The following is a 288358-nucleotide window of genomic DNA, read 5'->3' on the forward strand; positions in this document are numbered from 1 at the left end:
GGCATTTTCTGGATGTCCCTGATTTTGGCTGGGTCAGGTTTGATACCTTTGTCTGTGTACAGGTTGCCAAAGAATGAGATGCTTGTCTGTTTGATTGTGCACTTGTCACTGTTGAACACAATACCTGTCTTGGCTGCTCTCTCCATCAGGTTGTGCAGGTTCCTGTAGGCAGACGTAATAACCATACATGGTAGTGGTGTAACCATAATAACAGTCCGGGTAGTACATAACACCTAGTGTAGTTCCAGTGGATATACATGGCGTTATATCACTACAGTAGGAGGCTAATGATGCATTCAAGTGATGTGGAAAAAATGGTCGACCTGAAAATGTATTTAATTCCCAGTGACGTAATACGATATTACTGTGGCGAATTCTACTAGAGTGTTTCTGCTCCGGGTTCATTCGCATATTACCCACAATGCAACTGATGTGTCGATGTTTTGGTCATGTTGTGGGATATGGGACATGTTAAAAACGGACATATCTGTTACAGATAGCGGTGATGTGGTGGAAGGTAATGGGGACGTTACGAGAGAAGTTGTATTAGCGTCGGTCTAAAGCAGCGGCCAGTGTCTCGTAATCCTGCTGTTCTGACGGCATAAGGGCGAGCAACACCTGCAGCGCATTCCCTTCAGGCGCCAGGGCAACATGAGCAGCAGTGTCTTGGGTGCTCCACTGGTTGTGACTTGCTACCAGTTTCATTTGAGCTAGGTATGGCTCCAGGGCCGTGATGCCCTGGAGCCATACCATGAAGACCTATTCAAACTATGTAGTGACGTAGTAAAACTATAATGGTTTTAGTGTGTCACTAAATACTGACACTACTAAACATTACATCACACCATGATGACCTATTCAAACTATGTAGTGACGTAGTAAAACTATAATGGTTTTAGTGTGTCACTAAATACTGACACTACTAAATATTACATCACACCATGATGACCTATTCATACAATGTAGTGACGTAGTAAAGCTATAATGGTTTTAGTGTGTCACTAAATACTGACCCTACTAAACATTACATCACACCATGATAATGCCAGTGTTTAGTGGCATACTATTACTATTATACTTCAATAGTTTGAATATGTTTTCATAGTTTGATGTAATATTTAGTAATTTCAATATTTAGTGACATACTAAAACCATTATACTTGAATAGTTTGAATAAAATTTCATGGTTTGATGTAATGTCAGTATTTAGTGGCATACTAAAGCTATTATACATTAGGCTATACATTTTTATATACTTGCTTTAATTTTATACACTATTCAGTTGTATTTGGCTTTGCAATACTTTTTTTGCACACAGAAATTGTTAAGTAGGAAAATAATGACAGTGTCATACAAGAAGCACCTTAGGCAGATGCATCAATAGGCCAAGGAGAAATGGTGGGACCCTCTTGAAGGGGGTAAGTAAGCAATTGTAAGCAGGCTGCAGTAGTAAAAGTTTTTGTTGATGTTGAAATAAAACTGAACTTTACATGACTACTGTCTTTTAATGGATTTAAATGTGCTATCTGGGGTAGATCATCAGAATGTCGTATTACTTTACATGTGACTTGCTTGACCTGAGCAATGACTTGACTTGTCTTGCTTGACTTATAGCAGGGACTCGACTTGACTTGTTTGATTCTCACTGCAGTAACTTGGGACTTGCTTCAGATTTGAAAGTTGAGACATGAGACTTGCTTGTGACTTGCACATGTGTGACTTACTCCCAACTCTGCCGAGTGGTAGTGGGGAACCACAGTTCTGAGACCTTTGGTGTGCAAACTGGAGTCAGACAAGGCTGTGTGCTAGCCCCAGTCCTGTTCAATATTTTCATAGCCTCTGTTACAACACTGTTACGAAGGAGGATGGAGAAGCAGGCTGGAGTCACCATTGACTTCAGGCTCGATGGTAACTTATTCAACATTAGAAGGTTTCAGCCAACCACCAAGTTGACCTCTGAGAACAACACTGAGCTACAGTATGCTGATGATTATGGCCTGGTAGCCCACACACCAGAAGCCCTACAGAACACTCTGTCAGCAGTTGTACTGCAATCAATTCAATTCAATGTATTGTCATAAAAACAATGTGCAGGCACATGTTAAAAATGAAATGAGGGCTGTGGCTTTACCAATCAGTGCAAGACAGACACAGACAAACACAGCAAACACAATATAAGATATACACACATGAAGACCAAAAGCTAAAAATAAGTTAAAAAAGAGCAAGAGTACAAAATATTTAAAAATTTCTACAGACATTCAGTGGGTAGCCAGGTTCAGGTGGGCAACAGCTTGTGGAAAGAAGCTGTTTTTGAGCCTGGTAGTGTGGACTCTGAGGCTCCTGTAGCGCCTCCCAGAGCGCAGGGGGGAGAAGAGTCCATGGTTGGGGTGGGTGGGATCTCTGCTGATGCTCAGACCCCTTCAAAGGCAGCGTTTTTGATATATGTCTTTTATGGCTGGGAGCTGGGTACCGGTGATATCCTGGGCTGCCTTGATGATCCGCTGCAGAGCTTTCTGGTCTACTGAGGTGCAGTTGCCGTACCACACTGAGATGCAGATGGTTAGGATGCTCTCTATGGTGCAGTGGTAGAAGTTGGTGAGAATTTTGGGGGGTAGACGGGCGCTCCTCAGCCTCCTCAGGAAATGCAGGCGTTGTTGGGCCTTTTTCACAAGGGCCTGGGTGTTCAATGTCCACGAAAGGTCCTCGCTGATGTGGACTCCAAGGAATTTAAAGCTGGAAACATGCTCCACTTCCACCCCATGGATTTGTATGGGGGACTGGCTGCAGCTTCCAGACCTCGTGAAGTCCACAATCAGCTCCTTTGTCTTCTGCACATTGAGGACAAGATTGTTGGTAGTACACCATGATGTGAGGTGCTCAATCTCGTCTCTGTAGGCCATCTCGTCATTGTTGGTGATACGGCCAATGACTGTGGTGTCATCTACAAACTTAACTATAACATTTGAAGGGTGAGTTGGCAGGCAGTCGTGGGTAAAGAGGGAGAAAAGGGGGGGGCTTAGAACACAGCCTTGAGGGGCACCTGTGCTGAGGGTCAGGGTGGAGGAGGAGTGGTCACCTAACCTAACAGACTGAGGTCTGTTGGTCAGGAAGTCCAGGATCCAGTTACAGAGGGAGGGGTTGAGGCCAAGGGAGAGAAGTTTGGTGGTTAGTTTGGCGGGGATGATAGTGTTGAAGGCAGAGCTGTAATCTATAAACAGCATCTGGATGTATGTGTTGTTAAGTTCAAGGTGGGTCAGAGCAGAGTGCAGGGCAGTGGCAATGGCATCCTCAGTAGACCTTTTGGGACGGTAGGCGAACTGATGTGGGTCAAATGTGGGGGGATAATGTTTTTGATGTGAGCCCAAACCAGTCTTTCAAAGCACTACATGGCAATGGGGGTGAGTGCTATGGGTCGGTAGTCATTCAGACATGTGGATGTTGGTTTCTTGGGGACAGGAATAATAGAGGTGGTCTTAAAGCATGCCAGAACTATGGATTGGGACAGTGAGAGGTTAAATATAGTTGTGAAGACCTCAGCCAGCTGGTCGGCACATTCCCGGAGGACCCGACCTGGTATGCCGTCCGGTCCAGCACTCTTCCATGTGTTCACTCTGCGCAGTGATTCTCTGACCTCTGCGATCGATAGAGTGAGCACCTGGTTTTCTGGGTGGCTGGGGACTTCTGTGGCTGGGTCAGTATTGTACTTGTCGAAACAGGCATAGAAATGATTTAGCTTGTCTGGCAGGGAGGCATCATGGACAGTGGGACCACGATTAGAGCTTTTGTAGTCTGTGATAGACTGAATGCCTTGCCACATTCGCTGGGGATCGGAGTTATGGTGAAAGTGGTCCTCTATTCGTAGGGAATATTTATGTTTGGCTGTTCAGATGCCCTTTTGAGATTGGATCTGGCTGCGCTGTAGGCCTCACAGTTACCTGACTTGAACGCTGCATCCCGGACTTTCAGCAGCTGCCGGACCTCACTGGTCATTCAGGGTTTCTGGTTTGGAAAGGTGCGGACTGATTTTTTTGTTGTGACACTCTTAGTGCAAAAGTTAATGTAGGCTAGTATGGCAGATGTCTGTTCATTAATGTCTGTATGGGAGCCATGGGTAGCTGAATGTGTAAAAATACTCCAGTCTGTGTTTTCAAAACAGTCCTGGAGTTCAGAGACTGCTCCTTCTGGCCGGACAGTGATTGTCTTTACTGCTGGCTTGATCCGTTTTATTAGTGTTTGTAGGCTGGGACCAGGAACAGGCAGAGGTGGTCAGACTGCCCCAGATGAGGGCAGGGAGTAGCTTTGTATGAGTCCTTGATGTTTGTATAGAGATTGTCCAGGGTGTTTTGTCCCCTAGTGGGGCAGGAGACATGCTGATGGAATTTGGGCAATACAGCCCTGAGGTTAGCTTGATTAAAGTCACCACCTATGATAAAAGGCATTGTCCGGGTGTTGGGTCTGTTGTCTGCTGATAGCACATTGTAGCTGCTTAAGTGCTACCTTAGCATTAGCATGTGGGGGGATGTATACAGCGGCGATGGTAATGGCCGTTAGCTCCCTGGGCAAGTAAAAAGGCCTGCACAGAATCATAAGGAGCTCCAGATTAGCAGAGCAATGCCTTTCAACGATCTTTATATTGTTGCACCAAGAGTTACTGACATAAATACTCAAACCTCCTCCGCAGATCTTGCCAGAGTCTGCTGTCCTGTTGGCATGGAAGGCTGTGCGGCCCGCTAGCTTTCCGCAGAATGGGACTAATCACCAACACATAAAAGACAGAGGTAATCTGTCAGATGACTGTTGGCCTTTCAAGTCACCCAGCAACCTTTACAGCAGAAGAGCAACAGCTGGCCACTGTTCCTGCCTTCAGATATCTGGGAAGCATGATATCTGACACCTGCACAATGGATGATGAGATCCAACACCGCCTCAAACAAGCCTCAACATCTTTTGGTCGTCTAAGGAGAAAGGTTTTCCAGAACAGCAACCTCAGTCTCCACACCAAAGTGCTTGTTTACGGAGCAGTGTGCGTCTCCACACTATTGTCTGGATGTGAGGCATGGACCATCTACAGCCACTATCTCAGAAGCCTAGAGACCTTCCATGTTGAGATGTCTCCAGAGGATCCTCGGCATTATTTGGGAGGAGGACAGAGTGCCACACAAAGAGGTTGTTGGAGCGGGCAGGCAGTTGCAGCGTGGCGTCTACCGTAAACCACCATCAACTCACGTGGCTTGGGCATGTCATTCGCATGCCCAGCCAACGACTCCAATGTAAAGTCCTCTATGGCCAACTACACCTTGATCAACGCACTGCTGGTGGGCAGAAGAAGTGGTTCAAAGACCAAATGAAGACCACACTGAAAAGATGCCAGATCAACCCCTTTGGAGAAACTTGCCTCCTGCCGCACCATCTGGCGCTCTCATGTCTCACAGGGAGTGAAGTATATGGAAAACCAGCGCACACAAAACCGTGTAGCAAAGCATGCGAAGATGCATGCTCGCAAAGCTACCGCCCCAAGCAACACTTTTACTTGCCCGGTCTGCAACCGCAACTGTGCATCCAGGATTGGACTATTCAGCCACCAAAGGACTCACAAATAGGAGAAGATGGCCATCATCAGATACGATGGACTACCAGCATGTATGGGTCTGTCCAGAGGGTGGGAGTGTGGTGGGGGGTGTTGTTATGGGTCTTTGCGGAGGGTGGGCATAGTTGTGGGTGTGATTTGAAAACTGAAAATAAACCTTGTTTAAAAAATTTTAAATTTACTGTGTAAACACTTTCCCTCTATTCACACATTAAGGACACTCTTCAGTGTTCATTTAAGATGCCAAATAATTGCCTTTATTTATTTTATCTTGTTATACACAGAGAAAGAAAAGAAACCTATTGACACAATAATCTTTGTCGTTAACTGGCAACGTGAGACGACACCAGTCTTTGGCACATTCTACTCTACACACACATGCTGCTCATAGACATAATAGTGCATTTGTTTGACTGAAATATTGAAAATATTAGTTGGAAAGTATGACACTGACTATGAAAATCACACCAACGAGTAAGTCACAATGTTCTATAAAGGTGGAGCACCTGTATGTTGGACGCATTTTACAAGTGTAGAAAAGAGGAATGAGCCCAAAAAAAGAAAAAAGAAAAAAGAGAGTGTGGGAAAGAGAAGAGGCTGGATGGATTGGCAGAAGAGGATGGATGGATGGATAGATAGATGGATGGATGGATGGATGGAGGGATGGATGGATCGGCAGTCTTCTGAGATGCTCATGAGGCTTGTTGAGCCTTGATGTCCAGGTTATGTAGCAGTGACTGGTTGTACTTTTCATCCACGTAAGAAGAATCTCATGTCATGTGCTCAGATGGATAAAGGTCATGCAGTGAGAAGACAACTTTCAGAAGGTCAGCACTGGTAGATTTTATAGTTGGCATACAAACAACATGTGATTTCAGACAAAGGTTGGTCATGTTCAGTTTGAAACCATGGGTTTCAAATTTCAGGGTGACATTTCTAACCAATCAACAGTCAGAAGGTTACAGTGCATGTACCACCACAGATACGGTAACAAGTGATAACGATCTGCAAACACCAGTGTTTCATGCTGTGTTTCTCCTTTTTCTTTTCCTGGGTGTTACTGATGCTTGGTTTCTACCAAGCATCAGTCTGTGACATGACAGCCAAGAAGCAGGGATGCTCTAAACCATCTGCCCCACTTCTCTGTCCTACTGACTCTAGGACTCCTGTAAATGGGTGACCAGCCAAAACGTGATAAACTTAAAAAAATACGATAAAAAAGATTAAAAAAAACCAAAAAATCAAATAAAACAACAATATAAGATAATAATATAAAATAAAAGATAAAAAGATAAAAAAGATGATTAAAAGATGATATAAAGACGATCCCCTTCGGTGAGGTAAGAAATCTAAGCCGTGACAAACATATTTTCTATGATTAAACTGACCAGGCAATACAAACAAGTTACAGTTTCCTAATTAGATTTGTCAGTCTAATTCCAATATATGAATTGGCTTTGGTAAAATGCAATCAATTTCCTATAATTTAGAGCCATTTTTTTCCTATAATTTTTCTAAACAGGATGCCTACTGGGTATCGGGCTTCTTTTTTTTTTTTACATGGTTCTATGAACAGATTGTTTTGGTACTTCAAGTAAAAAATTAGTCTCAATCACACAACCTAGAAATTTATGGACTAAATTTCCAATCATATAAAACACATGCAAAGTTATGAAATTGATTAAATGTCAAGGAAAGTTGGGTTATAAAATTGTATTTTTATCTGCAGAGTTTGCATATTTGGTGTTCGTTGAGCTGAGATCAGATCTTTGTAGCTGGTGTTGTTGCACATGGGTGCTTTAAGTGTCAGGGGTGTATTTAAGTCTCGAGGGTGTGTTTAAGTCTCAGGGGGTGTTTCAGTCTCAGGGGTGTGTCTACGTCTCAGGGGTGTGTTTAAGTCTAAGGGCTATATTTAAGTCTCAGGGGTGTGTTCAAGTCTCAGGGGGTGTTTAAATCTCAGGGGTGTGTCTAAGTCTCAGGAGGTTGTTTAAGTCTCAGAGGTGTGTTTAAGTCTCAGGGGGTTGTTTAAATCTCAGGGGTGTGTCTAAGTCTCAGGAGGGTGTTTAAGTCTGAGGGCGGGTTTAAGTCTCGAGGGTGTGTTTAAGTCTCAGGGGGTTGTTTAAATCTCAGGAGGGTGTTTAAGTCTCAGGGATGTGTTTAAGTCTCGAGGGTGTGTTTAAGTCTCAGAGGTGAGTTTAAGTCTTGGGAGGTGTCTAAATCTTAGGGGCGTGTTTAAGTTCCAGGGGGGTGTCTAAGTCTCAAGGGTGTGTTTAAGTCTCAGGGGGGTGTTTAAATCTCAGGGTTGTGTCTAAGTCTCAGGAGGTTGTTTAAGTCTCATGGGTGTGTTTAAGTCTCAGGGGGTGTGTTTAAATCTCAGGGGTGTGTCTAAGTCTCAGGAGGTTGTTTAAGTCTCAGGGGTGTGTTTAAGTCTCAGGGGGTTGTTTAAATCTCAGGGGTGTGTCTAAGTCTCAGGAGGGTGTTTAAGTCTGAGGGCGGGTTTAAGTCTTGAGGGTGTGTTTAAGTCCCAGGGGGTTGTTTAAATCTCAGGAGTGTGTCTAAGTCTCAGGAGGGTGTTTAAGTCTCGGGGGGGGGGTTAAGTCTCGAGGGTGTGTTTAAGTCTCAGGGGTGTGTTTAAGTCTTGGAAGGGTGTCTAAGTCTCAGGAAGGTGTTTAAGTCTCAGGGGTGTGTTAAGTCTCAGGGCTGTGTAGTCTCGGGGGGTGTTTAAGTTCCAGGGATGTGTTTAAGTCTCGAGGGTGTGTTTAAGTCTCAGGGGTATGTTTAAGTCTTGGAAGGGTGTTTAAGTCTCAGGAGGGTGTTTAAGTCTCGAGGGGGGTTTAAGTCTTGAGGGTGTGTTTAAGTCTCAGGGTTTTTTGTTTTTTTTTAAAATTTATTTCTGATTTTTCCCTTTTTTCTCCCAATTTTTTTTAGTGGCCAATTGATCCCTATTTTAATTCAAACACCCACCCTCGTATTGCATGCGTTCGCCAACTGCATCTCTCCGGCCGGCAGTCTCGAAGGAAAGCGCCTCCCCACTTTCGTGACAAGGCGAATCCAGGCCGAACCACTGTTTTTCCGACACACACAGAGACGCATTCACATGACGAACACAAGCCGACTCCGCCCCCCTCTCGAAGACAGCGTTGCCAATGATTGCTGCTTCATCGAGTCCGGCCATAATCGGATCTGACGAGACCGGGGCGCGAACCCCAGTCCCCAGTGGGCAACTGCATCGACACCAAGCCGATGCTTAGACCGCTACGCCACCGCGGACTGAAGTCTCAGGGGTTTTTTAATCTCAGGGGTGTGTCTAAGTCTCAAGAGAGTGTTTAAGTCTCAGGGGGGTGTCTAATGTTGTGTTCCCACCGAACGCGAATTTTCGCCAAGCTTTACATGCGTGAGTTTGATTGCGGGATCATTTGTTTTTATTTGCGTTACTCACACGAGTTTGGCCGCAGGATCGAGTATGTGAACCTGCGACGATCAGTTTATCCTCCATTTTCTGACTCAACAGGACGTCAGGAGAATCTCAACGCTGATAGGCTTTTGCGACACAGTGTCACGCGAATTTCTCGCTCGAGTTCAACTCGAGCGAATACGCTAATGACGCGAAATTCGTGTATTCGCGTCGCCCGGCGCGTGTCTGTTCGCATCTTTGCATTGGCTTTATATGTATTCTCATCGCACAAAAAAAGGCTTCGCATTTGGTTTGAACACAACATAAGTCTCAGGACTGTGTTAAGTCTCAGGGGTGTGTCTAAGGGGTGTGTTTAAGTCTCAGGGGTGTGTCTAAGTCTCAGGGGTGTGTCTAACTCTCAGGCATGTGTCTATGTCTCAGGGTGTGTCTATGTCTCAGGGGTGTGTCTAAGGGGTGTGTTGCATGTGTCTATGTCTCAGGGGTGTGTCTAAGGGGTGTGTTTAAGTCTCAGGGTGTGTCTATGTCTAAGGGGTGTGTCTAAGTCTCAGGGGTGTGTCTAAGGGGTGTGTTTAAGTCTCACGGTGTGTCTAAGTCTCAGGGGTGTGTCTAAGGGGTGTGTCTATGTCTCAGGGGTGTGTATAGATCTCAGGGTGTGTCTAAGTCTCAGGGTGTGTCTAAGTCTCAGGGGTGTGTCTAAGGGGTTTGTTTAAGTCTCGGGGTGTGTCTATGTCTCAGGGTTGTGTCTAAATCTCAGGGTGTGTCTAAGGGATGTGTTTAAGTCTCGGGGTGCGTCTATGTCTCAGGGCTGTGTCTAAATCTCAGGGTGTGTCTCAGTCTCAGGGGTGTGTCTAAGTCTCAGGGGTGTGTCTAGATCTCAGGGTGTGTCTAAGTCTCAGGGTGTGTCTAAGTCTCAGGGGTGTGTCTAAGGGGTGTATTTAAGTCTCGGGGTGTGTCTATGTCTCAGGGTTGTGTCTAAATCTCAGGGTGTGTCTATGTCTCAGGGGTGTGTCTAAGTCTCAGGGATGTGTCTAAGTCTCAGGGGTGTGTCTAGATCTCAGGGTGTGTCTAAGTCTCAGGGGTGTGTCTAAGGGGTGTGTTAAGTCTCGGGGTGTGTCTATGTCTCAGGTTGTGTCTAAGTCTCAGGGGTGTGTCTAAGTCTCAGGGGTGTGTCTAAATCTCAGGGTGTGTCTATGTCTCAGGGTGTGTCCAAGTGTCAGGGGTGTGTCTAAGGGGTGTGTTTAAGTCTCGGGGTGTGTTTATGTCTCAGGGTTGTGTCTAAGTCTCAGGGGTGTGTCTAGATCTCAGGGTGTGTCTATGTCTCAGGGTGTTTAAGTGTCAGGGGTGTGTCTAAGGGGTGTGTTTAAGTCTCGGGGTGTGTCTATGTCTCAGGGTTGTGTCTAAATCTCAGGGTGTGTCTATGTCTCAGGGTGTGTCTAAGTGTCAGGGGTGTGTCTAAGGGGTGTGTTTAAGTCTCGGGGTGTGTCTATGTCTCAGGGTTGTGTCTAAGTCTCAGGGGTGTGTCTAAGTCTCAGGGGTGTGTCTAGATCTCAGGGTGTGTCTAAGTCTCAGGGGTGTGTCTAAGGGGTGTGTTAAGTCTCGGGGTGTGTCTATGTCTCAGGTTGTGTCTAAGTCTCAGGGGTGTGTCTAAGTCTCAGGGGTGTGTCTAAGTCTCAGGGGTGTGTCTAAATCTCAGGGTGTGTCTATGTCTCAGGGTGTGTCCAAGTGTCAGGGGTGTGTCTAAGGGGTGTGTTTAAGTCTCGGGGTGTGTTTATGTCTCAGGGGTGTGTCTAAGTCTCAGGGGTGTGTCTAGATCTCAGGGTGTGTCTATGTCTCAGGGTGTTTAAGTGTCAGGGGTGTGTCTAAGGGGTGTGTTTAAGTCTCGGGGTGTGTCTATGTCTCAGGGTTGTGTCTAAATCTCAGGGTGTGTCTATGTCTCAGGGTGTGTCTAAGTGTCAGGGGTGTGTCTAAGGGGTGTGTTTAAGTCTCGGGGTGTGTCTATGTCTCAGGGTTGTGTCTAAGTCTCAGGGGTGTGTCTAAGTCTCAGGGGTGTGTCTAGATCTCCGGGTGTGTCTAAGTCTCAGGGTGTGTCTAAGTCTCAGGGGTGTGTCTAAGGGGTGTGTTTAAGTCTCGGGGTGTGTTTAAGTCTCGGGGTGTGTCTATGTCTCAGGAGTGTGTCTAGATCTCAGGGTGTGTCTAAGTCTCAGGGTGTGTCTAAGTCTCAGGGGTGTGTCTAAGGGGTGTGTTTAAGTCTCGGGGTGTGTCTATGACTCAGGGTGTGTCTAAGTCTCAGGGGTGTGTCTAAGGGGTGTGTTTAAGTCTCGGGGTGTGTTTAAGTCTCGGGGTGTGTTTAAGTCTCGGGGTGTGTCTATGTCTCAGGAGTGTGTCTAGATCTCAGGGTGTGTCTAAGTCTCAGGGTGTGTCTAAGTCTCAGGGGTGTGTCTAAGGGGTGTGTTTAAGTCTCGGGGTGTGTCTATGTCTCAGGGTGTGTCTAAGTCTCAGGGGTGTGTCTAAGGGGTGTGTTTAAGTCTCGGGGTGTGTCTATGACTCAGGGTGTGTCTAAATCTCAGGGTGTGTCTATGTCTCAGGGGTGTTTAGTGACGGGCGAAGTCACACAATCCATTTAGAGGCCGTTGTTTGAAACAAGTTGTTGAACCATTGTTGTTAAATGTCCCAATGTTGCATCTGCGTGAAGATACCCCAGGTTCAGCATCTTGTTCCCAGCTCTGCGAGAGAGATGTTACTGACGATATATCAGCGGAACTCAGTGCGAGACCAGCAGACCTTCAGAACAGTTTGGTGGTTTTGCTGTTGGCCACAACACCATACAAGACAAAGAAAAGTATATGTGTATACATGTTGCATATCTAACAGCCACATTGTGATGAACACTTCCAGCTGAATTTTCCAAGATTGGCTGCTGAGTAAAAAGTAGTTATCGCTGCTGTTTGGAACATTTTTTAAAGAGCAATCTGGGCATCATGGACAAAACTTAGAGAAACTCCACTGAATGAAGGTTAAGAGAAATAAATGGCTCCCACAGGGAAGTTGTTGAAGTTCGTGTTACTCCATTTGGCAAAAAAGAGGCTGTGAGTGTGAGGGTTTGCATGAACAATTACATACACTGAATTTTCTATCCCCGCCCCTCCACAAGACAACAAACAAGATAATAATATGAACGCTAATTATAACAACAACAAAGAAAATAATAATAATAATAATCTCATAACTCCATAGAGTTAAATGCAGCGCTACTAAATCTTCATCCTTTTAACAGTTTTCAATAAAAAAACAAACCAACTTTACATTTATTACAACAGAGCTATTATGATATGTACTGTATAGAGTTCATCTGCCAATTCACATGGAAAACCGAATTTGGTAGTTTCCTCCGGGACACTGGAATGTATGAACATTAGAAAAACGGTACAGAGCAGATTGGCCGCATTTCCATCATCTATCTGCCCTATGAATTAATAGTAAATTTATATTCATATTTCAGCACAAATATTATAGACTCATCACGTACTAAACAAATACACTGCTGCTTTTTTCAGAAACTGTACACATACTCTAACATGTCAATAAATATCACAATGAGTAGAAACACTAAAATAGCCATTTCTAATATAATTTTGTCGTTGAATCTTCAAAAAACCTCATTTTGAAATCAAGTTGTTGGCTTCTTATCTCAAACATGCATAATTCAAACGTGTTAGCTAAGCGCAGGCTACCAGCTAGCTAGCTAGCTGCATGGAAACTCCTGCAGAAGCCCAAAGAATGCTGCTCTTTACTTGCAAAACTGAACGACCGACTTCCAACTAGAGAAGCACGAGTTAGATGGCACACATGTTGGACATTAACTCCACACAGGCCAAGTAGTGGAAGTGCAGTGACATGCCAAAGACTGACTCATGTAGTAAAGGCGGTGATGATGATGATGATGATGATGATGATGATGCAGTAGAGGAACCTCATGCCCCTGCTCTGTTTGCTGAGGAGGACATGCTGGCTCGGGATGTTTGTTCATAGTCCACTGGGGTGAGATTATAACAAGGTTTGCCAGGCAATAATTCAATATTATCAATATTATGGCCCTGTTCAGACTGCCAGCCCACATCCGTGTTTTTGCACATCCAGACCAGATTTTAGAAAGTCTGGACAGCCAAAAAAAAAACAAACACATGAAATGCGACTTTTGAAAATCGGATCCAAACCACATTTGGAGGTGGTTTGAAATACGATTCCAATCACATTTCTACAGACGCTGAACTCAGTCCGCTGACCGCCCAAATCACACTTCAAACTCTTGCATCACTCCAACGTGACAAACGACTACTACGTCATATCCGGAAGTCCGCCATGAATGCATGACGTAACCACGTGACTCCTGCGTCGCTGAGCTCGCCTGCTGCGACGGAGGAGTTCTGCACCTCGACTGGACTGCACGACTGTTCAGAGGGCGAGATGATGGCAGTCCACGTGCTAGCATGCTTCTGCACCACCCGTGTGGTGACGTGTGGACCCACAAACCTGATGCGATCATCTGCAAACAACAACGGTGCGACAGTCTCTCTGACAGATGTGAAGGTTTAATTTCAAGATTAAAGACCTGATTTGGAGATTGAAGATCGGGTTCAGAGATTAAAGATCTGGTTTAGAGATTGCAGATCTGGTTTAGAGATTAAAGATCTGGTTTTAAGGATTAACGACCCGATTTGGAGATTGAAGATCTGGTTTAGAGATTAAAGATCTGGTTTAGAGATTAAAGATCTGGTTTACAGATTAAAGATCTGGTTTAAAAATTAAAAATCTGGTTTAAAGATTAAAGATCTGGTTTAGAGATTAAAGATCTGGTTTAAAGATTAAAGATCTGGTTTAGAGATTAAAGATCTGGTTTAGAGACTGCAGATCTGGTTTAGAGATTAAATATCTGGTTTAGAGATTAAAGATCTGGTTTACAGATTAAAGATCTGGTTTAGAGGTTACAGATCTGGTTTAGAGATTAAATATCTGGTTTAGAGATTGCAGATCTGGTTTAGAGATTGCAGATCTGGTTTAGAGATTAACGATCTGGTTTAAAAATGTAAAAATTCAATTTAAAGATTAAAGATCTGATGTGAGAAACAAATCTGGTTTGCTGGCAGTCTGAGTAAGCCCTATTGTTTAGCAAACTGTCAAAGATTCTGTGAAAGGTATCGTGATGAAATTCATGTTGCTGTATCTTAACACACAATTTCGCTTTCTAAATGAATTATATCAAGCGTTTATTACCGAAAAGCTGACCTGTTTGAGGGAGTACCATTTGACAGCTAGTTTGGGTTTGACCTTATAATCAGTATTACCCAACAGCTAAATGTGATGAACATCAGGTGGATCGTAACCATGGTATCTGAGCATAGAAGCGGGTATCATGACATATTTCAATAGTGTAAAAGTCCCTGTGAATATTGGGACATTTTGAGCTTTGCCCAGTTAAGTTGACCACTTAACAAGTTCAGTTTATGAAAACACATCCTCATAGTTTATGCTTCATTGTCAAATCATCTGTGAAATGTCATCAGATCTTATGGTAACCACTTTATTCATACTATGGGATATATTTATGTTTCAATGTAGGGTGCCATAATGTTTTGACAGTGAAACATCTTCAGCTGTCTAATACTTGATAGTCTGGTGCAGTCTGGGTTTTTTTTTTTTATCAAATCACAACCATTAGAACGACACAATTCTTGCAGAAAAAAGAAACAATTTCAGTGCAACTTAAAAAGACGGTTTTCCCCCCCACTGTTTGACAGCATCTCCTGTTTAATTTTCTGCCCACAATGGGTTTTAACAGGCCGGCGGGCCCGAACGGCGTCGAGCGTTTTAGCAGCCTGGGGGGAATGTCTCTTCTCGACGAGAGTGAAGCTTTCTGCTCGCTGCCATGCGCTGCTGAGTAAGTCGCCCTGGAGAAGCTACAGGGGCAGCATATTCTGATGAGAAGTGACAACAGTCAACAGTAACAGTGAAAAAGCACTGCCTATCTGACACTAACCTGCAGGTGTACAGGGGTTATGTAGTAAGCAGCAGTAAAATCCAAACTCAGGCTACGCTGCAAATGATATCTTCTGAACGTACCGACACTGTCGTAGTGGCTAACTCGAAGTCTCTAGTTTTTTTTTAAATGGCAGGAAGTTTGTTTAGCGGGCATGGTCTGTCTCTGCACAACAGTTCCACTTTCAGCCTACAGACAGCACACACACTATGGTCTGTTTGACAAAACAAAAACACACACAGTTGACCTGTCCAGTATACCTTCAGTCCTCCACCCACAGCAGCTCAGTCAGAAGAAGCCAAGCTGCCTTGCTCACATGTTCATCACTGGTTGTCGGGGATGGGGAAGAGCATAACTTTTGTCATTGTCGTGACTTTCCTTGCTGGTCCATCGATGTGCACTGATGAAAACAATACGTAGGTGTGCATGCTGTGATCAGAAGCTGTAGTCCCTTCTAGTCTCCTAGTGGAGACTAGAAGGTGTGCAGGGAGCATGTGTGTTGGTTCTGCATCAGAGGAACTCAGCGCTGCTCTTGTTTGCATGGAGCTCACTACCATGTATTTGTATGTAAATCTGTTTGATTCCCAGCATAACTTCATACACCACAACACCTCTATGTGGTCGTCCCGACCTCACATCAGGAACACAGCTGGGACCGGCCATCAAAGAAGTACTGAGCGTCTGGATTGTTAAAATCTGGATTGTGTTACAACCCCGGCTCAAGGGAAGTAACAAAAGCAGGGAGACAAGTCGTAGTTTGAGAAGGTACTTCTCTACTGACTGTGTAACACTGCTTGAAACTTAGTTGGATAGTATGCTGAAGAGACGGGCAGCTGACACGTTCAGAATGGAGGATTCACATTATATGAACACCGGACTTACCTATGTGAACTGTTTAATGTTGCACAGGTTCTGTTGCTAGAGAGAACAGATGCAGCACATGAAATGTTGTGAATCACTGACATGATTCGCAGTAAAAAAATGCAGGTGTCTGACATGTCAATGTGATGTTTGTATGTACATGTGCGCTGCTTTGCACTGTGGGGAGAAATCTAGTAGTTCACAAGTGAATCATCCCAAAATAGACTCTGCACATCCAGTATGGTTGCCAGCTCCAAAATGTGCTTTTGTAGAAGGCTGCTCTCTACCGTCTCCTGTTTGGGAAGTTCAGGGTATGACTCTGGGAAGCTCCTGGATTCCTACAAGCAAAATGTAAACGGAGATTAATGACCACAATGACCACTGTTACCATGCACACAAAGGCCATTAGCTCACAAAAAGGTGATCTAATGTCCAGATGAAGTGATCTACTCACTTCATCTGGACACCACGTTTAGTGGGAGATACGTCTCAGCATCATCTAAGTGACCTTTTCAGTCTCCACTGACTGCAGGTGCCCCACCATTATAAACAACACAGTGACTACAGGTGTCCCCAACCTTATAAACAATACAGTGACTACAGGTGTCCCCACCCTTATAAACAATACAGTGACTACAGGTGTCCCCACCATTATAAACAACACAGTGACTACAGGTGTCCCCACCCTTATAAACAATACAGTGACTGCAGGTGTCCCCACCCTTATAAACAACACAGTGACTGCAGGTGTCCCCACCCTTATAAACAATACAGAGACTGTAGGTGTCTCACCCTTATAAACAATACAGTGACTGCAGGTGTCCCCACCCTTATAAACAATACAGTGTCTGCAGGTGTCCAACCATTATAAACAACACAGTGACTGCAGGTGTCCCCACGCTCATAAACAATACAGAGACTGTAGGTGTCCCACCCTTATAAACAATACAGTGACTGCAGGTGTCCCCACCCTTATAAACAACACAGTGACTGCAGGTGTCCCCACCCTTATAAACAATACAGAGACTGTAGGTGTCCCACCCTTATAAACAATACAGTGACTGCAGGTGTCCCCACCCTTATAAACAATACAGTGTCTGCAGGTGTCCAACCATTATAAACAACACAGTGACTGCAGGTGTCCCCACGCTTATAAACAATACAGAGACTGTAGGTGTCCCACCCTTATAAACAATACAGTGACTGCAGGTGTCCCCACCATTATAAACAATACAGTGTCTGCAGGTGTCCAACCATTATAAACAACACAGCGACTGCAGGTGTCCCCACCCTTATAAACAATACAGTGACTACAGGTGTCCCCACCATTATAAACAATACAGTGACTACAGGTGTCCCCACCATTATAAACAACACAGTGACTACAGGTGTCCCCAACCTTATAAACAATACAGTGACTACAGGTGTCCCCACCATTATAAACAACACAGTGACTACAGGTGTCCCCACCCTTATAAACAATACAGTGACTACAGGTGTCCCCACCCTTATAAACAATACAGTGACTACAGGTGTCCCCACCATTATATACAACACAGTGACTACAGGTGTCCCCACCCTTATAAACAATACAGTGACTGCAGGTGTCCCCACCCTTATAAACAACACAGTGACTGCAGGTGTCCCCACCCTTATAAACAATACAGAGACTGTAGGTGTCCCACCCTTATAAACAATACAGTGACTGCAGGTGTCCCCACCCTTATAAACAATACAGTGTCTGCAGTTGTCCCCACCCTTATAAACAACACATTGACTGCAGGTGTCCCCACGCTTATAAACAATAGAGACTGTAGGTGTCCCACCCTTATAAACAATACAGTGACTGCAGGTGTCCCCACCATTATAAACAATACAGTGTCTGCAGGTGTCCAACCATTATAAACAACACAGTGACTGCAGGTGTCCCCACGCTTATAAACAATACAGAGACTGCAGGTGTCCCACGCTTATAAACAATACAGAGACTGCAGTGTCCCACCCTTATAAACAATACAGTGACTGCAGGTGTCCAGACCCTTATAAATAATACAGTGACTGCAGGTGTCCCACCATTATCATAGGGGGTGACTTTAATCAGGCTAACCTCAGGGCTGTATTGCCCAAATTCCATCAGCATGTCTCCTGCCCCACTAGGGGACAAAACACCCTGGACCATCTCTATACAAACATCAAGGACTCATACAAAGCTACTCCCTGCCCCCACCTGGGGCATTCTGACCACCTCTGCCTGTTCCTGGTCCCAGCCTACAAACCCCTAATAAAACGGGTCAAGCCAGCAGTAAAGACAACCACTGTCCGGCCAGATGGAGCAGTCTCTGAACTCCAGGACTGTTTTGAAAACACAGGCTGGAGTATTTTTGCACATTCAGCTACCCATGGCTCCCAGACAGACATTAATGAACAGACATTTGCCATACTAGCCTACATTAACTTTTGCACTGAGAGTGTCACAACACAAAAATCGGTCCGCACCTTTCCAAACCAGAAACCCTGGATGACCAGTGAGGTCCGGCAGCTGCTGAAAGTCCGGGATGCAGCGTTCAAGTCAGGTAACTGTGAGGCCTACAGCACAGCCAGATCCAACCTCAAAAAGGGCATCAGAACAGCCAAACATAAATATTCCCTATGAATAGAGGACCACTTTCACAATAACTCTGATCCCCGGCAAATGTGGCAAGGCATTCAGTCTATCACAGACTACAAAAGCTCTAATCGCGGTCCCACTGTCCACGATGCCTCCCTGCCAGACAAGCTAAATCATTTCTATGCCCGCTTCGACAAGGACAATACTGACCCAGCCACAAAAATCCCCAGCCACCCAGAAAACCAGGTGCTCACTCTATCAGTCGCAGAGGTCAGAGAATCATTGTGTAGAGTGAACACATGGAAGGCTGCCGGACCAGATGGCATACCGGGTTGGGTCTACCGGGAATGTGCCGACCAGCTGGCTGAGGTCTTCACACCTGTATTTAACCTCTCACTGTCCCAATCTAAAGTCCCGGCATGCTTTAAGACCACCTCTATCATTCCTGTCTCCAAGAAACCAGCATCCACATGTCTGAATGACTACCAACACATAGTACTCACCCCCATTGCCATGAAGTGCTTTGAAAGACTGGTTTGGGCTCACATCAAAAACATTATCCCCCCACATTTGACCCACATCAGTTCGCCTACCGTCCCAAAAGGTCTACTGAGGATGCCATTGCCACTGTCCTGCACTCTGCTCTGACCCACCTTGAACTTAACAACACATACATCCAGATGCTGTTTATAGATTACAGCTCTGCCTTCAACACTATCATCCCCGCCAAACTAACCACCAAAACCCTCTCCCTTGGCCTCAACCCCTCCCTCTGTAACTGGATCCTGGACTTCCTGACCAACAGACCTCAGTCTGTTAGGTTAGGGTACCACTCCTCCTCCACCCTGACCCTCAGCACAGGTGCCCCTCAAGGCTGTGTTCTGAGCCCCCTCCTTTTCTCCCTCTTTACCCACGACTGCCTGCCAACTCACCCCTCAAATGTTACAGTTAAGTTTGCAGATGACAGCACAGTCATTGGCCGTATCACCAACAATGACGAGATGGCCTACAGAGACGAGATTGAGCACCTCACATCACGGTGTACTACCAACAATCTTGTCCTCAATGTGCAGAAGACAAAGGAGCTGATTGTGGACTTCACGAGGTCTGGAAGCTGCAGCCACTCCCCCATACACATCAATGGGGTGGAAGTGGAGTGTGTTTCCAGCTTTAAATTCCTTGGAGTCCACATCAGCGAGGACCTTTCGTGGACATTGAACACCCAGGCCCTTGTGAAAAAGGCCCAACAACGCCTGCATATCCTGAGGAGGCTGAGGAGCGCCCGTCTACCCCCCAAAATTCTCACCAACTTCTACCACTGCACCATAGAGAGCATCCTGACCATCTGCATCTCAGTGTGGTACGGCAACTGCACCTCAGTAGACCAGAAAGCTCTGCAGCGGATCGTCAAGGCAGCCCAGCATATCACCAGTACCCAGCTCCCAGCCATAAAAGACATCACAAACACTGCCTTCGAAGTGGTCTGAGCATCAGCAGAGATCCCATCCACCCCAACCATGGACTCTTCTACCCCCTGCACTCTGGCAGGCGCTACAGGAGCCTCAGAGCCTGCACTACCATGCTCAAAAACAGCTTCTTTCCACAAGCTGTTGCCCACCTGAACCTGGCTACCCACTGAATGTCTGTAGATATTTTTAAATATTTTGTACTCCAGCTCTCTTTTAACTTATTTTTAGCTTTGGTCTTCATGTGTGTATATCTTATGCTGTGTTTGCTGTGTTTGTATGTGTCTGTCTTGCACTGATTGGTGAAGCCACAGCCCTCATTTAATTTTTAACATGTGCCTGTACATTGTTTTTAATGACAATAACATTGAATTGAATTGAGTTATAAACAATACAGTGACTGCAGGTGTCCCACCCTTATAAACAATACAGTAATTGCAGGTGTCTCCACCCTTATAAACAGCACAGTGACAGCAGGTGTCCCCAACCTTATAAACAAAACAGTGATTGCAGGTGTCCCCACCCTTATAAACAAAACAGTTAAATGTGGCCCTCTCTAGTCCCCTCGATTCAGTTGCACCTCTCACTACCAGAGCTAGGCGACTAAAGATGCCTACACCCTGTTTTAATGATGAGACACGTGCTCTTAAGTGGACCTGCAGGAGACTGGAACGTAAATGGCGAAAATCAAAATTGGAAACTTTTTACCTATCGTGGCACGAGTGTTTATTGAAATACAAGCGTGCTTTATCTACTGCAAAAACATCGTATCTCTCTCACTTAATAAATATTAATAAACATAACCCCAGATTTCTCTATGACACTGTATCTAAACTTACTAAAAAGCAGCCGTCTATGAGTTGCTCACCATTCACAGCCCATGAATTTCTAGATTTTTTCTGCAATAAGGTTGATGAGATCTTAAACAAAATTAGTTCTTCAACTCCATCTACTCCTGCAGATCCTGTCATACTAAATTCTACACAATGAGTCACTGACAGTTCCAGTTATTACAGCTTTTGAGACTATCTCTCTTGATACTTTGACTAAGTTCGTGTCAGCTTCTAAACCAACTGCTTGCCTACTTGATCCCTTACCAGCAAAACTTTTTAAAGACCTCTGGCCTTTTCTTGGACCTACAATGCTAGACATCGTTAATTTATCTCTTACTACTGGCATTGTTCCCAGCAGTTTTAAGACAGCTGTGGTTAAACCTCTACTTAAAAAACCGCACCTTGATCCAGGGTCTCTTAATAACTATCAACCAGTCTCTAATCTTCTATTCTTCTCTAAAGTACTAGAGAGAGTTGTGTATCAACAACTTTTGACCCATATAAAAGGAAACGAGCTACATGAACCTTTTCAGTCGGCTTTCAGGCCCTGTCACTCCACTGAAACTGCTCTGACCAGAGTGGTAAATGATCTTCTACTGGCGATCGACTGATTCCACTTCTGTGCTTCTACTACTGGACCTCAGTGCAGCCTTTGACACCATTGATCACTGTATACTTTTAGATAGACTAAATTGTAATTTTGGTGTCTCTGGCTTAGCTCTCTCTTGGCTTAAGTCCTACTTATCTGGAAGAACACATTGTGTCTCAAGGAATTTACCAACCACTGTTCTGCCACTGAGATTATCGAGTATAGATTACAGAGTATAGATTATGACGAATTGATGAGTTAATTGATTATGGCTAATGACTATTGCAAACTGTTCTCTTCTCTAACATGTCTTTTCTCTCTCTCTGAATGATGTATTCTCCTTTATCTTTTTTTGTGTTTGAATGGTGTCATGTGAGTCTCTCTTGCATGCATGTGCAGTCGGTTCTCCTCCCCGATCTCCGTGGTGATGGTGGTCGCCTTTTGGATGCTGCCTGCCCTTCCTCTCCTCTCAGAAGCTTTTTCATTTTATTACATGATGATGCTGGTCGCGTGGCTTGGGTCCTGGACTGCTCCGTTGGCATGTGGATACTGCTTGGCATCCTGTGCATCATGTTCTTGATAAATTTTATGTCCATTATAATTCTGTTATCCTCTTTCAATGTTATATTATGTAAATTGCGTGGACACAACATCCATTGCACGCTGTTCGTCTTGGGAGAGAGATCCTTCCTCTGTTGCTCTCCCTGAGGTTAATGGTTTTTTTTAGGGAGTTGTTCCTTATCCGATGAGAGGGTCTAAGGACAGGATGTTGTCTTGCTGTTAAGCAACACAACATCCTGTCCTTAGTTAAGTTGCAATCACAGCATTGTAAGATGGTGACAGATGAACTCTTACACCCCCCCCCTTCGGTTCAAGGATGGTCATTCCCTATTCACATAGATAGACTGACTCTTTGACTCCCCATTCAAACCAGTGTTCCTCCCTATCAAGGATGTGCACATCCTCATCCTTGAAATAGTGGCCACTGGCCTGTGGATGGTGTAGACTGTGGAGTCCTGGTCTGACGTGTTAGCTCTCCTGTGTTGTGCCATCATCTTGTCCAGCGTCCGTTTGGTTTCCTCGATGTACAAGTCACAACAATCCTCCTGGCACTTAACAGTGTACACTATATTTCTCTGTTTGTGCCAGCGGACCCGATCCTTGGGGTGGACCAACTTCTGGATCAGCGTGTTTTGGGGTTTGAAGGCAACTGAGACGCGGTGTTTGGAAAATACACATCTCAACTGTTATGATACTCTCTAGCATTGGTTCAGATTTGTGGTCGACACCTGGGTTAAAATTAAATCTCAGGAGGTACCACATTTCAGTGACCACATTAACTCTGTGGACACCACATCAAGTTCACCAGGGAAGATGTGAAGAATGACAGGTTTGACTTCTTACACTGTGAAGCTGCAACTGGTGATGGGGGACATTTAATTGTTGATGTTTATTGTAAACCAAACATACTGATCAGTACTTAAGGTTTGACTCTCATCATCCACTGGAGCACAAACTAGGAGTCATCAGGACGCTGTACCACTGATCTGACAATGTCCCCACTGACAAAGTGGCTGGGAAAGGGGAGAAATCCCACATTAAACAGGTCTTGGTTAAGTGTGGTTATCCTAGTCAAGTCAATTTTATTTGTAGAGCCCAATACCACAAATTTTCCTCAGGGGGCTTTACAACAACACAACATCCTGTCCTTAGACCCTCACATCAGATAAGGAAAAACTCCCTACAAAACCTTAGGGAAAACAATAGGAAGAAACCTCAGGGAGAGCAACAGAGGAGGGATCTCTCTCCCAAGATGCACAACGTGCAGTGGATGTTGCGTTTACACAATTTACACAATACAACATTGAAAGAGGATAACACAATTATAGTGGAATTATAAAATAAAATATTTTTTAACTACTTTTATTGATCCCCATGGGGCAATTCTTTCTCTGCATTTAACCCATCCTAGCTGTGTAGCTAGGAGCAGTGGGCAGCTGCCGTGCAGCACCCAGGGACCAACTCCAGTTCGTCTTGCCATGCCTCAGTCAGGGGCACAGACAGCAGTATTAACCCTAACATGCATGTATTTTTGATGGTGGGGGAAACCGGAGCACCCGGAAACAACCCACCACAGACGCGGGGAGAACATGCAAACTGCACACAGAGGACGACCTGGGATGACCCCCAAGGTTGGAGTCCATAGCTAGTAGAGAGATCGTTCATCACTCTGGTCAGAGCAGTTTCAGTTGAGTGACGGGCCCTGAAAGCCAATTGAAAAGGTTCATATACGTAAATATTTTTTTTTCAATTTTCCCCCTTTTTCTTTTTTTTCTTCAAATTTTCCCCCTTTTTCGCCCCAATTGTACTTGGAAAATTACCCCACTCTTCCGAGCCATGCCGGTCGCTGCTCCACCCCTTCTGCCGATCCGGGGAGGGCTGCAGACTACCACATGCCTCCTCCGATACATGTGGAGTCACCAGCCGCTTCTTTTCACCTGACAGTGAGGAGTTTCACCGTCACATGTGGGAGGATCACACTATTCCCCCCAGTTCCCCCTCCTCCCAAACAGGCGCCCCGACCGACCAGAGGAGGCGCTAGTGCAACGACCAGGACACATACCCACATCCGGCTTCCCACCCAGAGACACGGCCAATTGTGTCTGTAGGGAGGTCCCACCAAGCTGGAGGTAACACGGGGAATTCGCACATGTGATTGCTGTATTGGTAGGTAATGGAATAGACTGCTACGCTGCCCGGATGTCCCCAATGGTTTTTTTTAAAAATATTTTTATTTTAATATACTTTATTATTAATCCATCCATCCATTATCCAAACCGCTTATCCTGCTCTCAGGGTTGCAAGGATGTTGGAGCCTATCCCAGCAGTCACTGGGCGGCCGGATGGGGAGACACCCTGGACAGGCTGCCAGGCCATCACAGGGCCCGCACTCACAATTAGATTCACACCTAGGGTGTTGCCTTAAAATATAAATCTATGTTCAATCTGACTTCTAGACTTGAATTTAAATTCCAGTCTTTTGAGGCTCTTGTTCTTGGTCCATCTTCCTCAGCTATGAACAAAGTCGGCTCAGTCCAAATGTCATTCTCTATCACAATTGAGGCTGTTCCTCACTATTTCTTGAAGAATTTGGAGAATTTTTCTCAGGTGTTTATTATTAATCCGCATGGAGAAATTCTGCTCTGCATTTAACCCATCCTAGCTGTGTAGCTAGGAGCAGGGGGACCAACTCCAGTCTGTCTTGCCATGCCTTAGTCAGGGACACAGACAGGAGAATTAACCCTAACATGCGTGTCTTTTTGATGGTGGGGGAAACCGGTGGAAATCTTACTGCTGACACGGGGAGAACATGCAAACTCTACACAGAGGATGACCTGGGAGGACCCCCAATGATGGACAACCCCGGGGTTCAATCCCAGGACCCTCTTGCTGTGAGGTGACAGCACTAACCACTGGGCCACTGTGCTGCCCATATAGTTTTCTTCTATATGACTCGAAAGTTGTTGACACACAAATCTCTCCAGTACTTTAGAAAAGAGAGAAAGATTACAGACTGCTTGATATTTATTAAGAGACCCTGGATCGAGGTGCGGTTTCTTAAGTAGAGGTTTAACCACAGCTGTCTTAAAACTGCTGGGAACAATGCCAGTAGTAAGTGATAAATTAACAATGTCTAGTGTTGTAGGTCCCAGGAAAGGCCAGAGGTCTTTAAAAAGTTTTGCTGGCAAACGGTCAAGTAGGCAAGCAGTTGGTTTAGAAGCTGACACAAACTTAGTCAAAGTATCAAGAGAGATAGTCTCAAAAGCTGTAATAACTGGAACTGGCAGTGACTCATTGTGTAGATATGAATTTGGTAAGACAGGATCTGCAGTAGTAGTAGATGGAGTTGAAGAACTAATTTTGTTTAAGATCTCATCAACCTTATTGCAGAAAAAGTCTAGAAACTCAAGGGCCATGAACGAAGTTTTGATAGTGTCAAGAGAGACATGTGCGGTTATGTTTATTAATATTGATTAAGTGAGAGAGCTACACTTTTTGCAGCAGATAAAGCACACTTGTATTTCAATAAACACTCATGCCAATATAGGTAAAAAACTTCCAATTTTGATTTTCGCAATTTACGTTCCAGTCTCCTGCAGGCCCGCTTAAGAGCACATGTGTCATCAGTAAACCAGGGTGTAGGTCTCTTTAGTCACTAAACTCTGGTAGTGAGAGGTGCAACTGAATCGAGGAGACTAGAGAGGGCCACATTTAAGTCGTTAGTGAAATTTTCAACAGAGTTTGTCACTACGATGAAAGGAGCCAAGACTTCAGGTAGTTGCTGGTCCTCCTATTTTCCCAAAGTCTGCTGTTGGGGCGACCGGGTTCCTGGCGGTATAACCAGGTGGGTCAATTGGACTCGTTAGCCTTGGTTGGCAGCCAGTTTAGGAGAAGGACAACTCTGATTTCAAACCCAGGTAGATGAAGCTCGCTAGCCTGTCAGCCAGTTCATGTAGGAGAAGGCAAAGTCTGATTTAAAACATCCGCTGTCTTGCGGTATACTCGTCTACGGGAAAGGCTTCTGGAAGAAACCCTGAGGAAAAATCTGCATCCGTCTTCATTGCCAGGGGTCGTGTCGTTAGTCTTGCCACTGCTGGTAGGTGGTCTCGGACGAGAGAGAGGGGTTGATGATGTGCAACTCTTCCTCACTTTAATCATTGCGCAAGTCATCAGTCATCCATCACAGGATGACTAGATGGTCCTTGTCGCTGCGACGGAGGAACAACAACACTTTCTGAACATACGATATGTGTGTCTGACATTCCTCTGTAAGAAGTTGGGTTGTTGTGAAGTGTCTAGTGTGTTGGTGTAGTGTTCTGTGCCTGTCACGTCTCTCTCAACCTTCACCTCTGGCTAGCAGACATGCGAACAGGAGAGCCGAGCAAGCCTCTCCCTGCCAGTACATAGCCTCTCCAACAGCAAGCCCTATGTAGTGCCTCCATGTGGCGACACACGGTAACTGGCTACACGGGTACACCTTGGACCCTGGCCGAACTACAAGGGACTCGGAGGAGGTCTGGCTCCTAGATGTGCGGTACGCAGGCCCACCGGTGTGTGGATATTCTCTGATGCCCACGAACCAGCCCTCTGCTATGGGTTAAATAGTGCCACCTAGTGGATGCCTCGGGAGAGGACTGGCTACGGGAGTAAATCCCTACACAACATCAACGTCCACAGTGCTGTTGTTTTTTGATTTTCTTGCCCTTTTGTGTGTGTTTAAGTGGGAGAGTCCTGCTGGTGTCATGTGTGTGGCTGCCACTTCTCCCTCTTGTAGCCCCCCTTCCCACCCACCCCTTTATGTTTGTGTTATGTTTATCTGTTGTCTTGTTTCACTGCCGTTTATTGTAAAGCAACTTTGAGTGTTAGAAAAGCACTATATAAGACTGACTCATTCTTATTCTTATTATTACTATATAGTTTTTGCTTCTATGTTTAATATTTGCACTTTAGGCAATGACGGGGATTTTTTAGTTCCACAGAAAAAGCAGTAGAGACAAATTTGATGTACTGTGTTAAAGTAAAAAAAGTTTCTGAATTAGCCATTAATCCCAAGTGTTGAAGAAATGCAAAGGAAACAACAAAGTTGAATTAGGTTTCATTATATGGCAGTGCAAGAAAATCTGTCACCCTTTAAAATTTGAGTACAATCTGGGGAGATTCAGGCAAAAAATAATTTTACCTGTTGTCTCTATTTTGAAAAAGGAGTTAAGACAAAGGTTCACATAACCACATTAGTTAGCATTAGTTAGCATGCCTCTTCATCCTGGATGAGTGAACTGGTTCAATATTTTTGTTTTAACGAAACACTTTACCCTCAGGGCAAAGTTAGGAGCAGTAGCAGCTTAACTAGCATGTGCTCCACACCTAACTAGCATGTGCTCCACACCTTCCTGTCACAGAAGACAACCACAACAACCATAACTTACCCGGAAGAGCTTATGCAGCCTCAGTGCAGCGGAGCAGAACACAAAACGGATCAGTAGCAATCGCAGGAACTCGTCTCCAAAAAATTGTAAAAATGCTTGATCTGTGAAGGCATGACATATAATTAATTCATCGAGCAGACACTCCAAAGCAACATGTCCAACACATCCACATCCAAAGCAACATTTCCAACACATCCACATCCAAAGCAACATGTCCAACACATCCAAAGCAATATACAACAGAGACAACAGTCTCTATCACTTGTTAAATTTGAGTGTGACAAACAGAAATCCTAGAGCGCCCCCTTTTAATCAAATCATGGTCAAGAGTGCAAGCCACAACAACACATTTAGTGATGAAGTGCCTCAGGATAGGAGCATCAAGTTACAAAGCAGCATATCAGCATAACAGACATACTGCCACAGGTGCATATGTATAGGTACAGTATAGGTAGAAGAAGGACAGAACAGTAAACACCCCTGACAATAGTAGATGCAATTAACAGCATTAAGACATTCATTTGATAATTAGAAATTTTGGTCATGTAGTTATTGTTTAGTTTATCAACCCATTCCAATCTAATGCAGGCCGTACTTCTGGAGAAAAAAAAATCAATCAGAATGGTGCTACCTATGGTTCTTGACCGTGTTATCATCTGGCTTATGTCGTGGTTCACTTTACGCAGAAACTCTTGAGCCCTCTCCCACAGGCCTCGTTGTACACTGTTTAAGCCACACACAGAGAAAAAAGCCAAGAGAGGACAGTAGAGGAACAGTGTGAAGAGACTTCCACGCTGTGACTGATCTGAAAAGGCCAAAGGTACAACACTGGTGAAGACAACTAAGTTCTCAGCTCATTTACATAAATATGGTGGCAGAAAAATAGCTTTTCCTGACAATAGCCTCAGTGACTTTAACAATAAAGAGAAGTGATCTAATGCTACATATAATGCTAGCAAGGCATAAAACACAGAAACATACATAGTTTATCTGTATTAGGTTCTGGACTTGATACACGTTCATAATAAAATCTTATCTCATAAAAACCTCAAAACTATGGGGTGCCAAATGTTACCCCATTATTTCCACAGTGAAATTAATTTTGTGAGGCAAAATGTATTTTCACCTTACAAAACCCCAAAACACTTAGTTTGATTTCTTCCACAGAATGCAGACACAATGCTCCATTTGGTTCATGCAACTGTTTGACTTTAGTTTTGACGCTATTTTCATTTCATGGCCAAAAGCCATTTCATTTCCAACGGAATTCATTCTGTCTTGACAAAATCCATTTCATTCTGCACAAAATCCATTTCACCTTATAAAATTAATTGCATCAGCAAGAAATCCATTTTGTGACCCTTATGGCACCCTTTTGTGTGGTGGTTTCTGTAAACTCACTTTGAAGACATTAATAGAGCGCAGCGATATATGGTGCAATATATATATATATATTTTTTTTTTCTATCCGGAAACCGTCAATGGTGTTGATAAAAGTGCTCAACAAACAAGGAGCGGAATATCAATATACTAGATGTACGCATACATCTATACTGATATATATATATATATAATAAGATAATTAGATAAAATCAGATAATCATAGAAATAAATAAATGAATCGATATATTGATTGATAGAAATGTTAATAAATATGTAGATTAATCAGTCCATTAATGAAGTCATATTATATAGTTAAGTAAAAAATATATAAAGCTTTGATAAAAACAAGTTTACAAGATGAAAAATGTTCCAAGAAGACAAAATATCATCAGCCCCATCTCTCCTCTTTTCTTCCTACTTCCCCTATCAGATACCCCATTAAAGAATGGGACCTGTTGTTGAATTTCTTCTGTAGCCTCTATTCTTCTTAAAAGTTCATTATATCAAAGGACAAAATCTCAGTGAGATATCATAATCTAATCTCAAGTATTGTGTTGAATTACTGAATACGGAAGAATGAATATGTGACTCTTACACTCACTATTCCACAATAGTCTGAGCTAAGCTTAATATATAAAATGTACAAACAGCCACTGCTTGTTAGGTACCTGATCACATGGTTAGATGTACAAAAGCTGTAATTTTCTCCCAATTCGATTTACAGTAACCTACTGGATTTCAGGAACTTGCTTTCTTTTAGTTGTCAACGTTCTTAGCAAGTCTGTTGCCATACAGAGTGTATTTGTAAACAGTGTCTTATTTGCAGGAATCTGTAAAAGTCACTTCTAGTGAGATTAAATTCTTGCTGGAGTCGGTCAAATGATCATAGGCGCTCCCTCTCAAATCAACAGACAGGCTTCTGTCATTCCATTTTTTAAAACCCACATCATTTTTATCTGGCAAAAAAATTATATTTTTAATTATTTTAAGGGCCCTAGTTGGGATGTTTAATTGTTTTCTTACGTTTGACCAGACTATCAAGGTAAATGTGACCCATTCATTTTGTATTTTAATTTTTTTTGCATTGTGCTTGGGTCAAAAAGGGCCGCATGCCCAACGGATTTAACTTCATGTGTAATGAATCTAGAATATATGAAAGTTTCACTTTTTGAATTAAATTATGGAAAATGATTAACTTTTCCATAATATTCTAATTTTTTGAGATGCACCTGTATGCTCACTCTTGATTTTGGTTGTAAATTTAAAACTTTTACCCAGTCTATCAAGGTGGGGTGAATATCCATACTGATCAATACCTGGTGATATAGATACCTGGTGGAGATAGCCCCAATCAATCATACTGAAAGCTTTTTGTGCAACCAAGCTAATCAGCATGCATGTTACCATCTTATTTTTTGCACATGATATCAGGTTTAGAACATGTCTAATGTTATTTGCCCCCTGTCTACCTAGTATGAACCCAGTTTGATCTGGTGTAATTAGCTTTCCTATATATTTTTGTATTCTCTTAGCCAATATAGCACTAAGGATTTTTTGGTCATTGCATAAGAGGCCTCTGGGTCTGTATCCTTTAAAATGGGTGGGATCCTTTCCGTCTTTGTGGATGACTGTAATTATGGCTTCTGCCCAGGACCTTGGTGGCTTTCCTTCCAACAGTGAATAGTACCTTGACTAGAAAGGGTGCCAACTCCTCCAGAAAACATTTATAAAATTCACCTGGCAAACTGTCAGTCCCTGGTGATTTGTTGTTTTTTAATTTTCTAATACGGTTGATAGTTCCTCTTCTTGAATAGCATTAACAATTTGTGTGGCCTCCTCCTGGGACAGTGTAGGAAGTTTTATTTTAGAAAAAAAAAGTTGTCTTTTTTTCTTTTTTACAAGAATCTTTAGATGACTCTTTTTACTCTTGGTAGAAGGATGCAAATGCATCTGCTATATCTTTTGGGTGAGAGACTACTTTTTTTATTTTGGATGTGTGATTTTTGAAACTTCTGGAATGCAAGGAGACGGCTGGCCCTGTTTCCCCTTTCATAATCATTTAGTTTGAGAACCTGAGGTTACCCTCAGCTTTTTATGTTAATAATTCACCCAGATCTTGTTTTGTCTGATTTAATTCCTTGAAAATATCCTTGTCTCCCCCACATGTGTTTCCAATTTATTTTGTTCTCCAGCTCAAACTGTGAATTAGTCCGTGCTTTTTTTAATCCTAGTTGATATTTCAATAAGCTTCCCTCTTATTACTGCTTTAATACCCTCCCAAACCATGTCTGGTGATACTTCTCCATTACTGTTCAGATCAGAGTATTCATTTATATTTTGCTTAATTTCTTGTACCACTACATTGTCTGTCAATAGTGACACAGTCAATCGCCGATATTTAGAATAGTTATCTTTTGTCAAATTAATGTCAATAACTACTGGAGCATGGTCGCTTCGTGTTATTGGTTCAGTGTTGCAGTTTGTTACTTTATGTGTATGCTGTCTGGTTATACAAAAACAGTCGATATGTGAGTAACTTCCATTAGAAACATTAGAAAAGAAACTGAAGTCCTTGCTTTTTGGATATTTATGCCTCCATATAGTATCTGTTAAACCTAATTCAGTTAACATTGCATTTAGCATTTTTGTTTTTCTTGATTGAGGTCCTAGCTCTGCTGGGTTCTTGTTAAAGTCCCCTCCTAAAGTGATCATTCCCTTTGCATTGCTAGCAATTAAGTTTGCAATGCTACTGTAAAAAGAAAGGCTATCTTCATTTGGTGCATATGTATTTGTGTTGGATACATGTAAGCCGTCTATTGTGCCAATGATCATGATACGTCTTCCCAATTTATCTTGAACTGTTTTTTTCTACCGAAAAGCAAACGTTCTCATGCAGTAGGATGGTGACTCCTCTTTTTTACCACGAGACGTACTGAACACCTTCCCCACCCACTCCCTTATTTGTTCTGTATGTTCCCTTTCCTCTAAATGTGTTTCTTGTAGTAACGCTACTGAACAGTTAAGTTTTTTCAGTTGGTCCTGTATTTTTTTCCTCTTTATTGGGTGGTTTAAGCCATGGACATTATAACTTATTAAGCTCATATTTTGCATTTAAATTACTGTTAACCTTTTTTATGATATAGTTTTGATACCCCTCTATATATGATTGTAATATTCTTATACTGTGTAAACACCCTCAAACCTGAAAAAACATAAATGAACAAATAAACACAAGAACCTTAATAAACTTCCAACCAAAAAGTTAAACCCCAGCTGGTTTCTGGAACCTTCAGCTCCCAGAAAGAAATGAGGGTGGAGAGCTATGACTATAGGATCTATATAGATTGGAGCCATCTCCACCAGGTATCTACATATATCACCAGGTATTGATCAATATGGGGTTTCACCCCACCTTGATAGACTGAGTGAATGTTTTAGGGAGTTGTTCCTTATCCGATGAGAGGGTCTAAGGATGGGATGTTGTGTTGCTGTTAAGCCCACTGAGGCAAATTTGTAATTTGTGATATTGGGTTATACAAATAAAATTGACTTGACTTGACTATCTCTCCAGGGGTAAGCACACTATAAGTGTAGATTGCAACCTGCATAGAACTGAACAGGTTGCGGGTGTTCCTTTAAAAGGCATACGTTTTCATTGTAGGCTACATCATTGCTGCCTGGAATAACCATATACTTCTTAAAATGATATTTCCTTCAGAACAAAACAAAACTAACCAGTGCAAAGTACCAACCAATATGATCAAGGGGTACTTATTTTTCATTTAAAGTAATAACTATTATATTTAGAGATCAAACAGGTTGTTAATTTTCTTTAAATTAAAGTGACCCTTCTATTGATTCACACCTGTTGATTGTCATTATGTGTTCATGAGTCATGTAGTAAGATGCGACGATCAGCTTCAGATATTTGTCCTCTTCCAGCTCCCCTCCCGGCCACAGACCACTGGTCCTGTAATGTTTCTCTCTCCAGCGTCTCCCTGCTAGCCACCTTAATAGTAATCCCCATCTTTTCCAGTGTGGGTGCTGCCTGAGCAAGTGTTTGGAAAGTCTTTGTCCCATTGTCCATAAAGATCTTGAGTCTGTCAGAGTATGGAGACCTGGTTTTGATGTTCATTTGTTGTTGTTTGATCACCCGTTGTACAGCTTTACGGTTCTTCTGGACTTCCGGAGAGTAGTCCTGGTCGAAAAACACTTTGTCCCCTTGGTAGATGATTTGTTTCTGTTTCCAGGCCTACTGCAGAATTAATTTCTTAGTGCAAGAGTCTATGAATCTCACGATCACCGATCTGGGAGGGGCTTGGGTTGGTATTGGTTTATCAGTCAGAGATCTGCGCGCTCTCTCCAAACGGATGTGTGTATCTTACAGTAGTTGCAGTGATTTACGCATCAGTTCTGTGGCGTAGCCCAGCATATCACTTTTCTCTTTCCCCTCCGTCACACCGTAAATTCGCGTGTGATTTCGTTATTTTGGTTTGGTTTCATGATATCCTTAATCATTTCTTCAAGTCTTATCAATCTTTGTTTAGTGTCTCCCGCTGATTCTTTATGTTCTTTCCAAAGTTTGTGAATCTCCGTGAGACGATATTATCTTCTCCCTCGGACTCCATGTCTCTGTTGGATTTTTCTCCCTGGGAACTTTCTCGAGTTGACTCAGTTTTGTGTTTATCTTTGTCATCGTTATGCTTCTTTCATCCCATTTTTACTTAGACTTTTAATTTGGGTGGTATTTCGATTATTTTCATGATATTATTGTTTTTGGGCTGGTTTTTAAGTGACTTTCCGAGTGTGCAATGCAACTACGCTATTGCTTCCATCAATGCGTCACCGAAGGTCCTTAGCAAATCATTTTGTTAACACTTTATTTCACGATAGTCTTATTCCAGTAGGTTAACCCAGCCACTGAGGATGCACTTTCATCCCATTTTTACTTAGACTTTTAATTTGGGTGGTATTTCGATTATTTTCATGATATTATTGTTTTTGGGCTGGTTTTTAAGTGACTTTCCGAGTGTGCAATGCAACTACGCTATTGCTTCCATCAATGCGTCACCGAAGGTCCTTAGCAAATCATTTTGTTAACACTTTATTTCACGATAGTCTTATTCCAGTAGGTTAACCCAGCCACTGAGGATGCACAAGCCAGTGCATCCTTAGTGCCAGTCCCAAGCCCGGACAAATGGGGAGGGTTGCGTCAGGAAGGGCATCCGGCGTAAAATATTTGTCAAATCAAATATGCGGATCATAAATAAGACTTACATACCGGATCGGTCGAGGCCCGGGTTACCAACGACCGCCACCGGTACTGTTAACCAGCAGGGTGTCGGTGGAAACTATGCTACTGTTGGGCGAAGGAGAAGGAGAGGGGGAAAGCATGTCCAGAGGCAGCTAGAGAGGAGGAAGGGTAGGCATGTGGAGGTGAGAGTTGGAACTTTGAATGTTGGCACTATGACTGGTAAAGGGAGAGAGCTGGCTGACAAGATGGAAAGAAGAAAGGTAGGCATACTGTGTGTGCAAGAGACCAGGTGGAAGGGGAGTAAGGCCAGGAGTATCGGAGGTGGGTTCAAACTCTTCTACCATGGTGTGAATGGGAGGAGTAATGGGGTAGGGGTAATTCTGAAGGAAGAGTATGTCAAGAGCGTGCTGGAGGTGAAGAGAGTGTCAGACAGAGTGATGAGTATGAAGCTGGAAATTGAAGGTTTATTGCTGAATGTTATCAGCGCATATGCCCCGCAAGTTGGGTGTGAGATGGATGAAAAAGAAGAATTCTGGAGTGAGTTGGACGACATGGTGGAGAGGGTACCCAAGGAGGAGAGAGTGGTGATTGGAGCCGACTTAAATGGACATGTTGGTGAAGGGAACAGAGGTGATGAGGAGGTGATGGGAAGGTATGGAGTCAAGAAGAGAAATGTGGAAGGACAGATGGTGGTGGATTTTGTGAAAAGGATGGAAATGGCTGTGGTGAATACATATTTCAAGAAGAGGGAGGAACACAGGGTGACGTACAAGAGTGGAGGAAAGTGCACACAGGTGGACTATATCTTATGTAGAAGGCGCCATATAAAAGGGATTGGAGACTGCAAGGTGATGACAGGGGAGAACGTAGCTAGGCAGCATCGGATGGTGGTCTGTAGGATGACTTTGGAGACCAAGAAGAGGAAGCGAGTGAAGACACAGCCGAAGATCAAATGGTGGAAGTTGAAGAAGGAAGACTGTTGTGTGGAGTTCAGGCAGGAGTTAACACAGGCACTGGGTGGTAGTGAAGAGTTGCCGGATGGCTGGGCAAGCACTGCAGAAATAGTGAGGGAGACAGCTAGGAAGGTACTTGGTGTGTCATCAGGACAGAGGAAGGAAGACAAGGAGACCCGGTGGTGGAATGAGGAAGTACAGCAAATTATACAGAGGAAAAGGTTGGCAAAGAAGAAGTGGGATAGTAAGAGAGATGAAGAAAGTAGACAGGAGTACAAGGAGTACAAGGAGATGCAGCATAAAGCAAAGAGAGAGGTGGCAAAGGCAAAGGAAAAGGCGTATGGTGAGTTGTATGACAGATTAGACACTGAGGAAGGAGAAAAGGACTTGTACCGATTGGCTAGACAGAGGGAACAAGCTGCAAAGGATGTGCAGCAAGTTAGGGCGATCAAGGATAGAGATGGAAATGTGCTGACAAGCGAGGAGAGTGTGCTAAGAAGGTGGAAGGAATACTTTGAGGGGCTGATGAATGAAGAAAATGAGAGAGAGAGAAGGTTGGATGATGTAGGGATAGTGAATCAGGAAGTTCAGCGGATTAGCAAGGAGGAAGTGAGGGCAGCTATGAAGAGGATGAAGAGTGGAAAGGCAGTTGGTCCTGATAACATACCTGTGGAGGCATGGAGATGTTTAGGAGAGATGGCAGTGGAGTTTTTAACTAGATTGTTTAACACAATCCTGGAAAGTGAGAGGATGCCTGAGGAGTGGAGAAGAAGCATACTGGTACCGATTTTCAAGAACAAGGGCGATGTGCAGAACTGTAACAACTACAGAGGTATAAAGTTGATCAGCCACAGCATGAAGATATGGGAAAGAGTAATAGAAGCTAGGTTAAGAGGAGGAGAGGTGATGATCAGCGAGCAGCAGTATGGTTTCATGCCACGAAAGAGCACCACAGATGCGATGTTTGCTTTGAGAATGTTGATTGAGAAGTATAGAGAAGGCCAGAAAAAGTTGCATTGTGTCTTTGTAGATTTAGAGAAAGCTTATGACAGAGTGACGAGAGAGGAGGTGTGGTACTGTATGAGGAAGTCAGGAGTTGCAGAGAAGTATGTAGGAGTGGTGCAGGATACGTATGAGGGAAGTGTGACAATGGTGAGGTGTGCGGTTGGAATGCCAGATGGGTTCAAGGTGGAGGTGGGATTACATCAAGGATCGGCTCTTAGCCCTTTCTTGTTTGCAATGGTGATGGACAGGTTGACGGACAAGATCAGGCAGGAGTCCCCATGGACGATGATGTTCGCAGATGACATTGTGATCTGTAGCGAGAGTAGGGTGCAGGTTGAGGAGAGCCTGGAGAGGTGGAGGTATGCACTGGAGAGAAGAGGAATGAAAGTCAGTAGGAGCAAGACGGAATACCTATGCGTGAATGAGAGAGAGGACAGTGGAATGGTCAGGATGCAAGGAGTGGAGGTGACAAAGGCATTTGAGTTTAAATACTTGGGGTCAACTGTCCAAAGTAACAGGGAGTGCAGTAGAGAGGTGAAAAAGAGAGTGCAGGCAGGTTGGAGTGGGTGGAGAAGTGTGTCAGGAGTGATTTGCGACAGAAGGGTATCAGCAAGAGTTAAAGGGAAAGTTTACAAGATGGTTGTGAGACCAGCTATGTTATATGGTTTGGAGACAGTGGCACTGACGAAAAGACAGGAGGCGGAGCTGGAGGTGGCAGAGTTGAAGATGCTAAGATTTTCACTGGGAGTAACGAAAAAGGACAGGATTAGGAACGATTATATTAGAGGGACCACTCAGGTTGGACAGTTTGGAGACAAAGCAAGAGAGGCAAGATTGAGATGGCTTGGACATGTGTGGAGGAGAGATGCTGGGTATATTGGGAGAAGGATGATGGATATGGAGCTGCCAGGGAAGAGGAGAAGAGGAAGGCCAAAGAGGAGGTTTATGGATGTGGTGAGGGAAGACATGCAGGTGGCTGGTGTGACAGAGGAAGACGCAGAAGACAGGAAGAAATGGAAACGGATGATCCGCTGTGGCGACCCCTAACGGGAGCAGCCAAAAGTAGTAGTAGTAGTAGTCTTATTCCAGTAGGTTAACCATGCACTCACATGATGCGCTTCACTGGAACGACCAAAATGTCCTGAACTAAAAATCTAGAAAAAAAAGTACTTTGTAACAACGACATTTATGTCCAGTTCTCAGGTGGATTTTTACTTTATGTTAATAGAAGTTATGTTTACCTCTGCTGTGAAAACCACATGTTCACATTTTTCTCTTCTTGGTGGGGCAAAGGTGTTTGACCACTGAGCTTATGTAAATAGCCATGTATGCAGCTTTCAGCATGATGACTAGTTAGCGAATCCAGATTCAAGACAGCTAAATGGGGCTGCTGGCCCATAATATCCATGCTTGTATCCATCCTATCACCCATGACACCTCGTACAAATTATGAGAGAAACTTCTGGGGTGAAATGCTGCATACTTGAATCTAATGTTTTTTTGTTTTGATAATTGCTTACTTATTCAAGCTATTTGATAATTGCTTACTTATTCAAATAACTAACTTGTTTTTAGTGAGACGGGGTGACATCACCATACTCGTTCCATCTTTTATTGAAAGATGGGAGGACAAGCTAAAAAAGTGGCATTGGCTAGCATTAAAGACGCATATTAAACCAATTGTTATCCAGTACTCAGCACCCCAAACTACTTGACATTGTGAACCGGACAATTTGTATAGGAAAAAAACTGGCTCTTCTATCTTTCTTTGTTTTAAGTCTATATTCGAAATGGTCTTGTTGCACAGTTCTATCTTGGCCTAGTTGCTGGTAGTCATGAGCAGCACCAGGTGTTCCTGAGCTCCATTTAAGTCTTGAAAGTGAAGGTGAAAAAAAAAAAACAAACAGGAAAAAACATGCTACAACTTTTATGAAATGAACATCAAGCGAAAAGAACTTTGTCGGACAAATTGTATTTCCTGCAGGGCAAAATGGCTTTCATAGGGGACAGAATGCATTTTTCTCCTCTCACTCAAGCAAAATGCCCATTGCATCGTTAAAAGAGATCTTGACGGTAGGTTTTTATCCCTGAACGAGGGTTTGCAATGGCACAATTTGTTAGTAGATCTGCCCCTTAAAGTAAAACAACTGCATGAACAAAATGGAGAGTTGTGTCTGTATTTTGTTGACAAAAATCCAACAAGAAGTTTTGAGATGTTTTGAAGTGACAATGCGGTTTGTCTCACAAATTTGAATTTTGTAGATGAAATTAAAGGGGTAACATTTGACGCCCCATACATATCTTATAATATTCATGGCCTTTCAGTGCCAGAGAATGGCCTTTTACTACTTCAGAATGGCATGCCTAGGTAACTAATGTCTGAATGAAATTTTGAAACTGGAAAACAATTTTTAGGTGCAAACTAGCAATTCATTTCTACCTCAACACGGACATCCATCATCTGGCAATGTGTTTAACAAGTACAACTCATAGTAGAAACCCAGTTAAAACTAAGGGTTAATGCCTCCTCAATGGAGCTTTCAAACAACAAAAGCACTCAGCCAATCCAGGTCCGGGGTTTTTGAAATCAGAAATCTTGGTGGTAGGTGGTCATCTTTCATTAATTTTTTTTTCAATCTCTATTACACATTGCACTTTAACAGCTACAGCACTGTTGCGCGGAGAAAAAAATTGAAATATTTTACCTTGTATACTCTTTGGATATATTGTTGGAGACAGCAGGCACACCAAGGGCTGGCCAAAAAGATTTGTGAAATTCTTTGAGGAAAGACCGGACAGTAAAAAGCATGTTAATTTTTAATATATGCATTAATATAATATGCACAATACAAAGATTTTAGTAAATGAAAGTCTTTCAATACCTTATAGGCTGTGCTATTTGATGAATCCACAATGACAAAAAGTGGTTTCCGAGTGAAAGGAAATAGGTCCCCAGGATGAAGGCTGCAGTACATGACAAACATAGAATGAGTTACTCTTAAGAACATATATTTTTTTACTACAGGGATATTAGTTTAGTTAAGTTTAGTTTATTGTTTATTTGACAGGGACAACGCACAATTTTACAATTGCACCAGAGTTAGCTGGCAGCTAATTTGCATCTGCAGTCCCTGGGCAGACAAACAAACAACAATTAATACAGAAGTAAAAACATAACAATACATAAAAAAAACTATTGGACAGGCAGACAAAGAACAATCAAGACAAAATAAAAACATTACAATACATCAGAAAACCAATCTCAGATGTTATAAATACAATCTGATCTATTTAAAACAGTGGATATAAATAGCAATCTGGCCTATATGACAACAACATAATAAATATGTATATTATGCTGTATTATTTTCATATGTAAATGAAAGGGAAGAAACATGAGAACATGTATGTCAATCTGCAAATGTGTGCTCAGATCCAAGTACACATTTAGTGTAAGAATTTGAAAACGTGCACTCATAGTATCTCAAATTGTGGTTCCAATGATACAAAACATAATACTTTTTCAATACCAATACAATTGCCTTTCTCAATAGGCTGTCTTTTTACGTTACTTTTGTCACTCTTCTGTCATGAACAAGATCTGCAAATCTGTGTGGCAATCTGCAAACATTAGCCACTTTTCAGAATGTAATATTGTTCAGTCCAGTTGACATCAACGGTGCAACCCAATCAGACATAGAGGAGAATGGGGCAAATTTTCACAAGAATAAGCCTTAATTCCCTGAGGTTTTGATACAGTCGTTGAGAAACGACATGTCTGTCCAAACCGCAGCTCAGAATCAGTATGCTTTGGGACCATCAAAAAGTACAATATGGGAAGTTTCTAGTTGAAATAACTTCTTTGTTTTTCAGCCTACAAGTCTACCACCCCTGCATTTTTATCTACTTAATTATTTATTGTTTTGTAAGAGATTATTTTTTATTATAAATTCTATGTTAAATGGATAATCCAACACTGTTTATATCCAGAGGCTGCCCACCGAATTTTAAAGTGCAACAAAATCGCATTACCTAGTCAGTCCAGTATCCACCTGAAACAGACTGGCATGCTCCAGCTTTCTGGTTTAACAAAAGACCAGAAATGAGCAGCGCTCAAGCAGCTTGTCATTCAGACGCAGAGTGGGGTAGGGACCCCTTTGAAGAAGTTGCACTGAACTAGCGTTAGTAGCTTACAAGCTGCTCAAAAAATATTGTAGTTTAGATTTAACTAACTAATTTAGTCATAAAGACATTTCCGTCTCCAACAGTGACCTTACCCGTTTGCTAAATAAAAGTCGTTTCCTTCAACGCGTTATTACCAGGGAATTTTGCGGCTTTTGGTTGCCTATTTGAGAAAATTTAATTGCTAGCATGAAGCTAACAAAAATAGTAGTACCCTAGTTTATGACACTTACAGTTATCCCCCTGGTCTCGCGGGTCTATTTCTCCAGCACCAGTTGATTTTAGGAATCAGAAAAACATGTCTTCAAAACATCCCCATATAAGTGGGCTTGAAAACCAGGGTTTGTAATTATGCACACTTGCCCTTCCTCATCCATTCCTTACTACATTGATGAAAGAAAGAACTGTCCCTGGTCCCATTAATTATAGCAAACAATTTCAATAGCCATGTTTCCATTAATTGTCAAGTGAACTATAAGCAAACTTTTTAAATGTTGCAAAAGAGAGAGAAAAAAAGAAAACATGAATTAGCATTAGCACATCATCTGCATATAGTGAGATTTCATGGACTCTGTTTCCAACTTGAAAGCCTGTAATGAGGTTATTAAATCTGATCTCTGTCAGGGGCTCCAACACCAGTTAGAATATGAACTGAGAGAGGATGCAACCTTTTCTAATCTACTACTACTACTACTATGACTTTTGGCTGCTCCCATTAGCGGTTGCCACAGCGGCTCATCCGTTTCCATTTCTTCCTGTCTTCTGCATCTTCCTCTGTCACACCATCCACCTGCATGTCCTCCCTCACCACATCCATAAACCTCCACTTTGGCCTTCCTCTTTCCCTCTTTCCTGGCAGCTCCATATTCAGCATCCTTCTCCCAATATACCCAGCATCTCTCCTCCACACGTCCAAGCCTTCTCAATCTTGCCTCTATTGCTTTGTCTCCAAACAGTCCAACTTGAGCGGTCCCTCTAAAAAATCGTTCCAAATCCTGTCCTTCTTTGTCACTCCCAGTGAAAATCTTAGCATCTTCAACTCTGCCACCTCCAGCTCTGCCTCCTGTCTTTTCATCATTGCCAACTGTCTCCAAACCATATAACATAGCTGGTCTCACAACCACCTTGTAAACCTTCCCTTTAACTCTTGCTGATACCCTTCTGTCGCAAATCACTCCTGACACTCTTCTCCACCCACTCCACCCTGCCTGCACCCACCCACCTTGCCTGCACTCTGCACGCATAGGTATTCCGTCTTGCTCCTACTGACTTTCATTCTTCTTCTCTCCAGTGCATACCTCCCCCTCTCCAGGATCTCCTCAAACTGCACCCTACTCTCGCTACAGATCACAATGTCATCCACGATCATCATCGTCCACGGAGACTCCTGCCTGATCTTGTCCATCAACCTGTCCATCACCATTGCAAACAAGAAAGGGCTCAGAGCCGATTCTTAATGTAATCCCACCTCCACCTTGAACCCATCTGTCATTCCAACCGCACACCTCACCATTATCACATTTCCCTCACACACATCCTGCACCACTCCTACATACTTCTCTGCAACTCCCGACTTCCACATACAATACCACACCTTCTCTCTCTGCACCCTGTCGTATGCTTTCTCCAAATCTACAAAGACACAATGTAACTCTATCTGGCCTTCTCTAAACTTCTCGATCAACATTCTCAAAGCAAACATCACATCTGTGGTGCTCTTTCGTGGCATGAAACCATACTGCTGCTTGCTAATCATCACCTCTCCTCTTAACCTAGCTTCTATTACTCTTTCCCATATCTTCATGCTGTGGCTGATCCACTTTATACCTTGTAGTTGCTGCAGTTCTGCACATTGCCCTTGTTCTTGAAAATCGGTACCAGTATGCTTCTTCTCCACTCCTCAGGCATCCTCTCACTTTCCAAGATTGTGTTAAACAATCTAGTTCAAAACCCCACTGCCATCTCTCCTAAACATCTCCATGCCTCCACAGGTATGTCATCAGGCGCAACTGCCTTTCCACTATTCATCCTCTTCATAGCTGCCCTCACTTCTTCCTTGCTAATCCACTGCACTTCCTGATTCACTATTCCTACATCATCCAACCTTCTCTCTCTCTCTAATTTTCTTCCACCTTCTCAGCACACTCTCCTCGCTTGTCAGCATATTTCCATCTCTATCCTTGATCGCTCTTAGTTGCAGCACATCCTTCGCAGTTCGGTCCCTCTGTCTAGCAACTGGTACAAGTTGGCCTAACTTGCTGCACATCCTTCGCAGCTCAGTCCTTCTGTTTAGCCAATCAGTACAAGGCCTTTTCTCCTTCCTTAGTGTCTAATCTGTCATACAACTCACCATACGCCTTTTCCTTTACCTTTGCCACCTCTCTCTTCGCTTTACGCTGCATCTCCTTGTACTCCTGTCTACTTTCTTCATCTCTCTGACTATCCCACTTCTTCTTTGCCAACCTCTTCCTCTGTATAATTTGCTGTACTTCCTCATTCCACCACCAAGTCTCCTTGTCTTCCTTCCTCTGTCCTGATGACACACCAAGTACCTTCCTAGCTGTCTCCCTCACTATTTCTGCAGTGCTTGCCCAGCCATCCGGCAACTCTTCACTACCACCCAGTGCCTGTGTTAACTCCTGCCTGAACTCCACACAACAGTCTTCCTTCTTCAACTTCCACCATTTGATCCTCGGCTGTGTCTTCACTCGCTTCCTCTTCTTGGTCTCCAAAGTCATCCTACAGACCACCATCCAATGCTGCCTAGCTATGTTCTCCCCTGTCACCACCTTGCAGTCTCCAATCCCTTTTATATGGCGCCTTCAACATAAGATATAGTCCACCTGTGTGCACTTTCCTTCACTCTTGTACGTCACTCTGTGTTCCTCCCTCTTCTTGAAATATGTATTCACCACAGCCATTTCCATCCTTTTCGCAAAATCCACCACCATCTTTCCTACCACATTTCTCTCCTTGACACCATACCTACCGATAACCTCCTCATCACCTCTGTTCCCTTCACCAACATGTCCATTGAAGTCCGCTCTAATCACCACTCTCTCCTCCTTGGGTACCCTCTCCACCACGTCATCCAACTCACTCCAGAATTCTTCATTCTCTTCCATCTCACACCCAACTTGAGGGGCATATGCACTGATAACATTCAGCAATACACATTCGATTTCCAGCTTCATACTCATCACTCTGTCTGACACACTCTTCACCTCCTGCGAACTCTTGACATACTCATCATTCAGAATTACCCCTGCCCCATCTCTGCTCCCATTTGCACCATGGTAGAAGAGTTTGAACCCACCTCCGATACTCGTGGCCTTATTTTCCTTCCATCTAGTCTCTTACACACTTCTAATACCTCGGTTAATAGGAAAGGGGTCTCAAATCACTCTGTTGAAGCGAAGCCTCGCATTTGGATTATCATAGAGCACTTTAACGTAATTCATTAAGCAACCAACCAACCAAATGACCAAACCCAAAGTGCACTAGGACCTTAAGGGGAAATGTCAGCACTCATAATGTGTACATTCAGGAAGTGCAGATGGTCTGTACTTTCTATTAAAACTTGAACCACTTTGGTGTAACTCATATTTATATGAGAGCCAGTCCCACAGTTACTACATATACCAGCAAGCACAGCAACCATGATGCTTTTAATACCCCTGCACATTCTCTCTCCTGGAGTAGCTTATTTTTTTACTTATCAAGTATGTGACATAATGTGATGAGTTATTCTTAGGTGGTTCTAACAGTAAACAATTTAGTCTATGCACATGGAGTAACTCTGGTTCAGGAAACCACTATCATCAATGTGACTATAAGGCACACTAGTTACTGAGCTTTGTGGTGTTATTGAGTGCAGTATTTTCCTTAAAAAATGCAGTCTTAATCTACATGACCAAAATCTTTTTCAGTGTCTAGTGAAATAGCGACTGATGGTAGAGGAATGGTTAGCCAGGGAAAGTATATGGAAACAGTACCTTAAATTATTGAATTCGCATGATCGGCTGTGATCAGACAAGGCAAACATGTATTTAGAGAGTGCATGCTAATCACTAGCAGTGGTTTTTCTGTATGTGTGAGGTTTGACTCACATTGTCTGTGAAGTGACTGTGAAAGCAGCGTGACCATGTGATTACACACTTTCTCTTTGCAGCTGAAGTGATGCTGTTGTGATCACTGTGTGTTTATTCCTTTACACAACAGTGCTAGTTTAGGAGTTACACCCATTGTGAGCTAGGGAAGAAGGTAAAATCTTGTTCTTTGCCATGTCACTGTATATCTAGTGACACTCCGGGTCAATGATTTTTGGGGCATGTACACCATGAAACCAGATGTGTCATCATCTTGCTAATTTTTTAGCTATAGATGCTAAATCCTTTGAGATAAGATGAGCTAAGTTCACCTTGCTAATGTGTTACCTATAAGAGTGGAGCAAAGTTAGTTTAAGCAAAGCTAGCGATATCTGGCTTCTGTTTTCGCAAAACAAGCGAAGCTAAGGATTTAAGATAAGTTAGTGCAAGATAAGCTTGTATTTGAGTTAACATGCTAAGCAAAGCTAATGAGTAGGGTGTTTCTAACACAATCCTGCCTTAGAAGCCCATTTATTTAGCATCTATACCCACTTCTTTTAGAAGAATATCATTGTTTCCTGCAGCACTTAAAACATCCATCCATCCATTATCCGAACTGCTTATCCTGCTCTCAGGGTCGCGGGGATACTGGAGCCTATCCCAGCAGTCATTGGGCGGCAGGCAGGGAGACACCCTGGACAGGCCATCACAGCACTTAAAACAGCAGTCATTAAACTACTTCAGAAGAAGAGCAACCTTGATGCCACAGTTACTACCAACTATGGGCCACTCTCCAATTTACAATTCTTCAAGAAAATACTTGAAAAAACAGTTTATTCTCAGCTTAATAACTATTTAACATCAAACAACCTTCTAACCATTTATCAATCAGGTTTTCAATCTCACCATAGCACAGAAACAGCACTTATCAAAGTTGTGAACGATCTGCATTGGCTCTTCTCACTTTACACCACCCACTTTACATCCACGGATAGCTCTGTGAAAATAATAAAATACGCAGATGATACAACCACTGTTGGCCTCATCTCCATCAATGATGAAACCCAGTACTGCACTGAAGTAGACCAAGCTGTCACTTGGTGCGCAAACAACAATCTTCTGCTTAATACAGCCAAAACCAAAGAACTCATTATTGACTTCTGATGCATACCGAATCCTAAAACACCCATAACAATTAATGGAGACCCCATCAACCCCACCGACTCTTTTAAATTCCTTGGAACATACATCAGCCATAACCTGAAATGGAAAATTAACACTGAACACATCATTGCAAAAGCTCAACAACGACTTTACTTTCTTAGGCAGCTTAAAAAATAACAGATAAAACATCAGCTGCTCGTCCTGTTTTACTCAGCCATTATTGAGTCCGTCATAACATCTTCTTGTACAGTATTATAGTATATAGTATTACAGTATGGTACAGTGGCACTGACAGTCAAACACGGAAAAAACTGTAGCAGATTGTCAACAAGGCATCAAAGATCATAGGCCACCCACTCCCTCTACGTACTAACCGGACTGTAAAGCGAGCAAAGAAGATCAACTCCGACCCCTCACATCCTGCTCATCACCTCTTCCAGCTCCTTCCCTCAGTGAGGCGCTACAGGTCACTGTCAACTAAGACTAAACGCTTCGCGAACAGTTTTTTCCCCCCTAGCCATAAGGACTCTGAATTCCTCCCTATATCCCCCTCCTCACACACCATAGGCATAAATACCACCATTCACCTGTTATGCTTGATATGTTTATTTCTGTTATTGTGTAGCGGTATTGTTCGTGATAATATGTGGAGTGTCTGTTGTTGTCCATGTATGTATTGTGCTGCAGAGTGTAAAGTGTACCAAAAACAAATTCCACTGGTCTTGGTCGTGTGGCTAATAAAATAATCTATCTATCTATCATATGTTCTTGTACTCCTGGATCTCAATGCTGCTTCCGACACTGTTGACCATGATATTTTACTAGAGAGATTAGAAAAATGGGTCATCCTATCTGGCCTGGTTCTGGACTGGTTTAGAACATACCTACAGGACAGGCGGTTCTTTGTGTCCATTGGAGACTTTGCCTTGAACTGTGTTGAGTACCCCAAGTTCGATTCTTGGACCATTACTATTAATTCTCTATACCTACTCTAAAGAGGACGCCAATAGGAATAGAGATAGGATCCGGTATAACAAAGCTAGAAATACACTCTACAAAGGAGATCAGAGTGGCAAAATGGTGCTACTCTGAAAAGCTGAAAAACAGGTTTTCTGCTAACGACCCATCATCAGTCTGGAGTGGTTTGAAAGACATTACCAACTACAGGAGACCATCCCTCCACACTGCAGGGAATCATTAACTGGCTGATGACCTAAATGGGTTTTAATTATTAAGTTAATTAAGTTTCCTTTATTAATCGCCTCAGGGAAATTACTTTACCGCAAATTAACCCATCTGAGCTGCGATCTGTGTAGCTAGGAGCAGTGGGCTGCCGCCTTCATGCTGTGCCCGGGGACCAACTCCAATTCTTTTCCCATTGCCTTGGTCGGGGGCACAGAGGAGTATATAAACCCTAACATGCATGTTTCTTTTTCTTTTTTGGGGTATTTTTCCCCCTTTTCTCCCCAACTGTATCTGCCCAACTGACTTACTCTTCCGAGCTGCCCCAGTCACTGCTCCACCCTCTCTGCCAATCCGGGGAGGGCTGCAGATTACCACCTGCTTCCTCCGATACATGTGGAGTCGCCAGCTGCTTCTTTTCACCTGACAGTGAGGAGTTTCGCCAGGGGGACATAGTGCGTGGGAGGATCATGCTATTCCCCCCTGTCCCCCTCCCCCCCGAACAAGCGCCCTGACTGACCAGAGGAGGCGCTAGTGCAGCGACAAGGACACATATCCACATCCGGCTTCCCACCTGCAGACATGGCCAACTGGGTCTGTAAGGACGCCTGACCAAGCCGGAGGCAACACAGGAATTCGATGTGTTGGCAGGCAACGGAACAGATCGGTACACTAACTGGACACCCAATGCATGCTATTTTTGATGGTGGGGGAAACCGGAGCACTTGGAGAAAACCCATCGCAGACATGGGGAGAACAGGCAAACTCCACACAGAGGACAACCTGGGATGAGCCCCAAGGTTGGACAACACTGGGGTTCGAACCCAGGACCTTCTTACTGTGAGGCAGCAGTGCTAAACACTGGGCCACCGTGCCACTCTACTGCAGGTTTGAAAAGCAAAGTTTAAATCCCTCACCCTCCCCAGCCACAATACACAACCAACTTCACTCCCTGCCAGCCTCTCTCTTCTCCCAACCAAACCCCCACCCGCACTCAGGATCTGTGTTGAGGACGTGCGGCAGCTCTTCCAGAGACAGAAGTACCGGGCCTGGATGGCATGTCACCCTCTTGTCTTAAGTCTTTGCTGACCAGTTGGCCCCTATTTTCATATTGATTTTCAACGGATCACTAGAACTGTGTGAAGTCACCTCCTGCTTCAAGAGCTACACTATCATCATGGTCCCCAAGAAACCCCAAATCACAGGATTAAAGGTCTACAGGGCCATTGCCCTAATGTCCGTGGTCATGAAATCCTTCAAGAGACTGGTGTTGGCCAACCTGAAGGAAATCACAGGCCCCCAGCTTAACTCCCTGCAATTTGCCTACTGACTAAACAGGTTAATGGATGATGCAGTCAGCATAGAAATGCACTACATCTTCCAACACCTCGACTCCCCAGGGACACATGCAAGAGTCCTGTTTGTGGACTTCAACTCAGCATTCAACACCATCATCCCAGACATCGTCCACTCCAAACTCACCCGGCTCATTATACCAGCTCCCATCTGCCAGTGGAATAAAAACTTCCTAACAGACAGTAGGCAGCTGGTGAGGCTGGGGAAAATCACATCCAGCACCTGGACAATCGGCACTGGTGCCCCCCGGGGATGTGCTCTCCCCTCTAGTCTTCCCCATCTGCACAAATGACTGCCTGTCAGATGACCTGTCTGTTAAACTCTGAACTTTGCGGACAACACAGCCATCTTATCCGGGATGGTGACGAGTCTGCACATGGATGGAAGGTTGATCAGCTGGCCCTTGGGTGCGGTCATAACAACCTGGATATGAACATGCTCAAAACAGCGGAGTCCGCGGTGGTGTAGCGGTCTAAGCGTCGGCTTTGTGTCGATGCAGTTGCACACTGGGGACCGGGGTTCGCGCCCCGGTCTCGTCAGATCCGACTATGGCCGGACTCGATGAAGCAGCAATCATTGGCAACGCTGTCTTCGGGAGGGGGGCGGAGTCGGCTCGTGTTCGTCACGTGAATGCGTCTCTGTGTGTCGGAAAAAGCAGTGGTTCAGCCTGGAGTCGCCTTGTCACGAAAGTGGGGAGGCGTCTCCTTCGAGACTGCCGGCCGGAGAGATGCAGTTGGCGAACGCATGCAGTACGAGGGTGGGTGTTTGAATTAAAATAGGGATCGATTGGCCACTAAATTGGGAGAAAAAAGGGAAAAATCAGAAATAAATTTAAAACAGCGGGGATGACAGTGGACTTCAGGAGGAGTCCCCCAACACCCCCCCCCCCCGCACGGTGTCTACGGTGAAAACCTACAGATTTCTGGGTTCCACAATCTCCCAGGACCTAAGGTGGGCATCCAACATAGACACAATCATCAAAAAGGCCCAGCAGAGGATGCATTTTCTCCACCAGCTCAAGAAGTTCAACCTGCCTCAGGAACTGCTGATTCAGTTCTACACTGCCATAATCCAGTCTGTCCTCTGCACACCCATCACTGTCTGGTTTGGTTCGGCCACCAAACAGGACAGGGACCGACTACAACGGACAGCTAGGTCTGCAGTGAAAATCATTGGTGCCAACCTGACCTCCATTCAGGACTTAATACACTTCCAGACTCAGGGAACAGGCAGGCAACGTCACTGCAGACCCATCGCACCCTGGTCACAACCTGCTCCAACTCCTTCCCTCTGGCAGAACCAGATATAAAAACAGTTTCTTTCCGCAGCTGTCATTCAAATGTACACTTTGTATATACTGTGCTGAACATTGTACGTATACTGGTACGCTCTGTCATGTCCATCTACCTCAGACATGTATGTAAGTAACCTGCTAACATCTATTTCAACATCTCTGATATATTCTCTGCACCGTTACACTTATTTGTGTGTCTGACATTCTTCTGTAAGAAGTCGGGTTGTTCTGAAGCGTCGGGTATGTTTGTGTAGTGTGTAGTGTTCTGTGCCTGTCACACCTCGTGCTCAACCTTCACCGCTGGCTAGCAGAATGCAAACAGGAGAGCTGAGCATGCAGGTCTCTCCCTGCCAGTACATAGCCTCTCCAATCTCCAACAGCAAGCCCTATGTAGTGCCTCATCGTGGCGACACATGGTAACTGGGTACACCTTGAACCCTGGCTGAACTACAAGGGACTCAGAGGAGGTCTGGCCCCTAGATGTGCGGTACGCAAGCCCACTGGTGTGTGGATATTCCCAGCTGCCCACGAACCAGCTCCCAGCTATGGGTTAAATAGTGCCACTATCTAGTGGATACCTCGGGAGAGGAATAGGCTACGGGAGTAAACCCCCACAGAAAATCAACGTCTACAGTGTTGTTGTTTTTTGTTTTTCTTGCCCTTTTGTATCTGCTTAAGTCATAGAGCACTGCTGGCATTGTGCGTTGCTGCCACTTCTCCCTCTCGTACCCCCCCTTCCCATCCACCCCTGTATGTCTGTGTCGTTTATCTGTTGTCTTGTTTCACCGCTATTTATTGTAAAGTGACTCTGAGTGTTAGAGAGGCGCTATATACGTTTGATTTATTATTATTATTATTTCGCCTGTATGAGTCAATTCTTGTGTATATATCTGAAGATTTTTGTGTTGTAGTGTTTTTATCCTATGTTAAGTACACCGAGAGAGCCATGAAACCTGAGTCAAATTCCATTTAGTGCAAAACTACATGGCCAATAAACATGATTCTGATTCTGATATATACTGCTATTGGCACAAAACCACAAAACAAATTGCCATAATTATGCAGATGATTCACAACTGTACACATCCCTATCTCCTGATGACCTAGATCCCATACATTCCCTAACTCAGTGTATTGATGATATTAATCTATGGATGTCAGAGAATCTTTTACAACTGAAAAAAGACAAAACAGAAATACTAATTTTTTGGTGCAAAGACTCGGAGACAGAAGTAGCTCATCTTAGCTCTCTGTCTCTGGAGTGCAAAATTGAAGACAAAAATCTGGGTGTAATCATAGATGGCGATCTAAATTTTAAGAGCCATATCACAAGATCAGCCTTCTATCGTCTTAAAAACATTTAAAATCTAAGGGGCTTGGGGCGTCTGGGTAGCGTAGCGGTCTATTCAATTGCCTACCAACATGGGGATCGCTGGTTTAAATTCCCATGTTACCTCAAGCTTGTTCGGCGCCCCTACAGACACAGTTGGCTGTGTCTGAGGATGGGAAGCTGGATGCGGGTACAGTAGTGCTTGAACGTTTGTGAACTCTTTAGAAGTTTCTATATTTCTGCATAAATATTAAAGGAGCTGGGCCTGAGAGTAGGACACTGTACGCCGGCCTGATCGAGACGGCCTTGGAGTAGAAGCACTATGTGCACCAACCTCATTAGGACAGCCTTGAAGCAGGAATGCTATGCACATAAATCTGATTAAGACACATGCTACACCTGCAAGACAACATGAGGGAAACGGGACCGACAGTGACGAAAGGAAACCAAGAAAAAGAAGATCACGCCTGTCTCTGAACAGCACCACGCCTTTTTGTTTTAGTATATATCAATATGTGTTTCTGTTATTTGGCAGACGACTCCCGGTTGCACCGACGGTACGTCTCCAGCGCTGCAGCATTACCTGTGAACTATTTGTTGTGTGCCAAATAAAACATCACAAACCAGCAAGAAGCCGTCTGACTTCTTATTTGCCTATGTCGACCTGAATCAAAGAACCGGGCGAGTCTTTTGCAAAAGATAAGACTCAACAATTGGTGCCGTGACCCGAATTCTGGCTCGACGGACAATTCGACACACTCCGGGACTACAGCCAACCGTCACCAACTCTCCATCCAAGCTGCTGGAGCTCTGTAACTAAGGTAAGCAGAATACCTTTTCTATAATAATTCTGCCGGACCCCGGTCCGTTTGCAAATTGGATGGAGAGGGGGAGATGGAGGAGAAAAGTCCCTACTAAGAAGTATGAGAAAATATAATTGTATTGTGGCATACCATGCAATGAATGTGTTTCACATGTAATGTTTAAAACACATAGAGAAACACCACAAGGGAAAGAAAATAAGTGTCCTAGTTTAGTACAGCAAAACCATTTGGACAAAGCAAGACGTAATTAAAAGTATGAGTCTGGGACCGTCTTTTTCTCTCCTGTAAAAACGGAGAGTTGTCGCAAATTTAGGAAGAAATAAGAAAGAGAAAGAATAAGGACACAGGGAAAGATTTGTTGTTTTTCACAAACTGTGGGGTGGTTTCCTGGTTTACGAGACTTTTTGCCTGTGTGGAAGTTTTAAACACACACCAGGCTCCCAAACCAGTGTGTTTGCTTGTCAAATGGGGAAGGCCTAGAAGAATATAAGGGATAAGAGATAAGGTCAGGGACCTAGAACACTGTATAGCGCCTCCAGAGTAAAAGGGGACACTCGGGGAGTGATACCTGAGCGAGATTTGAAGTGAAGGTACAGCCGCCCCGTGTGGGTAGAAGCCTGCTGTATCGTTCTCGCTCGAGGTGATCAAAATACCGGCGGTTGACATTGGGTGACCTGACGGGGCCCCAACCTCTTCCGTGGCTGAGTTCCCCGCCCTCCCTTGGACCTAGAGTCCACTTGGTTGGTGCAACAGTGTATGTGAACAAAGTGTGTCTTGAAAATGTCTGATAAAATTGAAGCAGTGCTAGATGGCTGGCAAAAAGTACCCCATTACACATTAGGCAGGGTGCTGCACAAAGCCCTAATGTTAAGAGCATACAGGACTCTGCCCGGAGAAAGAAAGACATTGGCAAAGAAAAAAAATTATTAGTGATTTGGGCACATGAAATGCAGGAAGAAGGCCTGCTAGGGGCGTGGACTGATCCACCACCCAGCGCACAACTACTAGAACAATATGAGGCACAAGCCCGCGTTAAAGCGGCTAAGGTTGGAGAAAAAGGTGGACAGACGGGATGTCTAACAAAGAAATCACAGATAGGAAAAGCAGAACGAGAGGCAGACAGACAGGCCACCATGGCCGTCTGGTTTTTCGAAATGTTACAGACTATGCCGAAAATGCCGAAACCAACTCAGCCAGAAACAAAGCAGAAAACCAGAAAAGAGCAGGATAAAGCAACCAAAGTTAGAGGAGGAAGAAGCTGAAAAAGGGGGGCCCAAACTAGGGGAACATCTTTACCCGACTATAGAAACCCAACCCACTGCCCCTCCACCATAGAGTCACAACCCGTTGGTAGAAACACCCTCGGCGTCAAAAACACGACCCCAGGGCACAGTACAAGATATACAGGCCCCTCTAACGGCTGTTAAAGTCGGGGTCATAGGTGTAAGCATCGCCCCAGACAACGCAGGAGATGCTCCCGTCACTCAAGCAGACCTGGAGCAGAAACTCGTGCTGATAAGCGAACACATGAACGAGATAGAGGGGGGGGGGGATAAGAGAGCTGTGGGGAATGACTGCCCAGGAACAAGAGAGACGAGGAATGGCGCATGCTAGTAGCTTAGAAAGACATACTGAAGAGTCGGAGGAAGGGAACGAGAACGTAATGCAAAGAGATGGATGAGGGAAAGAAGATAAAGCAAGAAACAGAAACTAAAGCTAAGACTGGGAAAAAGAAAGTTGTACAAAAAGTAGACAGTAACAGTGAGGATAATACAAGTGATTCAGAAGGAAACAGCACAGGAAGTAATTAAATGGCTGGTTAAAGAACTCGTGCCCAGATATGGGTTGCCAAGAACCATCAGATCAGATAATGGTACCCACTTCACAAGTGAGGACCTTCAGGAGGTTGAGGAAATGTTTGGGATCAAACACAAATCCGGCTCAGTCTATCACCCTGCCTCCCAGGGACTGGTGGAAAGAGCAAATAGGACAATCAAGGAACAATTGGGGAAATTATGTAGTGAACTAAGCCTGAAATGGCTAGGCGCCATACCACTGGTACTGTTCAACATGAGATCCCAACCAAATGCAGCACATGGGTTACCCCCTCATGAGGTGCTAATGGGTAGAAAAATGCCATGTCCATTCACCACTTGCCCTACCACAGACGGACACACTCTTATAGGGCAAAGAGAACAGATTGGTGATTATGTAACAATGCTTAACATAGCGGTGAAGTGTTTGTCCTCACAGGTACAGGAAGCACTTCTGCATGATTCAGACGACGTCGTCCCACCACCGGTGGAAATAGGGGAATGGGTGTTGAGGAAACAACACCGAAGAAATTGGAGTGAACCACGTTGGCTTGGACCATTCCAAGTGGCCCGAGCTACAGACTACTCCCTAAAAGTCTGGTTGCAAACAGACAGACTAAGCAACTGGTGGCACAAGACTCAGCGCTGCAAGACAGACGCTCCGACCGAGCGGACACTGACTGACATTAGAAAAAACCTGAAGGACCTCGACAGTGACTATGACAACCCCGACGAGACCTAGACATGACACAGGAAATCCATTTAGGCTACTCGGATGTGACAGACTCCAAGGACTGATCACCCTATGGTGTCTCTCACTGATGATAGCAGGACCACTGTTGTGGTGGAAAATGGCTCGGGCCTTACGAGAACGATCTAACCTAGAGTCAATTCATATTAAGAGACCTGGAACCCCACTAACTGATATCGCTAACGATACCAACCTGACCCAATTACACCACCACATAACTAAAAGAGCAGTCAACACAGCTCTAAGGGACAAATGTTTATCAATTTACGGGGGAATAGAACTAAATTATACTACAGGGAAAAGCTACACTTTCCAATTCGACCTATGCGATGTAATTAACTGTGGGGGGAATCCCCAGGCATGGAGAGGCTATGACATATACCTCTGTGGAATGCCGGGGCGGCTCCCGACATTCGGGAGGTGTGTGTGCAATGTTCGGCTCTCAGTGTTGTACTTTTATCCCAAATAACACGGCGCCTGATGGCACACTTACCAGGGCATTGACAGGTCTAAAGATGCTCTCAGACGAGCTCCAGGAACATTCGGGAGTAAATGACCCATTTGGAAACTGGATGTCAAAATAGTTCGGCAAATGGGGAACTGGCTGTCCTCTCTGGCCGGACCCATATTGGTCAAAATATCAGTGTTGATTATTAGAGTTTGTTTCTGTATACCTATGTCCAAGGCCTTATGCATTCGATGCATGGACAAACACATGAAATCTAGTATAACATCCCTCCCCCTGCCCTACCAGATGACAGAAGTAGAATTGCTCGGGCCTCTCAACCCAGATGAAGAGAGCCTGTTAAAAGGTGAGATAGGGACTTTTAGGGAGGATAACCACTCTCTCAACAGTTACCCTTCTGGGATGCTCGGTATGGACCATCACCCACGAGATGAAGGGGGGCTAGAGGGACCGGACCTCAGCGAGTTGGATTCAGATGACCCAGACAGCCCACTGGACAACCCTGTCTGAAAGAGGATCCGTAAAGCGTGTATTCTGCGTTTAAGTCTCTATGCTTGTAGAAACGGCCTAGCCTCCCTCAGTTAACTACACTTTGTATTACTTATATACATCTCTGCTGTGTGCAATGAAGAAACGCTTGCTGCTTGTATTTAGCACCTATGTACCCACACGCTACACATAGGCCTCGCAGGTCAATGAGGAACCCACAGCGGTGCCTTGCAAGGATGCCTGGGGGACATCCCACCCTGGGGCGGAACCAATGACTGAATACTGATATAGATACCCACGCACCACACTTAAAATATTATATGAGGTGATAAATCACCTCAACAGGGGGACTAAAAGAGCTAGGCCTGAGAGTAGGAACACTGTACGCCGGCCTGATCGAGACGGCCTTGGAGTAGAAGCACTATGTGCACCAACCTCATTAGGACGGCCTTGAAGCAGGAATGCTATGCACATAAATCTGATTAAGACACGTGCTACACCTGCAAGACAACATGAGGGAAACGGGACTGACAGTGATGAAAGGAAACCAAGAAAAAGAAGATCACGCCTGTCTCCGAAAAGCACCACACTTTGTTGTTTTAGTATTTAAGATTATGTTCTTCCGCTATTTGGCAGACGACTCCCAGTTGCACCGAGGGTACGTCTCCAGCACTGCAGCATTACCTGTGAACTATTTGTTGTGTGCCAAATAAAACATCACGAACCAGCAAGAAGTCGTCTGACTTCTTATTTACCTATGTCGACCTGAATCAAAGAACCGGGTGAGTCTTTTGCAAAAGATAAGACTCAACAATATGACCTAAATCATCATCAGCTTTTTACACAAGTCCTAAAAGTAGATAAAGAGAACCCAATTAAACAAATGAGACAAAAATACTTGGTCATTTATTTATTGAGGAAAATGATCCAATAGTACATATCTGTGAGTGGTAAAAGTATTTGAACCTCTAGGATTAGCAGTTAATTTGAAGGTGAAATTAGAGTCAGGTGTTTTCAATCAATGGGATGGTAATCAGGTGTGAGTGGGCGCCCTGTTTTATTTAAAAAACAGGGATCTATCAAAGTCTGATCTTCACAACAAATGTTTGTGGAAGTGTATCATGGCAAGAACAAAGGAGATTTCTGAGGACCTCAGAAAAAGCGCTGTTGATGCTCATCAGGCTAGAAAAGGTTACGAAATCATCTCTAAAGTGTTCGGACTCCACCAATCCACAGTCAGACAGATTGTGTACAAATGAAGGAAATTCAAGACTATTGTTACCCTCCCCAGGAGTGGTCGACCATTAAATATTACTCCAAGAGCAAGGCGTGTAATAGTCGGCCAGGTCACAAAGGAACCAAGGCTAACTTTTAAGTAACTAAAGGCCTCTCTCACACTGGCTAATGTTAATGTTAATGAGTCCACCATCAGGAGAACACTGAACAACAATGGTGTGCATGGCCGGGTTGCAAGGAGAAAGCCACTGCTCTCCAAAAAGAACATTGCTGCCCATCTGCAGTTTGCTAAAGATCACGTGGACAAGCCAGAAGGCTATTGGAAAAATGTTTTATGGACATATGAGACCAAAATAAAACTTTTTGTTTTAAATGAAAAGTGTCACTCAATGAAAAGAAGACGTGGCATGATGCCTTTAGCCAGCCTGAAAAAAACACGGCAGAACTACAAGTAAAAAAAAAAAAAGAAAAAAAGTGTGATTTGGGAAACCATATATGACCCATGAACGCATGTCATTCACAGTACTCAATTTCCAATTTAGCCAGTATCTTAGAAAACACAGTGACAAAAGCATAATAAATGATACTGGCTGCAAAGCATGCATGCATGCAAGCATCCACTGCAGCTACACAATTACAAAAGCACATGAATGTAACAACAGTGGCATGCCTTTGTGGACTCTACAATTGTATAGGTTTGTAAAAATGAGCAATAAATATCAATGCAAACTAGAGGTCTAACAATGAACTATAAATATCAATTTAAATGTACAGATTTGTAAAATCCATTACTAAACACTTCAGTGCAGCGACACAAACAGTTGCATACCTTTGTGAACTCTACATTTGTATAGATTTGTAAAAATGAACAATAAATATCAATGCAAACTTTCTAAAAATTAACAATGAAACTATCTACATAACAATTGCATAAAGAGCTATTAATAATCGTCTTCTTCTTTCCGCTTGTTCCCTGTTTTTTTTGGGGTGCAACAACGGATTGTACAGTTTTCATTGGTAGCCTGTGAGGGCACAGTATCAATGGCGGCCGTTGTTAACCAGAGCCTCAGCCAATCCCGTATGGAGCCTCAACTGATCCGGTATGGTCTTGTCAATCCACATTATGATTTGGCAAAATTTTACGCCAGATGCCATTCCTGACACAACCAGTGTGTGCAGCTGGCGTTTCAGCGATGGTTGTCTGATGCAGGACAGCATTCTATAAAAAAGTCAAAATTTAGAGAAGAAAATCAAATTAAAAATTATATTTATATGTTAACTTGTCCAACACAGCCACACTACATGAAAAACACGTTTACAGATTACTTTAATTTAACACCACCACGAGCATAAAAGCATGAAATCAATGGCTTACCTTCACTTGAAAATTAAGTCCATTCACATGTCTTTCTCCATTAATCTCTCCGTGACGTGACGTGAAGTGAAGTGACCTTGATCTCTCTGATTGGCTTGCACTCCCGCCATAAGCAGTGCCTTTCCTCATCTGTTGTTTCACCTTAAGCTACACAATGCGCATTCGCAAACTCTGAAATTCACAACGTTAAAGGCAATCCTGAAAAAAGCAGAGCCTACCCTTCCCATTGAAAAAGTAGGTGAGCTTGCGCGCTTATATGGCATTTTGCTCTTAGAAGTTTAAGGACTTTAACAGGACAAGGACATAAATGTGGTATAATACAACATACTAGATATATTTTGATATGTTGTTATGGATTTGTAGTATGGTTATTTTGATTAAATCATCACAATTAGCACAATTATCACTGCCTACCCACGTCATCGGTGCCGAAGTCAAATAAACGGGAAATATGGGGAAAAATTTTAATATGAAGCACTCAAGCAAAAAAAAAAAAAAAAACCCTACCTAATAAAAACGTTTTGCCTGTCGGTCTGTGGATGCGCAGCTTCTTAAGCGGACCCTCAGCCCTCGCATGATTGCGACCAAGTCTATTATGAACTTTCACTTTCCAAAAAAAAAAGGTTTACTATACTACCATTTTGGTCTAACCCAAACCCTGTCTTTATTTTCATAATATAATAAATAATATACGTACATTTATTATACATTTTATTTGTAGAGCAACTTTCATCGTCAGAGACAATCTCAAAGTGCTTGAAAGTGCATTAAAACTATAAAAACAGACAACAAAAATTCTGCTCAGTTAAATTAAAATGGCCTGGCGGCCTGTCCAGGGTGTCTCCCCGCCTGCTGCCCAATGACTGTTGTGATAGGCTCCAGCATCCCCGCGACCCTGAGAACAGGATAAGCAGTTGGGATAATGGAATGGAAATGGAATGGATGTAATAAAACTGTCTTAAGCCCTGTTTTCTAGGAGGCCAGAGTCTGAGGAGCCCTTAGATGGTTCAGAAGGGTGTTCCAGAGATGGGGGATGGCAGAGCAAAATTCCTGGTCTCCCGTTGAGCAGAGCGTCATCCTGGGTGTGATTGCGGGAGGGATCGTGGTGGATTAGCAATTCTTTGAGGTACGGTGATGCATTGCCATGGATGCATTTGAAGATTAATAGGTGTCACGGTTCTCAGAAATGGGACCCAAGAAAACAACTAGGGAGGCTGATGTAAAAGTAAAAAGTCTTTACTTAGAAAGCAAGGATACAAAATTCCGAGCAGGCAAACAAAGTACAAGGGGAAGAGGCTGAGGCAAAGTCAAAAACAAAGGCAAGGCCTTCCGGAGGGGATGCATAATGGGGTAGATGTGTAAACCACGAGGTCCCAAATGTTATACATAAATAAGTTATAATTAGTTTAAATGGTCTGATTCAGTGACTTTGTTATTGTTATATTTTGAGAGTCCACAAAGTATTTTAGTTTTCGGAAAGATTTTCGGACAAAAAATGCCTCCCAAACCCGCTAAAGCCATGCAAGCTAGCAACTCGGAGGCTACTAACAAGAACACTGTAGACACGTATTGGAGGAGACATGTGGTAATCTGCAGCCCGCCCCGGATCGGCAGAGGGGGTGGAACAGCGACCGGGATGGCTCGGAAGAGTGGGGTAATTGGCCGGATACATGGGGAGAAAAAAGAACACTGTAGGCGCCGATATGCTACAGGCATTCCAAGAGACAGTCAAAGTTATTCAAGAAGAAAACAACGGCCTACGAGAAGAGATCAAACAAGCCACCTCTCCAATTAAAATTGCCCTAGATGAATGCAGTTACTAACTGCGTGCTCACATAGAAGGGCTGCATAATTTGGATGCTCGCTTGGAGCGCCTAGAGATGCGATATGCATGGTTCAGCAGTGATTATAAAATATTACAAGTGAAAGCTGATGATCTGGAAAATAAGGGACGACGATATAATTTATGCATATCATAGGAATACCAGAGGGTCAGGAAAAGGGAAATCCTACACAATTCATCGCCGAACTTCTATACGACATACTTGGGGGTTCTGAAGACTTTGAGGGGCCCCAATTCTGGATAGGGCTCATTATGCTGTCGCGCAGGTGCTTTGGAAGGGGGACCAACCATGGTCATTCATGTTTCGAGTTCACTACCGCCAGGAGAAGTTGCGGATCCAGCATCTGGCTAGTCAGAAGGGACAGTTGGAGTTCCAAGGAAAGCCTACGATGGATTATAGTGGTGACTTAAGTAGACGCCTACGATGGATTATAGTGGTGACTTAAGTAGACGCAGAGCTGCATTCAATGAGGCGAAAGAACTCCTTCGGAAAGAAGAGGGGGTCCGGTATAGTTTTGTATAATAACGATAATAATAATACATTTTATCTGTGGGCGCCTTTCAGAGTACTCAAGGACAGCTTGTAGAACACCGTAAAAAAAAACAAAAAAAAAAAACAAGCAGCACTGTATCAGACAGCATAGAATCATAACAAAGCAGGGTAGACAATAAAAAGTTAACACAACATATAAGTAGAAAATAATCATCTGCACAAAACTCAATGAAGTGTGTATCAGACTGAATATGCCAGTTTGAAAAGGTACATTTTGAGATGGGATTTGAAGATTGAAAGAGAGTCAGTGTTGTGAATTTCTTGTGGGAAAGAGAGTTCCATAGGCGAGGGCAGAATGACTGAAGGCTCTAGTCCCCATGGTAGTCAAGCAGGCCGATGGTGTAGTGAGTTGGAGAGTAGAAGAAGATCTGAGAGTGCAGGAGGGCATGTGGATTTTAAGGAGTTCGAAAAGATACGAAGGAGATAGGTTATCAAGGGCCTTAAAGGTGAGGAACAGGATCTTGAAGTCAATACATTATTTAACAGGGAGCCAATGGAGTTGCCGAAGAACAGGTGTGATGTGATGTATGAAAGGAGTTCCGGTAATGATACGGGCAGCTGAATTCTGGACCAAATGAAGTTTATGAAGACCCTTGAGGGGAAGACCAAACAGGATGGAATTGCAGTAGTCAATACGGGATGTAACCAGGGTATGAGTGGGTGGAAGTATGCTGACAGAGTAACATTTGTTGATGTTGGCTTTAAAAGATAATATGCTGTCCAGAGTGACACTCAGACTCAACCTGAGGCGATGGGGGAACTATGGAATTGTCAATAGTCAGAGAAAAACTATCAGGTTTGGCCAAAGTAGATTTAGTGCCTACTAGGGGGACCTCAGTTTTATCACTATTAAGTTTGAGGAAGTGGTATGAAACAGAATTTAATTTCTAGTAGGCAGTAAGAAAGGGAAGTGGGAGGAAGAGTGGAGGGAGGCTTGGTGGATAAATAAAGCTCCGTGTCATCTGTGTATCAGTGAAATCGAATGCCAAATTTACTGAAAATGTGGCCAAGAGCTAGTAGGTAAATAATAAATAGGAGGGGTCCCAATACAGAGCCCTGGGGAACATCAGTAGTAACAGGAAAGGAATGTGATCTCAAATTTTTAAGTTGGACAAACTGAGTGCGGCCAGAGAGATATGATCTAAACCAGTCAAGGGGGGTGCCAGTTATTCCAATGGAAGTTAATCTTTCTAGGAGGATGTTATGTGAGATGGTATCAAAGGCTGCACTCATATCAAAGAGGACAAGTATGGTTAAGAGCCCAGAGTCAGCTGCCATCAACAGATCATTAGTGATTTTCACCAAGGCATTCTCCGTACTGTGCATTGAGCGAAAACCAGACTGGAATTGTTCAAAGAGATTGTTGTTAGTCAAGTGAGTGTGTACCTGAGATGCAACTGTTATTTCAAGTGTTTTAGAAAGAAATAGTAAATTTGAAATTGGGTGAAAATTATTCAAATTGTTGGGGTCTGCACCAGGTTTCTTGAGTACTGGAGTTATTACAGCTGTTTTGAGAGATACTGACATAGATGATTTGGATTTGCAAATAAGACCAGATATGTCAACAAGAGTTGGGAGTTTGAAACTAGATAGTGAAGAAGTATGCAGTATTGTTCGACGAGGTCAATTGCTGATGAATATTTTCAATTTTGGCATTAAAAAAGGCCATGGAGGCGTTACAATGAGCAACTGAATACAGATGCGTTGCAAGAGTGTTTGGTGGCTGTAAAATATTGTTTTACCACGGAAAACAGGGCGCTCATGTTCCCTTCGCTTGACCTAATTAAATTTGCATTATAAGACGATTTAGCTGTGGACAGAGCCTCCCTATAATGAAGTATGTAGTCGTTATACATATCTTTATGAACAACAAGGCCAGTTTTCACGTAAAGGCGTTCCAGGCCACAACCTTTAGCTTTAAGCTGGTGTAGTGCAGGTGTAAACCAAGGGGCAGAGTGGGTAAAGGAAACAGACAGAGTTTTAAAGGAGCAAGATCATTTAAAAGACTATAAAGGCCATAATTGTAATGACAGACCAGTTCGACTGGGGTGGATAAATTGTCTTTGCTGGGGAGGTTATCAATTCCACTGGTAAGAGCAGATACATCAATATTCTTAATGTTATGGAACGAGATGGAGCGTGACAAACTTGTTTTGGATACTGTTAAGTTAACATCACAAGACACTAACTTGTGGTTAGGAGTTACACCAGAGCAGCAAATCAGATCAAGTATGTGTCCTCTGGAGTGTGTAGGAAAATCAATATATTGCTGTAATCCAAAACTGTCCAGGCATGATGTAAAATCCCTTGTGAGAGTATTGTGGACATTGTCCATGTGTATATTAAAATCACCCAGCAATATTACATTAGGGGACAAAGAAAATAAGGAGGTTGGAAAAACAGAAAGTTCATTTAAGAAATCATTGTTGGGCTTGGGTGTTCGATAAACAGTGGTTAGCATGGTAAGATTTGGCCCATTGATTTGCAGGGCAGAATGAAACATGCACCGGCACAGTTATGGAAGACACTTTCCACTTTTCACTGTAAAGTAACACCACAACCCCCCCCCCCCCCGCTGGTCTCACGAGATTTGCAGGTGTACACAAACCCAGGAAGAATAGTTTAATTAAACTGTGAAAGGTCATTGGGTTGTTGCCACATCTCAGTCAAGCATAAGAAATCAAACTTACGATCAGTCAGTAGATCATGAAGTAGGAGTTCCTTGTTGGTTAGCGAGCAAATGTTAAATAACCCGATGGCTAGATTTTTTTTGGGGGGGGGGGTTTGATGCTAGCCGACCTGACTAGGTTGGCTAGTGCACTGTGGTCAACAGTCCGTCGGGACTTTCTTGAGGGACGAAGAAAGGAACGTATTGTTTTTTTTGTTGTCATTGAAATTGAAGCTCCGGCGGGATCCATGGTGAATGTATTTCCGATAAAAATGACGAACGATATCCCGGTGAAGTTGCAGTGCTGGTGGTGCCTCAGAGAGGTGGGGTCATAGTCGAAAAAGTTCCGCTGACGTGTATTTTAAGTAACGGTGTTACTGGATGGAGTACCAAAAATAAGGCAATCCAGGTGTACATAATCCATCTAAACAGCCCACTGACTCACATTATTGCCAGTGTTGTACCAAACATAGGCTCCGGAGTAGAACGACAGTAGCTGGGGGAAGCGAGAAATCCAATAGCCAAAAACACACAGGATTGTCAAATTAAAAACAAGCAAACGTTTCTGAAACTGTCAGCAGAATGAGCTACTTTTCATCTGGCTAAAGGAACAATAGAGACAACGACAGAGCAAAAATCAACAGAGATCCAGAGGACAGCAGCGGCTAGTTTCATCAGCGTTCACCCGACCAGAAGAGGAAGAGGAAGATGAAGATGAGAGACACCAGACCCAACAATGCAGATGAGCTGAAGGCCACTATCAAAGCAATCTGGGCTTCTATAACTCCTCAGCAGTGCCACATGCTGATTGCCTCCATGCCACTCCGCATTAATGCAGTAATTCATGCAAAAGGAGCCCCGAGCAAGTATTGAGTGCATAAATGAACATACTTTTTAGCAGGTCGACAGTTCTGTATTATAAATCCTTTTTTTGGATTGGTCTTATGTAATATGCTTATATTTTGAGATACTGGATTTTTGATTTTCATGAGTCGAAAGCAGTAATCATCAAGACTAAAACAAAAAAAGCTTGACATATTTCACTTTATGTGTAATGAATCTAGAATATATGAAAGTTTCACTTTTTGAATTAAATTACGGAAAATAGGTTTTTTCGGTTCCGCCACCAAGAGAATAACAGCATAATTTTCGAGCTCCCCGACGGTTTTGAGAAATAACCCCAAAAACTTTTATTTCTGTTAACCCTTGTGAAGTTTTTGTCGAACAATGAAGAAAAGGGGTAATACTAGACGTAGGACAACGATGAACGTGATGGAAAACGATCCCGAAGTGAGATGAGGCAGTCGAAGTAGCTCCCCAAACTCATCTCCGCCACATGGCGAAGAGAAGACGGCCCCGAAGTTAGCCTGCGATGTATTCTCAACGAACTCCGGGAGTTCAGAAGAGACAACAAGGCATAGCTCTCCGACATTAAACAAGAAGTAAAGAGAACAAACGACAGACTGGACGAGGCAGAGGGCAGAATTAATTCAATTCAATTCAATTGTATTGTCATTAAAAACAATGTGCAGGCACTGTTAAAAATGAAATGAGGGCTGTGGCTTCACCAAACAGTGCAAGACAGACACAGACAAACACAGCAAACACAGTATAAGATATACACACATGAAGACCATGGAGTCTGTGCTTCAAGCCACATCAACGCTAATCAAGCGGCTAATACAGCGCCAGGCTAACCTGGAAGCCAGGCTGATAGACCAGGAGGGCCGAGCGTGGAGAGATAATTTAAGGGTTTACGGAATACCCGAAGATAAAGAGGGCACCGGTATGGTTGGCTTTATAGACAACTTATTTAAAAGTGCGCTGGACCTTCCCCGTGACAGAGACCTCGGAACTGAGCAGGCACACCGGGCATTAGCACCAAAGCCCAATGGCCAGCAGGCAAAGCCCCGATCTATAGTGGTCAAGTTCGGGAGTTATCGGACGAAAGAGGAGGTGCTCCGGAGAGCCTGGCAGGAAAAAGAAGTGTTCTGCAACAATGCCCGCTTTTACATCGACAATGACTTTCCCCCGGAAGTGCTTATGAATCGTAGTGAATATGCCGAAGCCAAGAAAGTTTTGAAAGAAAAACAAATAAAGTTTCAGACACCGTACCCTGCAAAGATGCGGGTCTTCTACGACAACGGCACCCGGCTATACAAGGATGCTACGGAGGCAACGAGGGCTATGGCTTCACGAGGATTCCCAGTGTCTGTGGTGAAGTCCTCCACCTCTCCGGATCAAGAAGAGATCGCGCTCCTGTCTACCTGGCAGGTGGCGGGGAGACGGCGCGACCGAGGTGTAGATCAAGAACTCAACTCAGCGAGTTGAGCCCAAGAAAAACCTCCGCTCACAATATAAAGAAAATCTCCAGAAATTTAGAAGGCGATCCCCCACAACAGGAGACTGATGGTCTAACGTTTTGGCCCAAATGCAGATAAGTTTGATCTGATTTCTGAGTGCTGTGCCTCACCATGGTTATTTATATAGCTACATATAAATCCTACAGTTCTATTTTCTGACTAATTAAAGGAGTCGGGACTTGCTAATTGGTGAACTGTTCACAATTTGTTTTGTTTTGTTTTTGTTTTTTCTTCTCTCTCTATAATCTCACTATTATTTACAACTTTATTTGGACATTGGCTAGCATGCGGCCACACCTTAGGGCCCCACCTCTGTTGCAACGTGGGACATTCCCTTATGGGGGCTTTGACTTTACAAAGCCCCGTAAGGCTCTTTTGAAATGAGCCTCATCATCGGAAACAACTGTTCATAACTGTTTCGGTGGCGTTTTGTTAAAAATTGTTTTGACTTGGTTCTTGTTTTATGTTTGCTCCTTGGGAGAGATATTTTTGTTGTACAAATCTAATGCCAGTAGAGACATCGAGAGAGGTTTATTTGTGGTAATCGATGTAGGAGACTATGAGAACATTCACAGATATGAATAAGCATGTACTTAAAGTTTTTTCATTTAACGTGAATGGGATTTTAAACCCAGCTAAGAGAAGTCAAATATTGTCAAAAATGAAAAGGGAAAAGGCACAGATAGTGCTCCTGCAAGAGACGCATCTCATTTCATCAGAACATGAAAAACTAAAAAGAATGGGGTTTTCGAGGGTGTATTATTAAAAAAAATAAATAAATCAGGTCATAGAAGAGGCGTAGCAATTATAATACCACAAAAAGTACCATAGGAACAACTTTCAGAGGTCTCGGACAAGGAAGGGAGGTATATATTAGTCTCAGGGAAATAGATGACACTATCATAACACTGGGTAGCATTTATGTCCCACCTTGAAGTGATTTTGCTTTTTACAGAAAAAAATTTGATTTGATGAAAGGGGCCACAGGAATTGTCATATGCGGTGGAGACTGGAACATACGTCTCAACCCAAAACTAGATTCATCAAAAAACTCATCCGCTACATTATTACATAGGAAAATTAATGTTCTAATGGCAGAACTGGGCATATTAGATCTTTGGAGAGATTTTTATCCATCAGGCCATGATTATACTTTTTATTTATGCCCCCATGATGTATACGCAAGGATAGATTATTTTTTTGTGTTAAAGAGAGACCGCCATAGAATGCATAGTTGCGATATTGGAAGTATTGACTTATCTGATCATGCACCTCTCTCTTGCACTATACATATCAGAGATAACCCGGGGAGAACATTGTGGAGGCTAAATACAAGTGTCCTAAACAACCCACAATTTAAGACTCCAATGAGAGAGGAAATAAAAATGTTTCTAGAAGAGAATGATAAGAGAGAGGTCGATTCGGCTATAGTATGGGATAACTTAAAAGCAGTCGTCAGGGGGAAAATTATATCTTTCTGTGCACATGAATAGAAAGAAAAACAATTAAGACTAATAAACCTTAATTAAGAATTAAAAGATCTTGAGACACAACATAAAAGGGAACAAAAACAGAATCTGATGATAAAAATAAAGAAAATCAGAAATGAAATAAATATATTGTATTCACAGGAAACTGAAAAAAAGATATTTACAAAACAGAAATACTATGAGTCAGGCTCAAAATCAACTAAACTTTTAGCAAGGAAGCTACAAAAACAACAAGCGGATAACACAGTATACAAAATAAGGGACCTGATCTCTAAGACCGTACAATATAAACAAGATGAAATACAAAAAAACTTTTAAAAAGTACTACAAGTCTTTGTACACACAACCCCGCTTAGAGAACGAGCAACAAATTGGAAAGTTCCTTGATTCTTTCAATTTACCTGTTCTACCAGAGGAACAAAATCAAGCATTAACAGCTGCAGTAACTGAGACAGAGCTAAACAGCGCAATCTCCAGGCTCAAAGCGAATAAGTCACCCAGTCCGGATGGCTTCCCGTCAGAGTGGTATAAGGCTTTTCACCTCGAGTTAATACCACACCTTCTTCAGGCTTGCAATACATGTTTAATGGATGCTAAAATGCCTCCATCATGGAGCGAGGCAGTTATCTCAGTTATCCCAAAGGAGGGAAAGGACAGATTAGAATGTGGATCATACAGACCAATTTCAGTGCTGAAGGTTGATTACAAATCATGTACAGCCATCCTTGCCAAAAGACTGGTAAAGATCCTTCAAAAGTCCTTCCCCAGCTTATACATAATGACCAGACTGGGTTTATCACACAAAGACAAGCTCACAATAATATTGGACGATCGTTGCACATATTAAACCATATCCAACAGCATAAATTGGAAGCCCTCTTATTTAGTCTGGATGCTGAGAAGGCTTTTGATTCAGTGAGTTGACCGTTCTTATACAACGTTCTTGAAAAATGTGGCCTGCACAAACACTTTGTAAAGGGCATCCGTACGTTATATAATAAACCATTAGCCCGAATTAAATTAAATGGGTACCTTTCAGACACAATTATATTAGAGCGTGGTTCAAGATAAGGGTGCCCAATCTCACCATTACTCTTTGCGCTTTATATTGAGCCTCTTGCACAGAGGATGAGGCAGACTGAAAGCATCAAAGGCATCTGCATAAATGGAGACGACCACAAACTGGCATTGTACACTGATGATATTTTGATTTATTTAAGTAAACCCCCGAACTCATTTTCTGAGTTAATGAAACTCCTAGAAACATTTGGTAGACATGCAGGATACAAACTAAATGTAAAGAAAACGCAAATTTTGGCTTTTAATTATACACCCTCAAAACACCTTTGGGAAAAATTCCACCATAATTGGAATCAGAACTCATTGAAATATTTAGGAATATACTTACCAAAAAAAAATCTCAACACTGGCAGAGATAAATTATGGTCCCCTCTTAACAAAAATGAAAGATGACATACACAGATTGAATGCTGTCTCTGTCCTTGGTCTCAGTAATCGAATTGATTCTGTAAAGATGAACATCCTTCCACAATATCTCTATTTATTTCAATCACTCCCTGTAGAAATTTCTTCAAAACAATTCTCCGAATTGAATAAGATCATTTCCAGATTTATTTGGCAGGGAAAAACCCCAGGGTTAAACTCAAAACTCTACAACTATCAAGGCAGAAAGGAGGAATGTCATTACCCTGTTTCAAGGATTATTCTGATGCAGCTCAGACTAAACCCTTAATCAACATATGTAACCCAACATTTCATGCCAGGTGGAAAGATATTGAACTCTCCATTATGAATGATCCTCCAATTCATGCAGTATTGGCTCACAAAAAATTAGGAAGGTTTATACATAAGTTGCAAAATCCATGGGTTAACGCCCAACTACAAATCTGGAATATGGTGAGAAGAATATAAACTGAGCCATACATTACAAATAATTAAATGGTGTACTTATGATCCTGAGTTCAAGCCTAATAAAATGGACTATAGATTTAAGTCCTGGATATCAAAATGAATAAGACCATTATATTTCCTAACAGAAAAGGGACACTTAAAAGACTTTGAAAACTTGAGGAAAGAATATGATCTTGAAAAATCTGATTTTTATAGGTATCTCCAGATACATAATCATAATCATTAACGATAAAACAGACTTCAATGATCCTATACTGAGGATATTTATTGGTGCCTATCAAAAAGACTCAAACAGGGGTGTTGTCTCGATATTTTATAAAGGCCTTATGACAAAAAAATCCCACTCTATAGAATATATCAAAGAAAAATGCGAAAAAGAAGGTAACTTTACAATATCAAGTGAGGATCGGCTTGATGCATGTAAATTTCATTGGAAATGCACCAACTCCCACAAATGGAGGGAGTTTGGGTGGAAGTGTTTTTTATTCGATTTTTTATTACACCAACACAGAAAGCACATATTGACGGGGGGGGGGGACACCAAATGTTGGAGACAGTGTGGACTTCAGGAAGCCAACCACTGGCACATATTCTGAGAGTGCCCAATGATAAGACCTTTCTGGGCAGAGCGTCACAAAGCATTGAAAAGCATACTTAATAATGATCTGTCTTGCAATTTTCCACAATATTCTTAGGAAATGCCAATTTCCAGGCAGGACGGCCGGATGAATATTTATTTGGTATTTTGACATGTGCTGGTAAAAAAGCACTCACAACACATTGGTTACTTCCTGAACCCCCCACAATACAGGAGTGGATAGATATAGTAAATCACATTTATGTTATGGAAAAGATTACCTTTTCCCTCCGTCTTCAGAAAAAGAAGTTTGTTAAATTCTGGACCAAGTGGGTCAAATATGTGAGGCCCGTAAGGCCAGATTTTGTGGAGATATTGAATTAATTAGATCTTAATACACCCTCTCTCTCTACCCACGCATTGGGAACCTTCACACTCTCCCTACCACAAACTGGGAATCCTCATATCACCTCTCTCCTGTATAGTCTTATGTATACACTTTATCTCTCCCATATTGTATAAAGTTAATAAAGTTTGCCTTTATATATATATATATATTTATTTTTTGTTTTTTTGTTTTTTACTTTCTCTTGTACGTCTAAAAAACCACTGAACGGCAGAAGAAAATTAAACTGTTGTTTTGATACAATTTTTTTATATATACTGCTGTGAAAAATAAAGAATTGAAAAAATACGGAAAATAATAAACTTTTCCACAATATTCTAATTTTTTGAGATGCACCTGTTTATCCAGGAATATATCCAGCAAGTCCTTCAACAGGCATGTAAAGATGTTTTAAACTCCACAGGCAGCAAAGGACTTCATCATGACCAAGATCCGACCAACCCCAATTAAACGGGAAAGAGAGGGGGGGGAAAGGGTTTAAAATGTTCCTTATAATAACTTGAATAACATTATTCCCCCAGCATACTCTTGTTTGACTCTTAAGGCCTAACCAACTATTTGGTGAGTTCGTAAGCTTCATTTGATCTGTCATTGTCAACATAGGCTGGCTACGTTAGGTGGTTTGATCAATGAAAAAACGATCCATAGACATTGCCTCACAATCTGCGTACAGATTGTGAGGCAAAAAGGGGCAACGAATCTTGTGTTTGTAAACATTACTACATTCATTTCGAATAGATCATCGCAGAGAAATTGATTTAAAACGAAACAAAATGTCTCATAGTTGTTGCGCTGTCAGCTGTACAAATCGTAAAGACGGTAAAAACAAGCATCTGCATTTTTATTGCACGCTGAAAAGGAAAACTCCAATCGAAAAATGAAGAAGACAGGCGTGGATTTATGCGATCTGCCAATAGGACTGGAAGACGTGGTCAGTGTAAAGAGGTGAGTGAATAATGGAGACGGAGACAGTATCATAGGCAAACACTCGAGTAATGAGCCCTGGGGTTATTCCTAAATCACCTTGCAATATGTCACAAGTGCCCCCTACTGGGGCTTCCAAAGATAACAATGACTTCATGTGTTCCAAAACTGCTGATGAGGTGGTGGACTGCAGCTTGGCATTAAGTAGTAGTCGAACATGACGAGGTAGGTGGCGTCATCTAGATGACAGAGGTCAGCCCCGACCTTTTGCCAGGGACCGTCAGGGGTGTTTCCAGGGAGGAGTGGCTCAGGGGGCTGCAGTCTGTTCTGGGTGCATATGCGGCACTTTTCCACTGCCTCCTGTTGCCTTCTACTGAGTCCTGGCCACCAGACGGGGCACTTGGCCCTCTCTCTGCATTTGGTGATGCCTTGGTGGCCTGTGTGGATTTTGTTCAGTATGTTCATCTGCATTGAAGCAGGAATAACCAATCTGGTGCCCTTAAGCGGTAGGCCCTGGGCTATGGTGAGGTCACCTGAGACAGCCCAATAAGCCTTGAGTGCATTGTCATGCTTGACATCGTCTGGCCGACCTTCCTGACAGTAATGAGCCACCAGTCTGAGCAACTCATCAGCCTGTTGAGCCTGTTTGAGGTCCATGAGCCGCTTTTCTGTACTAGGCAGTGAGGAGATCACAGAATGCACAAACCCCTCAATGAGCTGTTCTTCTACGGGGGCCTCCAGGGCCTGAATGGCATGCGCCGGTGCTCTGGATAGCACATCTGCTGTGGCCAGGCTCTTTCCAGGCACATGTGAGATGGAGAAATGGAACCGCATGAGTCTCATTCGAAACCGCAGGATGCAGGGTGACAGTTCATTGAGGTGTTTGGTCCCTAGGAGGGCGAGGAGGGGTTTATGGTCTGTTTCAACCTGAACAGTCATGGCAAGCAGGAAGTCATTGAAATGCTCGCATGCCCACATTATAGTCAGCGCCTCCTTTTCAATCTGCGCATAGCACTGTTCTGTGGTCATGAGAACCTGTGAAAAGTACACCACGGGGCACCAGTCTGTGTCTCAGCGGTGTTGAAGAAGGACCACAGGAGGACGCATCTGCCGAGACGTTGGTCTCATTACTGGAGTCACACAAGGCTAGGCCAGGTGGGGTCGACAGCTCATTCTTTATATCCGTAAAGGCTTGGCACTGTTGTGGGCCCCAGCACCAGAAGGTATCTTTGTTCAGGAGGTCGCTGAGTGGCTTCGATTTTTCCGCGAGGTTTGGAAGGTATTTTCCCAGGTGTGTCACAAGGCCCATGAAACGTCAGACTTCTGTTACGTTTCTCGGCTTTGCCATGTGGGTGAGGGCCCTGATCTTGTCGGGGTCGGCTCTTACACCCTCTCCATCAATAAACTGGCCCAGGAACTTCACCTGCATCTTTGAGAACTGACATTTTGTGTTGAGAGTGAGTCCTGACTGATGGAGGCGCTTGAGCGCTGCCATGAGATGTGTATTATGTTGGGCCTGTTTAGCCCCAAATACAAGGACATCATCCATGTGGCATAGAGTCTCTTCCAGACCCTCTAGGAGTTGGGACTTACACCGTTGGAAGTGCTCTGGGGCCGAACTGATTCCAAAAGGCAATCTCCGGAAGCAGAAGTGGCCAAATGGAGTGATGAAAGTCGTCAGGAGCATAGATTCCACAGACAGTGGGATTTGCCAAAATCCTGATTGTCGAGCTTTGTGAAAATTTTTAGCATCCTTCAGCTGGCCCAGCGTGGATTCAACACAGGGGAGGATGTGGAGTTCTCGGCAGACGTTTTCATTTAACGTGGTGAGATCTACGCAGATCCTCTCCCAGCCGTCCGCCTTGGGCACAACCACCAACCCTGCGCACCAAGCTGAGGGCTCTTTCACTCGCGAGATGATGCCCAACTTTTCCATTCGGGTAGGTTCATCCTTCACTCTAGACATGAGAGGGAGAGAAACGCGTCTGGGCGTGGAGAGAGTGAAGGGTGTTGCATCTGGTTTGAGGGCTATGTGATAATTGCCCTCAAGCCTGCCAATACCCTCAAACAGGGTGGCGAAGCGCTGTTTCACTTCTTGTTCTAGGCTGCAGGAGGTAGTGTCGACTGAGTTTAGGTCTGCTCTTGTCACCAGGCTTAGAGCTGAAATGGCGGGGCGGCCAAATAAGGCCGTTCTGAGGCCACAAATGACGTACACATTCTGCTGTGTGGACATCTCACCTGTCATTAAGGTGGCTGAAAACCTCCCCCGTACGTCCAGTGAGGTATGACTTGGTCCCTGGAGCACTTTGTTAGTCTTTTCCAGTGGGGGAGTGGCATGCAGGTCCTGGTATAGGCATTCTGGAATCACAGTCACGTCAGCACCCATGTCGATTTTGAACTCTGCCCGGCGGCCACACAGGCTAATATGGGTTACCCATGGCTGCCCCTGACCATCATCTAATGATCCAAGGAATTTCCATGTCTTCCTCTTGTAACACTTCTGCCACTGCTGTATTAGCCCGACAGACAGTTGCAAAATGCCCTGTCTTTTGGCAGTTCCTGCAAGTGGCATCCTTAGCTGGACATGCCTGTCTACTGTGGGAACTCCTGCCACACCAGCCACAGTTCTTGCGTTGCATTTGCGGACTTGCTGGAGTAGGGGGGCGGGACATTTGGCTGGTGGAGGGTCTGGTTGTATTTTTCCTAATAGCAATTGCCTCCACTGACTGCTCTGAGTCTGTTTCAACTTGAAGGAGGCATTGCTGTTTCTTTATGTGTTCATGCCTGAGTAGTATGCGTTTTGCTGTGTCCAGTGTGAGATTTTCATCCATTTGCAGTTTTTCTGATAATTTCTGATCCCTTAGGCCAACTACCAGTCTATCTCTAACGAGCTCTTCTGGTAAGGTGCCATATTCACAATGTTGTATTACTTCATACAGTGCTTTTATGACGCTGTCAACAGATTCGCCACTCTTTTGCACTCTTTTGTGGAATCCGGCATGCTTGAATATCAGATTTCGTCTGGGGATAAAAAGGTTGGTGAGTTCGTTTTTGACTGTGTCAAAGTCTGAGTTGATCATCAGTTATATCTCTGCACCGGACAATAGACTCCACCTTACAGTAGAGTATTGACTTGCACCTCTTGTGACTGTTTGTCCAAGCCTGAGGCATGTCGGAAGCGCTCGAATCTACTGAACCATAGCGGCCATTCTTCAGGGCGGGAGAAGTCAAACTCAGAAGGAGGAGAGATCTGGAAAAATGCCTGCTGCCCGACTTGCTGCTGATCGTCTGCCATGACAGCTTTCGGGTGAGTCGTTCTCTTACATCTCTGCGGCATTTTGTAGGTAAGGTAAGTAATGTCTCGTGGCTAACTTTAGCTAGCTTTGTTGCGTTCATGAGGCTATCGTTAGCATGCTAACGCCAGATGTGTACATCTGTAATCTTGTAAATTACACAAACCTCCGAGTGGATTGTAGAGAAGCACCTCTTCTATTGGTGACTGGGTGATTATAGGCGCAGGGGGTAGTCATGACCTTTTCTATAGCATGTAAAGATGTGAGTGAATAATGGAGACGTAGACAGTATCGTAGGCAAATACTTGAATAACAAGCCCCGGATTTATTCCTAAAACAACGTGCAACATGTCACTAGTGCTCTCTACCGGGTCTTCCAAAGATAATGCTAGCCAGCTGTCACCACATTCAGAACAGCAAATATTAAATGCGAAGATTTGCAGAGAACATTTCATACCTGGTATGTATCCGTATTGTGATTGAACATATGTAAGTAACAGCTCTAAATGTGATACTGTCCTAGTAGAGTAACTGCCAAACCAAAGTCTGAGTTGTTAATGCCTAGCCTTCCTCAAAATTGACAATGATTCCATCAGCTTTCTTGTGTTGTGATGTTTGAGGTCATAATTTGACTCCAGCCTCGATCTCGTAACCGTACAAACAATTCAACTTTTGTTGAATACAAACAATTCAACCGTACAAACAATTAAACTACGAGGGCTTACCTTTGATTTGATGAAGCAAAACTTGTTTTCCTTCGATAACGGATGGTAAAAGCGGTCTTGGACATGTCCACGAACAAAGTAACTGTATGCTTCTAAAGACTTGTATGCCTTCATTGATTCTTTGGTAAATACACTTGGTGTGTCTATGAGGTATTCAGTCACATCCCTCCAGCTGATATTTGGCAACTTCATGCTATCACTTGTCCACTGAGCTTCAGCAAGCAGAAACAGATCGAGAAGTTTTTCTCCAGTTTTTAGCGTAAGTTTCAACTCATAATGCTTTCTGTCTTCCTTGCTTAGATCGTCAACGTATTCTGAGATTTCCATTTTCTCAATTTCTAACTTTTCTCCGTTTGATTTTAAGTTTTATATGCTTTCATCTGTGAATTGCGTGCGTATGCATGTTTTGCCACATGTTCTGCGCACACATCTTGTTTACAATGCAGCTTTTATGTCACACGATAAGGGGTCTATTCGACTTGATTTAAATGTGTGTGTGTGTGTGTGGGGGGGGGGTTAATGTTGATAACTGATATCTGCCTTTGATTTGGTTCATGTTCTAAAAGGCAGCTCTTTTGTGTTATTAATTACATTATATCCTCAACACGGCAAGCGGTGTATTTCCTTTGATAACAAACCAAGACCATGGGGTTAAAGGGCAGGTTCTGGTGGGGTGCGCTCATCTTCTATCTCCAGGCGGTCCAGGTGGGCTATGTTTAAGTTACTATTGCATAACTGTTTTGAATTATGATTGACTCCACCCGTGCGTGCTGTTGCTGTGAGCGAGACAGGCGCTCTCTTGCACATTATGACGACCATTATTAGGTAAATTTGCTGTTTTTTTCTCTCTCGTTGACTCTTTATCCGTGAATTGAATCATTGGTTTAATATGCGGATTATAGCTCAGAAAACCTACTTGTTAAAGGCACGATAGTTGAGATTAGGAATGCGTAGTATGATCTCAGGAAAAGCTAGGAAGCTTTGGGAATCTTGTTTTGTTTTCTTCTTTAGAGGATGACACTGAGGATAATGGGGAGGGTGGGGTTGAAGTTTTTTGCTTTTTGTCTGTTTTTGTTTTTATTTAGTTTGTCTTGTTTAGATGTATTAAGGTTGACTATATTTACAGTTAATTCTAATGTATCACAACATGTATAAATACGAATCTTCATATTTCCCCCTTCAATAAATCTAGATGGTGACACCTACACCAGAAATTAATGGTTGCCATATTAACTTCACCAGCTGGAATGTTAGGGGACTTAACCACTCTATCAAATGTGATAAAGTATTCTCCCATCTTTTACATATCAAAGTAAACATCGCCTTTCTTCAAGGAACACACCTAAAAATACAGACCACCCTAAAATTAGGAAAAAATGGGTCAGACAAAAGTTCCATTGTAAATTCAATAGTGAAGTGCAATCCTTATCCATAAATGTAATCCATTTATTGTTTCTGATGTAACAGCTGACCAAAATGGTCATTATGTAGCTGTGATTGGCTCATTACTTCACACTCCTTTCATTTAGTGAATGTGTATGCCCCCAATTGGGATAACAGTATTTTTTTCAGAAATTTTCCTCACTCTTTACCTGGTACTGACACTCACCAATTAATACTTGGAGGAAATAGAAAGGCTATTATGGATCCAGCTCCTCAATAAGACCCTCACCACTCTCAAAGTCCTCTTTGGTTGTACAGTCATATCTGAAGACATATGGGGCCATGGACATTTGGTCATTTCTTTTCCTGTTGACCAGACAATACTAATTTTTCTCTCCGATGCATTAAACATGCTCACATGTTGATTTCTCCCTCGTTGATAAAAAGCTACTATCCAATGTCAAAGCGTGCACGTATGATTTCATAATTTCTAATATAAATGATATAACATAATCGGGTATTGTGATAACCGATCATAGTCCTCTGGCTTTAGAGCTCAGCTTCCGAAATCAACACTGAGTTTAGTCATGGCGGGCGGCTTAACCCTCTCTTAGCAGCTGATGAAGGCTTTATCCAGGACATTTCGAAACAGACTGATATTTTACTTAAAACAAATATAACTACTGATCTAACTTATAGTACCATTTGGGAAAGTTTCAAGGCATTCCTATGGGGAAATACAAGCTGTTCACTAATAAACAAAAACAGAAACCGAATTAACAGAGGTCATAATGAAGGTGGATCAACAACACTCAGCCGCTCCTTCTCCAGATCTCTACAAGCAAAGGCGACATGTGCAAACAGAATTCAGTCGACTCTCCACGAAACAATCTGAGCAGATGCTGTTTCTGTTTAGACGACCACGTTATGAGCACGGAGAAAACGTTTCCAAGAGTTTAGCCCACCAGTTAGGTACATCACAATGTACCCATATAATTCCTGAAGTCAAAACCAAGGGTGGACATATATTATCATGGATCCTAACAAGATGAAGGAGAGTTTTCAATGTTTTATTCGAATCTTTATAAATCTGACTCGTGAAACGAACCTGAATTATTTGAAACATTGTTTGATAAATGACCAATTCCGACATTTTTTTAACCGTTTTTTTTCTCCCCAATTGCACGTGGTCAACCACCCCACTCTCCGAGCTGTCCCGGTCACTGCTCCCCCCCCTCTGCCGATCCGGGGGTGCAGCAGACTACCACATGCCTCCTCTGATAGATGTGGAGTCGCCAGCTGCTTCTTTTCACCTGACAGTGAGGAGTTTCGCCAGGGGGAAGCTCCTGGCGTGGCAGGTGCGTGGCAGGATCACGCTATTCTCTCCTGTTCCCCCTCCCCACTGAACAGCAGCCCCGACCGACCAGAGGAGGCACCAGTGCAGCGACTAGGACACACACCCACATCCGGTCTACCACCCGCAGACACGGACAATTCTGTCTGCAGGGACGCTCGACCAAGCCAGAGGCAACACGGGACTTGAACTGGTGATCCTTGTGTTGGCAGGCAACGGAACAGACCGCTAAGCTACCCGGATGCCCTTGACTCACATTTCAAAAGTGAACTAGAAGAGCAAATTACCTTAGAATAAATTAAAATGGCCATTAAATCATTGCAGAGTGGACAATCTCCTGGACCGGATGGCTTTCCAGTCCAATTTTTCAAAGTATTTAATGAAAATTTATCTCCACTTTTATGAGAAATGTACATTGAGTCTTTTAATTCAAAATGTCTTCCTCCTACACTTGAACAAGCACCATCTCACTTCTATTGAAACCAAATAAAGACTCATTAGTGTTTCTTGGACCGCCCAATATCCCCTTTAAATGTAGATTTCAAAATATTATCTAAAACTTTTGCCCTTTGACTAGAACAATGTTTGCCCTCCATGAACTCTTCAGATCAAACGGGTTTCGTGAAGGGTAGGCATTGAAGTAATACTTGGGGTAGTATTGGTCGAGGATCAATGAACACACCGGGTTATAGAACTCAGGTTTAATCGTGGCTCAGTAGGCAGACGTAATAACCATACATGGTAGTGGTGTAACCATAAAAACAGTCCGGGTAGTACATAACACCTAGTGTAGTTCCAGTGGATATACATAGCATTATATCACTACATCCCCCCTGTTTAGTTTTCAGTTTTTTCAGTATCAAAATACTCTAGAACATTCGGTTATATAAACCAACATATCACACAATTCCAATGTGGTACAATCATTGATCAGCATCGTACAGTCATTATACAGAGGTTGCCTTCTCTTTTTTTATTTTATTTTTTGTTTAGACAACACACTCAGAATTGTCCATCTCACAAAACAATAAACATATTCAGAGCCCTCCTTTTGTGTGTGATTGTCTCTACTCATAGTCCTTGTAGTGAGCTGGTTTGGAAACAGCTCTTCCATATCTTGTGCGCACTGTCTTGTGTGTTTTACAGGTTTGGCTGGAAGAAGTTCCAGCTGCATGAGTGTCCCGTTGAGGTTCTGTGAAGCGGGTTCTTGCGCTCCTCAGTGCATGGGGGTGGTGAATTTCCCGCAGGTGGCTCCTGCCACGTCTGAGTTTCTTCCCATTTGATGTTTGCACAATGTAGCTCCTTGGCTCATCGCACTTTTGTACGACGGTGGCTGGATACCAAGTCCCTTTTTCCTTGTTTAGGACAGATACGTGCTGTCCGGGACTGAGTGGAGGTAGTTCTCTGCCGCTGCTGCGGTCATGATGTTCCTTCATGTCTGCTGTTCTCTGCTCCAGGTGGAGTCGGTTTTCCTCCTTGCCTGGGTCCCCTCGACAGCAGGGTGGTGACTGGCCTTCCAAAGATCAGTTCTACTGGTGATGGTAGTTTACTGTCGATGGGTGTTGCTCTGACCTAACCCAGCCACTGAGGATGCACAAGCCAGTGCATCCTTCGTGCCAGTCCCAAGCCCCGGACAAATGGGGAGGGTTGCATCAGGGAGGGCAAATCTTTGCCAAATCAAATATGCAGATCATAAATAAGACTTACATACCGGATTGGTCGAGGCCCGGGTTACAAACGACCGCCACCGGTACTGTTAACCAGCAGGGTGTCGGTGGAAACCATGCTACTGTTGGGCGAAGGAGAAGGAGAGGGGGAAAGCATGTCCAGAGGCAGCTAGAGAGGAGGATGTGTAGGCATGTGGAGGTGAGAGTTGGAACTTTGAATGTTGGCACTATGACTGGCAAAGGGAGAGAGCTGGCTGATATGATGGAAAGAAGAAAGGTAGGCATACTGTGTGTGCAAGAGACCAGGCGGAAGGGGAGTAAGGCCAGGAGTATCGGAGGTGGGTTCAAACTCTTCTACCATGGTGTGAATGGGAGGAGTAATGGGGTAGGGGTAATTCTGAAGGAAGAGTATGTCAAGAGCGTGCTGGAGGTGAAGAGAGTGTCAGACAGAGTGATGAGTATGAAGCTGGAAATTGAAGGTTTATTGCTGAACGTTATCAGCGCATATGCCCCGCAAGTTGGGTGTGAGATGGATGAAAAAGAAGAATTCTGGAGTGAGTTGAACGACATGGTGGAGAGGGTACCCAAGGAGGAGAGAGTGGTGATTGGAGCAGACTTCAATAGACATGTTGGTGAAGGGAACAGAGGTGATGAGGAGGTGATGGGAAGGTATGGAGTCAAGAAGAGAAATGTGGAAGGACAGATGGTGGTCGATTTTGCGAAAAGGATGGAAATGGCTGTGGTGAATACATATTTCAAGAAGAGGGAGGAACACAGGGTGACGTACAAGAGTGGAGGAAAGTGCACACAGGTGGACTATATCTTATGTTATCTTATGTATGACAGGTTAGACACTAAGGAAGGAGAAAAGGACTTGTACCGATTGGCTAGACAGAGGGACCAAGCTACAAAGGATGTGCAGCAAGTTAGGGCGATCAAGGATAGAGATGGAAATGTGCTGACAAGCGAGGAGAGTGTGCTAAGAAGGTGGAAGGAATACTTTGAGGGGCTGATGAATGAAGAAAATGAGAGAGAGAGAAGGTTGGATGATGTAGGGATAGTGAATCAGGAAGTTCAGTGGATTAACAAGGAGGAAGTGAGGGTAGCTATGAAGAGGATGAAGAGTGGAAAGGCAGTTAGTCCTGATGACATACCTGTGGAGGCATGGAGATGTTTAGGAGAGATGGCAGTGGAGTTTTTAACTAGATTGTTTAACACAATCCTGGAAAGTGAGAGGATGCCTGAGGAGTGGAGAAGAAGCATACTGGTACCGATTTTCAAGAACAAGGGCGATGTGCAGAACTGTCACAACTACAGAGGTACAAAGTTGATCAGCCACAGCATGAAGATTTGGGAAAGAGTAATAGAAGCTAGGTTAAGAGGAGAGGTGATGATCAGCAAGCAGCAGTATGGTTTCATGCCACGAAAGAGCACCACAGATGCGATGATTGCTTTGAGAATGTTGATTGAGAAGTATAGAGAAGGCCAGAAAGAGTTGCATTGTGTCTTTGTAGATTTAGGGAAAGCTTATGACAGAGTGCTGAGAGAGGAGGTGTGGTATTGTATGAGGAAGTCAGGAGTTGCAGAAAAGTATGTAGGAGTGGTGCAGGATACGTATGAGGGAAGTGTGACAATGGTGAGGTGTGCGGTTGGAATGACAGATGGATTCAAGGTGGAGGTCGGGTTACATCAAGGATCGGCTCTGAGCCCTTTCTTGTTTGCAATGGTGATGGACAGGTTGACGGACAAGATCAGGCAGGAGTCTCCATGGACGATGATGTTCGCGGATGACATTGTGATCTGTAGCGAGAGTAGGGTGCAGGTTGAGGAGAGCCTGGAGAGGTGGAGGTATGCACTGGAGAGAAGAGGAATGAAAGTCAGTAGGAGCAAGACGGAATACCTGTGCGTGAATGAGAGGGAGGACAGTGGAATGGTCAGGATGCAAGGAGTGGAGGTGACAAAGGCATTTGAGTTTAAATACTTGGGGTCAACTGTCCAAAGTAATGGGGAGTGCAGTAGAGAGGTGAAAAAGAGAGTGCAGGCAGGGTGGAGTGGGTGGAGAAGAGTGTCAGGAGTGATTTGCGACATAAGGGTATCAGCAAGAGTTAAAGGGAAAGTTTACAAGATGGTTGTGAGACCAGCTATGTTATATGGTTTGGAGACAGTGGCACTGACGAAAAGACAGGAGGTGGAGCTGAAGGTGGCAGAGTTGAAGATGCTAAGATTTTCACTGGGAGTAACGAAGAAGGACAGGATTAGGAACGATTATATTAGAGGGACCGCTCAGGTTGGACGGTTTGGAGACAAAGCAAGAGAGGCAAGATTGAGATGGCTTGGACATGTGTGGAGGAGAGATGCCTAGTATATTGGGAGAAGGATGCTGAATGTGGAGCTGCCAGAGAAGAGGAGAAGAGGAAGGCCAAAGAGGAGGTTTATGGGTGTGGTGAGGGAAGACATGCAGGTGGTTGGTGTGACAGAGGAAGACGCAGAAGACAGGAAGAAATGGAAACGGATGATCCGCTGTGGCGACCCCTAACGGGAGCAGCCGAAAGTAGTAGTAGTAGTAGTAGTAGTAGTAGGGTGTTGCTCTGACCTGTAGTAAGGCCACTTGTATGTTATCTCCTTGTCTCATGGTTTTCTTCACAATGGATTTGATGTGTCACACATGCCTCTCAATGAATCCATTGCTTTTTGGATAGTGGGGTGAGCTTGTCACGTGCCTGACTCCCCAGTCAGCCGTGAATTTCTGGAACACGTGCCCTGTGCACTGGGGTCCATTATCTGTAAGTATCTCGTCAGGCCTTCCAAAAAGAGACATGTACATTTCCATTTTTTGTGCAACTGCCCGGCTGGAAACAGGCATGGGCATTTCATCCACTAGAGGGAACTTAGAATATCTGTCCACAATCAGTAAATACTGATGTCCATCGATCTCGAATAGATCAGAAGCTAGGGATTGCCATGGTTTTGACGGTGTGTTGTGTGGGTTGAGAGGTTGCTTTGGATTTGCATCCTGATGTTCCACGCATACGCTACATGACCTGCAGGCTCTTTCGATGTCATCGTTCGTTCTGATCCAGTAGACACTTTCTCTCGCCAGTCGCCATGTCTTTTCGATGCCCTGGTGTCCTACATGCAGCTGTTCGAGTATAGAATCAGTCATGGAGTCTGGGATGAGCACCTGTCTGCCTTTGAATATGACTCCTGCTTCAACTGCGAGCTCATCTCTGAATGACCAGTACTCACGTAGTTGTCTTGGTAGAGCTTTGATGTTGTCTGGCCATCCCTGGTGGATCAGCTCTTTCAGTGCATTGAGTCTGGGGTTGCTGGTGGTTTCCGTGCGGAGTGCGTCCTGTTTCTGGTAGGTACTTTCATTCTCACTGTCCGTTTCACTGCTACTCTCTACAGCATGTATGCGAGTCCTGCTCTGTTGCTTTTTGTCTTTATAGGTTTTGTGCTTGTGCTGTTTGTCTTGTGGTGTGTGGGACTTACTTCCCCCGCTCCTGCTCTGGCTGGAGTGTTCCTGGCGCTCTCGTTTGGCCTTCCTGCAGCACCGCTCCCAGTGACCTTTTGCACCACACGCATTGCATTCATCATCATATGCAGGTCATCGACGTGGTTTGTGGCTTCTCCCACAGTTACGACATATGCGGTCCCTGTCCACAGCGTGGATTCTCTCATTGTGTGACAGGCTAAGTTTGTCTAACAGTTCATTGCCTGCTGTCAGGGCTTCATATTTTCGTCCTTTGGCCAGAACCTCTGCTAAGGAATATCCTTTTGGTTTGCTGTATAGATCATTCCTCAGAGCATCATGGGGAGTGCTCGCAATAATAAGCTCAATCATACACTCGTTAAGCTCTTCGTTTGAAAACTGACATTTCTGTGCTAGTGTTCTGGCTCTGGTCACAAAATCATCAATATTCTCATCTGGTTTCTGTCTGTGTTGCATCAGTTGCAGTCTATGGATTCTGAAATTCACATTCAACTTTAGCTGTTTTTCAAAGAAGTCCCATAGTTTGGCAGGCTTCTTCTTTTCATCATCGGTGAGACCACCGGCGTTCTGTTTTTTTAATCCTTCATCTCCGATTCCACGACATATTTTCCTAGCTTGTTTAGCTGTGCCATTTATTTCTTCATCTTCTAAATACAGAGTCATTTTCTGTTTATACAGTGAAATGCCTCACCCAGGTCCAGGTCTGACCAATTCATCGTCGGTAGATGCGATGCCATGATGCCCCCTTTTGCTAGCTAGCTAGTTAGCTTTGCGGCTAGCTCAGCTCTGGCGCACTCTTGCTTGAATGATGACAGAAATTATCCACGGACAATTTTATCAGTCTATCTTCATTCTTCATAGAGAGTACTTTACCGCTGCCACCATGAAGTAATACTTGGGGTAGTATTGGTCGAGGATCAATGACCACATCGGGTTATAGAACTCAGGTTTAATCGTGGCTCAGTAGGCAGACGTAATAACCACACATGGTAGTGGTGTAACCATAATAACAGTCCGGGTAGAACATAACACCTAGTGTAGTTCCAGTGGATATACATAGCATTATATCACAACAGGCATGGCTTCTTCAATTTACACGGGCTTTTTAATATTATATATACTACATCATCTCCACTGCCTGAGATTGCTTTATAGCGTGATGCTGAAAAAGCTTTTGACCGGGTGGAGTGGGATTACTTGTTACACCCTCGACAAATTCGGTTTTGGTCAAAATTGTATTTTGTGGATAAATACAGTTCACCCTTGGTCGTGTTAGAACAAATAATTCGCACTTCCCCTATTTCCCACTCCATCGCAGCAACAGATATGGGTGTCCCCTCTCTCCTCCCCTGTTTGCGATACCTATTGAACCATTAGCAATAAAGCTACAAATTGATAATAAGTTCAGGGGAATTCAACGGGCATGCCAAGAACATAAAAGTGTCGATACATGCCGATGATCTTTTACTCTACAGTTCTGACCCTATAAGCTCTCTTCCCTATGCGTTACCATTTGTCAAAACTTTGGTAATATTTCAGGATATAAATTAAATATGCACAAGAGCGAACTACTTGCTATCAAGTCTAAAGCCAGAACGACTTCATTTAAAGCTTTTCAATTTAAGGTAAAGATGGATCACCTGACCTATTTGGGCATCAAGGTTACACATTTATATAAAAAGTTATTTAAGGAAAATTTTACCCCCCCCTTCTTTCACACCAAGACAGAGTTTCAGAGATTGGATAATCTCCCATTATCACTAATTGGACGCATTAATGTCATAAAAGTGAACAGTTTACATAAATTGTTATATTCATTTCAATGTATCCCAAGTTGTATACCAAAAATATTTTAACACACTGGACAAATATATTTCTGCACTTATTTGGAATAGTAAACAAGGATTCATAAAGATTTTATGTAAAGAACAAAACAATTGGGTGGGCTAGGCTTACCAAATTTTTAGTTCTATTATTGGCAGTGAATATACGAAATATGCTTTATTGCATGACTGCAATTTTCGGATTAGTACCAGATGACACGCTCCATCTTGCAATTAAAGGCAAAGATGCCTTTAATTGCAAGATGATTTTTTTTTGTTGCTTTTGCTTTCTTAATTGCAAGATGCCTTTTTTTATTGCAAGATGAAGAAGTGTAAGGTGTATTGATGAAGTGGAAGCAGGAGGCTTTTCCCCACACATGTCCAGTGGGCTGGAGAACTTATGATGTTTTTACACATGGAAAAACTAAAGTTTACATTGGGTGGCTCTACAGGTAATTTCTATAGGATACGGCAGCCATTTCTGACATATATATGAAAACACTGTGTACGCTTCCATAACATTCATATTCAATCAAAGTACAATGTAGATTAGCTATAGACAACTGTGACTAATATATACACCTATTTTTTGCTATATGTATTTATGTGTATTTATGTTTACATTTTGATCTATTTTACCATTTGTCTATGACAGTTTAAATTTTTCATTTTCATTTTTCATTTTAGTTCTGCCCTGAACTTGTTAAAATAGTAACAAATTATAAATAAACCAAAAGAAAAACGGTTTCCTTCCACATTTCAGGGCATGTAGGTCAGGTGAATCGGCCATACTAAATTGTCCCTAGGTGTGTGTATGTATGTGTGTGTGTGTGTGTGTGTGTGTGTGTGTGTGTGTCGGCCCTGTGATGGTCTGGCGGCCAGGCCAGGGTGTCTCCCCGCCTGCTGCCCAATGACTGCTGGGATAGGCTCCAGCATCCCCGTGACCCTGACAGCAGGATGAGCGGTTTGGATAATGGATGGATGGATGAATGAATTTAAGTTCTGTTCTACACAATCTGTCTTTGTTTTTCTGGGGGGGATAAAAATGGACAACATGCAAACTCTTGTATTTTGGTATCTCACATTGAAGGTATTACAAAGCTGGTATGTTGTTGAAGAAAAGGAAAATAAAATAAAACAAAAAACAAAACAGTCAAGGTCAAAAACAAGATCAGGATCAAAACAGGCGTGTTGGAAGGCACACTGCACAAAGACAATCGGGCAATAAAGCTGGGCAAACCATTTACACTCGCACAAACGCAACTCACATCCACGGTTGACTCAGATCATGCAACGACAAGAATATGCAACAGCTCTGGTTTTGACAGCACCCTTAGAGGAAGTTGTTCATTTATAACTTTAACATTGTTTTGGATTGTGAAAATTCTCTTAATAACATTGGATCATGTCGCTGCCCTATCCAAGTCAACCATAGATGTGAGTTGTGCATCCACACACATGTGCATGGTTGACTCAGATCGGGCAGCAACAGAGAGCAGCTTTGGTCGAGCGAGCTAGAGTGAATGAAGCGAGGGAGCGGCAGTAGCGAAAACAAATGTTTTTCAAAGGTTTTGAATCCCTACAACCACGAGAAGTTCTTCATCGCACACTCATTACTGCACAAAACGTTTTAGAATGATGGGTCCAGTTTGTGAGATTAGCCGTGGAGAGACAAAAACACACACACACACACACACACACACACACACACACACACACACACAGGTTTAAAGTTAATCAGCGTGCTTCAGTCCTTTCTCACTTTATGGTGCCTGAGAAGCATTTGTTACAGCCGTTATGCTGGGTGACATGCAGGGAAGTCCTAGTCTAATGAAATATAGTACCATTTCCTTCATTATGAGAGAATATTCTAAATTACATTAATATAGTGCCATTTCCTTCATTATGAGAGAATATTCTAAATTACATTAATATAGTGCCATTTCCTTCATTATGAGAGAATATTCTAAATTACATTAATAGAGTGTCATTTCCTTCATTATGAGAGAATATTCTAAATGACAGTAATATAGTGTCATTTCCTTCATTATGAGAGAATATTCTAAATTACATTAATATAGTGTCATTTCCTTCATTATGAGAGAATATTCTGAATTACATTAATATAGTGCCATTTCCTTCATGATTAGAGAATATTCTAAATTACATTAATATAGTGCCATTTCCTTCATTATGAGAGAATATTCTAAATTACATTAATATAGTGCCACTTCCTTCATTATGAGAGAATATTCTAAATTACATTAATATAGTGTCATTTCCTTCATTATGAGAGAATATTCTAAATTACATTAATAGAGTGTCATTTCCTTCATTATGAGAGAATATTCTAAATTACATTAATATAGTGTCATTTCCTTCATGATGAGAGAATATTCTAAATTACGTCCATATAGTGCCATTTCCTTCATTATGAGAGAATATTCTAAATTACATTAATATAGTGTCATTTCGTTTCATTATGAGAAAATATTCTAAACTACATTAATATAGTGCCATTTCCTTCATGATGAGAGAATATTCTAAATTACATTAATATAGTGCCATTTCCTTCATGATGAGAGAATATTCTAAATTACATTAATATAGTGCCATTTCCTTCATGATGAGAGAATATTCTAAATTACATTAATATAGTGCCATTTCCTTCATGATGAGAGAATATTCTAAATTACATTAATATAGTGTCATTTCCTTCATTATGAGAGAATATTCTAAATTACATTAATATAGTGTCATTTCCTTCATTATGAGAGAATATTCTAAATTACATTAATATAGTGCCATTTCCTTCACGATGAGAGAATATTCTAAATTACATTAATATAGTGCCATTTCCTTCACTATGAGAGAATATTCTAAATTACATTAATATAGTGCCATTTCCTTCACTATGAGAGAATATTCTAAATTACATTAATATAGTGCCATTTCCTTCACGATGAGAGAATATTCTAAATTACATTAATATAGTGCCATTTCCTTCATTATGAGAGAATATTCTAAATTACATTAATATAGTGTCATTTCCTTCATTATGAGAGAATATTCTAAATTACATTAATATAGTGTCATTTCCTTCATTATGAGAGAATATTCTAAATTACATTAATATAGTGTCATTTCCTTCATTATGAGAGAATATTCTAAATTACATTAATATAGTGTCATTTCCTTCATTATGAGAGAATATTCTAAATGACAGTAATATAGTGTCATTTCCTTCATTATGAGAGAATATTCTAAATTACATTAATATAGTGTCATTTCCTTCATTATGAGAGAATATTCTGAATTACATTAATATAGTGCCATTTCCTTCATGATTAGAGAATATTCTAAATTACATTAATATAGTGCCATTTCCTTCATTATGAGAGAATATTCTAAATTACATTAATATAGTGCCATTTCCTTCATTATGAGAGAATATTCTAAATTACATTAATATAGTGTCATTTCCTTCATTATGAGAGAATATTCTAAATTACATTAATATAGTGTCATTTCCTTCATTATGAGAGAATATTCTAAATTACATTAATATAGTGTCATTTCCTTCATGATGAGAGAATATTCTAAATTACGTCCATATAGTGCCATTTCCTTCATTATGAGAGAATATTCTAAATTACATTAATATAGTGTCATTTCGTTTCATTATGAGAAAATATTCTAAACTACATTAATATAGTGCCATTTCCTTCATGATGAGAGAATATTCTAAATTACATTAATATAGTGCCATTTCCTTCATGATGAGAGAATATTCTAAATTACATTAATATAGTGCCATTTCCTTCATGATGAGAGAATATTCTAAATTACATTAATATAGTGCCATTTCCTTCATGATGAGAGAATATTCTAAATTACATTAATATAGTGTCATTTCCTTCATTATGAGAGAATATTCTAAATTACATTAATATAGTGTCATTTCCTTCATTATGAGAGAATATTCTAAATTACATTAATATAGTGCCATTTCCTTCACGATGAGAGAATATTCTAAATTACATTAATATAGTGCCATTTCCTTCACTATGAGAGAATATTCTAAATTACATTAATATAGTGCCATTTCCTTCACTATGAGAGAATATTCTAAATTACATTAATATAGTGCCATTTCCTTCACGATGAGAGAATATTCTAAATTACATTAATATAGTGCCATTTCCTTCACTATGAGAGAATATTCTAAATTACATTAATATAGTGTCATTTCCTTCATTATGAGAGAATATTCTAAATTACATTAATATAGTGCCATTTCCTTCATTATGAGAGAATATTCTAAATTACATTAATATAGTGTCATTTCCTTCATTATGAGAGAATATTCTAAATTACATTAATGTAGTGTCATTTCCTTCATTATGAGAGAATATTCTAAATTACATTAATATAGTGCCATTTCCTTCATGATGAGAGAATATTCTAAATTACATTAATATAGTGCCATTTCCTTCATGATGAGAGAATATTCTAAATTACATTAATATAGTGTCATTTCCTTCATTATGAGAGAATATTCTAAATTACATTAATATAGTGTCATTTCCTTCATTATGAGAGAATATTCTAAATTACATTAATATAGTGCCATTTCCTTCACGATGAGAGAATATTCTAAATTACATTAATATAGTGCCATTTCCTTCACTATGAGAGAATATTCTAAATTACATTAATATAGTGTCATTTCCTTCATTATGAGAGAATATTCTAAATTACATTAATATAGTGCCATTTCCTTCATTATGAGAGAATATTCTAAATTACATTAATATAGTGTCATTTCCTTCATTATGAGAGAATATTCTAAATTACATTAATGTAGTGTCATTTCCTTCATTATGAGAGAATATTCTAAATTACATTAATATAGTGTCATTTCCTTCATTATGAGAGAATATTCTAAATTACATTAATATAGTGCCATTTCCTTCATTATGAGAGAATATTCTAAATTACATTAATATAGTGCCATTTCCTTCATTATGAGAGAATATTCTAAATTACATTAATATAGTACCATTTCCTTCATTATGAGAGAATATTCTAAATTACATTAATATAGTGCCATTTCCTTCATTATGAGAGAATATTCTAAATTACATTAATATAGTGCCATTTCCTTCATTATGAGAGAATATTCTAAATTACATTAATATAGTGCCATTCCCTTCATTATGAGAGAATATTCTAAATTACATTAATATAGTGCCATTTCCTTCATTATGAGAGAATATTCTAAATTACATTAATATAGTGCCATTTCCTTCATTATGAGAGAATATTCTAAATTACATTAATAGAGTGCAATTTCCTTCATTATGAGAGAATATTCTAAATTACATTAATATAGTGCCATTTCCTTCATTATGAGAGAATATTCTAAATTACATTAATATAGTGCCATTTCCTTCATTATGAGAGAATATTCTAAATTACATTAATATAGTGCCATTTCCTTCATTATGAGAGAATATTCTAAATTACATTAATATAGTGCCATTTCCTTCATTATGAGAGAATATTCTAAATTACATTAATATAGTGCCATTTCCTTCACTATGAGAGAATATTCTAAATTACATTAATATAGTGTCATTTCCTTCATTATGAGAGAATATTCTAAATTACATTAATATAGTGTCATTTCCTTCATTATGAGAGAATATTCTAAATTACATTAATATAGTGTCATTTCCTTCATTATGAGAGAATATTCTGAATTACATTAATATAGTGCCATTTCCTTCATTATGAGAGAATATTCTAAATTACATTAATATAGTGTCATTTCCTTCATTATGAGAGAATATTCTAAATTACATTAATATAGTATCATTTCCTTCATTATGAGACAATATTCTAAATTACATTAATATAGTGTCATTACCTTCATTATGAGACAATATTCTAAATTACATTAATATACTGTCATTTCCTCCATTATGAAAGAATACTTTAAATTACCTTAATTAAATTAACCCAGCCACTGAGGATGCACAAGCCAGTGCATTCTTAGTGCCGGTCCCAAGCCCGGACAAATGGGGAGGGTTGTGTCAGGAAGGGCATCCGGCGTCAAATCTTTGCCAAATCATCATAAATAAGATTTCCATACCAGATCGGTCGAGGCCCGGGTTACCAACGACCACCACCAGTACTGTTAACCAGCAGGGTGCCGGTAGAAACTGTGCTACTGTTGGGCGAAGGAGAAGAGGGGGAAGGCATGTCCAGAGGCAGTGAGAGAGGAGGAAGGGTAGGAGTGTGGAGGTGAGAGTCAGAACTTTGAATGTTGGCACTATGACTGGTAGAGGGAGAGAGCTGGCTGATATGATGGAAAGAAGAAAGGTAGGCATACTGTGTGTGCAAGAGACCAGGTGGAAGGGGAGTAAGGCCAGGAGTATCGGAGGTGGGTTCAAACTCTTCTACCATGGTGCAAATGGGAGGAGAAATGGGGTAGGTGTAATTCTGAAGGAAGAGTATGTCAAGAGTGTGCTGGAGGTGAAGAGAGTGTCAGACAGAGTGATGAGTATGAAGCTAGAAATCGAAGGTGTGTTGCTGAATGTTATCAGCGCATATGCCCCGAAAGTTGGGTGTGAGATTGAAGAGAAAGAACAATTCTGGAGTGAGTTGGACGACGTGGTGGAGAGGGTACCCAAGGAGGAGAGAGTGGTGATTGGAGCGTACTTCAATGGACATGTTGGTGAAGGGAACAGAGGTGATGAGGAGTTGATGGGAAGGTATGGTGTCCAGGAGAGAAATGTGGAAGGACAGATGGTGGTGGATTTTGTGAAAAGGATGGAAATGGCTGTGGTGAATACATATTTCAAGAAGAGGGAGGAACACAGGGTGACGTACAAGAGTGGAGGAAAGTGCACACAGGTGGACTATATCTTATGTAGAAGGCGCCATCTAAAAGGGCTTGGATACTGCAAGGTGGTGACAGGGGAGAACGTAGCTAGGCAGCATCGGATGGTGGTCTGTAGGATGACTTTGGAGACCGAGAAGAGGAAGTGAGTGAAGGCAGAGCCGAATATCAAATGGTGGAAGTTGAAGAAGGAAAACTGTTGTGTGGAGTTCAGGCAGGGGTTAAGACAGGCACTGGGTGGATAGTGGAGAGTTGCCGGTTGGCTGGGCAACCACTGCAGAAATTGTGAGGGAGACAGCTAGGAAGGTACTTGGTGTGTCAGCAGGACAGAGGAAGGAAGACAAGGAGAGTTGGTGGTGGAGTGAGGAAGTACAGCAAAGTATACAGAAGAAGAGGTTGGCAAAGAAGAAGTGGGATAGTCAGAGAGATGAAGAAAGTAGACAGGAGTACAAGGGGACACAGCGTAAAGCTAAGAGAGGTGGCAAAGGCAAAAGGCGTATGGTGAGTTGTGTGACAGGTTAGACACTAAGGAAGGAGAAAAGGACTTGTACCGATTGGCTAGACAGAGAGACCGAGCTGCAAAGGATGTGCAGCAGGTTAGGGTGATGAAGGATAGAGATGGAAATGTGTTGACGAGCGAGGAGGGTGTGCTGAGAAGGTGGAAGGAGTACATTGGGGGGCTGATGAATGAAGAAAATGAGAGAAAGATAGAGAGAGAGAGAGATAGAGAGTAGGTTGGATGATGTAGGAATAGTGAATCAGGAAGTTCAGTGGATTAAGAAGGAGGAAGTGAGGGCAGCTATGAAGAGGATGAAGAGTGGAAAGGCAGTTGGTCCTGATGACATACCTGTGGAGGCATGGAGATGTATAGGAGAGATGGCAGTGGGGTTTTGAACTAGAGTGTTTAACACAATCTTGGAAAGTGAGAGGATGCCTGAGGAGTGGAGAAGAAGCATACTGGTACCGATTTTCAAGAACCTGGGCGATGTGCAGAACTGTAGCAACTACAGAGGTATAAAGTTGATCAGCCACAGCATGAAGATTTGGGAAAGAGTAATAGAAGCTAGGTTAAGAGGAGAGGTGATGATCAGCGAGCAGCAGTATGGTTTCATGCCACGAAATAGCAGCACAGATGCGATGTTTGCTTTGAGAATGTTGACGGAAAAGTATAGAGAAGGTCAGAAGGAGTTACATTGTGTCTTTGTAGATTTAGCGAAAGCATACGACAGGGTGCCGAGAGAGATGTGGTATTGTATGAGTTAGTCGGGACTTGCAGAGAAGTACGTAGGAGTGGTGCAGGATATGTATGAGGGAAGTGTGACAGTGGTGAGGTGTGTGGTCTGAATGACAGATGGGTTCAAGGTGGAGGTGGGATTGCATCAAGGATCGGCTCTGAGCCCTTTCTTGTTTGCAATGGTGATGGACAGGTTGACAGATGAGATCAGGCAGGAGTCTCCGTGGATGATGATGTTTGCGGATGACATTGTGATCTGTAGCGAGAGTAGGGTGCAGGTTGAGGAGAGCCTGGAGAGGTGGAGGTATGCACTGGAGAGAAGAGGAATGAAAGTCAGTAGGAGCAAGACGGAATACCTGTGCGTGAATGAGAGGGAGGACAGTGGAATGGACAGGATGCAAGGAGTAGAGGTGACGAAGGCATATGAGTTTAAATACTTGGGGTCAACTGTCCCAAGTAACGGGGAGTGCAGGAGAGAGGTGAAGAAGAGAGTGCAGGCAGGGAGGAGTGGGTGGAGAAGAGTGTCAGGAGTGATTTGCGACAGAAGGGTACCAGCAAGAGTTAAAGGGAAGGTTTACAAGGTGGTTGTGAGACCAGCTATGTTATGTGGTTTGGAGACAGTGGCACTGACGAAAAGACAGGAGGTGCAGCTGGAGGTGGCAGAGTTGACGATGCTAAGATTTTCACTGCGAGTGACGAAGAAGGACAGGATTAGGAATGATTATATTAGAGGGACCGCTCAGGTTGGACGGTTTGGAGACAAAGCAAGAGAGGCAAGATTGAGATGGCTTGGACATGTGTGGAGGAGCGATGGTGGGTATGTTGGGAGAAGGATGCTGAATATGGAGCTGCCAGGGAAGAGGAAAGGAGGAAGGCCAAAGAGGAGGTTTATGGATGTGGTGAGGGAAGACATGCAGGTGGCTGGTGTGACAGAGGAAGATGCAGAAGACAGGAAGAAATGGAAACAGATGATCCGCTGTGGCGACCCCTAACGGGAGCAGCCGAAAGTAGTAGTAGTATTTTAAATTACATTAATATAGTGTCATTTCCTTCATTTTGACAGAATATTTTAAATTACAGTGAACCGAATAATTTTTGTGTCTGATATTTATAGAATTAGGATTATATCTAGTATTATAATGATTTTTATGGTGCGACATTTATCCTACTGTATATTTAAATCATTAACCCTGACACCTAGGAAATATATTTTGTAATTTCAAAACACAAAATACACTATTTTTTTGATAATGGTATTTTGGCAGGTTATTTTGTATTTGAGATATTGCATTTGAGATATTTTGTATATTGTATCAAAACACATTTTGCTGTATTTTTGCTGATTTTTGCTGATAGTGTATACATACAATAAACTCATATGGGAAAAGCAAATAGACTATGTGCAGCTATGTACAAAAACATACACAACAGCAATAGACACTCACCAGTGCATCTCTTTCTGGGCCTGATTTTTTTTCTGTACAGTCTCTCCATTCATAACATCTCGATTTGTATTTGTCAGAACTCCTCCGAAATCATATGGGCCTTTAGGAGAAAATTCAGAGAAAATAAGTTTTGGATTTAGCAAAAATACCATTGAAACAGTCAGAGTGAGTCTGCTTAAGGTTTTTGATGGTGATGCTGGGAATCCCAGTTCTCTGTGATTTAGTAGGTCTCCAGATCTGCAAATCTGAATAGTCAATCATCTCAAAACATTGTTTCATTGCTTTGTATTTGGTACAAGGCCATTGTGGACCAAACATTGGACCAAAAATACAGAGTAGTGTGTGGAGAGCTTTATTGACTGAGTATTCAACAGACTGTCGGCATGCTTTTAAGGTAAAACTTTATTACAACAAGAACCTACAGCACAGTTCGACCTCCCCACTCAGACCGTACATCTCCACGCAGATCTGCTGAAGTGTACAGCAGCTGTTAATACAACACTAAGCTCATGCTAGACCAAAAGACAGAATGAAAACTTGAAATGTCTTCATTTCATGTATGAGTTTAAAAAAGTCTAAAATAACTACATTTAAATGATTTCAACTTTTGAATGAAATCCTCTGACAATTCATCCTCACCATATGTTTGTGTAGCCATGACACTAACATCGTGGAAATTGAAATATTCATCGAACAAAATCAACAAAGAAATGCTACAATGTTTAAATAAGTCTTTCCCTATAAGGTAGATTTGAAAACACAAATTGGTCATGGATTCCTGTCATGTTATGTCATGTCATGTTAATGTTATGTCATGTTAATACAAACCAAAATAAAGGCTCATATATTAACTACCTCTGCACTGGCGGCCATGAAGGTATTGATCAGATGGTACAAAAATGTTATGGACAGTCATTTCATGGCTATACTAAACATCACTGTAGATGTTTAGCAAAAGCATGGACCCCAGCAAAACTTTAACCACTCAGACACTGCAATTCAACAACAGCTGGATCAACTTAATTCTTGAAAGAATTAAGCCTTAACCTTGAGAGATATCACCTATTGTCTTTTGTAACTAAGATGAGCTAAAGATGATATCATCTATTTTCTTATGTTGTACCTAAGATGAGCTAAATATGATATCATCTATAGTCTTATGTTGTAACTAAGATGAGCTAAAGATGATATCATCTATTGTCTTATGTTGTAACTAAGATGAGCTAAAGATGATATCATCTATTGTCTTATGTTGTACCTAAGATGAGCTAAAGATGATATCATCTATTGTGTTATGTTGTACCTAAGATGAGCTAAAGATGATATCATCTATAGTCTTATGTTGTACCTAAGATGAGCTAAAGATGATATCATCTATTGTCTTATGTTGTAACTAAGATGAGCTAAAGATGATATCATCTATAGTCTTATGTTGTAACTAAGATGAGCTAAAGATGATATCATCTATTGTCTTATGTTGTAACTAAGATGAGCTAAAGATGATATCATCTATTTTCTTATGTTGTACCCAAGATGAGCTAAAGATGATATCATCTATTGTCTTATGTTGTACCTAAGATGAGCTAAAGATGATATCATCTATTGTCTTATGTTGTAACTAAGATGAGCTAAAGATGATATCATCTATAGTCTTATGTTGTAACTAAGGTGAGTTAAAGATGATATCATCTATTGTCTTATGTTGTAACTAAGACGGGCTAAAGATGATATCATCTATTGTCTTAAGTTGTAACTAAGATGAGCTAAAGATGATATCATCTATTGTCTTATGTTGTAACTAAGATGAGCTAAAGATGATTTCATCTATAGTCTTATGTTGTAACTAAGATGAGCTAAATATGATATCATCTATTGTCTTATGTTGTAACTAAGACGGGCTAAAGATGATATCATCTATTGTCTTAAGTTGTAACTAAGATGAGCTAAAGATGATATCATCTATTGTCTTATGTTGTAACTAAGATGAGCTAAAGATGATATCATCTATTGTCTTATGTTGTAACTAAGATGAGCTAAAGATGATATCATCTATTGTCTTAAATTGTAACTAAGATGTGCTAACAAAGTTACATTCATTCAAATATGAAGAAGTTTGAGTGATTACATTCTTTCTTAAACGTTATTTACTGGTTTTTTTTCCTTGAAAATATGCACACAAAAATTAAAACACATCCCGTAACACCCCCCCCAAAAAGAACACCAAGCAAATTAGAGAAAACAACAACAACAACAAAACAAACAAAATCATCAATTAAACATGTATGAAAACAAAGGGGCTTTGTTTGTTACAATTGGAACCACTCAATAGTCAGACACCTAGTGCCAGACAAACGCACACACATACGTATAAAGTATATGCACATACGTATACACAATTAAAGAGATATACATACCCACACATCTCAATACACACTGAAGTGCAGGCGGACATAGGCTCGACAACAATAACACATGAATGAGGCACTTATTCCAGCTAAATTCTCCTGAATTATTAAAGCATCACCCATTCTCTGTCCTAATACTTAGAATAAAAAGGGTAGTTGCTGTAATTGGGAGGAAAGAGCTCTATTCTGGTATTTCTAAAAAAGACAGAGCAAGAGTGAATTCTATGAAGGGAGACTAGATAGCCATACATGTCTGATGGGACTTGCATCTGCTGTATCTGAGTTTTTTTTAATGGAATTAAAGATAGCACTTCTTTGATCCCACTTGTGAATGATGGGGGCTTATCAGACATCCAGTTGCGGAGTATAAGTCTCCAGGCTTGAAGTGAGGCAAATGCTATAGCTTGGGGAGTAGTGATGTCTACGCCCTCACTGGGAACTCCAAAAATGACAGTGATTGGGCTGGGTTTGATTGTTTTACAACAAATATATGAGAAAGCTTCGAAGATATGACCCCAAAATGTAGTCAAAGATGGGCATTCCCAAAACATGTTCCCAAACGTGCGGGCCTGGGGTATCTAAAAAAGTGTGTCTTTGGTATACTATGGTCCTGCTGGAGAATGTCAAATGAAGCAAAAATGCCATCTACAAATGGGTCGCTAAAAAAGATCAAATGCCACATCTGAAATGCTGCATCAGTCTGGGAAGGAGGGAAAATATGGTTATGTGTCAAGCGCATATGGCCGCATGTACTATTGAAATTAAAGTGTTTTCTGAATTGACACCACATTTTAAGAGAGCTTTTTAACACAGGATTATTGACATGGTTAATAGTTCCCCCGGGTAGTGGAAAACTCAATATGAGTTGGAGAGACTTTGGGATTAGAATGGGTCTCCATAAGGGCCCAGGTGGGCCCACTTTTATTTTCAAAATCTGCAATCCACTAAGTTAATTTAGCTATGTTGGCTGACCAGTGATAAAACATAAAATTAAAATTAAAATTTGGCCCCTAGACATGCGGTACCCACTGGTGTGTGGATATTCCCTGATGCCCACGAACCAGCCCCCAGCTACAGTGCCACTGTCTAGTGGATAACTCGGGAATGGAATAAGCTACAGAACATCAACGTCTACAGTGCTGTTGTTTTTTGTTTTTCTTGCCCTTTTGTATTTGTCTAAGTGGGAGAGTACTGCCGGAGTCGTGTGTGGCTGCCACTTCTCCCTCCCGTAGCCCCCCCTTCCCATCCACCCCTTTATGTTTGTGTTAAGTTTATTTGTTGTCTTGTTTCACCCCGTTTATTGTAAAGCGACTTTGAATGTTAGCAAAGCGCTATATAAGTTTGATTTATTATTATTACTATTTTTATTAAAATTAGGCAGTCCCAGTCCTACTGTTAACCTAGGAATCTCCAAAACGGTTCTTTTTGATCGTGGCCTGGATCTATTCCAAACAACTGAAGAGATGTGACTGTTAACGTCACGAAACATAGATTTAGGTAAAAAGAAAGGAATCATTTGGAATGGATACAGGGAATGAGGCAGCACTGTCATTTTAATTGTATTAACCCTGCCTGCCAAGGTAACCGGTAGTGATGCCCATTTCACAAGTCCTAGTTTTGTACAGCCTAGTAAGTTTTTAAAGTTATGGCCATATACATTGTTATAAGATCACATAACAATGATTCCCAGATAGGTAAATGAATGGTGTTCCAACTTAAACAAAAAGTTATCATAGTTAAGCTCGACGCTCATTGGTTAATAGGAAAAAGCAGACTTTTGGAGAAGTTTAATTTATAGTCTTCCAAAGCGGTGAAACATATCTAAAAGCCGAGGTGGGGATTCTACTGGATCAGATATGTAGAGAAGAAGGTCATCCACATAAAGTGAAACTTTATGGGTTGAGCCCCCTCTCATGATGCCAGCTACCTTTTCTTCTGCTCTAAGGGCTATAGCAAAGGGCTCAATAGCAATATTAACACTAGAAGGGCCAGGATTTCATTCCTACCTAAAATGACCATGGGCGGTTTTTAAACTCTATATTCTGTCAAGATAAAAACCCAATTGAGATATTAATGCACTGCATATATTAGTATGTCTGTTAGGAAACGACTGACACCAAAATTAACATTTTAACAACTATAATACTATTTTTAAACAATTTAAACTCCAGATAGACATGGTCAAACTTGAATAGCAAAATTTAATAAGTGAAAATATTACCTGAAAAACAAAATGGAAAACACACATTGCTAATGTAAAAAACGTAACAAGGCCTATAAAATATGAAATGTAAAAACAGAACTGAAAATAACCATTGAAACAGTCCGGAACTTAAAAACTACTAGAATGACTAGGGGTGGTCAACATAACGGCCCACGGTTTTTAAACTCTTTATTCTGTCAAGATAAATACCCAGTTGAGCTATTAATGCATTACATATGTTAGTATGTCTGTTAAGAAACAACTGACACCAAAATTAACATTTTAACAACTTTAATACTATTTTTAACCAATATAAAATCGCTGCTGTCCAACGCCTGTAAATACTGCAACGCCTCTGTGGTAGTCATTGTGCGTCTGTAACGGCGTCTGTAACCAGCCATGTTGGCAATAATCAAAAATCAAGTTTAGACTATTACTCTGCACTGGTGAATGCTAGTGTGTTTCTAGAACAGAAGCAATGAACTTCACCAAGGAAATGACGCAACCAACACACGTCATAAATACTGACATGACGTGCACGATGATGTACAAGTTATGCGCGGTCATTTTGACTGCTCATGGTTGTTTTATGTAGATCTTATCATAACTTTTTTTTGTGCAACTGATCTAAAATGTATTTTAATGCAAATATATGCAATTTTAGGGGCATCCAGGGAGAAGCAGGTCTGTATCTTTTTTTTCCCACAAAGTTATTAAACTTTGAAAATCCAAAACCCACAAATTGACAGCCTTGGTCGTTCTAGTGTTGAATAAATATGGAGATAGGCCGCAGCCTTGTCTAACACCGTGATGGAGGAGAAAATTGTCTGAACATATGGAATTGGTTCGCACTGATACCTTTGGGGTTGCATAAAGTTGTCTGATCCATGTAATGAATAATGGACGGAATCCAAATCTTTCCAGAACAGCCAGAAGGTATTTCCATTCGATCTGATTGAAAGCTTTCTCGGCATCTAGGGAAAGTACAACTTCTGCTTCTTGGGTAGAATGAGAAGAATAGAGGACATTGAACAGTCTACGCATGTTTTAGAAGCATTGCCTACCTGTTACAAAACCTGCTTGGTCAGGTGCAATGATGCTAGAAATCCTTGTTTCAATGCGCTAGGAGAGGATCTTGGTGATAATTTTATAGTCAGAACACAGAATGCTTATAGGCATCGGCCTATAATCCTTCTGTGTTCTGACTATAAAATTATCACCAAGTCCACACCAAGGCACCACAGTGTAATGGATCTCTGCCTTTTTTGATAGAACCGAAATGGTTGCCTTTGTCATGGTTTCAGGTAGTTTTAGTTCCAGTAGTGTTTCTTGATAAGAATATTTATAAAACTCTATGGGAAACCCATCTGGCCCTGCTGCTTTGCCGCTTCGCATCGAGATAATAGCTTAAGTAATTTCTTGATGTTACAGTAGCTTCAAGTCTGCTTTGGGCTTCTGGGTCAATCACTCGAATGTTTATTTTGTCAAGGAAAGCATTAACCTCGGATGAATCTACATTAGCCTCTGTTGCATACAGATTACTATAAAATTCTTTTAAACTGTCATTAATAGTTTTAGGATTTATGGAAGTCACAGCAGGTGCCACACGTATCTCTGGAATAGCTCGGGTTCGCCACCGCTTGTTTAAGTAGATGGGAGAGCAGTCTACCAGTTTTGTCGCCATATTCGTAAAATGTTTGTCTTGATTTAAATAAAAGCTGTTCAGTATGTCTGATTGACAAGTTGTCAGATTCAGTCTGTAGCCGTAGCTGTTCCTTATATGATTCAGGTTTTAGGTCAGTAGAAAATTTGTCTATATTGCTTATCTGAGTAGACTTCTGAAAGACGTTTTGTGTGTTTTCGCTTCACAAAAGCCGAAAAAGAGATAATTTGTCCTCTAATGTAGGCCTTGGGGGATTCCCAGATTATAATGTATGACATACCTGGGGTCGAGTTAATGTCGAGGTAAGTATCTACTGGATCATTTATAAACTTGATGAATTTATTACTGGACAGCAACAAAGGATCAAATCATCAAGTGTGCTGCAGTGCTACACTATTGGGGAAACGCATATCTAACTGAACTGGGCTGTGGTCAGAGATAACTATGATTCGTGAATATGAGCGCTGAACTGGCAAGGAAAATAAGTATTGTTTAGCTGTAGCATTTGTGTTTCTTCATGGGTCTGTAAGTTTGTACTAATCCATAAGTGACAGAGGAACCTTACCAGATTTGGAAATCACACTATCGGGTCCAGGCCTAGGTGCAGCAGTTAGTTGAAGTCACCTCCCAAAACTAGATGGTGTGTGTGGAGATTTGGTATTTTAGCTATAAAGTGGGAGAAAAACTGTGGGTTGTCCCAGTTCAGACCGTAGACATTAGCTAACACAAACTGAAACAAAAAGTTTACCAGCAACAATTATATTCCAACTTCAGTTGGAATATAATTATATTCCAACAAAAGGGATTCCATTTTTGATGTATGGCTGTGCCTCCGGACCTATCCTCGTACTTGGAGAAAATATCTGCCTAATCCAGCCTCTCTCAAGTTTGGTGCATTCATTAGTGGGAAGGTGAGATTCTTGTAGAAAAATAATTTCTGAGCCCAGGAATTTTAGGTGTGCAAACACGGCTGCATTTAATTGGGTGGTAGATTCCTTCATTATTCCAGCTGGTGAATCGAACAGAGCCTAAAGTACTATAACTAGGTGATGCCATAATTTATTACAAGCTGTGCAATGGGATCAAGTGGTACGGGTTTGAATAGTTTATAGTCCTCACGTTTAGTCTTTTTCAAATGAAAAAAATGCATTAAGTAGAAAAAACGAAAGAAAAAGGAATGAAAAACAAAACAAAAAAACAAAACAAAACAAAGGGAGTCCTAAATCCCTTTGGAGATCTTCCCCCAAATAGAAGATCACACCAACCATCTTTAAACTAAGGAAGTAAAAGCACATGAAAGGTGCTTGCTATCCAGGAAACCGCTAAGCTAACTAAGGGCTGCAGAACATGTCTTGTTAGACTTTCAAGGCACAAAAGGTAATAATACTCAGAATAGTAAAAACCTTATAACAGCAAACAAAAACAGTCAGTCACATTCAAAACAGCAACGGCAATAACAGTAATAATGAAATCATGCAAAAATAGCCCGAACCTGAGGTAGAAACGGAAGTACTTCATTACATTACATTACAATCATTTAGCCGATGCTTTTATCCAAAGCGACTTACAATAAGTGCATTTAACGAAGGAAATCAGGAGTACTAGTCATCAGAGGTCATAAGTGCATCTTCTCTCTAAACAAGCATCTAAGAGCAAAATCAGTGCTAAAGTAAAAGTGCAAGAAAGAGATTTTTTTTTAAATGAGTGAATACAATAAGTGCTAAGAGCAAGTAAAAGGGTAGGAGTTCTTGAAGAGGTGCGTTTTCAACCTGCGCCGAAAGATGGGCAGCGACTCCACTGTCCTGACATCAGTGGGAAGTTCATTCCACCACTGTGGGGTCAGGACAGAAATGAGCCGTGACCGGGTCGATCGGCAGCAAGGGCCTATAGCGGGGCAACCAGGTGTCCCAAGGCAGCAGAGCGAAGTGGTCGGGCGGGGGTGTAGGGCTTGACCATGGCCTGGAGATAGGAAGGAGCTGTTCCTTTCACTGCCCTGTCGGCTAGCACCAGAGTCTTAAACTGGATGCGAGCAGCTACTGGGAGCCAGTGTAGGGACATGAGAAGGGGAGTTGTGTGGGAGAACTTAGGGTGGTTGAACACCAGACGAGCTGCAGCTTTCTGAACAAGCTCCAGAGGTTTGATGGCTGACGCCGAGGCGCCAGCAAGGAGGGAGTTGCCGTAGTCCAGCCGGGAGATGACCAGAGCCTGGATGAGCACCTGTGCCATCTCGTCAGTGAGGAATGGGTGAATCCTCCTGATGTTATAGAGGAGAAATCTGCAGGATAGAGCAACCGATGCAACCAGGGTCTGAAATTAACACTTGCCACCCGCCAAATGCGAGTAGATTTTCTGATTGGCAAGTAAATCTCAGAAGCCTACCCGCCACATGGCGAGTAACAAAAAAAGTGAAATCCAACCACCTAACCCCCCCCATCTCTCTCGCTCTCTCTCTCGCGTGCGCTCTCCTTAGCAACAGCAATAACATAACAATAACAATAACAGAATTATCCAATTAAAGTGCATTAGAATGTTGCTAGACGCTACTGGTGGGTAACATTACACACACACCCGAGAGGAACAACGACAGCAGCACCCATCAAACTCGGTACTAGCCTACTCTATTCTTTTAACTAGCGAGCAAAACCAGTTATGTGGTGATATTTAGAAGGTGCAAAACCACCACCACAAAGATAACTATGCCCAGAAGAGGAGGAAGAAGCCAACATCACCACAAAACCGAAAAAAGAAAGTTTAGTGAAAAGCGAAGGTATGATGATAAAGGAGCTGCGAGAGGCTGGCTGGAGTATAATGCACAGACCGTGATAATGAGTTGCTCCGTCTGTCGCCAGGATGCCAAAACCCGTAGCAATTCATTTGTCATCGGTAACAAGATAATGAAGGTAGAAAACATCAAGGAACATGAGACCTCCAGAGGTCACATTACCTGTATGAATGCCTCTCGGGCTCAATCGGAGTCTGTCCTCGCAACATCCTCCGTAAAGACGCCAATAGCCATGTCCGAGCAGACCAGCATGAGAATGCAGAACATGTTTAGGACTGTGCATGCCATTGGCAAGAAGGAGAGACCACTCTGTGACTTCGAATGGATGGGCGAGTAAGTGAATTTAGTTGTCATCTCAAAATATCCTTTTACAGCGTAAACAAAAGTGCTGGCTGTAGCTAACGTTAGCCAGCTAGCACTAGTATGTGACACCTAGCTTGCACTAACGTTAGCTGTGTGCTTGCTTCAACACCATGAAACAGGTTAAAACTGATTGGCGGTCGAAGGGTCCGCGCTGGTGTAGCGGTCTAAGCATTGGCTTTGTGTTGATGCAGTTGCCCACTGGGGACCGGGGTTCGCGACCCGGTCTCGTCAGATCCGACTATGGCCGGACTCAGTGAAGCAGCAATAATCGGCAGTGTTGTCTTCGGGAGGGGGGCGGAGTCGGCTTGTCTTCGTCACATGAATACGTTTCTGTGTGTGTCGGAAAAAGCAGTGGTTTGGCCTGGATTCGCCTTGTCACGAAAGTGGGGAGGCATCTCCTTCGAGACTGCCGGCCGTAGAGATGCAGTTGGCGAACGCATGCAGTACGAGGGTGGGTGTTTGAACTAAAATAGGGATTGATTGGCTACTAAATTGGGAGAAAAAGGGAAAAATCAGAAATAAATTTAAGAAAAAACTGATTGGCGGTCCAACCTCAACTCAGACACACTCTCGGATCTACTGACGGTGCAGCTGTCATCTCCCGAGATTAAGGAGTATGACCCAACCAGTGTTGTTGATCTGTGGGACCAAGACTCTGTCAGGAACAAGAGGGCAGACTTCATGGACGGTGCAAAGAAAGTGGCTGCTGTAGAGTGAGAAGTAGTCTGGACTAGGGATGGGCATGTGGAGCACTCGAGTAGTTATAATAATACTGCAAATAAAACATGAAATCATACTTGTAACATTTTATCGTTTAACCATTGACTAATTTTACATAAAATATTTTTGCTTCAGATCTGCTCTTGTCAGTCAACGTTTGGAGTCAATGTTTGCAGCAAACGACAGTTGGTCGTCCAGGATCACACCCAGATTCTTCGCAGTCCGAGTTGGCATCACCACGGTGTTGCCAATGGTGATGGCCAGGTCTCGGTGCGGGCAACCTTTCCTTGGGAGGAACATCAGCTCTGTCTTGTCCAGACTGAGCTTCAGGTGGTGTATTGCCATCCACTCCGAGATGTCAGTCAAGCATGCAGCAATGTGTGTCTCTACTTGCATGTCGGAGGGAGGAAAGGCCAAGATCAGCTGGGTGTCATTGGCATAACAATGGTAAGAGAAGTCATGCAAGCGAATAACAGAACCCAGGGATTTCGTGTACAGGGAGAAAACGAGAGGACCCAGAATCGAACCTTGTGAATGCCTGTAGTCAGTCTGCGAGGCTCCGACACAGATCCCCTCCATGTCACCTGGTAGGAGCGACCCGTCAGTATCAAAATATAGCCCTTAAAAAGAGCACCAAACCCATAAAATACTGAAACAAAACAGTCCAGAGTAAATACTTACGTGACTGTTGTGCTGTTATGCCCACTGTTAACATCAGAGAGCACAGTTATATTTTCAAGTGTCAAAAGGTATGGTCTCAAGGAGTCATCAGTTTATGCTCCTTCATTTTGGTGTGAACCTCATGAAGTAACTAGGATGGTGTCTCTGTCCGCTTGAGCAGCATGAGGAATAATGGCCTGCGTGACATAGGATTGGGCTTCTTTTGGGTCCAGAAAAATCTTCTCCATGCCGTTATAGGTGATGCGAAATCGGGCTGGATGAGTGATACCAAACCAGACTCCCTCTCGTCCTCTGAGCTGCTGCCTGATGCCATTGGAGGCTGCATGGACCTTGGCCATCCGTGCGGTATAGTCAGGATAGACTGATATGGTCATGTCCTTCACCTTAATCCTCTGCTTGTCCCTGGCAAGATGCAATATATTGGCACAGTCATTGTAGTAATGCAGGCGTGCCACAATAGTCCTGGGTCACTGTCATGGCTTTGGCACCAGTTGTAGTGATCTGTGAGATATGTCTAACAATGGGTCGTCACCTATGTTAAATGTGTCATGCAGTAGGTCTGCAACTGAAGGTGTGGAGCAACTATTAGGGCCCTCTGGTACCCCCACAATCCTAATATTGTTCCTCTGGGATCTAGACTCTAGGTCTTCACATTTATTCTGTAGTTAATCAGTCAGGGTTCCCAGATGCATTACCTCTCGTTTAAGAGCCTCAATGTCATCAGAGCAGGCAGTCAGTTATTTCCGTGTCCATGGCTATTTTAAAGCCCTCGAACCCCATTCTAACTGCATAAACATCTGCTCTAATTATTGCCACTTAATTCTCTAAGACAGCTCTGACCTTCGTTTTCATCATGGCAACAAAGTCCACATGAAAGGAGGAGAGTGGCACATTTTAAAGTCTTCTGCGTCAGCCCTGGCGGGGGCTTCAGCATCACGGTCTCCTTTCTCACTCGAGATCGGAGATTCCACGGGTGAAATAGGCCTCGGTGTAGATATGGCGGTCTGACGCCCTTTAGCGGTCCTGTGCACCATGATACAGCATGGATGTTAGTCTAATTTCTTGATAATGCTGCGTCACCAGGTAAACTTCGAATAAAGTGCCTTTGAATTCGTTATTTGATTTTGCTGTCCTGCAGAGCTAATGATACACGCCGTACTCCGCTCCACAGCGCCCCGATTGATTACATTCTTACTGCCAAAAGCAGATATTATGAAAATACATTATGGCGGAAGACAAAAAATAATTGGGCTACAATGTTATCTAAGATCCAAATTTCAGAGATGAAATTGAACAACATTATGCCATGCACTTGTCTGCTGTGTCCTCCTACTATTCAGAGGTTACGAGCTAGACCATTGTAGCACAGTAACGAACTGGCTGAGCTTGTATGTTCAAAAGTGACTGCCCAATCAGCGTGGTGCAGGAGCCATTACTGGTTTGTGTTATAATTCTTATTCAAGCACCCCATCATCCTGTGACCAATAAAGAGAGTACTCAAGGTCCATTTTGGGATGATCCTGGGCCAAAAGAACATTCCTGCATTAAGCTGTTCACAATCAGTGCTTGGGGTTCAGAAAGTGTTTTAATGATAAACAGCATGGTTCTCTGCTAAGATACTACTAACGAGAAGTTCCACAGATCAACAAGTAGCTTTAAAAAGCCGAGCTCATAGTAGACTTGGTAAAAACCAACGACAACAAGCTTTGGAATTGTATATGAGTGGAGGAGGTCAGTAGGAGATTTGACTCAGCAGTTTGAGTCTAAAAATACTCATGTGGCACCAAACATAAATGATGTCGGCAAAAAAAAAAAAGGTACAACAAGACACCACAGTAACATTTTCACTAACACAACTACAAATATAGCCACAAGTGACAATTAGCGAGACCAAGCACTTGGAGACCTCTGACACAAAAGTGCGATATGGACCAATGTGCATGTGTGATCCCTTTGGTATGTTTTAGAGCTTCTGACACTTTAGATGAGAAAATAATTACACAGCTGCAATTACAGTGGAAAGGAATGTTCATAAACTTCATTTTATTAAATAATTCAAAATATACATGTCATCAGCCTATAGATAGTTGTTCACGATGCAATATGAAGCATTGTGAAATTGTAAGTTTTTCTACTCTATTAAATGAACTGAGATATGAATTTTGTTGATGTACAAAGTCATTTGAAGCTATCATGCTCCTTTGTGAGTCTCCCTTGTGTGCATGTGCAGTCGGTTCTCCTCCCAGGTCTCTGTGGTGATGGTGGTCGCCACTTGGACGCTGCCTGGCATTCCCCTGATCACATTTTCTTTTTATATATCTTATAAATCCATATATATTAACATGATGATGCCGGTCGCGTGGCTTGGGTCCTGGACTGTTCCGATGGTGTCTGGACACTGCTTGGCATCCTGCGCATCATGTTCTTCATAAATTTCATAAGTCCATTATAATTGTGTTATCCTCAATGTTGTATCGTGTAAATTGTGTAAACACAACATCCATCGCACGCTGTCCGTCTTGGGAGAGAGATCCTCCTCTGTTGCTCTCCCTTTGGTTTCTTCCTATCCGGTCTTCCTGTTAAAGGGTTTTTAGTTCCTTATCCGATGAGAGGGTCTAAGGACAGGATGTTGTGTTGCTGTTAAGCCCACTGAGGCAAATTTGTAATTTGTGACATTGGGCTACACAAATAAAATTGACTTGATTTGTCTTTGGCACTACCTATTGATGAAATGCCACCAAACTGTTCATGGTACCTCATGAGTTATGGTAATTTTGGTATAATAGACTTTGCCTAAAAAATTTGAAAGCCAAATACAAAAACCATAAAGTAAAGTGAAAAAAAACGGGTCAATAACTTTTGTTCAGGACACTCCAGATGTGCCGTGTGGCAAATACATTTTCTTAAATTAATATTCACCGTTATGTTAAGGTTCACCAGATTATAAAGCTTCTTGGTATGGGGGGGGGGGCGCTTCGTTAAATATGTCTCATTGGATGATAAATTTGAGAGCCTCCTTAGAGACGGAACATACAGGCCATACACGAAGCCCAACAATGCAATCCAGTATATCCCCAAAGAAAGCAACCAACCACCCTCCATCCCAAAGAACATCCCACTAAATGTAAATAGGAAGCTCTTAAATCTATCATCCCATGAGACTATATTTAACGAAGCGCCCCCCCCCCCCATACCAAGAAGCTTTAAGTAGGAGTTGGTTCAACTTCAAACTCAAATACAACCCACCACCTAATCTGGTTCAACCCCCCCCCCCACAGCGACACCGTAGCCTCTAACATCGGCAAGATGTTCGTCAACCCTCTGGATTAATGCTTTGGACCAGGTCACCCACTCAGAAAGATCCTCAACGGAAATACGGTCAAAATCAGCTATAGCTGCATGTCAAGTATAAACCAGTTTATCACATCCCACAATGCAAGCACCATGGCCAAAAAAGTAACCCCCAGCTGCAACTGTAGAGATAAGACATCGTGCCCCCTTAATGGGAAATGCCAAGAAGAGAGTGTTGTGTATCAGGCATCGGTAACCAGAATGGACAATGGGAAAGTGGACAATTACATAGGTTTGACAGAGCACACTTTTAAATCCAGGTACAACACCCACATGTGTAGCTCGAGAAATAACCACTTAAGGAACCCAACAGCCCTAAGCCGCCACATTTGGTCCATGGAGGACAAAGGAATTGACTATACCATATGGTGGAAGGTGCTTGCCAAGAGCACAGCACCTTCCACCAACACCAAAAAATGCAACTTGTGCCTCATGGAAAAATATTTTATTATTTGCAAACCCCACTTGGCAAATCTAAACAGCAGGAAGGAACTAGCCAGCAGCTGTAGACATAGAAGAAAACATCTGATGTGTAACTAGGTGTAACTGAACCCAAACTCAACTGTTTATATCTGTGTATAACCTTTTCTTTGTGTTTTTGTTTTTTTATATAGGTATGCCCATTGAATTGTGTAAGTAACATTTTGTTCAGGTATCCATACTTAGTCTTTATGCCATTGATTTTCTTTATCTACAATATTTTTATTTAAATGTGCCCTCCTCTATCCCCATTGGACAGTTCAAATGTATCAATGTTCCAACCGTAGACTGGCCCATCCCCCCACCCTGAAATTGAGCTCCGCACATAGAATGTAGGCAACCGGTATAAATAAGTCAAGTCAAGTCAATTTTATTTGTATATAGCCCAATATCACAAATTACAAATAAGGACGTTTAGTGTAACCATGTAGGCAGCTGATGAGTGCATTGAGCACAAAACAAGTTTGTTCTGCCATTTATCAACTTTGAGCTATAAAAAAATATATCTTTGCTCTTGAATTGTTGGGCTCTTTTTTCTACATCGAAGGTTTCATTACAACATCCTGTGGATATAGCATTTTTTTCCCGAAACCGTCAATTGTGTTGTTATAAGTGCTCAACTAATGAGGAGCGGACAGATACAGAAAAAAAAAGTTTTAATACATTGCAGTACAGGCCTGTTTCGTGCGTTGTGCACTCATCAGCTGCTGTGAAGCTGTGAAGTGCCAATCCAGTGCTTGTAGCGCAAACATGGAATCTGTTCTCCTGCAATGGCGTACATTTCACTTGTGGATAAAATGTTAAAATAAATTTTGTTGAGTTGGGAAAAAAAACGTGATTGTGGAGACAATGCATTATGTAATGCTATGTGCCATTATGCTAAATGTGTAAGTTCAAAGTATATTCATAGAATTGCTTTGCCTATTATTAGTGAAAAATGCAATACATTTGGTGGGGTGTTTACATGGACCTTGGAGAAGTTGGCAGAAATTGTTACATTGAGCATTTGATTGCATTTATGTTCCAGAGCTAAGGGAAAGGAGATGTTACAGGCATGTTAAGTGTGTTAACCAGGTTTCCATGACGATATAGCCGGGAAACACAGTGCATCCGGAAAAGTATTCACACCCCTTCACTTTCCCCAAGTTTTGTTATGTTACAGCCTTATTCCAAAATGGATTAATTTCCTTTTTTTTCTCATCAATCTACACACAATACCCCATAATGACAAAGTGAAAAAGGTTTTGTAGAAATGTTTGCAAATTTATTAAAAATAAAAACCTGAAATACTGCAATTTGTATTCACAACCTTTGCTATGACACTCAAAATTGAGCTCAGGTTCATCCTATTTCCACTGATCATCTTTGAGATGTTTCTACATCTTGATCGGAGTCCACCTCTAGTAAATTCAATTCATTGGACATGATTTGGAAAGGCACACACCTGTCTATATAAGGTCCCACTGCTGACAGTGCATGTCAGAGCAGAAACCAAGCGAAGAAGTCAAAGGAATTGTCTGTGGACCTCCAAGACAGGATTGTATTGAGGCACAGATCTGGGGAACGGTACAAAAAAATGTCTACAGCTTTGAAGGTCCCGAAGAGCACAGCGGTCTCCATCATTCGTAAATGGAAGAAGTTTGGATCCACCAGGACTCTTCCTAGAGCTGGCCGCCTAGCCAAACTGAGCAATCGGGGGAGAAGGGCCTTGGTCAGGGAGGTGACCAAGAACCCGATGGTCACTCTGACAGAGCTCCAGCGTTCCTCTGTGGAGATGGGAGAACCTTCCAGAAGGACAACCATCTCTGCAGCACTCCACCAATAAGGCCTTTATGGTAGAGTGGCCAGACGGAAGCCTCTGTTCAGTAAAAGGCACATGATAGCCCGCTTGGAGTTTGCCAGAAAGCACCTAAAGGACTTTCAGACCATGAGAAACAAGATTCTCTGGTCTGATGAAACCAAGACTGAACTCTCTGGCCTGAATGCCAAACGTCACATCTGGAGGAAACCAGGCACCTCTCATCACCTTGCTAATACCATCCCTACAGTGAAGCATGGTGGTGGCAGCATCATGCTGTGGGGATGTTCTTCAGCGGCAGGAACTGGGAGACTAGTCAGGATTGAGGGAAAGATGAATGGAGCCAAGTACAGAGAGATCCTTGATGAAAACCTGCTCCAGAGCGTTCAGGACCTCAGACTGGGGCAAAGGTTTACCTTTCAACACGACAACGACCCTAAGCACACAGCCAAGACAACGAAGGAGTGGCTTCGGGACAAGTCTGTGAATGTCCTAGCCAGAGCCCAGACTTGAACCCCATTGAACATCTCTGGAAAGACCTGAAAATAGCTGTGCAGCGATGCTCCCCATCTAACCTTACATAGCTCGAGAGGATCTGCAGAGGAGAATTGGAGAAATACCCCACATATAGGTGTGCCAAGCTTGTAGCTTCATACCCAAGAAGACTTGAGGCTGTAATTGCTGCCAAGGGTGCCTCAACCAAGTACTGAGTAAAGGGTGTGAATACTTATTTACATGCAATATTTCAGTTTTTTATTTTTAATAAATATGCAAAATGTCTACAAAACATTTTTTGCTTTGTCATTATGGGGTATTGCATGTAGATTGATGAGAAAAAAAAGGAATTTAATCCATTTTGGAATAAGGCTGTAACATAACAAAATGTGGGGAAAGTGAAGGGGTGTGAATGCTTTCCAGATGCACTGTATGTATATATATATATATATATATATATATATATATATATATATATACACACACTCACCGGCCACTTTATTAGGCACACCTGTCCAACTGCTCGTTAACGCAAATTTCTAATCAGCCAATCACATGGCAGCAACTCAATGCATTTAGGCATGTAGACATGGTCAAGACGATCTGCTGCAGTTTAAACCGAGCATCAGAATGGGGAAGAAAGGTGATTTAAGTGACTTTGAACGTGGCATGGTTGTCGGTGCCAGACGGGCTGGTCTGAGTATTTCAGAAACTGCTGATCTACTGGGATTTTCACGCACAACCATCTCTAGGGTTTACAGAGAATGGTCCGAAAAAGAGAAAATATCCAGTGAGCGGCAGTTCTGTGGGCGAAAATGCCTTGTTGATGCCAGAGGTCAGAGGAGAATGGCTAGTCTGGTTCGAGCTGATAGAAAGGCAACAGTACCTCAAATAACCACTCATTACAACCGATGTATGCAGAAGGTGGTGGTGGTGTAATGGTGTGGGGGATATTTTCTTGGCACACTTTGGGCCCCATAGTACCAATTGAGCATCGTGTCAACGCCACAGCCTACCTGAGTATTGTTGCTGACCATGTCCATCCCTTTATGACCACAGTGTTCCCATCTTCTGATGGCTACTTCCAGCAGGATAACGCGCCATGTCATAAAGCTCGAATCATCTCAGACTGGTTTCTTGAACATGGCAATGAGTTCACTGTACTCAAATGGCCTCCACAGTCACCAGATCTCAATCCAATAGAGCACCTTTGGGATGTGGTGGACCGGGAGATTCGCATCATGGATGTGCAGCCGACAAATCTGCAGCAACTGCGTGATGCTATCATGTCAATATGGAGCAAACTCTCTGAGGAATGTTTCCAGTACCTTGTTGAATCTATGCCACGAAGGATTAAGGCAGTTCTGAAGGCAAAAGGGGGTCCAACCCGGTACTAGCAAGGTGTACCTAATAAAGTGGCCAGTGAGTGTATATATATGTGTGTGTGTGTTTTTGAATTTTTAATCGCACCTCAGTTAGTGATCACGTGTTTTTGAAACGTTTGTACGTTGCACATCTCCCTTCCCCATTGGACAATGTGCACGTGATGTGCATGACGAGGCAGTATGCCCTTCCGCGAGTAGTTTTGACGGCTGATGATGCTTATGGCATGAAACAGGCTTGTACTATCTCATAGAGAATGTACTTGACTCACTGGATTATTTTGCTCCTTCTTTGTTGAGCACTTTCTCTACCGTTGAGTGTTTCTTTTAACGAATTTATTTTTGCTCCTCATCTTGTTGAGCACATTTGAAACCGAGATGGAACAAGTAAATTTTGGCTACTCGACAAAGAACGTACCAGCACTGTCACAGAAAGACTACCTGAAATGACTTATTTCAAAAACCGAGAAGTTCATAAGAGCGGTAAATTGGGGAGCTTTTTTCTTTCTAAATCCGGACGATGAACCAATTGACATGGAAAATTATAGATTAAAATCTACAAAATCACTGCTGTCCATCCCTGAAATGAAACTCTTTGAAGATGACATGCTTGAAATGATTAAAAACATAACATTTAAACCACCAATTAAAACACCCCAGAAGAAATTGCACAATGATTCAAAAAAGATAAAAGAAGATGATATGCTCCTCATTGCAGCCGACAAAACCACTAACTTTTGCAAAATTAAAACCCGAGCAATACGGCAACCTCCTGGAAAATAGCGTTACAACATCATACAAGAGTGCCGCAGAGATCGCCGAAACAGAGATATTGACGAAAGACAAAAAAAAATTGCCTCGGACGTAAAATTAGACAACCGCATTGATGTCACTGCCCAGAACCATCCTTCATCACACTGAAGGACAACAAACCAACTTTTTAAACAAGCCAACATGTAGACTGATCAACTCCGCCAAACCGAAAATCGGAAAGTAAAAAAAAAAAATCATCGAAAACATGAACAATCAAAAATCTTGAAAAAAGTCCAGTAAACGACTGAAAAACACAGACCAAGTATTACACTGGTCTAGGAACACAGATGACAAGAAGAACTGCAAATTCACATGTTTTGATATCTGCGAGTTCTACCCCTCCATAAGCAAAGAGTTACTATCCAATGCAATTGATTTTGCCGCAAAACACACAGTGACATCCGAGCAAGACAGAGACATTATATACTAGGCGAAAGAATCACTTCTGTTCCACAATGGAAACCCATGGCAGCAAAAAGGTAGTAGTCTATAGCACCTGAATTCCTTCCCTTTCTAACCCACCTCATCAACACCTCCCTCCAGGCAGGATGCTTTCCATCTGCCTTCAAGACTGCTAGAGTCACCCCCCTTCTCAAGAAACCATCACTTAACCCCTCTGACGTCAAAAACTGCAGTCCGGTTTCCCTTCTACCCTTTCTATCCAAAACTCTTGAACATACTGTCTTTAACCAATTTTCTTTGTACCGCCACCAGAACAACCTCTTGGACCCCAACAAGTCTGGGTTCAAGGTGGATCACTCAACAGAGACGGCCCTCCTTGCAGTGACAGAATCGCTGCACGCTGTGAGAGCAAACTCTCTCTCCTCTGTCCTGATACTCCTGGACCTGTCAGCTGCGTTCGACACAGTGAACCACCAGAACCTCCTCTCTGCCCTCGAGGGACTGGGTGTCACAGGCTCTGCACTCTTAATGTTTGTATCCTACCTGACGGGTCGCTCCTACCAGGTGACATAGAGGGGATCTGTGTCGAAGCCTCGCAGACTGACTACAGGCATTCCATAAGGTTTCGTTCTGGGTCCTCTCCTGTTCTCCCTGTACATGACATCCCTGGGTTCTGTTATTCGCTCGCATGACTTCTCGCGCCATTGTTATGCTGATGACACCCAGCTGATTGTGTTCCTCCCTCCCTGTGACACATAGGTAGAGACACACATTGCTGCGTGCTTGACTGGCTTCTCGGACTCGATGGCGACACACCACCTGAAGCTCTGGACAAGACAGAGCTGATGTTCCTCCTGGGGAAAGGCTGCCCGTACCGAGACCTGGCCATCACCATTGACAACACCGTGGTGATGCCAACTCGGACTGTGAGGAATCTGGGTGTGATCCTGGACGACCAACTGTCGTTTGCTGCAAACATCTCATTGGTTGCTCGCTCCTGCAAATTTCTCTCCTATAACATCAGGAAGATTCGCCCATTCCTCACCGATGAGATGGCACAGGTGCTCATCCAGGCTCTGGTCATCTCCCGGCTGGACTATGGCAACTCCCTCCTTGCTGGCGCCCTGGCGTCGGCCATCAAACCTCTGGAGCTTGTTCAGAAAGCTGCAGCTCGTTAGGTGTTCAACCGCCCTAAGTTCTCCCACACAACTCCATTTCTCATGTCCATACAATGGCTCCCAGTAGCTGCTCGCATCCAGTTTAAGACTCTGGTACTAGCCTACAGGGCAGTGAAAGGAACAGCTCCTTCCTATCTCCAGGCCATGGTCAAGCCCTACACCCCCGCCCAACCACTTCGCTCTGCTGCCTCGGGACGCCTGGTTGCCCCGTCGCTCAAAGCCCCCTGCTGCCGATTGACCCGGTCACGACTCTTTTCTGTCCTGGCCGCACAGTGGTGGAATTAACTTCACACTGATGTCAGGACAGCGGAGTTGCTGTCCATCTTTCGGCGCAGGTTGAAAATTCACCTCTTCAAGAACTACTACCCTATTACTTGCTCTTAGCACTTATTGTATTCACTCATTAAAAAAAAATCTCTTTCTTGCACTTTTACTTTAGCACTGCTTTTGCTCTTAGATGCTTGTTTAGAGAGAAGATGCACTTATGACCTCTGATGAGTAGTAGTTCTCTTGATTTCCTACATTAAATTATGCACTTATTGTAAGTTGCTTTGGATAAAAGCATCGGCTGAATGACTGTAATGTAATGTAACCATGCGCAGCTTCAACAGGGCAGAAACGTATGAACTAGTTGGAATGCATTTGTTGTCTCAACTACAGGACCTGGACATCAATGTTGGACCCTATAGGGATGATGGGCTAGCAATTTGTAGCAAAACACCAAGAGAGGTCGAGCAAATTAAGAAAACAATCTGCAAAACATTTTCAACGAACAGACTAAAAATCACCACTGAAGCAAGCAAAAAACAAATAAACTTTCTGGACATCTCAGTGGACCTTAAGAATGGCACATACAAGCCATACATTAAGCCCAACAACACGCTGCAGTATGTCCATCGAGAAAGCAATCACCCACCCTCCATCTTGAAGAACATCCCAGAAAGCATTAATAGAAGGTTCTCAAAATTGTCATCTAGTTTAGTGGTTTTTAAACCCTGGGTCGCGACCCTCAGATGGGTTGCAGAATATTAAAAATGGGTCGGCAAATTTGATTTTGTAGATAGATTTATTTATTTGTTTTTGCTTTGGGTTTTTTGTAAATTATATCTCACATCAGTACGCCCTGTACGAGTGATCAATTAGGCTCTCTAGATATTGCGGCCATTCGTGGGTTACATTAACGATTTAAAAAAATGACATATTGCTGTTCCACAGAGAATTTAACACAATGCCCGATCTATCCTAATGTTTAGCTATGTGAAACCTAATCACGTACGATATTTTTCCTATCCTGACGCAGCCAGATCCCACATTACAATGTTCTACATTTATGCTAGCTAGCAAAATTGAGACTCCATTCTAAGATGTTTAGCTACCAGTTTAGACTGGTGCTACTCCAATTAAACTAAAGATGTACAGGTCAAGGACAAGCAACAGCATCGATCGTTTTTTTACAAGAAAAAGAGGGTTGGAGACGTCGACAACCTAGGATCGAAATGAAGCAGCTGACGTTAGCCAGCCTGCCAAGCCAACAACTTCTGCAGGACAAAGAAGCACAGATATCGGCAATGAACCGAGTACTGGTACTCTGGGGCCTGCGAAGAAAAAATAGAAATCGGGAGCAAGGACATACAAGGACTTTTTTTTTAAGTGAAAAATTAAAAATAATTTATTTGAATCAAAATATATTTAACTTAAAAAGACTTTTCCTACACTTATTTTTTATTTTGAATACATTGCTGTATTTTTCAAAGTTACAGATCAAAATTTTAGCTTTCAAGTTTCAAATTTTAGTTCTTCAATTACAATTTTTTTTTAAACTTTATTTTCCAATTTTCATGTTTTTTGGAACAGCTATACAAGACACATGAACAACAACAACAACATCAACAACAAAAAGAAACATGTAGGAATCTCCCCCTCCCCACAAGGCTCAAGAAAGAAAAAAGGACTATGCAGGGATTTCTTATCCCAATTCCACATAATAACCATGTTTTTGAAGACGATATAAAGTTGTACACATATCTATAAATATTGTCGTTACAACCAGGTAAAAAGAAAAGACAAGTACATTCAATAAAAGAGAAAACCTTCAATAAAGTCTATGAAAGGACTCCAGGTCAAAGTAAAGTTTGTTTTTTTTCTACATATTTTATACCGGAGCTTTTCTAAAGATAGAAAGGACAGCACCTCCCTTAACCACTGCAAAAATGATGGCGCTTTATTCGACTTCCAGTTAAATAGGATAAGTCTGCGTGCTAGTAATGAGGCAAATGCTGGAGCGTTTGCCTGCAAAGTTGTGACCTTACAGTTAGGGGGTGGTATGCCAAAGATGGCTGTGTGAAAATCAGGGGTTATGGTCTGTTTACAGATATGTGAGAATACATTACGTATCTTTCCCCAATAACTGTTGAGGGAGGGGCATGTCCAGAACATGTGTCCCACCGAGGCTGGACTATGGCTGCACCTCAGACAGCCAGGGTCTGTGGTGGGAAAGATTCTGGCAAGCTTGTCCCCTGAGTAGAGAAGACGGTGAAGCACCTTAAACTGAATTAACCCATGTCGTATACACAATGAGGACGTATGTATACGAGTTAAGCTGTCCCGCCACGCCTCTTCAGAAAGCTCTACACCCAAATCTCTCTCCCATGCAGTTTTTGTTTTGTCCCAGGACATCTGTTTCAATCCCTGTATCAGTGTGTAAATTACAGAGACCCGTTTTTTCCCAAAGGGATCCATCTCTAGAATAACATCTAATTGGCTCCTGGGTGGCAGATACGGAAATGAGGAACTTCATTAAAAGGCATTGCTCTCAATAGTCGGCTTTTTGAGGCCCTGTGTTCGGAAATGGGATCGGAGCACTCCTATTTGCTGTTCCATACAGATGTGTGATGGTTGTCAAAAGGTAGGTGTGTTGGCCGAGAGTATGAATTGAGGGATGAAATACATGCTTTCCTTCCTCAGAAACATTCACCTCTAGCTAATTCATTTAGTAATGAAAAATGGCTTTTAACCCTGTCTTATCTTGCTGACATTTTTTTCTGTTCTAAACGAACTGAATCTAAAACTACAAGGAAGGATGATGATTTTTTCAGACACTGCTTTCCAAAAGTCACTAAAACTGTGGCAAGTGCGACTCAAAAGCGCCAGCATCTCCATGTTCCCCACTGTGATGAGGCGCATCAAAGAAAGTAGTGTGTCCAAGAAAACGGCTGCTGACCTGACATGCCTCATCCAGACACATTTGGCTGCACTGATCGGACATGTCGCTCACTACTTTCTGCAGGAGAAGTTCAACATTTTGAAGGAAAACAGGTGGGTGAGAAATCCCTTTGAGTTTGAAAACCCGGAATCATTGATTGACTTAAATCTAACTCCTAATGAGGAGTCCGAGCTGCTGCACCTGACCTGTGACACCATGCTGAAAACACGCCACACAACGGAAACGATATCCTCATTCTGGACTGGCATCTCCCTTGAGTATCCAGTGCTGAGTAAAGTGAGCATTTTGTTGCTGTTGCCTTTCACAAGGACACACATGTGCGAAGTTGGATTTTCTGTTCTAACTAGGATGAAGACAAAGGAGAGGAACCGGCTGAACGCTGAACCTGACATGTGCGTTGCCCTCTCATCCTGCGATCCCAGATTGGAGTCAGGTCATGCAGAATAGGCAGACTCACCCTTCACATGGAGTAAGTGATGTTTACTGTGGTATTTTCTTAGGCTTGGTTTGACTGCACGTACAATTAGATTTACTGTTATTGTTATATGGGTCACGTTAATAATCAATGGGAACATATGGGTCCCCTGAAAAAAAGTGTGAAAACCACTGATCTAGTGAGTCCATCTTCGATGAAGCTAAGCTAAGTAGCGCTCCCTTCAAAGTGTCCCTCCCCAGCATCTTGATGGCTAATGTCCGGTCGTTAGCTAACAAAATGGACGAGATAAGTCTAAGGCTGTCCGCTCAGAAAAGGCTGCAGAACTGCTGTCTGCTGATGTTTACGGAGACTTGGCTCAACAGCAACATAGCGACTCGGCAGTCGAGCTAGCGGGCCGCACAGCCTTCCATGTCAACAGGACAGCGGACTCCGGCAAGATCCGCGGAGGAGGTTTGAGTATTTATGGCAACAACTCTTGGTGCAACAATATAAAGATGGTTGAAAGGCATTGCTCTGCTGATCTGGAGCTCCTTATGATTCAGTGCAGGCCTTTTTACCTGCCCAGGGAGCTAACAGCCATTACCATCGCCGCTGTATACACCCCCCCATGCTAATGCTAAGGTAGCACTTAAGCAGCTACAATGTGCCATCAGCAGACAACAGACCCAACACCCGGACAATGCCTTTATCATAGGTGGTGACTTTAATCAGGCTAACCTCAGGGCTGTATTGTCCAAATTCCATCAGCATGTCTCCTGCCCCACTAGGGGACAAAACACCCTGGACAATCTCTATACAAACATCAAGGACTCATACAAAGCTACTCCCTGCCCCCACCTGGGGCATTCTGACCACGTCTGCCTGTTCCCGGTCCCAGCCAACAAACCCCTAATAAAACGGGTCAAGCCAGCAGTAAAGACAATCACTGTCTGGCCAGAAGGAGCAGTCTCTGAATTCCAGGACTGTTTTGAAAACACAGACTGGAGTATTTATGCACATTCAGCTACCCATGGCTCCCATACAGACATTAATGAACAGACATCTGCCATACTAGCCTACATTAACTTTTGCACTGAGAGTGTCACAACAAAAAAATCAGTCCGCACCTTTCCAAACCAGAAACCCTGGATGACCAGTGAGGTCCGGAAGCTGCTGAAAGTCCGGGATGCAGCATTCAAGTCAGGTAACTATGAGGCCTACAGCGCAGCGAGATCAAACCTCAAAAAGGGCATCAGAACAGCCAAACATAAATATTCCCTACGAATAGAGGACCACTTTCACAATAACTCTGATCCTCGGCGAATGTGGCAAGGCATTCAGTCTATCACAGACTACAAAAGCTCTAATCTCGGTCCCGCTGTCCATGATGCCTCCCTGCCAGACAAGCTAAATCATTTCTATGCCCGCTTCGACAAGGACAATACTGACCCAGCCACAAAAATCCCCAGCCACCCAGAAAACCAGATGCTCACTCTATCAGTCGCAGAGGTCAGAGAATCACTGCGCAGAGTGAACACACGGAAGGCTGCCGGACAAGACGGCATACCGGGTTGGGTCTACCGGGAATGTGCCGACCAGCTGGCTGAGGTCTTCACACCTGTATTTAACCTCTCACTGTCCCAATCTAAAGTCCCGGCATGCTTTAAGACCACCTCTATCATTCCTGTCTCCAAGAAACCAATATCAACATTTCTGAATGACTACCAACCCACAGCACTCACCCCCATTGCCATGAAGTGCTTTGAAAGACTGGTTCTGGCTCACATCAAAAACATTATCCCCCCCACATTCGACCCACATCAGTTCGCCTACCATCCCAAAAGGTCTACTGAGGATGCCATTGCCACTGCCCTACACATTGCTCTGACCCACCTTGAACTTAACAACACATACATCCAGATGCTGTTTATAGATTACAGCTCTGCCTTCAACACTATCATCCCCGCCAAACTAACCACCAAACTCCTCTCCCTTGGCCTCAACCCCTCCCTCTGTAACTGGATCCTGGACTTCCTGACCAACAGACCTCAGTCTGTTAGGTTAGGTGACCACTCCTCCTCCACCCTGACCCTCAGCACAGGTGCCCCTCAAGGTTGTGTTCTGAGCCCCCTCCTTTTCTCCCTCTTCACCCACGACTGCCTGCCAACTCACCCCTCAAATGTTATAGTTAAGTTTGCAGATGACACCACAGTCATTGGCCGTATCACCAACAATGACGAGATGGCCTACAGAGACAAGATTGAGCACCTCACATCATGGTGTACTACCAAAAATATTGTCCTTAATGTGCAGAAGACAAAGGAGCTGATTGTGGACTTCAGGAGGTCTAGAAGCTGCAGCCACTCCCCCATACACATCAATGGGGTGGAAGTGGAGTGTGTTTCCAGCTTTAAATTCCTTGGAGTCAACATCAGCGAGGACCTTTCGTGGACATTAAACACCCAGGCCCTTGTGAAAAAGGCCCAACAACACCTGCATTTCCTGAGGAGGCTGGGGAGCACCCGTCTACCCCCAAAATTCTCACCAACTACCACTGCACCATAGAGAGCATCCTGACCATCTGCATCTCAGTGTGGTACGGCAACTGCACCTCAGTAGACCAGAAAGCTCTGCAGCGGATCGTCAAGGTGGCCCAGCATATCACCGGTACCCAGCTCCCAGCCATAAAAGACATTTATCACAAACGCTGCCTTTGAAGGGGTCTGAGCATCAGCAGAGATCCCACCCACCCCAACCATGGACTGTACCCTTCCCCAGATCTGTGCCTCGATACAATCCTGTCTCGGAGGTCCACGGATAATTCCTTTGACTTCATGGCTTGGTTTCTGCTCTGACATGCACTGTCAACAGTGGGACCTTATATAGACAGGTGCGTGCCTTTCCAAATCATGTCCAATCAATTTAATTTACTACAGGTGGACTCCAATCAAGATGTAGAAACATCTCAAGGATGATCAGTGGAAATAGGATGAACCTGAGCTCAATTTTGAGTGTCATAGCAAAGGGTGTGAATACGTATGTACATGCAATATTTCCGTTTTTTATTTTTAATAAATTTGCAAAAATTTCTACAAAACCTTTTTTGCTTTGTCATTATGTGGCATTGTGTGTAGATTGATGAGAAAAAAAAGGAATGTAATCCATTTTGGAATAAGGCTGTAACATAACAAAATGTGGGGAAAGTGAAGGGGTGTGAATACTTTCCGGATTTACTCTGTCTGTCTGTCTGTCTATCTGTCTATCTATCTATATATATATATGCAAATCGCACCACATTTTGCATAGACCCTAAGTTTCCACTTCCGCATATGTGAACCACATTTGATGCAGATAGCACAATGCATTTATGCAGCACTATGCAGTTATTGCAGATTGTGATAAACAGTCCCCGCCCACATTTTAGAAAATTTTAGAAGTAAATTACAGCAACATGGTAGAGAATATAAAAAGCTTTTCAACAACTTTTTTTTCTTCCAGAAATTATTCTAGTGGCGTGATGAGTGGGTAGGCGAAAGATTTTAGAGCTCCCTGCCAATTGTTCAATAACTCGATAAAACAAGAGTGCTTTTGTATCTACATCACCTATTTCCCCTCAACAACCAGGAAGGGCTGCGGCGGTTTCCAGCTTTCGTTCGGGAGGGGGATAAACTGAAGGCCAACCCTTCACTTCCCAACTTAGGCTCACTAAACTCAGCCAGGGATTGGGAAATGCGAGTGGACTTAGGCCAGAAGCTCATCTTCCCGACAGAGATCGCAACAACCACCTTGCGACCAGACCTCATCCTCTGGTCCAATTCTAACCAGCTCGCTTACATCATTGAGCTTAGTCCCCTGGGAGGATGCAGTCGATGAAGCGTACGAGCGTAAGAAGCTGCGGTATGCCAACCTAGCAGCCGAAGCAGAGGACAGAGGCTGGAAGGTGAAGGTGCGCCCTGTGGAGGTGGGTTGTAGGGGCTTTGTTGCCAGCTCCACAGCAAAACTCCTGAGGGAACCAGGAGTCAAGGGGCAGGCCCACAGGAGAGTGATCAAAGAGCTAGCCAACACTGCTGAGAGGACTAGCCACTGGATCTGGATCAAAAGGAGAGACGCCGTCTGGGCTGCCAGGGTGAACAGCTAACCACAGGTCACACACCCAGGACCGATCAACCTGTGGTGGGCCTGCCTCAGCGGAGGGTGTCTTGTGATAAAAGGCCGAAACAACCTGTGATATTGAGGTACACAACTGATGATGTGTCCTGGTGGTGGCAATGTCACCTTGGCAGACATCTCCAGTTTAATTCCCACCGAAACTGTTGCAGTGCAAACACTAGGGATTTTAACAACCAGTCCCTTTTTTTGAATCTTTTGTTCAGTCCTTCTGGAAGTATATTTCTTTACTAATACGTCTTTTTGAGCACTATATTTTATCTATGTACTATGCCTACTACGCGTGTTAAGGGTGCTAACACAATGGCTAACACTGACCAAATTAACTCCAGCGCCTCGGAAAATGTTTTTCTCAGTGCTACTGAATCACTTCGAGCTGATATGACTTCTGCGCTAACCTCACAGAAAGAGGACATTTGTGCTTCAGTGGACGCCAAAATCGACACTTTGGCAACGCTTCTGACGTCCAAAATTGCATCAACACGGACCAAACTGCATAGCGACTTATTAGACCCAGTTTAGACTGGCAGCCCAAATCTGATTTTTGGCAAATCCAGATTGGAATCTGATTTATTTTATGTACTCTGAACAGCAAAAAATACATTGGTCTGATCTTTGCAAATCAGATTTGAGCCACAATCGGAGGTGGTTTCGTATCTGATTCAAATCTGATTTCTAAAGATGTGTCTCAGTCTGGACGCTCTAGCCATTTAAATCAGATTTCAAACTGTCCATTATGTCACTCACAACGCGACACAACACAACACAACATATGTTAACGTCAGATTCCAAGTGTGGAAGTTCAAACCCACATGCAACGAGAAGGAAGACGTCCTAAAAAATGAAGAGCAATAGTTTCTGGACAGAGGAAGAACCGAACCCGAACTGTCTCATAGCTCTTTTTTTTTGGGGGGGGGCACAGTCCAGGCAAAGCTTGACGGCACGTACAGGAACAAGGCGGTATTTGAAGACATATCCCACACCATGCTAGAAAGGGGATTCAGGAGGACAATGCTGCAGTGCCAACGGAAAGTAAAAAGTTTAAAGTCAAAATATAAGAAGACTAAAGATGCGAACAACAAAAGTGGGGCTGGGCAAACCAGTTTCCCATTTTATGATTTAATGGATGAAATCCTTGGGGACAGGCCAGGCATTTGTCTGTTGGCTGTCATCGACAGCTCTGCTAACAGCGACGATGAAGTCAAGGATGAGGTGGACAGTGAGAACGAGAACGCAGGTTAGTAACGTAAATAGAGCCCTAGCAATGGTATACCATGGTATACCAATGTAATAACATTAATGGAAGTTAGGAACATTACGTTAGCGCTAACCTAGGAGTGAATATCGTATACAACTTATGGGCCACCCGTGACGCAGACTATTTACCTCTACTGCAGCATCAGTGTCCTAGCTAATGTTAGCTAACTAGAGGTGCTGTGATCATCATCATAATGTTATGTAATGAATTGCACCTACATAAAATGTATCCAATAGGTGCTGCAGCTATAACCTTGAAATATGTTTTAATAGTTTGTTCTTATCAAAGCCTATTCTGTGTGATGACTCATGCAAGCTCAATCACTGCTGTATTCTATTCTTGGTTGCTAGCAAAGGTTAAAATCCTACCTTCATATTACCAGCATTTCAGTTCCTAGGTTCACAACTAAACAGTTCATGTTTATATGACTATGACTGTAATACAGGTGGTGCTAACATTAATAATCAAATAATATTCACCTTGTTTTAAAGCCACGAAATTATGCTTTACAGGTGATCACCCACTGGAAGCCTGAAGTACTCGTTTCGCAGTGCAGACAAAGCAGTAGAAGCTTCATGCACAATCATGAACACATTTGCTTTTCCCATCCCAAAGAGATTTGCAATGGGTTCGGTATCCTGACCCGGTGGCTAGCCAATACAGGGCAACTGCGACCCGCTTCTCCACACATATTGCCCGCCTGAGCTGCGTGTCTTGTCGTACGAGACTGGGTCGTAGGTGGTCACAGATCATATCAAATGTTCCCCGGCGAAATCTGAAGTTGGCAAGCCACATGTCAAATGTACCGAGGACTACATTTTCCCGCCAGTCAACACTTTTCAGGTTGCACGACACCGTGCACTGCCTAGCGAAGCCTGCTGTGACTGCAACATGGAACATTGTGGCATATACCAGCCTCCTCCATCGATGATATTGTCTGGTGCGATGGAGGAGTTCTGCACCGCGACTTGACAGTGCCTGAAGGGTGACATGACATCTCTCCACGGTGTTTTGTTGTTTGTTTGCACAGAAGTCGCCAGCATATTACATCACACAACACACGTGCAACGTACCTACGCCTACGTCGTTACCACAGCAACCAATGCAGATCGGTCGACGATGTGGCTGCAGTCTGAACAAAGCCACATCCGAACTGATCACTTGCAAATAACAGTCTGGACAGTCAGTCCTAAAGATCAGATTTGAGAGACAAATCAGATTTGCCTGCAGTCTAAACGGGGCCTCCGATGCTGGAGCTCTATCTAGCCGTGTGACAGAATTGGAAAAGGGGGCAAATCACTGGTCAGATGAGACTACATCCCTGGCGCACAAGCTACAAAGTCTCTCTAGGCAGGTGGCTTTCCTTTTCCTTTCCTTGTGAGGATTTAGAGGGGTGGTCACACAGGAACAATTTGAGAATTATTTGTCTACATGAATGCATGGAGGGGACCGCGTCCAACTGACTTCATGGCTGGCCTGCTCAAAGATGTCCAGCGACTAGAAGAAAGACCGTTGCTTGACAGAGCACACCGTTCCTTGCTGCTGCGTCCCCAATCTGGAGAGAGGCCATATCCGTTCATTGTTCATGTACACCATTTTGGTGTCAAGAAGGACATTAAGCAACACACAAGACAAACGGGGCCACTTCTCTACAATAGCCAAAGATTTCTACTATTCCTGGACTACACCGCTGCTGTTGCTGAGAGAGCGGCATTCGACGAGGCCAAGAACTGCTCAGAGATCACCAGGGGGTAAAATATGGCCTGCTTTTCTTTCTGAGATTTTGGTTACATACAATGGCAACTTGCTCCCGAAGAAGCAATAGCCTTGATCCGGAGTGATATCCTGGTCACCTAGTCCAGTGTTTCTCAACGGGGGGGCCGCGGACCCCTAGTGGTCCGTGGTGTAATTGCAAGGGGTCCGTGAAAATAAAATATCTTTAAAAAAATATCCTCTGACATTTATAGAAATAGGATTGTTTTACTCAAATGTGACTGAGACCTTTATCTACCTCAACTATAAAGGGTAACAGGACTTTTTTCTCTAATTACATGTTTCACAAGTGTAATTTATTGTATTTTAATAAGAGAGCTCGCTCCCGTTTGCATTGTTAAAAGTTACTGCATAAAAATTCTGTTGTTACATATATCTGAAAGTTACTGAATACATATTCTGTTTTGTTAACTATAGCTAAGTTACAACTGAAAGCTCTTATTTTTGCCCCAAAGAGTGAATAAATGCTATAATGCAATTTAAAATGCAGTTTCTACTGTTTCTATCAAATTGCAATCCCCCTCCCCCAAGATCAGGTGGAGGGGTCCTCAGCATAGATCAAAAATACGCAGGGGGTCCAGGACCCCAAAACGGTTGAGAACCACTGACCTCGTCAGCTTATGTTGGTTCGATGTTATGGACCACATACGGTAAAATACTATGGCAATGTCTGTGAATGTTCTCATTCATCCAGGTCATGGTTATCCAAAGGAATTGAATCAAGTGCAACTGGACTTGGTATATACCCGTGAAGATGTTTTGCCTCTCATCCAAGAGGCTTCATCAGTTCGTGCCTTTCTGACTAGACCAAGCTAGTCTTGTTGGCTGGTGATGAAACTCAGATATTTATCCTCTTTGGAGTCGTTATCAGAGCTAATGATGTCCATGGCTCTTTGTGTTCCGATGTTTAGCAACGCCCGTCATTATCAGAGGTATTGATGGCAATATGGCAATATTATTGATGGCAATATTATTGCTGTTAGCTTCTCGGCCTAACAACTAGCTATGCTAGCTGACTGACTATGGACTAGCTCCGATTGCTAACTCTCAACTCTCAACCCCTGTTGGGGTTGGTTGTGGGGTGGGAGTAGGGAAAGAGGGATCTGGGGAGGTGGTGCTTTTGCACCCCCGTTTTTCTTTTTCTTCTTCTCTTTTTCCCCTCCTTTTTTACTTTTTACTCATCTCGGCAGTCTATTTTCCCTCTAATGGTCTGATGGTAAACATGTCCTCTTTCGTTTGCCGTACTGATTGTATATCCCCCTCCAACTTTGTTAATAGATGTTCATGTTCATTATCTCCTTCAGTGACATACAATGTCACTAAAATCTGGACCAGGGAGTGGTATGAGTAGGTCAGTAAACTGCACCACCTAGAATATGAAAGGCCTCAACCTGCCTGTAAATAAGTAAACGGTTCTAACTCATATTAAACACACTCAGATTGTGTTTCTCCAAGAAACACAACTTCGCGACTCAGACCAATTTCGGCTTTGCTGTGGTTTGGTAGGCCAGCTGTTCCACTCGAAATTTCAATTCTAATCAGAGGGGCCGCTATACTGATTAGAAAAAATATATACATATATATCAAAACGGATAAAGGAAAAAGTTTTTAGTGCATAGCACTACAGGCCTGTTTGGTGCGTCTCGCGCTCATCAGCTGCTAATGTTTTTTCACAAAGAATCATACAGTTATGTTGCCCAGCGTCACGCCCCTAATTTCGGTTGGACAGCGACCAATCAGATAGGGAAACATTCAAATTATAACAGCCAATGGGGTAGGTACTTATGATGCACAGCAACCAATGGAGGGGTAGAAAACATTACAACCAATGAGTCTGGAGCTTGTTTTGAAAACCATTTAAGGGCCAGGGCACTGTTGAAATGGCGTGCATTAAAAATATAACAAGGTAACATGAATTATATATTGGGGGGGTGTTGGGGCACAGTTGGGAAGACAGGTAGCTAAAAAAAGCATACTTAAAAAAACCTTATAAATGTCATATGTGTATCATCTAATGGGGGGAGGGGGTAATAAAGACGTTTTACTTATAGTTACAACTATAAGTAATATACTTCTCTTGCCGGTAAGAGAAGTCGGGACCGGCAAGAGAAGTCGAGAGAATAAAAAAAGAAAATGTGTAGTATATTTGCAAACAATGAACTAAAAATCACAATTGAGGCCAACAAAAACCAGATTGACTTCCTCGACATCTCATTAGACCTTAGAAATGGTACACACAGGCCATACATGAAGCCCAACAATACACCGCAATACATCCACAGAGAAAGCAATCATCCGCCCTCCATTTTGAAAAATATCCCAGTGAGCATAAACAAGAGACTCTCATGTTTATCATCCCGCGAAGCCATCTTTAACGAAGCACCCCCCCCATACCAGGAAGCCTTACAAACATGTGGATATGATCTCAGACTTAAGTCCAATCCACCACCAATTACTGACAGCCAGCAACAACAACAAAAAAGCGCAGCAGAAGGCGGAACATCACCTGGTATAATCCTCCTACAGCGACACTGTGTGGCCTCTAATATTGGAAAACAATTTTTCAAGCTTTTGGATGAGTGCTTTACCCCAGACCACCAACTGAGGAAAATATTCAACAGAAACACATCAAAATGAGCTACAGCTGCAGGCCAGATGTTCAGCAGGTTATTTCACCCCACAACACAAGCATCATGGCCACGGCACAGACCCCCTCACCACAACCAAGCACCTCCAACTGCAAATGCCGTGTTAAGACATCGTGTCCTCTAGAAGGAAAATGCCAGATAGAGGGAGTCATCTACCAGGCATCGGTGACAAGAAAAGATAACTACAATGTAGACACTTACGTGGGATTAACAGAGGGCCCTTTTAAAATGAAGTTTAACGCCGATATGAGTAGCTTCAGAAATTAGCATGCAAGAAATGCAATGACCTTAAGCTGCCACATCTGGTCATTGGTAGACAAGAATATCAGTTATTCTGTCTCATGGAAAACCCTTGCAAAGAGTAGTGCATATTCAGTTATGGGTAAAAGATGTGACCTGTCCTTGGCAGAGAAGTATTTTATTATCTGCAGACCTGATGTGTCCACCTTGAATAATAGAAACGAATTGGCCACCAGCTGTAGACACCGAAAAAATATCTCCTTTGTAACTGTAAGTAAAATGTCTTTATTATCCCCCCCCCATTAGATGATACACATATGACATTTATTAGGTTTTTTAAGTATGTTTTTTTAATATGATTTTTATATATAGATATGCTATTTTAAATATGGGTTTTTTGAATATGCTTTTTTTTAACTACCTGTCCTCCCAACTGTGCCCCAACACCAACCCAATATATAATTCACATAAGTGACCTTGTTATATTTTTAATGTAGGCCATTTCAACAGTGCCCTGGCCCCTAAATGCTTTTCAAACCAAACACCAGTCCCTTAACTCATTGGTTGTGATGTTTTCTACCCCTCCATTGGTTGCTGTGCATCATAAGTACCTACCCCATGGGCTGTTATAATTTGAATGTTTCCCCATCTGATTGGCCGCTGTCCAACCGAAATTAGGGGCATGACCCTGGGCAACGTAACTGAATGATTCTTTGTGATAAAAAAAACATTAGCAGCTGATGAGCGTGAGACGCACGAAACAGGCCTGTACTGCTATGCACTAAAATCTTTTTTCCTGTATCCCTGTTGATATTCCACTCCTCATTAGTCGAGCACTCAAGACCATTGACAGTTTCGGAAAAAAACACTATATATATATATATATATATATATATATATATATATATATATATATATATTGTGGCAGGATGAGGAAAAACATATATATATAAACTTAGCACAAAAAGTAAGGAAATGTGTGTTTGGTAGATTATGTCTTTGTTGTAACAATGCTTCTTGGCAATACATCTTACATCAGGCACCTGATTGTCAGCACCTGGGGTACCAGAAGCTCAAAACAAGAGTCAATAGCAGCAGCAAAATAAGCTGTTTGCCACTGGCAGAGAAAATCTGGCAAATTTTTAATGGGCACAAGCCACATACTCAGCTCTGCTGCTCATCCCACAAATGCATGTTCCTTACAAATGTGGCACCATTTAAAAGGGAAATAAACAGGCTTTCCAACGGTATCAGATTTACTGCCAAGAAGCATTGTTACAACAAAGAAATGATCTACCAAACACACATTTCCTTACTTTTTGTGTGCTATATATATATACTAGAAGAACCCCGCTACAATGTAGCGGTTTGGTTATCCACCCATCTAAATCTCCCTCCTCTTCATCCTGCCAGCTAACCGCCTTCCCCCTGCCCCTAAACCCCCCCCCCCACTCCAGCTCCCTCCCCCCAAATGCTCAGAATCATCTGAAATGCCGAGAAAAGTGGTCCCCCCCACTCCAACTCCTTCCCCCCAAATGCTCAGAATCATCTGAAATGCCGAGAAAAGTGGTTTACCCCCCCACTCCAACTCCTTCCCCCCAAATGCTCAGAATCATCTGAAATGCCGAGAAAAGTGGTTTACCCCCCCCCCCACTCCAACTCCTTCCCCCCAAATGCTCAGAATCATCTGAAATGCCGAGAAAAGTGGTTTACCCCCCCCCCACTCCAACTCCTTCCCCCCAAATGCTCAGAATCATCTGAAATGCCGAGAAAAGTGGTTTTTAGCCATTTTTAGAAAAGGCATATTTTGCATAATTATGCATAATTATTATAATTATTTTAATTTTCTGCTATTTTTCTGGTCCTCTGGAACAATACCTACCACCTCCAAAAAAAATTAGGATCATAAATGCTTTAGTTTTCGGTCCCGCTATCCACACTAACTAACACACACACACACACTAACACCACACACACACACATTCCGAAAATATATGAGTAGATATATATATATATATATATATATTTCCCATTGTCGGTCTCAAAGGTTGTTGCAGTTTCAAGAGGTAGGTACATAATTGCCACCGGTCGGACGCATCATAGTCTGGTTATCCTAGCCAACATGTACGCTCCAAATTGGGATGATGCGCAATTCTTTAAGGATTTTTTTTTTGGTATCCTACTTAGCTGACATCAATACACAAAGTCTTATCCTTGTTGGGGGCTTTAACTGTATCCTGTCCACCACTGTTGATCGCAGCTCATCAACCCCCCCCCCCTTTTTAAATGTTCTTCTATTATTAATACATTTCTAAACTCTTGTGTAGTATTGGATGTTTGGCATTTTCTAAATATCTCCCTATTACAAAAAATCAGTCTTTTGTCCCCTCTATTTCTAAAGGAGCCTTTGAGCTTTGGAGAGTCAATGGAGTATTCACTTTGAAAGACCTATTTACTGATGATGCGTTTCCTTCATTGGTACAATTAAAAATTGGCTAAAATTAGCCCAGATTTATACCCAACATGTGACAGGTGCAAACAAGCCACTGCTAGTCTCTTATATGTGTTCTAGTCCTGCCTGAAACTAACTCATTTCTGGCATTCCATCTTTGAGGCCTTGGCTGCTGTTTTACGTTTCCCACTTGAACCTTCTCTGAGTGCCATCTTTGGGGTTGTTCCATCTGGTGTACATTTAATTGCTACTCCGGCAAATCTGTTGGCCTACACCACTCTATTAGGTTGGAGATTGTTACTTTTCAAATGGAAGGAGGCTTCCCCTCCTACTTTCGTACGGTCGATTGCAGAGGTTATCCAGTTATTGAAATTAGAAAAGATTACATATACCATGAGAGGATCCATCCATCCGTTTTCCGAACCGCTTATCCTGCTCTCAGGGTCACGGGGATGCTGGAGCCAGCAGTCATTGGGCGGCAGGCGGGGAGACACCCTGGACAGGCTGCCAGGCTATCACACAGGGCCGGCATACACACACACACACACACACACACACATTCATACCTAGGGACAATTTAGTATGGCCGATACACCTGACTTACATGTCTTTGGACTGTGGGAGGAAACTGGAGCCCCCGGAGGAAACCCACACAGACACGGGGAGAACATGCAAACTCCACACAGGATGACCCGGGACGATCCCCAAGGTTGGACTACCCTGGGGCTCGAACAAGGACCTTCTTACTGTGTGGTGACCGCGCTAACCACTGCGCCACCGTGCCGCCCACCATGAGAGGATGTATAGCCAAATTCCACTCGACATGGAGACCTTTTTAAACTTTGTGTAGCAGTTAGATACTCAGTTGGTGGCTGGGGTTGATGGACTTTGCAATCTAGTTCTCAACCCTTTCTCCTCTATTCTCCTTTTCCCTTTTGCTAATTTATTTACTTATTTGTTTTTAGTTAATTTTTCCCCTTTTCTTTTATTCATTTAATTTATGCTTGTTGCTTGTTTACTTTGTTAGTTGTTGTTATGGTTTGATTTAATTCATGTTATTTCAGGTGGCATGCCAAGCAGGGTGGAAGTGTGGTGGGGGATATGGTATGGGTCTGTGCCGTGGAGAGGGTGGGTGGGCAGTGGGTTCGGATTGTAGTTGTGGGTGCGATTTAAAAATTGAAAATAAACCTTGTTTAAAAAAACAACTTTTTTCATCTCAGTTTAGATATGATGTGTGTCAAATTTTGTTAAAATTGGACAACATTTGTATGATATATATTGAAAAAGGTTTTTAAAAAAAATCAAAATGGTGGAAAATCTAGTCAGACGGAAATGGGTGGAAATTGCGCACTGAGCAAAGGAATCTAAAATTTTCATTTTGTTTTTAATTTTGTTTCTAAAACTTATGTGTACCAAATTTGGTAGAGATCAAAAGGGTAGAAGCGGTATGAATATCAAAAACATTGTTCAATGACATTTGTTCAGCACAGTGCTGGTTTGTTCTCTGTCAAATTTGGTGAAGATTGGACTACATTTGTATGAGTTATAATGAAAAAAAAAGTTTAGGAAAAAAAGTAAACATGGAGGAAAATCTAGACAGACAGAACTCGGCATAGCCTATATAGCCAGATGCACACTGAACAAAGGAATCCAGAGAAACCCTTTGTTTCTACAACTTACGGTTTGGAAGTTAAAGGCCAAAACGTGAAAGATGCTATTTTAGCACCACTTATGGGTCGGCTGATGTTTATTTTTTTTGCCTCAGTAGTGGAGGAGTAAGTGAACCTGTTTGCTAAGTTTGGTCACTGTCACTCTTACAGTTTCAGACCTAGAGATACCTTTAAGGCAAAATAAAACAAATAACAATAATAATAATAATAATAATAATGTGAACAAAAAACAGGATTCCATCACTACATGTTTGGACCCCTGGTAAATATAAGGCAAGATCCAAGCAATTTGAGAACTCTGGTATGTAAGTGTGATGTAGACGAATGTGCAAGTGTGATCCATTTAGCATGTTTCATAGATGATACTACCTGATACTTTTAGGAGAGAACACTGATGTAGCTGCAATTGCAACGGAAGTGAATTGGGTTGCAAAGACTTCATTGTATTCAATAACTTGAACTATACATGTGATCAGCCTACAGATGGTTGATCAGTATGCAATACTGAACATTTTGAAATTGAAATGGTTTTTGTACACTATAAAATGACTGACATATAAATACAATGGTTGTCTATGGCCAATTAAAGTTACTATGCCACTTTAGTGCCATCTATTGATGAAATGTCAAAAAAGATTTCACGGTCCCGTAGGGCCCTAGTGTGCGCATGTACCAAATTTGGCCGAGACAGCACGATAAAGTCATGATTTACGGCAATTGTGGTATAACAGGCCTTGCCTACATATCTGAAAACCAATTATAGAAAAATGGCATGGAATATGAAAAACGGATCATTAACTTTTGTTCAGGAAAGTCCAGACATGCTGTGTGCAAAATTTGTTGAAGATTAAACTAAATTTGTAAGTTATAGCAAAAAAATAGTTTTCGAAAAATACAAAATGCTGCGTATCAAGTACACAGAAATGGGCATGCCTGAGTAGATAGATACGGGATGAACCAAAGAATGCGGAACAATGGTTCCACCACTACATGCTTGGACCTACAATGATAATAATAATAATCCGAACCAAAAAATAGGGTTCCAGCAATACATGCTCAGACTCCTTATAAAAAAAAACATGAATTAAATACATAATAATAGCATTCCAGCATTATATGCTTAGTCCCCTAATAGTAATCAGAACAAAACAATAGGGTTCCTGTAATACGTGCTCTGACCCCTAATAATGATCTAAACAAAAACACTATTTTTTTGGACCCCTAATTAAGTTATACAACTCACTGGACACTTCTTGGCGACAGGTGTTGTGCTGAAAATGAAATGCTTGTCAAAAAGTGAGCACTGTCTGCAGGAGTGCATACAGCCTGCATATTGTGTTCTCTTCATTTGCGTCCACACCTCTATTTGTTGTAATTAATCCCTCAATAAAGAGCAGAGCCGTGACTGTATCATGTTGGATCAGAGGTGTACTGGCAAAGAATTTCAGCCCTGGTCTTTTTCCATTATCATTGGCAACTCGGGTTTTTTCCATTTTAATTGTCTGAAAGACTTCCTGTGTTTTGCAAGGTTTAGACCCTGAACAATTGCATTAGGCAAAACAAACAAGAGAGCACTGCAAACATGTTTTATAACAACAGTATTAATGCTAATAGATCAAAATCTGAAGATATTCAAGAGGTGCATCAGACCTCAAAGCATACTTGGGACTCCTCTCTTGGATTGTCCATGCTGCATTAACACTAGAACGACCATGGGTGGTCAAAATGACCGGCGGTTTTTAAACTCTATATTCTGTCTAGATAAATACCCAGTTGAGATATTAATGCATTGTTAGTATGTCTGTTAGGAAACTAACTGATGCCAAAATTAATATTTTAACAACTTTAATACTATTTTTCAAACAATTTGAAATGGCCACTGTCCAACGCCTGTAAATACTGCAACGCCTCGGTGGTAGTCATGGTGCGTCTGTAACGGCATCTGTAACCAGACATGTTGCAATAATCACACATCAAGTTTAGACTAGTTGTCTGCACTGGAGAACACTAGTGTGTTTCTAGGACACAGCAACGAACTTCACAAAGGAAATTATGCGACAACACACGTCATAATTACTGACATGACGCGCACCACCACGCGCAAATTACGAGCGGTCATTTTTACTGCTCATGGTCGTTTTATGTAAATCTGATCATAACTTTTTTGTGCAATTGATCTAAATCTCAATATATGTAATTTTAGGGACATCCAGGGAGCAGCAGGTCTGTATCTTTTTTTCACAGAGTTATTAAACTTTGAAAATCCGAAACAGTCAAAATGACTGTCGTGGTCGCATCAAAGTAAAAAACTATTTCTTCACAAAACAACTCCTCCATCATTTACTGTATACCGTAAAGCGTTGTTCTAATGTCACATGATTATGTACACTGTAAAAACCATCCCATTCTGGATGGTCATCTGACTGCCTTGGTTGGTTGAATGTAACAGAAGCAGAGACAGATGTGCGCCCTTCACCCTGATTGCTTCTCAGCACGGTTGTTCAAGGGAAGAAAGTGAACTTTGAGGCCTGTATCCTAATGAGTACTTCATGTAATTAAATCTGTAAATGAACTAGATATACGTAGAATTAATTCAACAATTATTATTTCTATTCAAACGGTTAATTTCAAAGACATTTTAAAGCACATTTTCCACTGGTAAAACTGCCATGCTAAATTTTGCAGAATTTTAGGCCCTATCAAATAAACCCCAGAATAAAAAGGTAACAACGGTGACCTCCATATATAATGACACAGGGAGAATCACAGCCTTAATCAATAATTAATAATATAACTGAATTGCAGAATACCACAAATAATTGGACAGTTTAGTTACAAGATCTTGTAATATATTTAAATAACTTGTTATTGTAATATTTGCACTACAAATGCATATTCTGCTTTACAAGATTCCCTGTCTTGAATACTTTATAAAAGACTTATGTGAGATTTTCCCTCAGGTTTTTTACCTTCGTAGTCTGACCGCCCAGTAGGTAAGAATCCAGTAGCTGATAAGTAGACAAGCAGAACGCTGTTTGCAGGTAATTCCTAGAAATCAGAGCCATGGGATTAAGATACTATAACAGATAATTCAACTACAGTATTGATAACTTTTGGCTGAGTATAATGTTGTGTTCCCACCAAATGTGAAGCGAATTTTCACCTCGCTCTACTCGCGCGATTTTGATCGCGAGACCATTTGTTTCTATTTGCATTACTCGCACGAGTTTGGCCGCAGGATCAAGTACACAAACCTGTGAATTCTGTTACAGAAAAGAGGAGAGGAGGATTTTCTGACTCAGCAGGACGCCAGGTCATAACTAACGTCAGGATAATCTCAACGCTGATATGTTTTCGTGAACCGTCACGCAAATTTGTCGCTCAAGTTGAATATTTTCAACTGGGTCGAATCCCTGTGTTGCCTCCGGCTTGGTCGGGCGTCCCTACAGACACAATTGGCCGTGTCTGCGGGTGGAAAGTCGGATGTAGGTATTTGTCCTGGTTGCTGCACTAGCACCTCCTCTAGTCGGTCGGGGCGCCCCCCGGATCGGCAGAGAGGGGTGGAGTAGCGACCGGGACGGCTCATAAAGAGTGGAGTAATTGGCCAGATACAATTGGGGAGAAAAAGGGGGAAAATTGAAAAAATATATATACTTAGCACAAAAAGTAAGGAAATTTGTGTTTGGTAGATTATTTCTTTGTTGTACCAATGCTTCTTGGCAATAAATCTTATACCGTTGGAATGAGAACATTCACAGACACCATTGGAAAGCCTGTTTATTTCCCTTTTAAATAGGGCTACATTTGTAAGGAACATGCATTTGTGGGATGAGCAGCAGAGCTGAGTATGTGGGTTTGGCCCATGAAAAATTTGCCAAATCTTCTCTGCCAATGCCAAACAGCTTATTTTGCTGTTGCTATTGACTCTTGTTTTGAGCTTCTGGTACCCCAGGTGCTGACAATCAGGTGCCTGATATAAGATTTATTGCCAAGAAGCATTGTTACAACAAAGAAATAATCTACCAAACACAAATTTCCTTACGTTTTGTATATATTTTCAACTCGTGCGAATATGCGAATGACGTGAAATTTGCGTATTCATGTCATTCGCATCGCCTGGCACGAATACACGTGAATTTGCATCTAATCGCATCTTTGCATTGACTTTAGATGTAATCTCATCGTGCGCAAAAATTGCTTCACGTTTGGCATGAACACAGCATAAAACTGTAGAATGGAACTGGATTACACTGCACTGCATCTCTGCCCTCCCTCTCCAATAGGAGCAAGGCGTGTCTAGCCTAAAAGCCACCAGTCCAATAACAGCTTTGGAGGATGCAAAGTATTTATGTAACAAAATCATGTCACACCTGAAACACTGACTGTGGAGTACTGTAATATTAGTTCTGTCAATGGTGCAATTTTCCCTACTTAAGGAGAACTGGAGAACAATGCTGCCTGGGATATGGAGACAGGATGCAGGTCTAGTTCTAGTTCTGTAAACTGTTACAAAAGTAGACAATTGCAGTGTGATAAATTCACAAACTTTTCCACTTTTGTAACAGTTTACAAACATAATTGATTCAACATTATTAAAAGTTGTCTCCATATTTTATTAAATAACAGAGTAAAAACAATTCACAAGACCTTGTGCGATACAAAAATTTTACCCAGAGAGGGTAAGATTCAAATGAACACTGACCTTAAAAGAAGCAGACAAGAAAGTGAAAAGTTGACTGAAAGTCGGCTTGTATAGTAAATACTTGTGAGGGTTTTCTCTCTTGGCTGGCTTCTCGTTGGGTTCCTAAAAAGAAATACAATGTAAAACTAGTTTGATTTTTCTGAGATTAAACAGGTTAATTTACAATATGTATTGAACAATGAGGGTTCTAAGTATTTCATTCAAGGTAGGATGGCTAAAACAGAGGATTCAAACTACCATTCAAACCACCTTCATGTCTTGTTAGACCTTTTTTGGAATATTCTAGTCTGGATTTTAAGTTGAAAATCCCATTCACAATGACTTCACTCAAACCGAATTTGGACACGATATCCTGAGCAGAAATCAAGCAGTAGTAAGACAATAATAATGTAAAACTGCTACATGAAAATAGTGACCTCCAGGTAATTAAGTATTGTGGGTGGAACTAATTCAAATGGTGGACTGGATAACATGATACAATGTTAAATGTTGCATCAAATACAATAGGTATATTAAATAGTTATTAAACCCTCGAGCATTTTAGTGAGTTTGCTGAAATCTACAGGTTAAAAACCATCTACAGGTTAAAAGTATGGCAGGCTGGTCATGTTACTCTCTAATGTAAGCATAGCATGATGAACACAGGAGCAGCTAATAAAAGTGATGATAGGTCCTTTTGTATGCAGCACACCTACCAACATGGACAGACAGACAGACAGACAGACAGACAGACAGACAGACAGACAGACAGACAGACAGACAGACAGACAGACAGACAGCGCCATCACTAACAATTGCCAATAGTACTGTCAATGCTGGTTCTTTGGTACACCTAATCAAATGGACGCATTATTCATATCATTAGCTGCAGCTGTTTTTATCCTGCTATGCTTATATCACAGACTACCAAGACCAGCTTGGCATATTTTTCACCTTTTAGATGGTTTTTCACCTGTACATGTCAGCAAACTCACAAACAGTTGAGGGTTTAGTCAAATTTAAGCATTAAAACACAAACAAATTAAATAATTGCACAGTTAATAATTGAATAATTCAAATCATTTTATCATTGTATTTGACTGCCTTGACATTTATTTATTCAGAAGTAATTTTAGCAATACAATTTAGTGCAATTCCGATTGCCAAGGCTTCTTTAATTTCTTTGCTGCTTTCACTACCATGTTTTATTCAATGCTGCTGCTTTCAGCGCCACTCTAAATGATTCAATAGCAATTCAATGATTCAACAGTTCCACTATGTGCCAGTCCACTTGGACTGGCACATACTGGAACTGTCACATATTGGAACTGTGTGCATGCTGCCAGCACTGACACAGCATACATCTAGGCAGTTGATGATCAACATATCTTGCCAGAGGTTCAATCACATTACCAGATTCTTGCAGCTGCCATACTGAAGACCGGATATGACATCAGGCATTGATTTTGGGTCATACAAATCACCCCAAGCAACCCAGAAGTACCCAAAAACCAGAAGTACTAAAACATGCCAATACAGATACCCAAAACAACCCAAAACTACCCCAAACAGAGTTCTAACTGAACCGCGGCGCCGCGGCCCTCCCCCGCGCTGGCAACTGCTTCCGCCATGGTGACAGTGGCCAAAATGCGGTTTAAGAAATATGCTGTTTATTTATTTGTATAAATTCGTGTTTTCTCATCTCCAAATGCTAACATCAGCGATCGTCGGGCAATCGCGAGCGGTGAAATGTAGTGTTACCGCCGAAACGGAAGCTGGCATATTTGTTCATATCGTGCATGCGTTTCTGCCTTCTTTTGCGGTTAACGCTGCCTGGCACCATCTGACGGTCTGTCCGCCGAACGTCTAGGACAGGGGTCCCCAATAGGCGGCCCGCGGGCCACGTCCGGCCCGTGACGGGTTGATTTATGGTCCGCGAGAATTTTTGGAGAAATGCCATAAGGAAGAATTTTTTTTAATTTCCCTACCAAAAAAAAAAATAGAAAATTAATTTCTTAGTAAAAGTAAGACTAGTAATATATCGAAAAATAGATGAAAAATCTCTGTTTAAATTATAATACCTGCAACGTATCGACACCAAAACAAACTAACGAACAACATGCTGCTGGAGGTTGAGTGGCCCGTGGTTTTAAAAGTGGCCCTAAAAGTGGCCCGCTTTGAAAAGTAATTGGGGACCCCTGGTCTAGGACGCCCAGCGCAGAACCCGGAGGGCTTGGCCCTGCTACTCTGCGCCAAAAGACGTCTCGGCGAGCACACGTCACGCTCTTAGAGCCTTTAGCCTATCACGTTTCAAAGCATCCCGCCAAAAGGACGGAGGAAACCAGTAGCTGCCACGTGGCAACTAGCGATTCTGGGGCTCTTCAAGAGAAGGTAGGACATGGGAAAACAACCCCCTTTTGGTTGTTTTCCAAGTGACTGACGATCACAAATGTAGAAATTAACATTAAATGACACGCTCTTGTGCTGTTGTCACTCACGTGGCATTGTCGATGTCGTCAATGTTCTCATGAGAATGTTCTTCACAACTACGGCACATTTCTTGAAAAATAGGGTTGCAAAGTAATCTTTATCATTCTTACAATGTACCATTGAATATTTTGTGATCTAATTTGTTTTTGCACGTTAAATAACTTTTTACTTTTGTGGCAAACCATGCATTAAGCCTATTATATGACATAATGCAGAATCGATCAATGGCTCCTTGTAATATTTTGGTACCAAACTTTTCCTTTTTGAACTGGAAAAACACTTATTTAATTCATTCAATATCATTAAAACTAATGACAAGGGAGCTGAATATCTTCACAATTTATCACCAAGACTCAGTTATTTGTCTATGTCTGTTCTTATCCCTGATACATCATAAACAATTCAGCTTATCATAGTCGAATAACAGAAATGTAATTTGTAGGCCTAGTCACACATTCCTGAAAAAGTAAAGTTTTATCAGCGTTCATGCAGTTAGCCAAAATATTTCTTAAAGCACTTGAAAGGTGAATATTAAAGAAATATCTTGAATTAATTGGAATAAAATAATAAAAATAGAATATTATATAAAATACATATTCATCGTGTGTATGGCAGTTAATGCCTGAATGAGCAGATCATTCAGATATTAACTGCCATACATACACAGGATCATCAGAACTGTGTTTTTAAAGTAGTGTAAAGAAATAAAGCATAGACATCTATTTCTGCAGTTGTCATCTTCATGGTGTGTGGTCAGATGATTACAGGAATCAACAAAAAAGAAAAAATCAGTAGAATATAATTGCTACACGTGTAACGCCGTGCGTTTGGACCCAATCACAGAGAAGAGGCAGTTGTTAAGTACTGTAACGTGCATGGATAAGTAGACGCGTTGGTCCTTGACTAACGGGTCGGACCCTTTAGTCGACTACCGTTGTCGCTTGCGGAGCGGGAGACACAGGTTCGCGTCCCGGCCGTGGCGACGGTCTCCCGGACTGCCCCCCGAATTCGCTACATTGGTGTCAGAAGTGGGATGGAGCGACCGTAAGGCCATCGGAAGTGTAGGCGCCCTGAGGCGCGAAGGAGCTGATAGGCTTCCCGAAGGAGGGGGGTAGTGTAAAGTGCATGGATAAGTAGACACGTTGGTCCTTGACTAACGGGTCGGACCCTTTAGTCAACTGGTTAACGTTGTCGCTTACGGTGCAGGAGATACGGGTTCGCGTCCCGGCTGTGGCGACGGTATCTCGGACTGCCCCCCGAATTCGCCACAGTACTAAGTCGCTTTACTGGACTCCGGAAAACATACAATAACCAAAAACCACCGCCAAACAGGGCAGGCAAAAATGCAAACACGAATTAACACAAAATACCAGACACGGGAAACACTCTCTCACACAGAGGAGGCAGGCGAGGGTTCAGGAGACATGAGCATCCGCAGACCGATGCTAAGCTTTTCCAAGTCTCGATGAGGAATCTCTGCAAAGCCCCCGGTCAAATAGTCCCAAGCAAAGGTGCACCTAATCACAGGCCAAGGGCAGGTGCCACATGATTGGCACCTTGGCAAATGGCTGCTGACCCTCTGGCCAGTGATCGTGTCAGTACCCCCCCCCCCCCCCCCAGGGACGGATTCCAGACGTCCCAAAACCAAAAGGACCCAGCAGGATGGCCAGAGGGGCCCAGGGGGAGGCCGAATGGGGCTGATCGGGCGGGCGACCAGGACGTAGGAGGCAGAGCTTCTCCGGCGGGCGGCCCGAGGGCTGGGGCCGATCGAAAGGGCGACCAGGACACAGGAGACAGAGCATGACTAAGTGGTGGGATGGCTGCGGGGCAAACTGAAGAACTTGCAGGCGGCGGGACGGCCGCGGGGCAAACTGAAGAACTTGCAAGCGGCGGGACCGCTACCAGGCAAACTGAAGAACTTGCAGGCGGCGGGACCGCTACCAGGCAAACTGAAGAACTCGCAGGCGGCGGGACCGCTACCAGGCAAACTGAAGAACTCGCAGGCGGCGGGACGGCCGCGGGGCAAACTGAAGAACTCGCAGGCGGCGGGACGGCCGCGGGGCAGACTGAACTCGCAGGCGGCAGCCGCGGGGCTAGCTGGACTCGGAGGCGTTGTGGCAGCCGCGGGGCTAGCTGGACTCGCAGGCGGCATAGCAGCCGCGGGGCAGACGGGACTCGCAGGCGGCGTGGCAGCCGCGGGGCACACTGAACTCGCAGGCGGTGTGGCAGCCGTGGGGCAGACGGGACTCGGAGGCGGTGTGGCAACCGCGGGGCAGACGGGACTCGGAGGCGGCGTGGCAGCCGCGGGGCTAGCGGGACTCGGAGGCGGCGTGGCAGCCGCGGGGCTAGCTGAACTCGGAGGTAGCGTGGCAGCTGCGCGGCTAGCTAAACTCAGTGGCGGCTTGGCAGCCGCGGGGCTAACGGACCTCGGAGGCGCCTCCTGGATGCTGGGCAGCCAAGGCTCGGGGACGCCGGGCATCCAATTAGCCCAAATGGTTGGGGTGGGTGTCGCTGACACAGGTGGTGCTGTCTGGGTAGGCAGCTGCCGTTGGAGAGTGGGGGTGGCGAGGCCGGTGATGGCGGCCATCATCTGCTGCTGTTTCGCTTTGATCTGCTGCAGCTGGGAGGGATCCGCTTTCCGCTGCTGAAGCATGGGGCTCCTCGACCAGAGCCGCACCCTGGGCGGCAACGGTGACGCGCAACTGCTCTAATTCTGCTAGGTCCATGTCTGGTCGAGTGTTGCTGTAATGCTGTGCATTTGGATCCAATCACAGAGAAGAGGCAGAGGCAGTTGTTAAGTACTAAGTTGCTTTACTGGACTCCGGAAAACATACAATAACCAAAAACCACTGCCAAACACAGCAGTCAAAAATGCAAACACGAATTAACACAAAATACCAAACACAGGAAACACTCTCTCACACAGAAGAGGCAGGCGAGGGATCAGGAGACACGAGCACCCGCAGACCGACGCTAAACTTCTCCAAGACTCGAAGAGGTATCCCTGCAAATAGTCCCCCGCAGAGGTGCACCTAATCACAGGCCAATCAAGGGCAGGTGCCACTCATACTGGCCAACAGGGAGATGTCACACCTGTTGGCTGCTGACCCTCTGGCCAGTGATCGTGTCAACACGTACAGTTAAAAAAGTAAAATATCCTTAAAATATGCACTAAAATGTATATTTTCATGGCCGCCTTTATTCATGTCAAATGCACCAGAATGCACCATTTAAACAGTATGTTTTCAAAAATTTCCCCAGACCCCCTCTTGTGGGCTTCGCGCCTTTGGCACTCGCAGCTCCGCACCTTCAGTGCTTGTCCATCAGCTTCCCCCACTGTGAGAAATATTTCTGGTTGGAACACTGCCCAAAGTACCCCAAACCACAAAGAACAGATGCCCAAAAAACCCAAAACTACCCAAAGCAAAATTATAAATTTAAACTGTAAATTATAAAATCTAATTAGATCAGGTGACGGGAACACTAGAGCCCTGTTTTCTATGGTAATCAATTACGGCCACTGGACACTCTTGCACCTCACCTGTATTCAGTTGCTCAATGTAATGCCTTCACGACCTTTTTTTAATGCCAAAATTGAAAATATTCATCAGCAATTGACCTCGTCGAACAATACTGCACACAGTTCATCTTATTCACCCTTCTACGTTCCCCTCTGTTCTTCACTATCTAGTTTTAAACCCCGAACTGTTGCTGAAATATCTGGTCTTATTCGCAAATCCAAATCACCTATCTGTCAGTTAGACCCCCTTCCTATTCATTTAGTAAAAGCCTGTCTACCTTCTCTATGCTCTTTAATAACTGATATCATACATTCCTCCCTTACCTCTGGTCTTGTCCTCTTATCTCTCAAAACAGCTACAAAAACTCCAGTACTCAAGAAACCTGGTGCAGACCCCAACAATTTGAATAATTTTCACCCAATTTCAAATTTACCATTTCTTTCTAAAACACTTGAAATAACAGTCACATCTCAGGTACACGCTCACTTGACTAACAATAATCTGAACAATTCCAGTCTGGTTTTCGCTCCATGCACAGTACAGAGACAGCCTTGGTGAAAATCACTAATGATCTGTTGATGGCAGCCGACTCTGGGCTCATAACCATATTTGTCCTCCTTGATCTGAGTGTATCCTTTGATACCATATCACATAACATCCTCCTAGAAAGATTAGCTTCCATTGGAATAACTGGCAACCCCCTTGACTGGTTTAGATCATATCTCTGGCCGCACTCAGTTTGTCCAACTTAAAAATTTAAGATCACAGTCCTTTCCTGTTACTACTGGGGTTCTCCAGGGCTCTGTATCGGGACCCTTCCTATTCATTATTTACCTACTACCTCTTGGCCACATTTTAGGAAAATAGTATTCAATTTCACTGTTACATGGCTGACACCCAGCTTTATCTATCCACCAAGCCTACCTCCATTCTTCCGCCCACTTCACTTTTTGACTGCTTACTAGACATTAAATCCTGGTTTTCATACTACTTCCTCAAACTTAATAGTGATAAAACAGGTCTTCCTAGTAGACACTAAATCTACTTTGGCCAAACCTGATAGCTTTTCTCTGACCATTGATAATTCTATAGTTCCCCCATCGCCTCAGGTGTCCTCCTGGACAGCACATTATCTTTTGAAGCTCACATCAACAATGTTACTTGGTCCGCATACTTCCACCGACACAATATTAATCGTCTTCGCCTGTCACTTACACCTATAAGCACAGCCATACTCACTCACACCCTAGTTACATCCCGTATTGACTACCGTAATTCTATCCTCTTTGGTCTTCCCCTCAAATGTCTTCATAAACTTCAATTGGTCCAGAATTCAGCTGATCATATCACTCTTGTTCTTCAGCAACTCTATTGGCTCCCTGGTAAATACTGTATTGACTTCAGGATCCTGCTCCTCACCTTTAAGGCCCTTAATAACCTAGCTTCTTTGTATCTTTCCAAACTCCTTCATATCCACACGCCCTTCCGCACTCTCAGATTCTCTTCTGCTCTCCAACTCACTACACCATCGGCCCGCTTGACTACCATTGGGACTACAGTCTTCAGTCATTCTGCCCCCCACCTATGGAACTCTTTCCCACAAGAAATTCGCAGCATTGTCTCTCTTTCAACCTTCAAATCCCGTCTCAGAACGCACCTTTTCAAACTGGCATATTCAGTCTGATACACATTTCATTGAGTTTTGTGCAGATGTTGATTTTATACTTATCTGTTGTATTAACTTTTTATTGTCTACCCTGCTTTATTTTCATTTTATGCTGTCTGATACAGTGCTGCTTGTTTTACTGTCTTCTGTAAGGTATCCTTGAGTGCTCTGAAAGGTGCCCACAAATAAAATGTATTTCATTATTATTATACAAATTTCCTTTAACTTCATGCCATAATACAACATAATAACCGGGACCATTCCTTGGGCCTAGGGTTAGAATGAGGTAGAAGTCTATTTGACGGATAGTGCCTTTCTTAGGATATGAGATGTTCTAAGTAGTGCAATCTTCTGTAGTTCTTGTATTCTGATGTTACCCGGGATCCATTGGGTGTATTTCCCCATCCCTTTTTTTACAAGTCCCAGGGCTCCTATCACTACTGGTATTGTTGTGGTTTTCACTCCCCACATTCATTCAATCTCGATTTCAAGGTCTTTATATTTCGACAGTTTTTCAGTTACTTTTACTGAGGTGTTCCTTTCAGACGGGATGGACATGTCGATGAGTAGGCAGCTATTATTATTATTATTATTATTATTATTTCTTTCATGTTTCCTGTTTTACATCCTGTAGAGCCAGGTCCAAACTATGGACCTGAGGCACTATAGGGCAGATATCACTTGATTGACAGTACTCGTCGTATTATGTGGAGTGTTCCGAGTAGGGCGATCTTCTGGACTGCACAGATGTTGATTTTGCCTGAGATATGGTTGGTGAACTTTTCCATTCCCTTCTTCATGAGTCCTAGAGCTCCGATGACCACTGGTGTTGTTTTGGTCTTCATTTCCCACATCCTGTTGATTTCAACTTCCAGGTTTTTGCACTTGGTCAGCTTCTCTGTGACTTTCATTGAGGTGTTTTTTTCGGATGGTATTGCCATGTCGATGAGCATGCACCTCTTTTGCTTCCTGTCCTTGATAACGATGTCGGGCTTGTTGGCTTTTATCTCTCTGTCAGTGTGGATGGGCATGTCCCAGAGGATGATGACATCATTGTTCTCAGTGACCGTTTTTGGCTGATGTTCGTACCACTTCTCAGTCATCTTTATCTTGTAACTCCTGCAGCTCTTCCAGTGCAGGCATGCTGCTACCTTGTTGTGCCTGTATATGTGCTTGGTCTTTACCAGTTCCTTGCAGCCTGAGACAATGTGGTCGATGGTTTATTCGTACATTCCACAGATTCTGCATTTTGGATCTGTTCCATCTTTGATGATGTGATGATGATAAGATCTGGTTGCCAGGCTCTGGTCTTGTGCAGCGATTATCAGGCCCTCTGTCTCTGCTTTCAGCCTGGTGCTCCTCAGCCACTGGTGTGTCTGTTGTTGGTCCACGTCTGCGTCTTTCATTCTTTTTGGGTACTTTCCGTGCATTGCTTTGTGCTCCCAGGTTTTTTGCAGTTGCCGCTGGCCATGGTGTTTTGCCTTCTACTTCACTCGTTTGGCGTAGTTGCCTCATTTTCTGTTGATAGGGTTTCTGGGACATCAAGCTCTTTCTTGAATTGTGCAGCTTCTTTATTGATGTGGAGTAGGTCCGATGTTTTGCTATTCGGAGGAGTGGGTCATCTGTTTTTGTCAGGTATGCATCGAGCCCGATAGTGGTAGTCTTGAAGGAAATTTGAGTTGGACTAGGCCTCGTCCTCCTGAAGCTCTTGGTAAGTACAGCCTGTCGACATCTGTTTTCGGGTGGTGCATCTTCTTCATGGTCAGCATCTTTCTTGTCTTGGTGACTAGTCTCTTGATGTCGTTCAGTTTCCAATTGATGATGTTGAAGCTGTACGTCACTACAGGTAACGCTACGGTGTTGATAACTTCAATTCTGTTAGCTGCATTGAGTTCGCTCTTCAGTACCATACGCATTCTCCTGTGGTACTCTTTCCGGATCTTCTCTTTCATGGCTGAGTGTTGTATGTTGTCTCCTTCGTTCACTCCTAGGTACTTGTATGTGCTATCTTGGTCTAGCTCTTTGATTACAGTGTCAGTGTCAAGGTCTAAGTCTGCAGTCTTGGTAAGTCTTCCTTTCCTGAAGTGGCTTTGGCACACTTGTCAATTCCGAATTCCATCTTGATGTCGTCGCTGAAGGTCTTGATGGTGAGTAGACCCTTCTGCTGATTGTCGTCCTTGGTAAACGTCTTGAGGTTGTCAATGTAGAACAGGTGGGTCAGTTTGCCATTCTGTGATTTGTACCCATAGCTGCCGTTGTTCGGTAGATTGCTGAGTGGCGCTAGTGCAAGGCAAAAGAGCAGTGGTGATAGTGAGTCCCGTTGGAAGACTCCGCTTCTGATGTTGATCAGTCTGATGTTAACGACCTCTCAGCATGATGGAGATTCAGGGTGGTCTTCCAGGTCTTCATGTTCTCTGTGATGAATTTGACAGCAATTGGGCATACTCTGTAGATCTTGGGGGTTTTCTCTAGCCAGGAGTGTGGCATGCTGTCAAATGCCTTCCTATAGTCAATCCATGCTGTTGACAAGTTCTTTTTCTTCTATTTGACCTCTTGCAATATGGTTTTATTGATGAGTAGCTGGTCCTTGCATCTGTAGTTACCTTTCTTACATCCCTTCTGTTCTGCTGGTAACAAGTGATATGATGATGGATGTGGTGATCTTGTACATTGTTGGTAGGCGGCAGGTGATGGGTCTGTAATTCTTGGGGTTCTGTGTCACCTCTGTCTTCGGGAGCAGGTACATAGTTCCCTATGTGAGCCATTTGGGACATTTCCTTGGATTCTTGATGATATCATTGTAAGCGCATGCGAGGCCTTCATTGATGCTGGGCATGTTCTTGATCCAGAAGCTGGCAATTCTGTCTATCCCTGGTGCCTTCCAGTTGTTGGTCTTGTTGATGCCAGCAGTGATCTCCGTGGTGTTGATGTCTGACCATTCCTGGTTCTGTATGTGTTTGTACTGATACTGTTGTTGCTGGATCCATGTAGCTCTCTCACTGTGTCTTTTGTTGTTCTCCCAGATCTTACTCCAGACCTCCTCGACTTCTTTGATTGTAGGTGGTTCGTTGACATCTATCTTCTTCTTGCCCAGCTCACGATATAATTTTTGGCATCTTATTTGAAGATCGTGTTTTACCAAAAGAATTTGCTTCTCTTCCCGAATTTCCTGAGTCTCTGTGCCTTTGCTTGAATCTGTTGTTTCAGCATCTCTTTGACTATTGACATATCATTCTTCTGTTTGATGTTGAGCTTTCGTTACAGTTGTTTCCGTTTTCTCTCTTTGATGATGGAGTTTTTCTCAACTTCACTCAGGAGTGATAGTTGTCTCCGCAGTTTCCCAATATCCTTCTCAATTTTCTCCTTCCAAACTGGTTGTTTTCTGTTCCGTTTCTGTTGTTGTCTTGGTCTTTTTCCTACTGTCTCAGGGTTAGGGTAATATTATTATTATTATTATTATTTGAGAATTTTCTTTGGTGTTCTTTATGTTTTATAGATAATTGTCACAGACAGCTGGGCCCAGTCAGTGTGTGTGTATGTAAGGCTCGTCTGCTGTTTATCATGACTGTAGAAGAGTCCTCAAGTTGACTCTGAAAACACCAGTTTACTGCAGAAAATTAGAAAAGACAGGTGCCCAGCAAAAGAGAGGTCTCTGGTGGAAAAACAGCCTAACAGGTCAGACATAATGGACAACTAGTGGTTAAATGCAAATTGGACATCAAGGATATGAATAAGTCCTCATTCTGCTTTCCATACTAGTGTTTGTATTCCAACTTATCCATTGTTTGTGTTAACTAATTTCATAAAGGCTTCAAACCCTGCCATTGTGGATGCACAAGCCAGTGTATTCTTAGTGCCAGTCCCAACCCCAGATAATTGGGAGGGTTGCGTCAGGAAGGACTGTGTTGTCAATTGTTTGTGCTTTTTTGTTTTGTTCTCTCTGTTTTTATATTTTTAGGGAATCGTTTTTTTTTTTTATCGTTTTTAGGGAAAATCACAATAAGCTAAATCTTGAATCTTGAATCCGGCACAAAACATTTGCACAATCAAATATGTGGATCATAAATCAGATTTCCATACTGGATCAGTTAAGGCTGGGGCTACCAATGACAACCTACCAGTAATGCTGGCCAGCAGGGTGCCGGTGGAAGCTATGCTACTCTTGTGTTGAGTGATGGTGAAGGAGATGGGGAAGCAATGTCCAGAGGCAGCGGGAGAGGAGGAAGAGTAAAAGTGAGGAGGTGAAAGTCGGAACTTTTAATGTTGGCGCTATGACTGGTAAAGGGAGAGAATTGGCTGATATGATGGAGAGAAGGATGGTAAACAAACTGTGTGTGCAAGAGACCAGGTGGACGGAGAGTAAGGCCAAGAGCATCGGAGGAGGTTTCAAATTCTTCTACCATGGTGTGGATGGCAGGAGAAATAGGGTAGGGGTAATCCTGAAGGAAGAGTATGTCAAGAGTGTGTTGGAGGTGAAAAGAGTGTCAGACAGTGATGAGTAAGAAGCTCAAAATCGAAGGCGTATTGATGAATGTTATCAATGCATATACCCCGCAAGTTGACTGTGAGATAGAGAGAAAGAAGAATTCTGGAGTGAGCTGGATGAAGTGGTGGAGAGTGTACCCAAGGAGGAGAGAGTCGTGATTGGAGCGGACTTGAATGGGCATGTTGGTGAAGGGAAAGGAGGTGATGTATTGATATGGTGTCAAGGAGAGGAATGTGGAAGGAGAGACTGTAGTGGATTTTGCGAAAAATATGGAAATGGCAGTGGTGAATACATATTTCAAGAAGAGGGAGGAACACAGGGTGACGTATAAGAGTGGAGGAAGGTGCACACAGTTGGACTATATCTTATATAGAAGGCGCGATCTGAAAGAGATTGGAGACAACAAGGTGATGACAGTGGAGAACATAGCTAGGCAGCATTGGATGGTGGTCTGTAGGATGACTTTGGAGATCAAGAAGAGGAAGAAAGTGAAGGCAGAGCCAAGAACCAAATGGTGGAAGTTGAAGAAGGAAGACTGTTGTGTGGAGTTCAGGGAGGCGTTAAGACAGGCACCGGGTGGTAGTGAACAGTTGCCGGATGGCTGGCAAACCACTGCAGAAATAGTGAGGGGGACGGCTAGGAGACAGAGGGACCGAGCTGGGATCGATGTGCAGCAGGTTAGGGTGATCAAGGACAGAGATGGAAATGTGCTGACAAGTGAGGAGAGTGTGTTTAGAAGGTGGAAGGAGTACTTTGAGGGGGTGATGAATGAAGAACATGAGAAAGAAGGTTGGATGATGTGGGGAGAGTGAATCATGAAGTGCGGTGGATTAGCAAGGAGGAAGTGAGGGCAGCTATGAAGAGGACGAAAAGTTGAAAGGCGGTTGGTCCAGATGACATACCTGTGGGGGCATGGAGATGTTTAGGAGAGATGGCAGGTGAGTTTTTAACTTGATTGAATAACACAATCTGGAATGTGAGAGGATGTCTGAGTAGTGGAGAAGAAGTATACTAGTACCGATTTTATAGAGTAAGTGTGCTGTGCAGAGCTGTAGTAACTACAGAGGTATAAAGTTGATCAGCCACAGCATGAAGACATAGGAAAGAGTAGTGGAACGTAGGTTAAGAGGAGAGGTGAAGATTAGCGAGCAGCAGTATGGTTTAACGCCATGAAAGAGTGCTACAGATGTGATGTTTGCTTTGAGAATGCTGATTGAAAAGTATAGAGAAGGCTAGAAGGAGTTACATTGTGTCTTTGTGGATTTAGAGAAAGCTTATGACAGGGTGCCGAGAGAGGAGGTGTGGTATTGTATGAAGAAGTCGGGGGAGGCAGAGAAATATGTAGGAGTGGTGCAGAATATGTATGAAAGAAGTGTGACAGTGGTGAGGTGTGTGGTTGGAATGACAGATGGGTTCAAGGTAGAGGTGGGATTACATCAAGCATCGGCTCTGAGCCCTTTCTTGCTTGCAATGGTGATGGACAGGTTGACGGACGAGATCAGGCAGAAGTCTACGTGGATTATGACATTGTGATCTGTAGTGAGAGTAGCGAGCAGGTTGAGGAGAGCCTGGAGAGGTGGAGGTATGCACTGGAGAGAAGAGGAATGAAAGCCAGTAGGAGTAAGACAGAATACCTATGGTGAATGAGAGGGAGGACAGTGGAATGGTGAGGATGCAAAGAGTAAATGCGACAAAGGTGGATGAGTTTATATACTTGGGGTCAACTGTTCAAAGTAACAGGGAGTGCAGAGGAGAGGTAAAGAAGAGAGTGCAGGCAGGGTGAAGTGGGTGGAGAAGAGTGTCAGGAGTGATTTGCGACAGAAGGGTACAGGCAAGAGTTAAAGGGAAGGTTCACAAGATGGTTTTGAGACCAGCTATGTTGTATGGTTTGGAGATGGTGGCACTGACGATAAGACAGGAGGCAGGGGTGGAGGTGGCAGAGTTGAAGATGCTAAGATTTTCATTGGGAGTGATGAAGAAGGACAGGATTAGGAAGGAGTAAATCAGAGGGACAGCTCTGGATGGTTTGGAGACTAAGCAAGGGAGGCAAGCTTGAGATGGTTTGGACATGTGTGGAGGAGAGATGCTGGGTATATTGGGAGAGGATGCTAAGGATGGAGCTGCCAGGCAAGAAGAAAAGAGGAAGACCAAAGAGGGGGTTTGTGGATGTGGTGGGGGTTGGGGGGTGCAGGTGGCCAGCATGGCAGAGGAAGATGCAGAGGACAGGAAGAGATGAAAACAGATGATCCGCTGTGGCGACCCATAATGGAACAGGCTGAAAGTAGTAGTTTTAGTCGTTTTTCATCTCACCCCATTGTGGTTTTGCATTAGCTGTCGAGAGTTGGTTGCTAGTCCATTCCATGCATCCCTTGCTATCCATTGTCCACAAGCTAATTCTAGAATGTTCCTTTAGCGTGATGTTTGTGCATTGAAATATGAATGTACTTTATTCTATTTTGCACACAGACCAGTGTGGTTAAGCAGTGCACCAAAGGTTATTTAAAGAAAACTGCAATATATTTGTTTCTTCGGTTTCTCAGGTATGTATGTGGCTTTATATGTTAATGAAATGGATTATTGATGAAAATGTCATGTATGTAATTTTAACCATTCTGTTGACTGATGTGTTCTTTATATGAAAATACAAGGCAAAATTCAATTCTATATTATCACTTTAATAGGTGTATCACTATGTTAGGTATATTACTGTGAATTGTGTATTTCTGTGAATGTACTCCTGGTGCCACATTATAGTCAAAGCAGTGCATCACTTGTAACTGAGACCAATGCAGTTAAGCAGTACACCAGTAGTTTTTAAAGAAGATTCATATGTTTATTTGTTATGTTTCTGTGCTCTCAGTAAACAGCTGACATGAGAGAAGCGGTCTGTGCAGTCCTAAGCCAAATGGCAATTGTTACACAGGAGGCAAAAGTATAGCAGAGAGGGTGATTTGCTCTGCTGGTATGTACTAGTATTAGCCAAGCAGCTTGCTCTACCAAAGGCCGTGATGTAAAACCTGTGGCCTGGTGGCCTGGCATCATACTGCTGTAAATTCATTGCTCCTCCAACTTTGGTCTCAGCATGGTCGGCACGGTGGCCCGGTGGTTAGTGCAGTTGCCTCACAGCAAGAAGGTCCTGGGTTCGAACCCTGGGGTTGTCCAACATTTGGGGGTCATCCCAGGTCATCCTCTGTGCAGAGTTTGCATGTTCTCTCCGTGTCTGCGGTGGGTTTTCTCCGGGTGCTCCGGTTTCCCCCATCATCAAAAGAAACATGCATGGTAGGGTTTATACTCCTGTCTGTGCCCCTAACCAAGGCAATGGGAAAAGAACTGGAGTTGGTTCCCGGGTGCCGCATGAAGATGGCAGCCCACTGCTCCTAGCTACACACATCACAGCTAGGATGGCTTAATTTGCAGTAACTGAATTTCCCCAAGGGGATTAATATTCATTCATTCATTCATCTTCAGCCGCTTCTCCGGGGTCAAGTTGCGGTGGCAGCAAGCTAAGTAGAGCACTCCAGACGTCCCTCTCCCCAGCAACGCCCTCTAGCTCCTCCTGGGGGATCCCAAAGCGTTCCCAGGCCAGATTGGACATGTAGTCCCTCCAGCAAATTCTGGGTCTACCCCAGAATTTGCCCAGTTCGCTGTACCCCGTAAAACTCCAAATGAAGACGCCCAGGAGGCATCCTAATCAGATGCCCGAACCACCTCAACTGGATCCTTTCGATGTGAAGAAGCAGCGGCTCTACTCCCGAGCTCCCTCCGGATGTTCAAGCTCCTCACCCTATCTCTAAGGCTGAGCTCAGGCACTCTACGGAGGAAACTAATTTCAGCCACTTGTATCCACGATCTCATCCTCAAAGCTCATGACCATAGGTGAGGGTGGGAATGAAGACTGACAGATAAATTGAGAGCTGAGCCAGAAGACAAAGCTGCCTCTTCACCACAACGGTATGGTACAACATCCGCATTACTGCTGATACTGCACTAATCCGCCTGTCAATCTCCTGCTCCATCCTACCCTCACTCGTGAACAAGACCCCGAGATACTTGAATTCCTTCACTTGAGGCAACAACTCATCCCAAACCTGAAGGGAGCAATCCACCATTTTCTGGTAGAGAACCATGGTCTCAGACTTGGAGATTCTCATCCCGGCCATTTCACACTCAGCTGCAAACTGCCCCAGTGCACGCTGAAGGTCGCTTCCTGATGAAGCCAACAAAACCACATCATCTGCAAAGAGCAGAAACGCAATTCTGAGGTTCCCAAAATGGACACACTCCTCACCTTGGCTGCGTCTTGAGATCCACTACATGAATATCACAAACAGAATCGCAGACAAGGGGCAACCTTGGTGGAGTCCGACACTCACCGAAAATGTGTTGACTTTGTGCCAAGAATGTGGACACAGCTCTCACTTTGGTTATACAAGGACCGGATGGTTTGTAGCAACTGCCCCAGTACCCCATACTCATAGTAGAGGGGATTAATAAAGGAAACTTAAATGAAAGCATCGCTGTGGGTTAACTCAAAACTTTAAACTTAAAATGGTCCATGTGTAATTGAAAGAAATGACTGCCCTACAGTACACTAAGCTGTCAAAAGACATTATAAGGAGCAAGGAAACTGTACCAGTTGCCAAGAACAGAACCCCTGTGACATTAAATGACTATAGACCAGTAGCGCTGACTTCTCTAATCATGAATATATTTGAGAAGCTCATTAAAAACGAGGTTTTATCGCAGGTGGAGAAATCCCTTGATCCACTGCAATTTGCCTACAGGCCCGATAGGGGTGTACAAGATGCCATGATAACACTTTTGAATTTTCTGTATCGCCATCTTGAGGGGACAAATGCTCATGCCAGGCTGTTGTTTATAGATTTCTCTTCAGCCTTTAACACAATCCAGCCACATCTGTTAGTAGATAAGCTAATTCATCTTTTCAAACTGGATCTTAATCTAGTTGGCTGGATACTGGATTTCTTGACTGATAGGTCCCAGTATGTGAGGGTTAATGGCTGCTTTTCCAATCAGCTGTACTCTTCAACTGGTTCCCCTCAGGGCTGTTGCCTTTCCCCGTCACTCTACATCTTGTACACTAATGACTGTCGCTATAGCAACCATACCAATAGACACATATTCTAATTTGTGAATGATTCAGTGACTGTAAGTCTTCTTGAAGGGGAGGAGGAACAACATGGACTTGTGGTCGATGATTTTGTATCTTGGTGTGATGAGTCCTTTCTCCACTTAAATGTGTCTAAAACTAAAGACATGATAATCAGTTTCAGAAAACTCCTCCTAGTCCTGTACCAACCAGCATTAAAGGTGCTGACATTGAGCTTGTGGACAGCTACAAATATCTGGGGGTTATTCTCGACAAAAAAATATGCTTTGAAACTCATATGCATACATTTAATGTCTCCTCCCAGATGATGACTCTCTTTTACAGAAGTTTTATTGAAACAGTTTTAATGTGCTGTATTGTGGCTTGGTTTGGTAACTTGACTCTGGCCAATAAAAAACGGCTTGATAGACATCAAATGGGCTAGCAAGATTTCAGGGGGAAGCCAAGCCCAGCTTACTGACCTTTATAATAGGAGGGTGTTCAGGAAGGCTACTTCCCTTCTGGAGTGCCAAGATCACCCCCTTCGGCCAGAGTTTGAGCTGTTACCTTCAGGTCATCGGTTGAGGATGCCCTGTATTAGGACTAAGAGATACTGGGCTTCCTTTGTCCCCACTGCCATCCAATTGTTAAATAGTAGATAGTATTCATCTATTGTCTGCAGTTTGGTAGTTTCCTTGGTCTGTATATATTTTGTATATTTTATATTTCATATTTTATATTTAATCTACTTTGGTTCTCCTTGCCCATTATGTCCTGTTGTCAATTCCGCCTTGGTGTTTGTATGTTTTGTCTTTGTGAGAGAGCTTTTATACTGGCTGCAAACTAATTTCCCTGCAAGGGACAACAAAGATACATTGACTTTGACTTGACTTCGCTTCTGTCTACGTTCAGAACACTACCTTACTAAACCCTAAAGTACAACTCAAAAACTGCAAATTCATGCAATCCAAACAACAACCCATATGAGTAGCATTTCTGTCTGACACAATAGAAATAAAAAATAGTGTCTTCTGATGAGTCTACTCACCAATGTCCCTTGTTTAGAGGTCTGTGTGGCCAGGTTTACCGGTTCCCGCTCCAAAGCTTGGAGCATGCGAAACATATCAATAGTTAACTCGCTGAATTTCACCTAACCGAGCAAACAGAAATAAAAGTAATTAGGTAATTACATGAATACTATTACAATAAAAAAATTAAGGCACACATGATGTGACTACAGTATATCAGCCAGTAAAAGCAAGGTTAAGATTGTCCACCTTATTCTTAAAAAAACAAAAGGCCATTGTCTTATGAGCTTTCAGTTTGCCATTCAACTATATTAAAATAACTGAAAAATCAGTTTTTGAAAACGTACTGTTGCTGATATTTCTGTGTATTCAGTATTTGGAATGTAAGACATAACAGTAAGTTAGCTTGTTTCATCAATTAAATGTATAGTATGTTAACATATAACTATATAGTAGAGACATGAGCAAATCTTATAAAATGGTGAGTAGATAGATCAGGGTTCTGGTGTCTGATCATTTTTCCAGACCAACTCATAAAGCTCATCAATATGTGTGATAATGGTTAAGATGTTTTTAAAGAATCTTGAATTGTAATTGGTGAGTTAATACCTGGTTGTTACAGTTGCCAACGATTAGTGCATCTGCAAGGATGAGCTGGCCAACCACCATGCCTTGTTCCAGTGGGGGCACGCATCCCTCCTGCAGCCGGTTGCTTGTAACAACAACGGCATTGTTGTCATTAAGTATACACACTGGATCTGCCTGCTCACAAGGACAAAAACAGAATATCACAAGGAAAGCAGAGATTATTCACTGTGACAGTTTGTAAATCACCCAAATAGGATTTGATTGTCTTCCGGAAATCCACCGTTGAAGAAAGTTTTTTAGGTTTATTTTCAGTATGTGTTCCATCGTTGCACATCAAGTTGTGGTTGGTGGTGGATGGGTTATCAGTGGCATACGCGCTTCACCAGTATTAACACCATCAATTTTAGTTTTATATTAACAAAATAAAAGTGCATATAATTGCAAAAGCTAAGACATTTAACACTGATTTAAATGTGTCAGATCACAACATAATCTCTGGTACATTAGTCTTGTGTGAAGTGCAGTGTTTATAATGCAACATGAGAGGAGATGTGGATCCAAAAAGAAAGCCTTCTTCTCATAGCAGTGTTTTAGTTTGAGGCACAGCAATAATGGCCAGCTTCAAAAATTGATGAGGACGTTAAGCGCTATGTATAAAGATTGTAGCAATAAGGTAACAACACATTTAATTTTTAGTCCTCGCCAATCACATCACCTGCATATAGCAACCTATATGGGCCTTGAAATGAAGAGGAAAAAAACAAAACTACACAGTCGACAATAACTAGAGCTTTTCCAAGTCAACGTATATAAATTACTACACACATATAGTGACAGGTTCTGAGAAGATAGGTACGCTATATAGCCAAAGAGATAGCACCTTTGAAAACAGAAAACAGTCTTGCTTAAAAGTCTTTGCTAAACAAAAAAAGGTCTTTGCTGTCAATATGAGGTGTTAGGAAATACATATCCCTGATATGTGCAATCGCAAAAAAAGAAAAAAAAGAAGAAAGAAAGGTCAAACAATACATGAATTTCAGACTCTCTGTTCATGACTAGAGAAAATGTCAAATGCTATTACCCACAACCATGTCAGTTATTATTATTATTATTATTATTATTAACAACCCTGCTGCTAAGACTTATGAATAGACCCATGTTTTCTGTAAGACTACAATTTAAGTTTCAGGTTTGTCCGGTATTAACCTACACAACATTTCTCATTTTATATTTTTCTGAATGCTGATTTGCCTTCCAACATTTCACAAGAGCATATTAAGGACAAACAGAAAAGGACAAACTTAATTTGCTGTCATATTTGTCACTTGCAGCCCAGTAGCTAGGAGGTAGGCAGCAAGAGGAGAACGAGACAGCAAGGCACAATAATGAAAGTAAATACCACTCACTAGGGGACACAAGTGATAGCACAAGCTAACAATGCTATTTAAGGGTAATGTGGTACCAATGGGACATTATAATAAAGTATAAAAACTGATAATGATGAACAATAAACTCCCTCCCTCAGTTTTTCTGAGTCTTATCGGACTAATCTGTCAAATCTAATTTTATTAAATCCAAACCCTTACAAATTAATCAGTTGGACATTTCAGCTGAATTTTAGTGAAATCTTTCACTACATCTTTGCAACTGGGGCCAATTTAAATGGCCCACTGTTCATTGAAAAACATAACTTGAACAGCAAAAAAGGCAGAACGGTTGAAAAACAGTGGCAACACTCCCACAGGCTCCCATTGTAAAAAATGGTGGAGACTTTTCCGGCCAGCTTCCGGGTTATGCCATTATGGGGACCATGAATAATTCCAAACATTGATATCACAGCATTGCTTTCCATTGCAAGCCATTTCAGCAGTAAGTTGATAAGTTAGGAGGTAAGATTTTTGATAATTCACTCCGTTTACTGTATCACTTGTCATTAGTATAGTAAATACTGTTATTTTCATATGTGCTCAACATTAGCGGTTCAATATTTTAACTTAATTATTGTTAATATAATGCCCGAACTAGGTCTGCTACCGGGCTAGCATGTTTGACGAATTTCTGTCAAATCAGTTTTTAATACATCAAGGAATGAAGGTTAACGTTAAGTATGAACGTAGGTTTATGATTACAGGTTGTTAATACACCTGAATTAAATTATTGTATGAATAAAATGTATGGACAAGCTCGCTAGTTCTAGACAAACTATGAGGAAAATCCTACACTATATATATATATATATATATAACATTTAATTCAGTTCATTTTGTGTTACTTTCTATGGGGTGGTTGGATTTGAGTTGTGTTTAGTCAGAGATTTTTGTTTAGTTTAAGTACAAACTTGTGAAAGTTATTTCGTTTACATGTAGTTAAATTGTAACATTGTTTGAATTGTTAGTTACATAAATGAATCTGAGTATTGATAATAATAATGAGATTTATTCCAGTTCCAATTGTATGTGATTTCTGTGTGCTTGATAAGGACTTTTATTGCGAAATTCTATTGGCGAGAAATGCGTGCATCCGGGGTCTCAGTTAGGGAGCTGCTGTGATTGGCTGATTTACGTTCTGGGGGTGACGTCAAGAAAGTTAATACAGCTTCAGAGCGGGGACTCTTTAGTATGACTGGACGAGGACGGACTGGTGAGTGATTGCAAGAGTGAGTGAGTTATATTGTGTGTTAGCTTTGAGTTGAGGGTACTTGAATGATGTATGTTTGTATTTTGTGTGTTTTCTTTTTCAAGGTTCGTAACCTGTTGGTTAAAAATAAAGAAATTTTCGACCATTGAGTGACGTCCTGTTCATCCTCCCCTCAGCTGCGGGGCTTGTCTGAGAGTTAGCAGCACAGTTACGAACCACCACGACGGCAGAAGAGTTGCTGAACCGTCGCCTGGAAGAGAAAGGTTGTGGTATCCATGTTGTTGGTGTAAACGTAATAAACCCGCACATAAGGCCACTCGGGTCAGCGAGCAGGTGGTGAAATTTCCCTTTCAACAACGTACCTGTTTGTAGCTAGCATGCTAGCTCAGGTCCGTGTAGCTAACTAAAGTAAGGGCTCAGCTAGCAGTTTAGGAAGCTAACGCTGCTAGCTAAAGTAAGCACAGCTAGTAGGCTATGAAGCTAGTGTGCTAGCTAGCAATTATGAGAGTTAGCAAGGGAAAGCTAACGTGAGTTAGCATCGGAAGCTAACGTAATTACCATAACAAAAGCTGACGTGAGCTAGCAAGGAAAGCTAGCCCAGCCAGTAGAATAGGAGCTGGTTAACTACACAGCTACCTGCTGATGCCAGTGATCACATTTAGCAGCCGTCTAAATTAATGACCTAAGCTTTAGCTTAGTTTTGAGCGTACCTGGGTAGCAAGCCGGCGGGGGAAGGTGAGACCTTCCCCACTTTATTTATTTGTGTTGTTTTCTATTTTGGGCGGTATCCCCGGGGGGACCCCTGGTGAGCCCGGTAACGCCGCTGAAGACTAGTCAGGCTGAGCTAGTCAGGGCAGAAGATTCTGAGCTAGTGTAGGCAGCTAGAGAGGGCGAAAGACTTTGAGTTAGAAAAGGAGATACAGGTACGCTCAGGGCTTAGCATCCAAGGTAAATCAATAAAAATGGAATCACTAAAGAAAGAGAGGACCAAAGTGAAGACGGCGTTCACGAAAAGAGCCAACTACATCCTTAGAATGGCAACAACCATGGTTCGAGATGAGCTGAAAGTTGAGTGGAAATCATTTTCTGATGATGCAAAAAGGGTTCTTTCTGCAAATGATGACTATGAGGCTGGCTTGCTAGCTGAAGCGAACGATGACGCGGAGGCACTGGATGGGCAGCTCAAAGCAGACATAGAGAGAGTAACCAGAGAGTGTGAGCTCAAAGTTGAAGAGGTGAGACGGGCAGTCAAGTCCAGCCTTTGGTCGAGATATGCGGAGACCGAGCTAATATCTGCCATTGGACGGGCAGAAAGAAGCTATGAAAGCGCTGAAGGGGTCAGCCTGAAAGGAGTAACCTACAACAATGGTAAGGAGCAAAACGCACTCTTGGAAGGTCTCATCGCCAAGGCAGAAAGTCTGCTGGCTGTCTGGGAAGAGTGGATCCCTGAAGGTGTTACGCGCGACATGAGTAAGCGGCTTCAGGTGCTGGAGGACAAGAGAAACGAGCTCTGGATCAGGTGGTTGGCAGAATTCGGCAGGGCCAGGAAAAAGGAGGCCGATGAGATCGCCGGGACTGAGAAGAGAGCCGCCGAGGCCAGGCTAAAGGCTGCCGAAGTTAGCGCCGAGTCTGAGGAGAGGGCTGCGGAGGCCAGGAAAAAGGCTGCTGAAGCTTAGCAAAGGATGGCAGAAGCTGCCGAAGAAGAGCGTGCTGAGCTAGCTAAGGCTCAGCGGAAAGCATGGGAGGAAGCACATAGCGCCAGTATGGCAAGCCTGGGAGCGGGAGGCGCGCAAGCAGCAGCCAAACCGAGAGTGCGCCTCCAACCAACAAGACTACCGACGTTCAGCGGTTGCATGAGAGACTTCCACCGATGGCGAAGAGACTGGGAAAGTCTGCAGAGGCAGTGAGATCCGTCAGAGTCACCGGAAGTGAAAAAATTCCAGCTCCCAGACAGCGTGGAAGAAAAAATCGCCAAAGACCTCAGACTTTCGAGCTACGATACTGCAGGAGAAATGTTCAGGGTCCTGGAGAACCGGTTTGGGAACAAGACTACCATCGCGATTGAGATAATCAGGGAGTTGGAGAAGTTTCCAGCGGTGAAAGGAAACCAACCAAGAAAGACAATTGATCTGATTCAAGCTGTGGAGAAGGCCCTGACCGATCTGACGGATCTCGGAAATACCGATGCCATAAAGAATCCGCTGGCAATGGAAATTATAGAGAGCAAACTACCTGACAGTCTGAAGATGGACTGGCTCAAGTTCGAAACCAAACCCGAGAACGGTGTCACCACTGATGGTCGCTTTAATGCTCTCTTAAAGTTCCTAAAGGAACAAGAAGCGGTTTTCGAAAGGCTGGAGCAGTTAAGAGTGTCAGAAGAGCCTGAAATAATCGAGCAAACCGGAAAAGAGGGCGTTCACAAGGGCCACAGGAAGGAATTTGGCAAAAGAGGAGTGCAGCGTGTGTGGAGATGAGAAACACGGAGGCAGGATCTTCTTCTGCGAGAAGTTCAAAGGGCTCAGCCTAGCCAAAAAGAAAGATGTCGTCGAAAGGAATGGAGCCTGCAGGAGATGCTTGGCATCCCATGGTGCGGATGGAGAATGTAGTAACAGGTTCCTCTGCAAGAAGAAGTGCTGCCAGAAAAGAGACGGCTCAGACCACCACTACCTCTTGTGCTCCGTGGAAGGAGGGCACAAAAGTGATGAGAAAAAGAGGGAAGAGCAAGAAGGGGGAAAGAGAGACACAAAGGCAGGAAGGCTCTCAAAAGAACAAGAGAAGGCCCTAGCTGATGTCTCCCCTGGAGTAGCGGAAAGGGTAATAAGGGCATTTACCAACAAGACAACAGCGTCAATGAGAGCGAGCACAAACGGTGATGGTCTCCGTGAAGAAAGGGGTTTGACAGAGCATCCAGTGCTTATGATGATCATGGAGGTCACAACCAATGGAGGACAAACTATTGGGACCCTGATGGACCTTGCGTCTGACACTAATTACATAACCCACCAAGCCGCCAACAGACTCCAACTGAAAGGAGAGAAGGTAATGCCGGTCGTGCATGGAGTTGGTGGAATGAAAGTAAGAGTCCAGACAAAAAGGTACTTGCTCAAAGTCAGAATGTGGACTTCAGAGAATGAGTGGAGTCCCCACCAGATCGTCTGTTATGGACTGGACGAGATCGCACAAGCAGACCGTGTCGTTAGCCCGCGGCAGCTCAAGAAGTTCTTCCTGGAGGTCAAGACAGAGGAACTGGTCAGGCCAAAGAAAATCGAACTCTTAACCAGCCACCGAGAGGGTAGGCTTGCTCCGCAGCGGATGAAGACAGTGGGAGACCTGGTGTTGTGGGACGGCCCACTGGGCAAGACTGTGGGGGGAGCGCACCCTGATCTGTTCGAAGAGGTGAAGGTATCCATTCACAACTCAAAGACACATTTTGCACGCTCAATGAGAGCAAAAGTGATCAAGGTCGAAGAGATTTCCAGAGAGCCAAATAGCTCCAGAGAGGAAACGCTGGGCCTGGAGCAAGAGAGTGGTGAGGAGATCAGGAACATGGCCACAACCAGCAAGGAAGTTCTTGAGTGGTGGAAATGGGACAGCATCGGAGCTGCCTGTGAGCCGAAATGTGGAGGATGCCGGTGCGGGAAATGCCAGCCAGGGGGGAAGGAAATGACTCTAGCTGAAGGGAAGGAACTAGAAAAGATCAAGGAAGATATACAATTCTGTGTGGCTGAACGAAAGAGAGGTTCACCTTCATCAGTTCCTCTGGAGGGACTCACTCGAGGAAGAGATCAGAGACTTCGCTATCACTCGGGTCAATATTGGAGACAGGCCAGCGGGATGCATAGCGCAGTTGGCCATGAGGGAAACCGCGAGACTGCCCAGGTTCTCTCACATGCACATGAGCGACGAGAGAAGAGTGCTTGAAGAGGAAAGCTATGTGGACGACATCTTCACGTCCCACAATGACCCAGGGAAGCTGGACAAGATCACAAGAGGAGTGGAGGAGATACTCTGGGCCGGAGGCTTCTCGCTCAAACCGTGGGTTCGGTCCGGTCAAAGTGGGAGGTGCGAGGGTAGTCAGGTTGGGCAAGCTGTTAAAAGCCCAAGTCCAGAGTCCGGAACCCTGGTGTTGCCCAACCAGCTAGGGCAGGAAGACAACAAGGCTCTTGGTGTCGGATACTACGTGGACAGCGACAGACTCTTCCTGATGGTTTCAATCAACTTCTCCAAAAGAAAGCAGAAGATGAGGACGGGGGTCGACCTCTCAGAGAAGGAGATCAAGGAGAAAACGCTAAACCCTCAGACCAGACGGGAGCTCCTAAGCCAGGTAGCAGGGCTCTACGACCCTGTTGGTGTAGCTACCCCGGCCAAAGAGAGAGGGGCCATCTTGGTAAGGAGAGCCTTCCAGGAGACTGGGGGAGGAGACTCCAAGAAAGACACGTGGGACAGTCCCCTTCTGACAGACCTCTGGGCAGATGCCGTCAAGCTTTTTGAAGAGTATGTGCGGCTTCATCAAATCAGTTTCGAAAGAAGCCTTACTCTTCCTGGATGGAGGGGGAGGCCGTGGGGCATCACGTTCTCAGATGGGAGTGATGACGCCTTCGGAGCTGTTCTGTACCTGAGGTGGGAGACGTCTACAGAGGCGAACATCCGCCTTGTTGAGTCAAAGGCCAAGCTGGCGCCCCTTGACCAGAAGGGCGATGTGGTCAAAGCAGAGTTCTGCGGCGCCGTCTTCGCTGCCAGGCTGAGAGGGTTCTGGGAGAGGCAGGGTCGACTTGAGGTGGAGAGATGGTTCCACTTCGTAGACAGCCAGACTATCCTGGGAGCTATCCAGAGGGAGAGTTACGGGTATCAGACGTTATTCGCGAACAGGGTCAGGGAGTTTCAGAAGGCTGGGCCAGTAGCTGACTGGTGGTGGATCTCAGGAGATCTGAACGTCGCTGACCTTATCACCCGAGGAGGTCCTCTAGAAGACCTGGGTGAGGGCTCCATTTGGCAAAAGGGTCCTGAGTTCCAAGTGAGGCCGGTAGAAGAGTGTCCCATGAAGTCCGCGGCGGAGGTGGCGGCCAGCACCAGAGAGGCTGTGAGTAAGCTCCAGCGGAGGGCATTCACAGTGGCTTTCACTAGAGCCCAGTGGAAGAAGACGGCAAATCCTGTCCAGGGGCCTCTGGATGGGACTGACGAGGCTCCTGTGCACACGGTGAAGGAGGAAGAGTCGACCTCCGCTGAGACTGAAAACAAGGAGAGGCTCTGGGGCGCGGCTATCGTTGATCTGGTTGAGCCTGAAAAGTTCAGTAGCTTGGCCAAGCTCTGTGGGGTGATCGGTTGGGTTCGCCGAGCTGTTAAGAGACGGATGATTCGCGGGAGAGCCATGGAGAGAGCAGAGTGGGAGGGTAAGCACTAGAGAGAGAAGGTGGGCAAGCCAGTTCTTGATGTGGGGGAGGTCAGAGCTGCCTTTTGGGACCTATGCTTGGCAGCCCAGCTTTCCCTGAGTCTACATTGAACAGGCTTGTAGTCGTCAGAGAAGAGATGTCAGGACTACTGTTGTGCTATGGAAGGGTCCAGACCACAGGAGAGACAGGAGTGCCGCTGGTTCCGTATGGAGCATGGATAAGCACCCTGCTGGCAGCGAGCGACCCTGTGATGCTGGCCGTGCCTCTTCGGGGGGACCTGGCTCCGGGGTCGTTAAAGACTTAAAGAAGAAATTAAAGAGTTGACCGAAGAAACACCACCAAAGAGAAAGCGGTGATTATTAGTGTGGTCTCCTTAGGTCTAGAGTCCAGTAGACCAACTGGGAGGTGTGTTACTTTCTATGGAGTGGTTGGATTTGAGTTGTGTTTAGTCAGAGATTTTTGTTTAGTTTAAGTACAAACTTGTGAAAGTTATTTCGTTTACATGTAGTTAAATTGTAACATTGTTTGAATTGTTAGTTACATAAGTGAATCTGAGTATTGATAATAATAATGAGATTTATTCCAGTTCCAATTGTATGTGATTTCTGTGTGCTTGATAAGGACTTTTATTGCGAAATTCTATTGGCGAGAAATGCGTGCATCCGGGGTCTCAGTTAGGGAGCTGCTGTGATTGGCTGATTTACGTTCTGGGGGTGACGTCAAGAAAGTAAATACAGCTTCAGAGCGGGGACTCTTTAGTATGACTGGACGAGGACGGACTGGTGAGTGATTGCAAGAGTGAGTGAGTTATATTGTGTGTTAGCTTTGAGTTGAGGGTACTTGAATGATGTATGTTTGTATTTTGTGTGTTTTCTTTTTCAAGGTTCGTAACCTGTTGGTTAAAAATAAAGAAATTTTCGACCATTGAGTGACGTCCTGTTCATCCTCGCCTCAGCTGCGGGGCTTGTCTGAGAGTTAGCAGCACACATTTCCATTGGGGAACATGACATACACTCACCGGCCACTTTATTAGGCACACCTGTCCAACTGCTCGTTAACGCAAATTTCTAATCAGCCAATCACATGGCAGCAACTCAATGCATTTAGGCATGTAGACATGGTCAAGACGATCTGCTGCAGTTCAAACCGAGCATCAGAATGGGGAAGAAAGGTGATTTAAGTGACTTTGAACGTGGCATGGTTGTTGGTGCCAGACGGGCTGGTCTGAGTATTTCGGAAACTGCTGATCTACTGGGATTTTCACGCACAACCATCTCTAGGGTTTACAGAGAATGGTCCGAAAAAGAGAAAATATCCAGTGAGCGGCAGTTCTGTGGGCGAAAATGCCTTGTTGATGCCAGAGGTCAGAGGAGAATGGCCAGACTGGTTCGAGCTGATAGAAAGGCAACAGTAACTCAAATAACCACTCATTACAACCGAGGTATGCAGAAGAGCATCTCTGAACGCACAACATGTCGAACCTTGAGGCAGACGGGCTACAGCAGCAGAAGACCACACCGGGTGCCACTCCTGTCAGCTAAGAACAGGAAACTGAGGCTACAATTCACACAGGCTCACCAAAATTGGACAATAGAAGATTGGAAAAACGTTGCCTGGTCTGATGAGTCTCGATTTCTGCTGCGACATTCGGATGGTAGGGTCAGAATTTGGCGTCAACAACATGAAAGCATGGATCCATCCTGCCTTGTATCAACGGTTCAGGCTAGTGGTGGTGGTATAATGGTGTGGGGGATATTTTCTTGGCACACTTTGGGCCCCTTAGTACCAATTGAGCATCGTGTCAACGCCACAGCCTACCTGAGTATTGTTGCTGACCATGTCCATCCCTTTATGACCACAGTGTTCCCATCTTCTGATGGCTACTTCCAGCAGGATAACGCACCATGTCATAAAACCCGAATCATCTCAGACTGGTTTCTTGAACATGACAATGAGTTCACTGTACTCAAATGGCCTCCACAGTCACCAGATCTCAATCCAATAGAGCACCTTTGGGATGTGGTGGACCGGGAGATTCGCATCATGGATGTGCAGCCGAAAAATCTGCAGCAACTGCGTGATGCTATCATGTCAATATGGACCAACTCTCTGAGGAATGTTTCCAGTACCTTGTTGAATCTATGCCACGAAGGATTAAGGCAGTTCTGAAGGCAAAAGGGGGTCCAACCCGGTACTAGCAAGGTGTACCTAATAAAGTGGCCAGTGAGAGTATTACGGTGTTCCGGTTATCAACGGGTCTGTGATGGCAGTTTGCTGTATCTCCCATATCGTTACACTTGAAAAAAATTAATGTCACAATATTTGGCTAACCTGTTATTAATTTGTTAGCTCAGTAGCGTAGTTTTAAGTTACTTTGAAATGTACCTCGTGAACTCATGATCAGGACATGCCCAGTCGTGTACAGAACTCGTGAACTCTGCGCTCTCAGTAAATTTCCACATCGAACCCAATAACATAGCTGATGGGTAGTGTATGTCTAAAACCGTTGATATTATCAACAGGAATGTAAAGGGAGGTTGGTTGATGATTAAAATAAAGCCGACTGCTACAGGAAACTTGGTTATATAATGTGTGCTAACATAGTGCATACTAACATGAATGAACGAACGAATGAACTCTTTCCCTCCAAAAAAAAAATCTGATATAAGTAACTTATGAAGTTGTCACTCCGCCACTCCACATGCCAAAATTAACATTAAAGTATATGCAATAAATGTAAAAGCAGTTAAAAGTACAATGAAATGGTTTCATGTTTCATGTTTTAGTATTTACCGTTTAATATCGCACTCGCTGCTGTCTGTCCCATAAAACTTGACAGCACAGGGATTGTTTGGGACTATTAACATGTACATGAACCACATGACTGAGTGGTGGCAAGATCAATTGGTGTCGTAACTCTCTCTCTCAATGGCTCTGGGGAAAGGGCATTACCTCAACAAAAGCTGCCACTTCCTGTAAAACCAAATTCCATTCCAGTTGGTCTTCTGTGTTAAATCTCTGTGTGTAATCCTTAATTTCTTCAGATAACTCCTGAGGAAAACAGAAAAGCATTAAATACTTAACCCTGTATATAAACCATAGGATTTAATACTCGACTCTATATAAACCATAGTGTGCGTATGCACAAACCCACATACACTTCTAGATTATGTAATGCTTATTATTATTATTATTATTATTATTAGACTAGCCAAGAAGTCTGACTTGTCAGGTCCACAGAATGCATTGCTTTTGCAGAACAACCCCAAAAATGGCTCATAAAAGCTGCAATCCAAGCTTAGGTCGTTGTTATTAAGCCAATGTCACACTGGCTTTATGGTCAGTCTGCCTTTCAATGAGTGGAACTACTATCAATTATTTTCATTTTTTCAAAAAATCCGTTGATCTTTAATCAAACATCCACACTAACCTCTACAGCTGAGTAATATAAAAACTAGATACTATGTCTGACTTTACCTCAAAAATCCAAATGTTAACATTTCATTTGCACTTTGAGATGTATTCTTCAAATAACTACAAGTTGATTTGGTGATTTAGAGCAGAAAAGATTAAATTTATTGCACAACAATAGTCTCTCGAGCCAGCTTGCCAGCGTGTTCATAGACCTTGTGCAGAGCTGCTGCTACAGTTAAACATCAATAATGCGATGAAATTTGATTGTACAACAACAGTGTCTCTAGCCAGCTTGCCAGCATGTTCATAGACCTTGTGCAGAGCTGCTGCTACAGTTAAACATCAATAATAAGATTAAATTTGATTGCACAACAATAGTCTCTCTAGCCAGCTTGCCAGCATGTTCACAGACCTTGTGCAGAGCTGCTGCTACAGTTAAACATCAATAATGCGATGAAATTTGATTGTACAACAACAGTGTCTCTAGCCAGCTTGCCAGCGTGTTCACAGACCTTGTGCAGAGCTGCTGCTACAGTTAAACTTCAATAATAAGTCGTTGGTGAAATGCAAACTTCACATACTGATCAGTACCCCGAAAAATTCGGTTGGTGCTGATTGCTTTATATTCACTGTAAGAACCCAAGCGAACGTGAACTTTGATAAGGGCAGAGAAACACAAATGTCACGTGATTTATCAATAAATATACTACTCAACAAGTGGAAAAGATTGTGTGCAAAATGTTTCTTGCTTTGTAGTTATACATAAATGACAGCAATAAAAACATGTATTTGTATATTTTTATGCATTTGTAAAGCAAAGATGTTTCCTTTTTATATTTAATGACAATTCATTTATTTGGATATTTCCAAATCATTTCACATTAATATGTACAACGGTTTGCAAAAAAACAGATGAAAATCTATATGCAGATGATGCAATGTCAGTTTTTGTTGTTCCATTTCCAGATGAACAAACAAATAGGTTTTTAGAGTTGTTCACGAGTGTCCGTCCCATTATGCCAGTTTCCCTTTTCACCAACTGCTTACCACAGATTGAAAAGATGTCTGAATCTTGCCTTTTTGCATATCGCTTTACTTGTACAATCCATGGATGCAATTTTCATAAAACGAAAATAAAACTGTAACAACTGAAATTAAAAGCATGTTTAGTTTTAAACTGAAATTAAAGCTGAACATCATGAAGCCCAAATTCATTGCAAACCATCACAATCATTTTGAAATTATAAAATTTAAATAGATTTAAGGGATTTTTTAAATACAATAATTCAGTTTCAGCTTTACGAGTTCCAACTATTGCAAGCGAAATAAGATTACAGTTGGCATATACAGTATTTCTGCCTCTTAAGTGCACAATTTGTTAATTGCTTGTCTCACATCACAGGCCCAAGCACAGATAAAGAGTAACATAGTGAAAGTACATTTGCATACTTGTTAGAACTGCACTGTCCAGGCCAGGTTAGGTTCTTACTACTACCAACAGTCATGATTAGTTTCTAAAAAAAAATACATCCAAGGAGATTTTGCTTCCTGCATAATAGTATATTAATAGAGGCTATTTGGTTAAGAAAATTTAAGTTATTAAAAAACGAAATTGTTTTCAATATTTTTTTTCAATTTTCAAATATTTGTTGCATCTCTAGTTTTTAGACAAATTACATTTTGCCAAACGATGCTACTTTTGCTGGAATTCTAGTAGAGTGTCAGTTTAATTAGAAACTCTTGTTTACATTTCCTGGAGTTAATTGTGTTGAACTAACCTTTAGATTGTCTTATATATTTCTTACAATGCTGTAGTTCCAACATTTTGCTTCCATACCTTAACCAAAATTTTGACTAGGTCCATCTTGTTCAGCAGTAAAGAGACGACTATGTAGCGTGCATAATATCGAAGCATCTTCACAACTAATTCTGGCCTGACAAAGAAGAAAGACATTGTGAATGTGTAAAATCAAGCAAAACCAAATTAAACTACCAATATCATTAAAGAGTGTTAGGTGATGTCGAAATGTTCACCAAAACAAACACTCCCATCCAATATCCAAACATTTAGGGATACTTTAGTTATTAACCCACAAACAAACAAACAAATAACACTCAGCAAGCTTATATATTATTCTATGTGCCTGTGGCTCTTCATCAAATTAAACTACCAATATTGTTAAGGAGTGTTAGATGATGTCTAAATGTTCACCAAAACGAACAGTCCCATCCAATATCCAAACATTTAGGGATACTTTAGTTATTAACCCACAAACAAACAAACACATAACACTCAGCAAGCTTATATTTATTCTATGTGTCTGTGGCTCTTCATCAATAAATAGGCTGGAGCCTTGATTTGCTGATGCTCACTTAATACATCATATCTGTTCTTGGTCTTGACAGCCACCTACTAATTAAAAGATAAACAAAAAAATTAAAAGGAATTTGCATGCCATCTAAATCAAGTTTTAAGTGACTTCTAAATTGTAGGATTCAATCATATTGTATCAATCAAATCTATGTGTTTAATCTTTATCATAATAGTCTGAGGAAAAAAAAATCTGCTTCAACATAGAGACTCATTTGGGAACTTACCTATCCTCTTTGTTGACCTGAAAGTAGTAGGACCGCTGACGGATGGCCGAGTAGAATGAAAAGGCCTCATTCAGGTAACTTGTTTCCGAGGTACGAAGGCTGTCATAAAAGATTTTAAAAAAAAAGTCTTACTATCTTTCTGGGAGGTTTTTTTTTTACTTACCAATGTACTTTGTTGAATCCCTTAACAGTGGTGTAGAACTAACAAAATAAGACCTTGCTTTAGGCATCTACAGGTGTGTTAAGGAATTTTGATGGACATATCAAGAATCTGTCAGGGAACTGCCATAGAAGGGAGGTTGAATCGCTGTGGCCGCCATGCCCATTACATAGTGAATTTGTTCGGCCGCAGCTGGTGCTCTACTGGTGTAAGAAACTCATTTAATTCAAATCTCATTCCGGTTATAGAATTGAACTATGAATCTGTGTCATTAAAATAAATGTTCCTTCCCACATTACCAAAATGTGGGAAGGAACTTGGTTTACACACAAGCAGCCCACCTTTTCGTATCATTATTTCTTAACACAATAAGACTAACTTTATAAAGAGTTTATGAGTGGTTTATAATTAGTTTATTAACCGGGTCATGAACACTTTATAAATCATTAATAAGCTGTTATAACACATTAGATAAAAGGGCAACAGTGAATGTAAATGACCCATATTACTTTATATTATATTTGATATTATTAAGACAAGTTATTGAGATTATTATATGGCGCTTTGTTTATTAGACTTATATGCTATTGCATTTGTTATAGAGTGCCATGTACCAGATTTGATTTTGTAGTGAATTGCACTTTTATTGTTTACATACCTTTTATTGTGAAAAACATTGATATGGTCTCCTCTGTATGTTACTGCGCGTGCGCAAGTTGACGGCAGAAACGAGAAGGAAAGTTAAAATGGCTGACGTTCGCATGCCATGAGAAAGCCAAGGACTGTTCGTGAAGAATATTGTTTATCATTTTTTATTTAGCACCTAGCTGGAAGGCAAACAGGTATGTGTGTAGAGTGACTGTGTAATTTGAGTTCGTGATGAGGTATTATTTTTATGTATTGTGTAACCGGATTTAGAAGTTAGCTAAATGAGCTAATGCTAGCAGTGCTATGCACGTTGTTACGGTAGCTAGCGATGGTGGAAACGTGGTCGCATGTATGAGTGTATGATTCTATGTTTTATTTTGCTTTCAGCTCTTACGGTGTGTCTGTGGTGGTTTGTGTAAATAAATGGTAGAAATACCACACCATAGCCCATCAGTTATCATCATTGAGTGCATCGTCTGAATAAAGTCCGGCTGGGAATGCTACAGTAAGAGCTAACCCCTTCATCAACCCTGCTGCCACGCTGCACCGAGAGGTCTACGATGACGAATCACGGGGCCAAGTTGCTACTACGTCTGGTGTTGCCGACAACGGACACTTCATCGAGCAACTCGGCGCCATTCTATGGGTCTTCTAGACAAAGGGACTTTACAGTCATCAGGCAGCTGGCTAAAGGTTTGGTGCGACGGTCAGACAAAGGTATGGAACTTTTCATTAATTGACGAGGAACAATTCATCTTCACCAAGAACATTGATGCTCATCTGTAGCGGTTTAAGAAGAAACGGACGTCAACAACTAAGGACATTTTCTGAATTTAATATTTAATTCTAACCAAGGTACCGTTCACACAAAGTGATTATTGAAGTAGCTTTGTTTATGTACTGTTATTATTACTTTTCATTAGGCCTACCTGATCATCGTTCCTGTTGACTGTAAAAAATAAAATAAAAAAGGCTTGTTTTAAAGGGTAACCATGTGCAGTCTAAATGGTAACTGAATATTGTATTTAGTAGGAGAGGTTGATATTATAACATTCAGTCAGTAATATAACAGTCAGCCTATCATATGTTATGCTCTAGCCCTTTCTGAGCAGTCTATATAGTTATGGTTATCTGCTCCTCCCTCGGTGTAGTCTATAGGCTATAGTAAGGACAAACAGTTCATTAGATCAGATTTATTATGGCAGAATTGAATATGAAAGAAGCAGAGAACCCTCCTCCACAATCAGAGCTAGAGAATCAGATAGATAGCCTGCAGCTTAAAATTATGAAGCTTAAAGAGGCTCTCATAGAAACGCTCGAGACTACCAAGATAGAACGTATAGAGAAGGAAATTCAAACCAAAGAAGAAATTCTAAATAGCCTCCAAGGTCAATTTCAGGAACACGGAGAGGAAAGCCTCAGACGCTCAGCCCGACTAAAGATCCCAACTCCTAAAATGCTTGAAATGCAACAAGAAGAGGCAAAGAAGAAGGAAAGAAAGCTCATCTCAGTGTATGAAAAATGGAAGAGTCGAGTCCGTGAGTCAAGAAAGCAGCTCAAGTCGGACCTTAATGAAGGTGAGCTGGCATCTCTGGTCGATACTCTGGAGAAAGAGAAAGAGGCTGTGTTGAGCACCTATCTTGAAATGCGAAGTCACATCACACCGTCAGCCGAATTGAGAAGCCGTGTCGATGCATGTGAGTCAGCTACAACAGAGATTAAGAAAATCGCCTACGAGAGGATTGTAGACATCGATGAAGATTTCGATGCAGAGCAAGCACAACACCGTCTCAAAGAGCTACTTAAAGGCAGCTATGTGTGCTCCATCTATGGAGCCACTGTCTCAAGAAGGACAAAATCTGTCAACAGTCATGAAAGCGCCACTTTAACAGTCAAACGTGTGGACACTGCGGCAGAGCTAGCCGCAAAGGAAGCTGAGTTCGAAGGGTTGCTGGAAGAAGAGAAACAAAAGGAGAAAATACAACATTTAGAGGAGCAACAAAGGATGCTAGAGGAGCAACAAAGGAAGCAGCTTGAAGTTGAGCAGCGCGCTCTTGAACGCCTACAGGCAGAGAAAGATGTAAAGGCAGCTCGGGCCAGGCCGCAGGTCTGCAATCAGGGAGCATCACAGGTAGGCAGTGTCCATTCCTCTAATAGTCCCGAAGGAAATCATCAAGGCTCCCCAGCTACCAGCAAACAACCCCCAAATGTCACAGCATCGTCACCTGAGGTAAACGTGTCGACCCTCGCCCGGGCCTTACAACGTAGTATAGCTCTCAATAGACTTCCAGTGCCAGAGCCATCTGTATTTAACGGCGATCCTATACAGTTCATTGAGTGGAAAACCTCATTTATGTCACTCATTGACACAAAGGCCATCTCCTCAGCTGATAAGCTTTATTATATGAGGAAGTATGTAGCCGGCCCAGCTCGTAAGACCCTGGAAGGAACTTTCTATAGAAATGACGGCAAGGCTTACAAGGACGCGTGGAACAAGCTGGACCACAGATATGGCCAGACCTTCGTCATACAGAGAGCCTTTAGAGACAGGCTCGCAGATTGGCCAAAAATCGAACCAAAGGATGCAGAAGGACTAAGAGACTTTTCAGACTTCTTAAACGCCTGTCAAGATGCAATGTCACACGTGAAGAGTCTTGAAATACTGAATGACTATGAAGAGAACAGGAGGCTGGTCCAAAAGCTGCCAGACTGGGCAGCATCTTGATGGAACAGAAAGGCTACAGAAGCCTTGAACAAGAGTCAAGAATTCCCCAGCTTCAAGGACTTCGCCACCTTCATGGCGATGGAGGCAGAGATCGCTTGCAATCCGATCACCTCACCTTATGCTTTCCGCAACTCCGAGTCCAGCACAGCAAAACGAAACAACAGGGAACCCAAGAGGAACAAGGCGAGTGTTCTGAGTACTCAAACGGAAGCCGACAGTGACAAACAAAGGCCCACCAAGGGAAATGCAAAGCCCCCTTGTGCGTTCTGTCAAGACAATCAACACAGGCTACATGGATGTCCCAAGTTCATCCCCAAGACTCTGGAGGTGCGACGGGAATTTGTGAAGGAAAATAAGCTCTGCTATGGCTGCACCAAACCTGGCCATAATGCAAAGGACTGCCGCCATCAACATTCATGCAACACCTGCAAAGGCAAACATCCCACTTGTCTTTACGATGACAACTACGTAAAAAGGAAGAAGCCCCCACCTCGGGAAAACACTTCCCAAAGCAATGCAGATTAAACAGAAGCTGCCGCGACTTAAATGTCAGTCACCACTGCTGGAGAAGAACAATCTACTAACACATCAATGATTGTGCCCGTATGGGTGTCGTCAAAGAACAATGCAGGACCAGAAAAACTAGTCTATGCCCTGCTGGACATACAAAGTGACACCACATTCATCGACCAGGAAGTGAGCAACACTTTAAAGGTAGACTCCTGTCCAGTTAAACTGAAGTTAACCACTATGATCGGACGTGACACAATCGTGAAAAGCCAAAGAGTCTCCGGGCTTCGTGTGCGAGGTTACAGCTCCTCTCTCCACATCGACCTTCCTCCTGCCTACACTAAGGATTGTATACCGGTGAACCGCACCCACATTCCAACGAACGAAACGGCCAGACAATGGGATCACCTCTCCACAGTCATAGACAAGATTCCATCACTGAAGGATTGTGAGGTTGGTCTTTTGATAGGATACAACTGTGCAAGGGCAATGGCACCAAGAGAAGTAATATCAGGAGGAAATGAAGAGCCTTAAGCGGTTCGAACTGACTTAGGATGGAGCATTGCGGGGTGCTCTTCGCCACGCCTTGACACTCCAAGTGTGGAGAGACAATGTTTGCGGGTTGCTGTCAAGGAGCTCCCACCAATCACCCCTGCAGATGCCATTCGCATTCTGGAGTCCGACTTCCAAGGATGCCAAGGAGGATGGAAAAACGGTGTCCAAGGAAGACATCCTGTTCCTGGACAAACTCAAGAACGACATCAAGAAAAGCAGTCAAGGTCACTACGAAATGCCCTTACCCTTTAAGGAGAGACCCAACTTACCTGACAACAAACAGCTCGCCATCATACGTCTCAGCCATCTCAAGAGGAAGCTGTTAAAGGATGAAAGGTACAAGGAACAGTACATCAAGTTCATGGAGGAAGTGATAGAAAAGGGTGATGCAGAGGAAGTCCATGATGATGGGAAGGAAGGAGAAAAATGGTACATACCTCATCATGGCATCTACCATGCTAAGAAGCCAGACAAACTACGCGTGGTATTCGACTGCTCCGCCAAATACAAGGGAACAAGTCTAAACGATCATCTGCTCACTGGACCCGACTTGATGAACAATCTCAATGGTGTTCTCCTTCGTTTCCGGCTGCCACTCCATAACAAGTTGCATCGCCTTAACGCCTTTCTGGACAAGGACGGTGTGATCAAGGTGGGAGGAAGACGCTGTGACTCAAATCTCCCTCATGCAGTCAGACACCCTGCAATGATTCCGAAGGAACATCACACCACAAAGATGATCATCGCACACTGCCATGAAAAGGCTAAACATCAAGGTAAAGGAATGACCATCAACGAGATCAGATCAAAAGGCTACTGGATATCAGGGATTGGTCGGGCCGTGGCATCTCATCTTCGCCAATGTGTGACTTGCAGAAAGCTCAGGAGAAACACAGAAGAGCAAAGAATGGCCGATCTCCTTCCAGAGCGCGTGGATCCGTGTCCACCCTTTACATACTGTGGAATGGATTGCTTTGGACCCTTCTACACCAAACAAGGACGGAGTGTGCGCAAAAGATATGGCCTTCTCTTCACCTGCTTCTCCTCCAGAGCCATTCATATCGAAATGCTGGAGGACATGTCAACAGATTCCTTCATAAATGGACTGCGCTGCTTCATTGCCATAGGTGGGGCAGTGCACCAGATCAAGTCTGATCAAGGAAGCAACTTCCTGGGAACCAAAAACGAACTGAAGGAAGCTCTTAAAGAAGTCGATAGTGACAAACTGGCGACCTTTCTCTTGGAGAATCAGTGCGACTTCCTCATGAATGCTCCAGATTCAAGCCATGTCGGCGGAGTGTGGGAGCGTCAAATTAGGACAGTCATAAGCATCCTCAATTCGACCCTCTCGCTTTCTTCTGGAAGTCTAGACAATGCTTCCCTCCGAGCATTCTTCTATGAAGCAATGACAATAGTTAACAGTCGCCCTCTCACTGTTGAAAACCTCAACAATCTCAACAGTCTCGAGCCACTTACCCCTAACCACCTACTTACCCTGAAGTCTACCCCAGCTCTACCTCCCCCAGGCAAGTTCATCAAAGAAGATATGTACGTGAGAAAAAGGTGGCGCCATGTACAATACTTAGTGGAACAGTTATGGAGCCGTTGGCGGAAAGAGTATCTAACCAACATCACCATCAGGCAACGCTGGCACACCCCAAAGAGAAACCTGCAGATAGGGGATATAGTGATGACGAAAGATGATGATCTGCCTAGAAATGAATGGAGGTTGGGTAGAGTTTCAGAAATTACAGTGGCTCGAGATGGTCTGGTTAGGAGAGTAAAGATATGTCTAGGTGATAGAAAACTAGGCAAGAAAGGTGAACGTCTTACTAAGCAGTCAGTGCTTGAATGCCCAGTTCAGAAACTGGTCTTGTTGCCAGATAGTGACTCGTTAGTTACTAACTAACACACGCCTTGCATCTCTTAAGATGTGTTTTGATTTTGTTTGACACTCCTTTAATGCCATATTTCTGGTCTATGGTCATTTTGCGTTGAGAAATAATTTGTGTTTGCTAAATGCACTGTTATTACTATATTTGAAACACCAATGACTTGGTGGGAGTGTAAATGACCCATATTACTTTATATTATATTTGATATTATTAAGACAAGTTATTGAGATTATTATATGGCGCTTTGTTTATTAGACTTATATGCTATTGAATTTGTTATAAAGTGCCATGTACCAGATTTGATTTTGTAGTGAATTGCACTTTTATTGTTTACATACCTTTTATTGTGAAAAACATTGATATGGTCTCCTCTGTATGTTACTGCGCGTGCGCAAGTTGACGGCAGAAACGAGAAGGAAAGTTAAATTGGCTGACGTTCGCATGCCATGAGAAAGCCAAGGACTGTTCGTGAAGAATATTGTATATCATTTTTTATTTAGCACCTAGCTGGAAGGCAAACAGGTATGTGTGTAGAGTGACTGTGTAATTTGAGTTCGTTATGAGGTGTTATTTTTATGTATTGTGAACCAGATTTAGAAGTTAGCTAAATGAGCTAATGCTAGCAGTGCTATGCACATTGTTACGGTAGTTAGCAATGGTGGAAACGTGGTCACATGTATGAGTGTATGATTGTATGTTTTATTTTGCTTTCAGCTCTTACGGTGTGTCTGTGGTGGTTCGTGTAAATAAATGGTAGAAATACCGCACCATAACCCATCAGTTATCATCACTGAGTGCATCGTCTGAATAAAGTCCGGCTGGGAATGCTACAGTGACCTGTTGCTTGCCAAATAGTGAGGCCACAGACATCTGTACTGTTATGCCTCAGATCTCATTGGTTACTTAGCTAGCAACTAGCAAGAGCTGAGAATGAACACGATAGATAGATAAAAGGTGCATCAGTAACTTGATCTTGCCAAATGGTGAGTTCGAATCAGTGTATGAAATTTGTGTTATATCTTGTTTATAACTGTTTATAAATGATTTATAAAGTGCTTACAACTTCATTAATAACCTAATTATGAACCATTTATTATTGTAAAGTAGTACTCTTAACCCATTACAATCAGACAGCCATGAAGAACTACAAACAACTGAAAAAGAACACAAAACATGACAGTACATGATAAAGACAAACCATATTTTCAAAGCAACTCAAATTGATCTTCACTGCTTCATTCATGGAATGATTGAAAAGCACAACTTACAAGGAAAGGAGGGACAGAAGAATCCTTTAAAGCCAAATATTTAGAGTTACTTGTTGAACATCTGCCTTGCAGTTAGACGGGTTTAACGAGTATGTTAACATTTCATATCAATGACTCTGACAGTGACTGACAATTAATGACAGTGTGAAACAATTTCACATTCAACATGTTGTTTAGGTGGTAGCACATTCATAGCTTATAGCAAAAATAGCCCCATGGACAAAATAGAACATTTCCATTTTCCACTTTTAAATGAGGCAAGTACACAAGGTTTATTTGAAAATAAACCTTGTGTACGTGCCTCATTTACAACAAGACACACTGACCATTGCATCCAGAAGTGTGAATGCCTGCTGTTTGAATAATTTTAAATGTTCTCCACACCCTACGTACAACTAACTCTAACTAAACTTTTGCAGCACAGCTTGAAACCTTACTTGCTCTACTGTTCTAAGACATTTTGTGAAATATATGTAGATGTGATGCTTCAGGGCTTTTAAGGCAAGTTGTGTTTGTAGGTGTGCACAGCAGAATAAGCGGTTTGGATAATGGATGGATGGACGGAGGGAGGAAGGGAAGGATGGATGGATGGATGGATGGATGGATGGATGGATGGATGGATGGATGGATGGATGGATGGATGGATGGATGGAGGGATGGAAGGATGAATGGAGGGATGGATGGATTTACATACATGATTATGCCGATGATACCACCCTTAGCCGGCACAATTCTGTTGTTATTTACCTAAAACTGCCCTCTACCAGTTTACAATCATCAGCAACCTACAGACATGTGACATTCCTTATTTGAACCTTTATCAAACAAAACTGTGTTGCTTTACTCCATTCAGAGAGTGAAGCATTTAACAGTTTTGGATCTTTGTTGTACCTCGTATTTTCCTGTGTTTGACAAGTTTAAAGTTCTGGTCAATGAAATGGAAGCTAAAAATGCATGTGCTTTTATTAATAATTTTGTAGTTTCCAGGATTAAAATAACGTCTAATTGTAATTTTGAAAATGCGCCATATAAATATAGCAGCACTCAAAGTCTCATGTTGAAATATACATCTTTTGATGCAAGCAGCACATCAGCTAGCACATGGGGAGAAGTGACAGTTTCACTGCATTTAAAAAAAATGCATTTCTTTTTCTGTAAATTGAACATGTGAATTCTCAACTATTTTGAGATTTTCCATTTTTTTATACAGTCTGTCTTACAGATAAAAGAATAAAGTAATTCAAATTCATTTTATTGTACTATTTGTGAGAGAGGGAGAAGAGAAATTACAACATGGTAATGTTAAAGTCAAAACTGTACATAGAGAGTTAATGTTTATGACTTATAAAAAACAGGCCTTTGTCTTGATGAATATGGATTGTTAATCTGGCAATGATAAATGATTTGTCTCTAGTTAGGTGTTTGAAAGTAGTTTGGGACACATGAGCAGAAAGGGAAGTGTGTTGTGGGTGTGGTTAACCTGAAATTTTGAAAATGGATGTTATTTAGACTACAGAATGAGAGATCTCACATGCTCTAAATATTCAAGCAATGAATCATACGGTTATATTCAAAATTTTATAGAACATTATTCTAAATGACATGTGACATGGGACAAAATCTGTAAGGTTTATGAAATACAATGCTACCATTTAATCGGCAGTCCATCCATCCATCCATACACGAAAAATAATAATGGACTAAGAATTGACCCCTGGGGAACACCGCATGAGTGGTGGGCTGGGGATGAGGAGAATTCTCCCATTACAACAGAGAAAGATCTGTCGGACAGGTAAGATCGAAATAAGGGACGAGCAGTGTCCTTAATGCCCACATAGTTTTCCAGGCAATTGAAAAGGATGTCAGGATTAACCGTATCAAAAGCGGAATTCAAGTCTAACAGGATTTCAATTGAACAAGCACCAGCGTCAACGGCAAGCAGCAAGTTGTTGGTAATTTCAATAAGAGCTGTTTCTGTGCTGTGGTGGGCATGGAATCCTGATTGATATTGCTCAAATATACTACAATTACTCATGTGTGTAATTAGTTGAGAAGCAACAGATTTTCTAAGATTTTGGATTAAAAAAAAGTAAATTTGAAATTGGTCTAAAATTGCTTAAAACGAGGGCCGAGAATGGTCTTCCTCAAGAGAGATCGGACTATTGCATGTTTAAAACTAGACGGGAACAAACCGGTAGACAGTGAGCATTTGATAATGGAGAGAATCGTGTGCTGACTGTCTGAAACACCTATTTCAGCAACTTAGTGGAGATGGTGTCTAATTGACATGTGGAAGACTTTAAGTGAGACATTAACCCCTCTAAGTCTAACAGAGACTTTTGTTTAAAATGAGTCAAACTGGTGCAAGGTTCAGTGAAGTTTGGGAAGTTTCTCGTCACAGGTGTAATGTGGAGCCTGATATCTATTTTATTAATGAAATGGTGGAGGAGCTGCTCACATTTTTTAATAGATGCTTCCAAAGGCTGGGTAGGAGGGGGGTTAACACTGAATTTATTGCTTGAAATAAAACCCTAGGGTTGTGGCAGCAACCAGCAATCAAACTGGAGAAGTAGGAATGCCTTTCTTCCTTAACTGCATTCTGATAAGCCAGCATCAAACTTTCCAGTATATCAAGAGATACCTTATGTTTGTCCTTCTTCCATTTTCTCTCATCTTTCCTGTATTGCCTCTTTAGGTCCCTTGTATGGTCATTAAGCAAGGGGAGGGTGTTATCCAAAGGAGTTGAATCAAGTGCAACTGGACTTGGTATATATCCGTGAAGACGTTTTGCCTCTCATCCAAGAGGCTTCCTCAGTTCGTGCCTTTCTGACTAGACAAAGCTAGTCTGACTGGCTGGTGGTGAGACTCAGAATTTATCCTCTTTAGCTTTGTCTAGTCAGAAAGGCACGAAATGAGGAAGCCTCTTGGATGAGAGGCGAAACGTCTTCACGGATATATACCAAGTCCAGTCGCACTTGATTCAATTTCTTTGGATAACCATGACCTGGATGAATGAGAACATTCACAGACATGGAAGGTGTTATGTTTGACTCGTTTAACTTTGATAGGGGCAATGTCATCAAGGATCATCTGACAAGTTCCATTGAAATTATCCAATAAATCATTCACAAAGAGATCCTTCTGATTAAGGGTATTACTAGCAGGAGCCAAAAAAACGTTTTGCTAAAACTGCTAGCTGAAGTGGAATTAAAAGCCCAAGAGTAAATACAGATAACCTGGAGCAAGGTATGGAAAATTGCAGCTTTGTGATCATCCATCCATCCACTATCCAAACCGCTTATCCTGCTCTCAGGATCGTGGGGATGCTGGAGCCTATCCCAGCAGTCATTGGGCGGCAGGCGGGGAGACACCCTGGGCAGGCCGCCAGACCATCACACAGGGCCGTCACACACATACACACACACACACACACACACACACACACACACACACACACACACACACACACACCCATACATTCATACCTAGGGGCAATTTAGCATGGCCGATTCACCTGACCTACATGTCTTTGGATTGTGGGAGGAAACCGGAGCTCCTGGAGGAAACCCACGCAGACATGGGGAGAACATGCAAATGCCACACAGAGGATGACCTGGGACGACCCCCCGACCCCCCCAACGTTGGACTACCCCGGGGCTCGAACCCAGGACCTTCTTGCTGTGAGCCAGCCGCTCTAACCACTGCACCACTGTGGCACCACGTGCCCGCCTTTGTGATCAGAGACATTAAAATCTAACAATTCAATATCATTAATACTATAAAACAACACAAGATCAAGTGTATGTCCCCTATTTTGAGTTGAATTTTTAACAGATTACTCAAGATTAAAAGACTAAAAGAGGTTAATAAAATCAGTGGTAAAACAAGACATGGAGGCGCAACAAACATGTATGTTAAAATCACCAAGGATAAGAATTCTATCATATTAGCTCATAATAAAAGAAAGAAGTTCAGAAAATTCTTGATTAAAAGTAGTGTTAGCCTTAGGTGGTCTATAGATGAAAATACAGAGTATAGGATGCTGGCCATTTAAAAGGAAACCTAGGGACTCGAAAGAAGAAAAAGTATTAAGAGAGACAGGGTAATATATGTAATTATTATTAAAAATGACAGCTACCCCACCTCCATGGCCAGACAGCCTGAGTTGATTAAAACAGGAGTAGCTCATAAATATCAGATCACTGTCTATCGAAGCCTTACTAATAAATGATCTGATTCTTGAAAATAGTTTTGATATGATTGGGTTATGTGAAACATGGCTGAAACCAAATGTTTTCCTTCCCTTAAATGAAGTTTGCCCACCTCACTATACTTATGCCCATGTAGTAATGTGGGATTTCGCCCCTTCCCTGGCCGTTGTGTTGGTTAAGGTTTGACTCTCATCATCCACTGGAGCACAAACTAGGAGTCATCAGGATGCTGTACCACCAAGCTGACAACGTCCCCACCGACATAGCAGCTGGGGAAGGGGAGAAATCCAATATTAAACAGGCCCTGGCTAAGTGTGGTTATCTTAAACGGGCATTTGTCAAAGCCAGGAAGACGCCCAAACAGTGCACCAGCTGATTGAAGAAGGGCAACAGCTGCCTAAGCGCAAACCAGTGGTGATTCTATATGTGGTGGGAATTTCGGAAAAGTTGAGACGCATATTTTCCAAACACCACGTCTCAGTTGCTTTCAAAATCCAAAACACACTGCACCAGAAATTGGTCCACCCCAAGGATCGAGTCCCCCAGCACAAACAGAGCAATATAGTGTATATTGTTAAGTACCAGGAGGACCGCCATGACTTGTACATTGGGGAAACTAAACAGATGCTGACCAAGAGGATGGCACAACAAAGAAGAGCTAACACGTCAGGCCAGGACTCCCTAGTCTAAGCCCATTTACATGCCAGTGGCTACTCTTTCAAGGATGTGCACATCCTTGATGGGAGGAACTCTGATTTGAATGGGAAGTCAAAGAGGCCATCTGTGTAAGTAGGGAACAACCATCCCTGAACCGAGGGGGGGGGGCCTAAAAGTACATCTGTCACCATCTTACAATGCCGTGATTGCAAACACTCCCAAATCCTCTGTGATTAGTACACATGGCCATTGAAACTCTAGTTAATGGTTACACCTATTTGAACATGAAACTGATTGTTGGTTTCAGTCATTATGCCACTGCATTGTTTATAAGGGTGGGGATACCTGCAGTCAGTTTAGACTGAAGAAGTCACTTATACGCTTCACACTGGCCAAAAAACCCGCTAACATCCGCCTTTGGTCAATGTAACATTGACCACCAAAGGAGGATGTTAGCGGGTTTTTTGGCCAGTGTGACAGGGGTATTAGAGTGATGAAACGTTTCTGTCAATAAACGCTGTGTCCAAATGAACTGATTTAACTTTCTTTGATTTACCTGGATTATTGAGTATGCATAAAGACTGTTTAAAGACCACTGGCCTTTCCTGGGACCTACAATGCTAGACATTGTTAATTTATCACTTACTACTGGCGCTGTTCCCAGCAGCTTTATAACAACTGTGGTCAAACCTCTACTTAAGAAACCACACCTCCATCCAGGGTCTCTTAATAACTCTTGAACAGTCACTAATCTTTTGTTCTTTTCTTAAGTACTAGATAGAGTTGTGTATCAATAACTTTCAACCATATAGAAGAAAACTATCTATATGAACCTTTTCAATCGGCTTTCAGGGCCTGTCACTGAAACTGCTCTGACCAGAGTGGTGAACAATCTTCTACTAGCTATGGACTCCAAAGGAGTTGAATCAAGTGCAACTGGACTTGGTATATATCCGTGAGTCCAGTTGCACTTGATTCAACTCCTTTGGATAACCATGACCTGGATGAATGAGAACATTCACAGACATGTAGCTATGGACTCTGATTCCACTGCTGTGCTTCTACTACTGGACCTCACTGCAGCCTTTGACACCACTGATCATTGTATACGATTAGACAGAATATATTGTAATTTTGGTGTCTCTGGCTTAGCCCTCTCTTGGCTTAAGTCCTACTTATCTGGAAGAACACATCGTGTCAGTGTTACGGCCCTAGTGCTGTGTGTTGTGTATGTGTGTAATTTCCCTCTCCAGGTAATGCTCCTCCTCCTGTGGGGCTGCTGGTTGAGCACAGGTGATTTCAATCCCTCATCAGCTTGGTATATAACCTGGAGAGAGATGTCCAGCCATGCCAGTGGCCCATTGTTGGCAGCCAGAGAGAGCTGTTGTGCTTATAGTCAATACTCTTTGAGAAGGAGGGTGAAACCTGTGCTATTGTTCTTGTTTCTTTTTTTGGTCTGATCCGAGTTATTTTGTTTGTTACCTAATCCTGGTTAGTTAAGATCCAGTGTCTTCAGTTGATCTTTTGTTGTATATATTGGCTTAGGGTTAGTTTTGTTAATAAACTTATTTGTTTTTACACTTAGTTCCACCTCCCACCTTTCTTACTCCCCTGGGATACTTTTCTTTTCTTTGTTACTTCCCCTCACCCCTTCGACCTTTAATGGGGAACATAATAGTCTGCTATAAATAATGTCAAAATTTTCTGACGTTAAATATGGTGTACAATATGCAGTTGGTATAACACCTCTGTTGCGTTCTTGTCAATATAATGCATTTTGAAATGTAATAAATCGTATTTATAAAAGCATATATTGGTGATCAGTATATGTTATGTAATATTTTGAAATTTGATTGGTGTTTGTACTCTGTGTTACAACTGAGATACAAATGCAATGGACAACTGTGGAGATTTGAAACTATGATATTGTAAAAGTGCCAACTTTATGCAAAAACCACCAAATGTTGCATTGGTATCTCAGCGTTGACTTTTGCATACATGTGCCAACTTTGGTTAAGGTTGCAAAATGTCTTACTGAATTATGGTAATTATGGTACAATAGGCCTATTATGCAGTTTATGCAATAGGCACTTTGCAATGGTGATGGACAGGTTGGCAGATGAGATCAGACAGAAGACTCCGTGAACTATGGTGTGTGCGGATGACATTGTGATCTGTAGTGAGAGTAGGGTGCAGGTGGAGGACAGCCTGGAGAGGTGGAGGCTTGGAGACAGTGGCACTGACAAAAAGACAGGAGGCGAAGCCGGACATGGCAGAGTTGAAGATCCTAAGATTTTCATTGGGAGTAACAAAAAAGGACAGGATTAGGAACAAGCATATTAGAGGGGCAGCTCAGTTGGACAGTTTGGGGACAAAGCAAGAGAGGCAAGATTGAGATGGTTTGGACATGTGTGGAGGAAATAGGCTGGGTATATTGGGAGAAGGATGCTGAATACGGAGCTGCCAGGGAAGAGAAAAGAGGAAGGCCAAAGAGGAGGTTTATGGATGTGGTGAGGGAGGACATGCAGGTGGCTGCTGTGACAGAGGAAGATGCAGAGGACAGGAAGAAATGGAAATGGATGATTTGCTGTGGCGACCCCTAACGGGAGCAGCCGAAAGTTGTAGTAGATGGTACAATAGGCCTACTATACAGCAATTGCCATAATTAGTACAATATAAATCTATAAAACTATTACACTGCAGTATAAAGAGGACAATATAAAATTATGGAGATGTGATGTTATGATATTGTTAAAACATGAAGGATATCATTATAGCGCCATCTATGTGTCAATTGATGTGGGTTTTTTTTTTCCTTTTTGTGCCTGAGTAGAAGGTGAGATTTTGAACCCCACTCCCAAATTCTGTAGCACTTATAGTTTATGACCTCCAGATAGCTTTAGGGCCGAAGAAGTGAAAAAGTATAATTTTAAGCACAATGGAAGTGAATGGACCACCTTAGACTTTCATACATTTTCACAGATCAACTATAACTGGAGAGCATCATGAATTCATGGATTCTTCATAAGTATGCAATACTGAGCATTCTGAAATATAAATGGAGTTTCTACTGCTTATTATGACCGAGTTACATACACAATATGTCCTTTGTGATTGAAGTTACAATAATGTCGTAGCATCACCTACCGGCAAAATAACTTGCCATAAAAAATAATCTGCCATAACATCTCAATGTCATGGCAGGTGGTTAAGCGAATCTCATAATGCAAAGAAAAACAACAAAATGGGTTTTCATGTACTCACTAGTATAAAACATGCATTTAGTGATTTCAACAAATATGAATGCAGTTTGCAAAAGTGAATATGTTATATATTTTTAAAAAGGGGTGGAGAATTTAAGTGATATTTTTACTGTGTAACAGGGTGAAATGGAAACGGATGATCCGCTGTGGCGACCCCCAACGGGAGCAGCCAAAAATAGTAGTAGTAGTCATTTATTGTGTAACCTAAATTCTATTGTCAGTTATAGAAATCCTGCTATACATTTTCATTTGGCTAATAACTGTATCTTCTTTTGTCAAATCTGCAATTATATTGAGCAAAAGTATTGACGCAGGATTCAGTAAGGCTGGACCTAGGATCTGCAAACATTTTCTGTTTTGAAACGCAAAACAAATAATTATATTACATGGGCACATCTTGTAATGATGATGGCTGAAATATAACTTAAAATCAAAAGGTTCCTTACTAGTAGTGGTAGTAAAGCTGTCCAATTTTAGAGGCAACTTCCCCGATCTGCCATCTCTTCAAGCCGTACCGACTGTCCAGAACCTGCCTGTCCATAAACCAAAAAATCAAAAACAATATGACGAGAATTTTGAATTTGTATAACGTTAACATGTTGAGAATGAGAACATTCACAGAAACGTTAACATGATTAACATCTATAATAATATCAGTAAGGGATAATGATAAAAATAGGGTCCAAAATTGAGAAAAATTACCTGTGCTGCTGCTGAAATTTCCACAACTTGGTGTAGACGTCAAATGTCCGTCCAAAGTAGGACTGCCACTGCTTGTGTCCATATTGAGGAAGATCTCTGCAATAAAAAATACCAAGAGGAACAAAAAAAAAAAGGACTGTTAAACAACAAGCATCAGTATGCCACTATATTTTCTGGAACGGACATAATTCATATATTTGAATATTTGTACATTGAGATCAAACAGTATCTTCAGAGAACTGATGAAAAAGACTGGTGGTTTCTGCTTTTCTCTCTAAAGTCTAGTGGCTTTATGCTGGTATGAATTAAGAGATTCCATTCTTGAAAAATCAGGCATGGGCGTCCAGGTAGTGTAGCAGTCTATTCCATTGCCTACCAACATGGGGATCACCGGTTTGAATCCCTGTGTTACCTCTAGCTTGGTCAGGCGTCCCTACAGACACAATTGGCCGTGTCTGTGGGTGGGAAGCCGGATGTGGGTATGTGTCCTGGTCGCTCTACTAGCGCCTCCTCTGGTCGGTCGGGGCGCCTGTTCAGGGGGGAGGGGGAACTGGGGGGAATAGCGTGATCTTCCCACGCACTACGTCCCCCTGGTGAAACCCTCACTGTCAGGTGAAAAGAAGCGGCTGGTGACTCCACATGTATTGGAGGAGGCACGTGGTAGTCTGCAGCCCTCCCCGGATCGGCAGAGGGGGTGGAGCAGAGACCAGGACGGCTTGGAAGAGTGGGTAATTGGCCGGATAAAATTGGGGGAGAAAAAAGGAGAATTTTTTTTTTTAAAATAATAATAATTAGGCACAAACTTAGGAAAATTATGCTTTCAGTTACTCCTCAAAAGAGAAAAGCCATTTTAATTATTTTACCAAACTATGTGCTAACATTTTATTTGATGCCTTTGATACGAATACGTACACAGGGAGCGAGTATTTCCTTGGGTCTATGAAAATCACATACTTTCAGACTAGACCAAGCTAGTCTGACTGGCTGGTGATGAGACTCAGATATTTATCCTCTAGGAGTCGTTGTCAGAGCCATAGATATGCGTGGCTCTCCTGAGCCCCTGGAGCACAGCAGAGCCACGCATATCAATAGCTCTGACAACGACTCCTAGAGGATAAATTCTGAGTCTCATCACCAGCCAGTCAGACTAGCTTGGTCTAGTCAGAAAGGCACGAACTGAGGAAGCCTCTTGGATGAGAGGCGAAACGTCTTCACGGATATATACCACCAAGTCCAGTTGCACTTGATTCAACTCCTTTGGATAATAAGAGAATTACAGATAAATTACAGAGAATTAAATTAAATTACACAGAACAGCAATAGAAAAGTGTCAACATCCATTGTGTGTGTGTGCGCGCGCGCGCGCGCGCGCGTGTGTGTGTGTGTGTGTGTGTGTGCGTGTGTGTGTGTGTGTGTGTTCATCATCATCTAAGTGACCTCTTCAGTCTCAACTGACTGTAGGTGTCCCCACCCTTATAAACAATACAGTGGCATAACGACCCAAACCAACGATCTGTTTCATATGCAAATTGCATTAAGTAGCATTTCAATGGCCATGTGTACTATTCATCTATGTGAAGAGGGAACGACCATCCCTGAACCTATGGAGGGCGGGGAATGGCACAACACAGGAGGTAACACGTGAGGCCAGGATGTGCACATCCTTGATAGGGAGGAACGATGGTTTGAACGGGGAGTCAAAGAGGACATCTATGTTAATATAAGAGGGAACGACCATCCCTGAACTGAGGGGGGCTAAGAGTACATCTGTCACCATCTTACAATGCTGTGATTGCAACTATTCCCCAATCCTCTGTGAATAGTACACATGGCCATTGTAACTCTAGTTAATGCTCAGGGCAATTTGGATATGAAACTGGTCGTTGGTTTTGGTCGTTATGCCACTGTATTGTTTATACATCTCAATGTTCCTCTGTCTGCGGGCTTGCTTGTTGTTAGCCACAGCTTTGAACATGGCCTCTGCAACTGTCTTCAGCACCTGGTCATGTCACCAGCAGTATTGGCCCTACCCCAGGGCTGATGGGCAGCTGCTGAGGATGTGCTCAAGTGAACCTTTTCCAGGGCACAGAGGACATGATGGAGAATCAATCTTGTGCCAGAGACGGAGATTTGATGGGCTAGGTAGAACATCATGCACGGCTTGTTCCATGACCTTGATCCAGTGCAGTTCTGCCTGCCAGATATCTGCCCAGGGTATCGTCCTCTTCAGCACACCCTCCCACCTTGTCCATGCTCCCTGCCACCACATGGCCACCATTCTGCTGGTCCTTTCTTCCTCGACACCTGCCCGCACCTCCTCCAGGACTAGATGATGTTTGTCCCTGCCATGGGCCTTATCATAGCGAGGTTGTGGGATGGCTCCCAGCCCTGCCCACCCAGTTGCCATCGTACCCACCAAAGCCCTGTGTTTCAGCTGAGACTCTGCTATCTCCAGGCATTCCTGGGCTTGCCACTTCCTGCCTGTCCATACCATAATGCCTACTGATGCCACTCTAGAGTCCTTGGAGTCCCAATAGAGCATTGCCCCTCTTGTACGAGTAACCCTGAACTCCTGAAATCTAAAGGACTCAGGGTAAGACGCCATGTAGGTAAATCCAAGCCTCAAACCTGCTGGGAAGACCAGACTTGTCTACTGTGGTGAGCCAAGTCTCAAGCTCCTTGATGGTTACTTGGATTGCCGCTGTATCCCTAAGGCTACAGTGAAAGACCTTGCCTAGACTCTTGACTGATTTCTCAGTAATGGATGGGATTGCAATGCCATCCAAAAAGAAGCGAAACTGGTCGACCACTGTTCCCCTCTTCAACACCATGACTCTGTATTTGGCTGGTTTAAAACTCATCCTCACCCAGGAGATGAACTTCTCCAGGCACTGGAGGATCCATGTGGTGACAGTGAAGTCGTCAATAAAGGCTCTGATGGGGGGCTGCAGAACACCAGACTTGGACAGAGGGCCTATGCACTCAGTTTGAGCTGCCTTGAGGGTGAAGAGTGTAACTGAGATGGTACACCCAGTTATAATCCCCTTCTCAAGCTGATGCCAGTCAGACGTTGTGTTCCCTGATGTGACTCTGAGCTTGAAGCTCCCGTAGTAGTTCAGGATGAAGTCCTTGATCTTACTGGGTACATGGTGTTGGTCCAGGGTAGTCTCAATCAGCTTGTGGGGTATTAAGCTGTATGCATTGGCAAGGTCAAGCCAAAAGACAACTAGGTCACCCTTACCTTCGTGCGCCTCCCTGATCAGCTGAGTGACAACTCCAGTGTTTTTCTAGGCACCCTGGAGCTCCAGGAATGCCACCTATCTGTACCGAAGTATCAATGTAGGCATTTTTACGGAGGAAGTCTGTCATCTTTTTTTTTATTAATTTTTGGCTGTAATAGAAACCTAATTATAACAATTATAGTACAGTACATTTTTAATTAAGACTCTCGTCTTAATCTTTTTTAACACAGACTCATTGTTTGCCATTTGTCTTTCATGTCCAGAATCTTGAGGCAGCAAGGTTTCCTTGTTTACCGCATAAAATGCTGTCATAAACGATTTTGCATATGAGTGAATTTGAGAGTACAAATTCAGTCATGGTTTAAACACATCAGAAAAGACAAGAAAAGACCTCATCTGGAGGAATAATGTTGCTCTATGAATCCTTCCAATTATTCTTTAAATGGAGCAAGGAAGTACTTCTACAGAATGTTATGGATGCAATGTCGTACAACATTAACTGAATTGCATGCATGAGGCACTTCACATTTCACACACTTCATTCCATCATTGCTGAGTTGAACAGTGAAGGTTGTTAAGTCTGAAAAGGTAAAGGTCCTCAAAAATCATTGAAATGTGTGATAGTTTCCCATTTCCTTGGCTTGTAATGTTAAAATGAATGACTAGGACAGCCATTTCAGAATGCATGCATGACACCAGTCACACTAAAACAACTGTTAGCAAAACAAAGCCTTGGGACGCTGGTAGTTCCTTAGCATGGCCATCAAGTAATGACCATAGAAGAGACACTTTCTGTGCATTCACGACAACATAGTCACTGTTTTCAGTCATCACAGATTTTGGTGTAGATGTGAAAAGGGCAGCCTCTTGTAGCCAGGTAAAATAAACAGCTCATGAAAGTTGGAGCCCTGTGCTGTGTTAACAGTGCCATTTAACAATGGTGGTATTTACAATAATCACCAACAGACAATGTTGGCAGCGTTATTACTGTCAGTATTTTTCATCACAGTGTAGAACGGGTGTACGAGCACACCCTTATCAGTGAGCAGTTGAAGATGCAAGTTGTCAGTTTTGTGCTGGCACTGCTACTACACTGAAGCATATTTTGTCAGGTTGTAGGTTTAGTTTAGTGCAGGGTCACAACACTTGGCATCATAATTAAGTTCTTAAGTTTTTGTAAGACGTAATCAAAACTAGAAGTCGACTGTAGGGCTGCACAATATATTGAAAATTTACCTTCATCGCAATATCAACATGCATGATATACGTATCGCAAAAGATTGCTTGAACTGCGCCACACATTCACACTCTGCATACTACTAGGCGTTTGTGTTCACTTTGGTGCCCCCTTCTGAAAAAAAGGCGGTAGTGTCACTTGGCCGATTCCGCCTCAGTAACAACATATAATGTAAAAAATAAAATTCTAACATTAGTTACTCGCTTTGCAAAACTGGTAAGACATCAGTTTTAAAATGAGACTGTTACGTAATCATTTATAATACAAACTCCTAGTAGCTGCTTTAAATAGGCCTAGATGTTCTGTTAAAGTGATGAAGAAACTGTAATTGCCATACAACCAAGCTGGTGATATTTATTCATTGTCAATAGAGCAGCTGTGGCCAGTTGCATTTTTTTTTTTAATAAAACCATGTTGTTGGAATGGAAATGATGCATTTCATTTTTTTATTCAGTGTACATATGTTGTTCATTGTCTGGGGTCTGTGTTAGCAGCAAACCTAAAGCAGAAAGACATTAAAACTGTATACTTCAATATTTGTTTATTTATCGTGAGCCATATCGTCATCGCAATATTCAACAACATTATCGCATATCGCATGTTTTCCTAATATCGTGCAGCCCTAGTCGACTGAGAGCGGCATGGCAGCGCAGTGGTTAGCGCTGTCGTCTCACAGCAAGAAGGTCTTGGGTTCGAACCCCGGGATGTCCAACCTTGGGATCATCCCAGGTCACCCTCTTCTGTGGCGTTTGCATGTTCTCCCCGTTTCTGCGGTGGGTTGTTTCCGGGTGCTCCGGTTTCCCCCACCATCAAAAAGACATGCATGTTAGGGTTAATACTCATGTCTGTGCCCCTGACTGAGGCATGGCAAGAGGAACTGGAGTTGGTCCCCGGGTGCTGCACGGCGGCTGCCCACTGCTCCTAGCTACACAGCTAGGATGGGTTAAATGCAGAGCATAATTTCCCTATGGGGATTAATACAAGTATCACAAAAACTGATGTGGGTTTCACAAGGACCGATGCTGAATTTGCAGGGGCAAGGGGGCCCGATGGCCGATGTGAGCCCAATTTTTCTAAGCTAGTGTTTCCCAACCTTGTCATTACCCCGTGGATTGCAGAGTGTGACTGTAAACTTTTGAAGGCAGGCTTGCTTGTACCAATCAGCAATAACTATGTCAGATTTTTCACAAGTGACATAACTGAGCACTATGATATTACTGGCCAAATAACTACAAACATGCCTGCCTATTCAGGGTTAAAAAGAAAACCTGCAAGCCGCGGTGTTTCAGCACTGAGCTGAGAGACACTGTTTCAGGCAACTTAAATCTAAACATTTTACCATTAAGGCTAAATAACAACATTCACTCATGCAGACACATGTACACACAAAGGGTGCAGATGAGCAGCAGTTACTCCTTTGTTTCTACATTCTATAGCTAATGTGTTTGTTAACATGTCTGTCAACAAATGTGTGTGGCACATAGCACATTCTGGCCCCATTTCAGATAAGCGGATACGTACAAATACCTCGTGGAAGATTTTAAGACAAAATGAATAGGAATTTCACTAACATTGGAGCTAAAGTTCACACATGGCAGTGAACTTTAGCTCAAAAATAAAGATGAGTTTTACTCCATTTGATATAGGGCTGCCTTTCACCTTGGCTTCTATCAGCATTCCCCGCCTTCTGCCCAATGAGCGCTGGGATAGGCTCCAGCACCCCGCAACCCTAGTAGGATTAAGCGGCTTGGATAATGAATGAATGAATGAGTGCCTTTCACCTTGGCTTCTATCGGCATTCTATCGGCAGAGTGTCATCAGCCGAAGCCGATACTGAAATCTTAAATATCAGCCAGTATACCTGCTGGGCCAATCATCGGCTGACATCTAATGGAAAGCAAGCATATTGGCAAGCATGTTGAAGTTAACTCAGTTTCTGTTAGTAAAGAAAACAGAAGGATTGAACTTGTGGGGGGAGGGTTAGACTGTAACAGTACAGGCTCACCATCATAACCCTGGCAAATGGAGGAGGGACGGGAAATTGCTAGCAGATGTTGGCACGCAACTACAGGTTCCTCTGACAAGTGTGTCCATTACGTGGAGGCCTGACATGGCTGGGTACTCAAGGAGAAGGAGCGAAGCGTGTATTTCACTGGATTAACTCTGTTTGAGGATGCAATGCAGGAAGCTTTTGAGAGAAAGAGATTAAAGTATGGAGAGGTGGTAGCACAGGCAAGGAATCACGATCGGCAGGCCCACTTTTGACCAGTTTAAATGGGTGTTAGATTTGTAGCCAAATCAATTATGCTTTTTTTTTCCTTTCATATTTTGGTATTCAATGTAGTTCTCTGAGATCAGCCCAAAAGAATTTGTCTGACTAAACTGAAAAGGCTGTGAAAGTGGCTGTGGATGAGGAGATGTCAGTTCAGTGGGTGGGATTAGCTGTCAGACCTGAATGAAGGTAGCCACTGAAGATGCTCATGTGGAACTGGTGCTACCGAGTATGCATTAGCAGCGCCAGTAGGATTAATCAAACCCATATGGGGCGAGTGCCAGTAGTTAGGGATGGACAGTGGCCACCAAGGAGCACCATATATATAATATTATCCAGCCATCCACTATCCAAACCGCTTATCCTGCTCTCGGGGTCGCAGGGATGCTGGAGTCTATCCAAACAGTCACTGGGCGTTAGGCGGGGAGACACCCTTGACAGGCCGCCAGGCCATCACAGGGCCCACACACACACACACACACACACACACACACACACACACACACACACACACACACACACACACACACACACACACACACACACACACACTCACACCTAGGGATTCACCTGACCTACATGTCTTTGGACTGTGGGAGGACACCCACGCAGACACGGGGAGAACATGCAAACGCCAAACCAAGGATGACCCCCAAGGTTAGACTACCCCTGAGTTTGAACCCGGGAGCTTGTTGCTGTGAAGCGACAGCTAACCACTGCATCACCATGACATAGAATATTATGTAAAAATATACAAAGCAAATATGATATTCACATTTATTTTTTTAATGATAAATATACACTCACTGGCCACTTTATTAGGTACACCTTGCTAGTACCGGGTTGGACCCCCTTTTGCCTTCAGAACTGCCTTAATCCTTCGTGGCCTAGATTCAACAAGGTACTGGAAACATTCCTCAGAGAGTTTGGTCCATATTGACATGATAGCATCACGCAGTTGCTGCAGATTTGTCGGCTGCACACTTCCATGATGCGAATCTCCCGGTCCACCACATCCCAAAGGTGCTCTATTGGATTGAGATCTGGTGACTGTGGAGGCCATTTGACACCATTGTCATGTTCAAGAAACCAGTCTGAGATGATTCAAGCTTTATGACATGGCGCGTTATCCTGCTAGAAGTAGCCATCAGAAGATGGGAACACTGTGGTCATAAAGGGATGGACATGGTCAGCAACAATACTCAGGTAGGCTGTGGCGTTGGCATGATGCTCAATTGGTACTAAGGGGCCCAAAGTGTGCCAAGAAAATATCCCCCACACCATTACACCACCACCACCAGCCTCAACCGTTGATACAAGGCAGGATGGATCCATGCTTTCATGTTGTTGACGCCAAATTCTGACCCTACCATCCGAATGTCGCAGCAGAAATCGAGACTCATCAGACCAGGCAACGTTTTTCCAATCTTCTATTGTCCAATTTTGGTGAGCCTGTGCGAATTGTAGCCTCAGTTTCCTGTTCTTAGCTGACAGGAGTGGCACCCGGTGTGGTCTTCTGCTGCTGTAGCCCATCTGCCTCAAGGTTCGACATGTTGTGCATTCAGAGATGCTCTTCTGCATACCTCAGTTGTAATGAGTGGTTATTTGAGTTACCATTGCCTTTCTATCAGCTCGAACCAGTCTGGCCATTCTCCTCTGACCTCTGGCATCAACAAGGCATTTTCGCCCACAGAACTGCCGCTCACTGGATATTTTCTCTTTTTCGGACCATTCTCTGTAAACCCTAGAGATGGTTGCGCGTGAAAAGCAGTTTCTGAAATACTCAGACCAGCCCGTCTGGCACCAACAACCATGCCACGTTCAAAGTCACTTTAATCACCTTTCTCCCCCATTCTGATGCTCGGTTTGAACTGCAGCAGATCGTCTTGACCATGTCTACATGCCTAAATGCATTGAGTTGCTGCCATGTGATTGGCTGATTAGAAATTTGCGTTAACAAGCAGTTGGACAGGTGTGCCTAATAAAGTGGCCGGTGAGTGTATTTTATCACTCGTAATTCTGTAAATTGCTGTTAAATGAATACTTGAAAAAATGCGGTTAGATTCAGGAGTATAGAATAATTTACTTCATACCTTAGAAACATCATGAGAAATACATTTATTAAGATTAATTTGTGTAATTCATGGATTTATTTATAGCCATTTCTGACAGGATTTCAACATTCAAGAAGCTTTATTGTCTGTCACAATGTAACAGAAACTCCTCTGTGACAGGGCTCATACATAAGAGAACACAATAAACAATGGCAGCACATTAAAAAGGATAGAAAAATTGAGAATTGACAATGGAGAAAGGTTAAGAGGACAGTTAAAAAGACAAGTTATTTAGTGCTTTCTGGAATGATAAAGTGCTTATTTTAATTTAATATTAGGGTGCTTTTGGCTGAGGGAATGAAGGACTTTTTGTAGTTTTTTTATTGGCCAGGGGGACTTTGTAACGGCTGCCTGATGGGAGTAACTGAGAGACTTGGTGGAGGGGGTGAGAGGGGTTCTGTGTAATGAAGGTGGATTTCTTAGTAACTGAATGGGTGTACAAGTCAGATAGTGGAAGCTGGATTGAGCTGTTATGTTACTGGCCTGATTTGTGATCTTGTTTTGTTTGTGATGGTGAGAGCATTGTACCAGGATGATTTCTGATTTTGAGTTATTGAGTTTGACGTAATACCTTACTAAATTACTTACTAAAGGCCTTACTAAATTATCATCTCATCTCATCGCATCTTATCATCAGCCACTTCTCCGGGGTTGGGTCGCGTTTGCAGCAAGCTAAGTAGGGCACTCCAGACACCCCTCTCCCCAGCAACGCCCTCCAGCTCCTCCTGAGGGATCCCAAGACGTTCCCAGGCCAGATTGGACATGTAGTCCCTCCAGCAAATTCTGAGTCTACCCTGAGGTCTCCTCCCACTTGGACATGCCCAGAAAACCTCCAAAGGAAGGCGCCCAGCAGGCATCCTAATGAGATGCCCGAACCACCTCAACTGGCTCCTTTCGACGCGAAAGAGGAGCGGCTCTCCTTCGAGCTCCCTCTGGATGTCCGTGCTCCTCACCCTATCTCTAAGGCTGAGCTCAGACACCCTTTGGAGGAAACTCATTTCAGCCGCTTGTATCCACAATTTCACCCTTTTGGTTACTACCCCAATGCTCATGACCATAGGTGAGGGTTGGAACAAAGACTGACTGGTAAATTGAGAGCTTTGCTTTCCGGCTCAGCTCCCTCTTCACCACAACTGTCTGGTACAACGTCCACATTACTGCTGATGCTCCACCAATCCACCTGTCAATGTCCCACTCCATCCTACCCTCACTCTCGAACAAGACCCCGAGATACCTGAACTCCTTCACTTGAGGCAACAACTCACCCCTAACCCAGAGGGAGCAATCCACCATTTTCTGGTAGAGAACCATGGCCTCAGACTTGGAGGTGCTGACCCTCAACCCATGCATGTCTTTTTTGATGGTGGGGTTAACCGGATCACCCAGAGAAAACCCATTGCAGACACGGGGAGAACATGCAAACGCCACACAGAGGGTGACCTGGATGACCCCCAAGGTTGCAAAACCCCGGGGTTCGAACTCAGGACCTTCTTGCTGTGAGGCGACAGTGCTAACCACTGCATCACCATGCCACCATAAATGTAATGATTATTATTATTATCAAGTAATTGTTGTGCATATTTTGTTCATCTGAGAGGTGATGTAATTACTATCTTGTGTCTGTGTTGCTTTGAAGCAGCGATAGAGATTCCTGAATAGAGAATTCACAACTTTCAGATATGTGACTGATTGATTTGGTTTGTCTTATTTCCTTTCCTTAAATTGGAAAGTGGTGCCCCAGTTTGCAAAATTGTAATTAATGTAATTACACAACACCCTGTAAGCTCTCCAAATTCCACATCTGTTCTGATGTGATTTTAAAATGGCTGCTTATGCTGCCTGACCCATAACATTCCTTGCTCTTCCTTTGAATTTGGAGCCAACATAGTACGTGTAGTTACCTTAGCCCATTGAAGAGTTGTTTGGATTTGTCCAGCAGATAGCAGAAATCTGTGACAGTCTTCCTTTCACCTAATGGAATATCATCCTCAGCCTCAGCGCCAGTCATGACACTTATTTTTCACACCTGATCATGAATAAAAACAGAAATATTTGACTGTAAAAAAAGGCACAGTAACCAACAAATTAATCATTATATACATCCAGTGCATACGATAAGTAATCTTTCATCAAAGAACAATTAAATCCTTGTCCTTATTGAAAAAAAAAAAATATATGTGTGTGTGTTGGTGTGAAAATGAGTGTTGGTGTGAAAATGATCACAAAATGTGTCTCTTGCAAATGTCTGCATGTCTTATATGTGTCCTAGTTGAGAACAAACAAAAAGAAACTGGAGAAAACTGTGTCACATGGTGTCCTTTATTAGGTTGACCTGAGCTGTCCCAGATTTTATTTTCACTGTGGTTGTAATTTGCAGTTTGCTATGACGTGCAATCAGGTCAAAGCAGAAAATAGTTGGGTCATGGAATAAAACGTAGAATAAAATCTTATTCCCTAAAACTGCTTGTAGCCCCCAATCAAGTTTAAATTCGGCAAAGAAATGACTGGCCACCTTTTGATAAGATGCTTTCAAGTCTGCATCCATAGAAGCTGCAGAGTGCCATTTCAATAAATAAATCTTTCATTAAATCCATCTATATATCCTTCAATAAATAAATCAATAAACAAGTACATTAGTAAATCTGTAAATAAATCCATACATATATACATTAATGAGTTATTGAAGAATTTATTTAAAATTTTATCTGACAATTATCTCATCTCATCTCATCATCAGCTGCTTCTCTGGGGTCGGGTTGCGGTGGCAGCAAGCTAAGTAGGGCACTCCAGACGCCCCTCTCCCCAGCGACACCCTCCCTTCCTCCTGGAGGATCCCAAGGCATTCCCAGGCCAGATTGGACATGAAGTCCCTCCAGCGGGTTCTGGGTCTACCCCGGGGTCTCCTCCCAGTTGGACGTGCTCAGAAAACCTCCAAAGGAAGGCACCCAGGAGGCATCCTAATCAGATGCCTGAAGCACCTCAACTGGCTCCTTTCGACGCGAGGGAGCATCGGCTCTACTCCGAGCTCCCTGCAGATGTCCAAGCTCCTCACCCTATCTCTCAGTCTGAGCCCAGACACCCTACGGAGGAAACTCATTTCGGCTGCTTGTAATCGCGATCTCACCCTTTCAGTCACTACCCAAAGCTCATAATCATATTTGAGGGTTGGAACGAAGATTGACTGGTAAATTGAGAGCTTTGCGGCTCAGCTCCCTCTTCACCACAACTGTCTGGTACAACTTTCACATTACTGCTGATGCTACACCAATCCACCTGCCAATGTCCCGGTCCATCCTACCCTCACTCGTGAAGAAGACCCTGAGATACTTGAACTCCTTCACTTGAGGCAACAACGCATCCCCAACCCGGAGGGGGCAATCCACCATTTTCCAGTAGAGAACCATGGCCTCAGACTTGGAGGTGCTGACTCCCATCCCGGCCATTTCACACTCAGCTGCAAACCGCCCCAGTGCGTGCTGGAGGTCACGTTCTGATGAAGCCAACAAAACCATATCGAGATGCAATTCTGAGGTTCCCAAAATGGACACACTCCTCACCGTGGCTGCGCCTTGAGATCCTGTCCATGAATATCACAAACAGAACCGGCAACGAGGGACAATCTTGGTGGAGTCTGACACCCACTGAAAACATGTTTGACTTTGTGCTGAGAATGCCGACACAGCTCTCTATAGAAGGACCAGAAGGCTTGCAGCAACTGCCCCGGTACCCCATACTCCTGCAATTTGACAATTTATTGATGGATTAATTGAAAGATATTGAAGTAATTTTTGACGAGTTTATTGAAAGAATTATTAATGGACTCAATTTAGGATTTCATTCTCCAATATACAAATGAGGGGTGGATTTCAGTTGGGTTAAGCTGTTCTGATTAGACTGTTGGGCTGTACGATGGGAACATTCTCATTATTAGCCTCATTATCAAGTGGCAGTCAAGCTGCTGTAGATGACAAAGTCACGAAAATGGGGATGAGTATATCAGATTTTCTAAGAGAAGCTGAGGACAAAATAGAAAGACAAACAGGAGACGGTTAGCAATATATCTGCATTAATCATAAAATGGCTTGCTAAGTAATGAACACTACAATCATGTTGAAAAACACTGGGCTTTGGTAATGAAGCCAAGCTAGCTCTTCCAACTTGTTTACTCTATGGTAGACCATTGTTGAACACGGACGTGTGGGTATTGACTGTGGCCACTCCTTTACACCAAATTGATAGGTAGGTAATGTTGATATTATCCAAGCCCCTTTCAAACTCAAAAAATACAAAATAAAAATCACTACTAAACAGGGGTGTTCACGATTAGACATCATAACAAAGGTTTGTTCAAGGTTTTTGGTTACAGTGGAGACTAAACATGGCAGATGGCATGTGCGATTAATTTAAAATGGAGTAGTTTTTCAAGGAATGTGGGGGTGGGGGACCAAGCAGTCTAACGTTTACCAAAGATGAATGAATATTTGGATATTTTAGGTTCAAAACGATGCCTGACAACTCAACAGACAAAAGTAACATTATATGAAATGAGCAAGCTGGCAGAATTATAATTCTCATATAATTGTTGTAATTACAATTACAAATAAATTATAATTACAAATAAATTGTAACCGTAATTCTGCAATGGTGATAGGTTGTCGGACAAGATTATGAAGTTCGTGGATGACATTGTGATCTGTAGTGAGAGTGGGTGCAGTTGAGGAGAGCCTGGAGAGGTGGAGGTATGCACTGCAGAGAAGAGGAATGAAAGCCAGTAGGAGCAAGACAGAACACATATGTGTGAATGAGAGGGAGGACAGCAGAATGGTGAGGATGCAGGGAGTAGAGGTGATGAAGGCATATGAGTTTAAATACTTGGGGTCAACTGTCCAAAGCAACGGGGAGTGCAGAAGAGAGGTGAAGAAGAGAGTGCAGGCAGGGTGGAGTGGGTGGAGAATAGTGTCAGCAGTGATGTGTGACAGAAGGGTACCAGCAAGAGTTAAAGGGAAGGTTTACAAGGTGGTAGTGAGACCAGCTATGTCATATGCTTTGGAGACAGTGGCACTGATGAAAAGACAGGAGGTGGAGGAGGTAGCAGAGTTGAAGATGCTAAGCTGTTAGCATAGCTCCACCTTTATACCTTTGTGCTCTGCCAGCAATATAAACTGCTACACAAAAGATATGTGGCCCGGTTTGCAGTCAGTCGTGAACAGAAGTCGGTGCCTTTAATTGTATTTTATGGCCTAACGGCAGCTCAACTAGTCTTGTACAATAGATGAATGTCAGTTAACATCAGAACAGTGGGGTGTCCAGGAGGCGTAGCGGTCTATTCCATTGCCTAGCAACACGGGGATCGCCGGTTCGATTCCCCGTGTTAACTCCGGTTTGGTAGGTCGTCCCTACAGACACGATTGGTCGTGTCTGCAGGTGGGAAGCTGGTTGCTGCACTAGCGCCTCCTCTGGTCGGTCGGAGCGCCTATTTAGGGGTGGGGGGGGATAGCGTGATCCTCCCACGCATGGCCGGATTAACCCACCAGGGGGCGCCGGGGCACGCACATCCACCCCCCCCCCCCGCCCCGTCAGATAGGCTACGCAAACAATACTAAGCATTGTTAAATGTAAAACTAAGGCAAACACCCAACATGGTAGTCAACACTATGCGAATCTGCATGAGATTCGGATGGCGACTACAAAGTGCAACACAATTTTGAATCACAAAACAGAGATGAGAATAGCAGCCCGACATAAATTTGCCTCAGGTGTACTTGAAATAAGTCACTAGTTGTATAAAGATGGTGCATAAGTCATAAAAACACTGACACCAACTACTAAAGAAAGGTGAATCAGTTCATCTGGACACCATGTTTACTGACAGTCCAACCTGTGTGGGTTTAAAGTACAGTTGGTAGTACAGTTTACAGCCAGAGTTCGAGCTGTTACCCTCAGGTCGTCAGTTGAGGATGCCCTGTATTAGGACTAAAAGATACAAGGCTTCCTTTGTCCCCACTGCCATCCAATTGTTAAATAGTATTCACCTGTTGTCTGCAGTTTGCTTGTTTCCTTGGTCTCTATATCAGAACTCCTTTGGTCCTCCTTGCCCACTATGTCCTGTTGTCGATTCTGCCTTGGTGTTTGTATGTTTTGTTTTTGTGTGAGAGTTTTATTATTTATTATTATTATACTTGCTGCAAACTAATTTCCCTGTAAGGGATAATAAAGATACTTTGACTTTGTAAACATCAACAATCAAATGTCCCCATCACCAATTGCAGCTTCACAGTGTAAGAAGTCTAACCTGTCATTCTTCACATTCTCCCTGGTGAACTTGATGTGGTGTCCACAGAGTTAACGTGGTCGGTGAAATGTGCTACGTCCTGAGATTTAATTTTAACCCAGGTGTCGACCACAGATCTGAACCAATGGCTAGGTGGTGTCCCTGGATAGGACATCAGTGAAGAATGACAGGTTAGTCTTTGTGAAATTGCAGTGTGAAATGCAGTTGGTGATGGGGGACATTTGATTGTTGATGTTTACCATAAACCAACACATACTAATCAGTACTTAAGGTTTGACTCTCATCATTTACTGGAGCACAAACTGGAAGTTATCAGGACACTGGATCACCGAGCTGACAACGTCCCCACCGACGCAGTGGCCAGGGAAGGGGAGAAATCCCACATTAAACAGGCCCTGGTTAAGTGTGGTTATCCTAACTGGGTGTTTGTCAAAGCCAGGAAGACGCCCAAACAGTGCACCAGCCAATCAGAGAGAGGAGAAGGACAACAGCTGTCTTAAGAGTAAACCAGTGTCACTCTGTTCCGACACTCCCACCACATACAGGTGATTCTGTATGTGGTGGGAGTGTCGGAACAGTTGAGTTGCATATTTTCCAAACACTGCGACTCGGGTCCCCTGGCACAAACAGAGCAATATAGTGTACGCTGTTAAGTGCCAGGAGGATTGCCGTGACTTGTACATTGGGGAAACTAAACAGATGCTGGCCAAGAGGATGGCACAACACAGGGGAGCTAACGCGTCAGGCCAGGACTACACAGTCTACAGGCCAGTGGCCACGCTTTAAGGATGAGGATGTACACATCCTTGATAGGGAGGAACGTTGGTTTGAACGGGGAATCAAAGAGGCCATCTATGTGAAGACGGAGCGACCACCCCTGAACTGGTGGGGGGGGGGGGGTGCTATCTGTCACCATCTTAAAATGCTGTGGTTGCAAACATTCCCAAATCCTCTGTGAATAGTACACGTGGCCACTGAAACTCCAGTTAATGGTCATTTACATATTTACATATGAAACTAACTGGTCGTTGGTTTGGGTGGTTATGCCACTGTATTGGGGCGGGGATACCTGCAGTCACTGTATTGCTTATAATGGTGGGATACCTGCAGTCACTGTATTGTTTATAAGGCTGGGGACACCTGCAGTCACTGTATTGCTTATAATGGTGGGATACCTGCAGTCACAGTATTGTTTATAAGGCTGGGGATACCTGCGGTCACTGTATTGCTTATAATGGTGGGATACCTGCAGTCACTGTATTGTTTATAAGGGCGGGGACACCTGCAGTCACTGTATTGTTTAGAAGGGCGGGGATACCTGCAGTCACTGTATTGCTTATAATGGTGGGATACCTGCGGTCACTGTATTGCTTATAATGGTGGGATACCTGCAGTCACTGTATTGTTTAGAAGGGCGCGGATACCTTCAGTCACTGTATTGTTTAGAAGGGCGCGGATACCTTCAGTCACTGTATTGTTTATAAGGCTGGGGACACCTGCAGTCACTGTATTGTTTATAAGGGTGGGGACACCTGCAGTCACTGTATTGTTTATAAGGGCGGGGACACCTGCAGTCACTGTATTGTTTATAAGGGCGGGGACACCTGCAGTCACTGTATTGCTTATAATGGTGGGATACCTTCAGTCACTGTATTGTTTATAAGCGTGGGGACACCTGCAGTCACTGTATTGTTTAGAAGGGCGGGGACACCTGCAGTCACTGTATTGTTTATAAGGGCGGGGATACCTGCGGTCACTGTATTGTTTATAAGGGCGGGGACACCTGCAGTCACTGTATTGCTTATAATGGTGGGATACCTTCAGTCACTGTATTGTTTATAAGCGTGGGGACACCTGCAGTCACTGTATTGTTTAGAAGGGCGGGGACACCTGCAGTCACTGTATTGTTTATAAGGCTGGGGATACCTGCAGTCACTGTATTGTTTATAAGGCTGGGGACACCTGCAGTCACTGTATTGTTTATAAGCGTGGGGACACCTGCAGTCACTGTATTGTTTATAAGGGCGGGGACACCTGCAGTCACTGTATTGCTTATAATGGTGGGATACCTTCAGTCACTGTATTGTTTATAAGCGTGGGGACACCTGCAGTCACTGTATTGTTTATAAGGGTGGGGACACCTGCAGTCACTGTATTGTTTATAAGGGCGGGGATACCTGCGGTCACTGTATTGTTTATAAGGGCGGGGACACCTGCAGTCACTGTATTGCTTATAATGGTGGGATACCTTCAGTCACTGTATTGTTTATAAGCGTGGGGACACCTGCAGTCACTGTATTGTTTAGAAGGGCGGGGACACCTGCAGTCACTGTATTGTTTATAAGGCTGGGGATACCTGCAGTCACTGTATTGTTTATAAGGCTGGGGACACCTGCAGTCACTGTATTGTTTATAAGCGTGGGGACACCTGCAGTCACTGTATTGTTTATAAGGGCGGGGACACCTGCAGTCACTGTATTGCTTATAATGGTGGGATACCTTCAGTCACTGTATTGTTTATAAGCGTGGGGACACCTGCAGTCACTGTATTGTTTATAAGGCTGGGGATACCTGCAGTCACTGTATTGTTTATAAGGCTGGGGACACCTGCAGTCACTGTATTGTTTATAAGGGCGGGGACACCTGCAGTCACTGTATTGCTTATAATGCTGGGGACACCTGCAGTCACTATATTGTTTATAAGGGTGGGATACCTGCAGTCACTGTATTGTTCATAAGGCTGGGGACACCTGCAGTCACTGTATTGTTTATAAGGGTGGGGACACCTGCGGTCACTGTATTGTTTATAAGGGTGGGGACACCTGCAGTCACTGTATTGTTTATAAGGGTGGGGACACCTGCAGTCACTGTATTGCTTATAATGGTGGGGACACCTGCAGTCACTGTATTGCTTATAAGGGTGGGATACCTGCAGTCAGGTGAGACAGAAGAGGTCACTTAGATGATGATGAAACGTACGTATTGGTCAATAAACGTTGTGTCCTGATGAACTGATTCAACTTTGTTTGATTTCCTTACCTGGATTATTAAGCATGCATCAGGACACTGACACCAACCAATTTTTTGCAATGATAATGACAGTTATTATTATTGTTGTAATTATCAATCAGCATCATCTTTTAATTTACGTAGTATCTTTACTGTTGATAGTTGATTAACTGTTGTCATATCACCAGTACGTTATGTCATCAGTTCATTCAATGTAGATGTCAATAGCCTATTGTGCATGTCAAACCCTATACAAGAGTACCGAACAGCTTGTGCCCCCACTGCACATTGCACACAATAGTACTGTTCATGGTGCATATCACATGTAACCAAAAACTAAATGTGACCACATCGTTTAGCAGTTACAAGTATATAGTTTGGCTTGAATAACGTCAGCATTACCCATTTACCATTGCCTGGGTTAAAAAAAAAAAGTGTTAATGTAGATACATGACTGATGTCTTCTGCTTCTTTCTAATCTGTCTGCCATGCAGTATAATTGACGTACTGCACTCTATTTTCCTGAATTTGTCAACTGCCAACTGCTTGACTGCCTATTGAATCACAGAGTCCAATGACAATATTCCCTGCACAGCCTTGCAGTCCAGGGTAAGATGTCATGGGTAAGACGCTCAACTGTCCTGCTGTCCTGGGTAAGACTCCCTGCTGTCCTGGGTAAGATGCTAAACTGTAACCGCAGGCTGTAGTGGGGTGGTACCTTACCTCAGCAAGGGCCCTTTGGCTAAGGACGACGTCCCTACTTATAGATTTGGTCCTCCTGCATGCCTGTATGGTACACTTCCCATGGTGCCCAGTCCAGCTAACACATTGGGGTAGGAGAAGGGAACTCTGATTTCAAATCCACCTGCTGCCTTGTGAGTTAATGCCTCTTTAGGCAAAGGCTAGGAGAAGGAAACACTATGACAACAAAACCACCTGCTACCTTGTAAGTTGATGCCTGTTTAGGCAAAGGCTAGGTGAAGGTAACTCTGAATTCAAATCCCCGGGCATAGTCCACCCAGCTGTCAGTACCCGGAAAAGGGTAAACCAAGAGTAAACCATTCCCCGGGCGCTGCACGGCGGCTGCCCGCTGCTCCTAGCTACACAGCTGGGATGGGTTAAACGCAGAGAGTGAATTTAATTGTATGTACGTATGTACAAATGACAAATAAAGTGTATTCTGTATTCAGTCAGAACAGCTCAAGTGAACTGAAACCCACTCCTCATTTGCATGGTGGGGGATGCAATTCTTCAACAAATCTTTCAATAAATCTTACAAAAAAAATCCTTCAATAAATCCATCAATGAATTTCAATAAATCATTCAAAAATCCTTCAATATATCCTTTGATTGTCTTGATGCATGCTCAATGAACAAAGGGGTTGGGGACACCTGCAGTCAGTTGAGACTGAAGAGGTTACTTAGATGATGATAGAACATATCTGGCGATAAACGTTGTGTCCAGATGAACTGATTCAACCTCCTTCGTCTATTCCATCAAAATATACTTCAACAAAGCCATCAAAAATCATTAAATATTTTGATAAAATCTTCAATAAATCACTTTCGTGTTTATGAATGTATGTATTTATTGATGACTTACTGGTTTATTGAAAGGTATGGATGGAATGAATGACAGGTTCACCTAGTGAAATGGCTCTCTTCATCCTCTGTAGAGCCTGCATACAGAGAGAGAGGAAGCTGTCTGTACCTGTACTTGCTGCCAGAAAGAGAGAGACAGGAACATCACCACATCTGCTGGTGTGAGGCAGCTACAACAGAATGTCACTTGTATATTTCAACACGAAATCCCTGCAAAATGCATTCCCACATTCCTGAACGCTCAGGACGGTTCTGGTCTCCTAAAGCCGCGGTTCGTGTGACCGTGCAGTTAGTTAAGCTAGCTAGTTCTAGAACAAAACGGGGATAAGGACAGGAGGAATTCACGTTTTACACTTTTAATCCCATTTGAAACCTTCCGCTTTTGAAATTATAAAAAACAAAAGATGCCTCATCAGAAAGGATTGGGACCAATATCACAATATAGAGGATTTGAATGACTGGTTGACGGTTTAGACAAAACCTTACAGTCTATCCCGTCTAAAACAGCTTCAGTCTATCCCGTCTAAAACAGCTTCAGCTTATCGAGCAATGTGTGCAATCCGTTGTGTGGTAAGCAAGTAATCTACAACAGAAAACATGAAAATGACACACACACACACACACACACACACACACTTGTGGAAGTGATTCAGAATCCAAGCTAGTGACTTGATATAAAAACATGTATGCTAGCTAATGCTGCATTTTCTCACGATTAGCCTTACTGACGTCATCGTACGGTTTATCACGTCAGTTCATGCTGCCTAACCTAGGTTTGTGACGTCAGTTCATGCTGCCTAACCTAGGTTTGTGACGTCAGTTCATGCTGCCTAACCTAGGTTTGTGACGTCAGTTCATGCTGCCTAACCTAGGTTTATCACGTCAGTTCATGCTGCCTAACCTAGGTTTGTGACGTCAGTTCATGCTGCCTAACCTAGGTTTATCACGTCAGTTCATGCTGCCTAACCTAGGTTTGTGACGTCAGTTCATGCTGCCTAACCTAGGTTTGTGACATCAGTTCATGCTGCCTAACCTAGGTTTGTCACGTCCGTTCATGCTGCCTGACCTAGGTTTGTGACGTCAGTTCATGCTGCCTAACCTAGGTTTATCACATCCGTTCATGCTGCCTGACCTAGGTTTGTGACGTCAGCTCATGCTGCCTGACCTAGGTTTGTCACGTCAGCTCATGCTGCCTGACCTAGGTTTGTGACGTCAGCTCATGCTGCCTGACCTAGGTTTGTGACGTCAGCTCATGCTGCCTGACCTAGGTTTGTGACGTCCGCTCATGCTGCCTGACCTAGGTTTGTGACGTCCGTTCATGCTGCCTGACCTAGGTTTGTGACGTCCGTTCATGCTGCCTGACCTAGGTTTGTGACGTCAGCTCATGCTGCCTGACCAGCTATCCGGCGTCATTAAATTCCGACACACTAACTGCACACAGTCATTAGCGCTGCTTTACGTGCCAGAGACAAAGCCGGAATCTTCCACCTGGCACCAGTAAGGCAGCGCCAGCCTCAAGATGAAGGATTTAACGAAACACACACACAGTAATCCATCACAGCCACACACAGCACCCCGGTGACTGACACCAGCACAGGAAAATCCCATAATATATGCAGGCTAGCAAGCAAGACAGCTCACCGACAGACGGGTGTGCGGGCGGACGGGCGGGCGAGTGACGGGCGGGTGTGCCTGCTAGCTTGAGCGCGGCTCCGGAGGGCAGCGCTTCTCTTACCTCGCTAGCTTGCTAACGTATCGCAGCGCTGCGGGAGCGAGCGCGTCTTCTCACAGATCTGTGCACGAGCTACGATGAGCGCCACCGATGTCGCGCGGCTTCCTGGACATGTCACTCCAAGTTACGCTGGACAGCTGTAGAAGCGCGCTGGACACCGCCGATGTGGACTACCACGCTTCATTCAGCCCGCGTTGAGGCGGTCCTTCCCAACAGCCAGACCAAAGCTCACCCGGCCGCTGCCGCTGGTCTCGTCCCAGCCCAGGCAAAGCGCACGGCTACTTCCGGGTGACGTCTTTCAACGTAAAAGTTTAAAGGGATGCGCCAAGTCAAGTCGCGCCAAGTCAGTTGGATTTGTGTCGTCCGGTGTCACAGATGACAGCGCTGTTCACACCTCATTATTATTAGATTGTGCCCATTGTGTAACGTTACAATGTGAAGCTTTTCCAGTGTGCAAAACAATAACACAACTGCAGATAAACAAACGTGTTGCTCATGACAAACACCTGGAGACGAACCCATTACAGCTCTTTCTTTTTGCTGACTATGATCAAATACTGCGCTCTCTCTTTTCATCAGTTGTATTTCACATATTCACGCTTCAAGCGTTCCTCCTCTCACCGCCTTCCCTCGAGGACGCGCCTTCCAAGATATAGGCTACGGCTGCCCCCCGCCACTAGGCGGCGTTACTGTACGCCCCCTGCCACTAGGCGGACTGAACGCCCCCTGCCACTAGGCGGACTGTACGCCCTCTGCCACTAGGCGGACTGTACGCCCCCTGCCACTAGGCGGCGTTACTGTACGCCCCCTGCCACTAGGCGGACTGTACGCCCCCTGCCACTAGGCGGCGTTACTGTACGCCCCCTGCCACTAGGCGGATTGTACGCCCCCCGCCACTAGGCGGACTGTACGCCCTCTGCCACTAGGCGGACTGTACGCCCCCCGCCACTAGGCGGACTGTACGCCCCCTGCCACTAGGCGGACTGTACGCCCCCTGCCACTAGGCGGACTGAACGCCCCCTGCCACTAGGCGGACTGTACGCCCTCTGCCACTAGGCGGACTGTACGCCCCCTGCCACTAGGCGGCGTTACTGTACGCCCCCTGCCACTAGGCGGACTGTACGCCCCCTGCCACTAGGCGGCGTTACTGTACGCCCCCTGCCACTAGGCGGATTGTACGCCCCCCGCCACTAGGCGGACTGTACGCCCTCTGCCACTAGGCGGACTGTACGCCCCCCGCCACTAGGCGGACTGAACGCCCCCTGCCACTAGGCGGACTGTACGCCCCCTGCCTCAGTGGCCACTAGTCCCATGGATGTTGAACAATAAGGATGAGGGTGGGTGTGTGGTTTCTACAAGAGACAGAAACTAAGTAAAATAAATAATAAATGAAAAAATTACCATAATAATATATATATAATATTATAATACAGAAGATAATATAACATTAAAGCATTGCTCTATCCCAGCCTGTCTCCGCTGTCTCCATATGTATGCATACATACACACATAATAAATGAAATAATTACCATAATAATATATATATAATATTATAATACAGAAGATAATATAGCATAATATGATAATCTCATCTCATCTCATCTCATCATCAGCCGCTTCTCCGGGGGAAGGTCGCGGCGGCAGCAAACTATATACGTAGGGCACTCCAAACGTCCCTCTCTCCAGCAACGCGCTCCAGCTGCTCCTGGAGGATCCCAAGGCGTTCCCAGGCCAGATTGGACATGTAGTCCCTCCAGCATGTTCTGGGTCTACCCCGGGGTCTCCTCCTGGTTGGACGGGACCGGAAAACCTCCAAAGGAAGGCGCCCAGGAGCCATCCTCATCAGATGCCCAAACCACCTCGACTGGCTTCTTTCGACACGAAGGAGCAGCAGCTCTACTCCGAGTTCCCACCAGATGTCCGAGCTCCCACCACATGTCCGAGCTCCCACCAGATGTCCGAGCTCCCACCACATGTCCGAGCTCCGCACCCTACGAGCCCAGACAACCATCCATCCATCCATCTGTAGCCGGGTGGTAAATCTGTTAAATATGTTAAATGATTTTCCACTTAAATTTAGTATAGTTTAACTGTTCATATATGTAATTGTTACACTGTCAAGCCATGTAAAATGTCATTTGATGTATTTAAATTGTGAAGCAGATTGTGAGTGTATTTTTATAGTTTTGGTTGTCATTGCATGTTTTGACCAGTAAGTGGCAGTGTTGCGGACTTTTATTGTAACTCCGTGCAAGTCATCCAAGTGCATCTTGGGTATGCTTTCTTTCTTTCTTGTGTGGGGCACCTGAAGATTGCGGTGTGACGGTGCTCTGACTCCGCGGTGAGTGGGGACGCTACTGGAGTTGATGTTCGGTGATTTTGGGCGCGAGCCGTCGACCACTGTTCGCCATTGCAGGCATGACAAGGTAACTGACAGAGTGAGAAGTTGCGCGATCTTCAGGAAGTTCCACATGTCTTTGTTAAACCCTGTTTAACATACATAGTCCACTGCCGTATTTTGCACCATATGTTGTATGTTGTATTTATTTTCCTTTTAAAATCTTTTCTGTTAAACTTGCCACATCTGTGAACATTTATGAGCTGTTTGCTCGAAAGACACAGGAATTTATGCACTCAGTAAAACGATCTGCATTCGAAGGTTCAAACAATAAAATTAAAGCTACAAGAACCCCGGAAGTAATTGTGTCCTGTGTGGTATCTAATTCCACGGGCTACATAATTTTGGTACCAGGAGTGGGGTGTAGCTAAAACATTTTTTTAAAATTGGCAACAGAGTGCCTTATTTTTACTAAAAAAAAAATACGACAGTGGTGAAGATTGCTGGTGACGTCCGTTGGTGTTGAGTCTGAAGCCATCCTGCTGTGGAGGTGGTGACCAGCGAGAGACGACGTGAGGGGCTCTACGAGGTTCTGGTGCTTCCTGTGCACACGACTCAGCCGTACCAGTGCAGAGGACTCCAGCGCTAACTTCAGCTACAAAGACCAAGATTCAGCAAGGCTCCAAGTTAAAGACTGTCCTTGTAGTATCCTTGAACCAGGTTTTGAACTAAATATCCTCATTTATACTGGACTGAGTAAAGGTTAATATAGCATTATGTCTAGTGATTCTGGTGATGAAGGGAGTTCACGTAATGATAATGGCCACACCTCAGTTGGCATAACAGGTATAGGTGAAGGTGCTACAAAAGAAATGCAGACCACCATGCAAGAGCTCGCCAGACTGTGAGATGAGCTCACCAGGTTAAAGGGTGAAGCAAGGGCTCAGAGAGCAAGTGATAACAGTGCACCCACACGTTCATACATCTACGTTCCAAGAGAACGCCAGATCCAAGCATTTAGTGGGGAGTGTGGTACAGACAGGAGATCTGTCGAAGAGTTTATTGAAGAGGTTGAAAGGGTTTTAAGATACAGAGAGCAAACAACAGAAGAACAATGTGACTATATACTATCTCTATTGCATGGCCCTGCATTGGAAGAGGTGCGACTATGCATGAGGGGTCAGTCAGTGGGGCCCAGTGATTTATACTCTTACCTGAGCAATGCATTTGGGGAAAAGCGCAGTTCCACACAGCTTTTGCAGACCTTTTACAACCATAACCAAACTGATGGAGAAGACCTCCGTGACTACTCCCATGCACTATCCCAGATTTTGAGCTCTGTAGTGAAACAGTCCACAGATGTAATACCTAATGAGAAAACTGTGCTCAGAGACCGGTTTATTGAGGGTTTAAGAGAAGCAGCACTCAGGCGTGAACTCAGGAAAATGGTTAGGGACAAACCAGAGAGCAGTCTTCTAGATGTGAGGAACGAGGCCCTCCTGTGGGAGATGGAGGACAGCAGGTCTCATCGTCCCAGGGTCATAAAGAGCAACCAAGTTACATCAGAGGTTCCAAAAACCCAGTGCTCTATTATTAAAACAAACAATGACCAAGGTACTGCATTAAATGATGTTCGGAGAGCAGTAGCCCATCAGGAAAAACAGCTAGCAGAGTTAGGCAAAACACTTACTGATCTAGCCTTTGCTGTAGGTGAACTGAGTAAGCGCAGCACTCAACAGACATTCCTAGAGCCCAAGCCACGACCTAGACCCCAGCCAAAGTTCACACCAGATGGTCAGCCTATCTGTTTCAAGTGTAGAGGCATAGGTCACATTGCAAGAAAATGCTCACAGGCCAGAGGGGGTCAAGGGGACGCAACACCTAGTTCTTATGTAGTGCAGGAAAACTCGCACCCTCAGTTGTCATGAGCCACACAACTCAAGGGGAGGAAGCTGGCTCACCAAAAGAGACTCCAGACAGAAGCAGGATCTTAGAGCGTACAGTCGGAGAATGTAAAACTGTTGAGGTGAAACTACGAGGTGTTACAGTGTCCTGCTTACTTGACACTGGTAGCCAGGTCAGTACAATTTCTGACAGTTTTTTCTGGGAAAACTTGTCAGTGAAAGGCGAAGACATTCACCCGGCATTTGAGTGGTTAAAGATCACTGCAGCTAATGGATTAGACATACCCTATATGGGCTATGTGGAGCCTGATGTAGAAGCCATGGGTCTGACTATCCCAGAGCGAGGCTTTCTGATAGTTAAAGATTCTGAACACTCTTCCTCTGTTCCAGGTCTAATAGGGATGAACATTGTCAAAAAATGCAGAGAGCTAGTACACACTGAGTTTGACACCACACTGCAGGAGAGGTTTGACTCAAACTGGAGAGAGGCTTTTAATCATCTTCATGCAGTACATGCAACAGACAGACTCTCTTTCGCTAGGGTAGCTGGTAAGGATGTAGTCCATATACCTACTTCATCTGCTGCTACAGTTATGGCTAGGGGACTCAGGACCGTGAGTGAGGATGGTTCTTTTTTGTTGCTGGAGTCTGTGGGTGTCCCCGTTCCTGGAGGTTTGGTTGTTGTGCCTATTTGGTTTCATCGGGCAATCACATTTTTCCAGTCCGAGTCATGAACATGTCTGATGAAGATATCTGGCTAGGGCCACGGACTAGGCTAGGGGTTTTGACTCAGGTAGACTGTGTGAAAAGTGATGAGCTTTGTGAGGTACAGTTCCAGAGAATCTCAGCAGACACTGAACAAGTGAGTATCAGTGAACACCCCGAAACACCGACAGATGTGCAGGAAATTCTCGGCAAGCTCAATTTTTGTGGTAGCCCAGAACAGCAAGCACAGCTGACTTTGTTACTGGAGAAGTACTCTTTTGTGTTTGCAACAGAAGATGAAGATCTAGGCCACACTGACAAAGTACAACATGAGATCCATCTGACAGATGACATACCTGTAACACAGCCATACAGACGAATCCCACCCACACAGTACAGTGAAGTCAGGGAACATATTGGCAAGCAGCTTAAAAAAGGGGTCATTCAAGAAAGCTCTAGTGCTTATGCTTCGCCCATAGTACTAGTGAGAAAGGCAGATGGTAGCCTGAGGCTATGTGTCGATTACAGGAAACTCAACTCAAAGACAAGACGTGATGCATTCCCGCTCCCGAGAATTGATGAGAGTTTTGATGCGCTGAGAGGGGCAAAGTTCTTTTCGACCATAGATCTGGCGAGCAGATACCACCAGGTAGCTATGCATGAGAGAGATCGGACTAAGACTGCATTTACTACACCGTTTGGTCTGTATGCGTACGTGAGAATGCCTTTTGGTGTTTGTAACGGTCCAGCTACATTTCAGAGACTCATGCAAGTTACTATGAATGATCTCATTTTTCAGATACTCCTGGTCTACCTAGATGACATCTTGGTTTTTTTCAGAGACATTTGAGCAGCATTTGGAGAGACTTGAGACTGTGTTTAAGAGACTGGCAGAGACGGGCCTTAAGGTGAAGTTGCAGAACTGTGCTTTTCTACAACAGTCAGTAAAGTTTTTGGGTCATCAGGTGTCAGCAGAAGGTATAGGAACTGACCCCTCCAAGTAGTCCATGGGCCAGAGCCCAAAATTTCCTATTACGGTACACTCAAGGTGGCAAAACTTACTTATAATTTTTGAAAGGATCCATGTCTGTAGATGATATTTTGGTATGATAACCATTCCTGAGTGGCAGCTGTATCACAGTTATCAGCTCATGAAGTTAACCACCCCCTAAAGTAAATTGCATTTTAGACGCTGGTGCATATCCTGGTTTAGCCTCATGGTCAGGACATTTTTCAATGTTCTATAATATTGTCTTTGGTATCATTTTTTTTTAAAATTTATTTCAGATTTTTCCCTTTTTCTCCCAATTTAGTGGCCAATCGATCCCTATTTTAATTCAAACATCCACCCTCGCACTGTATGCGTTCGCCAACTGCATCTCTCCGGCCGGCAGTCTCGAAGGAGACCGCCTCGCCACTTTCGTGACAAGGCGACTCCAAGCCGAACCACTGTTTTTCCGACACACACAGAGACGCATTCACGTGACGAACACTAGCCGACTCCGCCCCCCTCCCGAAGACAGCGTTGCCAATGATCGCTGCTTCGTCGAGTCCGGCCATAGTCGGATCTGACGAGACCGGGGCGCGAACCCCAGTCCCCAGTGGGCAACTGCATCGACACAGAGCCGATGCTTAGACCGCTACACCACCGCGAACGTCTTTGGTATCATTTTAAAGGGGACCTTCTTAGCTTTCATTCAAGCCCTGTTGTGGATATTTCTCACAAATATAGAGGTCACTTGAGCTCTTCAACCCGTCAATAACACACATCTTTCTGCAATGTTCGCCTAAACTATATACTTTCTTTTAGCCCTGTGGCATCTAGGAATATCAGGGACACAAAACACAAAAACTGGAATACTCGCAGGACTGTAAAGATTCAGGAAATGTATAATATACCCATACTATTTCATTGTGTGAGATGATTGTGAACCTTAAATTAGAAGGGCATTATTACTAAGAAACTAACTAGACCAAAGCCAGTTAGTCCATGGGTCAGACCAGATATCGATATCACCCAAGGTGACACAACTTCACTGGTGCCATTTTATTTGGTACACTAACAGAAGTAAAATAATACATGATAACCTTTCCAAATGAGCAGCTATTTCATTTTTCTTTCAGGAAACCTGTTTCTGTGCCTCTCACGATTGTGTATTTGCCCAGATTTTTACAAATATAGCATTTCAACACCCCTGGTACTGATTAGCCTAGCTTAAACTCTGGGACAGTTCTTAGTTGGCCAACAACCAAGGATAACCAGTACTGTGTATTTCCATTCATTGTGCTAAGCTAGGCTAACGTGCAGCCAGATAGCTTTCTACTAAACACATATAGAGGAAACTGGTATCTATCTTCTTGTCTCACTCTGGAGAAGATTGTAAGCTAATTTCCCATAATGTTAGCATGTTCTTTTAATGTATATGTTAATATGATTAGTTAAAGTGGCTACGAGGAACTTTCATCTTGTGTTGATTTTAGCGGCCTCATGTGAACAAAATACAGCTGTTGCATAGCAACTAGGTAATGTATCTATTTGTGGCTATGTAAGATAAATAATGGTAATATGACGCTGGTGAAGCAAAGTCAACTTTGTTTTAGTAGTGTTCATACACCTAAGTTACATGTATTTGTTTGTATGTGGCAGGTGAAAACTGACTGAATATGGCCACTGGTGAACAAGCAAGTTTTTACCCAATACCAAAGCGCCCACGGGTGGAGTGCATTATCCACTGTTCTGATCATACAGATAAGCTGGTTTCACTACAAAGTGTCGACTCATGGAGAACTCTGCTCAGGGCAGCTCAGATACGAAATCATGCACCAGTTTTGAAACTGGCAAAAGACATTCCTGAGGGACAGATTCCAGCAATCTACTACCACAGAAAGTGTCGCAGTATCTTCACTATGAAGCAAATTCTTGATGGCCTCCTTGCAAAAGAAAAGAAAAGTTGTGTCTCTGCTGAAGAGAAACAATCTAAGAGAGTAGCTCGACATGCTCCAAGTACATCTAGGACTTATGATGCAGAGTGCATATTTTGTCAGAAAAACAGCAAATATTCCAAGAGACAGAATACGAGAGAAGTACTGGTGCAGTGTCGAGAACTGCGAGCTGATGCAAAGATCAGGAGTGCAGCCACAAAGAAAAGGAACAGCAGAATCCTTGCCATTGTGAGTAGAGACCTTGTAGCAGCTGAAGGGCACTACCACAGGTCATGCTATAGACTTTACACCAAAGAAGAGGTTTCCAAAGGAGAGGTTGCCAGCAATGAAGATGATGATGCTGCAGCCCAGTATGAAGCTGCTGTGAATAAGGCATACAATGAGCTGTTCCTCTTCATCAGGATGGAGCTTTTTGGCAATCCTCAAGTGATGACAATGACTGATCTCTCTTCTAGACTGGTAGCTTCAATGAACTCCCAAGGCATTGCCCAAGTCAAGGAATCAACCAAGAACCACATAAGGCGAAACCTGGAGTGAGTTTGCTGGAGCCTTGCAGATATTCCCTGATGAGAAAGGAAAATTCCTCCTCTATCCCGATAACTTGTCCATGAGGGAACTTGCCAAAGAAAATCAGTCTCTCAAAAGGGAGCTGCAGACCCTGAAAAGTGTCAGTGCACAAGATGTTATAGCCAAAGCAGCCATCAAATTGAGAGCAGACATTAAAAGTCAAGATGTTCCTCAAACCTGGCCGCCTGAAGTCAAACCAGAAGCAGAATGTCCTACCATTCCAGAGTCGCTCATTATCTTCCTGTACTCTCTACTCACAGGCTCAAATGATCCTGATCATGCATCCCAGAGAGTGCAGTGCCTTCTGCAGTCATTTGGCCATGACATAGTATATGCAGTGACATGTGGAAATACCAAGCCTTCCAAGCACATTGTTCTGCCATTCATTGTCAAATCGTTGACAGGAAATGTAGAGTTGATAAACATCCTCAACCGACTTGGTCACAGTGGGTCCTATTCACAGATGGAAGAGATCAACACTGCCCTGTGTCTCCAGAAACTCTCATCATCAGGGAGTGGCATTGCCCTTCCAGCTAACATCCATCCTGGCATATTCACAACTTTAGCCTGGGACAATATCGACCGTCTTGAAGAAACTGTCAGTGGTGAGGGAACATCTCACAGAGTCAATGGGATTGCTGTGCAAGCAAAGCCAGTCAACCCACTTCCTGTCCAACCCATGCCCACTGTTCCCAAAACAAAGAAGAGAAGCATTGATGGACCCCCACCAATGTTACCAACTTACAATGCTGGACAACGGGTAGGGCCACCACAAAGCAAAAAGTCAGATGCCGATACTGCAGCCAATACTAAGCTTGCCAGAGAGAAAAACCTTCTTTGGGTCCTAGCACGCATGTCACAACAAGAAGAACAGTCAGTCAGCAGCTGGACAGGCTTCAACATCCTGACTCGAGGAGAGATGACGGTCATCCCCGACAATATAGGCTATCTGCCTACCATCAATGCTCCAGCGACACAAATGTCTACTGTCAACGAGGTGCTTAACCAGTCACTGAGCATCATGCAGTGCTTAGGCCTGAGGAAGATTGTCTGTGTCTTTGACCAAGCCCTGTATGCGAAGGCTGTCGAGATCACATGGAAACACCATGCCAAGTTCCATGATATCATCGTTAGGCTTGGGGTATTCCACACCATCTGCACACTGCTGGCAATAATAGGAAAGCGTTTCCAAGATGCTGGACTCAAAGACCTCTGCATTGAGTCTCGCATGATTGCAGAAGGCTCAATTGCTGGTGTTATGGATGGCCGCAAGTACAACAGGGCAGTGCGACTACACAAGCTCCTGTATGAGGCTCTCATGCGACTGACCTTGAATTGTTTCCTGTCCTGGTTGGAAGAAACTCACAGGAATGACATGGTTCACCTGAATGAGACACTGAAGACCATTGACAGCCTTGGGAAAGAAGTCTCACAACATGCTTTGAAGGAGGTCCTCGAGAACAGCTCTTGTACACGCATCATGGATCTATTTGAAGTCTACCGTGAGTTCCTTAGAGGTGGAAACGGCAGCCTCTCGAACTTCTGGATGTCCTATTTGGACATGGTTGAAATCTTGTTGGGGCTCATCCGAGCATCCAGAGATGGAGACTGGATGCTACACTTGGCTAGCATTCGAGCAATGATCCCATGGTGCTTTGCTTATGACAGGATGAATTATGCACGCTACCTCCCCTACTACTACGCCCAAATGTCTGAGCTGCCCATCACACACCCAGATGTGTACACAGAATTCATGGAAGGAGGCTTCTCAGTCCAACTGGGCTCCACCAATCCCTTTGGCCGAATTCCTGTTGACCAAGCTATAGAAGAAACGGTGAACAAAGACACCCAAACAGCTGGAGGGACAAAGGGATTCAGCTTGAAGCCAGGAGCTGTGACCAAATATTATCTCACAGCTGAGTATAGAAGCATGTACCTCAGACAGCTGAGAGACCTGACAGGTCAAGGCAGGTGCAAATGGTCTCATCCAGATCTACAGAGTCCAAGGATCAAGAGAGATGAAGCAGATGTCCAGTCTCTCATGGACCTTATGGAGAATAACTGGCTCAATCCTATGTCCCCTGATGAGATTGATTTGGTTAGCCTCTCCACTGGCAACATGGCTCCACCTGATGTGACCATAGATCTCTTGAGAGCTCTTGAGAAAGGAGAAGAGGCCTACCAAGCATTCCAGCAAACAAGGTTAGATGCAGACCCACCACCTGTGAAATTCCACGACAAGATGACCAAGCAAAGTCTGAAAACATTCTCCAATGTCAGCACAAAACAAGCTCATGGAAAGAAAGCACAGGATGTGGTTCTGAAGGCAGATAGAAACCTTTTCAGTCACATGATCCTGGTGGCTGAAAGCAGGAAGGTGAATCTGAAGGATGTCCTTGCCTACCCATTCGGCCCACTACCATGGGCACTGGCAAATGCTGATGGGTCCTTACGAAAAACAAACAAGGCTGCACTTGCCAGAGATCTTGAAAAGAATGTATCTCCTGCAGAAGACATCCCAATCCCATCTACTTCCATCATTGATGGGATGAGCCTGGTCCAAAAAATGAATGGCAACAACAAAACCTTTGCACAGGTGGCAGAGTCAGCCTTGACCCAGGTCCTCCATGAGGGAGCACAGAGTGGGAGGATTGATGTTGTTTTTGATGTCTATCACCAGACTGCGATCAAAGATGCTGAACGACTGAACCGGGGTGGAGACATCACTCTCCAGTACAATAATCTTGCAGGGGGACACCACGTCCAGCAGTGGAGAAAATTTCTGTGCAGTTCCTCCAACAAGACCAGTCTCATCAAGTTTCTGGTGGAAGAGTGGAAACTCCCATGATACAGAGCTATGCTGCATGGCAAGGTGTTGTACATGACCTGTGAGGAAACCTGCTACAAGTTGACAGAAGATGGGTGTGAGGAAGCAGCAGAACTGCACTCCACACATGAAGAAGCTGACACCCGTCTGCTCCTGCATGCATTGCATGCAGCAAATGCGGGCTCAAAGTCAGTTATCATCACAGCTGAGGACACTGATGTCATGGTGCTTTGTCTTGGCTTCCAGAAGGACATCACCTGTCCCATCTACCAGAAGTGTGGGACTCAGAACCGCACACGGTTTGTCGACATCACCAAACTGGCAAGTTCACTTGGAGACAGCATCTGTGACAGCCTAATTGGCTTACATGCCTTCACAGGCTGCGACACTGTCAGTGCATTCGCTGGTCGAGGGAAGCTGAATGCCCTGAAGATAGTGAGAAAGCACACTTCCTGCCAAGAGACTTTTAGTCAACTGGGTCAGACATGGAATGTGAGTGATGAGCTGTTCCAGAAAATTGAGCAGTTCACCTGTCGGATGTATGTTGCTAATAGCAGCACTGCTGAGGTGAACAAACTGCGTTACCAGCTCTTCTGCACCAAAAGGGGAGAGGTTGAGTCCAGCCAGCTGCCACCATGTAGAGACTGTCTCTTTATGCATGTTCAACGAGCCAACTATCAGGCAGCAATATGGAAGTGCTGTCTGCAGGCTAACCCTGTGGTGCCAAGCCCTACTGAGTATGGATGGACAGACGATGAAGGCAAGCTGGCCATTTACTGGATTCGCTCCCCACCTGCACCAGATGTGGTCTTGGAAATGCTAACATGCAAGTGTGTGCATTCATGCAAAATGCCAAGCTGCATGTGCCTGTCAAATGGACTTCCATGCACAGACATGTGCAGGTTACAGACCTGCAGTAACCAAAAACAGCAGGATGGTCCAGAACTGGACTTTGAACTTGGGGAGTCAGATGATGAGAGAAACGAGCAGTTTGATGAATGACAGTGTGATGATTCTGATGGTATTACTGTGGTAGTAGTCTATTGATGCACAGGATGTTGATTCTGGACTTGGTTACCCAGAGCTTGATAACAATAATGTAACCATATTCACATATACGCATTACACTACCCATTACCATTACATATACCCACTAATGATATGGGATTACATGTATCATTGACTAAGTATATGTAAATGTCAATGTTGTTTAAAATATTAAAATAGTTCATTACCTCACTATGGTATTCCTTTTTATCATGTATTTTGATTGTGTATTTAAACAAATGTATAGAGACCAGTTTGTGACCTAACTGGCTTTGGTCTAGTTCTCATTTAAGGCTCACAATCACCTCACACAATGAAATAGTATGGGTATATTATACATTTTCTGAATCTTTACAGTCCTGTGAGTATTCCAGTTTTTGTGTTTTGTGTCCCTGATATTCCTAGATGCCACAGGGCTAAAAGAAAGTATATAGTTTAGGCGAACATTGCAGAAAGATGTGTGTTATTGACGGGTTGAAGAGCTCAAGTGACCTCTATATTTGTGAGAAATATCCACAACAGGGCTTGAATGAAAGCTAAGAAGGTCCCCTTTAAAATGATACCAAAGACAATATTATAGAACATTGAAAAATGTCCTGACCATGAGGCTAAACCAGGATATGCACCAGCGTCTAAAATGCAATTTAGTTTAGCGGGTGGTTAACTTCATGAGCTGATAACTGTGATACAGCTGCCACTCAGGAATGGTTATCATACCAAAATATCATCTACAGACATGGATCCTTTCAAAAATTATAAGTAAGTTTTGCCACCTTGAGTGTACCGAAATATCGTCTGGCCCATGGACTACTACTACCGACGTTTTGTCCGCAACTTTGCCTCCATTGCCAGTCCCCTACACCGTCTCACCGAGAAGGGACGGGATTTCCACTGGGACGACAACTGTGCAGCCGCCTTTGCCCGGCTCCGCACTGCCTTGATCACTGCACCCATCCTGGCCCTTCCTGATCCTAAGTGCCGCTTCATCGTGGACACAGACGCCAGCAATGTGGGGCTGGGGGCCGTCCTGTCTCAGGAAGTTGCTGGGGGAGAGAGAGTGGTGGCTTACTACAGTCGTGTCTTGAGCTGCCCTGAACGCAATTACTGCGTTACACGACGCGAGCTCCTGCCGGTGTTCGCGGCGTTCAATCATTTTCGCCCCTATCTCTGTGGCCAGACCTTTCTCCTGCGGACGGATCATGCGGCCCTGATCTGGCTGCTCAGCTTTAAGGAGCCCGAAGGCCAGGTGGCTAGGTGGATTGAGGAGCTGCAGAGCTACGACTTCGAGACCCAGCACCGAGCTGGGCGCCTGCACAGCAATGCAGATGCCCTCTCCCGTCGTCCCGGCAAGGATTGTAGACATTGTGAGCGCCAAGAGGAGCGAGACAGAGCAATCCTCCAAGTGTCCACCACGCGGCAGGTTGAGCCAGAGGAGGCGTGGCTGATGGCAATGGACAAGCAGGAGTGGCAAACAGCGCAGGATAGTGATCCCACCCTGGTGGGTCGACGCCAAGGCACGCCCCCACTGGCAAGCTGTCTCTGCCATGTCGGTGGAGACCAAGGCCTACTTTTCCCAGTGGGCCACCTTGGCCCGGCGTGATGGACTGTTGTACCGGGTCTGGCAAGCGCCGGGCCGGGGAAGAAGTGTGTGGCAGTTACTGGTGCCCAAGGACTGGCGCCAACGAGTGCTATGGGCAGCCCACGGCTCGGTGGGGGCAGGTCACTATGGGGTGGCAAAGACGCTGAACAAACTGCGCCAACGGTTCTACTGGGCCGGATGCAGGCATGACACTGAACTTTTTGTGCACTGTTGTGATGCCTGCACTGCAAAGAAAGGACCAACCAGACGCTCCCATGCCCCTCTACAACAATATCAGGTGGGGGCCCCCATGGAACGGGTCGGTGTGGACTTTCTTGGCCCATTTCCCACCACAGACAACGGAAACCGGTACGTCCTTGTGGCCATGGACTACTTTACCAAATGGCCTGAGGCGTATGCGGTCCCAGACCAGAGCGCTGCCACTACAGCCGAGCGGCTGGTGGCAAACAGCTCTTCCAAGTCTCGCGTTAACTATGCTGCAGTCCTACTGGGGCTACTCAGTCGTCACAAACACAAATAGATCTTATCTTCGGCAGTAAACCTGAAAGAATAACCAAATCTTTTAATTGGGTAACAGGTACGTCAGATCATAACCTGACACTGATTGTGAGAAAGCTGACCAAGAAACGATTCTTGTACAGACAAGAGAGTAAAGGTTCCTTCAATATGATACCTAAAACCTTAGTTATTTGAGGATAAATTAAAAGCACTGGACTGGACGGATGTTTCGCAGTCTGATACCGTTGAGAAAGCCTTTGATATTATAATAACCAAAATAAATGAAACGAAAAAACAATTTTGTAAAAGGGTCTCTCACACACGTAAAAAGCAAAATTAGCCATGGTTAAATGAGCATATATGGAGGAGGATTAAGCAAAGAGACTTGGTTTTAAAAACAGCTCTCAAATCTAGGTTGCCACATGATAAAAGAACTTTTTAGGAACTGCGTAATAAAGTAATAAAGGAACTGAGGCAAGCTATGTAACAATAGCAACTATTGTTAGGAACCGTTTGTCACGTATCGGGAAGGAACCCAAAAGCAGACGGGACAACCAGGTAAGGGAAGAATCCAGTCTTTATTGAAGTGACCGATCTCGGGGGTAGAGCAGGAGGTGGCTCTGTGGCAGGTAGGCAGGCAGGCAGGCAGAAGTCCATGAAAGGCGACGTTCCAGCGAAGACTGGTCCATAGTGGAGGCCTTTTAAGGGTGAGGGCGATTGCCAGGGTGAATGGGGGGGGGGGGGTCAGCAGGTGTCAGCTGGTGTAGCAGATGTCAGCTGGCGTAGCAGGTGTCAGCTGGCGTAGCAGGTGTCAGCTGGTGTAGCAGGTGTCAAGGGCGATCGCTTTGATGTCAAGGGCGAGAGGCTGTGACACCATTGTTTAGTTCCCTGTTTCCACAGAGGTCGTTTATGTTGTTGCACCTTGAATAACGGACCAAGCATGATGTATAACCTTACGTGCCGACGTTATTATTAAAGTTTATAGCCCAGTGGGGTTGAAACGACTTGTAAAGTCTTATTAGTAGAAGGAAACAACACATTTTAACAAGGTAAAGCTGATTTCTTTATTAAACTAAGGGAAACCAAGGGAAATAGTAAAGTTATCTGGGAAAACATCAACAAAATCACAAAGAAGAAAGGTATATTAGTTCAAAGTTGGATATTAAAGGATAAATCAGAAGTGATTGAGGACAATGAACAAATAGCAACAATCGTTAAAACATTCTTTGTGGACTCTGTATAGTGTCGAGCTAAGAATTTTGAAGAAAGTGTTGCACACTTGGACAAAGAGGGACTTCCAGGCGTGCATGGGTTTTCACTATTTTTAATCTGATAATTCAGAGTCACAGACACAACGGTCACTCGGTCATTTCACTGCAGGCGAACTGTTTACTGACGCGCCCCGCCTTTACCTGAGGACCCCTGAGGACCCCTAGCTGCCCTAAAGTGCCTGTATTAATTCCTCACATGTAACCCACATTCATATAGCCAAATACTGAAGTTGTGATAAATAGTCCGAAAATAAACAAACCAATTAATGTGACCAACAATGCAAACTAATGAAAACGGGGTGCCCCGTGTCCATAACAGTTCCAATATTACCCCGGGCCTCACACTCTCCCCTGCAAAATGAATGTCGTCTCGACATTATACATCTCCCAGAGTCTCATGTTCTCAACAGGTGAGTTATAGTGGTAGCTTGTGGGAGTCAGCCTTCAGGGATACGCTCTGTACAACAACAGTCTTTGACCTGACATGCATCTCCCTCTTTATGTCATGGGTCAGCAACAGACACCACTGGCCAGGTGATATCTGAAGTGCTACTCAGCTCTTTAGGCGGGCTATGTATCTCTGACTGAAAGATTTTAATCCTTTTTCTACCCCATAACCCATTACACAGACCCACATGTACTGTTATATGCCTCACACATGTTTGAGTATATTCTATGTGTTAGTGGTCTGAACTCTGGTAGTTTACTTTTTAAACAAACAAAAATCACTTACTATACTGCATGAATTTTCCTTTTTTTCCCAATCTTAGATACTATTATGAACTCTCTTTTAAATAGTCACAACAATGAACTCAACCTGTAACTATGAACTTGTGTCTTCTACTGTAAACATCCTTTGTGTCTGTGTGTAACTGATGGTTGACCTAATGTGTTGTATGTGAGTGTCTTGGGTGGGTTTCTGAGTCTCAAAGGATACTTTTTGTGGGAGCAGATTGTGGCCCAGGGTCCCTCTCGTCTGCTTCATCAGATGACGCCTCCCGCTCTGCCCCTGCTGCTTCTCCACTCTCCAACCCTGGCTCCATCCTGCCGTCCTCCTCCTCCTCTGGGTGTTCCTCTCTCTCCACCTTGCTCCACTTCTCTGTCAGCTGCTCGTGGCTGGAATTCCTCTGCTTCCACTCTCAGCTGGGTTCTGACCCGGTTGAATGGTTCGGATGGCCGAGTGGTGATGAATCTCCAGTCATTTTCATCCTCTGAGCTACTGTCAGAGCCTCTCTCCTTCTGTTTCACCTGCCTTTTCTTCCTCTTGTCTGTATTTGACTTCCTCTTCCTCATTCCCTGCTTGCCTTCTTCAACTGGCAGGAAATCACAGGGCAGTAACAGGTTCCTGTGCAGAACTCGAGTCTTTCCTGTTGCTCTCTCGGGTCGTACTATGTAGACAGGACTATCCTTGTGCTTCCTCTCAATCACCACGTAGACTTCATCCTCCCAGTAAGACCTGAGCTTCCCGGGTCCTCCTTTATCCTTGAAGTTCCGCACCAGTACTCTACTCCCTGGCTGTAGTTCCACTCCATATATCTTCCGGTCATGCTGCTTCTTTGCTCTCTTTTGCTCCTTCTGAGCTGTCTCTGATGCCAGCCTATATGCCTCTTGCATCCGCCTTCTCCATTTACTGGCATACTCACTGTGAGATGTGCTCTGATCACTTGGTGTCAAGCCGAGGGTTTCTACCAAAGAGGAGGTAATATGGGGCATATCCGGTTGCTTCACTGCACGTACAGTTATACGCATGTACCACTTTGGCCAAGGAGTTTTTCCAATCTGATTTGGCTTCCTCCGTGAGGTTTCTGAGCATGGAGAGGAGTGTTCGATTAAATCTCTCTGCTTGACCGTTTCCTGCTGTGTGGTAAGGTGTCGTGCGTGAGCCTTGAATGCTGCACTATTCTTCCATCTTGGAAAACAGCTTATTCTCGAACTCTGCCTTGATCATGGTGCAACTTGGCAGTAAATCCAAACTTGAGCACAAAGTCTCCAAAGATCTTTTCAGCAGCAGTCTTCGCTGACTTATTGGTGCATGTGTATGCCTGGGCGAAGCGTGTGAAGTGATCTATTACAACTAGGATGTACTCATATCCTCCTCTACAGCTCTCCAAGTGCAGGAAATCTATTGACACCATCTCAAAGGGGTATGTGGTCCCCACATTAACCAGCGGTGCTCTAGTCGGCCTGTTTGGGCGCTTCCGTTTCAGGCAGCTACACATCTTGGTCACATAATGGTCCACATCCCTCTGCATATGTGGCCAATAGAATCGGTCACGGATCAAACTGAGCATGCGCTCCACTCCGAGGTGCCCTATTTCCTAATGCAGCTCCTTGTAGATTAGCTGGTGGAATGTTTTCGGCAGCACCAATTGGTCTCGCTCTGCTGACTTTCTGTACAGGATACCATCTTCATTGACATACAGCTTGTTTCTGTCCCGTATTAACACAGAGATGTCATCACGCCGGTCTCTTCCCCCCAGACGAGGCCACTGCCCTGTCATGACATACTCTCGCACCTTGCCAATAACTGGATCCTCTTCTTGTGCTCTCTTTAGGCCCTCTGTGGAGATTTCTGCCACCGGGGATGTTATTCGCTCTTGTTCTGCATCAGTACATGCTGTAGTGATGGTGATTGGACACAACCAAGGCTCATGCTCGTGGGACTCAAGTAGGAGGCCTGTGTGACAGTTGTTATTACCTCTGGCTCCATTTCCTGTGAACATGTGCGCATGTACTGCTCCATGTTGAGTGGCATACGTGACAAACCATCTGCGTCTCCATTCACTTTCCCGGGCCAATACTTGATTGGGAAATTGAAGTCCGCTAGCTCAGCAATCCACCGGTGTGTTGTGGCATTCAATTTGGCTGTGGTTAGGACATAAGTTAACGGATTATTGTCGGTATAGACAGTAAAGGAGGGTGCATAATACAGGTACTCACGAAACCTTTCACAAATTGCCCACTTCATTGCTAAAAACTCCAACTTGCCCGAATGGAGGTGGTAATTCTTTTCAGGAGCAGTTAGAGTTCTCGACCCATAACCAACGACAACCAGCTTGCCTTGTTGTCTCTGGTACAGTACTGCACCAAGCCCCTCTTGACAGTCATTCTCACTTGGTGGGTGGGCCCTTGGGGGTTTATTATGCTTTTCCTTATTTCAGCCATTTCTTCTCTTAGCAGCCTGACCGTTTCATAAAGTTCTGAGTCTCTTGAACAAGCGACAGCGTTACGACTCTTTGGCTTCACAACTTCAGCTGACTGTTCTTGAACCCCCACTCTGGTCTCATCTGCACCCTGGTCCTGCCGACTGGTCTGCATTTCTGTCTGTATTTCATTTACTTTTGTGACTTTGCTGCTTGGGTTTTTCCTTAGCTTGGATTGTCGCTCTGATTCAACACTAGCTGCTTCATTCATTCTGTCTATGAGTATGTGATCTGTCACTTTATGATCATCGAGATAGGGCTTCATCTGAAACTTGATATGGTCACTTAACAGCCCAGTACGCACTGACCTCAAGAATTTCTTCTGGATGAGCTCGGGACTGTATTGTTCATCTGACCCAACATCTCTTGAAGCAAGCAGCAGTTGCTCTTTCATCTCGATGGCTCTAAAGAGAAAGTTTTGAGGTGACTCACGGCTGTCTTGTGTTATATTTATTAGCCTGTGATACAGATCTGTTGAACTGTCCTCTTTGAAATGTCCCTTTAATATGGCTTTCAACTGGGGGAGGGTCAGATCCCTTTTTATCTCAAGCATGTCACGAAGACTCAAACCTGGAATGATTGACTTGATCACAGCTTCCATGACGTCAGCCTCACTGTGTCCTCTAGTTAGGCCTCTGTCTATCTGATGCATCAGGTTTGTATATGAGAGTTTGTCCTTTTGTCCCTTCTCCCCAATCTGACCACAGAGCTTGAAATCCCCCCTTATTGTCACTTCTGGAGGCCAGTTCACAGCTGTCGGCATTACATTTTGTGGAGCTGAAGCTTGACTTGAAGGTGCATTGTTCAGTCTTTCACTTACTTCATCCTGTAAGACTTGACTGCTTACCTGGAGCTGTGAGTATTTTTCAGCTAAACTCATCTCTTCAGCTGTTTTCTGGCTGGTTTGTGCTGTGCCCTCTGTATTATCTTCATCAATATCTCCAGTATTTCCTATCATCTGGTTCACCAGATTCAATATTTTCCTTAGATGATGTGTTGCAACATCCTGTTCTTCATCATCCATCACACTGTCCATAGATTCTGCAATTAGTCTGATTAACGCTCGCCTTGTCATGACATCTCCACTCGGGATGTTTGCCTCAGCACAAACCTCTTTGAGCTGGTCCCGTTGTAAAAGCCATAGTCTCTCGGGCAAAGTCTCTGCCAACTCCTCCAGATCCATGATGTAGCCGCGTTCCCGACGCTGCGCGTGCCCGCTGTCAATCAAAGGCGATCCGGTGCGCGTCCCTCTCACTTTACGCGACGTTAATCATCCCAGCGGTGACTCCAATATTTGTTGCACACTTGGCCAAAGAGGGACTTCCAGGCGTGCATGGGTTTTCACTCTTTTTAATCTGATAATTCAGAGACACAGACACAACGGTCACTCTGTCATTTCACCGCAGGCGAACTGTTTACTGACGCACCCCGCCTTTACCTGAGGACCCCTGAGGACCCCTAGCTGCCCTAAAGTGCCTGTATTAACGCCTCACATGTAACCCACATTCATATAGCCAAATATTAAAGTTGTGATAAATAGTCAGAAAATAAACAAACCAATTAATGTGACCAACAATGCAAATTAATGAAAATGGGGTGCCCCGTGTCCGTAACAGTTCCAATATTACCCCGGGCCCCACAAAAGACCCAGACTTCTTCTGTAATGAATGAAAGATGTTATTATTTTGAAGGTCCTGTCACGTGTTTAACTTGACCTACTCACGGGTGTACGTGCAGTGCGTGTGACGTATACAGGAAGTTAGACACTCATGTTATGAAGGTTGTATGATGAACGAACGCTAGTAAAAGCTACACAGTTAAGAACCTACGAAGTCGGCTCATTCTTGAATTATTCTTATGTCAGTAAGACAAGGCGTCTACGGACATTACATGGTGTCAGAATAGTCTGTGTATCGGAACACGAGCGGTCATGCCGAAGTTTAATCCGCCGAGTGAATTCAAGTTTGACTGCCCCGTTGAATGGCCGGAGTGGAGACAACGGTTTTCGCGCTTCAGGCTCGCGACAAAGCTGGATAAAGACGACGGGGAGATTCAAGTGAGTTCGCTGATTTACGCAATGGGAAGCGAGGCTGAAAAGATATTCAGCTCGTTTGACTTCGCGGCGGAGGGTGATAAAGTGGACTATGATATCGTACTGAAAAAGTTCGACGACTACTTTATTCCCCGCCGTAACATCATACATGAGAGGGCGTGCTTCTATCAACGTAGCCAGCAGCCAGGAGAGACAGCGGAGATGTACATCCGGACATTGTATGAGCTGTCTGAACACTGTGAGTTTGGGGACAAGAGGGATGAACATATCAGAGACCGTCTGGTGGTGGGCATAAAAGATAAGGTGCTCTCCCGTCAGTTCCAGCTCACAGCGGACCTTACTCTGGTGAAAGTCATTGAACAAGTGCGCCAGGCGGAGGCAATAACAAAGCAGCTCAGCCTCCAAGCTAACCAACCAGAGGCCCAGCTGGCTAACGTCAATGTTGTCCGACGGCGGGACGGACGCCAAAACAAAAAGGGCGGACAGCGTCATGGTGGCAGCAGACCTGCAACCAACAAAGTAGATGAATGCGGGAGGTGCGGCAAGACGCAGCACACCGATGAGCGGAAGTGTCCTGCAATGAATAGTAAGTGCGACAAGTGTCATAAAAAGGGACATTGTATGTCACTCTAAAGTGGTGAGAGAAGTCACTGAAGAGGTTAAACAGCTGTACTTTCTGGGAGAAGTTGGCAAAGAGAGCAGTCAAGAGGATTGGACTGTTAGTTTAACAATAAGTGATGTACCAATAACCTTTAAAATTGACACGGGGGCTGACGCTACTGTTATCAACCAAGGGACATTTAAAAAGCTGAAGCCAAACATAAAACCGGGACCTCCTGACACATGCTTCATAAGCCCAGGTGGAAACATCAGCTGCATAGGACAGTTTCAAGCCACAACCAACTACAAGGAGAAACAATACACCTTTCCAGTGTATGTGATCAAGGGGAGAGGCAGCTGTCTGCTGAGTCGTCCAGAGGCAGTGGAGATGGGTCTAGTGAAGCGGATGAATGAGGTCAGTGGAGTTTTCGGTTCAAGTGGACTGCTGAAAACAGACCCAGTGAAAATAGCTCTGGTGGAGGGTGCCCAGCCATACGCGGTGCATACAGCCAGACGGATACCGCTGCAACTTGTACCACTGGTTAAGAAAGAACTGCAGCGCATGGAAAATGAGGGCATTATTGAAAAAGTGACTCAGCCCACAGAATGGTGCGCCGCTATGGTGCCGGTGCTGAAACCGAACAAGAAAGAGGTTCGCTGCTGCGCTGACCTCAGGAGGCTGAATCGAGCGGTGAAACGTGAGAAATACGTGCTGCCCACTATGGAGGAAATAATGCCAAGGCTCGCAGGGTCAAAGTTCTTCACAACGTTGGATGCAGCAAGTGGGTTTTACCAGATCCCCTTGCATGAAGACGGCAGGGGGCTCACCACTTTCATCACCCCATTTGGGAGGTATGCTTTCTGCCGCCTTCCATTTGGTATAACGAGTGCTCCAGAGATTTTCCAGAGAAAGATGGCGGAAACTCTGACCGGGCTAGAGGGCACAGAGGTGTACATGGATGACATCCTTATACATGGAGAGACTGAGGAAATCCATGACCGGCGCCTAGCAGAGGCGCTGGGGGGTCATTGAAACAGCAGGTCTCAAACTGAACCAAGCGAAATGCAAGTTCAAACAGAAACAAGTCCGCTTCCTTGGTCACATCATCGACGAGGCAGGCATCAGACCTGACCCGGACAAAGTGGCCGGAATAGAGAACTTTCCTCAGCCCCAGAACGTGACGGAACTCAAGAGGTTCCTCGGGATGGTGAACTATTTGGCAAAATACGTCCCAGAGCTGTCCACTGTAGGTCAGCCGCTTTATGGACTGCTTAAAGCAACGACAGAGTGGCTGTGGGGACCTGCACAGAACACCGCATTCCAAGACCTTAAAGCAGCACTCGCCACCGCCCCGGTACTCACCTTTTATGACGTCACTAAGGCTACGGTGGTGTCAGCAGATGCCAGCAGCTACGGGCTGGGGGGCGTTCTGCTCCAGCAGCATGGGGAACACTGGAAGCCCGTGGCCTACTGCTCCCGACGGCTGAGTGACGCAGAGACAAGGTACGCACAGATCGAGAAAGAGTGCATAGCCAGCGTCTGGGCATGTGAAAGGTTCGAGAAGTACTTGTTTGGGCTTGACAATTTCAGACTTGTCACCGATCATAAACCACTAGTGCCTCTCATGAACAGCAAAGACTTGGATAATGTGCCCATTAGGTGCCAGAGACTTTTAATGAGGATGATGCGTTTCAATGCAGTGGCTGAATACGCACCAGGCAAAACTTTAGCTGTGGCTGATGCACTCTCCAGAGGCCCAGAGCAGCGCTACGGAGATGGTGCTTCTCATGATAATGTTGCAGCACACATTGATGCCATCGTGTGCCAGGTGCCTGCCACACCTCAAAGGATGCAGGAGATAAAACAGAGCACGGATGGGGATCTGCAGCTCCAGACAGTGTTGGGCTTCATCAGACACGGCTGGCCTGAGTATGTCGATAAAGTGCCGGAGACAGTCAGAGACTTTTATCAGGTGAGAGGGGAGTTATCTGCGGTAGATGGTTTAGTCATCAGAGGCAGTCGTATCGTCATTCCCACAGAGATGAGGGAGGTGATCTTAGAGAGAATACACGACGGGCACCAGGGGATAGTTAAGTGCAGAGAGAGAGCTAGCCAGTCAGTGTGGTGGCCCAAAATGACAGAGCACATTACAACAAAGATACAGCAATGTCAATTCTGCAGAGAACACAAGAACACACAGAGAAAAGAGCCTTTAATGTCAAGTGAGCTCCCATCCAGACCATGGCAGAAAGTTGGCATAGACCTGTGTGAGTACAAAAAGCAAAACTACTTGATAATATCTGACTATTATTCCAGGTTTTTGGAGATCCTAAATCTACCAACAACTACTAGCAGTCAGGTTGTAGCTAGGCTGAAGGTTACATTTGCACGTTTTGGTATCCCTGAAATTGTAGTTAGCGATAATGGGCCACAGCTAGTTTCAGAAGAGATGAGGAGGTTCAGTGAGGATTATGATTTCATCCATGTGACTTCAAGCCCACACTACCCCCAGAGTAATGGACAGGCAGAGAGGGCTGTTCAGATAGCCAAAAGCATATTAAGACAGGAAGACCCTCTCCTCGCCCTGTTGACATACAGAGCTACACCCTCTTCTTCCACTAGAGCCAGTCCAGCGGAATTGCTCATGGGTAGGAGAATCAGAAGCACCTTACCCACATTGCAGCATAACCTGAAACCGGCCTGGCCTAAAGAGGAACTGATCAAAACCGCTGACACCACAGCCAAATCGAGGCAGGCTTTCTACTACAACCGCAGGAACGGCGTGCGGTCACTGCGCCCACTGAACTCGGGTGATGCAGTACTCACCAAACTTGATGGACAGAAAACATGGGCAATGCCAGCAGTTGTTCACAGTCAGAGCTCCACTCCCAGATCCTACATAGTGGAGACAGCTCAAGGTGAACATTACAGAAGGAACAGGCGCCACCTGTTGGCCACACCCAAAACACTCACCTTTGTCAGCAGGGATCCTGACCGTGTCACTCCAGGGGAGAGTGGAAACACGGATGAGTCCCGAGTAGCAGAAATGCCAACTTCCACACCACATGTTACTCGCTCTGGCAGGGTGAGCAAGCCAGCAATCCGGCTGGATTTGTGAGGTGTATGGACTTGTGTACTGTGGGGGATTTTTTATTTTTTTTGTGAAAAGGGGGGTGATATACAGGTTAGAAAATCATCTTAGAGGGGGAGATGTAATGAATGAAAGATGTTATTATTTTGAAGGTCCTGTCACGTGTTTAACTTGACCTACTCACGGGTGTACGTGCAGTGCGTGTGACGTATACAGGAAGTTAGACACTCATGTTATGAAGGTTGTATGATGAACGAAACGCTAGTAAAAGCTACACAGTTAAGAACCTACGAAGTCGGCTCATTCTTGAATTATTCTTATGTCAGTTAGACAAGGCGTCTACGGACATTACATCTTCAACCAGTAAATGAGGAACTCCCAGTATTCACAGTTGAATGTGTCTCTGAAGCTGCTGTTATGAAAGTGCTTGACAGCTTAAAACGGTCCAAGTCCAAGGATGTTTTCGACCTTGACTCTCGTTTCTTTAAGAATTATAGATCGATATTTGTAAACCTTTAACTCATCCAATAAATTTATCAATACAAAAATCTTGTTTTCCATCTTCCTGGAAGGCTGCAATAGGGACGCCTGTCTTTAAGTCAGGGGACAGTGTCGCTAGGGGGAACCAGAGTAGGGAAGTGGGGGTGAACTGTCGCGCGTGAGAGGGAAGGAGGGGGAATGACGGACACACAACAGGCGCCGCTCGTACAGAAGCGAGGAGAGAAACACGGCCTCTTGTTCTGCGGCGGCGAAACCCCGGAAGCTTGGGGCTGCTAGCGAACAAGCTAACGCTAGCTAGCTTTTTGTGGACAGTCAGCGTGCCCGATCTAAACTTTCCTCCGCCGTCCTGGTCTCGGGTTTTAAAGCCGCCGCCAGTGTCACTCGGAAGTCGTCCTCGGAGTCGAACCGTGGAAGTCGCGACCGCCGCCGAACCGCTTGTAACTCCGGCAGATGGCTTCGAGGGGAGGCTTTTCGGCCCCCCCCCCCCCCGTTAATCAGAACGTGAACCGGACGGATGAACCGGACGGCAGCAGCCACGGAGCCGAGTCCACCGGAGGCCTGGAAGCATCAGCGGAGGGGTAGGGATTTGTCCTCCCCCCCTCCTTCAAGATAAGTGCCTATCCTTGTCTATGGTTGATCTGACGCTGCCGGGAGAATCGTATGGCTAGCCTGGAAGCCTCTGCTGGAGCTGGAACCGGTGGTTGAATTGTGTTTTGTTTCTGTCTTCCTCCGCCGACCGCCTGGATAACGCCGGAGAGACCCGTCCCCGAACCGGACCCACAGTCTGGCCTACGGCCCAGTCAACAGAGCGCGCCGCGGGGAGTCGGAGGGACCTCGTCGCGCAGGGAACCAAGCGCTTCACCGAGGAAAGGAGAGACGTTCACTTGAGGTAAGCTGGCGCCCAGTAGTCTGCTAGATAGTTAGCCTCTGCCGGCCGAGCTCAGTGGTGGAATGGTGGGAGCTGCAGCGGCCCGGGCCTCAAGCCTTCCAAGTACCCTAGTGCACTCAGGTTTACTGTGGGATTATGCGCGTGCTCCCTGCGTCGGAGGTGACTAGAGTGGAGTGTTCCCTGGTTAGAGGGGTAGCTAGTTGGTTTCCATGTGTGTGTAGTGGTTTGCTAATGTTTGGGGTGCAATAGCAAAAGTAACCTTCACCTGATTTGACTTTATACCTGTAAGTTCTTGGAGTGTGGGGTCCGGGCTGTGGGGGTGCTCATCAGGGCTGACGAGTAGGCAGCAGGGAGCTATTTCGCTAGGGGTGCGGGAGGGGCTTCCTTACAGTGCTGTGTTATACATTTGTCAGATGTAGCATTCTGAAGTAGTGTTTTATGAATTGTTAAATGTATGAAATGAAATATTGTGAATAAAGTTAGTACTGTTATACCTACCTGCCCTGTTTGTGTGTGTGTGTGTATTTTTTGGGGATGCTGTGAACCGTGTCACCGGGTTGATAAATAGGCCAGAACAATCGCTAGTGGTGACAACAGTACTGCTCCATCAAATTACAGACCCATCAGTATTCTCCCAATATCCTCTAAAATTGCTGAAAATATTGTGTGTGACCAGCTAGTCACCTATTTAAATGAAGGTGCATATAATTTACACCCAATGCAATTTGGTTTCCGTAAGCATCATTCTACAGAAACTGCGATCTGTTATGTTGTGGAGCAGATTAAAAGTTATCTTGACAATAGTGGTGTGGTCCGAGCCCTGTTTTTGGATTTGACAAAGGCCTTCAACAGTGTTAATCATGACATCCTACTCTCAAAGATTTCAAGATTTAACTTTTCCGTTAATGCATTACACTGGATGGTGTCCTATTTAAATAAGAGAAAACAGTGTACTAAAATTGGTGACAAGTGTTCAGCAAACACATATTGTACAGCTGGGGTCCCTCAAGGGTCTATACTAGGACCAATTTTATTTAGTATATACATAAATGACCTTCCACAAGCCTGTCCAGGTGTAAACATTCAATACGGTCATCTTCACTCATGCAAGATCAAAAGAGCAAGTTGCAGCTAAATTAACAGCTGCCATGTGCAAGGTGTCTGATTGGCTTACAAACTCATGCTTAACTCTCAATGTAAGTGTAACCCACTCTTGGAATGCGCAATGCTTTAGGTTCGAGAGGAGCTAAGGGCAGAGTGTAATAACCACACACACTCACACATTAATCTGAACTGCACCTTTAGTGTGCTGGAAAATACAAATATAATTTACAATTCAATGAAAATAATAAACTGGGCCCTTAAAATAAAGAAATAGTCCTGAAGTGTGATTTTCTACACTTGAATGAGTCAATGACTAGTCAGTTAATTGTTAGAGTTATTTGTCAAAGTGCACTCTGGGGTTTTGTTCAAAGGATACCAGTCTGGGTGACTGGCACAACTTGCCACACTGGATGGTAAGTGGAGTTGTCCTGCAGAGGTTCAGACCCGCTTCTTACTGCTACTCTGCATGGTGGCTCGCCATCTATCAGCTCTCAAATGACTTCTCAGGATTCCGATCATAACAAAAAAAAACCTGACCTGTACATATAACGCAGGTTCAGTTTCTTAAATGTATCTTATCTATGCTGTACAACATTCAACAATCAGCATTCAAAATAATACTGAGTGTATTACATTGGTGAAATAATAGATTCTAAAATATATTCTAAATGAATCCCAAATACTGGAATTACTTAGTTCTACAGCACGTATTTAATATACATGAACACTTTACAAACATTTCACATCAGGATGTATAACATTCACATGCTAACAACACAATGCTACATTAACAGCCTTATGGCTAGCGTATGGCGATTAGCCGAATAGCCCGATTGCTAGGCTAGCTTACCAAGACACGTGGGATGCGATAACCTCGTTAAACCGGCCCTCTTCACAGCCCGTGGCTCGTGCAAGCTCACACACGTTGCGTAGCAATTACCGCTTGATGAGCTGCTCGCAGCGTCCACGCGCTCGTCTCATGTGTCCCTGCCCCCCCTTCTCTATTCACACGGACACGCCCTCTATCCTAGACTCCATCCATCGAGGTAGGGAAGAATGGAGCCGATAGAGGTAACCGATTTTATCGAAGTAATAAATCATAACTATAATATGAAATAAAATAAAACATGAACTTAAAACAAATTAATGTTCATAACTTATATAGTTTTTAAATAAGTTTATTTTTCTTTAAGCCATTATTTCTGGCTGGGTGACACCCTCCCCCTCTTAACTAGCATGAGCCCCTTCATGCTCTTTCTTCAAAACACTGTTTACTCTCAAATGTATCAACTAAAACTTTATTAAATCCCTCTCGGATAGTCTGTGCAAAAGAAATGAGAGGGTTCCCTGGCTGAGGGTAGGTGAACTTTCCTGGGGGTCTTCGCTGACCTTCAGACCTGCATAGAGTGTCTTTAATTTGCTTGTTAACACCCCTATCTGTCCCTTCCTCAGCAACAGGGCCTGTGCTTGTAGCCGACTGGTTGTCTTTCTGAGAAGCATCTGTCAAATCAGATGAATTTGGCAAAGGATTATGGATTTCTCCTTCTTCAGTTTGAGCACATTGCAGTTCTTGCTCATCTTCTGCCACATTGGTCTGCTCGTGAGAAGAGTTATTGTCAACAGATATTGACTGTTCTTGTTCTCTTCCAGGCAGTTTTTCCTCTCTTTCTGATGAGGACAATTCAGGTGAGTTTGTTTTAGTTTTTGTTGTTTGTTGATGTTCAGCTGTTTGATTTTGTGTTTCTAGCTGATCAGTGTCTCTTTGGTTTTCAACACAAAGGTTTTTTTCAGGTTCGTGTTCCATTTGATGTTTTTCCACAGGTTCAGAGTTATCCAGGACAAAATCAGATAAGTTGTCGATCAGGTCTGTGTTTTCTTCCTCCACAGGTGAGCTTGATACAACAATTTCAGAAGGATCAGGTAAGTTCACTCTTAAGTTTGTTACTTCCATTCTTGGTGAAGATTTTGTTTGAGTAGATGTTCCACTTCCAGTTACTGTCACTTTCTCAGGTTGCATGATACCAGAAGGAACAAGGACTCATGTCTCTGTCTCAATGATTTCCCTAGGATAGAATGAGGGACTGCCATCCTCTTCCTCATCTTAGTACAGAGGTCTCTCCTCTGTTTGGATGGGATTTCGTCTCGTTCTAGGTTTGGTGGCTGGTGCTGGTCTTACAGGTTCTTCCTCTACCTCATGAAGGAACCCACGAGGGAGTAATAAGTCTCGATGCAGGGTGCATGGAGGCCCATCCTGACCTTCAGGGCACACTGTGTAGACTGGCAGGTCTCCAGCTCTCTTTTGCACAACATAAACAGTGGATTCCCACCGATCAGCGAGTTTATGCTTGCTGCGGAGGCGGACGTTACGCACCAGGACTCTGTCTCCTGTCTCTAGACTAGACTCTCTCACCCGCATGTCGAACCTTCGTTTGCTCTTGTCAGCAATTTTTTTTGCGTTTGTTATAGCTAATTGATAGCTTGCTGTTGGGTGAGACTTGAGGTGTTTCACATATTGCGAGTGTGATATGGATGAGCTGCCCTTTATGGGTAATCCAAAAGCAATGTCAATAGGCAGTCTTGGCTGGCGCCCAAACATAAGCTCGTAGGGTGAAAACCTGGTTACTTCATTCCTCGTGCAGTTATATGCCTGAGTGAGAGGCTTTACATACTCACGCCATTTTGTCTTTTCTTTCCCCTTTAGAGTACCCAACATGCTCAGTAGTGTACGGTTAAACCGTTCTACTGGGTTACCCCTGGGGTGATGAGGACTTGTTCTGGTTTTCTTTATGTCAAATAAGCCACATAGTTCCTTGATTATTGCAGACTCAAAGTCATGGCCTTGATCGCTATGGAGACATTCAGGAAATCCATAGTATACAAGAAACTGTTCTCAAAGGCATTATTAAATGGTGAAGTTATTAATACGGTGACACATGTAAAATATTTAGGCATCATAATGGACAAGCACTTGTCTTTTAAAAAACATGTCAGTAAGGTAACCAGGAACGTTAAATTCAATTTGAATATTTTTTTTTTCTAAATTTATCTCTGATTTTTCCCTTTTCCCCCCAATTTAGTGGCCAATCGATCCCTATTTTAATTCAAACACCCACCCCCGTACTGCATGCCAACTGCATCTCTCCGGCCGGCAGTCTTGAAGGAGACGCCTCGCCACTTCCGTGGCAAGGCGACTCCAGGCCGAACCGCTGCTTTCCCCCCCAACACACCCAGAGACGCGTTCACGTGGCGAACACGAGCCGACTCCGCCCCCCTCCCGGAGACAGCGCTGCCAATTATTGCTGCTTCATCGAGTCCGGCCATAGTCGGATCTGACGAGACCGGGGCGCGAACCCTGGTCCCCAGTGGGCAACTGCATCGACACAAAGCCGACGCTTAGACCGCTACACCACCGCGGACCCCGATTTGAATATTTTTAAGAGCACCAGGCATCAAATGTCTTCATCTGCCGCAAATCTTTTTCTACATGCTGTAGAGCCGAAGTAACGGAGAAGACCGTAGGTTCACACTTTAGCCGTGTAGGCAACTTTCTTTAATCCACGGTAAATCAGCGAGACAAACAAAACCCACAGCTCGACTGAGCGGAGGTGGCAAGAATAACCAGAAAACTGGCTGGACAACCATAACTTAACCCTGCGTTAACCTGCCAGGGCAACCATGACTTAACCCTTAGTTCCTGGGTTGAATTCTGTCCCCAATACGTGTCCACCACATGAGCCCCCCCAGAATTCGCCCTAGTAATCGAAGTCAGGCAGGCGCGGGTGGACGACAGGCCGTCCGCGGCGGCTCCGGATAACAGGGGCCGGAGTGTCTGTGGGAGGCATTGACGCGGGCCTGTGGAGGTCGGCCTGAGGAGCAGAAGAGGCAGCTCGGGCCTCCACGGGGGGAGGAGGCGGAGCCGGGGGACGACCGCGACGAGGAGGTTGGGCTAACTCCAACGGCTGCGTCAAGTCCAGGTGTGCGGGTTTAACTCGGTCCACTGAAACATGCTCGGCCGTGCCCCCAAAATCCACCACCAGGTGCTTAGTTCCCCGTTCCAGGACGCGGAAGGGGCCGTCATAAGGGGGTTGCAGAGGGGGGCGGTGTGCGTCGTGACGGATGAACACGTAGTCCGCTGACTGCAGACCTGGGGGCACCTGGGACACCGGAGCGCCGTGTTGGGCGGTAGGGACGGGTGTGAAAGCTCTGACCCCGTCCAGCAAGGAGGCTCGTTGGTCCACAGCTGACCAAGGACGCGTTGCATTGGGCATGAAATCGCCTGGGACTCGCAGCGGCGTGCCGTACACCAGCTCCGCAGAGGAGGCTTGTAGGTCTTCCTTCGGGGCGGTCCGCAGGCCCAGCATGACCCATGGGAGCTTGTCAACCCAGTTGCAGTCCTTGAGAGTAGCCCGAAGCGCAGCCTTCATGGACCGGTGGAAGCGCTCACATAGGCCGTTCGCCTGAGGGTGGTAGGCGGTAGTGCGATGAAGCTTGACGCCCAGAGCCTCACCCACAGCATTCCATAGCTCTGAGGTAAACTGTGGCCCACGGTCAGATGAAAGGTCGGAAGGCGTACCGAAACGTGAGACCCACGACCCAATAAAAGCCCGGGCCACATCAGCAGACGTCGTGGATGCCAGGGGAACAGCTTCAGGCCAGCGCGTAGTCCTGTCCACCACAGTGAAGAGGTAGGTGAACCCATGGGAGGGGTGTAGGGGACCAACCAGGTCGACGTGGACATGGTCAAATCGTCTCTCCGGCACTGCGAAGCGTTCCAGGGGCGCCTTAATGTGGCGGTGTATCTTAGCCCGCTGACAGGCAACACACGAGTCGGCCCACGCTTTCACGTCTCTCTTAAGTCCCTCCCACACAAACTTAGCAGAGGTCAGGCGCACGGATGGCTTACCGCCTGGATGAGAGAGGCCGTGCACAGCTTCAAATACGGGGCGTCTCCAGCTGTGCGGGACGATGGGCCTGGGCTGTCCTGTGGAGACGTCACACAGGAGGGTGACACCTGTGTCGCTGAAAGGAACGTCCTGCAGGCGGAGCCCCGTGTCGGAGGCCCGGAGACGGAGGATGCTCGGGTCCGTGGCCTGGTCAGCAGCCATCTGTGCATAGTCAAGGCCTAGGTGGACCGCTCCAATCACTGCCCTAGACAGGCAGTCAGCTACCTGGTTAGACTTACCAGCGACGTGCTGGATGTCGGTAGTGAATTCCGAAATGTAGGAGAGTTGTCGCTGCTGGCGAGCGGACCATGGCTCGGCCGTCTTGGACATGGCAAACGTGAGGGGCTTGTGGTCCACGTACGCAGTAAACTCGCGGCCCTCTAGCAGGAAACGGAAATGCCGGACGGCGAGCCAGAGACCGAGGAGTTCCCTGTCAAAAGTACTATACTTGCGCTCTCGGGGTGTAAGCTGGCGACTGAAAAAGGCCAAAGGCTGCCAAGCCCCCCCCCACCCACTGTTCGTGAACCGCACCAACAGCATAGTCCGATGCATCCGTGGTTATGGAAATAGGCGCTGTAGGTGAAGGATGCGCTAGCAGGGTAGCCTGGGAGAGCGCAGCTTTAGTCTCGGTGAACGCACGGTCCCGCTCTGCTGTCCAGTCGACCGCCTGGTTGGGGGACATGCCTTTCAGCGCCTCGTACAGTGGCCGGATGATAAAGGCGGCTCGAGGAATGAAGCGGTGGTAGAATGTCACCATCCCGATGAACTCCCTGAGCGCACGAGCTGTTTGGGGGCGCGGAAAGGCCGCCACCGCTTCCACCTTTGAGGGCAGGGGGACTGCCCCGTCCCCGGTGATGCGGTGCCCGAGGAAATCAATGGCTGTCAGCCCGAACCGGCACTTCGCCGGGTTGACGATCAGCCCATGCTGGCTGAGGCGTGTGAAGAGGGCATGAAGATGGGACAGGTGTTCTTCCTCGGAGGCGCTGGCGATGAGTATGTCGTCCAAATAGACGAAGATGAAAGGAAGGCCACGGAGCACTGAATCCATCAGCCGCTGAAAGGACTGGGCCGCGTTTTTGAGTCCAAATGGCATTCGTAGGAATTCAAATAGGCCGAATGGGGTAGTCACCGCTGTCTTGGGGATGTCCGAGGGGTGCACGGGAACTTGATGATAACCACGGACCAGGTCGACTTTTGAGAAGACGCATTTGCCAGACAGGTTTGCAGAAAAGTCCTGGATATGCGGGACAGGATAGCGGTCAGGCGTGGTGGCGTCATTTAGTCGGCGGTAGTCCCCGCATGGGCGCCAACCTCCATCAGGCTTAGCGACGATGTGGAGTGGGGACGCCCACGGGCTGTCAGAGCGGCGGATGATCCCCATGCGTTCCAGGTGCTCGAACTCAGACTTGGCAATGGCGAGTTTGGCGGGGTCGAGACGCCTGGCTCTGGCGTAGACCGGGGGCCCCTTCATAGCAATGTGATGCTCCACCCCATGCTTAGCGGTGGGTGCAGAGAAGGTAGGCTGGGTGAGGTCAGGGAACTCAGCGAGGAGGCGGGTGAACTTGTCTGCCTCTGAGAGAGAGTTGGCTAGACCTGCATAGGCCGCTTCCCTCCGCGTACATGCGAAGGAGGAGAAGGTTAAGGCATCGACCAGACGGCTGTTCTGAATGTCCACTAGCAAACCGTAAGCGCACAAAAAATCAGCTCCGAGGAGGGGAAGCGTTACATTGGCCATGACGAACTCCCACGTGAAACGTTGTCCACCAAAACACAGTTCTACAGACCGCACGCCGTAGGTGTGGATAGGGCTGCCGTCAGCCGTCGCCAACTGGGGGCCCCGCTCCCCGCCCATGATGTCGACGTCAGTAGCAGGGAGCACGCTTCTCTGTGCGCCCGTGTCACAAAGAAATCGCCGACCGGAGATGGTGTCGAGGATGAAGAGTAGCCTGCTCGTATCGCCAACACTCATGGCCACTACTGAGTGTTGGCCCTCTCGTTTCCCGTCGGCCTGTAGTTGCAGGGGGAACGGCACCGTTTAGCTTTCGCACCAAATCGAGCGTGGTACATACAGAGTCCAGAGGGCTTGTAGCGGTCTGATGCTGTGGCGCCACCGTCGGGCCACGCCCGCGATGTCGGCGGGGGGCCAGTGAAGGTAGGAGCCAGCACCCCGGCATGGGAGGAACGTTGTGTAGCGACGAAGAATCGGTCAGCCTCCTTTGCCAGCTCACGGGGATCAGTGATGGTGGAGTTAGCGAGCGCAGTCTGGACGTGGGGCGGCATGTTGCGCAGAAACAGCTCCATGAACAGGAAACATGGCTTTTCTTGACCCAGTAGGTTTAACATCCTGCTCATTAGCTCCGATGGTTTGCCATCTCCCAAGCCCTGAATTGCGAAGAGGCGACGTGCTCTCTCCGTTGCTGACAGTTCAAAAGTTTCAAGGAGGAGATGTTTAAGTGCGGCGTATTTACCATCGGCCGGTGGGTTGGTTATGAAACCGCTTATCCTGGAAGCCGTAGCGCCCCCCAGCGCTGCCACTACGTAGTAGTACCTGGTCTCGTCTGCTGTTATGTCTCTGAGCGGCGCGAACTGTGCCTCAGCCTGCGCGAACCATGTAGCCGCGGAAGACTCCCAAAACTCCGGCAGTTTAATTGCAACGGCGTTCGTAGCCATAATGTGTGTGGTTTCAGAAAACTTATCCGAAAACCGACGTCGGGGTCACCAGTGTAGAGCCGAAGGAACGGAGAAGACCGTAGGTTCACACTTTAGCCGTGTAGGCAACTTTCTTTAATCCACGGTAAATCAGCGAGACAAACAAAACCCACAGCTCGACTGAGCGGAGGTGGCAAGAATAACCAGAAAACTGGCTGGACAACCATAACTTAACCCTGCGTTAACCTGCCAGGGCAACCATGACTTAACCCTTAGTTCCTGGGTTGAATTCTGTCCCCAATACGTGTCCAGCACAATGCCATGATTTCCCCTCATCTGTCGTACTGTTCAACCACTTGGTCTCAAGCAGGCGTGACCACCCTCAAGCCAGTATAGTCTCTATAGAAACAGAAATTAGAAATATTGGATAAAAACCAAGGGAATATCACCACTGCCATATCCTGAAAAAATATAACTTTCTTAATTTTGATCATTTTTTTGTTTTATTCAGATGTATGCCTGATGTTCAAGATTATTCATGGATTCGCCCCCCCCCCCCCTCTGAGAGCATGCCTGGCCTCTCCCAACAGTGACAGAACTGTAAGGGTCAGGACCAGAGCATCTTCAAGGGGAGATTGGGTACCACAGTTTAGGAAGACTACTTTTGGTCAGTCAGCCTTTTCAGTAAAAGTGGTGGGAAAGTGGACTTCCCTTCCCCCTAATGTCAGAGAGTCAGCCAGCTTTGTGGTGTTTAAAAAGCGTCTTAAGCTTTGGTTAAAAACAACACAAACGTGTAATCACAAATACACGCCCTTGCTTTAATATTTTGCACATACTTTAGATGTCACTCAGGGTTTTTGTTGTACTTCTTATTCAGAGTAGTTACTAGTATATGTTTCCTAATCAGGAGCAGCCCAGGGTTCTGGCTGGAACCAGCCCAGGTGCAGCCTGACTGTAGACTTGTGTGGCATTTATATTTCCTGCCATTGAACAGGCCAGACTGGTTTGTATAGCCGTTGTCATAGTTTAGGTCAGATTGTTATTTACTGATGTTTCAGGTCAGTTTACTATTTATACTTATTGTTGGTGAATAGATGAAATCCATATGCATTATGTTGTTGTCATGTAGGCCAGATTGCTATTTATGTCTCCTGTTTTAAATAGATCAGATTGTATTTATAACATTAGAGATTGGTTTTCTGATGTATTGCCATGTTTTCATTTTGTCTTGATTGTTCTTTGTCTGCCTGTCCAATAGTTTTCTTATGTATTGTTGTGTTTTTACTTCTGTATTAATGGTCGTTTGTTTGCCTGCCCAGGGACCGCAGATGCAAATTAGCTGCCGGCTAACTCTGGTGCAGTTGTAAAATTGTGCCTTGTCCCTGTCAAATACACAATAAACTAAACTAAACTAAACAAAGTTGTCCTTATCAGCCACGTGCCAGATGTCCGCGGTAAACGCCGAGATGGCAGAGAGATGACGCTGTTGGCGCCAAGACCACGGCTCGGAGGTCTTGGCCATGGCAAATGTCAGTGGCTTGTGGTTGACGAAGGTGGTGAAACGGCGGCCTTCCATCAGGAACTTCAAGCTCCCGGTCGAAAGTGCTGTACTTCCGCTCGTTCTCTTTAAGCTGTTTGCTAAAGAAGGCAAGGGGCTGCCAGGCGCCGCCCACCCACGGCTCGCACACCGTCCCGACCGCATAGTCAGAGGCGTCGGTCGTGAGGGCAATCGGGGCGGTGGGGGACGGGTGCGCCGGCAAAGCGGTGTTGGCCAGGCTACCTCGCCCTTGGTTTCCTTGCCCCGCAGGGCCTCGTACAAGGGCCGCATGCGGTGAGATGCGTGGGGAATAAACCTGGTATAAAAGTTCACCATGCCCAGGAACTCCTGCAGGGACTTCACGGTGCGGGGGCGTGGGAAACTGGCGTGGGAAAACGTGGTGGCCGAGAAAGTCAATGGATGACAGGCCGAACTGGCACTTGGCTGGGTTGACTATGAGTCCATGCACACTGAGCCGCTCAACAACTGCCGGAGGTGAGTCAGGTGCTCCTCCACGGACGCACTGGCCACGAGAATGTCGTCCAAGCAAACAAACAAGAACCTCATATCCCGTAGCACAGAGTCCATCAGCCGCTGGAACGTCTGCACTGCCCCCTTGAGGCCGAAGGGCATCCGCAGGAACTCAAAGAGTCCAAACGGCGTGATGACCGCTGTCTTCCAATAGGGTCCAGCTGCGGCCTGGAGCCACCTCCAGCCGCGCCCACCTCCAGTCGCGCCCCCTTCCCCCGCAGCTGGACCCTATACGCCCATTTCACGAAGCGGCCATCTTGGATTTAAAAAAACCAAGCGGTGGGAGCTTAGCCACGCCCCCTTCTTGCATCATTGAAAACACTGCTGGAAGCAACATGTCGTACTGCTGTGTACCATCCTGCAACAGACAACACCAGGGTGTGCTCAAAGCACTTCACCGAGGACTGTTTTCGCAAGACGTTTCTTGGGCTGACAAAACTGAAACCCGGAACTCTACCGACCATTTTCCCATGGTCAAATCAACCTACGCCGAGGGGGTAGCTAAGTTTACTAACTTTACTAGCAGACAGACATCACGGCAGGTCATGCAGAGCCGGATGTTGTCATGAAAATGATGTTAGGATGTTGATGAAATTAAACATAATACCTGCCATTAATAGCTTGTATTTTTAGGGTTCCTGTTCGTGGTGGTCAACCTGCTGGGGAGGTGACACCTGAGTCAGCAGATGAGTGAGTAACGTTTACAGTTGTGCACTCATGTTTACAACTAAATTCCACATTAAGATGCCATATGGCTAAATGTTTACTCCTCCTGCTATTATTGCAACAGACATGTACATGTAGGCCTACTGTATGCATTGAGCTGCAGAGGTTGCACCATGTACAGTCAGTTAAATAATATTGGGGTGACCAGTTTCACTGTGACTAAAACATTAGAAGGGACACAGAAGTTTGACGTTGAAAAATGTTTGCTCCTGTTTGTAGTCGCATTGGTGACTTAATAGCGGAAGAAGATGAAGAGGAACATGAAGAGGAACATGAGGGAGATAGGTGAGTTGTTACTGTCAGTACAATACAATTTTTCAAACATATAGATTACTGCATTGTATAATATGTATGTATATATATATATTCACTAATCTTTCAATAGCGGATAGCTCTGTCTGACACATCATCTTGATAACAGGAAAATGTGTGGATTTATATTGCTTCCCACATGTACGACATATCCTCATGTGTCCAGTGAGGTTTGGGCGACTCTACCTGATCATGACTACGACGTGAAGCCCCTTTCTGGGGAAGACCAGCTTGACGCAGTAAAGAAACACATCGCTTTCCTGGAGGACGAAAATAAAAAGCTGAAAAGTGAGCGTTTTAGTCTAGAACGCTTCCAGTGTGCGCCCAATCTGATCAGGTTTTACACTGGTTTTAAGGATTACCACACCCTCAAAGCACTCTTCCTAGCTTTACAGCCTACTGCAGAGTCCATGGTGCGATGGACTCAAACGCAAAGGAACAGCCATAACCTAGAACACATTTCTGTGTCTGGCTTCCATGCAGAGCAATTATCGCTGATTGATCAGTTTTTCCTGTTCTTGTGCCGTGTGAGGCAGGGCCTTTTTGCTCTGGATTTATCTGTACGATTCAATGTGTCACCGGCCACAGTCAGCAGGAACTGTACGACGTGGGCCAACTATTTGCTCTTTATGTTAGGGACCCTCCCAATATGGCCTAGTAGAGCAGCAGTAGACGAGCTAATGCCACCAGTATTCAGGGAATTCTACTCAAACACAAGAGTGATACTAGACTGCACAGAGATCCGCATCGAGTCAGCTAGTTCGAAGGTTTTGAACACCATGACATACTCCCATTATAAAAGTAACACTACACTGAAATCCCTAATTGGGATCACTCCCTCAGGGTCAGTTAGCCTGGTAAGTAATCTATACACACGATGTATTTCTGATAAGGAGATAACTAAGAGGTCAGGTGTTCTGGACCTCTTAGAGTCAGGTGATGAGGTCATGGCCGATAAGGGCTTCCTTATCAAAGACCTGCTCGATGAAATAGATGTAACACTTGTCATCCCTGCATTTTTAGGCCCAAGTGGACAGTTTAGCTGTGATGAGCTCACAGGCACACAGAGTATTGCTGGCTTGAGAATACACGTCGAACGGTCAATAAGACGCATAAAGGAGTACCACATTTTTGATGGAGTCCTACCCCTTTCACTAAGTGGAGCAGTCAACCAACTGTGGACTGTGTGTGCTCTCCTAACAAATTTTCAGGGACCACTGTTTTAAACCTTTGTTAAATTCAGCTGACAAGAAAATAGTGCACACAAACCTTAGATAGATTGAAACATATTTAACTTCATTTCAGTACAGTCCCATTTTTTAGCGAGTTCCAGTTTATTGCTACAACAGAATGACAGTTGACCGAACATATTTTAGTTTAAAATGAACCAACAGTTTTGTTAAAGTTAAAGGACAAAGAATGAAAATATTGTAGATGGGACAATCTAATGTATAAATATTGAATGTACAGTATATAAATGAAATGTATCTTATTTTTTATTTTATTGTGATTAAACAGCTTCTTTGAATACAGCCCTGTGTGTGTGTCTCTCCTCACTGGCACAGCAGAGGCAGAAAGTACTCGGAAAAGAAAAGATCCAGCTTAGTTTTCATATTGTGGTAAATGACGGTAGGTGCTCGAGGTTGGTAGTCCAAACCATGTTTGCTGCTGCTGCTGGCCCCGGCCGCATTGATTTCCGATTGAATAAGAAGGGGGCGTGGCTAAGTTCCCACCACTTTTTTTTTTTTAATCCAAGATGGCCGCGGCGTGAAATTGGCGTGTTGGCCAAGAAAGGTAACGGCCATTTCGACTAAGACGAACGTGGAAAGATTGAGCAATGGCGCAGCAGAAGCAGCAGGTAAGTAATCAGGAATTTGACCAATCTGGGAAGTAAAGTGTTACCAATAAATTTCTTCACCAATGTGTTCCTTAAGGTGTGTAGTAACATGTATTAAAATGTTGAAATTCAACTCCCGGGGGTAACCTCCGAAAAAATTGCTCAAAGTCAGGGTACCGATAACAGATTTTTGAAAATTGAAAAAAGCTTAAATTGGACTTAACTTACGTTTGAGGGGTCAAACTAGGAATTTTTCATGATTCTAAGTTGATTGCAAGCATTTATTTTTCACCAAGACCCTGGTAGAAAAATATTCACATCCACTTTCCCACTCATCATCCCCCCCCCCATGCCGTAGAGGGCACCCGACATGTTGAAGCCATTTACATCCTTTTTCTCTGTTGATCACGGGCTGACTGAATATACTGCTTTCAACACCTGATACGTACGTATTCTCAATAATTTTTCTAACAAGCTGAAATGTTTCTCTGCACAACACTGATGATTCTCATTTGTTACATAAAAGGTATAACTTTGCTTGTTCTTGTTAGCTAGCTAACAGTAAGTAATATGATCGGCTAACGTAAATGTTAACTTCCACTAAAAGTTGTCATTACTAGCTTAACAATACTTGTTAGCTGGCTCATAGTTGTCATAAGTTGTCTGACTCTATACTCCAAAACCTACATCTGATTTATTAATTTAGTTAAATGCTAGCTGTCTGCTCCATTAACTACCTATCTAGGTTAAAGTGGTGTAGCCTGTCCTTTTTTTGATTTATTGTTACGGTTAAGCAAATCTATTCTTTTACACCTCAGTACAATATTTCAGAAACTATGCCTCTATGACAGATTCGGTCTTTATTCTACTTTGTGTAGGCTATGGGTCTTCAGTAGGCTAATATGGAAGAAGATGTGAACCCACCTCTGCTCAAGTGCTTCTTCTGTGAAGGCCTGGAAACGCCAGGTGAGAGGCTTTTGCAAGGAACTTCTAAAGGCTACGCTACTATATTGAAACATGCAGAAGCCATAGAAAATGCTACAATTTTGGAGCGTATGAAGAAGGGTGAAAATGAAGGAAGACTTAGATACCACATAAAGTGTAAAGATTATTTGTACAACAAGTTTGTCAAGGTCACCAAGACGTCAGCTCAAGCATCAAAGGCAGAGGAAGAGACAGCAAAGCTGAAGCGAAGGTGTACTTGCTCTGAGTTCAGTGCATCAACTGCATACACCTCTTCAAGTTCACGGTCCGTTCAGCTTCTGTACAAGAATGTATGCATTCTTTGCAACCAACCCGCTCATCTCTATGAACATAAACCGGCAGACGCTAGAAAGAAATATAGAGTACCTGATAATGTGACTGCAGATAGACTAAAGGCAAGCTTGCTGAAGATAGCAAGGAGTCGTGGAGATGACTGGGGCACAGAAGTCCTTGGACGTCTGGAAGGGATCAATGACTTAGTAGCAGAAGAAACCTTGTATCATTTGCGCTGCAAACTTCTTTTTGAAAAGGGCAGGCCTTACTCCAAGACTGCAGATGAAGGACCAAGGAAGAAAGGATAAAAGAAAATAGATGATGAGCGAGAGGTTGTTTTTATTGAATTATGCGAACGGCTAGACACAGAACTCGAGCATGGGGTGATGACGCTTGACCAAGTCCACGAAAAGATGCAGCAGTTTGATCAGTCACCCGATAAGAGCCTCTCTTATTCAAAGAAATGGCTAAGGATGAAACTTCAAGAGAAATATCATGACACACTGTACTTAACATCACAGTCGAAAAGGTCAGATGTACTCTGTGTTATGTCTGCACACATCGACAGTGCTGCATTTGATTGGGTGCTGTTCTATTGTGCTGGGATCGATTGGTGATGCCTGCGGGCTCTGGATTGTTTGATCGGGTCTGCCTGTGATGCTGTGTCAGTCTAAATAAAGAATGCCACGGAGAGGTTGTGTCGAGCGACAGCGCTGTGTCCTGACGTGATTTCTAAATACAATATTGGCGACGAGGATGGCTGATATCTCTCTCCCACCACCTGCCTCCTTCCTGGCATTACCTGGCGAGCCTCCGGTACCATGGACTCGCTGGCTACATAGTTTTGAAATATCCAACCTCGCCTCAGGGCTCGACGACGTGAGCCAGGCTAGGAAGACGGCTCTGTTGCTACACTGCTTGGGAGCAGAGGGTCATCGTGTGCTCGGGACTCTGGGGAACGTCACAAGCTTTGACGAAGCTGTGGGACTTATGAGCACCCATTTCGCTGCTCCACAGAGTGCCCTCCTTCGGCGATTTATATTCCGTCAGCGACACCAACTGCCTGGTGAGTCTGTGCAGCAGTGCGTAGCTAATTTGCGAGGGCTAGCTAGCTCATGCAAGTTTGGCGCGCTTCGGGACGAGATGGTTCGCGACCAGCTAATCGAACACACCAACAACGCAAAGGTGCGTGAGACTCTCCTGCTGGAAAAAGACGATCTGCTGCTGTCCAGAGCAATTACCATCGCACTACAGGTTGAGGGAGCAGCTGAGTGTGCTGCTATGCTAAATACACAGCAAGTGGCCACCTCCAGTCAAGCTGCCAACGACTCCTCCCTCTACTCACGGCTGCCCCTCGGGACGCAACCCAGCCAGAGCGAGGCGGGCGCCGACTCCACTGGGGACGTCTTGCAACTGCAACGACGGCGTTCTCGGCCCCGCCCTCAACAGTCCTGTGGTAACTGTGGGTCTCGGTCTCATGTTTCAAGGGCTCAGAACTGCCCTGCCCGTGGCCAGACATGCCGTAGCTGCGGTAAGCAAAATCACTTTGCCAACGTCTGTCGATCTTCCCCGGCTGGGTCAGAGGGCCACACCCCCCAGTCTTCAACCACTGTCATTCACAAGGTGAGCTCTGGGCCAGTGTCATTCAAATCATGCACAGTCAACATTAATGATGTGTGCATCCCCCTGCTGTTGGACACCGGTGCAGGTGTGTCTCTCCTGAATGTTGATACCTACAGTCAATTTTTCGGTTCACTGCCACTGTCCGCACCCTCCGCTGTCCTCTGTGGGTATGGTGACTCCAAAATCGATCTGGTTGGCTCTCTCCAAGTGACTGTCCGCTATGGAACCAAGCTGGTGCCCAATGCAGTTTTTCATGTGGCACGCCGTGGGGCCAACCTGATGGGCCTGGACCTGTTCTCCGCTCTGGGGTTCTCCCTCTTAGACACAGGGGGGGCAGCAATCCTGACTGTTGCCACACCTTGGCAGCAGAAGTGGCCATCGCTGTTTATGGGGCTGGGCTGCCTCTCCGCCTTCGCCCATCAACCTCTCCTCAACCCTGCTGTGAAATCTGTCATCCAACCACTGCGCTGCATCCCGTTGGCTCTCCGTGATGGGGTCTCCGCCGAGCTGCAACAACTGCTGGAAGCTGGCATCATTGAACCGGTGGATGTGTCACCTTGGGTCTCAAACCTCGTGGTGGCTAAGAAGAAGTCGGGGGGCCTGCGTGTCTGCGTCGATCTACGTGCAGTAAATAAGGCAGTGGTCCCTGATAAGTATCCACTGCCCACCTCAGAAGAACTCACTGCTCAGTTCTATGGCTCTGAGGTGTTCTCCAAGCTCGACCTCAGACAGGGGTACTTACAGGTGCCCCTCCACCCCAGCAGCCGAAACCTCACAGCCTTTGTGACACATGCAGGAGTGTTTCGCTACACCAGGATGCCTTTCGGTCTCAGCTCCGCCCCTAGCTGCTTCCAGAAAATCATGGTCTCCGTGCTGGCTGGCATACTGGGCGTGGCCATTTATTTGGACGATATAGTGGTACACGGGCCCACCAGTGAAATCCACGACAAGCGCCTCAACATGGTCTTCGCAGCCCTGTCCAAGAACAAGCTAACTCTCAATGCTGAGAAATGTGTCCTCTCTGTGCCAGCCATCGAGTTCGTGGGGTTCCGGCTGTCAGCGAGCGGTGTAACTCCAGTACAATCCAACGTGGACGCCATTCAGGCCATCCCTGAGCCCAGCTCGGCCGCCCAGGTCGCCTCCTTCCTGGGTATGACAAGTTACTACCTGAGGTTTCTTCCCCAGTACTCTGCGACCACAGCCCCCCTGCGCCAGCTGCTGTGTAAGGACGAGCCATGGGTGTGGTCAAAGGCATGCAGTGACGCTGTGCGTGATCTCAAGACTCAACTGACTTCACCACCAGTGTTGGCTCACTTCGACATCTCCAGCTCCACCTTTGTGACCTGTGACGCATCAGCCACAGCGATAGGGGCTGTGCTGTCTCAAACCCAGAACGGTGTGGAGAAGCCCATCGCCTTCGCCTCCCGTGCCCTCAACCTGACCGAGCAGCGGTATTCCGTGGGTGAGCGTGAGGCGTTAGCCTGTATCTGGGCTTGTGAAAGGCGGCACCTCTACCTCTATGGCCGCTCCTTCACCCTCGGGACAGATCACCAGGCCCTGACAGCGCTGCTGTCCACATCTGGGACAGGCCACAAACCGCTGAGGTTGCACCGCTGGTCTGACCGCCTCCGCCAGTACAACTTCAGCCTGCAGTTCACCCCAGGCAGAGACAATGTTGTCGCCGACCTGCTCTCTCGCTCTGTCTCCACCCCAGCTCCACAGACGGACACTGACTGTGTGGAAAAGGACATTGTCCAAATGCTACACACACCCCTTCAGGCCACTGTCTCTCTGCAGGAGCTGAGGGCAGCCTCCGAACAGGACCCTGTCCTCTCCCAGCTCCGCACCTACATCCAGAACGGCTGGCCTCACAAGGTCCCGGAGGAGCTGGCTGCGTTCGCCCGAGTCAGACAGGAGCTCCCTTGCTGGAACGACACCTGCATGGCACGTGGGTTTTGCACAGTGGTCCCAGCTGCTCTCCGTGCACGTGTTTTGAATATGGCGCATGAAGGCCACCTGGGCATTGTGAAACTGAAACAGCGCTGCCGAGAACTGGTGTGGTGGCCGGGGATAGACAGAGATATTGAGGCTCTGGTGAAGGACTGTTGTGCCTGCCTTGTGAGTGGCAAGACTGGCCACCAGGCTCCCCCACCCCTGCAGCCTCTCGCCTGGCCCTCTCAGCCCTGGGAACACCTGCAGTTGGATATTTGTGGTGAGATCCATGGAGTTCCCCACCACCAACGCTTCATGGTGGTCGCCTACGATCTACACTCAAAATGGCCTGAACTCACCACTTCCGGCACTGTGACCTCACAGATCATCATCGACTTCCTGGACTTTCTTTTCTCTCGCTGGGGCCTCCCAAAGGCCATCACCACTGACAACGGCCCTCAGCTGGTCTCTGCTGAGTTCACTGCTTATCTCGAAAGCAAGGGCATCCGTCATATACGCACTGCGTACTACCACCCCCAGGCCAATGGCGGCGTTGAACGTTTTCACCAGTCACTGAAGAATGGCCTCAGAGCACACATGGCCCAAGGGTGCTCTTTCACGCAGGCCATCCGTCACACTCTGCTGCACTATCGGGCCACACAGCACTCGACCACAGGCGTCTCCCCAGCCTCTCTCATGCTAGGCCGGGAACTGTGCATGCCCCTTGACAGGCTCCGCCCCTCCACACCCCAGGCACCTCCCTCTGGGGTCAGAGCCTCAGTCACTCATCAGCAGACGCGGATGAAGCAACGGTTTGACCAGTCAAAACGAACCAGGGTGCCAGACATCAATGTGTCAGACTGGGTCAGGGTCCGCAGGCCCCACACGGACAATAAAATGGCTTCATACTGTTCCTCTCCTCTCCAAGTCACCCGTCAGCTGGGCCCAGCCACTTACCTCCTCAGCGATGGCACTCGGTGGCACTCCAGTCGTCTACGGAAGGTGTCAGCTCTGCCACACACAGCTGGTGACACAACCTTAGCCATTCTCTCGGCATGGCGAGACGCCCCGGGGCTTCATGCAGCTCCTACACGGGCCCCAGACATTCCTGGGCCTCAGCTTCCCCTGCCTTCTCCCTCCCCACCTCGGCCTGCCCAGCCTCAGGCCGCCCCGCGACCTGTTCGCACACGTTTATGCCCTGGCCACCTAGAGGACTTTGTGTCAACCTTTCATGTTTGAAATCCTGCCGGGGGGGGGGGATGTTATGTCTGCACACATCGACAGTGCTGCATTTGATTTGGTGCTGTTCTATTGTGCTGGGATCGATTGGTGATGCCTGCGGGCTCTGGGTTGTTTGATCGGGTCTGCCTGTGATGCTGTGTCAGTCTAAATAAAGAATGCAACGTAGCGGTTGTGTCGAGCGACAGCGCTGTGTCCTGACGTGATTTCTAAATACAATACTCTGCCTCAAAGATAACACAAGCAACTTTCTGCGAGGGCATCACGCTAATCTTCAGCAAGGAGATGAGAAGACACAAATCATAAAGACAGCACTAAAGTTCATATGCAACGACATCGCCATGGTAAATCTAGATCCAAAGTCATACCCCACTGCATACAGTATGGCTGATATCCAGAGTCAGCTGGCACTTGTTCCTGAGAGCCTCCAGATGTTCTTGAGACCAACAGTGAAGACCGATGAAAGAGTAGCTGTTTGGGGGCAGAACTTTATCAAGGCTCGTCGGCCTCGATCGGGAGTATTGCCATACCAAATGGGGCTTTCCATACAACTTGATCATAGATTTGGGTCAAAATGGATGATCGACAAGTTACACCGGCTAGGATACACTGAGTCTTACTCGGAGACACAAAACTGCAAATACTGCTTCCTCAGTGACAGGAAAGGAGATGGCATCCCAGATACATCTGGCACACTTGATACCATTGTAGAAGAAACTGATGACCAGATCAGTGATGAGGCTGCGATTGACGCCACACTTGAGGATCCAACGGTTCCGACCGCCAGTGAAAGTGACAATCAGGTGGTCTCCATGGAGGTTGCGGAAGCAAACAATGCAGTCACTCAGTTCGTTGGGGACAATATAGATTTAAACATTGTCTCCCGTTTCGTTCAATGGTTTGAAGAGAACAACCCATTCGACCACAATCGAGACAAGAATATGCTTGTATCTTTCTCTACAGGATTCACAAGCACGGGGGATGACTCAGTCAATGCGGAGAGAGCAGCTGAAGTAGGTAGAGAGATGCAGATAAAGCTGGATGGACAGTCGGCAACATCAACCATGGAGGTGAAGTCAAATGTACAAGCCCTGTCATCACTCAGAAAGATTCCCAAGATCAACGAGAAGAAGATTCATCTTGACTCACTCAAGTTGTTCAACCGACTGATCATTTTTGCTCAACGGGATATGACAGCTGAGACAAGCTTGGAGTATGAGCTAACTCCCGTCCCATTGTCCCTTTTCAGCAACAAAGATCAAAAAATGAACAAGGCAAACAAGGCAGGGTTTTCCAAAACTAGCCTGAAGGAGTTGACTGATCCACTTGAACTCACTAACCAACCCTGTTCCACTTTGGTGGTTGATGGAGGATGGCTTCTCTACATGGTGAAGTGGGAACAAGGCCAGACTTGGCAGGAGATTGCCAACAGTTACCTAAGGTACGTGCAGCGTCTTGGCTATAACTCTCAAAAGATCATTGTGGTCTTTGATGGCTATAACAGATCACCAAAGGATCATGACCACATCCGACGTAGCAAGAAATCATGCTGTGATCTCCAGATTCAACCAGATATGATGCACTGGACACCAAGAGCAAAGTTCTTGGACAACATCCATAACAAGAGTGAACTCATTCACCTCCTCTCCTCAACGTTCAGAAAACTTAACATGACTGTGGAGCAGACTTACAATGATGCTGACACTTCGATTGTGAGAGAGGCATTGGTTGCTGCTAAAGACGGCTCTGTTGAGGTCAGTAGTTTATGTAGATATTTAACTTTCATTTGCTTAACTACTTCAAAATAAGAGTTTTGATTTTTAAAAATATTTTCACATGCTCTCTTTACAGTTGCGAGCAGAAGACGCAGACTTGCTGGTAATGCTGGTGCACCATAGCTCGAGCACCAACCACCCACTCTTCTTAATCACATCCAAGGGCTCTTATGATGTCAAGAAGATCCGGGAAGCTCTCTCAGAAAGAAAGAGACGCTACCTGCTCTTTTGTCATGCGTTCACTGGGTGTGATACAGTTTCTGCTATTTCTGGCCATGGGAAAACAACTCTGTTTGACAGGTAATAATAGTAGGCCTATAATAATAAAAGTAATTGTGTTTTAGTGAAATATTTGTATATTGAAATATCTTTAAAAAACCTTGAAATGCACTTTTTCAGGTTTTGTGCAGGGGACATTGATAAACATATGGACATCTTCATGGACATTCATGCTACCAAGGGTGCAGTGGTTCAGGCGAGAACTGCGATCTTCCAATATATTTACAATGGACCAGGTACTACTCTGGGTGAAATTCGGTACACCATGTTCTCACGGAAGGCATTGGCTGGGCTGATCAAACCAGAGACTTTACCTCCAACAGAGGGTGCGGCTGCACAGCATTCTCTCCGTGCCTACCTACAGACCCGGGACTGGATTCTTCTACAGAGCATGTCTCTGGACCCCAGTGACTACGGATGGACATTCGGTGTTCATGGTTATGAGCCAGTTCCAACACTAGACCCAATGGCTCCTGAGGAGCTCCTCCAGTTCACAAGCTGTAATTGTAATGGAGATTGCAGCAACAGGCGATGCAGCTGCAAGAAGAATGGTGTCAAGTGCATCTCAGCATGTGGAGTTTGTAAAGGCATTACATGCAAGAATGGTATTCGTGATGGTCTTGAAGAAGACTCAGACATTGACTTGTGAAGCATTTGACATGGATTTTCTCTGACTATTGCAACTATTGTAATAAATGCAAAAAAAATATATATGCAAAAGTTGGCATGGCAGTTATTCCACTAAGGAGTAGATCTAGAGAAAATTAAATGCTAGCAATCAACTCAGAATCATGAAAAAAGTAAGTCTCTACAGCATTGCTGTGATTTGTTATGATAAAAAATTATTTATCTAAATCTTTTTCAAAAAATCACCCTAACCCGGACTCCCCCCCTCCCCAACTTCCTCTCTATTTTACTACAATATTTTCAAAACAAAAAATGAAAATAAAAGAATAGTTGAATTAAAGAACAAGGGTCTCTCACTGAGAGGGGGTGGATGGAAAGCGCCTTAAGAACGGGATAAAAAAATAGAAAGAATAAAAAATAAAAAATATTTTAAAAATCATAAAAAATCACACGAGTGAGTTAGAGACTTACCCCAACAGACTTTTTTGTTCAGAAAATTATGTACAAAAATGTTTTGGTAGCCTTTTTTCCTAAACCGGAAGTTGATTTTTTTAATACTGGTGTCAATACCCCAACTTTGATCAGGTTTTTTCAGGGTTTCCCCCTGGAGTTGAATTTCAACATTTTAATACATGTTATTACACACCTCTATGAACACATTCATGAAGAAATTTCTTCGTAATGCTTTACTTCCCAGATTTTCCCAACTTTCCCTCACTATTAGACGTGTCGATGTTAGTCTTGGCGTGTGTGTGAGATAGAGAGAGGCGTTTGATGTGATTGCACAAATAAGTGAAATAATGAACATTTTAGATAGAAAAGTTCTTTAATGCAGCGGTTTAACGTTAGCTATGTTAGTCTTGGCGTACATGTGAGAGAGGTACTACAGTATACATAAGTTGATATTGTACAAATAGTAAACGCTATAGCGCAAGGTTCAATGTTACCAGCTTTAGGATCAATGTTACCAGCTTTAGGATCAATGTTATCAGCCTTAGGATCAATGTTACCAGCTTTAGGATCAATGTTACCAGCTTTAGGTTCAGTGTTACCAGCTCTAGCGACTAATGTTACCAGCTTTAGGATCAATGTTACCAGCTTTAGGTTCAATGTTACCAGCTTTAGGTTCAATGTTACCAGCTTTAGGATCAATGTTACCAGCTTTAGGATCAATGTTACCAGCTTTAGGATCAATGTTACTGTGGTGGACACATATTGGGGACAGAATTCAACCCAGGAACTAAGGGTTAAGTCATGGTTGCCCTGGCAGGTTAACGCAGGGTTAAGTTATGGTTGTCCAGCCAGTTTTCTGGTTATTCTTGCCACCTCCGCTCAGTCGAGCTGTGGTTTGGTTGTCTCTCTGATTTACCGTGGATTAAAGAAAGTTGCCTACACGGCTAAAGTGTGAACCTACGGTGTTCTCCGTTCCTTCGGCTCTACATTACCAACTTCAGGGTCAATGTTACCAGCTTTAGGATCAATGTTACCAGCTTTAGGATCAATGTTACCAGCTTTAGGATCAATGTTACCAGCTTTAGGATCAATGTTACCAGCTTTAGGTTCAATGTTACCAGCTTTAGGATCAATGTTACCAGCTTTAGGATCAATGTTACCAGCTTTAGGATCAATGTTACCAGCTTTAGGTTCAATGTTACCAGCTTTAGGATCAATGTTACCAGCTTTAGGATCAATATTACCAGCTTTAGGATCAATGTTACCAGCTTTAGGATCAATGTTACCAGCTTTAGGTTCAGTGTTACCAGCTTTAGGATCAATGTTACCAGCTTTAGGTTCAGTGTTACCAGCTTTAGGTTCAATGTTACCAGCTTTAGGATCAATGTTACCAGCTTTAGGATCAATGTTACCAGCTTTAGTATCAGTGTTACCAGCTTTAGGATCAATGTTACCAGCTGTAGGATCAGTGTTACCAGCTTTAGGTTCAATGTTACCAGCTTTAGGATCAATGTTACCAGCTTTAGGTTCAATGTTACCAGCTTTAGGATCAATGTTACCAGCTTTAGGTTCAATGTTACCAGCTTTAGGATCAATGTTACCAGCTTTAGGATCAATATTACCAGCTTTAGGTTCAATGTTACCAGCTTTAGGTTCAATGTTACCAGCTTTAGGTTCAATGTTACCAGCTTTAGGATCAATGTTACCAGCTGTAGGATCAATGTTACCAGCTTTAGGATCAGTGTTACCAGCTTTAGGATTAATGTTACCAGCTTTAGGATCAATGTTACCAGCTTTAGGTTCAATGTTACCAGCTTTAGGATCAATGTTACCAGCTTTAGGTTCAATGTTACCAGCTTTAGGATGAATGTTACCAGCTTTAGGTTCAATGTTACCAGCTTTAGGATCAATGTTACCAGCTTTAGGATCAATATTACCAGCTTTAGGTTCAATGTTACCAGCTTTAGGTTCAGTGTTACCAGCTTTAGGATCAATGTTACCAGCTTTAGGTTCAGTGTTACCAGCTTTAGGTTCAATGTTACCAGCTTTAGGATCAATGTTACCAGCTTTAGGATCAATGTTACCAGCTTTAGGATCAGTGTTACCAGCTTTAGGATTAATGTTACCAGCTTTAGGATCAATGTTACCAGCTTTAGGATCAATGTTACCAGCTTTAGGATCAATGTTACCAGCTTTAGGATCAATGTTACCAGCTTTAGGATCAATATTACCAGCTGTAGGATCAATGTTACCAGCTTTAGGATCAATGTTACCAGCTTTAGGTTCAATGTTACCAGCTTTAGGTTCAGTGTTACCAGCTTTAGGTTCAGTGTTACCAGCTTTAGGATCAATGTTACCAGCTTTAGGTTCAGTGTTACCAGCTTTAGGTTCAATGTTACCAGCTTTAGGTTCAGTGTTACCAGCTTTAGGATCAATGTTACCAGCTTTAGGATCAGTGTTACCAGCTTTAGGTTCAATGTTACCAGCTTTAGGATCAATGTTACCAGCTTTAGGATCAATGTTACCAGCTTTAGGATTAATGTTACCAGCTTTAGGATTAATGTTACCAGCTTTAGGATCAATGTTACCAGCTTTAGGATCAATGTTACCAGCTTTAGGATCAATGTTACCAGCTTTAGGATCAATGTTACCAGCTTTAGGATCAATATTACCAGCTTTAGGATCAGTGTTACCAGCTTTAGGATCAATGTTACCAGCTTTAGGTTCAATGTTACCAGCTTTAGGTTCAGTGTTACCAGCTTTAGGTTCAGTGTTACCAGCTTTAGGATCAATGTTACCAGCTTTAGGTTCAGTGTTACCAGCTTTAGGTTCAAAGTTACCAGCTGTAGGATCAGTGTTACCAGCTTTAGGTTCAATGTTACCAGCTTTAGGTTCAGTGTTACCAGCTTTAGGTTCAATGTTACCAGCTTTAGGATCAGTGTTACCAGCTTTAGGATCAATGTTACCAGCTTTAGGTTCAATGTTACCAGCTTTAGGTTCAGTGTTACCAGCTTTAGGTTCAATGTTACCAGCTCTAGCGACTAATGTTATCGAAGCTAGATTAACGCTAGTTTAGTTAATACCAGCTGCCAGAAGGAGCTGAGTGAGTGAGTGAGTGAGTGAGTGAGTGAGTGAGTGAGTGAGTGAGTGTGTGAGAGACGATGGCTATTATTACAATATTCTTAGTCATATTTTTTTAATTAGAGATTTAAATAACATGATGGAAATGTTTTCACTGTAAAAAATATTTTACACATTTTACGTACTTTATTTTTAATTCTCTAATTGATTGACTGGGCTCTTGATACAAGGACTAAAATTAAAACTATAGCTTGTGGCTGTAAAAGGTTTGTTTACACTGGTAATGTTTGTAAACACTGGAGTAAAATGGATCAAGCCACAGGTAAATCAGTTCAAAATTGTATGTGGATATACGCCCACAATGACAGGGTCCAAAATTCCCTGCTTGGGCTTTAAGCTTTACACCGTTTATGAATTTTCCTATAACAGGAAGTTAGTACATGCAGGGACATTTTACATTGACACAGAGGAAATATACACACAAGTGACTTTATTCACCTAACACCTGTCAGCCTGATGAAGGTATATTCACACCTGACACCCTGATGAAGGCATATTCACACCTGACACCCTGATGAAGACGTATTCACACCTGACACCCTGATGAAGGCATAATCACACCTGACACCCTGATGAAGACGTATTCACACCTGACACCCCGATGAAGGCATAATCACACCTGACACCATGATGAAGACGTATTCACACATGACACCCTGATGAAGGCATATTCACACCTGACACCCTGATGAAGACGTATTCACACCTGACACCCTGATGAAGGCATAATCACACCTGACACCCTGATGAAGACGTATTCACACCTGACACCCTGATGAAGGCATAATCACACCTGACACCCTGATGAAGACGTATTCACACCTGACACCCTGATGAAGACGTATTCACACCTGACACCCTGATGAAGACGTATTCACACCTGACACCCTGATGAAGGCATAATCACACCTGACACCCTGATGAAGACGTATTCACACCTGACACCCTGATGAAGACGTATTCACACCTGACACCCTGATGAAGACGTATTCACACCTGACACCATGATGAAGGCATATTCACACCTGACACCCTGATGAAGACGTATTCACACCTGACACCCTGATGAAGGCATAATCACACCTGACACCCTGATGAAGACGTATTCACACCTGACACCCTGATGAAGGCATAATCACACCTGACACCATGATGAAGACGTATTCACACATGACACCCTGATGAAGGCATATTCACACCTGACACCCTGATGAAGACGTATTCACACCTGACACCCTGATGAAGGCATAATCACACCTGACACCCTGATGAAGACGTATTCACACCTGACACCCTGATGAAGGCATAATCACACCTGACACCCTGATGAAGACGTATTCACACCTGACACCCTGATGAAGACGGATTCACACCTGACACCCTGACGAAGGCATATTCACACCTGACACCCTGATGAAGACGTATTCACACCTGACACCCTGATGAAGGTATATTCACACCTGTCACCCTGATGAAGGTATATTCACACCTGTCACCCTGATGAAGGTATATTCACACCTGACACCCTGATGAAGGTATATTCACACCTGTCACCCTGATGAAGGCATATTCACACCTGACACCCTGATGAAGACGTATTCACACCTGACACCCTGATGAAGGCATGTTCACACCTGACACCCTGATGAAGATGTATTCACACCTGACACCCTGATGAAGACGTATTGACACCTGACACCCTGATGAAGACATGTTCACACCTGACACCCTGATGAAGGCATATTCACACCTGACACCCTGATGAAGACGTATTCACACATGACACCCTGATGAAGGCATGTTCACACCTGACACCCTGATGAAGACGTATTCACACCTGACACCCTGATGAAGACGTATTCACACCTGACACCCTGATGAAGGCGTATTCACACCTGACACCATGATGAAGGCATATTCACACCTGACACCATGATGAAGACGTATTCACACCTGACACCCTGATGAAGACGTATTCACACCTGACACCCTGATGAAGACGTATTCACACCTGACACCCTGATGAAGACGTATTCACACCTGACACCCTGATGAAGACGTATTCACACATGACACCCTGATGAAGGCATATTCACACCTGACACCCTGATGAAGACGTATTCACACCTGACACCCTGATGAAGACGTATTCACACCTGACACCCAGATGAAGACGTATTCACACCTGACACCCTGATGAAGACGTATTCACACATGACACCCTGATGAAGACGTATTCACACCTGACACCCTGATGAAGACGTATTCACACCTGACACCATGATGAAGGCATATTCACACCTGACACCCAGATGAAGACGTATTCACACCTGACACCCTGATGAAGACGTATTCACACCTGACACCCAGATGAAGACGTATTCAATCATGACACCCTGATGAAGACGTATTCAAACCTGACACCCTGATGAAGACGTATTCACACCTGACACCATGATGAAGGCATATTCACACCTGACACCCTGATGAAGGCATATTCACACCTGACACCCTGATGAAGACGTATTCACACCTGACACCCTGATGAAGGCGTATTCACACCTGACACCCTGATGAAGACGTATTCACACCTGACACCCTGATGAAGACATATTCACACATGACACCCTGATGAAGACGTATTCACACCTGACACCCTGATGAAGACGTATTCACACCTGACACCCTGATGAAGACGTATTCACACCTGACACCATGATGAAGACGTATTCATACCTGACACTCTGATGAAGACGTATTCACACATGACACCCTGATGAAGACGTATTCACACCTGACACCCTGATGAAGACGTATTCACACCTGACACCCTGATGAAGACGTATTCACACATGACACCCTGATGAAGACGTATTCACACCTGACACCCTGATGAAGACGTATTCACACATGACACCCTGATGAAGACGTATTCACACCTGACACCCTGATGAAGACGTTTTCACACCTGACACCCTGATGAAGGCATATTCACACCTGACACCCTGATGAAGACGTATTCACACCTGACACCCTGATGAAGACGTATTCACACCTGACACCCAGATGAAGACGTATTCACACCTGACACCCTGATGAAGACGTATTCACACATGACACCCTGATGAAGACGTATTCACACCTGACACCCTGATGAAGACGTATTCACACCTGACACCATGATGAAGGCATATTCACACCTGACACCCAGATGAAGACGTATTCACACCTGACACCCTGATGAAGACGTATTCACACCTGACACCCAGATGAAGACGTATTCAATCATGACACCCTGATGAAGACGTATTCAAACCTGACACCCTGATGAAGACGTATTCACACCTGACACCATGATGAAGGCATATTCACACCTGACACCCTGATGAAGACGTATTCACACCTGACACCCTGATGAAGGCGTATTCACACCTGACACCCTGATGAAGACGTATTCACACCTGACACCCTGATGAAGACATATTCACACATGACACCCTGATGAAGACGTATTCACACCTGACACCCTGATGAAGACGTATTCACACCTGACACCCTGATGAAGACGTATTCACACCTGACACCATGATGAAGACGTATTCATACCTGACACTCTGATGAAGACGTATTCACACATGACACCCTGATGAAGACGTATTCACACCTGACACCCTGATGAAGACGTATTCACACCTGACACCCTGATGAAGACGTATTCACACATGACACCCTGATGAAGACGTATTCACACCTGACACCCTGATGAAGACGTATTCACACATGACACCCTGATGAAGACGTATTCACACCTGACACCCTGATGAAGACGTATTCACACCTGACACCCTGATGAAGACGTATTCACACCTGACACCATGATGACGGCATATTCACACCTGACACCCAGATGAAGACGTATTCACACCTGACACCCTGATGAAGACATATTCACACATGACACCCTGATGAAGACGTATTCACACCTGACACCCTGATGAAGACGTATTCACACCTGACACCATTATGAAGGCATATTCACACCTGACACCCTGATGAAGACGTATTCACACCTGACACCATTATGAAGGCATATTCACACCTGACACCCTGATGAAGACGTATTCACACCTGACACCCTGATGAAGACGTATTCACACATGACACCCTGATGAAGACGTATTCACACCTGACACCCTGATGAAGACGTATTCACACCTGACACCCTGATGAAGACGTATTCACACATGACACCCTGATGAAGACGTATTCACACCTGACACCCTGATGAAGTCGTATTCACACCTGACACCATGATGAAGGCATATTCACACCTGACACCCAGATGAAGACGTATTCACACCTGACACCCTGATGAAGACGTATTCACACATGACACCCTGATGAAGACGTATTCACACCTGACACCCTGATGAAGACGTATTCACACCTGACACCCTGATGAAGGCATATTCACACCTGACACCCAGATGAAGACGTATTCATACCTGACACCCTGATGAAGACGTATTCACACCTGACACCCTGATGAAGACGTATTCACACCTGATACCCAGACCAAGACGTATTCACACATGACACCCTGATGAAGACGTATTCACACATGACACCCTGATGAAGACGTATTCACACCTGACACCCTGATGAAGACGTATTCACACCTGACACCATGATGAAGGCATATTCACACCTGACACCCAGATGAAGACGTATTCACACCTGACACCCTGATGAAGACGTATTCACACCTGACACCATGATGAAGGCATATTCACACCTGACACCCAGATGAAGACGTATTCACACCTGACACCCTGATGAAGACGTATTCACACATGACACCCTGATGAAGACGTATTCACACCTGACACCCTGATGAAGACGTATTCACACCTGACACCATGATGAAGGCATATTCACACCTGACACCCAGATGAAGACGTATTCACACCTGACACCCTGATGAAGACGTATTCACACATGACACCCTGATGAAGACGTATTCACACATGACACCCTGATGAAGACGTATTCACACCTGACACCCTGATGAAGGCGTATTCACACCTGACACCCTGATGAAGACGTATTCACACCTGACACCCTGATGAAGGCGTATTCACACCTGACACCCTGATGAAGACGTATTCACACATGACACCCTGACGAAGGCGTATTCACACCTGTCACCCTGATGAAGACGCATTCACACATGACACCCTGATGAAGACGTATTCACACCTGACACCCTGATGAAGGCGTATTCACACCTGACACCCTGATGAAGGCGTATTCACACCTGACACCCTGATGAAGGCGTATTCACACCTGTCACCCTGATGAAGACGTATTCACACCTGACACCCTGATAAAGGCGTATTCACACCTGACACCCTGATGAAGACGTATTCACACCTGACACCCTGATGAAGGCGTATTCACACGTGACACCCTGATGAAGACGTATTCACACCTGACACCATGATGAAGACGTATTCACACCTGACACCCTGATGAAGACGTATTCACACCTGACACCCTGATGAAGACGTATTCACACCTGACACCCTGATGAAGACGTATTCACACGTGACACCCTGATGAAGACGTATTCACACCTGACACCCTGATGAAGGCGTATTCACACCTGACACCCTGATGAAGACGTATTCACACCTGACACCCTGATGAAGGCGTATTCACACCTGACACCCTGACGAAGACGTATTCACACCTGACACCCTGATGAAGACGTATTCACACCTGACACCCTGATGAAGGCATATTCACACCTGACACCCTGATGAAGGCATATTCACACCTGACACCCTGATGAAGACGTATTCACAGCTGACACCCTGATGAAGACGTATTCACAGCTGACACCCTGATGAAGACGTATTCACAGCTGACACCCTGATGAAAGCTTTTTGGATGCTAAGGCTGTGAAGCAGCTAGGTCTTGCCACTGTGAGTCTGGACCAGCCTCTTGAAGCTAATGCCCTGGATGGACGTCTCCTGGCCCGGATAACCTCTAAGACCGAGCCTGTGCGCCTCCTGTTGTCGGGAAACCATCAAGAGGTGGTAAGTTTATTCGTTATCAATTCTCCCTTTGTTGCCATTATACTTGGTCATCCCTGGCTGGTTAAGCATAGTCCCCATATTGATTGGTCATCGGCCAGAATTTCAAGCTGGAGTCCCGTCTGTCATGCCACATGCCTCCAGTCTGCTCTGCCTCAGTCTGTCCCCTGTCAGGTGTCAAGCTCTGAGACCTCTGACCTGTCACTGGTGCCTCCAGAGTACCATGACCTCCGAGCCGTGTTCAACAAGCAGCAAGCTCTCTCCCTGCCTCCTCATCGCCCCTATGATTGACCTGCTGCCGGGCGCTCCCCTCCCCAGCAGCCGTCTATATAGCCTCTCCAAGCCTGAGCGGGAGTCCATGGAGAGGTACATCAAGGACTCCTTGGCTGCTGGTCTTATTCGCCCCTCATCATCACCCCCTTGGTGCGGGGTTCTTTTTTGTGGCCAAGAAGGACAAGACCCTCCGGCCATGTATTGACTATAGAGGCCTCAATAACATCACAGTCAAGAATAAGTACCCTCTGCCCCTCATGACTTCTGCTTTTGATTCTCTCCAGGGAGCCACAGTGTTCACTAAACTACACTGTTAAAAAAAAGAGTAATATAACAGAATTTTACTGTGTATTTTACAGATTTTTTTCTGTATTTTTAAAATACCATTGAATTAACAAAAAGAGACTGTGATTCTACATGTCAAATGTAAAATAACATGAAATAACTGTAACTGTGAAAACCCAAGATATTTCTGTTCTTTAACAAAACAAAACATTAGAAATACACATATTTATTGTTAAAAATACGTTCATAAATGTATCGTAATTTCACAAATATTTGTCTGTTATTTAAGGGAGTAAACTGTTAAATTCAACTTTAAAACTATAGAAAAAATAAGAAATCATTTAAAATTACTGAGAAATTAATAGTAAAATAACTAATCTGTAATTTTACTACATTTTCTTTGTTAATTGGCTAATATTTTCATTGAAAATAGCCACAATCACTGTACTTTCCTAGATGGTAACATTTATTAACATTGTATTAACATTTATTATGAAAGGACATCTGGAGAGACATAGGGAAAGGGGGAAGCTTGAGAGGGTGAATATTATGCAGAGCAAAGAGTTTGACTTGAACTTAGGGCTGCTGCAGCAGCAAGGACTATATAGCCTCTGCTTATGGGGCATCAGCACCACCAAGTGAGCTGCAATTAAATGCTTTCAATAAAGCTGTTCAAGCATTTTTCCAGCAATTAAATGCTTTAAGCAAGCAGACACACTGTTTGATGACTGGATGTTCTCGTGTCACTTGTAGCATGCTCATATTGTCAAGGGCAGTTTATTAGCCAGACTGTAAATCAGCTTAGGCCGGCCTATCAAAGTTAGGATCAGATGCAAACACAGTCCCATTAACACATTTGTGTGTAATATTATTTTTGGTGGTGGTGGGTAGGGGGATGTTAGGTTACAGTACCACCATCTGATTTTAATTCAGGAAAAAGTCTGAGTCTGCAGTCTGAGTATGGATGACTTTTCATGAGTATCAAAAGGAATTCCTGCAGACCCTTGCTCCTTAATGACCACTGCCATCAGAACCGCTCAACCTCCTGGTATACCTTCAGCATATGTGTGTGTACTGCAAATGTTAACCTTAATGTTGAGGTTAAAACTTAAAGGGATAGTTCAACATTTTGGCAAATTGGCCCATTGCTGGCAAGACTATAGGCATTATGGCAATGGGCCAATTTGCCAAAATGTTGAACCTTTCCTTTAACTGCCATTTCATTTAATTTCATTTGAGCCATCTCTAAAGTGAAACTGCATGCATCATGTGAAACTGAATGATTTGGACCGCTCTGTGTAGGCTACTGAAAATAAACATTTGTGAGCGGCCTAGAACTGTTGTAGGCTAGGCTACTATTAAATGCAGTTTAAATGTAGCAATGGTCTCCAGGGAAGGTAAATGATGTTGTATTGGCAAACAAATCTCAACATCTGTCACAATAAAACAAACCAAGAAAAGGAACTGTTAGTGAAGGAGGCCAACACCAGGATAAAACCACATAAACTACATGCTTTTCATCTGTTTCCTCAACCTACCACCTGAAAGCATTATATTCTGTCATTCAGAACAGATCTTCATGACAGAGCATTAATATCATCTGTGTCTAATTATTTTTCTGCAATTCAGAGGTAAACAGTGAAAATATAATTTATGGAAATAAAAAGTAATATAAAGTATGAAACATTGCAGGGCCACGCTGTAATATTTATTTTTTTTTAAATCTAAATAAATGTAGGGGCAGTAATTGCAAACAATGTAAATCACAACGTCTTGAATTATTTCACAGCATGTCTGAACGTCTCCCTGCACAAACACACGTGTACACACACTCCAAAACAAAAAAAGGCCTCCCAGCACTCACTGGGGCCTAAACCGGAACAACGTCATGACAACAACGCGACACGCCATTGGTGCACTTGCTGTGGAAAGCGCGGTCCCCGTTTGGGTTGGTCGACAGAAACTGTTCGACAAGAAGAAGAAGAAGAAGACATGTCATTGGCTGTTGGGACACTGAACACCCGTCTTTCACGTGACGCTGAACAAGCTCAACAACTTCCGCGCGCGCGCGCGGCGGTTCCGTTGGCCGACAGAAACTTCTAGAGGACAGCGGCTAATGTGGAGGCTGGAGGAAGGACGAAGCTACTGTACAAGGCAAGTATCCAACTCAAGCTGAATAGCATTAGCTTTATCTACCTCCATGGCTCTGGGTTTACTTAGTCGGCCAAAGGCACCGAATCCGCTAGCATGTCAGCTAACTGTAATGATAAAAGCATGGCCGGCGCGGCGTCTGCTAGTGGAAGCTGCATTTAGTATTCAGCCAGACCAGCCACCAGCTTACCACTTAACCTTCAGCGCCCATTGAGGCTATTTTTGTCTTTGTTGAGCTAAATTTTCACCTTCTATTGGCGCTCTGCAGTAGGAGAAACCTTAGTCAAAGTCAAAGAACCCAATGTTGAGTCAGCGACCGAGGTCCAGTGGAAAGGCACTCAGTACAAAAAGGGACTCTTTCTGTGTCTAAACCAAGGCGAGGCACTTGAATTCGGACAGATTGAGCTCATGCTTGTGACGCAGGATCAGCATGTGTACTTTATTGTTACACCTCATGACGTGTCCAATATGCCAGAATTTGGATTGTATGAAGTGAAACAAGCAAGGCAGAACATGAAATGTTGGAAGCCTGAGTGGAAACTAGATTATTATCCTTTGCCTGTGTACATGCTTTGTGGGACAAGAGTAATTTCACTTAAGCATAGCATTGTTGACTCAGAGTAATCTGGAGTTTGAGAGATTAAAATCTGACAGTAATGCTTGAAGAACAGCATTTTTCATCCCTTCTAGTCCTCTTAGTCATGGATACAGAGAGTTCACTTCTGTCTTTCATCAAATCAAGTCTTCCTAAACTAAAAGACCCTGAGCCTTTGCTTGAGCGTCTGCAAGATTTAGGAGTTGAGGACCTGAAGGACCTGAGCTACCTGCAGGAGAGGGACCTCCTTTCTGTCCTGAGACCAATTGAAGTCAGAAAACTTCTGTCACTGCTCAAAAAGACAAGTATGCGTTTCAATTTGTACATAATAAACTTTCACATTAGAAAAATGTGCATATTCAAAATATAATTATTAGGTACGCTTGTTCAAATTAATGCAGTCCAATACAGCAGCTCTACCATGAATTATACTTGAAAGAATCTTCTCTACATTTTTGTTGTTTTCAAAAAGGTGATAACTATAAATTATATCTTGTTCATCATTGATTCCATAGTGGGTGGTAGTGGTGGTGTACTGTACTGCATTATATTGAGAAAGGAACACTTTGAAATGTACCAATTGGCTACTGAGTATATAATTATGTTAGTAATTAATATACCCAGATCGAGCTATGTGATGTCTGTATGGTAATATTACTACTATGTGTTCTTTGTTAAGGCCAACAAGATGTCTTGGACAGTCCTCCAAGTTACCAAAGCAACGAACATTTCAGCAGAGCCAGTACCAGTGCAAGTCCAGTAACACCGTCTGATGAGATGCCCCTTTCTGGTGAGTACATGCCTCTGTTGCACAGAATCACTCTCTTTTGGGTTAGATGGGCTGAAAAATAATGTAATTACCTGTAACCAGTGATGTTGCTAGGTCTGCGTCCTGCGGCTCTGACGCATTAAAATCTGAAAGGACTCACTAAACTCACTATCCATGCGTCCCAGGGACTCACCTCATTTTTCCCATGAAAAACAATACATTGTGAACAGCAAATTCTGTTTAAAATCAGTAACTAGTAAAAGAAACCTTGCCCGAACACGGCCAAAAAAATTGACCCAAGTCATTTCCATATAGTTTCGGCCCAAACCAGCGTCCCGAAAGAGGAAAAAGGCTGCATGAAAAGCCACCTATTATTTCGTAACAGCTAATGTTCTCTGTGTACTCTTCAGGTGGTTACAGCTCAGCAACTGCAAGTTCACCGCGGTCAACAAGTAGTTCAAGTATGGATATCACACCTCATCAACTGTATGACAACAGCTGGCATTTTAAATTTCAAATTCCTTGGCAGAAAATTCTATCTGAGATCATCAGAAAGCTGAAAACAAGAAAGCGGCCAAAAAAAAGTGAGAGACTTGAAATCATACGGCTCATTGTCGGTGAAATCTTAACCGTGTGCCCAACACCTGGGAAGAAACATATCGGTGAGATAGCAAGGAAGATGACAAAGGCCTACCCTGCGGCATTTACTGATGTCATTGAAGGTGAAGTTGTAGGCAAGTGGGTATGACTCACTCACCAAACAGATGGTTAGCAGAGTGGATAACCTGAAGAGAGGAAACACTTCACTTTCCTTAAAGAGACGAATTATTAGCAGCAGTGAAGGAGAGGATACCCCACCTCAGAAAAGAAGACTAGACACTTACGGGTGTATAAGCTGGCAACCACCATGGCTGCCAACTGGTGAAACCCCTGAATCCCAGAAACATGCACAAGAAGAGTTAAAAAAATGTGGAGAGAAAGATGCTGTGAAAGCACAGCCATTGAGAAAATGATGAGAGCCACTTTCTTCACTCAGAGAAAAGACATTATCAGTGGGACTGACACTTCTGACTTGAAAAAGGAGTGGCCATATCTGTTTGACATAACTGGCATGACGACTCATTTTAAAGAGCTTACAGGCGTGGACATCGAAGACATAAACATAGCAAATAAATGTTGCAGAGTTATTTCATTTCTTAAATCTAGTGACAAGACAGGGAAGATGGAGACCATCTTCAAGGAAATGGAAACATCAAGCAAAAATGTTGCAGATGTGAATGTTGTAGCGTTTCTTCCACTGCTCCTCAAGTACTTCAGTGAAGAAGAAGAACAGATGTTCTACAAAGTGGATCAAACAACCTTGCCCTCTGAAGTGGACTGTGCTGAACTTCCAAGTACACCATGTATTGTTGTGTGTGGTATGAATATTTGTCTTTTTCTATTCTATTTACATTTAAGATACTGTTATTTTAGTATTGTGATAACTTTACTGAACAGCTTATTTTCTGTGCATGATAACTCTTTATTGTATCGAAAGTTAAAAAAGTTTTGAATTTACCCTTCTTGATTGGGTTATTGTCTGATTGGCTGTTATTGTGGTTGTAGCTATTCTCGGCTTCATAGTATTTGAGACCATCCGTAAGATTTCCCCATTTACTGCATCTGTATCCTGAAATATGTTTATGCATTGATATTAATGATGTGAAGCCTGCGGAGTTACTGTAGTTCAGGCAGACTACTCAGCTGATCAGCTGATCAGTCGCATGCTTACCTGCTCATTCCTGGCTATTCTGCTGCTGCTGTCACCGCTGCTCTGCTGCTGCCTCTGTTTTGCTATTGCATTTGCTGCTGCTGCTCGTACTGCTCCTGAGGTACTGCACCTCCCCAGCATCCACCTGTGGGCTCTGTTTCTATGATCCTTTGTGGGGTCTGCTGTTCATTCCTTGTAATGTCTGTCAAGCAGCTCATTATTCAGGGAATGAATAAACTGAGACAGCCTGATGTCAAACCTGCTGCAGCCATGTTCAAGAACCCTATGCTGTGCTTCAGCTTGCCATGCTTATGCTCAATAATTTATTTTTCGCACTTCAGAGTTGTCTGACTGAACTAATAATACTTCAAACCACAATATATAAAACAAAAAAACAGAAAACTATTACCATTACTTTGATTGTTATTGTTGTACTGGACTCAGCAATTTTCAGTGTTTCAGCACAACATTTCAGTTGTTGGAGTTATGGTCTTTTGGCTCAGTTTGTAACGGAAATGTTCCCCTTTTCTCTTGTCCTTGTACACAACAGGAAACTCGACTTTGGCAGCGGAGAATTTCATGCTGTCTGCAGACCAGACCATTGTGAATGGCCACATCAGTCTTCAGTGATGCTCTTATGCTGATGTTTGGTTCGTACTACTGTATGAACATATCTTACCCAGCAGCCCAAGCATCAACTTTGGAGTTCTTACAGAGGTAAGACAGCACTAGTCAATTTAATACATCAAAATAAGATATATAATGCACATAAAACTGAGCACTGCTCAAGTGCTGAAATGATTAGTACAGGGGTTCCCAAACTTAGTCAACTCAGGGCCCACTTGAAAATCTCAAAATTTTTTGCAGTCCACCTCTGCCCTCATCAACAATACAGAGGCCTAATAATGCGATTTCAGTGCACTTTTTTTCATCTTAATGATAAAGATAAAACATTCAGAACTGAACTGAAAGTAGCAGGAAGCTCCAAAGTCACTAACGCAGCATGCTGATCCTGCCTGTTCATGGAGTATCCTAACTGAATCCTGAAGAAACCAGAGAATGTCTTCATTGTGGGAGGATGAGTTCACTTTCATGTCCACTGAGGGTGGGACAGTTCACTAATCCACAGTATGGTTTGATTTACATTGTTGTTGTTTTCCCTTTCCAGAAACACCATTCTATTATTACATTTTATTCAAAGTAAAGATGGTCATCTGTAAAATATCAGATTACTACCTGAAGTGACAAGGATCACCCAGCTGTAGGCATCTACATCTGTTATCATAGTTAAATCTCCTTCTATGGTTCTTAGTGAATATTTAGCTTTTTTATTCTTAAAGTTTTATTGCTCTGACAGTAGCACCTCAGCGTTGGAGTTCCAGGAGCAGCCACAGGCTCTCCTGGTTCTTCACGAAACCAGAAGAAACCAGAGCTCTCCCAGCACACTTCACAGGTGTTGGTCATAATAGGAAGCTTTGTTGGTCACAATGTGGCACATTCACAAACCTTTCAATTCATGATCCATCTTTGGGCGATTTTTTTTTTATTTGGATAAATTGGGGAATGCTTGGAGATTTATGGAGGTGCAGGTACTTTACTTTCAGCCTACATGCAGATCAGGAAAGCCTGACCGCCTGCTGCGCATGAGAACTCATGCCAGGAGACAAGTCACTCAGACCGGTCAGGAGTCAGCACTGCCACGAGGAGGCCCCACTAGGAGGTGGAGTTGGGTTGCGGAGAGCAGCAGCATGGAGCTGCCGAGATGACAGGCCGCCCGCCAGCTGAAGATGGACTTGTGTTGTGGATATTTCTCAGTGGGCTGAAGTTAGTTTACTGTGTGGCTCAGCGGTCAGATAACGTTACTAACCTCTGAGGCTGAAGGGACATGACTGGTTCCCGCCCGGTCTGGGTGACTTGTCTCCTGCTGTGAGTGCTGGTCGGCAGGCAGATCTCTGGTCAGGCTTTTCTGCTGTGCATGTAGGCTGAAAGTAAAGCACCTGCACTTCCACAAGTCTCCAAGCATTTCCTGAATTTATCCAAATATCACAATAACAAAATGATAAAATCAAAAACTTAATTTTAATGTTCTTTTTTATTGTAATAGAAAAACAACCTTGTTTTCTCTTTTTCTGATTTGTTTATGAAATGCAATAATGAAAGATCGACCCATACATGGAGTAGGACAATGTATTACTGACCTTTTGAATTTTTTATATTAAAATATCAAGAATTTATGTAAATTTATGTAATTTACGTCATTTGATATCACAAGGGAGAGTTATGACTAAAAAAAATGAGTGAAAAATGGTCCGAACTGTACCTGAGAGTTCATTTTTGTTTTTCAGATTTTCAGACTGGCTATGTCTCTCACTTATCCTTATTCATGCTTATGTCAAGTCACAGAAACAGGTGCTTGTTAATGCTTATTTATGAAATAATGACAAAACAAAACTCAAAAACCCAAGAAACCTTTGAGTAGCAGATCCTCCTGACCGAAGTTACGTTCTTCTCCCTGAAATAGTATTTGCAATACTAATAATGATAATGGCTTGGATTTATATAGCGCTTTTCAAGACACCCAAAGCGCTTTACAAAGACCGCCATTCATTCATACGCATTCTCAACGGTGGCGGTAAACTATGTTTGTAGCCACAGCTGCCCTGGGGCAGACTGACGGAAGCGTGGTTGCCATTTCGCGCCAAACGGCCCCTCCAACCACCACCAAACATTCATACACATTCATGAACAATACATATACACAATACTCACATCTTTTCATTACATCTCTGTTCCACAGTGCCCCGTATGTCCAAACACTCTTTCTACACTGTTGTGTAACCTTATTGCAAATGTATGAAAACATTAAAGTACAGTCCACGGTCACTAAAGTTGTTGTTTTTTTTTTTCATTTGACAGGTGCCTCTTCAAGATAAAACCAGACAAGGGATCAAAAGTGGAGCGGAACGCCACCAAAAAAACAAGCTGTCAGTCCAAAGGTTCTCACACTGATAACCAAAATTGCAGACTACGAGTGGAGGGAATAAGTGCTCACAAGTTATGGAGTGTTGTCCAAGTTATAGACTGTTATATCCAGTGAGGTTTCATGTAAGCTATTTGTTATGTAGCTTTGTTATCAATGTTGTAGATGTATGATTACTTGCCTTGGATAGAGTACAGAGTCATTACCAGTGAGGTTTGACGAAGTTTGTAATCCATGTTGTTATGGATGCTTTGAATGTTGCTGCAAGTTGGTAACGCAACTTTTTATTTATTTATTTTTTTACCTTTTTCTTTTTTCTTTCATTTCCAATTCAGTTGAATTTTAGCTTTTGTTTTTGTTTTTTTTTTTGTTTCGGAACCAGACAAGTCATTTTAATTTAATTTATTTTTGAATTTTGCTGTAATAATGGTTACCCGTTAAGTTAAATAAAAATACTGAGAACGGGAAATTGTAGCTGTTCTTGTTCCCCTTAGTCTCATTCAAACAATTCATTTAAGCCCCTTTTCCCACTGGCCAAAAAACAGTTTAAACCATTTAAAATTAAAATAATTCTGGTGTAATTGTATAGGTGAGCATAGTTGTTTAAGTTGAAAGTCCATTAAATATTCAGAAAATCTATGTAAACGAACACAAAAAACTAAATTTACAATAAACTGAATTGTTGCAATTGTAAACCCAATATCTAGTTTTTCAAGTTTTTTGACATGTTTTGAAAGAAGAATCACATTATTTTGTGTCATATACTGTTGTATTACATCAAATATAAATTATTATACAACCTCTTTACATAAAATGACAGCACATTTCTGTAAATTTAAGCATTATTATTCATATTACAATGTTTATTCACCATATTTATAGGTAATTTCATTGTTTTAACACGTAAAATGTTTGTAATTAAACGTTAAAAACAATGTAAAATAACTAAATATACATTTGATGTAATCTAAAATTAACAGTAAATTTTTGCAATTGTAAACCCAATATCTAGTTTTTCAACAGTTTTTTGACATGTTTTGAAAGATGAATCACATCATTTTGTGTGACGTATACTGTTATATTACATCAAATATAAATTATTATACAACCTCTTTACATAAAATAATGTCATTGAACCAACTAATAACAGCACATTTCTGTAAATTTAAGCATTATTACTCGTATTACAATGTTTATTCACCATATTTATAGGTAATTTCATTGTTTTAACACGTAAAATGTTTGTAATTAAACGTTAAAAACAACGTAAAATAACTAAATATACATTTGATGTGATCTAAAATTAACAGTAAATTTTTGCAATTGTAAACCCAATATCTAGTTTTTCAACGATTTTTTGACATGTTTTGAAAGATGAATCACATCAATTTGTGTGACGTATACTGTTATATTACATGAAATATAAATTATTATACAACCTCTTTACATAAAATAATGTCATTAAACCAACTAATAACAGCACATTTTCTGTAAATTTAAGCATTATTACTCGTATTACAATGTTTATTCACCATATTTATAGGTAATTTCATTGTTTTAAAACGTAACGTGTGTAATTAAACGTTAAAAACAACCTGAAAATAAGGCAAAATCTTGTTAAAATTACAACTATAAAATGTATTTTAATTAAGGAAAATAACCGTATTTTTATGAGAAAGACATTTTCTGTCATTTTACGGAAAATTACCGTTTTTTTACGATTTTTTTTTTTTTTTTACTGTGTAGACCTCCACAATGCTTACCACCTGGTCCGGGTTCGAGACGGAGATGAATGGAAGACTGCCTTCAACACCCCCCTGGGGCATTTTGAATATCTGGTGATGCCGTTTGGTCTCACTAATGCCCCAGCTGTCTTCCAGAGTCTGGTAAATGACGTCCTACGTGACATGTTGGATCGTTTCGTTTTTGTTTACCTGGATGATATCCTGATTTTTTCCAGAGACCTGTCAGAGCATGTCATGCACGTCCGCCAAGTCCTTCAACGGCTTCTGGAGAACCGCCTTTTCGTAAAAGCAGAGAAGTGCGAATTCCATGCCCCTTCAGTCACCTTCCTGGGCTACATCGTGGCCGATGGGCAGGTGAGAATGGACCCCGCCAAGGTCAGAGCGGTTCTTGAGTGGCCAAGCCCGACCAGCCGTAAGCAGCTTCAGAGGTTTCTCGGTTTTGCCAACTTCTACAGATGGTTCATCCGCAATTACAGCCACGTTGCGGCCCCACTAACCGCTTTTACAGCTCCTATCCTCATCCAGCCAGACCCAACCAAGCAGTTCGTTGTAGAAGTGGACGCCTCTGAGATTGGGGTGGGGGCGGTCCTTTCTCAGCGCTCCAGTGAGGATGGCAAGACACACCCCTGTGCCTTCCTGTCTCACCGTCTCTCCCCAGCTGAAAGGAGCTACGATGTGGGGAATCGTGAGCTCCTGGCAGTGAAATTGGCACCGGAGGAATGGCGACATTTTCTGGAGGGGTTGGAGCTTCCTTTTATAGTGTGGACTGACCATAAGAACCTGGAATACATCCAGTCAGCAAAGCGACTCACCGCGCGCCAAGCCAGGTGGGCGCTCTTTTTTGGTTTTAATTTTTCCTTGACGTACAGACCTGGCTCCAGGAATGCCAAGCCCGATGCTCTGTCTCGTGTGCATGGGAAGGAGTCTGAGCCCAAGCTCCAACCTGACACCATCGTTCCCTCTACCTGTGTGGTTGTGGCTGCGGCTGCGGCTGTCACCTGGAACACTGAAAGGGAGGTCATGGCAGCACAACAGACTCAGCCCGACCCAGGTAACGGTCCCCCTGGGCGCTTGTTTGTTCCAGATGCTGTTAAATCTAGTGTGTTGCAGTGGGCTCACTCTTCCAAACTCACCTGCCATCCTGGAGTAAGCCGTACCCTAGCCTTCCTCCGTAGGCGGTTCTGGTGGCCTTCCATGACGGAGGATACTGGGTCTTTTGTTTCTGCCTGTCCTGATTGTGCCCAGAATAAGCCCTCCACTCAGGCCAGTGCCGGTCTGCTGCGCCCCCTGCCTGTTCCACACCGTCCCTGGTTGCATCTGTGCTTGGATTTCGTCTCTGGTCTGCCCGCCTCCGACGGTAATACCGTTGTACTGACTGTTGTTGATCGCTTCAGTAAATTTGTTCATTTTTTGTCCTTGTCTAAACTGCCTTCGGCCCAAGACACTGCGGATCTGCTGGTAAGGGAGATTTTCCGGGTCCACGGTCTTCCCCGTGATATAGTGTCTGACCGTGGTCCCCAGTTCACTTCTGCTTTCTGGAAGGCTTTCTGCTCTGCCATCGGTGCCACCGTCAGTCTGTCATCGGGTTTCCATCCTCAGACCAACGGCCAGGCTCAGAGGGCCAACCAGGTATTGGAGACGGTTCTCCGCTGTCTGGTGTCTGCTAACCCATCCTCTTGGTCCTCACAACTTCCCTGGATAGAATATGCCCATAACACCCTGTCATCGTCTGCCTTTACGGCTATCAGCCTCCCCTTTTTCCTTCTCAGGAGGTAGACATTCCGGTTCCGTCTGACCAGGCCCAGGTCCGTCGGTGCCGTCGGACCTGGCAGCGAGCCCGTGCTTCACTGCTCAGGGCCTCTGGCCGTTACCAGCGCTTGGTGGATCGTCATTGCACCCCTGCTCCGGACTACTCCCCCGGTGACCAGGTATGGCTCTCTACCAAGGGCCTACCCTTGAAATCGGACGCTAACAAACTGTCCTCCAGGTATATTGGTCCCTTTTCCATTGTCAAAGTCATTAACCCCTCTGTGGTCCGTCTGAAGCTGCCCCACACTCTCCGGGTTCATCCTTCCTTCCATGTGTCCTGCCTCAAACCTGTCTCTACCAGCCCTCTAGTTCCCCCGGCCCCCCCGCCCCCACCTCCTTGTATGATCAACGATCATCCTGCTTACACTGTTCGTCGTCTCCTGGACTCTCGTCGCCGCGGTCGCGGCCTGCAGTATCTCGTTGACTGGGAGGGATATGGCCCGGAGGAAAGGTGTTGGGTCCCTCGTCGCCTTGTCCTGGACGCAAACCTCGTCCGGGACTTCCACAGGACACACCCTGACAGGTCTGGTGGGTCGCCCAGTGGCGCCCCTCGGAAGGGGGGTACTGTCACAGCCCCTCGCCCTTGACACCTGCTCACCTCTCCTTCACCCTGGCACACCTGCCTGTGGTTTCAATCGGCACACCTGCTGACCATCAAGCAATCACCCCCTCTCCCTTGACACCTGCTCACCCCTCCTTCACCCCGGCACACCTGCTGGCCATCAAGCAATCGCCCTCACCCTTGAGAAACCTCCACTGTGGACCAGTCTTCGCTGGAACTTTGCCATTCATGGTTTGTTGCCTGAAGGTTATTGCACGTCCAGTCCCAGTCCTAGCCTGCATTCTCTGATGTTCCGTTTTTGCATTCTTGCCTGCCTGTCTGATTTTTTGCTCTCTGCTCTTCAGGACTTCAGCCTGCCAGTCTCCCTGCCACTGAGCCAACTCCTGCTCTACCCCTGGGATAAAGTCTTCAATAAAGACTTGATTTCTTCCCTTACCTGGTTGTCCCGTCTGCTTTTGGGTTTTTCCAGATACGTGACAAGTATGGATAATCGGGTACGTTCTCAAATTTAATAAACATGACTGATGTTAGATTTTAATAATGTATGTTATTTGACAAGTGCTTTTAGCAATGTGTTTTATTTCAGTTGAAATCTGTGCCTGCCCCCCCCCCCCCCCACACACACACACCTATTCTGTCCCAGTCTCCTGTTCATATGCAAGTTTTAGGTGCCGTGAAGTCTGCTGCCACAGATCTGGGACTTTTATGGCTAGCCTACCATTTGCCTATCACATTTATGAAACTTCCTACAGAGATGTACAAGTCATTTTAACATTATTCTATGATATACTTCAGTCACCAGATATACTTCAGCTGCCACAGTGTCACCTGTAGGAAATGCTCATTGAAGTGGTCCTGCAGGACGGCAATGGAGCTCTCCTGACCTTGGCCCTGGTGTGCTCGCACTTCAGAAATGTAGTTGATACTGACAATTTCAGGAGGCGAGCACATTTTAAGTGGCTTGATAGTAAGTGGAAAAAAGTAATGATTCTGATTGTGGTACACCCTTTGGGGTATGATGTTTATGTAAGGAAGCATAGTGCTCAGTTTTTAATGCTCACAGTTTTGATAAGCGTGTGTTTCTACCTGGAGTAAATTTTCAGCAGACTACACGAAAGTGTTCTATACAATGTACACCCTTGAGACCTGTTTGCAGTGCGGACAGGTCTACAGAAACTGCACACCGGGTATGCATTCAATACTTGTAAACATGACTGTTTCAGTAGTCACTTGTTAGTAACAAAAGTGAAAAAAAAACACGAATACATGTGCATTGTGTATTATGCATGAGGCAGTGAAGACTTGTAGTGTTTTAAAAAAATACAAATGCTGTATACCAAATCCAGAGTATTTTCCCCCACAGGCTATGTTGGAGATGGCAGAAGGGGGAATCTGCGGGGGATCTACTCCGAGAATTCACATATTGGGTTCTGCAGCGAATTCTGCAAATGATGTGCTGGAATGGATTAAAGAATAAATACGCATCTCTCTCCCCTTGTTTCCTGTTTTACATCCAAGGACGTATTTGAATTATCAATATGCAATGAACACACACCACTCTCATAGAGTGAGGTCTACATTCCAGTGTTGCAGCATTGCTAGAAGGTCTGAACCAGAATCAAAAATCATTTGTGTGTAAGAGCTCACACAAACATTTTATGACCTCATAAAGTCAGCATCAGTGAAGGAGTAGATAAACGCACACCACAGTTTCTTACAGGTGCTGGTATTGGCAGCAGGATTCAAAAAAGGAGAAATACTGCAGTCAGTGTAGCTCCATATAAATACTTTAATCACCTCCTGAACCAGTACTGTTGTAATGAATGATGTCAAAAATAGTTAATGAACATGAACCACAGCAAATAAATGCATTAATATGTTGAAATGGTCATTTTTTAATAGGGTACAACTGCTCCATATCCCAAAATGTTACATGGTTATTTTGCAATTACTACACTCTGGGCCAAAGTATCAACTCTGAACTTGTAAAACAATGCAAAGATAATGCAGAGATGAGCTATGTTTTTGGAACAGGCATTTTAATCAATACTAGTCAATGTAGAGTTAAATGAGAAATGTCCGACACGTGACACTTTACCAGGCTTGGCTATTACATCTCCATGATGTGTCACATACTACTTAAAAAGACAACTTCAATGACACAATAGACACTGAGTCATCCAAAACTTTTGTTTGTTGGTATTCGGTAGTGTTTGTGATTTAACGAGTATCTACCTGCATCTGATGTGGCATGTTATGCTCCCAAACACATCACAACCAGATTCGCACGCCATGATATATTGAATGAAACGTGCTTCAAGCAAACAGTTAATTTAACATCACATAATAGTGTAGCACTTAACCCAGCCACTGAGGATGCACAAGCCAGTGCATCCTTAGTGCCGGTCCCAAGCCCGGACAAATGGGGAGGGTTGCGTCAGGAAGGGCATCCGGCGTCAAATCTTTGCCAAATCAAATATGCGGATCATAAATAAGACTTACATACTGGATCGGTCGAGGCCCGGGTTACCAACGACTGCCACCGGTACTGTTAACCAGCAGGGTGTCGGTGGAAACTAGGCTACTGTTGGGCGAAGGAGAAGGAGAGGGGGAAAGCATGTCCAGAGGCAGCTAGAGAGGAGGAAGGGTAGGCATGTGGAGGTGAGAGTTGGAACTTTGAATGTTGGCACTATGGCTGGTAAAGGGAGAGAGCTGGCTGACGTGATGGAAAGAAGAAAGGTAGGCATACTGTGTGTGCAAGAGACCAGGTGGAAGGGGAGTAAGGCCAGGAGTATCGGAGGTGGGTTCAAACTCTTCTACCATGGTGTGAATGGGAGGAGTAATGGGGTAGGGGTAATTCTGAAGGAAGAGTATGTCAAGAGCGTGCTGGAGGTGAAGAGAGTGTCAGACAGAGTGATGAGTATGAAGCTGGAAATTGAAGGTTTATTGCTGAATGTTATCAGCGCATATGCCCGCAAGTTGGGTGTGAGATGGATGAAAAAGAAGAATTCTGGAGTGAGTTGGACGACATGGTGGAGAGGGTACCCATGGAGGAGAGAGTGGTGATTGCAGCGGACTTCAATGGACATGTTGGTGAAGGGAACAGAGGTGATGAGGAGGCGATGGGAAGGTATGGAGTCAAGAAGAGAAATGTGGAAGGACAGATGGTGGTGGATTTTGCGAAAAGGATGGAAATGGTTGTGGTGAATACATATTTCAAGAAGAGGGAGGAACACAGGGTGACGTACAAGAGTGGAGGAAAGTGCACACAGGTGGACTATATCTTATGTAGGAGGCGCCATCTAAAAGGGATTGGAGACTGCAAGGTGGTGACAGGGGAGAACGTAGCTAGGCAGCATCGGATGGTGGTCTGTAGGATGACTTTGGAGACCAAGAAGAGGAAGCGAGTGAAGACACAGCCGAAGATCAAATGGTGGAAGTTGAAAAAGGAAGACTGTTGTGTGGAGTTCAGGCAGGAGGTAAGACAGGCACTGGGTGGTAATGAAGAGTTGCCAGATGGCTGGACAACCACTGCAGAAATAGTGAGGGAGACAGCTAGGAAGGTACTTGGTGTGTCATCAGGACAGAGGAAGGAAGACAAGGAGACCTGGTGGTGGAATGAGGCAACCAGCCAACCAACCGCTAGGCTGCTGCCAACATGGCTCCGCCCCGGAAACTCTAAGCAGTGCCTACGTCATCACTCTGAACGTCTGCCTTAAAGGAGCAGCAGCCCCTGGTGAAGCTACTCTCAGTTGTGTATCACCACAATAATATATGGATATATTAATATCCATCCATCCATTGTCTTAACCGCTTATCCTGCTCTCAGGGTCGCTGGAGCCTATTCCGGCAGTCATTGGGCAGCAGGCGGGGAGACACCCTGGACAGGCCATCACAGGGCCGAAACACACACACACACACACACACACACACACACACACACACACACACACACACACACACACACACACACACACACACACACACATTCATTCCTAGGGACAATTTAGTACGGCCAATTCACCTGACCTACGTGTCTTTGGACTGTGGGAGGAAACCGGAGCCCTCGGAGGAAACCCAAGCAGACAACATGCAAACTCCACACAGAGGACGACCCGGGACAACCCACTAAGGTTGGACCACCCCGGAGCTCGAACCCAGGACCTTCTTGCTGTGAGACGCCCGCTCTAACCACTGCGCCACCGTGCCGCCATATATTATGCGGTGATACACAGTTGAGGGTAGATTCAGCAAGGGCTGCTGCACCTTTAGGGCAGACGTTCAGAGTGATGACGTAGGCACTGCTTAGGGTTTCCGGTGGGAGCCATGTTTGCAGCAGCCTAGCGGTTAGCTGGTTGCCACGAGAGAGTGTGCTGTATGGACTCTACTCGATCTCTCCATCTCCTCATTCCTGCACTCCCACAATATTATATTATGATATTTAATGATAATACCAGTGTCACCAAGTCAAATGTGAGCAGTCTAGAGCTCTGCTTCTGGATACACGAGCTACGTTTGGTGCTGACACGAAGTTTTCTTTTCTTTTCGCAGGTTATGTTGACAATAAGAAGAAGAATCCGGCCTTATCCTTTCATGCTCAAATCAGCATCTTATGACCTCTTATCGGTGACTAGGAGCACTTGCAAGGCCATCGCAATTTCTTTTTCCTTTTTTTAAAATAACGTCCTGTGTGGTGAACATTTGAAACACGTGACAATGAATGTGTGGCAGAGGAGACTGGAGTTCCAATGGGCGCAGAGTCTACGTTTGCCTTCGTCCGATAGCTGGGACAGCCGGCGCCGCATCGGCTGGGAGAGCGGGGCGGGCTAAGCTAACTGCTAGCCCAGCATACAGACCGCCGGTTCCGACAAGACCGAGGGCGGGCGGTCTGGCGACGGCCTCACCTGACTTTGACCGTGGTTTTTTGGTGTCGTCGTGGGGAGTGCGGGGAGGTGTGTCGAGGGTGTCTGTCTGGGGGAGCTGGCGCTGGATCGGCTGGGAGAGCTTGGCCTGCAGGCAGACCAAAGCCGCTGCCTGGAGCTGCGCCCGTTTCCGCCGCGGGCGGTCTGACAGGAGGTGGAAGTGGGGCGGGCTAAGCTAACTGCTAGCCCACGTGGTTCCCACTGTCACCCTGGCTGGCATTCGTTCCAAAGGACAGTGATTTTTTTTGTTTAGTTTGGGTATACTATGTGTTAGTTTGGATATACTGTGTGTTAGTTTGGCTATACTAGGTGTTAGTTTGGATATGTGTGTTAGTTTGGATATACTGTCACAGCCCCTCGCCCTTGACATCAAAGCAATCAGCCCCTCGCCCTTGACATCAAAGCAATCAGCCCCTCGCCCTTGACATCAAAGCAATCAGCCCCTCGCCCTTGACATCAAAGCAATCAGCCCCTCGCCCTTGACATCAAAGCAATCAGCCCCTCGCCCTTGACATCAAAGCAATCAGCCCCTCGCCCTTGACATCAAAGCAATCAGCCCCTCGCCCTTGACATCAAAGCAATCAGCCTCTCGCCCTTGACATCAAAGCGTTCGCCCCTGACACCTGCTGACCCCCCCCCCCTGTCACAGCCTCTCTCCCATGACTTCAAAGCAATCAGCCTCTCGCCCTTGACATCAAAGCGTTCGCCCCTGACACCAGCTGGCCATCAAAGCAGTCAGCCGCTCTCCCTCGACATCAAAGCGATCATCACCCTTAAAAAGCCTCCACTGTGGACCAGTCTTCGCTGGAACGTCGCCTTTCATGGACTTCTGCCTGCCTGCCTATCTGCCACTGAGCCGACTCCTGCTCTACACCTGAGATCTGCCACTTCTATAAGGACTTGATTCTTCCCTTACCTGGTTGTCCCATCTGCTTTTGGGTTCTTTCCTGATACGTGACAGTACGTTCCAGCCACTATGGACCCAGCAGACCATTCCACCACAGACCTGGCCACGGTCTGCCAGGCTGTAGCCAACCAGGAATCGGTCCTCGGCCAGCACAGCCAGGTGCTACAGGGGATGGCTGACGCCCTCCGTGGGCTCAGCTCAAAGATCTCCGGAATCCAGACCCAACTTAGTGCCTCCGCTAGCCCGGGATCCGCCCCTCCAGCTCCGACACCTCTTTTCTCTGCAAGGCTTGGGTGACAGCAGGCCATCCGAGCTCATGGTCAAAATGCTGAATCTGCTGGGACCGGCGCACACACCTGATTTCCTCTTTGTACAACTATTTCTGCGACAACTGCCTGCTCAGGTGCGGACTGCTTTGGCTAACACCAGCATTACCGATGCCGCAAGCTAGCTGAAGAAGCTGACAAGTTCTTCCTGGCCAGCCAACAGCAGCACTGCGCGTCCGCGCTCACCCCTGCCCACCCCCACATGCCACCACCTGGTGACTCAATGGTGGTCGCAGCGGCAACCCCCGGGTCGGCGACAGGAGCCCGGCCTGTGCTTTTACCATGCAAAATTCGGAGCCAAGGCGAAAAAGTGCAACTGCCCGTGCAATTTCAGCCCGTCAGGAAACGCCAAGGCCGGCGCTCATGTGAATGTGGACCTGGTAGGCCCCCTACCCCCCTCCCGTGGTTTCACATACCAGCTCACCATGGTCGACAGGACCACGCGATGGCCAGAGGCCGTCCCGCTTTCGTCCACGACAGTGCCTGAGGTTGCCTGAGCGTTCATCGGAACCTGGGTCGCCCGCTTTGGCACCCCGTCTGATCTCTCCTCGGACAGAGGGCCGCAATTCACGTCAGCGCTCTGGGAAGAGATCACCGCGGGTTTAGGGGTGAGGCTCCATCGCACCACAGCGTATCACCCTCACGGGAATGGATTGGTCGAGAGGTTCCATCGCTCGATGAAGGCCGCATTGCGGGCTACCCTCAAGGACGACCGCTGGGTCGACGAACTGCCTTGGGTCATGCTTGGGCTCAGGACGGCCCCCGAGGAGGACCTCCAGTCCTCATCTGCCGAACTGGTCTATGGACAGCCACTTCGGGTCCCGGGGGATTTCCTTCCCACCGCCACAGCTCCCTGGTCCTCCAGCTGCCACCGGACTGCGCTGCAGGAGGAAGCCAGGGCTTTTGCGCCGGTCCCCACTTCTCAGCATGGCGGCTCTCAGTCCTATGTCCCCACGGAGCTGCGGTCGGCGGAGTATGTTTTCATCCGTCACGACGCGCACCGCAGTCCCCTGCAGCCACCCTACGACGGCCCATTTCGGGTACGGGACACTGGAGATAAGCACTTTGTGGTGGAGGTTGGCAGCAGGCTGGCGCGGGTTTCTGTGGACCGCCTCAAGCCTGCTCACCTGGACGTAGACCGCCCTGTTGGTCTGGCCCTGCCCCCACAGCGGGGGGCGCCCCCCGGCCCTGCCCCCCTCCCCCGGCGAGCCGCCCCCTGCTTCCCCAGCCCCTCCCTTTCCCCGGTCCAGCTGTGAGGACTCTGCTGCTTCACCTGCGGTTAACCAGCCCCCAGCTCCTGTTCAGCGGAGCCGTTGGGGCAGAGAGATCCGCCCCCCTCGCCACACTGACTTTTCCTATTAAGGCGAATCCTGGGGGGACTTGTGTAGTGGTTATGGGGGTACATAATTCCCCTTATTGAGCGGGTAGGAACGTTAGTTTACAGCTGCTGTTTCCTCGGTTCGGGTTTACAGTGACACACTTCCGCTGCGCGGGTTTTTGTTGTTGTTGTAATGGTGGAAGGAAGAAATGGTGCACGTTGTGTAGCCGAAAGAGAAAGTTGTCACGACTCCTGCTTGAGCTCCTCTACAAAACCATAAAACTCCCTTTCGAAATGTTTTGTACAGCAGTCAGTCCAAATCACTTGGGGGTGTGAATGTGGCGTATCACAAGAAAGGGCTCAACCGCTATCTGTCTTTAACACTAGAACGACCGGGATTTCACTCCTACCTAAAATGACCGTGAGCCGTCAAAATGACGGCCGGTTTTTAAACTCTGTATTCTGTCAAGGTAAAGACCCAGCTGACATGTTAATGCACTGCATATGTTAGTATGTCTGTTAGGAAACGACTGACATCAAAATTAACATTTTCACAACTATAATACTATGTTTTAACAATTTAAACTTCAGAGACATGGTCCAACTGGAATAGCAAAATTTAAAAAGTGAAAATATTACCTGGAAAACCAAACGAAAACACATACTGCTAATCTAGCAAGCGTAACAAGGCCTACACAACACGTGCCATGTAAAAAGAGAACTGAAAATAACTGTACGGAAACGGTCCCAAACAAGGACCGGAACTTAAGAACTACTAGAACGACCGTGGGCGGGCATCCCTTTTCTTCCAGGGCCAATTAGCTCACTCTTCCGAGCCGTCCCGGTCCCTTGTCCACCCCCTCTGCCGAGCCAGGGAGGGCTGCAGACTACCTCATGCTTCCTCCGATACAGGTGGCGTTGCCAGCCGCTTCTTTTCACCTGCCAGTGAGGAGTTTTGCCAGGCGGGTGTAGCTAGCGTGTGGGAGGATCACCACTACACCCTAGCCCCAGCCCCCCCCCCCGAACAGGCGCCCCGACCAACCAGAGGAGGCGCCAGTGCAGTGACCAGGACACATACCCACATGCGGCCTCCCACCCGCAGACACGGCCAGTTGCGTCCGCAGGGACGCCCAGCCGAGGCGGATTCGAGCACACCACAGAACACATAGTAAGGCAAATAACAACAACACGGAGTGAGGGGAACAAAGCCAATGAGGAGCAATGCAACCGTTAACGGCGTTCAGCGTGTTTATCAAGGTGAAGCTGGTGTCACTGCTCACTGTTAGAGTTTGGCAGGGAAATGGCCGAGGGAATGAAGGAGTGTTTGTCTCTATTGGTTTTGACTACTGGGGATTTGAAGCGGGAACCAGAAGGCAAGGTCTGAAACTCTAGTTGCCCCCCGGGGGTGGGTGCTGTCACAGGATGGATTGTGCTTTCTTTAACAGCTGCTCATTATATAAATTAGACAAACTTTTCTGTTGGGTACCTGTGATGCTACTGCAGACCTTGGTCACCTTTGCTAGTGCATTTCTCTGTTTAAGATTGAGAGAGGCATGCCAACCGATAAAAGAAAAAGGAATAATCAACTCAGTAAACGATCTGTAGAACAAAGTCGTCAGGGACCTGTCGACGCTGAACTTAGCCAGCTGCCTCAGACAAAAAAGGCGCTGCTGGCTTTATTTACATAGCAAATTGGTATTACAGTCAAAGTTCAGCTTATCAATTCTAGTGCCCAAGTACTTGTATGACTCATCAATTTCAACCGTCTCCCCATTAAGGAGACGGATTGCTCTCTACGGATATGCACTGATTTCAGGAAGCTAGATTCCATCTCGGAGTTTGAAGCCTACCCCGTGCCAAGAACTGATGACTTACTGGAAAGAGAAAATCAGCGCAGCAAAATACATCACCACCCTTGCTTGATCTGTGTAAGGGATACTGGCAGGTGCCGCTGGAGGAGGGGCGCCGGCCATACACAGCATTCCAAACAC

The 288358-nt window shown here is 44.1% G+C and overlaps 1 protein-coding gene across 3 annotated transcripts; it reads right to left on the reverse strand.

Moving 5' to 3' along the window:
- Positions 1-16070: 16070 nt before the first annotated feature.
- Positions 16071-208386, reverse strand: scai (suppressor of cancer cell invasion). Of its 3 annotated transcripts, none has more exons than XM_056290859.1 (18): positions 207878-208386; positions 206144-206219; positions 197141-197265; positions 186375-186470; positions 186119-186205; positions 169781-169879; positions 169020-169116; positions 166721-166819; positions 155763-155915; positions 155174-155275; positions 136874-136975; positions 135141-135219; positions 93610-93709; positions 38861-38942; positions 38684-38756; positions 28015-28188; positions 27384-27484; positions 16071-16238 (listed from the first exon to the last, which is right to left on the reverse strand). In XM_056290859.1, exons 3-18 carry the CDS (start codon positions 197245-197247, stop codon positions 16092-16094), a joined length of 1698 nt encoding a protein of 565 aa, XP_056146834.1. In that variant the 5' UTR covers positions 197248-197265; positions 206144-206219; positions 207878-208386; the 3' UTR covers positions 16071-16091. The 3 variants fall into 3 exon arrangements, with proteins under 3 accessions (XP_056146834.1, XP_056146835.1, XP_056146836.1); XM_056290860.1 differs by having other exon boundaries at positions 207784-208386; XM_056290861.1 differs by lacking the exon at positions 206144-206219.
- Positions 208387-288358: the final 79972 nt, after the last annotated feature.

The sequence above is a fragment of the Lampris incognitus genome, chromosome 12 (genome assembly GCF_029633865.1).
Source record: "Lampris incognitus isolate fLamInc1 chromosome 12, fLamInc1.hap2, whole genome shotgun sequence".
In the NCBI taxonomy this organism is placed as follows: domain Eukaryota; kingdom Metazoa; phylum Chordata; class Actinopteri; order Lampriformes; family Lampridae; genus Lampris; species Lampris incognitus.

Bases quoted from the DNA above. Each gene is read 5' to 3' on its own strand.
- scai (XM_056290861.1), bottom strand. From the start codon at position 197,247: ATGACTGGCGCTGAGGCTGAGGATGATATTCCATTAGGTGAAAGGAAG. The intron at 169,117-169,780 runs GTAAGTTCCCAA...CTTCTTTGTCAG, and splicing joins CAGGTCAACAAAGAGGATAG to GCCAGAATTAGTTGTGAAGA. The intron at 93,710-135,140 runs GTAAAAAACCTG...TTTCTCCTAAAG, and splicing joins TGGGCGGTCAGACTACGAAG to GCCCATATGATTTCGGAGGA.